Here is a 288,026-nt window from a genome sequence, read left to right as displayed (position 1 = left end):
GATATTTAATTCCAAGAAATTTCATTCATTAGGTTCAGTAGTTTTGAGTTAGACTATTCAAGTTTTAAGGTTTTAATGGTTTGAAACATCTTTTAAAGTTTCAAAAATACTTCTGACTTTCAGGGGATAAAAAAGAGGTCATTTTTGTCTTGCTTCATCAATATTTCTCTACTTTCCCCTTCTAAAAATTGACCAGTTTTGTGTATCAGACCTCTAACTAACAAGAGGTAGGGAGTAGAGTAAGCAGATGGTGGGAGAACAAGCACTCCTGGTCACATTGGGGTAGTTTGCAGAACAGGAAAGCTGTCCTACTTTCTATTTGTCTTTTCCTTTCAAGAGTTTTGATAGAATTAAGTACTGGTAGAATGGAAAGAGTGTTGAGACCTTTATCTCTGCTCATTGTGACCTTGAGCAGGAAACTCACTCTCTCTGAGGCTTAGCTTCCTCATCTACAAAATGAAAACATATCTTCATAATCTTATTGATGAGATAACATGGGGAAATGCCAAATCTTAGTAGGTACCCAATAAATGTTGTTTATTAAATGGGTGAAAGCATTGAGAATGTTTTTTTTCTGATAGTCAATCACTAATAGAGCAAAGCCCAGTTTGGCTGCTAAATGAAGAGGTTTTTTAAATATATGCATCATATTTAGCCATCAGTCTACACGGCCACTCTACTATCTGTCTTGCATGTAAAAATGTTGACTACTATAACAGATTTTGAAATAGCTATGGACCCCAGATTCCCGGATGAGAATGGTTTTCTCAGGATGCCCGTATAAATTTATAGGTCCTAGGCTTGCTGCATAAAACTGAACCACAAAAATTTTTGTGATAGAAAACATTAGACCAATATAGAAGTAGACAAAATACTATAATGACACTCCTCCCCAGCCACCCTACCTACATAACTATCCACCCCCACTATACTCATAACCCAGTGTCAGTTTATGGTCAATTTTGTTTCTTCTATACCCTCACCAATTTCCTTCTCTTTTGTATGATTCTAAAGCAAATCCCCAAAACACATTTCATCACAAAATGTTCAAACTGTTTTAAAATGTTGTTCTTAAGTCTTGTATTTAAAAGTTGGTTTGATTTCCTTTGGCAGAATTGGGATTTAACAGAAAAGTTTCTCAACTGAAATTTTTTTCAACTCTTAAGGTCTTTCATGGGTGAGCTGTAAAATATGTTCATGGCTGGGAGAACCATTGTCTGTAGCTACAGAGTTTCAGAGGATGTAAGGATATAAATATGTTCAGGTTGAGAAATGGGCAAGGAACTTGGACCTGTGGAAAGGTGGTTATGGTAGTCTCAGTTGCTAAAAACAATCCCCTCAAATAACCCCCAAACCAAAACAACTCTTGTGTGAGTGTGCTGAAAACAGATTTCACTCTAAGCTTTAGGATAGATGGGAGCCTGAGTTGGCAAAGCCCTGGGGGGTGGTCACCTTCAGCCACGAGAAATTCTCTTCTTTTATTGTCTTTTACCCTCTATTTGGGATGTATAAATGACTATCATGTACAAAAGGTTGGGGAGCATTGCAAGACCCTAAACTTCCCTTCTGGAAAACCTCACTGGGAGTAATCTTTTCCCTCTGTGCTTCTGCTTCTTTCTCTTCACTTAGTGTAGTCTTCCGGTCTAACACTAGTTACAATTAGATACAGGCTGTTGATGAAGTGTGTCTCTTCCCTTACTAAGATTAAGTGCCTTGTCAGCAGAAGCCATGGTTTAACTATTTTTTTTTAAACCCAGGACATACTGCACTACCATGCCTGATACCAAATAAATGGGCAATCAGTGTTTGTTGAATGATTGATTGCTGAGTGTTTAACTTGCAAAACCAAGCTACTATTAAGTAAATAATTCAAGTGTCACCTCATCATGAGGTCTTCCATCAATATCATTCTTTAGTCTCTTAACAGTTTTATTTTTCTTCATACCATGAATCACTACCTGAAATTACTTTTTAAACTTGTTTATTGTTTGGCTCCCTATGCTAGAATGTAAACTCCATGAATGCAGTGATTTTTAAAAGACTTTATTATTATTTTATAACAGCTTTATGTTCATAGGAAAATTAAAAGGAACAGAGGTTTCCCAAAACCTGCTAAGACAGGAATTTTTTAAATCCACTCTTGTATCCCTAGCTTGTGTTATACCTAACATATGGCAAGCGACAGGCTCTGAACAAATTTTTTATTATCAAAACAATAGGAACGCCAAAATTTACTCACCTTTTGAAGTTGTGTTTTTAACATTTATGGCTACAAAATTGGTTAATACTTATTTATGTAAGCCCCAGGCTCAGCTACTGAACTGAGTATTACTTGAGTAATCAGAGGCCTGTTTTGATGAGCATAATTTTATTGTGAACATTGGGACCCATGTGTCCACTTTGCTTTTGATACATGGAACAACTTTTATTGATACAGAAATTTTGCTTTGAGCTGAGTCTGAGGACTGGGAAGTTTAAGCCTAGAGCTCAAGAGCTCAGCTTCCTAGTAGAGTGATTTTCAGATGTTCTGTTCCTACTATGATTTTTCAATAATATAATTTCCCTTATCCTCTCTTACAGGAAAGGTTTTTGGGCATCTAGGTGCCCATTTCTTACATGCCTAATGGATATGAACTAAGCTACCAACAGACTTCTTGCTGCTGTGGCCATCACAGCAGCTTTTTAAAAAAATTCTTGTTCAAGTACAGTTGTCTCCATTTTCACCCTAACACACTCCCCTGCCCCACCCTTGAACCTACCCCCTTTGGCTTTGTCCACACATCCTTTATACATGTTCCTTGATGGCCCTTCCCCTATTGTCTCTCTCCCCACCCCCCTCTCTGGTAACTGTTAGTTTGTTCTTTATTTCAATGTCTCTGGTTGTATTTTGCTTGCTTGTTTGTTTTGTTGATTAGGTTCCACTTATAGGTGATATCATATGGTATTTCTCTTTCACTGCCTGGCTTATTTCACTTAGCATAATGCTTTCCAGTTCTATCTGTGCCATCAAGAAGGGTAGGAACTCCTTCTTTCTTTCTGCAGCATGGAATTCCATTGTGTAAATGTACAACAGTTTTTTTTTAATTACTCTATTGTTGTTCAGTTACAGTTGTCTGCATGTTCCCCACCACCACCACTCCCCACCACCCCAGTCAAATCCACCTTCTTCCCCTGCTTCCACCATTCCCCTTGGTTTTGTCCATGTATCCTTTATAGTAGTTCCTGAAAACTCTTCTCCCCACTGTGCCCTCCCTGCTTCCCTCTGGCTGTTGTTAGATTGTTCTTATTTTCAATGTCTCTGGTTATATTTTGTTTGCTTTTTTCTTTTGTTGGTGATGTTCCAGTTAAAGGTGAGATCATACAGTATCTGTTCCTTACTGCCTGGCTTATTTTACTAAGCATAATGCTCTCCAGTTCCATCCATGCTGTAGCAAAGGGTAGGAGCTCCTTCTTTTCCTCTGCTGTGCAGAATTCTCTTGTGTATATGTACCATAGTTTTTTGATCCACTCATTTACTGAAGGGCACTTAGTTTGCTTCTAGCACTTAGCTACTGTAAATTGTGCTGCTATGAACATTGGGGTGCATAGGTTCTTTTGGATTGGTGTTTCAGGGCTCTTTTTTAGGGTATAATCCCAGCAGTGGAATTGCTAGATCAAAAAGCAGTTCCATTTGGAAGTGCCGAACAGTTTGGAGTTAAATTCTACATTGTTTTCCACAGTGAGTGTACCAGTCTGCATTCCCACCAACAGTGCACTAGGTTTCCCATTTCTCTGCATCCTCTCCAACACTTGTTTGTTGGTTTGTTTATGATGGCCATACTGACTGGTGTAAAGTGATATATCATTGTGGTTTTAATTTGCATCTCTCTGATGGCTAGTTATGCTGAGCATCCTTTCATGTCTCTGGGCCCTCTGTATGTCCTCCTTAGAGAAGTGTCTGTTCAAGTCTTTTGCCCGTTTTTTAATTGGGTTGTTTGTCTTCCTGGAGTGGAATCCTATGAGTTCTTTATATATTTTGGAGATCAAACCCTTGTCCAAGGTATCATGGGCAAATATGTTTTCCCATATAGTTGGTTCTCTTTTCATTTTAATGCTGTTTTCTTTAGCCATGCAGAAGCTTTTTATTTTGATGAGATCCCATTTGTTTATTTTTTCCTCTATGTTCCTTGCTGTAGGGAACATATCAGTGAAGATGTTGCTGCGTGGAATGTCTGAGATTTTCCTGCTCATGTTTTCCTCTGGGACTTTTATGGTGTCATAACTTATATTTAAATGTTTTATACACTTTGAATTTATTTTTGTGTATGGTGTAAGTTGGTGATCGAGTTTCATTTTTTTGCATGTAGTTGTCCAGATCTCCCAACACCATTTAATGAAGAGGCTATTTTTGCCCCCTTTTATGCTTCTTCCTCCTTTGTCAAATATTAATTGACTTGGGTTTATTTCTGGGCTCTCCATTCTGTTCCATTGGTCTATGTATCTATTTTTATGCCAGTACCAGGCTGTTTTGATTATAGTGGCCTTGTAATACAGTTTGATATCAGGTATTGTGACCTCTCCTGCTTTGTTCTTCTTTCTCAAAATTGCTGCAGCTATTCAGGGTTGTTTATGGTTCCATATGAATTTCTGAAATTTTTTTTCTCTATCTGTGAAATATGTCATTGGTACAACAGCCTTCTTTCCAGTCTTCAGCTTCTTAGCCCTGGAATTGACACCTAAAGGAGAATTTTTCATACATCTAGAACATGGAATTTGGAACCCGTTTCTGAAATGACACTTTGGAACAAGGTGATTTTTTCCTTCTGTTTTGCATTTCTACTGCATTTTAAATATTTGAGTAACTGGTAGGTTGGTTATGAATTATTTATACATTTAGAAACTTTTGTATTGTAGTGGTAGGAAATGGGAGAAGAAAGTGGTGAGATGTGTGTGCTTTATTGAAGAGTAATACTTTGTTTACTGACATCATAGCTTGTCAGCATCTCTTCCTACCACCATAAAATGAATATTTTTCCTCCCCAAAGTATTTTTAAGATTTTAATCTTTCATAACTATTCATTTGTTCTCTCAGTAAAATTTCAGTAAGTCAATTTCTAAATATCTTTATCCAGTATGCAGATTTAAAAAATACATTATTCCTCAAATCAATCACTGTTACGTATCACATCAATAAAATCAGAGGTAAAAATCATATGATAATCTCAATAGATTCCAAGAAGCCATTTGACAAAATTCAACACCCTTTTATGATAAAAGCTCTCAACAAAGTGGGTATAGAAGGAACATAACTCAACATAATAAAGGCCATATATGACAAACCTACAGCTAACACCATACTCAATGGTGAAAAGCTGAAAGCTTTTTCTTTAAGACTGGGAATAAGACAAGGATCCTCATTCTCATCATTTTTGTTCAACATAGTATCGGAAGTCCTAGGTACAGAAATCAGACAAGAAAAAGAAATAAAAGGAATCCGTATTGGGAAGGAAGAACTAAGACTTTCACTATTTGCAGATGACATGATACATATATAAAAAACCCTAATGACACCATCAAAAACTGTTAGAACTAATAAATGAGTTCAGTAAAATTGCAGGATACAAAATTAATATAGAGACATCTGTTGCATTTCTGTAATAACAAATGGTCAGAAAAAATGAGAAAACAATGCCATTTACTGTTACATCGATACAGAATAAAACATCTAGGATAAAATTTCATCAAGACAGTGAAAGATCTGTACTCTGAAAAGTATAAAATATTGAAGAGGGAAATTGAAAATAACACAAATAAATGGAAAGAGACACCATATCTGTGAACTGCAAGGATTGTTAATATGCATGTACTACCCAAAGCATTATACAGATTCAGCATGATCCCAATCAAAATATCGATGTCATTCTTCTCATTACTAGAACAAATAATCCTAAAATGTATTTGTAATCACAGAAGACCTTGAATAGCCAAAGCATCTTGAGGAAAAAAACAAAGTGGGAGGTATCAGGCATCCTGATTTCAAACTATACTACAAAGCTATAATAATCAAAACAGTATATTACTGGCACAAAAATAGACACATAGATTAATGGAACAGAAGTGAGAGCCCAGAAATTAATCCATGCTTATATGGCCAGTTAATATACAACAAAGGAGGCAACAATATAAAATAGGGAAATTACCATCTCTTCAATAAATGGTGTTGGGAAAACGGGACAGATACACAGACACACAAATAAAACTGGACCATTTTCTTACACCATATACAAAAATAAACTCAAATAGTTTAAAGGCTTAAATGTAAGACTTGAAACTATAAAACTCCTGGAAGAAAACATAGGCAGTAAAGTCTTTGACATTGGTTTTAGCAATATCTTCTTGGACATGTTTCTTTGGGCAAAGGTAACAACAAAAAAATGAAACTACATTAAACTAAAAATTTTCTGCACAGTGAAGGAAACCATCAACAAAATGAAAAGAGAACCTCCTGAATGAGAGAATATATTTGCAAATGATATATCTGAAAGAGAGTAATATCCAAAAATATGGATAACTCATACAGTTCAATAACAACAACGACAACAACCCCTAACAACCTGTTTGACAAATAAAGGATTTGAACAGACATTTTCCCAAAGAAGATATCCAAACAGCCAACAGGTACATGAAAAGTTGCTCATCACTAATCATCAGGGGAACTGCAAATCAAAACCACAATGAGATACCACCTCACACTTGTCAGAATGGCAATTATAAAAAAAGTCAACAAATAAAAAAAGTTGGTGAGAATGTGAAGAAAAAGGTACACTTGTGCACCAGTGGTGGACTTGTATGTTGGTGTAGCCATTATGAAAAACAGTATAGTGATACTTCAAGAAATTAAAAACAGAACTGCCATATGACCCAACAATTCCACTTCTGAGTGTTTATCCAAAGAAAACAAAAACACTAATTCAAAAATATATGCACCACTGCATTCATTACAGCATTTTTCACAATTGCCAAAATATGGAAGCAACCTAGGTTCCCATATATATGTATAATGGAATATTACTCTTCAATAAAAAAGAATAAAATCTTGCTATTTGCAGCAACATGGATGGACCAAGAGGATATTATACTAAGTAAAATAAATCAGACAAAGGCAACTATCATATAATTTCACTTATTTGTGGAATCTAGAGAAACAAAACAAATAAACAAAACAGAAACAGATCCATAAATACAGAGGACAAAGTGATCATTACAGTAATGAGGGAGGAATGAGTGAAAAATTAATTAATTTTTTAAAAATTAAAAAGAAGAGAGAAGCTTCTGGAAGATAGATAATGCAAAATCAAGAGCATGGCCATCTAGAGTGATTTCTGTTCAAACAACCTCACAATTCTCATAAGCTTCTTGTAAAACATCAAGCCACTTGTATATCAGTGTTCATAGTGGCATTATTAATAGTAGCCAAAAAGTGAAAACCATCCACATGTTCATCAATGGATGAATGAATGAACAGGTATATCTATACAATGGAATATTATTCAGCACTAAAAAGGAATGAAATGCTGTTATATACTATGACATGTATAAGCTTCAAAAACATTATGCCATGTGAAAGAAGTCAGTCACAAAGGGCCTCATATATCATTCTATTTATATGAAATATAATAGAATAGTCAAATCCATAGTGACAGAAATAGATTAGTGGTTTCCAGGAGGTGGGGGAGGAGAAAATAAGGAAGTTTCTTTAGGGAGTGATGAACATGGTGATGGTTTCACAGTTTTGTTAAATACAAAAGCCCAATGAATTGTACATTTAAAAAGGTTAATTTTATGGCATATGACTTAAAACACATTTTTAAAAAATGCTATTGTGAAAGAGGATTATTTATATATTCCCCTTAACTGAACAAGTACTATTATGTTTTTGCTTTTCCCTTCTCCACCTACCTGTCTTATTTTGTCATTCTGTTATTCCAGAACTGCAGCAACTGTAAATTGTTGTACAGGTTGTAACTCTGCCCCAAGGGGCCAGTCAAGTGGACAAAGATGGTCTGAAGTCCTAGCCAGAAACTCATTCTACCTGCAAGAACAGGGGCCTTTTTTAAATTTACACAAAAATGCTTCACAGGTTAGCAGTGGCCTTAATCATTTTGATGGGCTTTTGGGGTAGGGAAGGTTGATAAATTCATGTACTTAGACTACATCTTGGATTAAAAGTCAAGCACTTTATTTTATTGTAATGTATAATGGATTTACTATCATAGATTATTTTTCAGATCCTTTGGTCCTATCTTTGAAAGTTGAATTGAAAATTATTTCATTAACCTTAAAAAGCACATTTCCAGTGTAAATGTGTATTATACAGTTCCTTTTAATTTTCCTTTTTTGTTTAAAAAGAACTCAGTGTATTGTTCAAGTTTACATTATGATCCTCCAATTCAGTTTTTATATTCGATATCACTAAAGTACTACAACTACCAAGGGGATTTCCTGATACTTACTTGTTCTAACAATGCAACTTTTCTGACAGCATTCTTGTATAGATTTCAAAAGAGCTCAAATAATAGTATTTTCTACACTAAATTTATTCAGTGAGTCAACACACATTTACTGAATTACTATTATATTTAAAATAACAATCTATTCCAAACAGGAAGAACCCCTAAATCCTGATATTTTACATTGAAAGTGCATATATGCTTGGTACATAGTAGGTACTCAACAAATATTTGCAAATAAACAAATGATTATGAGCAATTAAGACCAGTTTAGGTTTTTTTGGTGATACCTAAATATTAGACACTAGCAAATAAGCATAACATTTAATGTCCTTAAGTATACCTGTAGGGAAAGAAAGGAAACTACCTGATGTAAAAAAAAGTGATATAACTAGTGACTGTTTCTAAGACAAATTCCAGAATTCTGGCAAACTAACAATTGCGTGTTTTAATGAGAAGTATTGGTGGTATATTAATAATAATGCCCAATTCATATCAGCATTCCCAATCTTGGTTCCTTCTTTCCTTCCTTGCTTCTGGGGTACTTCTTAATTAAAATTTGAGAATCATTGCTATAATGAAAAGGTCAGAAGTAGCAAACTGAAAATGTTTGTTAGAACTCAAAATATAAGGCCAGATTTTTAATATTGTTTTCTACTACATGAATTAGAATCCAAGTCCCAGTCAAGACAGAGAAGAATCTCCTTCCCAAGTATTTAAGAACCATCATTTAAAATGCTATTCTTACCAAAAAAATCTCTTCTTTCTCAAAAAAAAGGAAAGTTTAATTCCAGTTACTCTCAGTAACAAATGTGAGAAATGGAAATAGTAAACTATTCAGTATTTAGGGAAAGCAGTTGGTATTCATTGAACACCAAGTAATTTATTGACTTGGCAAGAATCCCTTGAACTCCAGAATATAGTTAACTCTTACTTATCTAGAAATAGATTTAACATTTTCTAAGTTGTCTGCAACATCACTGAGCTAAATTCTAGGCTATTAAGTATGCCTGAGACAGCAGTGGAATTAAGCTGAAAGCTGAATGAAGCACATCCTGTTTGCTACATACTGTGTTAGGCTGAAAGACAAAAAACCCAGTTTTTTAAAAAATTTTATTTAATTATTGTTCAAGTACAATTTTCTGTTTTTTACTCCCATCCCAGCCCCCCCCCCCCAGTGCTCCCCACCTCCCTCCCATTTCCACCAGTTTTTGAGGATCTCACAGTCCTGTAGAGGAGAGAGGCAAGTTTTTTTTTTTAAAGCAGAATACAATGCAGTAAGTGCCATGAAAGTGTCATCACACATGGGAGGTACGTAAAATGGAGAGAAATCTAACCCAGGTTCAGCAGTGGTCAATGAGAAAGCTTCCCAAAGAGGTAGTACTGGGTTTAATTTTGAAGGATGAGTAGAATATAGCCATGTGAAATATTTAGGAGGTAGGATCCAAGGCCTTTAAAACAAACAAACAATAAAAACCCATTTGAACTACAGAGTATGAGTCTAAGCTGATGCTCAGTTTTTGGATTTGAGTAGTTGATGGGTTCAGTTTGAGACAGTTGAGTTTTAGGTGTTTGTGGAAGGTAACCAAGTGAAGATGTCCACAGACAGTTGGCTATCTACTCCTGTAGACAGGGTTCTTGGAAAGGGGTCTGTGATGGAAATACAATGTGGAGTTGTCATTGTTTTCCTAGCAACTGAACCCACTGGTGTGAATGAGATTGCCAGGGAGAACAAGAAGGTAAGGAGTCTGAGGAGAAGTTTTTGTGGAAGGTGAGATTTTAAGAGATAGGTGGAATCTGAGAAGAAACAGCTAGAGAAATAGAAAAATGAAAATGGCCTGGTATAATGAAGGCCAAAGAAAGAGAGCAGACAATTTTCTCAGACGATGTAGACAAGTCAAATAAGATTGGCCTGGTAAACATTGGTGAAAGAGGAAATGAAGGCAGAAGCCATGGCAGTCAGAAACATTTATTTAGCACCTACTGTGAGCATTGTGCTATTTAATCTTCACTACAGCCCTCTGAGGTCAGGAAGTACGATAATATTATTAATATTGTCATCCTCATTTTACAGATGACCAAATTGAGACACAGAAAGACCTTGACTATAGTCATGCAACAAGTTTGCAACAGATCCAAGATAACCCAGCTCTACCTAACTCCAGAGTCCAGTCTCCTAGCCATTTCTGGTTACCAGCTGTGGTGAGAAAGTGGAGCTAATAAATGCCAAGGGCTCTTAGAGATGTTTGCCAGTGAAGGAAAGAGCGTAGATTGTACACACTAACTAAGGTGGGTTTTTTTGTTTTTATTTTTTAAGACAAGAGATGTTTGCGCACAATTTTAGGCTAAGGAGAAAGAGCCAGGGAAAAGAAAGAAAGAGGAGCCTCAAGAACAAAAGGGCCAATGAATTTCTAGCCATACTTTTATTTCTGTGGCTGGATCCAAATAGATCTAGAAAGGAGCTGTCAGTTTAAAAAATGAAGCTATTCGGTACTGTGTATGTATGTTTTATGAAAGAATTCACCCGTAATAAATGTCCATCCAGTCTTTTTCACTTAGGAATCCATTAATATAATTAATGAAGTAGGCTGACTTTCTTTTTTAACTACAGTTTGCAGCTGTACTTGCCATATTAAACTAAGCCATATCAGTCTGGGTTTAAGGTGTATATTGACAGTCAGGGATAGGCTCCCTGAACACTTTTTCTTTCCTATTTCATATTATAAAATTGAATTGAAAATTTCCTTCTTTCCTTCTATCAGTTGTTGTGTTCCAATGGGTGCCCAGAGTTCTTTCTTTCACAACAGAAAACATGGTGCCTATTGCACGTGTTGCCTATTGCACAGCTCTTAGCTGATCTTGCAGGGGTACAAGAAGTGGTTACTTTCAGTCCTCCCAGGTCTTATTTCTTCTAGTAATTACACTAGAAAAGGCAATATTATCCAATTTTTTTGTATTAAAGTACTTACAATGAAAACCATAACCAGAGTTTTTTTGTAGATTTCTCTCCATAAGATAATAGTTTTGTGGCTGTGGTAGAATAGTGGATTCTAAATTACAGTGTATCTACATCAGGATTTTAGACATTCAACACAGTCATATTTAGGACCTAATGTGCCAAAGCACCAATACCAGGGCTGTGGGGAACATGCTAAATACAATGTATATATGTTCTTTAGGAGCTTCCAATTTTTTAAAGAAGAGATTAGATAGTTACAGAAATGTCTAGAATTCAGAGTAGTAAAAAGGACCAACATAAATGATGATAGGATGTTAGGTCATTTTAATTTCTTCCATTAAAAAATAATTGCACCAGTAATATATGAATTTACTTTTGCTGTAAGGAATGCAGAAACATCTAGAATAAATTCTAAAAGTTCCCCCTTACTGTCCTCCCACTTCCACTTCCACTTTCCTTCCCAGATTGAGGCATTAATTGTTAGTCTCTTTTCTGTTTATTTTCATAAAGTACATATATACTTTAGCATACAAACTTTTATAGTTGTTTAGCATAAATTATTTGAAATACATAGTTCTATGAATTTTTCACTTAGTAAGATCGTTTCATGTTAGAACATATAGATTTATCCTTTTAAAAGTCAGTATACTATTACTATAAAATAAAATTTAAAATATAGTCTACAAAAGAGTGGAACAAAATGATTAGGTTCTAAAACTTTTGATTGGCAAAATACTAATGATTGTATTAAATTACTTACATGCTTAATTACTTGTTGGCAAAGACTAAGCCTCATATAAATTTTCTCTTACCTTTTAATCTTTTTAAAACATAGTTTTTATGTATTTTTTGATCTCTGACATTAATAAATGTCGCTTGCTTAAAATCAAGTGTTCTTAAAAGAGGTACCTAAGCAGAAAATACTGGAATACCACCTAACAAGCATATATAATTTATGCTGGGATCCCACAAAGAAGAAATAGAACTAAATTTTCAAAAAATCTTAAACATCTAAAGGTAACAGGAATTCTTAATGAGAGTTCTCTTTAAAAATTTCAGTTCTTCTCTCATCATTGTTGAACTGATAACTAAAAATTTTTAACACAAAAGAGTAAATTTTGTTTAAATATATTTGTAAATTCAGCGGTAAAAAAATAAGTTTATGCTTTAATAGTGGTTATCTCTGGATGGTGAGATATATTTAAGGTTATTCTTATTCTTTATCTTTTTGTGAACTCTCCAATTTTAAACATAATGCATACATATTAGTTTTCTTAGTTAAAAAAATTAAGCAATAAGATACATTAAAAAATGTACCAAATGACCGTGTCTCTACGTTTAAGAATAGGAACTGTACCTTTTTAATCACTGTATTTCCCCACATTACTTTTACTCAAGTAGTAGTTAATACACATTTTTTAAATTTATAAAAACAAAAAATAGCATTGGATCATTACTGTAATGCATTAAATGATAACCTTAGGTCAAATAAACTTTAAAATAGACTTATAATGTATAAATAAACACAAAATCCAAAGTAGCTAATTCTAGTAGTATTAGGCCAGAGCACAAAACACATTTTTGTTGAATAACAAGTTAAATCTCATATATCCTTTATTTGTAATGTAGTAAAATTTAGTTTTTAAAAAAGCTTATTCTTGTCATTTCCAAAAAAAGAGAGGGGAAAGGAGAGAGGAAGCTGTGCTTACTGGGAAAGTTGCAACATTCAGTTCGTAAGTACTTTTTGCTTTAGATATTTTTTTCAACTACTTCTCTTACATAAGAGCCCTGTAATATCTCCATAGGGAGAAATAACACTGGGCTACATTATGTCTTTTAATTTTTCCTCCAGATAGTGTTTACAAATCAACATGTAGGAGTGACTCCATATTCAAAGTAATTAGCCAACTTTGGTGTCCATTTGCCATTGAGGACAATTGGTAATTTTAACAATCAATGAGAGTTTATTTTAGGAGAAAACTTACTTAAATTTGCAGGAAATAACCTTTTTGTTCCAAAACAGCTGTCATTGAACACCATTATATCTACAACAATTAAAATTATCTTTGGTGACTTTTAGCATTTGGCATTGCTCCATTATTGTTCAGTTAAATATTTTTCAAGTTTACTAGGACTTTTGCCCACTGTGTGCTTACGGCCCTTTATTGTCAATATGTATCTTAGAATTCACCTTTGTGACATTCCTTTTTTGTATTGTGGGAGAGAATGTAATGTCTGAAGCAAATTGCCTGAGAAATCAAGTAATATTTGTTAGGAAATTGCACTGCATATCCACAAATTACTTACAAAAATATAACTACAATTTATTCCATTATATTTGGCAACAGATAGCCCCTTCTTTCCTTTTCTAGATCCTTGCAATAAATTCCAAGTTTAAAGAATTAGCTAATGTTTAGTGGGCAAAAAGAGAAAAGACTAACATGTGCTGTCATTTTGACAAATTTAATTGAAAATTGTGACAAAAATTTCTAGATTTAAGTCACGCAGCCCATCAGCTCAGGGAATTGATTGCCAAACACAAAATCAAACAAGGAAAACATACTATTTTGCATTCCAGTGAAAGTCATACACATGTTTGTTCAGCACCATCCAAAATGAATGCTGTCTTAGAACAAAACTGAGATTGGGTGATACATCACCCCATTTAAATCTTAAATAAGACTCATATTTCTTTGTTTAATTTTGAAAAAAAGTAAATGTTTGTCTTCAGAAATGATTAAGTATTAAAATATAGCAGTTTAGGGACCCTGATAAATACATCATATGATAAAAAAGTAATACTTTTATAATATCTCAGCCCTTGATTACTATTACATGTGACTCTATTTTGAAGGAAAGAATTTATGTGCAATGATTTTATACAAACCAAAAAGGTACTGAAAATTTTGTAAAAAAAAATTACCATTTTTTAAACCCAGAATATTGAAACAATTGAACATTTCTCAGACTCAAATACTTTTCTGAACACTTGCAAGCCCACAAATAACCTTCCAGACATTGAAAAAAAAAGAGAGACTGGACCCCTGACTGGTGTGGCTCAGTGCCTGTGAACAAAAGTGTGTAACCCATCGATGTTTCTCTTGCACATCAATATTTCTCTCCCTTCTTTCCCCTCTTTCTAGAAAGAGAGAAAGAAATAAAGACTAATTTTTTTTAATACTGAAAAGAATTTAGAAAGACTATTAAGGTGAAATTTAAGTAACTCCAAAATAGGCAAAATTTTTAAGCAGTTTAAGCTTCGTGCTATGTATTTAGGGCATCGTCAATATGCACAAATTGTCGTTAAGCTGACTCCTTTTGATGCACTTCTCTCTGTTATCACAACAGATATTTTTATTTCTGAATCCCACCCATCCCCTCAATTTTACATAATCAAATCCAAGACTATTTTTGAGGAGAAAGAGTAGTAAAATTGTTTTCCCATCTCAGGAAGTTGAAAATAGAGGACTTGCAATATATTATTTAAAAAGCAGGTTCAGAGCTTTCATAGAATTAAAAATTGACTAAAAACTTGAAGACAATGCTCCAAATGGTACAAAGGTCTTATCTCTGGGGCATGGAATGTTGGCGATATTTCTTTTCTTGATATTTTCTGAGTTTTTCAGAAAATTCATGTATTACTTTTATAATTAGCAAAATAGTAAAACATGGGGAAAGGTATCTCATTGATCATGAAAACATAAGTAAAATATATAACACTGAAATTTCTCAAAGAATTTTAAAAATTACCTTTGTAAAATAAGCCAGGCCTCCCAGTTCTTTCTCTCATTTGTGGAACATAAAGTATATTTTGTATCAAAATAATGGAACATTCCAGACAATGTGAAATCTAGAAAGGAACTGCACCTGTATCTCAATGGAGCGCCAAAAAAATATAGTTACTGATAGTCTTCCTAAATTAGGAAAAAGAACGAAAGTTCACTTTTCTATTTACTACTACACACAAAAGTGAAAGTTTTACTCTTGGCACAAATATGATAGAATTCATAGGGTGGCAATGGTATTTTTCAGAGTTTTATTATACTAATCAGTTTTAAGTAAAAGAGTAAATATTGTAGACTATAACAGTGCTTTAACTGAAAACTTGATGATTTTGAATTAAACTATGGCAATTTACTTTGCAAGTCTTGAGAATTATTTTATATTTTCCTAAAAACTATTACTCATACAAACGAAGAACACGGTGAACTTGTTTACCTAAACTGATGCACTTTGAAGGATGAATTTAGCTTTAGTGGTATGTTCTGTGAGAAGAATAGCATTTACATAATGGTAATTCTTAATAAAAGTGATCTTTTCAATAGGAAAATGTGAAGCAATGTATGTGGAAAACTGCAGAATCTGGAGTTACAAGCAGATGAGGCAAGGGATGTTTGGTATAAAAAAAGAATTAAATTACAACTATAGATTTTTCTGGCAAAAGTAGTAATTCATATATGGAATAAATTATTAGCATGACTTTTTGGAAGCAATTATTAGTACGACTTCAAAATAATCAGAAGTTGTAAAAGAATTCCAACAGAGGAGAGGCATGAAATAAAGAGGGAAGTTGAGAAAGAAGAATGAGTGGGTGACCAGACATGTGACATTGCCATTATTTTTATTATTTTTGCAGAAAACCTCAGCCTAAAGAGGAGAGAGGATTGAAGAAAAGACTAGCTAAAATCTAGCTCCCTAGACTAGGTATTTTGCTCATATCTTATTCCTTTTCAAGGAAAAAAATTGTATTCATTTTTGGGGGTGTATTTCATGGTAGAAAATCTCTCAAATATTCTGTTGTTCAACAAAAATTGAAAAGCAATTGAAGTATGTGAAACTATTCTCAGGCATAGATAAAAGAGAGACCAAAGATAAATCTTCACCTTTGTATTTTAAATTTCAACAGAAGTGTTGTAGGTTTCTTTAAAGTCTGATGCTTCAGTTGCATCCCTCTCCATTTTCCATTCCTTTTTTCTTCTTCCACATTTTTTGTTGTTGTTATGTGGGGAAAGGTGGAAGGGTTTTCCATTCCTTTTAGCAGTAATCTTAGCAAATTCTTAAGGAACCTAAATTGCTAAAACCAGTTCTAGGCTGGTAAAATGATTTGCATTTCTTCCTTTATTGAGACCTTTGTGTCGATCTTTCAGTTTCTCCATTTATCACAATTTGAAGCTGTTCTTGAATTTGCTGTCTTCCATTTAAAGGTTTGATAATACAATCTATTATTTTTTTTGCTAGGTTCTAGAAATATAACACCAAACAATTCAGAAAAGTTTCTGACTCACTATGTACTAAATTCTTTCCAAAAAAGTTTGTAAAGGTTCTAATGAACTCTGCAGTGGTATCAAAAAGAATTTCTACTTTCTAATTTGGAAAACAAGAACATTAGCTATTATTTGTTTCTTAGTAATTTTCCACATGCCAGTCACCCTATCTTGGAACTCCTCATTTTTAGCCTAAACCCCTCTACTGGTGTATGACTTTTCCCATGTGACCCTTTAAATAAATTCTAAGATTTTTCCCATAATTAATTAATCTCTGAAATCAAAATGAAACATGTCACCAGAGTCTTATTTAAAGCCAAGAAATTTGTTGGCCATTATCCAGCCTTCTTTCTAAATTAAACAACCCCAGACACTACTCTCACCATCCTTACTTCTTGACATTAGGCATTTTTCTCCCCAGAATACTGGGGCACATATAGTAGAGTTTTCATATGCACACACTGTAACCAGGACCACATTTATATTTTATTTCAGTGATACATAGGATATTTTTCTCTAAAATGTCCAAATCCATGTACTTTTAAGAAGATACAGGCAATAGAAATTAATTTCCACATCTTTAGTAGTAAAGTGCTATAATATCATTTTTTTCATTTTTTTTAACAATTCAAAATACAGCACCTCAAAATCTTTTCTCAAAATGTGAAATTTTAGGCCTGGTAACAATTTAATGTACAACTAATTTTTCATGGTGTGTGTGTATGAGAGAGAGAGAGAGAGAGAGAGAGTGTGTGTGTGTGAGTGCGATTGATTTAATTTCCAAGCCAAGCTCTAGACTGTCCATTTTTTGAAGAAAAAAAAAAGTCTCTGTTTTGTTGAGGTAGATAGAAAATTATGTAAAACTAAAAATAAAGCTGGGAACCTTTGTTCTTCCTTCCCTCCCTCCCTTCATACCTCCCTGGAAGACTTCTTCCTTCTCCCCTTTCTTCTTCCCTCCTTTTCTCTCTCACGTCTTCACTTCATTCTTTTCTTAATTTCTAATAGTCTCATCTTAAGCCAAAAGCAAAGGATTCTTTTGCAGCAGGGTAGACAAAATACCATCACATCCAATCCTCAGTTTAATTGCATCTGGTCCTTAGGGAGACGCTGATTGGGCTGTTCTGACCATGGCATCTCCAAGCCCAGCTGTGCTCCTATCACAGGAAGACGGGGGCCTCTGTATAGTGCTCTGCCATCTCTGATACACACCTCAGACCCTGCGATGCTGAGTTCTTACATTTCCTTCTCCCTCTCCCTTTTAGTCCCTCCTCTGTCTTTCCAATTTGTCTTTTTCTCTGTGTCTGCATACCTCCCTCTGTCTCTGTCTGCTGTTCTCCCTCTTTTTCTTTCATTTATTCAAATTTTCTCCTTTTCTTCTAGTAAAAACCTCTAAATTATTGTTTAAAACTTTTTCTTAAATTTAGGTGGAAAAGCTGGTGCTTTGACACTAGGTTTTGTTGTTGTTATTTTGCTATGAGTCAGTGACATTTGGTACAAAGCATTCTCATTATGGCTTACAGAATTACTGCTTAGAAAATGTCTGAAAGTCAAAAAGGCCTCTGTTAATTTTTTAATTTTCTCATGATAATCTCAGAAAGAAAATATCAGAAACATTGAAAAGCATTATATACATGGCTACCATACAGTTGCCAGATTTAGCAAAAAAAATACAGGACACTCAGCTACATTTAAATTTTAGATAAAAAGTGAATAATTATTTAGTATAAGTATGTCCCATGCAATATTCAAGATGTATGTACACTAAAAATATATTTGTTGTTTATCTGAACTTTGAATGTAACTGGCATTCAGTATCTGGGGCAACAGTATGATTGACCTTTTATATGTATGTAATATTCATAAGTTGGGTGTTTTTAATTTGGGGACTAATTGTATTCCTTGCTTTAGAGTTCCCTGTGCAGTTTCCCACTGAGATTTTATCGTTCCTGAGGATGGCTGTCAGATGAAGGTGAGTGACAGTGGAAAAACTATAATTAAAATTAGTTAATTTTGCTATTTACTTATTCTGGCATGAGGTTCTTTGAGGGGAGCAAATTTCTCATTTATTTGTCCCCTACTAATTCTGAATTTAAACTAATCTACTGGCATTGTTTTTCCCCTTAGTTATAGATAGATAGATAGATAAATATAGATAGATAGATATAATTTCACTTCCTTCCACATCCATCAGAAACATAGATGGTTATGGAGGGAAATGTACCTAAATATTCCATTCCCTATCATCTCCCTATGAAACAGGCACTTACTTAATAAATATTGTACAAGACAGCATTTTGGAACTCCTTATACAGCAGTCTGCCTTACAGTTGCACTGGGTAGATTTTTTTAAAATCTCTCTCAGTTTAAAATAAAATATCTGAAAGAAAATGTAACTATAGTAGTAATAATAGCTAACATTTATTGAGCACTTACTATTTGTCAGATACTGTTCAGATGTTTTACATAAAATAGCTTAAATCATTTAAATCCCACAAACCAGTGAGGTAGACACTATTTTTTCCCACTTTAGACAGGATGAAACTGCTGTAAAGGGAAGTTAGGTGATCCCCAGTTTCTTCTGTTATTAACAGTTTACATTAATGTAGCTTTGTCACAATTAATGGACCAATGCTGATATATATTATCAAAGTATATAATTCATATTTTCTTAGTTTCTATCTAATGACTTTTTTCTGTTCCAGGAGCACATCCAAGATACCACATTACATTTAGTCGTCATGTCTCTTTAGGCTCCTCTTGGCTGTAAGCTTCTTAAAGTTTCTTTGTTTTTGATGACCTGGATAGTTTTGAAGAGTACTAGCCAAGTATTTCGGAGTTTTCCTCCATTGGTATCTATCTATCTTACATTTTTATCATATTTAGACTAGGGTTATGGGTTTGGGAAAGGAAGACCATAGAAGTAAAGTGTCGTTCTCATTGTACCGTGTCAGCTGGATCACCTGTCTGAGGCAGTATTTCTCAGGTCTCTGAGACCTGCCTCTTTCTATACTGTACTTTGAGAACTCCACTGTTCCCAGCCCACACTTATGGAGTGGAGAGTTATAATTGAGCTATTATTTTATTAACAGCTTTATTGAGATAGAATTTATATACCATATAGTTCATCTATTTAAAGTGTACACTTGAGTTGTTCTCAGTATATTCACAGAATTGTGCAAACATCACCACAATCATTTTAAAAACATTTTTATCTCCTTAAAAAGAAATCCCATACCCATTAACTGTTGTTCTCTGTTTCCCCTCATCTCCCCTTCCCCTAGTCACGGCAACCTAATTCACTTTCTGTCTCCATAGATTTGCCTATTCTGAACCATATACATGGAACCATGGTGTTTTCTGACTTCTTTCACTTAGCCATCATATTTTTGAGGCACATCCATGTTGTAGTACATGCCAGTACTTCATTGCTCTTTATTGCTGAATATTATTCTATTTATTGACATATGGATACACCACATTTTGTTTACCCATTCATCAGGTGATGGACATTTGAATTGCTTTCCTTTTTCAGTTACTATGAAGAATGTTGGTATGAACATTTGTACACAAGTTTTTGTGTGAACATATGTTTTCATTTCTCCTGGCTAAAAACCTAGGAGTAAAGTTGCTGAGTATAAATAAGCTTTCTTTTTTTTTTTTAATTTTAGGGAGAGGAGAAGGGAGGAAGAAAGAGAGGAAGAGAAACATCAATATAGGAGACAAACATTGATTGGTTGCCTCTTGTAGGCACCCCGACAGGGGAACAAACCTGCAACCTAGGCACGTGCTCTGACAGGCAATCAGATCAGCAACCTTTCACTTTACAGGATCACTCCCAACCAGCTGAGCCACACTGGCCAGGACTAAATGAGTTATTTTTAAAATAAGAAATACATGGTTGACTTGGCTGTAGTTATCCCTGCTTTCAGTTAACCACATGGGATAGGAAAACCTAGCTGATTGCCCTGGAAAGCCTTTGCTCAAGGCCCCACCTCAGATCTGTTGGCAGCTACCGAGATTGCAAGCATGTTGACTAAGATGAAAGAAAACAGCTTCATAAAAAAGTCTATCTACACATCCCATTCTATAAACCTATAGCAAATAACATAGATTATATGCAGTGGAAAAAAAGTACAGATCCCATACATCACTAGCTTCTGTTAAAACGGTATTATGAAAAAGCTCTTCCCATCCTAGGTCTGGAGGTTTTTCATGGTGCATGGAGTATAAGCTGCATGCTTTACTCTAAATCCTCTCTTTGAAAAAATCGAAGGCTGTCAGTATCACTACTGAGACTAAGTATTATTTCTCAGGAAAACAGGAACTAAGGAGGGAGCAGTAGCTACTACTTTCTAGTACAAAGGATGTATGTATCATTTTAAGGAAGCGTTTGGTAGAAGAAAAAAAATACATGATTACACAGCTTTAGGAAGACACTTCTACCCTGGAGAAAGGCGGAAGGGGGGAGGGACAGAAAAAACAATGAATCTAGACTCCCACTCCTTCCCATCAACCATTCTTGGTAGGAACTAGTTGAGGTAATCAGCAAGTTTTTAAAAATCAAAAGATATTTCATCATTTTTCTATTATTAGTGGAAGTTAAACCCAAGTATGTACTTTCTAATGAAATCGTTTAAGTTTTTCCTTTAAAAATAAATATTCTATCAATGCTTCTATATAAGTACCCAACCATATGCATTATTTCTTTGAAATATGGCCACCAAAATTAAGCTGGACACTTGTAGCCTTAATCCTTTAGCAGAGAACAAGAAAGGTGGAAATAAAGTGTTTGTTTTCAATGAATAATAAAACACCAGAAGATACTGGTCCACACAAACTCTTCTCTTCCTTTTGTTCCTCGTTCCCTCCCTAATCTAATAAAGCATCACAGACAAACTGAAGTAAAATGACTGTTGGCTGATTTTAACTGATTTACTTCTGTATCTACTTGTAGAATTTTGCTGACTTCTGATAGAAAAGACACTTATTAAGCAATCTATGAGAACACAAGTCATAGTCTGCTCACTGTATGTAAGGTACACATTAGATAAGGGTGTTAAACAAAACCATGTGTGGCAGAAAATTGCTTCTTTAAAGAGTGAAATCATGGCCGTACACATAAAATCAAGTCATTGAAAGTGTTAGTGGTGTTGTAAACTAGCACATAGTTTGAAATAAGGGATCTCTGGCTGCTATTCAGGTGACAAAGTCCGAGAAATAGCCAGAGGAAAAATTTAACTCAGGCAGAGGACACTCTTTTCCTGAGGACATTTCTAACCAGACCAGATATACCTTACTTACTTCTTCCTGGAATGATGTAGATCAGAGCTGGTGTGAAGGGAATGTGCCTCTCGGGTGTGCAGAGATACTGATCATTTTATCCCTGAGGGAAGCTGGGCAGGGCTTGGGGTCCACAGAGACTCAGGCTGATCATCTCTGTGCTTGTGTCCTGTTGGATTTACCCCTGGATGCCATTTTCTATGTGCCCCACGATATGAAAAAGGTTGAGAAGCTCATGCTTAGATGAGGTTTGCCAGAGGTTGACACAGATGATTCTTCGGTAAGAATTAATGACAATTAATTCTCCATCATTCCCTCTCATGAAGATAAAGGATGATACGATAATTATAAGACATTTTTTTAATCCAGCTTTAGAATTTGGTTTTTTAGATCAAAATATGGCCATCTCTAATTAGGGAATTGGAATTCAAGTATTGTAGGTCAGCATTAGAGGACTCAACCTCAAGTAGCTCTAGTTACTAATTTAATGGTGTTTTTGGTATCTTAATTCTGACAACTGGTATTCCACCTGATTCCCCTCTGCCTAATTTCTGCCTTGGAATTTTGCATGAGAACCCAGATGCCCTAGAACTTAGGCCTTGTCTTGTTCTTACAAGTCTTTCCTCAACAGGTACGAAAATTTCTACTCCTGAAATCAATCCCTGGAAATTCCAGGAAGGAAAAAAATTACACCTGTAGATAAACAGGCATGTTTAGGAAGATTTTGAGTAGTTTGGCATGACTCAAATGAGTGGAAAAACTTGAGAAGAATGACCAAAAAAATAATGATAAGACATATCATGAAAGACCTGATATGTTGTATTAATGTTGGGATCTGTATACATGTCCCTAACCTCTTGGGGACATGTTGTGAATTTGTTCATATTATGTATGGCATATGTAAATATAATATGTATTTTAAAATCTACCTTTTAATAACATAATATATGCTTACTAACAGACATTTGGAAATTTTAGAGAAAAAGATAGCTATCACCTATCATTCCATTACTCAGATAGTGTTGCTGATGATATTTTTATGTATTTCTCTCCAGATTTATTTTATGTGTAATATATCATTATTTAACATAGGTAGAAGGGTCTGCTTCTTTCACTTAATATTACATCTTGCACTTTTCCCATGCTGCTAAAATTTTTCCAAAACACAATTTTAATGATTTAATATTGTAATATTTCATTATAAGTGTTCCAATTTAGGTATTCTTCTAGTACTTACATTAGGTTGTTTTCATTTTTTTCTTTTTACAAGTAACAGAATGTATGTTTTTATACATACATTCTTATTTTCTTCTTTGATTATTTCCCTGGGATGGTTTCCTGTGAGTAGAACATTTAGGTCAAAGGGCAGAAACCTCACCTTTTTTTTTTTTCAAATTATATTCCATCGAGGTTGTACTGTACTCAAGTTTTAAAAAATATGTCAAAGTATCTCATTGCACTCTGCTCAATGCTTAGAATAAAATTATTTTTCATCTTTGTGAATTTGATAAGTAAATAATGGTATCTTTTAATTTCAGTGTGTTTGGTAATTAATGAGGTGAACATTGTTTTTAATGGCCATTTGTTTTTTTCCTCAAGTGACTTGTTAATGCCATTTTTTATTTTCCTACTGAAATGTAAGTGTGTGACTATTAATATGAATGCCCAAGTGGCCTTTTATGTATGGGCAGAAGTTAGGTATATATGAATAGACTATATTATAGTTGTTAAAAAAACAGACAAAAATCACTCTATAAAAACCTAATTTAAGATAACTTGGAAGTTATTACATTTCTTCATTTTTTTCTTCACACCTATTGATATTAAAGGTAAACTAGAAGTGAACAGATAACCTTTAAGATAATGCTACTCACTAAACTAAATAGAATTGTCCACTCTAATATGTTGTTATTACAGATACTCTTTCTTTCAAGAGTTAAAAACAATCAAATGTATTTTGTTTGAAATTCCTACCTTTCTTCTTCTGGGCTGTAGACTGCTTTGTGAGAATAAGTACATAGACATAGCAGCGATGACCACAAGACCAGGTGAAAACATTAAAATAAGAGGGCGCAATTTGTCATAGGCATACTTCAGTATGCCTAGAATCTTCTGTACTAACCCAACACATTCAATGTAAGATCACAAAATAATTTCATTTTCCCCAATTAAGTCAAATGTACAAAATATAGTAAAAAGAGCAAATAACATACAACTGGTGCTGAAACCATGCCAGATTCTCCATCCCTTTCCACAAATGTCAAGAAAAATCATCAAATATAACACCAATTTTATCAAATTAGGGAACAGACTCTTGACTTTCTCAAGAGAGAAATGTAGTGGGGGCTATTAATAGATAGAAAAAAATTCTAGAAAACCTCGAGGAGGTTTGGTGCTATAAAGACTGGGAATATCGATGACAAAAGGTAGAGAACTTATAACTTGAAATCCATATCTCCAACCTCAGATAAATAATTTATGAACCTAATTTAGAAAAATTCACAGAATTTGCCTCTTTTTCCCTTTAGTCAGGTGAATAGTAAAAGAGGGTTTGGTTTTGTTTTTAAGCAGCAAGTAAAGTCTCTGGACGGTGCATGGGAGGGGGGAATGTTAGGACACACCGAAGTAAAAGCTGAAACACCTAATGCTTCCACACTAAATACACCACCTTGATGACCTGAGACATGGAAACATTGAAACTCAAGAGAACTTCATTGCCCCAACTATTGTCGACCTGTGAACCTTGCACAGTCAAAACTTCCTAAACAAACTTTGACTCCCCCAAAACTTAACTTCTAACAGCTTGCTGTTGACCAGAAGACTTACTGATAACATAAACAATTAACATGTTTTATATGCTACACGTATATAATACATATTGTGTGTTCTCAAAATAAAGTAAGCTAGAGAAAAGAAAATGTTATTTCGAAAATCATAAGAAAAAATATATTTTATTCATTTGTGACATACCTTTTTCTTAATTTTTTAATATTTCTAGGTTACATGGTTTACCTGCCAGTTTTTTCAAATTGTTGCAAATCTCCAAAATTTTTTCCAACATATCCATTGAAAAAAATTCGTGTATAAGTAGACCCATCCAGTTCAAAGCTGTGTTGTTCAAGGGTCAGCTGTATTTGTCTGTTAATGTTAGGCCTGGAAATAGATAAAAGCAGCCAAGAGGAACCCGAGGCAGGCTCCAGAATGACTCAGCAAGGAAGATAGAAAGTACAGAAAGTACAAAGAGTGCTGAACAAGATAACTGCCTTGCGCATGACCTTGTCTTTGCAGAAAAGTATCCATTGTTGCAAGCAGAGAACATAGCCATGTGTGTTCTCTCGAGATAGCCAATTGCTAACAGCTACGTCTGCTTCTGTATTTGCTTGCTTGCTCACCCCAATAAAAACCCTAGGCTGTAAGCGCCAGGCGCGACTCTCATTTGCAGCCTCTTGGCACTGTGTCTCCGGACACCTCGAGAGTTCGCCCCTGCGCAGGTAAAGCTTTGGCCAATAAAGTTCTATCTTAAACTCCTGAAAGCTTCCAACCATTTGTTGCTCGCATTGGTGGATGCCACATTAAGACAGACCCTCTCCCAGCAACTCAACAAAATGACCTCTTTAAGCAGGGCTCCTTAAAGAAAGTGGCCATAAACCTCATCATTCCAAGTCCCATGACCTCATCACTCCAAGTCCCAACCCTCTCAGGCCCCTTCCAGCTCTCAAAAGCAGGTAAAGGATAGAACAAAACCACTACTCATTAACGTGAGCTTTTAAACTCATGTTCTGAGTGGAGGCTTCAAATATTACCTAGATAAACAAGGTTGCAGTCAAAGAATTTGCCTATTTTAGGAGAAAAGAAATGAAGATAGAATTGCTGTGCCAAAGATGAGTAGGCAAAAAAAGCCGAAATGAGACCCAGGCAAAAATTTGTTGATCTTCCTTCCAAAGCCTCTCCACCCAGATAAATGCAGTGAAGAATCCAAACCAGAAGATAACTTACCCTGAAAAGAGAAGAAATGTTTAGGTACTATATTCTTCACACTCTTGAGGAAATTAAGGAGAGTTAAGATATTAAGAAATAACAAAATGACAAAAGATGGTTAAAAGGAGCTGGAAACACCAAGGAAGGGTACTGAGTAAAAAATAATACAGTCCCAGAACAAAGAAATGTGTTAGAAATAAGAAGGCACAGAATGAAAGTGTGGAAAACCAAGTCAAAGACAAAGACAGATGTCTCTAAATGATTAGTTCAATTTGCATATCAAAAGATTTCGGGGAAAATAATAGAAAATAATTAACACCAAGAATAATACTGGTGAAGCTGCTAAAGATAAAGAAAAATTCCTACAGGCTTCCTGACAAAGTAGTCAAACCATGACACAAGGAAAAGAAATTAGGCTGGCTTCAGACTTATTTGCAGGAAATCTATCTGATATCACTGAAGCAATATCTAAATGTTTTGAGTGATAAGGGATGTAACTGAAAAATTCTATACACAGTGTCATCCAGCAACAGATTTGTGCAGGAAACATACAGGCAATAAATAGTCTCAGAAAGGCATGGATGCTAGAGATAAACCATTTCTGAAAAGTCTACTTAATGACAAAATTTAATTCACCAAGAGTTGAAATAAAAAGAAAACATATTATGTATGAGTCCCAGAGTATACCTATTTTCAACTTTGCTAGAGAGTTCCAAACTGCTGTTCAGAGTGATCCTCTGGATCTACAATGTATCAGGTATACACAGTGTATGCTCTTCCACCTGTTTGCCAGTACTCAGTATTGTAAGATTTTAAATTGTTTCTGATCTGGAATGGGGGAATTCCAGCCAAGATGGAAGCGTAGGTAGAAACTCTTCACTTCCTTGCACAACCAAAAGGAGGAAAACAACCAATCTAAAATCAATAAACAACCAGAAGTGCCAGAAAATCAAACTGCATGGAACTCTGACAACTGAAGAATTAAAGAAAAAATCAAACAGAACAACCAGACCAGTAAGGCAGCTTGAGTCAAAGGACTTGTACAGGCAGGGCTGGCTGTGGCAAGGCAGCAGGCTGTGCAGGAGGGGCTGACTTAAGGGGAAACTGAGACTCAGAGGTGGCTGTGTATTATGGCGGTTGTCCAAGGTTGGAGAAACTCCAAGTCTCACACAAGAGTTTGTTGAAAAGTGCGCTAGAGAGGAGCCTGTGAGCTGCATTGCTCCCTCTCTGGCCCCTCCCCCACAGGCAGCTCTACTGAAAACTAGAAGGTTTGCCGTGCCTTAGTGAATACCTAAGGCCCCGCCCCCTTACAATTTAATAGGGGACCTGAAAAAATAAATTGGGCCAAAATGAAAGAACAGGGCAAAACCTCAGAAAGAGAGCTAAGTGATGAGGAGATAGTCAACCTGTCTGATGGAGAATTTAAGGCCCTGGTGATCAAAATGCTCACAGAACTGATTGAGCTTGGTCAAAAAATGAAAGAACAAATGAAAGATACCCAAAATGAAATAAAGCAAAATATTCAGGGAACCAACAGTGGCAGGAAGGAAACCAGGACTCGAAGCAAGATTTGGAACAAAAGGAAGAAATAAACATCTAACCAGAACAGAATGAAGAAACAAGAATCCAAAAAAATGAAGAGAGGCTGAGGAATCTCTGGGACAACCTGAAGTGTTCCAATATCCAAATTATAGGGGTGCCAGAGAGAGAAGAACAAGAGCAACAAATGGAAAACATATTTGAACAAATAATGAAGGAAAACTTCCCCAATCTGGCAAAGGAAATAAACTTCCAAGAAGTCCAGGAAGCACAGAGACTCCCAAAGAACTTGGACCCAAAGAGGAACACACCAAGACACATCATCATTCAGTTACCCAAGATAAAGACAAAGAGAGAATCTTAAAAGCAGCAAGAGGAAAGGAAAGAGTTACCTACAAAGGAGTGCCTGTAAGGCTATCAGCTAATTTCTCAAAAAGAAACTTACAGGTAAGAAGGGACTGGAAAGAAGTATTTGAAGTCATGAAAGGCAAGGACCTACATCTAAGAATACTCTATCCAGCAAAGCTATCATTTAGAATGGGAGGGCAGATAAAGTACTTCCCAGATAAAGTCAAGTTAAAGGAGTTCATCATCGCCAAGCCCTTGTTATATGAAATGCTAAAGGGACTTATCTAAGAAAAGATAAATAAAAAATATGAACAGTAAAATGAGAACAAACTCACAACTATCAACAAATGAACCTAAAAAAATAAAAGAAAGAAAAATAATGAAAGCAAAAACTAAGCAAACAGCCAGAACCTGAATAGAATCATAGAAACGGAGATTACATGGAGGGTCAGTGGGGAGGGAGAAGGAAGGAATGGTGGGCGGGGGAGAAGGTACAGGGAAGAAGAAGCATAATTGGTAGGCATTAAATAATAGAGATAAAAATGGTATAGGAAAAGAGAACTCAAGAACTTATATGTACAACCCATGGACATGAACTAAGGGAGGGGAAGCTGGAGGGTTGGGGGTGTAGAATGGAGGGGGGATAAAGGGGGGATAATTAGAGAAACTGTAATAGCACAATCAATAAAATATAATTTAAAAGATAAAACAAAATAAAATAAAATAAGTTTTTGATCTGATGTGCACAAAATGGTATCTGATTACTGTTTTATTTCGCATTTTTCTGATATGACACTCCAGATTGCTCTCCAAAGTGGATGTGCCAACTTTCACTCCCATTCACTCCTATTAGCATTTATTTTGTTCTACATCATTGCCTATACTTGACATGTGAGAACCAAAGATGGTCATCAGTTGGTCTAAAAAAGCCCTGAAATTTGATATAACCTCTTTGAACAATTTGTGTAAATACTTCTAGCTCCTCTTTATAAATATATGAACAAATGTTCATTTTAAGTAGAGTGGATGTTATAATACATATCTTGAACTCTTTTCTTCATTTGACAACATATTGTAGAAAGTTCCACAATCCTCTTCCCCTCTACTCCTCACCAACAACAAAATCTGTGAAGGAATTGTGTATAAAAGAAGAAAAATATTATTTTCTTCCTTTATTATATAATTTAACTAAAACTCAAGTTTTAATGAAGTGTCAAGTTGAAAATCCTGAAAATAAACTGTTTTTTCTTCCCCTTTATTTAGTTACTAAGTGAACCATTTGATAGATCTTTCTTTTTCTACACTATGTCACTGCTTGAGAAAAACTTTGCCTGAAAAGTGAATACACACAGAGTGGATATTTATTAAAAGTCATTAATTCAGCCAAATTGTTTAATTTTCAATTGGTTATGGAATCATAAAATACTGGGTTTTGATACCTAAATATTATTTTATTAGGTAAATCCCTTGAGATAAATCAAACTGCACACTAGGCAGACTGTACTTTATAGGCACTCTCCAGTTTTACTACTGCATAGAATCAACCACAGTTTCCCTATTTCATCATTGTAACTTGGGTTTGTATGCATCTATCAAAAATACGTTTTCTCCTGCTGAGGCTGTTAATGATAACATAGAAAGAAAATCTAGGAAATAAGCACCCAGTGTGATACCTGACACACATTAGGTGTTGAACATTAGTGGTTGAATATGTGAGAATTAAGTTATTTTTTTCTGGTTGAATTTCCTATTAAATCTATCTCCATATTCTATGCTGTATTTGAATTGTCATTTTAAATGGTGACATGTAGATCATTGGTATCATATTCTATGACAATCTTTATTACTAGTATCATATTAGTATGATACTAGTAATCATACTAATGATGATCTTTATTGGTATCATATTCAGATGACGACCTTGCAAAGGTATGCAGGTCAGTGTAGATGAGGTACAAATTTACATAATATACAAAAAACATGATGTAAGTAGCTTGTCATGATACCCTACCCTGAGCAGCTACATCACATTTCCCCCCTACAGAAATACTTTTTCCCCCTTTAAAAAAATTATATTTTATTATTTATGTTATTACAGTTGTCCCAATCCCCCTTTATCCCTCTCTCCCTAGCCCCCAAATCACTCAGGCAATCCCCACACCATTGTCTCTGTCCATGGGTCATGCATATATGTTCTTTGGCTACTCTATTCTCTATGCTGAACTTTACACTCCCAAGACTATTCTATAACTACCAATTTGTACTTCTTAATCCCTTCACATTTTCCCACCCATCTGGCAACCATCAAAACATTATCTATCATTCTGCTATGAGTTTGAATCTCCATGAGTTTGAATGTTTTTGAGTTTTTACCTTAAGGTTGTTTCCTAGTTTCAGTCTCTTGTGGTTGGAGAAAATGCTTGACATGATTTCAATTTTCTTGAATTTGTCAAGGCTTGTTTTGTGTCCTATTGTGTGGCCTATCTTTGAAAATGTTTCATGTGCATTTGAAAAGAATGTGTATTTTGCTTCTTTGGGATGAAAAGCTCTACATATACCACTTAAGTTCATTTGATCTAGGGCATTGTTCAATGCCCCAATATCTTTGTTGATACTTTGCTTGGAAGATTTATCCATTTTTGACAGTGGGGTGTTAAAATCTCTTACTATAATTGTGTTGCTGTCAATAACTTTCTTGAAGACTGCCAACATTTTCTTTATGTATTTGGGTGCTCCTATGTTGGGTGCATATATATTTACAATGTTTATGTCTTCTTGATGGATTCTTCCCTTGAGTATTATGAAGTGAACTTCTGGGTCTTTTTTTATGGCTCTTTTTTTTAAGTCAATTTAGTCTGATATGAGTATTGCTACCCCGGCTTTTTTTTTTCCTGCCCACTTGCTTGGAAAATTTGTTTCCAGCCCCTCACTTTCAGTCTGTGTAGGTCTTTTGTTCTGAGGTGGGTTTCTTGTAGGCAGCATATGTGTGGATCATGATTTCTTATCCATTCAGCTATTCTATGTCTTTTGGTTGGGGCATTTGATCCATTTACATTTAAGGTTATTATTGATAGGTACTTATTCATTGCCATTTTTTTGTGCCTGTATTCCTCTCTCTGTCATTGTGTTTCTTCCTGTTCTTAAAGCAGACCCTTTAGCATCTCTTGCAGAGCTGGTTTGGAGGAGGTATATTCTGGGGGGCTTCTTTTGTCCAGGAAGCTCTTTATTTGGCCTTCCATTTTAATCGAGAGCCTTACTGGATAGAGTAGTCTCAGTTGCAGGCCCTTGGTTTTCATTACTTGGAATATTTCTTGCCATTCCCTTCTGGCTTGGAGCATTTCTATTAAGAAGTCAGCTGCTACTTTTATTGAAGCTCCCTTGTATGTTACTTCCTCTTTTTCCCTTGCTGCCTTTAGATTCTCTCTGTCTTGGAAGTTTGTCATTTTAATGATGATGTGTCTTGAAGTGGGCCTCTTTGGGGTCCTCTTCATTGGGACTCTCTGTGTTTCCTGGATTTGTGTGACTTTTACTTTCATCAAATTAGGAAAGTTTTCCATCATTACTTTTTCAAATCGGTTTTCTATCCCTTGCTCTTCTTCTCCTTCTGGTATCCCTATTATACAAATATTATTACATTTCATGTTGTCCTGCATTTCCCTTAACCCCTTTTCATTCTTTCTGAGTCTCTTTTCCTTTTCTTGCTCTTTATGGGTGTTTTTTTCTACCTTGTATTCCAGCTCACTGATCCAATCCTCTGCTTCATCTAGTCTACTTTTGATTCCTTCTACTGTGTTCTTCAATTCAGAAATTGTATTATTCATTTCCTCTTGGCCCTTTTTGATAGTTTATATTTCCTTTTTCATGTTGATATAGTTTGCAGTGAGTTCACTATAGCTTCCATGTAGTTTTTGCTAATTCTCTGTGAGCTCATTGAGCTTCCTTATAACTATTGCTTCAAACTCAGTATCTGATAGCTGACTTGCCTCTATTTTATTTAGTATTCTTTCTGAGACTTCGTCCTTTCCTTTCATTTTGGGATCGTTTCTTTGTCTTCCCACTGTTTGTGAGACTCTTCTTGTTAGCCTCTGCTTCTTAAATTGATGTTTTGACTCCCTGGGTTTATGGTGTGAACTTCTATGGTAGAAGACCTGTGAAATTCAGTGGTGCAGTCTCCTTGATCTCCTGAGCTCAATTGTCTTGGGCTGTTATTTATGTTGGCTCTCCGTATATCTTCGGGTTTTTATTGTTGTTGGGTCTTTCTTTGGTGGGTCTGTCCTCCAGCTGATTAACTGAGGGTCATTCCATCCACCATGTCTTGTATTCTGTTGTGCAGGTGTGGACAGGTTGTGTTGAAGCTGGTTCTTCTGTCTGTATGAGGTTTTGAGGCTTCTCTCTCACCATTTCCAGTTCAATTGTTTGTTCTGGGTAATTCTTCACCATTTAGTTATATTTACAGATCAGTCCTGGGTGGAGGTTAGTGTGACTTCCACTCCCTCATTCACCTTCTTCCATTGTTATCTGTTGGTGGTTCCTTTGTTGGTGGGTTTCCTGTTCCATAGGTATACTGGTGTTCACAGCTCCCACCTGCTCTTTTTCACGATCAGTTGGAGGGGGAAGGAAAAATGGTTTAAGACAGTGGGAGTATATTTTATGGTATTTAAAGTACAAGCCTGTAGAAAAGACATAGGAGATCCTTTAGATATGTATAATGTTAACTGTGACATTTCACCCAACTAGGCACTTTTTAGAAAAGGTAGAAAAAAGATGAGACTCTTCTTGGGGGTGTGGAAAGGATTGTGAGTTGGATCTTGAAAGCAGTGAGCTTGTGGAAGGCCAGATTATGAGATAAAGTGAGATAAAGGATAGAAAATAGGTGTAGTGTGCAAGAGAATAGAGTTAACCACAACAGTAATAAAGTTCCAGAAACAGTGTAGTGAGCTAAGGTCTGGGAGGGGTGCTGTGTAATATTTACAATTGTATGAAACAGGAATTATTTACAATAGTAATGGAGCAATAATCAGATGACAGAATCTATGTGATCTGGATAATAAGAATAGGAAGTACAGGACCTGGAGTAGTGTGCTATTGGAACACAAGCGAAGTGAAAGATGGAAAATTAAAAAAATACACCCTGAAAGAGAGAACAAGAGAAACCAGTCAAACAATGCAATTTAACAAACCAAGCAAAGACTAAACAGAAAGAAGAGAAATAAAAATATACAAATAAAAGATGTAAAAATAATGAAAAAAATAATAATACAAATACATAATAACTTGCAAATTCTCTGGAGTAGCAAAGTGAAATTTGTCTCACTGTCTCAGTTGTTGGGGTGATCCATCTTTGGGTCTAACTCTGGTCCTTTCACAGCTCCAGGTTTTATTGTCTCACTTATGGGAATTTTTAAAAAGGGAGGAAGGAAGGAAGAAGGAATTTTAAAAAAGAAAGAAGAAAAGAAAGGAAGAAGGAACTTTAAAAAAAGAAGAAGAAGCCTCTTGCTGGCCTTAAACAAGACAAACCAGTTCTGCTGGTCTTCCTGGCTGCATTAGTCTGGGGGGGATAGGTTTCACTTTTCTCCCTCTCTGAGCTGCACTCCTTCTCGCAGTTGCCCAGCCTCCAGCTCAAATTCTCAGTTCACTGCTGAGCCCCCAGTGCCCTTCTGCATCCAGTCTACACCTCAGTCCACCAGTTGTGTTGTCCTTGAGGTGCAGCAATTATGGGCAACTCACACATCACCTTCTCGCTCTTTGCTGTCCTTGATGCTAGGGATTCTCAGAGTCTCTTCAGGGTAGTTCAGCCCCCACACTGAATTAAGTCTTTCTGGGGATTGCTGACTCCCTAAACCCTGCTGCTCTCCTTTGCGGGAGGCATCTCCACCTTCCTCTTAGAGAGCTAGTTGGCCCTGCAGGGCAGGGGTGCCTCTGTGGCTGCCAGGGTGAATGCAGGGATGAGCCTACTCTGCTGTTGCACCCACGGCAGTGGGGTTGGGCACAAGGTGCCTCTGGGCAATCGGGTCAGGTATGTACTGTCCCCAGGACTGTAGGCGTGAGCACTCCGACTCTACTGCTGGGGTGGGATTGGCAGCCGCTGGGCCACGGGTTTGGCTGTGTGCCATCCCTGGGGCTTTGGGTGTGAGTGCCTGAGACCTCTGATGCTGCTGCTGTTGCTGCTGCTATAAGCCAGGGTGATGGGGTCAGGTGCATTCCACCAGGGGCTGCAGGCCTGAGCACTCAGCCTCTGCTACTGCAGCAGGAGAACTGTTGTGGGGCGGTGGTGTTGGGTGCAAGATGGCCTCTGCTGCTGTGTGGCAACCAGGGCGGGGTGGGGTGTGGCTGGGACAGTGGCACACCACTGGGGTTGTGGGTGTCATCAGGTGCCCTCCTCCACTGGGTCCAGGGGTAGGGATGCAGTCGCAGCCCTGGCAGCAGAGGTGGTCCCGTGACTGAGGCCGCACGGCCTGGCTGGGGGAGGCGGGGGTGGCTGCTGCAGGAGAATTCCCTAAATAGCCACTGAGTGCCTCTTTTTTTTCTTTCTTTTTGAAAAATTCCTCCTATTCAAGCCTGCTGCTCCAAACAAGCGCCTGGCCTCACACAGTCCAACTCTCCAATCAGACCAGGAACTATCTGGGTCAGGGCCTGTCAAGGCCCAATTCTTCCCAGCCTGTGTCCACAGTCTCTGTGGGGGCACACTGCCCCTGTGCATTTGCCACTCCGTCCTTATTCCTCACCTATGACTTCAAACATCCAGGTCCCTCCTGGTGCTGCTCAAATCTTGTTTGGCAAGGGTGGGGGGTGGGGAGCCATTGACCTGGCTCTGTCTCAAGTATCCTGCGGGAGACCTGGTGGACTTTGGGCCTGCAGTTTCCCTGGTTCCCTTACTGGTTCCAGGGACCTTATTGTCCTGAAGCATTCTCCTTAACGTCTGATTTTTCAATGTCCTCTACAGTTTTGGCCTCTAATCTTCAGATGTGCTGGGATACCAATGGCTGTTCACTCTGTTCCTCAGAAGATCAGCGAGGTGTTCCACCTGTGTGCAGGGGGAAGTGGACTCTCCTCGCCACCATCTTAGAGTCTCTTCTTGCTGTTCTGATCAGTTGTTTTTTGCTCCTTATGTTCCAAATTGATCATTTGATTCTCAGCTTCATCTACTCTATTGTTGATTTCCTGTAAATTGTTTTTTATTTCACTTAGTATACCCTTCATTTCTGATTGGATCTTTTTTATGCTGTTGAGGTCCTAAGTTCCTTCAGCATACTTATAATCAGTGTTTCAAACTCTGCATCTAGTAAACTGCTTGTTTCCTTTTTTTTTTTTTTTTAGTTATTTTTCTGGAGTTTTATTCTGTTCTTTCATTTGGGCCATGTTTCTTTGTCTCCTCATTTGGCAGCCTCCCTGTGTTTGTTTCTATGTTTTAGGTAGAACTGTTACATCTCCAAGGCTTGATAGAGTGGCCTACTGTAGTAGGTGTCCTGTAGGGTCCAGTGGCACAGCCTCCCTTATTACCCAAGCTGGGTATTTAAGGTGTGCCCTTCATGTGGGCTGAGTATACCCTCTTCTTATAGTTGATCCTTGGTTGCTGTTGGCATGTTCAAGGTCAGCCGCCACCTATGCTCTGTCAGGGGTCAAACAACATAAGCTACAAAGCAATCTGCAGATGGCTGCTACTTGTGCTGGGCATGGAGGTACCTAGGAGAGTCCAAGCTCTGTACCAAGGCTGGCTGCTGCTAGTGCCTTAGCCTGGGGCAACTTAGTGGCAGGTATGGGGCTCATCGAAGCCAGGTACTGCTAGTTTGAGAGAACATAGGACAATCTTAAGTATGGGCTAAGACAAGCTTTTTACATGGAAAAGCCACTGGAAACAGCTTGAGTAGACCTGAAAGTTAGGTGGGGCAGGGCCTCAGGGAATTACCAGGGGGAGGGGAAAACAGTGTGAGCCAGGCTGATAGCATCTCAGATATGGCACCCACCAGCCAGCTCTGTGTGTATGTGTGTGTGTGTGTGGGGTCAGTTCAGAAAAGGAACAGTGGCCTCTGCCAGCAGTTCTGTCTAGAAGAAAGCTGTCCCCCAGCTCTCTTCCTGATGCCAAGCAATTCAGTTCCTCTTCATATGTCTCTAATGCCTTTCAATCTGCTGCCCTAGTGCTAGAACTCAGAGGGAGTGAATTTCAGTAATTATGTGTATGAGCCCTTTAAGAGAAACTACCTGGGACTCTAAAAATTTGTCTTCCATAGTCTCAATTCCCCCTGGTTTTTACAGCCAGAAGTTCTGGGGACTTCTCTTCCTGGCACTGAATCCTGGACTGAGAGCCCTGGTATGGAACTGGGATCCCTTACTCTTGAGATACCCCTTCTAATTTTTATCCACCATATCTTAGTGTGGGACCAGCCCATTCCACTTCTCTGTCCCACCTACCAACTTCAATGTGGTTTCTTCTTTAATTCTGTAGCTATAGGACTTCCATTCAGCTCAGTTTGTCATGGTTCTGAATGATGGTTGTTTCATAGTTTAGTTGTAATTTTGAGGTGGTTGTGCAAGGAGATAAGCCCTGTTTACCTATGCTGCCGTAATGACCAGAAGTCTCTCTTTCCTCTTAATTGCAAAACACTTATATGCAAAAAACTCACACCCAAAAGCCATTTCCACTTGACTTGGGAAGGATTAAGTGCAGATGGCCAGAATGTTAATTCTAATTTTGGATTTTGCTTCTCTCATTCTGATTTAATTTTTTGTTTACATTCTAGTAAACAAAGGTGGATTAAATACACATTGTTTCCTTTGAAACATCATCAAAATGACAGAACAGAAATTTGAAATGGCATGAACTCACTAGTACAAAGGAAATGGGAGAGCAGATAACCATGGATGGAAGATTCCGCAAATTTCTAAAAATGAAAAGTAAAAGAACCTGTGGTCACTGACTCAGTATAGTGGAGAAAACTAAAACTCAAGTGTACAGATGACAGAAGGCAATAAAAAGAAACTCATTCTACAGAACCCTAGAAAGTTCAGGAATTGGAGGCATCAGGTAAACTTTGGGATGGGGAGGATTGAAACCTGATTGAAAGTCTTTATCAAGAACATTTAGTTCCCTGTATCTACTCCATTATTTCACCTAGCTAAGTGGCTACTCCTCTCATCATATACAAGAATGAAGATTTATTCTTTGAAGAAACTGGAAGAGAGAGAGAGAGAGATTCTAGGCACAGCAACTGTAGGCATAATGGAGGGTGTGGGTGAGCACTATATGAAAGCACCTCCTTTGCTTCCCAGCATCCAAGCTTAAATCTTTCTCTTTCCCCAGATCATCCCTCCAACTCTCTCCTCCCACCACACTTCCCCAAAATTTCCCCAAGAAGATGATTGGATGATTCTCCTCTGGAAAAACTACCTTAAGGGGAAAAAAATCTACAGACACTGACATTTAGGGGCATCTCAAGAAACAAATGGACCCTACCGAATCACATCACAGTGAAGCCCACCAGTCAATAAGTCCTGCCCCTTCTTCATTCTTAAATGTAATTTATCAAAGATCACTAAACTTTGAAGAGAACTTGCAGAATGAAAAACACACAAATAATACTAATAAAAACAGACAAATAACTTGGGGAAAAAGAATTCAGAGAAAATAAAAAGAAGTTAATGTAGGGAGTAAAAAACAGGTTCAGTAATATTCTGAGAGACAATTGTATATACCACAATAAGAAATAAGAATGAGCTCTTAAAAATAAAAAATATTATAGCTAAAATTAAAAATAGCCAATATAAGAATTAGGAGACAAAGTTAAAAAACTGTTTCAAAAAGTGTAATTAAAAGAACAAGAGGTACAAAACAGGAGAGAAAAAATAAAATTAAAAGGTCATGCTAAAACTTTAAAATAGGAATTCTAGAAAGAGAGAGCCAGGACAGTAATTAATTATAAGCCACTGGGAAAATAATCCATGTGTAGTACATACCAAAGATCAAGAGATGATAGGTAGATAGATAGATAGAAGATGGATGGATGGATGGATGGATGGATGGAAAAAGAAGTGCTTACTGGTAAATGTAAAGAGAGTACAGGAGTTATATCATTTGCAACCATCAAAATAAAGGTTGGTTCAGGTAAGAATCATCAATGAATGCAAAATCTAGGGGGAATTTTCAGTGATGAAGAGGATATTAGCATGATCTTAAAGTATCTTCCCATAGATTGCTTACTGGAAATTAAAAAAACTATCCAGTGGAGAAAACATTGAATAGCAGCTGGACTGTGTAACCAAATTAAACATCACTGATGAAAGTTAGATGAACTGTGTATCTCCAGATGTAATACCCTGAAGAGCACACATCATTTATGTTGTACTCTGACCAGGAATGCATAACTTGAATCTAACCACATAGGAACATTAGGAAACCAAAATGAGGAGCATTTTATTTAAAATAAAAGGAAGTAGGGCTTTATTCTTTTTTTAAAGGATCATAAAAGACAAAGGCTGTGAAAATGTTCTAGATTAAAGGAGACTAAAGAGACATGACAACTAAATGCAATTCCTGATCCTAGAGTGGATCCTGTACTGGAGGGGGAAAATAATATAAAAAACATTTTGGATCAGCTGAAAAAATTGCTCCAGTGGAATATGGATGGTAGACGAAAGTATTATATCAATGTTAAATTTATTAAAGTTGATAATGGAACTATAAATATACAAGATAATGGCTTTATTCTTATGAAATATCTATTGGAGTATTTAGGGTAAAGCTCCATTACATGCAGAATTAAGTTTAAACTAGTTCAGAAAAAAACTTTAGTGTACATAATACATACACTCATGTGTGTATTCATATGCAAATAGAGCAAAATGTTAATGGGAGAATGAGGAAAATTACATGATTATACTCATATAATCTTTAGGTTATTTATACATAAAAAGTTGTTTAAAAAATGCCTCACCATTTCTTAGGAAGTTGCTAGACAGCCTACTCTAACAAAAGGGTGGAGTAAACCAGTTACAAAGAAGACAATAACACTGGAGAAAGGGAAGGCGGTTCTCAGGAAATGGTAAAGACAAAGTTGGCGTATATGCGGGGGGGGGGGGGGGCAAAAAGAACAACTAATCCTACCTGGAGAGGGAGGATGGAGGAATTCCAGAAAGATGTCTCCTCAATTCCCCAGAATGCTAATAATAGATGACGTGATGTGTCTGACTGTATTGAAGGGAGTTTTACACTTCTTTTGGACATTCTGGGAAGAATCTCCCAAAATCTTCCCCAAAAAAGTGGTAGTAAAAAAAAAAAGCAATTACTAACTCTAGGAAAAATAAACTTGTACTAGAAAGGGAACATAATATAATATATGACTTGGCTCACTCATAAACAATATTTACATGGTAACAATAATGGAAACACAGGATATTCATCTGTCCAAAAATTGTGATAAAAGCATATTGAGTGAAAGAAAGTAGGGAAGGGAAGAAATGAAAGTGGGTAGGAGTGAGATAAGAGTGTTAAAGTCACAGCTTCCTGAGCTGTAAGTTAAATAATGCTCAAGATGACTAATAAAGGAAAAGCCACATAAGCAAATCAATTAGAAATATGGAGGGAAATATGAGGGGGAAAAACCCCAGAGAAATAGTGGAAGAAAGAGGTGAGATTGAGAAGTGACTGAGAAGCAGAACTCAGAGATGATAGTGTGGGGAAGTGAATTGTAGTTTGGGGAGCATTTGTTTGTTTGTAAGTAGCTTTATAAAACTACTTGATTTACGTGCATATACGAATTGCATAAAGCAAAACGTTTTAAGACAAGTTCCTGCTTACTACAATGATTACAATGTGTTCATTTTGTATGTCCTTTTTTGATAGTACTAGGATCTAGGTAAAGCAAAGGTAGCTGCTAATTAGAAAGCTTTGCTCATTATATTAATTATAAAATTAGTTTCTTATGTTAATATTTTAAAGCTGTGAGTGGTGTGTGTGTATGTGATGAAAGGGAGAGGAAAGAGAAGAGCAGGTTTTGAATAATTCAGGTATTTGCCAAGCTAAAGAAGGGATCTATATTCATTAACTGCTTTATAATAAGCTCATGCTCAAGAAAGTAATTATGACCCTGGTGGAATTTGATGCCTAAAAATAAAAGGAAGCGTGAAGAAAGGTGTGCTCATCCAATAGGAGGCTGTTGTCTATAATTCTGGGTACAGAACAGCATGGAAAGGGGAAAACATAGAAAAGATATTCACTATCTGATTTTTACTAATTTAAGTGCTAAGCCTTACAATGTGGCAGAGTCAGGGAATGATTTCACTTGCAGAACAGGTGTAACAGTGCAAGGCACAAGAGGACCTTATACATGTTGCTTGGCTTTCAAACTAAGATTTCCCTGGGGAATTGGGTATGCCAAGAAGAGTGTGGGTGGTACACAATCACTCAGTCTGGTTGGTGGAAATTTCAAGGCTAAGCAGAAATATGCTGAATTTTCTTTGGCAAAAAAAATGTGTAAGAATACCAGTGGTTTCTTAATCCAATTTTGCAAGTATGAACAATGACTGTGTATTATAAAAAGCTCTGTTCGGTTTTTGATTTCTTCATAGTTCCAATAAGGCAAAGATCAAATTTTTAACGTAAGAAAAAAAGATACACCAGCAGACAATGAGTGACAAGATTCCAAAAACTTTAGAGGCATTTTCTTTGCTTTATAGTTTGTGGCACATTAAGCTATAAATTCTTGTGAATGGAAGTCAATATGCAAAACTGAGTTAAAATGTTATGGTTATGAATTTTTTCACTCTCATGTCAATCTAAAATAAAATGAAGCACATGCTTGTTCAGAGGCTGATGATAGCAGTGCTATTGATTAGAAATGCTTCTTGGTTATAGTGTAAATTAGCCCATCAAAATAAAAAAATATTAATTCCGTTATCTGGATGTCCCCAAACATCTAGATGTTCAGTGCCATGTAGACGAAACATACAAATGACATCACCCCAAACACAAAGACATCTCATGGAACTTTGCAGGTTGTGTCCAAATATATGGGCTGGTGGGTTCCACTGCTTTTTTCTCAGGACTCAGGAAATGGGCTGTGCAAAGTGCATGGCTTTGTTTAAATCTGCCTTAAGCAAGATTGACTTTTTTGCTGAAATGAGTTATGATGGCAACTCTATACTTGAAGACTCATATGTACACATTTGGCACATTTGGTGGTTTAGCACATCCAGGAAAAAAATTTGCACCCTGTTCCAAACCTGGGGCAGGAGTCAGTTAAATGTATTTTAGGGGTCACATTGATTTCAAGTGGACTACCTGGTAGCTGCATTTTAAAACATGGCAGAAAGCAACCAAGTGTGACCTCATTGTTTTTTTTTCTTTTGAGGACAGTGGAAGAATGAATTGCCCAGGTGCCCAAGCGCCCATCAGTAGATGAGTGGACAGATATGCCATGGTACATTTACACAGTGCAACTCTACTCAGCCATAAAAAAAGAAGGAAATCTTACCTTTTGTGACAGCACGGATGAACCAGGAGAGTATTACACTAAGTGAAATAAGCCAGTCAGAGAAAGACAAACACCATATGATTTCACCTATATGTGGAATCTACTGAACAAAACAAACTAACGACAAAATAGAAATAGACTTATAGATACAGAAAACAGACAGCTGTCAGAGGAGAAGAGGGGTTAAAGACTAAGTGAAAAAGGTGAGGGAATTAAGCAAAAAAAAAAAAAAAAACCAAACAAACAAACTCAGACACAGACAACAGTATAAGGATGACCAGAGGGAAAGGGAGGTGGGGGGAGGTGGAATAGGGTAAGGGGGCAAGAGGGTAAGTGGGGATAAATGCTGACAGAAGGAAACTTGACTTCAGGTGGTGAACACACAATACAATATAGAGATGATGTACTATAGACTTGTACACTTGAAACCTATGTAAGTTTATTAACCAATGTCACCCGAATTTTTTAAAAAAGAATGAATATACTCTCTAGCTACACCATTCCCCTAGAAAAAGTCTCGAGTGAGGACTGCCCATTCCGTCAGAGGAGTATTACCCAACCTCACCTAATACTATACCCCAGATTCGGAGCTGAGGAGATGGGGGAGAGTTTAACCAAATGATAAAAAAAAATGCTTCCCTTACAAATACTCTTAAGGTTATTAATATATTTTACATATATAGATAGGGACCTACAGCCAAATACAAAAAAGTGGGCCCCATGGGTCTCACATAAAGTGATTAAAGACCAAAACCAAATTCTCCTATATGATAAAGAAACTCAGAAAACTAGGAAGCATTTTTGTTTATTTTCATCTTAGTTGAGTTTCTGAAGTTTTTAGTAAGAGAAATCATTCTTCTTGGCTCAGGACTGCTACCTTTTCAGATGTGACACATAACAATCTGTGATTATCTTTCCAGAGCTGCCTGTTTGGTGCCCATCAAGTAACAGAATTGTAACATGTGAGAGCAGGAAAGGACACTCCAAGGGAATTCGGTGTGATCCTTTTGTTTTACCCATGAAGGAAGGAAGATACAGGGATTGTGAGTAATTCATCCAGGGTCCTGGACCTAATGAGAGGCAGAGCCCAGGTGTCTCGTCACTTTGGGCTGTGTTCTCTGCTATACCCCACACATCACACTACTCATCTGTGACAGGGACTATGCGTTACTTTAGTTGTCCCCTTATTTCCACTTGCCTCTTAAACTTTGCATTCTCCCAGACATGTTTTTATCTTGCCTCTAATATTTTCCTTGTTCTTCCCTTAAATTATCCTGTAACTTCTAACTTTAAAGTTTTTGAATCTTTGCTGAGATAGCATCTATAATAACTTTGAAAATGTTATGGCAAAATAGTGAAATGAAAAAATATTAAATTTTGGTTCAGGATACCTATATTGTAATCCTGAGGATGTCTTTAATTTTCTGTAACTTTGGGCAAGTCGTTTTGCCTTTCTTGTGTGTAGTTTTCTGACGTATAATATAGAAATGCTGGTCTGGATGATCCTTAAGGTTTCTTCCATTCTTACAGTTGAGTTATTATTTTGCTTTTAAACAAAATTCTTCACCCACTGTAACAAATCTATATTCTTCATGTTCTGTCTCTGCCTTAGCTTCCCTTTTCCACCCAGAGAAATGGGAATTATCTCCATGTAGTTCTCTTTATTCACTGCTTACCACAGCACCATACAGAGTTAATGGCTTAATAAGTATTTTTCAATGTGATGATGACAACAATTATAAAATACAGTGCAAACAAAGACATTCTAATGCCTGACATTTGAAAATCCTTACAGAAACTTCTCTGTTGTTTCTGTTTTACTCTCCTTTTCAAAGACCAAGAACAAAACATTGGTTTGGGCAGAAGAAAATTAATTAAATCACTTCAGGATTCATCCCTAATCAAAGGTGGTAGCAAAATAGTACAATGGAAAGAATAGTAAATTGGAATTTAGGATACCTAGGTTGTAATCTTGAGTATATCTTTAATTTGCCATAACTTTGGGCAAGTTAATTAAGTTTAGAGGAATCTGAGAACAGGCATCTTTCATTCCTGCCCCCTAACAGTCAGGCATTAATTAGTCCATTAAAAGAGTATTAGAATTCAAATAGATTTTTTAAAAGTTGAAACAAAGGTTAAATAAAGACTGTGATATTTCTTTCTTGCTAAAGTATATTTAAAAGAAAACCATTTTTAGAAAATGAAAGGAGGTAACTTGTTTATAAATAAGACTTACTTATATTTATGGTCTATAGGATTTGCTGTAACATGTTTCCTAGGAAAGGAGTTTCATACTTTTGGAAAGGGTGCCTTGAGTCTAAAATGAAAGTTGAATAGCCAAAGGTAACTGCCCACAGCAAATATGAGTCATCATTCCAAGTGATAAGCAAAGGACAAAAATAAAATAACTGAGAGTAGAAAAAAAAGCAGAATTGCTGGGAGCTTTATTGGATTACATAGCATGTTAGCTCGACTCCTCTTCTCATAGAATTGGATTTGCCTTTTGAAGACTTTCTAGTTTCAAGTACCATAAAATTGAGCTGGCTCTGCAGCTTCACTGGTCAGTGGTGATTACATCTTTTTTTGCTTATTTGATTGCAGTCTGTATTAGAAAGATGATTTATTTGTACTGTTCTTCCTTAGAAAACAAATGCTCATTTACAACTTTCTCCTGCTTTGTATTGATGCTAGGAACATGGGGGTGGCTTTAAATATGCTATGGGAGAGATTCTTGCTTTATTTGGCATGGCACTTAAGGAAAGAGCAATAAAAAGAAAAATGAAAGGAGGAATCTCTTAAGCCAAGTGCAATTAAAACAGTAAACATTATCTGATCTTTTATTCTCACAACTCCAGGTAAGTGAGAACAGAAAGTCTATTCATCAAGACAAAGACTGACACTCAGATATTTGGTTGCCTTTCTAGAGAATAAAAGATAAGCTGTCATTAAAAAGGCATACAAAGCCCTTGCCAGGTGGCTCAGTAGGTTGGAGCATGGTCCTATACACCAAAAGGTTGTGTTCGATTCCTGGTCAGGGCACATATTTGGGTTGTGGGTTCAATCCATGGTTGGGGCTCATACAGGAAGCAAGTGATTGGAGTTCCTTTCTCTTTTTCTCTCTCTGACATCAATAAATATATCCTCAGGTGTGGGTTGTTTTTTTTTTTTTAAAGGCAAAAGAGGCCCTAACCGGGTAGCTCAGTTTGTTAGAGTGTCATCCTGATATGTCGTTGTAGATTCAGTCTCCCATGAGGGCACATAGAAGAATCAACCAAAGATACATAAGTAAGTGGAAACAAATGGATATTTCTTTCTCTCTCTTTCTTCCTCTGTCTCTTCTTTCCACTGCCTTCTCTCTCTTTCTAAAATCAATTTTTTAAAAAATATAAGGGGAGCCACACATCTTTATGTTATTGCATTTAGAATGACTAGCCAATCTCCTTACCAGTAAGGCCAGCCACGCTTGACTGGAGTACTTAAACATCTTTTAGTAATTTAGAAAGATATATGCACTTTGAAATACTTTTCAATGAAGAATATATTTTTAGGGATTCACCTTTATAATCCATGTGTATGCTGTCATATTAGAAATAAATAGTTTTAAAAAATCATATCAGCCCAGTTCCCACCCAGGAAAATAAGGAGCTGATAATTTCTTATTACCAAATATTCTCCATTCCTTTCTACCCTCCTGAGAAGGTTTTGACCACATATCACTGCTCACTAGCTTCTACAACAAAACAGTGAGGAAACTTTTAACAATGGAGCTCAAACGAAAAATTGCATCCTATGCAAAAGCAGTAGGTTTTTGGAAAAAGGTTCCTTGAGGAAGAAGCTGAATCTTTACCAGGAATTTAAGAATTATGTTTCACCTGGCCATTCTTTTGAAGTCTCCAAAAGAGACTTTTTCAGAATTGGCTACCTGAATGAACAGTAATTTTGAGCCAGGCATGTCAGTAAGTATGGATTACGTATAAACTACTCAAAAGTGGGGACTTCGTTTTAACTTTCCAACTATGGAGCTAAGCACCAAAACATCGCAAGTATCTCCCTTGAAGGTGACACCATCAAGGAAAGTGGGCAGCTGTGCCCAGAGTGAAAAAGCAGGAAAGGAGGAAGAAGAGGCAGAGCTCAGTGCCCTTGACATGAGTGCCTCAGAGGCCTTGCACCTTTGAATCATGCACCTGAAGGCCTGTCTCTGACAGCTAAAATTTCACCATTTAAGAGATGGCCATCTGAATTCTCACTTACTACAATGCAAATATTTCCTGGGAGAGTAACACATATTAACAAACTGTTATCTTTCCATACTGCTACAGGGTGATTTTTGCAGCCTGACTATTTTTAGCATGACAGTTGCCTGAGAGCAAATCCGAATAATGAGCGTGTAGGAGTGATGGTAGTGCTGATGGGAAGCTGGAAGGAGATGGTGCATGAACCATGTAGAGAAAGTTGTTTAAAACAAGGGCACTGACCCAGGAATCTCTGGGTTGGGCAGCAAGTGCCTTTTGTCTGACCAGGAGCTATATGAGGGTATTGGGCAGCCAAAGCAAGGGGAAGAAGGAGAGGTAAGAGACTCCTGAATAAATTTTATTTTTATGGTTCAGTTTAGGTCTGGCCCTTGGCCACCTAGAGAGGGGAAGAGATGACAAGGATTTTGCCTTTGGTGACAGGCCAACCCTTGGAAAGAGAGGACTATAGAACTTGCAGAGGATTTTGACTGCCATGGTGTGTGTGTGCGTGTGTGTGTGTAAATTGGGGTCAGGAATTTGATTGCAGAGCAGGGACTCCTGGTGTAAACAGCAGAATGGTTTTGGTAAGCAGATGGATAAGTACAGTAAGTGCAACTAAGAATCGAAACAGAAGACTGGATTTGGTGGTGGAGCACGTGGGCAGTTAGGAGCACTGCGGCTGGGAAAAACTCTACTCTCCTCTGCTCTTTCCTCTTGCTCTTGTTGGCATAGTGTACTCTTTGTCTTTTTCCCTTGTCATTTTGTCTATTTCTTCTTTTTACTTGTTAAATTGTACTTAAAAATTATATAAAATTTACATTCTTAACTATTTTTAAGTGTACAGTTCAGTAGTGTTAGGTATATCCATATTGGTGTGCAACCAATCTCCAGAATGTTTCATCTGGCAAAACTGAAACTGCACCCATTAAATAACAAACCCCATTTCCCCTTCTTCTCAGCCCTCGGCAGCCACCATCCTGCTTTCTGTCTGTGTGAATTTGACTGCTACAGGGACCTTGTATGAGGGGAGTCCTACTGTGCTTGTCCTTTTGTGATTGGCTCATTTTACTTAAGGTCCATGTTGTAGCATGTGCAGTGTCTCGTTCCTCTTTCAGGCTGAATAATGTTCCACTGCATCTAGGGACTACACTTGGTTTATCCATTCATCTATTTATGGCGCTTGGGGTGCTTCCACTTCTTGGCTGTTGCACATGCTTTCCATTTCTACTGGTTCCTTTCCATTTTTGTTAATTGTACACATCAGTAAACTGAAGTATATCTTAAATTATTTAATTAATAATTAAAACACCAGGAGAAAAGGAGAAAGCATAGCATATGGAAATCACTTTAACAGCTTGGTATCCAGTTAAGTACATGACCTCGAGCAAATTAGTTATTATTGCTGAGACTCTGTACATCTGTAAAATGAGGGACTTAGCCCAGATGAATATCCTTCTAAGGTGTCTGATTTCTTGTTTTCTCTTCCGATATTTAAAGTAGGAGGGTTAAACTATTATTGAAAATCAAGTAGATTATTCCTCACTTGTATGAGAGTATTTTGAATTTTTTCCCCTTTGAGCAAAGATGCTTAAAAGAGAAAAGCCCTCTACTTGTGAATTCCTTTTATGAGTCTGTTCAGATTCGCAATGAGCTTTATTGACATATAATGAGTTTCATAAATTTCTTTAGATAATCTCTACGATTGTCTCTTTTAAAACTTAGTCTAAATCAAATGTTTTAATGCACAAAAATTTACTCATTGATCACTTATGTATGTCCAGAATTATGTCTTAGAAAGAGCATAAGAGTATAAGACAATGGTACTTCTCCTAAGAAGCTCAACACCTAATCAACTGTGTTGTGGGTTTAGAGACATTATTGATTTTGCAAATTTTCTTTTAATTTATCCTAAGTTATACTTGGATTTCATTACTATTTCTGTAATTGATTAATCCCATGACATGTGTCTAGTCTTTTTTTTTTTTTTCATCCTCACCCAAGGATATTTTTTCACTCTTTTTAGAGAGCAAGGGAGAGAGGAGGAGAGATCAAGAAACACCAGTTGATTGCCTCTTATATATGCCCCAGCCCGGGATCCAACCCACAAGCTAGGTAAGTGCCCTAGGGGATGGAATGTTCAACCTTTCTGGGTACAGGACAGTGCTCTAACCAACTGAGCCACACCAGCCAGAGCTCTTTTTTCTTTTCTTTTTTTGAAAAGTTTAACACAATTTATTTTATGCTTAAATAATTGACTAGGTCATCCAGTGTATGGTTTTTCATATATATGCCACTAGAGCTATCTGTCAACAAATGCAGGTTTTATGTGAATATAATCAACAAATTAAAGAATTTCTGTGAAAAAATTTTCCTCAGAATACTAATATTTTGATGCATGTGTGTCACCTTATTTTGATGAAATCTTTTCCAAATTTGCAACACTACAGTACACTGCAACACAGAAGATTTTACCTGTAAACACAAAGTCCCTCATCTATTACTTGTTGCTATTGCCAATTTTCAATGAAATGACCTAAAAGTTTTAAAAAGGATAACTTATACAGTAGTTGCTTTTGGGGATGAAGGGTGCTCTCTGTTGGTGCCTAAAAGGGGGTAATGTTTGCCACTTTAAAAGTGGATGGTGTTCATAGGAGGCCCCAGTCAAAGGTGCTTAAAATGGACTGAACAGAGATCCCTAGCTGGAAAAACAGCAGCGTGCTGTCTCTGGGCTTTCTTCCCCATTCAGAACAGTAGATATTTTTTGGTCTAGTGGACACTAACAGATATCTAATCACTTATAAGCTAAAGCCCTTGCATATGACATGATACAGAGAGTTCTGTATTTCACTCATGAAGGCAAGACATAAAGAAAAATTAGGAACAAAAATTTTTAAGTAATCAATAAATGTGTTGAGTGTTTGTAAGCAGTCACAAAGAATTGAAACTCCTCTTCTGGAAAGATAAAATGGACTGATAATCTCTACGATTATTCGAACTTCATCAAAGTCTAATAAATATTGATAGATTTTAATGAAGGAATGCAAAATAGGGAGCTCTTGAAAATAGACATTAAGCAATTAAACAAGCCAAACTTGGCACTTACAAAATATGCTTCTCTAAAGAAATAGTAAGAACTTGGTGAACTCATTAAGTTCCAAGGAGAGGCTGAGGCCATAAGTAGAGTTTTAAACGAGAGTTTGAGAGATGAATATAACAGGCTTAAGGAAGAAACATGCAGATAAAAAAAAAGCCCCCTCCCATGTGGTTGGTAGCTGCTATTACACGTGGCTACTTCAATACCTGCAGTCCCTCTGGAGAAGAGCAACTCCTGTTAAAATTGTTGTTATGGGCTGAATTGGGTGTCCCTGAATTCCTATCTTAATTTCCCAGTACTTCAGAATGTGAACTTATCTGATGACAGCATCTTTACAGAGGCGATTAGGTTAAAATGAGGTCATTAGGACGGGTCTTCATTCACTATTGCTAGTGTCCTTATAAAAAGGGAAAATTTGGACATAGACATGTACATAGGAAGATGTGTGAAGGGATATCCCCGGTGCGAAGACACAGGGAGAAGATGACCATTTACATGCTAAGGAGACAGGCCTGGAACAGACCCTTCCCTCACAACCCTCATAAGAAACCAACTCTGAGGTTACTTTAATCTAAGACTTCCAGCCTTCAGAACTGAGATAATCAATTTCTGTGGTTTAAGCCACCCAGTCTGTGGTATATTTTGTTATGGCAGCCTTAGCTCACTCATACAGTTTTAACACACACCTTTATTTTATGTACTTAACAAATACCTATACAGAACTCATTATGTACAAGGAACTCTTCTAAGCACTGTACAAATATTAATTCTCATAATAACATTATGAGGTAAGGACTACTATTGTTCCCATTTTACAGATGGAGTAACCGAAACACAAAGAGATTAAGTAACTTGTCCAAAGTCTCATACTTGCTAAGTAACGGAACTAGGATCTGAATGTGAGCAGTCCATGTGCCGAAACCCCACTCTACATGGTCTCTTTTCATTTGTCTCCTGGGGTTTAACCAGGGGTTCGAAGAGTCAGGCTAAAACCTGTCTCTACAGAAGTGAAGTGTGTGTGTGTATTTTAATCTAATACCACACCATCCCTCACTGCCAAACAGATAGAAATCACTTTTCATAATATTTGTCTAAATGTTTAAGCTTCACATTAAGGTGAACAATCCAGGATTCCTACAGAATATTTGCTGGTCCTTCACGAGGAGCAGACTGCTGGACTCCCTAGGCTTTAAATGAAACAATTTTTATTTCTTACCTGGCAACATTCCACAGAGGTATGAGAGGAGTGATATTGTCTTCTCTGTTAGCCTGCAGATAATTTCTTTAGTTATACAGAACTTAAAGAACTGCACTAAAGGTAGGGCTCTGAAGTCACGCTACACAGCATGGAGGCCAAGGGCTCTTCTGTCTGTGTCCTTGGTTGTCAGTGAACTGGCAGCGACCATGTGCAGATGTTTGACTTCAACGTGTGAAAAAAATCTTTCTATAATACCAACCAGAAAAGCCGAGTTTAATTAATAAACATTCTAGGATATGAGCAACTAGGAAAAAAATATCACTGCAGGGAAAGAAGGAACTCTTTATCCCTGGCTAGAAAACATACAGGTTTTGGAGACTGGTGTTGTCTCCATAGCATTTTCCACGAAGAGCATCAGAAGCTGGACCACAGTTCAGTGGGGAAAGTTAATTCCTTTCTAATTATTAAATGAGAGGAAAGTACACATGTCCAACCTGCTGAACACGCACCATGCCACACACCTTCCCACACCCTGCCCTTGAGAGTTTCAGGTTGAAAGACTTTGTTTGCAATTATTCATTGCTCAGAATCTTGAGTGGAGGAGCCAGTAACACACCTCTTTACTTTCCCATTTTAGCTGACTCACCCATAGCTTTTATGAAAATGACCGTGAGAGGTCAAGGTAGGGCATGAGAGGCCAAGATGGTGCCAGCAAAAGTTTGGACTTTGATGAATCAACATACTTTGTGATTGAAAAGATAGGGTGAGGGAAGCACTTCTTGTTTTACATACATTCAGTAGACTTTTCACTTTAAGAATTAACAATGGACCCCAGGTTATACAGTGAGCATCTTGACAGAAGGTTAGCCACAGAGCCTTTTACAATCATGACTGAGGAAACAAAGCCAAAGTATACTGAACAAAAAGGGGCAGTGACCTGTGACCTTTTCTAACCAATTTTCTCTCACGTCCAGTCAAAAGGTTGGCTTCCTTAAAATGATCCATGTGGTTTTCTATCTTGTTCTAGTAGGAAATGTTGACACTTTTTTTCTCCCAAGTTATCTCTGGTATTTCCAAACAGGCCACATTCCCAAAATTTCCGCTGCAGAGAAATCCTAAACAAGCTTGTTGGCAAGCTCCTTAATCTGGGAGCCAGCTCTGCCCCAGGTGTTCTGATGTTGACACGCACCACAGGGAGCCAACTCAGAACATCTGAGAACAAAAGGAGAAAAACATTGTGAAACGTGATTGCTACCTGGGATATGCCAGATAGGAAGGAATCAAGTCCTTTGTAAGGAAGCAGGTCTCAGCCTGAATCTCAGTGCCCCAATAAAGAATGCCAGGAGGATGTTGTTGTTTGAGGGGCTGGTGGTACAGAAGGAGGGTCAAGAATACCTAAATGACTCTAGCAAAGCAGCATGATGCTGAAATACTCATAGTGCCACACGTATCAGTACCTACCAACCCATAGTAGGGATGTGGTTCAGCCTGCTATGGTCCATTCACTTCGGGCAAATATAAGAAGCAAGGTAAGATTCACTCACACCACACATGTGAAAAAACTTCATAAGAAATTAGGGAACTGGGAAATACTTTAATAACTGAGAACTTTGTAGATCTGTGATATCTTTGGAGACATTGCTAGAGAACGGAGTTATAATAAGGGTTTGGCTTATTCTCTGGGTAATTAAACCCAAATGGAAAGCTTTGGAAAATTTTAGTTTCTTTGTGTGTGATTCTGAAGGTCAAAGGAAACTTTGCAAACTAACCCCCACCCTAACTGAAGTTCTTTATCACTTTCTTAAGGAGACACCATGACAATATAGCAGGTAGCTTTATGCTCTTTCAGGTCTTTCTAACTTGAATAACTACATTGCTAGTTTATCATTTCCAGCTAAGTCAGGCAATACCTGCTATACAGGATTTCTAAACAAAATTATTTACTGCAAGAAAGTGTCAATTGCCTGTCTGTCTTAGAGACTCTAAAAAGATTGACAAAGGCCAGAGATATGAAAGGAAAATATTTGTGAACCAGAATCAGAGTCCCTGCTCCCTCCACTGGCACCACTCTTACCTTTCTAGAGTAATTCTAAGACTCTTATTCAAATTGCAAGTTCACCTTGATGCCTTTCCATTACACAGTATTTGTGTAACAAACACTGTGTAACAAATGAATATTCATTTGTTATTCATTTAGCTAACAAATTTATTTTAGATGAATCCTATGTATATGGAAGTGAACCAATTTGCATGTACTTTTTGATCAGAATAAGGGTTTCATCTTACTCCACATGAGGCTAAAGTTCACACAAAGAAGCATATTATGTGAGATACTTTAGAAAGGGAACATGCACATTATCTGATAATTATTTTAGTGCATTGGGTTAAAGTGAAGCTTATAAAAAGGTTTTATCGGGTTATTCTTGAAAAAAACTGATATCAATGAAAGGGCTTAAATATTTTCTCACCCAACCTAACTTGTGTTGGTTAAATCATGCTGATAGATTGCATAACCAAATTAAGAAGTGGGAATACCAGAAACCTATTTGAGGTTAAAAGAGCAATGAAATTAAAATAACTGTGGTCTCAAAAATATTGAGTCAAGAAAATGCTCTGGGTTTAGAGAGTGATTTGGAAGGAAAGTAAAAGGAATTTGGTGGTTAAGTGGTAGGGTAGTAAGATTTCTGAACCAATAGTCAAGAGATATAGCTTCAGATTCCAGTTTTTGTTGCCACATTCTAAGGAATTTACTTCTCCCCGGGCTTCATCTGTAGAATGAGTTGCTTAGATTAGATAATCTCTAAGATTTCTTCCGTGTCTACTAATCTGTGAAATAGGTGACATCAGGTAACCTGGTTTGGATTAGTGATTTTTTTTTGTTTATACATGACTCAATTAAATTAAAAATTGTACTACATTAGCGTGCTTGAGGTTTTTTATATGGTTTTTCTAATCTCCTGCATTTGACTTCATTAAACAGCCTATTTAAATAGTTTAAGACTAGAAATTGCCAGTTAGATTTAATGGTTAGCATTGTCAATTATACTTCAATTAAGAAAAAAAGAATTAATGAGGTAGGGAGATTATCAGAGAAATGTAGCAAAATAGGATGAAGACCCTAAATCATTTCTTTTGAACTATAAACCATGGCTTAAAAGAATCAATAAAACATAGAGGACAATCAAAATAAACATTTCTAACACCGAAGAAATAAAATAATATAACAAAAAGTCCTTAATACTTCATAAGCTATATGCAAAGATATAAAAGTGGTTATGTGAATAAATTTTAGCTTACATCTATCTTTAGAAACCTAATTCTTATGACTTTAATTAGCAAACTTCAAAATCTCCTCTCAAAGAAGGCATTCTGTAGAAAATATAGAAATCAAGGAACTGGAGCAGAAGAGGAGCAAGAGAGAGGTATTATTCTAACTATAGCATTCACGTCATGGACCCCTGAAGGACAATCTAGCCAGACTGCAGTTGGGGGAGGAACTCATTACTGCCTCTCTTAGGATGGTTTCCCTGGGAAATGGACTCTTGAGATGGAGATTTGCCTGTAGGGGGTTCAAAGAGAATTCCCTGAGGAGCAACACCTGGAAGGAGTGAGGGAAGCAGGATTGGGCAGATGGATAAACTGAGCTATGATGAAGTTACAACAAAGGCTTCAGACAATCCCACAGGAAGCTCTAGAGCTGGTCCTTCAAAGTTGTCTGGAGTCAAGACAAGAAGCTTGGGCCTCTGTACATTGACATAAACTGATCAGTTTACTGGTCAGTGAGCTGTACCTGGGGAGGGAGCATAACCTTGGGCAAAGCAGCTTTCTTTGGCTGAGGGCAATGCCCAGAGAGAAGTTCAGCTGTAGTTTTAAGCAGCCAATACAGTCAGCTGCTGGGGAAAGGGTACATCAGTCCTGACGAGGGGGTGGTGCATTTGGGGTCAGGCACCACTGCACCCACTACTCTGCTTGATAGTATGGAAACTGACTCTTCACTGTGTAAAAAACTATTTAAACTAGTAACAAAACTTCAATAAACACAAGCTCAGCTCTCGAGCAAAGTCACCTATTTGGAAATATCTTCCATAGACTAAAGTGAGTAAACAATGCCTTTGAGCATACAACATAGGTCTCACCAAGTCTATGCACTAAAACTAGTGAATGAACTTGATTCATAGGAGAGTCTCTGCACAAGAAACCTGGCAATATATTGTCTATGTTCATATTCAATGAGAAACATCAAGAGAAATATATCAAAAATCTCTCCATACAGATAGCTGCGCCCACTTAACAATGTGTCTATGAGAGAGGAATCAAAGAAAATGACACAAGGGAGAAAAAAATCTTAAAGGGTACAGGAGTTGGGAAACATTTAGTGCCATAGAGAAAAAAATGTGTCCTGATATCTCACTATGCCTAAAAGCATCATTGCATTATAGCCTACCACTCTGATAGATATTTATGATTAAGTTTCGAGAAAATGATATTCTATACATTTAGGTTCTAACAGAAAAACAAGTTCTAGAATGATTTCAACTCAGAATAGTTAATTGTTGAACAGCTTGAGCACTTAAGCATAGCTATCCAGATTCTACCCCATTCTCTGAAGGGTCTGTATATAGCCAAGTTTTTATTCTATGCATGGACATGGAAAGTAAAGGTTAATAGGCATGGCTTCAACCAAGGCTTTAGTAAGGAGATGTTCATGCCATACCACAGATCTGTGGCAGTGGCTCTATATCCTATTTCTTTCCTTCCTTAATCAGGTCCCCTAGGGAGTACTCTTGATAAGAAGCTTAGGTACAGATTCTTTCAGGTGAACTAAACAATTCACTTGCAAAAAGTTTGGAGTATGCTCTTTGCCTCACCAGTCATCTCACCTTGCTAAGCTAGCTTAGAAAAACTTTCTACAGGCAGGTAGAATTCTGCTCTGGCTAAATCATCAATTCAGTCTCTTTGCTGCTGAGAGAAAAGGGGATATAAAGACACAGTAAAAGCAGATCTCTGGCCGGCTTTCAGAAGCTATGACGACTATGGGAGTGGGCAGTTGTTGCCTTTCAACCAACTCATCTAAGTATGAGGAGAAAGTATTCCTGAAAATTTACCTAACTGGAAAGTCAATAGAAATAACTTTTTTTGTGTGTGAAACGCTGAATCATTCTGATGCATGTAGCCAGACGTTTATGCAATTTCTCTTTTATCACCGGAAGATCTTTAATAATTGTGGGCACTCCTCTTATTTCAATAGCTTCAGAGATTGTTGACACCTTAGATTAAGCCACTGGATACATGCCACCTTTTCCATTCATAAAGTGAATGAACTAGGAATGTGCTGAATACCTGAAAGTCATTAAAGAACTGGACTTCAATTTTTTTTCTTACCTTGAAGTCTTTTTAACATTCCTTTAAGAACTTTATACCATGAAAACCATTAGGAATCCTCTAATTTTCTTCTTCTTCTTCTTCTTCTTCTTCTTATTATTATTATTATAATAAGAACACTTAACATGAGTTTACCAGCTTGGCAAATTTTAAAGAAGACAATACAGTATTGTTGACTATAGGTACAGTGTTGTATAGCAAGCAAATCTCTAGAACTTATTCATTTTATTTAACTGAAACTTTATGGCCATTAATTAGTAACTCCCCATTTTCCCCTACCCTCAGCCCCTGGCAACCACCATTACACTTTGGTTCTATGGATTAGACTGTTTTAATCCTCCCCTGAGAATATGTTTATTGATTTTAGAGAGAGAGGAAGAGAGAGAGAGAAACACCAATGTGTGAAACATAAATTGGTTGCCTCCTGTACATGCCCTGACAGGGGATTGAAACTGCAACCTAGGTATGTGCCCTGACCAGGGATCGAACCCACAAAATTTTGGTTCATGGATGATGCTCCAACCAATTGAGCCACCTTGTCAGGAGAATTAGACTATTTTAGACAGTTCATGGAAGTGGAATCATGCAGCATCTGCCTTTCTGTGACTGGCTTAGTTCGCTTAGCATAATGCCCTTAAGGTTCATTTATGTTGTCACATACTGCAGAACTTCCTTCATTTTTTAAAAAAGTTCCTCACCTGAGGATATGTTTATTGTTTTTAGATATAGAGGTAGGGAGGGAGAAAGAAGGGGAGAAAGAGAGAGAGAAATATGGATCAAGTGCCTCCCATGTGCACCCAAACCAGGGATCAAACCCACAACCTTTTGGTGTACAGGATGATGCCCCAACCAACTGAGCCACCCAGTCAGAGCAGAACTTCCTTCATTTTTAAGGCTAAACAATATTCCATTGTATGCATACATGGTCTGTCCAGAAAAAGTCCAGCTATTGTTAATATAACAAGAACAGTTTGCACCACATCGATGTAACCGGGCAGCCAAGGAGAGTGGACTGGCATGCACGTGCATGAACAATGACAACTATACTAGTCAGTAGGGGCAGTAGATACTGTTGAGTGAGCATGTGTACTGTGTGGCCATCACCTTCAAAATGGATGAGTAAGTAGAGCAACAAATCTGTATCAAATTTTGCATTAAGTTTGAACATTCCTCCACAAAACTATTCAGATGATTCAGAAGGCCACAAATATGGGGAACAGGTGATTGGCAGCTTTATCGCAACAACACACCTGCTCACGTATCATATCTAGTGCACAGTTTTTTGATAAAACATCAAATCACACAGGTGACTCAGACCCCCTGCAGCCCAGATTTGGCACCTGTGACTTTTGCTTTTTCCCAAAACTAAAATCAGCTTTGAAAGGGAAGAGATTTCAGTCCTGGCTGGTGTGGCTCAGTGGATTGAGCACCAGCCTGCAAACCAAAAGGTTGCCGGTTTGATTCCCAGTCAGGGCACATGCCTAGGTTGCAGGCCAGGTCCCCAGTCAAGGCTGTGTGAAAGCAAGCGATCGATGTATCTCTTGCACATCGTTGTAGACCATTGATGAAATTCAGGAAAATATGACAGGGCAGCTGATGGTGATTGGGAGAACTGTGTGAGGTACCAAGGTGCCTACTTTGAAGGGGACTGAGGTGTCATTGTTCTATGTACAATGCTCCTTGTACCGTGTATCTTCTCCAATAAATGTCTTTGTTTTTCATATTACATGGCTGGATACCTTCTAGACAGACCTTGTATGCCACATTTTCTTTATCCACTCATCTGTCAAAGGACATTTAATTTGTTTCCATATTATGGCTATTGTGAAATGAAGAGTGCTATAATGAACACAGAAGTGGTAATATCTCTTTGAGACCCTGGAAATCTTCTAATATTAAATGCATCAAAATTGTATTCATTTTCTGTCTCTCTCCTTCCCTCATCATTCTTTGACCTCAGTCAAGTTTCCTGGATTAGATGGCATTTCTGACATTCACATAGTTTGTTATGTTTTCACAGTGTGAAAAGCATAACACATTACTCTATACCCTGGCAACCTCTAACTAAATCTACCCCAGTTCTACAACAGTTTTGCTTATATTGAATCTTAAATGCACCAGAGTGGGGCCAGTTGGTGCAAATTATGAGCAATCTATTCAGTACTACATGGTTGAAGGTGGAGCTGATTTGTCTGGCCAGAACCCTGTACAGCTTGATCCAGAAGATGAAGCTTCCTGTCCAGGATGGCAAAACCACTGTGGACCGTAATGATGATGTGTATATCCAGGAGGTGCCAAAACTGAAGATGTCTGCACTTCGTGTGAGCAGCTGTTCCTAGAGCCACATCCTCAAGGCTGGGGGCAAGATCCTCACCTTGGACCATGTGGCCCTGGATTCCCATGAGGGCTGTGGTACCGTCCCACTTTCTGGTCCTTACAAGGGAGGAGAGGTATACAAGCATTTAGGCAAGGCCCCAGGAACCCCTCACAGCTACACCAAACCCTGCCTATACTCCAAGGGCCAGAAGTTCAGGCAGGCAAGAGGCTGAGGTACCAGCTCAGACTACAAAAACTAACTCTAGATCCTACCTTGTTATTTAAAAGATTTTGAGTGCTGAAAAAAAAATCATTTGTATTTCTACATACTGGAGAAGAAGAATTGGAAAGAAAATTTTAAAGTACATTGATAAAATCACCAAACATAAATTACTTGGGGAAAATTTTGAGAAAAAAATGTGAAAAACCTGTACACTGAAAACTATAAACATGGCTGAGATAAAGAAAAAGAGAAACCATGTTCATGAATTAAAAGACTCAATTCTTCTCAACTATAGATTTAACATAACTGGAATCAAAATCTCAACAGGTTTTCTAGAGAAAATAAATTGATAAACTGAATCTAAAAATTATATGGAAACATAAAATACCTGGATTGCTCAACACAAATTTGAAATTATATTACCTGACTTTGAGACTTAGTATAAGATTATACTAATCAAGACAGTGTGGTATTAGCATATAGACTGATCTACATGTCAATGAAACAAGACTTTCGAGGGGATTGATTTTCAACAAAAAGTTCAAGGTAATTCATTGGGGATAGTCTTTTTGACAAATCATGCTAGAATAACTGAATATTTATATGAAAAAAATAAGCCTCAGCCTTTACCTCACAAAGCTAGCTCAAGATGGGTCATAGTCATATACATAAAATCAAAAATTATAAAGTCTAGAAAAAACTCAGGAGAAAAATCTTCACAGCCTTATGATATGCAAAGGATTCTTATATAAAAATGCAAAAAAAAAAAAGGAAAAGAAAAAGAAAAAAAGAAAATCTTAACTGTAAGAGAAAAATTATTATAAATTTGATTTCATAAAAATTATAATCTTCTGCTCTTAAAAGAATACCACTAAAAAAATTAAAAAACAAGTCAAAGACTTAAAAATATATTCATTTTATACACACACACACACATATATCTGAAAAGAGACTTGTATCCAGAAAATGTAATAAATTCTCTTACATTAAGAAGACAAAGAAATTCTTTTTAAGTGGACAAAATATTTGAATATTGTCTGAAGGAAGGGAGAGAAGGGATAATGCAAGATAATAAGGGGAGGGCCATTAAGGAACATGTATAAAGGACACATGGAGACTTCTGGCCAAGATGGAGGCGTAGGTGGAAACACTACCTCCCTGCACAACCAAATTTAAGGAAAACAAAGTTTTAGCAACAAAAACGCAGCCAAAATCACAGAAAATTGAACTATACGGAAGTCTGACAACAAGGAACCCTTCAGCCAAATCGGTAAGAGGGGCAGAGCCAGCAGCAGAGTGGGGTCAGGCAGGAAAGATTCACTGGACTAACTTGGGCCCGTGACCCAGGTGCTCCAACAGCCGTAGGCGGATCCCAGGTGTGGAGTAGCAGCGGGGGGGACCCACTGAGGATGCAAGGTGGTGGACTCACTGAGGACTGACCACGGTCACACATTTGCGTGCAGATAAACCAGTGAAGGAGCGAGTGGTGAGACAGACTGTGCAGGCCCCAGTGGTGGGAAGCAGCAGAGGGAATCACCATTGTCCCTCTCTGACCCCGCCCCCACCTACAGCGTCACAAACCAGCGACCTAGGTGGCCTCTCTCTGACCCGCCCCCACATATAGCAGCACAAGCCAGCGACCTGGGTAACCCCGCCCTGGTGAACATCTAAGGCTCCATTCCTCATATATAACAGGCACAAACAGATCAAAACATGGCTCAAGAAGAACTTTGAGCCCCAGAGCCAATAAATCTAAGTGATGAAGAAAAAGCCAAACTTTCAGATGCACAGTTCAAAACATTGGTGATCAGGATGCTCACAGAACTGGTTGATTTTAGTCACAAATTAGAGGAACATATGAAGGCTAAACTAATTGAAATGAATGAAAATGCACAGGAAACCAATAGTAATGGAAAGGAAACTGGGACTCAAATCAAAGGAGTGGACCAGGAAGAGGAAAAAAATGACCAAACAGAAAAGAATGTAGAAACAAGAATTTAAAAAAATGAGGAGAGGCTTAGGAACCTCCAGGACATCTTTAAATGTTCCAACATCAGAATTATAGGGGTGCCAGAAGGGGAAGAGGAACGGCCACAAGTGGAAAACTTATTTGAACAAATAATAAAGGAGAACTTCCCCAATCTGGCAAAGGAAATAGATTTCCAGGAAATCCAGAAAGCTCAGAGAGTCCCAAAGAAGTTGGACCCAAGAAGGAACACACCAAGGCACAGCATCATTACATTAGCCAAGATTAAAATGAAAGAGAGAATTCTAGAAGCAGTAAGAGCTAAGGGGACAGTTACCTACAAAGGAGTTCCCATCAGACTGTCAGCTGATTTCTCAAAAGAGACCTTACAGGCAAGAAGGAGCTGGAAAGAAGTATTCCAAGTCATGAAATCCAAAGACCTACAACCAAGACTGATCTATCCAGCAAAGCTTTCATTTAGAATGGAAGGGCAGATAAAGTGCTTCTCAGATGAGGTCAAGTTCAAAGAGTTTATCATCACCAAGCCCTTATTATATGAAATGTTAAAGGGACTTATCTGAGAAAAAGAAGATAAAAAAGATGAACAGTGAAAGGACAGCAAACTCACAGTTATTAACAACCACACCTAAAACAAAAGCAAACTAAGAGGATAGCTAGATCAGGAGCAGAACCATAGAAATGGAGATCACACGGAGGGTTAGCAACAGGGGAGTAGGAGAAGGAGAGGGGGGAGAAAGTACAGAAAATAAGTAGCATAGATGGTAGGTAGAAAATAGATAGGGGGAGGGCAAGAATAGTAGGGTAAATATAGAATCTAAAGAACTTGAGACACGTGGTCATAAACTAAAGGGGGAGAACGGTGGGGGAGGGGATGTGCAGGGTGGAGGGGAATAAAGGGGGGAATAGAACAACTGTAATGGCATAATCAATAAAATATATTTAAAAAAAAAAGAATGACCTTTCATTCAGACTGATAAGAGGGGCCGAGTCAGCAGCCAACAGAGAGGGGTTGTGGCAGGATAAAACGGTCGTTGGCAGACTGGGGCATTGGGAGAAAAGGAGCAGACCCAGTGAGGCACACAAGGTGGCCGGCAGACCACGGACACACATTTGTGTGCAGATAAACCAGGCAAAAAATGGGCAGTGAGACAGACCGTGCAACCCAGGGCCTCAGTGACAGGAAATAAAGCCTAAAAGCACCAATTGAAAAAGCTTGTGGGGGTTGAGGTGATGGGAGAAACTCCCAGCCTCACAGGAGAATTCGTTGGAGAGACCCAAAGGGTCCTAGAATGTACACAAACCCACCCACCTGTGAAGCAGCACCAAGAGGGCCCAATTTGCTTGTGGGAAGTGGCAGAGGGGACCAAAATCCAAGAGACAGCAGAGCAAGTGCCATTGTTCCCTCTTGGACCTTGTCCCCACATACAGCATCACAACCCAGCAACCTGGCTTAAATCTCGCCCTGGTGAACACCTAAGGCTCCACCCCTCACTACTGAATAGGCACACTGAAACAAACAAACAAAAAAATGGCCCAAATGAAAGAACGGATCAAAGGTCCAGAACAAATACAACTAAGCAATGAAGAGATAGCCAAACTATCAAATGCACCATTCAAAACACTGGTAATCAGGATGCTCACAGAATTGGTTGAATTTGGTGGCAAATTAGATGAAACAATGAAGGCTATGCTAAGTGAAATAAAGGAAAATGTACAGAGAACCAACAGTGACAGGAAGAAAACTGGTACTCAGATCAGTGGTTTGGACCAGATAGAAGAAATAAACATTTAACTAGAACAGAATGAAGAAACAAGAATTTTAAAAAATGAGGAGAGACTTAGGAACCTCTGGGACAAGCTTAAACATTCAAACATCTGAATCATAGGGCTGCCAGAAGGAGAAGAGAAAGAGCAAGAAATTGAAAATGTATTTGAAAAAAAAAATAATGAAGAACTTCCCTAATCTGGCAAATAAAATAGACTTCCAGAAAGTGCAGGAAGCTCAGAGAGTTCCAAAGAAGCTGGACTCAGGAAGCACACACTAAGACACAACATAATTAAATTACCCAAGATTAAAGATAAGGAGAGAATTTTAAAAGCAGCAAGAGAAAAGGAGTTCTCATAAGACTATCAGCTGATAGTCTTAGTTACCTACAAAGGAGTTCCCATAAGACTATCAGCTGATTTCTCAAAAGAGACCTTGCAGGCAAGAAGGGGCTGGAAAGAAGTATTCCAAATCATGAAAGGCAAGGACCTACATCCAAGATTGCTCTATCCAGCAAAGCTTTCATTCAGAATGGAAGGGCAGATAAAGTGCTTCTCAGATATGGTCAAGTTAAAGAAGTTCATCCTCACCAAGCCCTTATTATAGGAAATGTTAAAGGGACTTATCTAAGAAAAAGAAGATGATCAAAAATATGAACAGTATAATGACAACAAACTCACAACTATCAACAACTGAATCTAAAAAATTAAAAAACAAACTGAGCAAACAACTACAGCAGGAACAGAATCACAGAAATGGAGATCATGTGGAGGGTTTCAGCAGGGAAGCAGGGAATGGGGCAAAAGGTACAGGAATAAGTAGCATAAATGGTAGGTAGAAAATAGACAGGGGCAGGTTAAGAACAGTATAGGAAATGGAGAAGCCAAGGAACTTTTATGTACGACCCATGGACATGAACTAAGAAGGGGCAATATGAGTGGGAGGGGGTGTACAGGGCAGAGGGGAATAATAGGAGGGAAATGGGACAACTGTAATAGCATAATCAGTAAAATATATTGAAAAATGTATGTACATAATGAATGTACAGATTATGAAAATTTCTGTATTTTATCATTTTAAGAACATATCTAGTGCTTCCTGTTTTATTATTTTTATCAGAAGTGGACATTTATTTACTTATTGACTGTTCTATATTGTTTATTAGGTGAAAAGTTTACAAACATTACTTATATTAATGGTAACGGTGGAGCTGGAATGTATTGCCCTTTCTCCAAGCTGCAGGGTGAGAACTACTGATAGTGTGGTGTGACTATAAGAACTACTGTGACTCTTTGCAAGACCAGGCTCTTGCTGTCTGCAGTCTCAGCCCTTACATCTCCCTGTGTTTGTGGACCGATTTGGTGATCCATTGGGTGTCAGAATTCCTTCCGATAGCCTAATGGAATGGATCAAATGAGGATAACCTCAAAGAATTTGTAAGTGGAATCTTCACCAACTCAGTAAGAATTCAAGATTCTCAGAGCCCCACAGTGGCATCCAGCTCACTCCTTGGCAACAGAGTAGGTTGCACCCTTAGGGACAGGACAGGGCACCCTGGGCATGGCCACCACTGGGCACATGAATTTGATATCCGTCATCAAATGTATCTCAGTGCTTTGGCCAGGTGGGATGGGCTGGGTTTAAGGGGGGCCTATGGAGTGCAGAGAGCTGGCAGTAATGCCAGCAGAGCACCCTGAGAAGCAAGTACACCACATCAGACTGCTTCTTCCTGCATAGCTCCTGGATGTACTCGTAAGTGCCCATCTTGGCTTACCTGATGGCTGCAGCCAGATGGAAAGGAAGAGACTTTCTCCTACCTCTATCAGGAATGGGTTTTTAATTTTGTGAAATGCTTAGCTCTATTAGTATGATAACTTATAGATACAGACAACAGTGTGGAGATGGCCAGAAGGAAGGTTTCATGGGGAATGACGGGTGAAAGAAGGCCAAGTGGGGGAATGAGGGACATCTGTAATTGTGTCAACAACAAAATAAAAAAAATAAGACTAAAAAAATAACTTCCTTATTTGACTTACTTATGATGACTTGTAATTCCTAACAATGAAGTATTCTTGCATTCTGGAATGGGTCTTGATCATGACGTTTGTTTACTATGCTGTTGAGTTCTACGTCCAAATATTCTAGTTAAGATTTTTGCATCAGCCTTGGCTGGTGTAGCTCAATGGATTGAGTGCAGGCCTGTGAAGCAAAGGATCATGGTTCGATTCCCAGTCAGGGCACAGGCCTAGGTTGCAGGCCAGTTCCCAGTGGGGGACACATGAGAGGCAACCACACATTGATGTTTCTCTCCCTCTCTCCTTCCCTTCTTCTCTCTTTGAAGATAAATAAAATATTTTTTAAAAAGATTTTTGCATCAATATTCATAAATGAGATTGGTTTGCAGTTTTTTTAATGGTAAATTATACCTTTTTTGGATAAGTTATATCTTCTTAGAACATCAAGTCTCAACCTCTTTCCCTTTCACCCTTCACAAACATACAGTGGATTTCCAGAGGCTACAGTGTGCGTGACAACAAACGGAGTGCAGACACCGGTGAGAATCCAACGGTCTCTGTGATGCCCAATGTTAGAGAGCCCTGCAAAATGTAAACAGGCCGCTCTTCTTAGCAAATTTTAAACAGGAAAATATAATTATTTTTCATAAAAGCATTCTTTATATTAACATGTAATGGGTTTATTATTTAAAAATCAATATATAAATAATTTTGTGGTTTTTAAAATTATCTTTGTTTTGATTGTCACTTTCCCCCTGCCATTTCTTTCTCTCTCTTTTTTTTTTTTGATGATGTAAAGGTACATTTTTTAAATGTGAAGAGGGTTACAATGTCATTACCTCCACACTGTTAAATCCAATCAATGGACATTCCTCATTTGAATTTGACAGTTCTCCTTGATGTACTTCATGTGGTTCCAGGACCCCATACCCCTTGCCATTTCTTATTTGGTGTTTTTGTACTTTCTCTCCCATTAAAAATTTTAGATTGGCTGTTCAATTATTTTTGTTAACTTTTTCAATAAACCATCTTTTGATATGTTAGTGTAGGGGTCTTTTTAACCATTTTTTAAATTTTTGTTTGAATACAGTTGTCTCAATTTTCCCACCACCACTTCCCCCCTACCCCACCTTAGTGTAGGTTTTTAAACCTACACTCATTAATTTCTGCTTTTGTTTTTATCAGTATCTTTCTTCTGCCTTTTTCCAATTGTTATTTTCTTATATTTTATTTTTATACTTAATGTATTTTAATATTTATCAATATAGGTATTTAATTCTATTAATTTTCTTTGAGTTTCACTTACCTATATCCCTGAGATTCTGACATGCCTGTTTTCAATAAGAATTTTCTAGAAATTCTGCCATATCATTTGACATTTCTCCTTCATCCTTGATTATATATTTTAAATATCATAAATAACATGGGCTTTTTTCTTTGTACTCTGTATGCCCTTTATGAAATATGATAAAATTTGAAACAATGGAATCTGAAAGCATGAAGTTTTACTCTTTACCTGTTTGTACTTTGCAAGCCCCAGGCACAGCTCCATGCCAGGTTTGTGACAGGTGAGTTTGGCCTAGATGCCCTCTGAAATTCCTTTGCTTAAAATTCTAAGATTCAATTGTCCTAAACATATATGTAAATTCATTTTTTGTACATTAGATTTTAAAGTTATTTTTTTACATGGATGTTTCTCTCCTCAGAAGGATTTCAGTTTTCAAAGGGAAAGCAAATGTCCTCATTTCGATCTCACACCTAGACTGACTGCAGCCCAACAGAAAACTTCAAGGACGTGAGTTTAGAATAAAGTGGAAGAAGTTGAATACAATTTTGGCCGTTGCCAACCAAAACCCTCTGTTTTTAAGACCAACACCCAGTGTCACTGCATCCCACTAAAGGCACTTCACATTGTGTTCTCCTGGGGTCAGAAGTCACACACATTATTTATCCCAGCAAGGGGCATTATCCTAGTCATACACTGGCAACATGAAACCACCTAGCACCTCATTGCTACTCATTAGATAACAGACCCTTTGTGTCTGGAAGAATGCTACCACCGTCAGGATACTTCGGAAGAAGCAAAGTGGTGAACTGGTAACTTTTAGGTTGATATATTTGTTTCACAGTTCTGTCTGATTGCCTGAATTCCAACTTTGGAGAGTTTGAGAGGTGTTTTCTCAGAAACCATTCTCTTTTATGCTCTCTGACTTGAATGCTCCAAGCTGGCACCTGGTCGCCTTCTCACTTGTGGGCTGATACACATCTGCCCAAATCCAACTTTGGTTTGCTCTTTTTACAAGTTGGTTTCCAGCAGCCACACCCTTACTCACAGTAGAGTATAGACTCCTGTACTCACTCTACTGTGAGTAATTACTTCTGAATAATGTATTAAATACAATATGTTTTAAAATGAATCACTTCCTGTCATATGGAGTTGTGCCTTAGCTTTCCCCTCTACCTTCTCTCTCTCAGTCCTGGGTCCTTTGGGGGTTTGCTGGAAGGCGGTAACACTTAACTCGGGGGTGGGGATGGGAACTCTGGCTTAGCCCTGACTGTGGTTACACCAACAAGCTCTGGATAGCCACCAGTGGGAAGTTGAGCTTCTCACTCATATTTATCCATGATTATCTGTCATATAGCACTTTTCGTCAGTTCATTTGAATGTGGAACATGGCATAAGGAATCCCTTCGTCCACAATGCCATTTAAATGCTTATCTGTTTTTAAGAAGCTTTCTTTTTCATGCAATAATAATAAATAAATGCATTTTCTGATCCTGAAAGATCCCATCTATTGAAGTTGAATTTCCTTATAGAAGAGAAAGACCTGGGAGGTATGTTACTGACAAAATGGGACTATAAAACACATTTTTAATATTTCTACCTTTACTTAAATCTTTGTAACCTTTCATTAGATTGATCCTGCCCCTTAGAGTAAATGTTTTAATTAAAATCGTATTTCAAAGAGCTAGCATCCTTCAGGCCTGAAGCAATTGTAAGGAATAAAGATATTGCTAAAGAGCCCAATCCCATTTTCCAAGGTATCCTCTGTAGAATTCCTCTTGCCTGTCTTCACCGAGCTGCAGGCAGTAGGCTCTGATCCAGAAGTTGACCTTGAGCCCCTCACCTCATCCTTCTCTGAGTACTTTAGCATGCATGGCACAGGTTACTATCTGTTGAAGCTTCCTGACCTGCACATCCCAGGTGGATTTCGATGTAAGGAACTTCAATTTCTTTATTTTGGTAACAGTTATAATGTAACTTTAGCTCAGATTCAGCTAAGCAGTAAGTCTAAAACCTTATATTTAAAGACAGGCTGGGTGAACAATCATCAGAGGTGTTGTAGACTGGATAGCAGAGTTATCCTAGACCAGCAATAGATAGTTTTTTTAGATTCAGCATTTCAAAGAAGAGACAGAGATCACTGTGGAGTAAAGGAAAAACAGAGCTATCAACGCAGTGTTGTGCCTGGCCTGCTGTTCTCCTTTAGTAAGAAAAAACTTACTTTACCCCTGGGTGGTGTGGCTCAGTGGATTGAGCACCGCCAAAGGGTCGCAGGTTTGATTCTCACTCAAGGCACATGCCTGGGTTGCAGGCCAGGTCCCCAATAGGGGACTGTGTGAGAGGCAACAACACATTGATGTTTCTCTCCCTCTCTTTCTCCCTCCTTCCCTTCTCTTAAATAAATAGATAAATAAAATCTTTAAGAAAAGAAAAAAAATTTACTTTAAACTTTTTTATACATTAAGATTTCATGTAAAATATTTTTGAAAAAAGTATGTTCTATTACCAAAACTAAAGTTTGAAAACTACTGGAAAGAAAATAATATTTATGATTTATAGGTTTTCTAGAGAATACACAGATCTCCTTGCCTTTTAAGATTTACTCTTTATGAAAGAAGGAACTCCTAACCTTCTCAACAGCATAGATCAAAATAGAGAGTATTATGCTAAGTGAAATAAGTCAGACAGCGAAAGACAAATACCATGTGATCTCACCTATAAGTGGAACCTAATGAACAAAATAAACAAGTAAGCAAAATAGAACCAGAGACATGGAAACAAAGAACAGACTGAGAGGGACCAGAAGGGAGTGGGAAGGGGGGCAAGGGAGGAAAGAGGGGGAAGGGCCTAATTAAAGAACAAATATAAATGACCCATGGACATGGACAACAGGGTCGGGGATTGACTGTGGGAGTGGGGGTGGGGAGGGCCAGGGGAAAATTGGGACAACTGTAATAGAGAAACAATAAAAAAAATTTTAGTCTTTATATATTTAAGAACTCACGATCTTTTTTTCTCTCTCTTTTTATTGTTGTTCAAGTACAGTTATCTCTATTTTCTCCCTACCACTCCCTACCACTGCAGTCATTTCCACTTCCCACACTTGATCCTACCCCCTTTTGGCTTTGTCCATGTGTCCTTTATACATGTTCTTTGATGACCCTTCCCCCTCCCTCCGCTCCATTATCCCCTCCCACCTAGCTTCTGGTTACTGTAAGTCTGTTTTTTATTTCAATGTTTCTGGTTATATTTTGCTTGCTTGTTTGTTTTGTTGTTTAGCTTCCTGTTAAAGGTGAGATCATATGGCATTTGTCATTCACCACTTAGCTTATTTCACTTAGCATAATGCTCTCCATCTCCATCCATGTTGTCGCAAAGGGCAGGAGCTCCTTCTTTCTTCCTGCTGTGTAATATTCCATCATGTAAAATGTACCATAGTTTTTGATCCACTCATTTATTGATGGGCACTTAACATTGCTTCTGGCACTTGGCTATTGTAAATTGTGCTGCTAAGAACTTACAGTCTTTAATGGGTCTCCAGGTACTTTAGGGAATGCCTCAGCAATAGCCATTATTTTAAAAAGGTAATTTTTATGTTTATTCCTAAATTCTAACTAAATTGCCAACAGCAGAATATGGCTCAATAGATTAGGCTCAATATGATATTTATCTTTTTGCCTTCTGCTCAAGCTATTTAGCCCCTAAGAAGTTACAATAATAAATTATTGTCCTTTGACTTCATTAAGTCAGGTGACATTGGGTTCCAAAAAGGCTGTGTCATCCATATAACTAATAGGACACATGTTCCTTGTAACTGTGTTGTCAGAGATGACTTCATGGGTAAACATGAATGAGGACTTGAAGGGTGAGAAGTATTTGCGTAAGCAGAAGAGAAAGAGAGAGCATATCTTTAACTTGATGAGCGGAGGCAAATAGGCAAAGCACAAGTTATATTTGGGGAAGAGCAAGTAGGTCATTAGCTTTGAGTACAGAATTTGTATAGCAGGAAGCTAAGACTATATACTGCAGTTGGTTTGCAGAGAGCCTTGATGATCAGTTACAGTATGGCCTTTATGCTCCAGTCAATGGGGAGCTACCCTGGGTGTGTGAGTTAGGGGTGTGCTTTAGTGTAAGTGACACTTTGGGCTTTATCTAGCCTAAGTCTTCAGAATGAATGGGAAAAGCCAGTCTAGCTGGAAGCAGCCAGAACATTACAAAGATACATATTTAGGGGTCTTGAACAAAGGCAGTATTTACTTTTAAAAATAGCATCAAAGGGTCCAAAGCGGTGACCCAGTTAATAAGAAGTTAGAAATCCAGGACTTTTAAGAATGCTGTCATTTTCATTCTTGTTACATTTTAGTACCTGCAAAGTTCAGTAGATCTTACAAAGAACATTTCTGGGTTCTGCTACTGCTTCATAGGGAGAGGTCCTTTAATGGTTGACTTTGTAAAGTTTTATTGGAAGAGGATCTATAATCATATTTTAAGACATAAATCAAGAATATCTGCCCGTTTCTATGTCACTAGACAGATGCTTGAAATAAAGGTTTATTTTTAACTAGGATGCTTGAAAAAATTTTACCCAATATTGAAAGCAATCTCATTTTTTAAAATAATACTGTCAGTCATTTCACAGGCCATGGCTTTTCTGAGAGAAACTAAACTCTAAAATTTAAAAAGAGTAGTCAAGGAACCCAAGAAGAATGTAAAAAAACTAATGTAAAGATTTTCAAGTCAAAGAAACACTATTTCCTCTTCCTAGTATAGGCTTCACGCCTCTTTCCATACTTCACTTATTCACATGAATTAATCTCTTTTAAATTCCAAATCATCTTCCTGTAATATTGTAATGGCTAGTTCAAAATTAGCTTTCTTAGGACTCTCACCTACTCTAGGCAAAAATCCACAGAAGACCTATTCTCAATACCATTTTTTTTAAAACATGTATCAGTCAGGTTTCCTGTAGAAACAAACAACCCCAAAGCATCAATTGCTTGTAATATGAACATACATTTATTACTCAAATTAGATGCTGGCACCTGCAAACCAGCTGGGGTCTGTTCCACTTGTCTTTCCATTCTGAGACCCAGTCTGATCATTTTTGTGGTGGTGGAAGAACCAAATGAGTTGGCTTCATGGAGTAAATTCTGTTTGTTTTCATGTGATTGGCCAAAGGAAGTCCCATAACCAAGCCCGATGTCAAGGGGACAGATAGGCAAATCACTTGGCACTGGGTGGGGATGTATCATCCACGTGAAGAAAGGAGGAAAGTGAATAATTGGGAGAACAAAATATTCACAGTCCTCCCTGTTGATAACATTTATTCAGCAAAATTTTAGGGTTATCTAGAAATGGTCTATTTACCAAATGTAAAATAAATAAATATATAAACAAACAAGTAAATAAACAATAAACACAAGGAAGACAGAGACAAAAGAGAAAGCCCCTCCTTGAATGGCAACAGGGAAAAGGATCCTGTTGGGAATGTGCTTAGTCCCAATCCATGGATTTAGTCAAGTGGCAAAATTCTGGCACCAGATGTCTAAATCGGACATGAAGCCTTGATAAATCTCTGAGCTACTCCTTTGTTTTGAGACTAGCCATGAACCTATTTCTTTACCTAAGAACAACAAAACAGATCTAATAGAACAAACTTGGAGGAGAAACTGAAATCCTTAAATCATTCAATAGGAGAGAAACTTAATAGACATTTCCTAAGGACAAATCATGTTTCACTCGCACATACTCAGCCTACTTGGAAGTTACAACTCTAAAAATAGGGACAAAGTCCAGCTCAGGAGGCTACTCTTAATGAAGTCTTTGTATCTGTAATTCTTTGATCCCACCCTACATTGAGCTTCCTGGGAGTCTAAGGTTCCTTTTGCCTTAGTTGGTATGTTTCTTGTAGTCTGACCTGAGCATCTCTGCCCTACCTCTCAAAAGGCCAATATTTCTATTTTAAAATGTTAACATCTCCATGTCCCTGAGAATCTTTTCTTCCACAAAGACAAACTCACAGTTATTAACAACCACACCTAAAACAAAAGCAAACTAAAAGGACAGCTAGATCAGGAGTGGAAACATAGAAATGAAGATCTCAAGGAGGGTTAGCAACAGGGGAGTGGGAGGAGGAGAAGGGGGGAGAAGGTACAGAAAATAAGTAGCATAGACAGTAGGTAGAAAATAGATGGGGGGGGCAAGAATAGTATGGGAAATATAGAATCTAAAGAACTTGAGATGCATGGTCATAAACTAAAGGGGGGGTAATGGTGGAGACGGGGGGATAGGGTGGAGGGGAATAAGGGGGGAATAGAACAACTGTGATGGCATAATCAATAAAAAAATAAATTAAAAAAACACTTAAAAAAAAGACTTCATCTCTAACTCTGTCTCAAAGAATCTGGTCTTTTCTGGAGAAATCTCTTATTTTTATAATAATAATTTTATTATATAGTCACTTATTCATGTAGAAAACAGACAGTATTATTATATGAAAGCATTTGGAGGCAAGCAACAGTAAAGGTCTGGAGATCAGAACAGTAAGTAACGACTCCTCTCAGAATCCTTTTACTAATCTGCAACTTAATTGGATCCTCATGTACTTTGCTATTTTAACTATTTGTAATGATCTGTTTAATATCTATCTTCCCCATTAAGCTGTAAACTTCATAATGGCAGAGCCTTTATCTGTTTTGTTCATTACTATATTCCCAGGATCTAGCAGAATACTAGACACACAGTAGGCTATCAGAACATATTTGTTGATTGATTAATGTTAGACTAATTGCTTAAAGTCTTTAATATCTAAAGACTTTAATTTTTATCTATAAAATCAGGGAATAAACTATATCATCTTCAAAGTCCTTACCAGATAGAACTAATTTATATCATTATTTGTGAAGTGTACTAATGTCTGCAACTTACTATGAAATGCATTAAAAACTAGATGTTGAATGCATAAAGGGATGGACAGATATGGGATAAAGCAAGAACTGTATAGTTACTTCAAATTTCTTTGCATTTAAAAATGTTCACAATATAATGTTGGGGGAAATGTGGGGTTCAGAATAACCCCACACATGGACTTTGGTAGAAAAAAAGCTAAAGAAAATAATTTAACATAAAAATTATTAACAAGAGTTCAAGAGTATGAACAGAACAAAGGGACACAAGAAACACATACAGTTTAATGAACTCATGGGAGCCTGCAAAAACACTATGTAAGTAGTAGAGATAATAAGTGTATGGTAAGAGTTTAGAGAAGAGAAAACAACCATGGGTGACTACTAAGGTAAGAATGTGCTTCATGGGTAGGTGGTGATATTTCAGTGGGGCTTTGAATGCTATGCATGATCTGGATGGGTAATGAGGATAAGAAAAGGAATTTTTAAGGAGCTGAGGAGAGCTGAAAATGATAAAGTGAGTCCATGTGTGGAGTAAGAATGCAAAAGCAAGGATAGTGAGTTTACATCAGCTTAGCTGTAATTAAACGGGAAGATAAAGCTTAAAAACAATGATGATAAATAAAATATTAGGATCTTCCTTATATGTGTGAGGTACCTGCACATAGTACTTTCCATGCATTATTTCATTTAATCCTAACAACCACCATATAAGGTATTACTATTACAGCTGTCACTAGTCATGAAACTGAGGTTTCGAGAAGTTTAGTCATTTGCCCAAGGTCACACAGCTAACAAGTGGTAGAACCAGTAATAAAACCGAAGCCCAAATACTTAACCAATAGACATACTCCCTTCCTGATAAATTGAGGCTAGGCTCTAGGGAGGCTTCAATTCCAAGATAAGGAGTTTGGGCTTTACTCTCCATGCTTGGAGATCCACTGAAAGATTTTGATCATCAGAGGTTTTAAAAGAGATAGGCAAGAGGCTGAAACCAGGAAGTCCAGTTAGGAGGCTGTCACAATAAGAGGCATGAATAAAGGCCCTAATCCAAAAGAACGGCTATGGGGACAAAATAAAGGAATAGTCTTTAAGAAGAAATAATGTACTTGAAATAACCTCTTGTTAATAATATTATATTGAAATATGTTGAGAAATTTACTATTTAGGCGTTAAATATCAAAATCGAAAGTGTCTTTAGACCCCACGAGTTATTGTGTTAGCTCAGTGTAACTCCAAAGGCAAATGAGCAGCCCACATGTCATTCCAGTCCACTCGAAAACTCACTCAGGTCTCAAGGCTACTTTGAGGGTCTTCAGAGTGTTGAGTGGGTGAACCATCTACAAAGATCCTTTGGGCCTATTCTTGGCAATTCTCCACCAAAAGTAATGATTATCCACGATATCCAGAGTAGATCCAATAAATACAAATTTGTGTAATCCCATCAATAATCTGATAGAACTATTCTCCCTTCCCCCAACAACTAGATCTAGAACAACCAGGGTTTGTTAGGTGGTCACTGAACTTAACTGGATCCACTGGGATGGCTGTGGCTTTCTGCTGTGAACTGCCTGGAGGAGTTAGCTGAAAGGTAGAAATTCTTATCAAAAGAGGTATACTCCTATGTGAATGTGGAGGCAGATGAAAATTACGAGGGATATAGTGTTCCCTGGGGAAATATTTGTTTACATGGGGTATAGGGTTCCTGAAACAGCTCTCTGGTGTTCCCTTCTCCCCCCTCTCTCAGGTTTCCCTGAAGGTGACAGGCTGAGGAAGTATGGACCATGAAACAGAAGAAAACTCCTGACTATACAGACCAGTGGACAGGCATGTGTGTGTGACTATACCAATACCCAAGTGAGAGAGAAAGCAAGTTCTCAGAGTGATAGGGTGTTGAATAAGAGGAGGGAACAGATATTTGCATTATTTTCCCCACATTTGCAATCAACAGGGTTTGAAGTGTAAGGATTTGTAGGAGGAAGAATACCATTTCAGTGTGATCCCAAAGCTCAGACACTTGATGTCACCTATAATGAGGTACGTCCTCCTGGGGCTATTGTGAGATTCTAACAAAATGATAGATGAATGAGGACTTTATAAATATATAGAGCCTTTAAATTGCAAGGTGAAAAACTGAAATATTGAGTTGGCCGAAAAGTCCATTATGTTTTTCCTGTAAAATAAAAGACACATTTTCCATTTTCACCAATAGTTTTATTGATTTGGATATTTTCAGTATGTCACTTATCTCCATCTATTGGCTTCTAGTGGGTAGAGGCCAGGGGTGCTGCTAATCTTCCAGTGCATCTTTCCACAGCAAAGAATCATTTGGCCAAAACGTAAATAGTACCAAGAAACTTCACAAACTACTTTTGACACATTTGATCAGTCACAGTACCTTCTCCATATACTGCACAAATCTTTTTCTTGCATTTCGGTTGTCTTTACCTTTCTTGAAATAATAAACCATAATATGCCAAAAATGTTGTGTATCTTCTTCCATATTCAAAATTAGAATGGCTGCACAAAAATTCACCAGTTTTGATGTTTTTTTAAAAAAATGCATGCTAACATGACAGCTGTCACAATGCAATCTAACAAAAATTGTTTCAAATGAAGATAAAGACAACTAAGCACTACTAGAGCCACCATACAGAAAAAATATAACAGACTTTTTGGCCAACCCAATACTATATAAATGTAAGGGATAATGATTATAATTATTTGAGGAGGAAAATATTATTCTAAATATAGTCTGTGACTTGAGAATTAGTCAGTAATAAGGTTACTTTTAACAACAACAGAACTTGCCTGCTGAAATGCATCTTCTCTCTTTCAAAATCAATAATCTTGATGGGATTTGACATTTATTTCAAAGAGAAACTATTCAGAACATATGAGACTCCTTTTCTGGGACTAATTTCCTTTAGAATCAGTTTACAAGCCACACAAAATTATCTCATTAATTTACAGTCACATTGTGTTTTGAACCTTACATATTATTTAGCTTAATGATTAAACTCCAAAATAATTTTAAATGTTTTTATTTTAAATAAAAATTCACTCCCTAAAGCAGACTCTTAATTGTTTTGTGTGTATGTTAAGGACCTGCAAAAAATGCACAATATACAGAAGAGTTTATGTGGGAATCTCTCAATTCCCAGGTAAAGAACTCTTGATCTTCCAAGAATTATAGAATTCAAATTTGAGAGCTACAAATCTGAAGTTACTTTCTGAGCATAAGCAACAGGCTTGTGGGAGCAAATATTTAGCCTCCTGAAGGAATTGTTTGAAGGAAACCACACCACTGCAGGAATGATCACATGGTATGAGTGTTTAGAAATTAGTCCATTAGAGTAATATGGGGTTTACTGTCATTTCTAAAACTACAGAGATTTGGGGGGGGGGGCAGTGTGTGATGCTCACGCAGCAATATTCGTTTCCTCAGGTATGTACCCTCAACTCAATTCAACCAACCCAACCTAAAAGAGTCATAGCCCCAGGAAAAGGCATCGATCAGTTGTGTTGAAATTGCCCGAGGCCCATCTGCTTACAGATAAAGAAAGGCATGCTTGGCAGTCCTTCAGCTGCCCCTGGAAGAGTCGAAACCAAGTGGGCTTTGGGGCTTACTCTGGTGTTCTTTTTATGAGACAGAGAGGATTTCTTATGACCCTCTCACATGCCAACCAAAGTTAGCTACAGACTAGAGATGAATTAACTAATTTAAATCTTTAAAAAACTCCTCAGAAATGTAGTATTGTTCTCATTTTATAGATGAGAAAATTGAGACCGAAAAAAGCTAAATGACTTATAATCAGTCAATTAGGTAATAATTAGCAAAGCCAGGATTTAAACTGATTTAATTTCAGAGCCCAGGCTCTTTCTACTGCCCAACACTGTCTCTTCTTATTTCTTCCCTGGCCTCCGTGAAATGCCTCTGTAAGCCTCTCTCTCCTTGGAGGGCTCCTAGAAATGAAACTCATTCATTTACCTCACAAAGGACAGTGTCCCCCAATGGCCCATCAGACACCTAGGACTGTAACTCATTTGCTTCTATTACTAACTTTCTTCATGATGTGACAAGATCCTTAAACTGCTTGGGCCTTGGTTTTCTCATCTGTAAAATGAGAGGATAAAAGTAGAGGAAACCTTCATCCCATTCCCCTCAGATGGAATGTCTCCCTGTCCTGTGCGTTGCTCAGAGTTCACCTCTAGGGTGCCTCCTTCTCTGACCACCCCAGCTTGACACCGACAGCTTGTATTGTTCATTGTCCATTTTACACTTATATGGCTCTTTTTCATTCTCCTTCCATATCTTATCTGAATTCCTAGAATATTTTTATTTAATTTCTATACAGCATTCCAATTTATGAATCAACCAATTTGTTTTCATTCCTCCACGAGAGACAATTAGTTGTTTCCATTTTTCACAAACGGTGCTGAGACTAATATTCTTTTACTTGCCTCTTTGAGTACATGTGCAAGAGATTCTCTAGAGTGAATGTCTGAAAATGGAATTGCTGAGTCATAGGGTTTAAGCATCAGATATTGCCAAACTGTTTCCTGAAGTGGGGGGTACCACCAACATATGTTCCTATTTGCAATGTGTAAGAGTTCCATTTCCCATATCCTCACCAGTACTTATCAAGTTTGACTTTTTTTCCAAACTACATTTTAATTGTGTTTGTCTTACGGTGCTTACCACTTCCTTCTTAATATTTATTTGTTTATATGCCCCCTCCCACTTGGGCTGTAAAACTTTGTGAGGCTAGAATCCTTGCTTAACTCATTTTTATGTTTTCACAAAATTTATTGAGCTTAGTCAATACACAATGAAGAGTTGTGAATAAATGATGAGCAGAATTAATTCATCTTGATCCTCATGGGAAGTTTCATGAGGGCAGGGATGAGGTTTTCTATCTCTATTAGTCTGGGATGAAGATATGGGTAAGGAATCCCCATCAGCTGCAGAGATGGTTGCACAGTGGTCACAACTGGCCTGTGGACCACAGGTTTCGAGATCTATAATAGACAGCCACCAACCTTTAGAGATCTCAGCTTCAGATCAATTTTTTATCATGGTATTCATCAAATATTTAATGATTGTTTTAAGTGGCAAATTTCCCAGTCTCTGGGGCCATCTTTATTATATATCAAGAGGGCTGTTTCTGAATGGATCTTACCCACTTCTGGCCTCACCCCCTTACTAAGGGTTGGGTAGAATCCATGTGTTCTTGAAATAGGATGCTGCGCGATCTATGGTAAATTCCTCCCCTTTTTGTCACCCCAGCAGTTCCAAGCTGACTCATTTTCTAAATAAGTGACTTGTGGTTTTTAGTCTGACATCAAATGTGGAAGAATGAGTAATTTTTAAAGAATCAGAACTATAAGTGATCACAATAAGATATACGGTGTGTGTTACTCATGGTGCTAGGATAAGGGGTCAACACTGGTAGCAAGCACTCTGATCTCCTCCCACCACTTCTTTCCCTGGAGTCAAGAGATAGATATAAGGTGAAGGAAATGAGTATAGGTATAAAAAAGTTTTGTGTGTATCTTATTTTGTTACCACATGATGTACAATTTAATAAAACTGCACCTTGCTTCCTCTGCTAGATTAAATAAAAATAATATAGCAAAGTAGTCAAAGCCACGGAATTTGGAACAAATTCCAACTCCACCACAAAGCAATTGGGTGACCTTGAGCAAGTCACTGAATCTTGATGTGCCTCCATTTTTTCATTTGTAAAATAATAGTACTATAATACGGGTTTGTTGTAAGGAATAAATGATTTGGTATATGTTAAGTGCTTAGAATTCTGCCTGGAATTTTAGGCACTATGGAAATGTTAATATTTCCTTGAATTCATCACAGTGTTTATACTTATATTAAATGTTCAATAAATGTTTAATGAAATACATGCATTCTGTTAAAACCTATTTAGAATCAGGGGGCTAGAAGTGACTACAATTGGTAGACTCTTGTTACTAATAGAAATAGAAGAAACTATAAAGATCAATTCCTTTTCCCTTGAGCATAGGTAGTATTCCTTACCCCTGCCCTCTTGTTTCATTTATGAGTAGTTGGTTCCCTAGTTTTGTGTGTTGTGGTTGGAGGTAAGCTGCCATTCCCTGAGGTGTCACTTAATGGGAGATTCTGCTTCCTGCTTTTTAAGTATAAGAAAAAAAAGATCTAGATCCTTGAACCCTGAAAACATGGGCTGTTAGAAAGGCAATGGAGAAATTCACTCTTTGACCTCTTAGCATCTACTATGAGAAGAGGTTAGCAAGATAGTGGCATTGTAAGGACAGCTAGCAAGAAAATGGCATTGGATGAGTGTTTTGTTGAGTTGGTAGAATGGGTGTTGTATAGAAAATTATTTACCATACAATGATATTATACTGATTTCTTTTTATCAGTGCAGATGTGACACTTATCCTCACAGCATTTGTGGTTTGGGAGAACATACTCTTTGAATACCAGAAACATGAAGAAGCCAGAGTGAAATCCCCCAGAGCCCACCGTCCATCACAGGCCTCTTCAGGATGCCTGGGGCTTGTGGGGTTTCATTTACCAGGGCAGGTCAGTCCAGCCTCATTGGTACCACCATGTGGGCTTCAGCTGAGGAGCTTGATGCCCCAGACAAGTAGGTCTAACTTGGCTGCTATGGGAGCAAGGGTGCTATGCTTATTAGAAAGTTGCCGTATTCAGTAAAATTGGTAGAAATGCTGAGTTACTGGAGGAAGTACAGCTGTCCTGGAGGAAACAGATTCACTAGGGAAGTATCAGGAAGTCCAGCATAAGCGGCATCTAAAGGACAGCCATACTTTCATCCACTGGGAAATACTTGTATACCCACAATCATACTCACACATAAACACATCCATACACATAATGACAAACAGCTTCACCCTCCTAGACTTTCCCCTTCCCTGCATTCACAAACACACACATGGCTAACATACATTCTCAGTCAAAATGGGAGCTTGGGGGAGACCTCATGGCTGAATCAAATGCTGGTTAATGCTGTTGCTTTTATTACACAAAGGTCTGAACATTTATTTTGAGATGAACACAGAACTTGGTATACTGCTGTTACAGTTTCATGCATTCTCTACAGTGCAGCTTCAGAGCTCAAGACCACTGCAGCACGCACGTAAGAGCCACACACCAGAGGAGGGAAAAGGGGAAAACTGCAGATCCATGTTCTCTTCAGTATCGGTAGACTAAAGGTACTTCACCATGACAGCAGTCGAGGAATCTCATGTGCTGGTCAAGGTGTGGTCTCAACAGCTGAACAGGTGTGACTGACAAGGGATCCAGGTGTGGATAAGTTCCTACTACTGAGAGTATTTTCGGGTAAGTATATACTCCTCAAATGGGTGCACTGACTGAAGCAGGGGCATGCTTAGCACTGCATCTGAACTAGGTTAAGCTACAAGGAGTCCTCAATGAGGAAAATCCAGGTTTCACAAGGAAGAATAAGACATGATGGCGCTGTTACAATAAGGCCACTAAACTCAGAGCAAACGACGACCTCAGAGGAAACTCTCATAAATAACTACAGGAAAGCAGCTCTATCCTCTCTTATTTCAGGAGCTCCTTGCTGGTTAGGCTGTTGCCCTGCGACCATCACATGGTCCTTTCTGAGCTGCACATCACTTAGCACAATGGAGCAAAGGAAGGGGCCACATAAGTCAAGGTCATGGGACATCACCACCAAACGTGGCTGACTGTTGTTGGCAAATGTCTCAGATGCCTTTCCCAGTTGGGCCGGGTGCCCATGTGTGTCTGGAGAGCTAATCTGAAAAGAGGCTGGCAAAGGACTTCCTCAAGCTCCTGATGGTCTCTGCTTTGGCTTCATCCTCATTGGCTGAAGACCGGAAGAAGGAGGATTCAGAGAAGCTGAAGGCATTTGTCAGGGACTGCGACTTGCTTGAAGATAAAAACCAGAGAGAATGTGAGAGGGCGGTGTTCCCAGCAAGGTAAGAAAGGACGATGACATGAGGATACACAACTGGAACCCCACTCCCACCCAAGGGAGACCATGCTGACAGAAAGCCAGCAGTGGCTGTGCTACCAGCACCCTAGGAAGCTCCTGTGTTATTTTCTTCACCTTCAGTGTGGCTAAAACAGAAAAGGATGGGGGCAGTGAGGGAGAGAGGAAAGAGAAAAAGGAAGAAGGGAAAAGAGAGAGAGAAGAAAAGGGAAAGAGAAAGAGGGGGGGTACTCAAAGGATTTTTTTTTTTAATTTAATGCTCAAGGGCCAGCAGGCTGTTTCAGAGGCCCCAGCTTGGTGAGTACTAATCTAGGACTCACACCCTTCCCCTCTGATGAAATGTAGCAACTAGGGGACTATGGATTTTTGCATCCTCTTTTCCATGAACTGTCAAGTAGTGGAGACACCATCAGAAGATCTGGGCCAAAGTCTTGATTCTGCCAGTCGTTTACTCTTGACCTTAGGCAAGCCATGTGCTTCTCTGGTATTTGGTTTCTTACTTGCATTAATGTAGAGGCTTAGTAAAATTATGTAGAGCTTTTTATATTCTGCTTTTTTCTATATTCTAAAAGAACCTTTTGGCTTGGCATGGACTCTAATGCTCAATTTACCTGTTATTAAAATGGACATAATCACCCTGTGCAGCCTTCCTCAGAGAAGCCCTAATATGAGGTTTGTGTGGCTCGGGTGTCCAGGAGCAAGAGACACAGATGGCCCTCCACATCTGTGGATTCAACCAACCGCAGATCAAACATATTTGAAAAAAATCCTAAAAACTTCTAAGAACCAAACTTGAATTTGCCATAAGCCGAGCACTATGCTGAAGCCATGTGAATGAAGATATGTAGGCACGCCCTACTGTAGCCTATATGCAAATATAGATTACATGCAAATACTATGCCATTTATATAAACAACTTGAATATCTGGGGAGTTGAGTATCTGCAGGGGGTCCTGAAACCAATTCCAGCCATGGATACTGAGGGACAACTCAGGCAGTGTTCTACTGAAAACAAACAAACAAATAAACAAACCTGTAACACACACATTTTAGGAACTGATTTATCCCTAGATATCAGTGATTCAAAGAGAAAAACTGTGAAGGCAAGAAGGTCGAGGGGAGGCTCAGCCCAGCACTACAGAAGAGGACATGAGGTCTGATATCTCCACTGGTCTGTCTTTTATCCCTCTAACCTGTCTCTTTCCTGCTGGTTTCTGGTTCCAGAACTCTTCTCCCAGAGTCTTAAAACTCCCATCCCTCCCCTAAATTCAGGGTGAAGCCCCAGAAATGTCATTCTACAGAAGTGTGAGCAGTTTTTCTCTTTTTGCAGTGACTGTGAACTGCCTTTTATTAGGGCTGGAGATGAGCCCCAACGAGCTGGCCTCTGGGAGGCGTGGACTCCTCTGCTCACACAGGCTGAGGGTACGGGGTACAAGCCTCCTTCACCAACAGCTGGCTGTACCCAACCACTTCAGCCCAGTGGCAGTGACAACCCCAAGATCTGCCCTCAAACTGGGGCCAAAGTCGGCTAATGAGAAGGTAGGAGAGATTAAAAAGTCAGCATGCAGAGAAAAACTGGGTTGAGGAGAGGTTACAGGGTATGTGAGATATGAAAATATGCCACTGGCCAGAGCTGGGGAGTTGGTGATACTCTCCTGTCACGAAGGATTGGAAGACCCAGAGAAAGTGTCATCTGGACCACCTGAGTCCTAATCCTGGCTATGCCACTAATTAGCAGAGGGGCTTTGCAAAAGAAAATTAATTGAATCTCTCTGAGCCATGTTTTCCCATCTATGCAACTGCTAGGCAACCTCTAAGTGGCTGATTTGAACTCCAAAATTCTAAGCTCCCTTCTCTCCCTCTCTAAAGATTTCCATCACTTTACTCTGAGAAGCACTGATGGATCTCTACCATTCCCCCAAGGCTACAGCTGTCTGTGCTGACAGTGAGGACGAAGAACTGTTTGGGGAAATCGAAGAGAGGCATCTCCAGTTCTGGGGGAGAGGGTGGGACCGACCACCATCCATATCCAGGTGCAGTTCCTCCCAAGCACAGCTGTACTGTTTCCCAGGGGTCTTCAGTCCTTCCTCTGAAGCAGAACAGTGTAATGGGGGCTTCTGGAGTTACTCTCAGGAAAGAGGCATAGAGCTCCTCAGGGTCTCTATCTGGGCCCTTTTCTGATGACTGCACCAGAAATTGACCTCCTTCAGACAAAGCTGAAGGTAAAAAGCTGAAATGGATTCAACTACTTCCCCTTTTCCTTCTGGGCAGCCCTGCTGATTGCACACCCTAAACCGTGAGTCAGAGGCAGCAAAGAGGATTTTAAAAAAATTTTATAGAGAGAGAGACACAGACACATACATACAGACAGAAAGAAACAAAGGGAATGGGGAAAAAAAAGAGTAGGAGATGGGATTAAAAAAAAAACACCCTAAGCTAATACAAGAATAGGAAAATGGGTAGTAACTGCCTTATTGCCACTCCCCAGGAAGAAAAGGGAGGGTCTGAGCTACTAGCTAGACCTTAGACTTTCACTTCCCTTTTTCCTATCCTCCCCAATCAACTCTAAACAGGCACCCAGCCACCCCCCCAAAAAAACCCCAAAACCAAAACCCAAAAAAACCCCACAAAAATATCTGTGGAGGAGGAGGAAGAGGCCAGATTGAAGGTGCTTTCTAGCACCCCTGGAGCCCCAAGCCTGCAAGGAAGGGCAGGAAGAGGGGAGGGCAAGGAGCTGCTGAGTTGTCTCTTACTTGAGCTGTGGGTGAGGCTGGGGCTTCTGTGGTGGAGCAGCCAGGGGTGGCTGGGCCTCTGCCAGGGAGCTGCTGCTGGAGGGTGCATCTCCGTGGGTGGTGGGGCCGCCCAGCAGCTGAGGAGCCGAGAAGGAGGAAGAAGAGGAGGAGGAAGAGGAGGAAGGTGGCACTGATGGTCCATGGGGGAGCCGACGTGGAGGCAGCACCTTGGCTGGGGGTTGCTTTCCTTGGGGTTGCCCAGGACCCCCTAGGTTCAGTACAAGAAAAACTTCATAATTTAACCATATCAAAGGGTTTCCTTGTTAGAATCTAGGTCTCAAAGGGTGTGGTTACTTAATTACTGAAAGGATTAGCTCTATTACAAGAAGCCACCTGAGACTCTGAAGGGCTCCAGAGCTAGTCCTTGGTTACCCTCATACATTGCTACCACTTGCTTCTCTTCAGAGACACAGCACCTCAGTCACAGCAGAAGTCGGGGAGGACAGGGAAGAAACCATGGGATGAGTGGCTTCAACCAGAGGTAAGCTCTCTATGGAAGACTTCCCAGACCAGAGAGACCTTACCCCTCTTCCCCAGAGGTTCCTTAGGTACATGCCAACTTGCCCCATACTACACTAGGAGGTCTCAAGTTCCACACAGCAGACACAGTACAGGGCAGTGGAAAGAGCAGTGGTCTGGGAATCAGAAAACCCAAGACATAATCTATCAGTGACTCCTTCAGCAAATTAACAAACTTCTCTTGGCCTCTGTGTTTCCAATCATAAAACTGTTAAAAAAAAAAAAAGGCTGGCCTAGTTTTGGTTTTCTTTCAAGATTGTAGTGTTTCAAAGATGATACTAGATGAGAACATTCTCCAAAACATTCTGTGCATTACGGTCATCGATGATCACTGACTTACATTGTTTTTATGAAATGGGCCTTCATCCTGCTCTGAGCCTCCATGTATCTGATTTCCACACCTCACCCTACCAGGGCTTCATTTTAGCATTAGCTCATGCCCATGACTATGACAAATCTTTTGTTTCTAGGCACTCTTTTGCCTCTTACTATCATCATCCTTAGGGGCTCCAGTACCTTTCAGGTAAATATGGTAAAATTCTCTAGAAATCCAAGCCCCATTTTTTCCTGGGGATGTTGTGGGTACCACCTGACAAAGAAGACTTCCCTCTGTCCCCTAAGAGGACCAGGATACCATTCTTCCAGCATGAGATAGAAAACCATCTGGTGGCCTGGAAAGAAAAAAGGCCACCCTTTCTCTGGGGATTGATAGGCAGTAAGTGTGGTACTGACAGCTCTGATTTTGCTGAAGTGGATTACTATACTCAGAAGTTAAAAGATGCCCCCATCAGCACAGATGGACTAGTGGAAATGATGCATAATTTCCCTGGAAGAAAATTTCTCAGTCTTAATCTCAGAGTCCACATCCATGGGCCTACTGGAAGGAGGGGGCTTACAGAAACTTAACAGAAGCTAAAAGTTGTGTAATAACTTAGTTTTCTAGAAAGACCAGAACACCTGTACCCTCTGCAGAGTCAGAATTCTGTCTATACACCAGGCACCCATGAATGTCAGCCTGTTTCCCGACAACATGGCATGAACTCCACTTTATCCTCAATGATCAATTAATACAAGAATTAATTACACATAAGTAAATAAATAAATGGAATTTTGCATGTTTAAGAAGTTCCAGGTTCAAATTAGGTAACTAGCAAAGATGACAGTATAGCAGATTATTTCATATTAACCAGTTTTGCCTCTTCCAAAGTTTGGTATCATTTGTATTAGCATTTTCTTGTAAAGTACTGCACATTGATAGCTTATCATCTCGTACCAGAAACCTGAGAGCTTTCCCACCTGTACAGATATGCTTGAAAAGCCAGAAAGTTTACAACTTAACACTGAAGACAGATATAACTTTTCCTTTATTGCACATTAAGCTGTACAAGAGAGTCACAAAAGAGAGGTACTTCAATCACACTTCCAGCATTGGCTGAGGTTCTCCCAGCTGGATCAGTACAAAAAAAGGAGACAACATCAGAAAAGAAATGGGTACAAAACACCTGAATGGCAATCCTATACTGTGATGTAGATGTTCCCCAGGCCAGAATTGTCCCTTAGCATGCTGCCTGAGGGCACATGACAGTCAGGTTAAGCTGTCTACTTGTGTTTGGCAGTTTCTTCCCATCCTGAGAGACATGATTGATACCACCCTAGAGCCTGACTGAATTCAAATGGCAACTTTGTATTTGTGGTTCACAAATGTCACATGAAAAAGCACCTGGATGTTCACACTGAGAACATGCAGAGAAGCAACACCACCATCAGCTCACCACTTGGACAAAAATATAAATAAATGTATTCCTCCATTCTGAGAAATGTTGCTTTATTCTTTTCTATCATTTGATCAGACTGGGAGGCATGTAAGGACCTGATTCTTATGCAACCCACCTGGAAGTGTGTAGATGCATGTATGTATCTATTTACAGCAAATTGACTACCATTATCACCTAAGAAGGGATCACAGACAAGAACACTCACACTTAGTGCATTTCCCTGTAGCCTCAGAATTTACCAGCAACCAAAGGAGAAACCAGGGCAATGCCCCTTGACACATAAATCATATTACATACTGTCAACACTAGTTATTCCTCAGACCTAATAATCCAGAATGGTGACATGTCAGTATAGAAGTGAGAGGGAATGTAAAAGTAGAGCCAGAAGCACTCCTTCTAAAAGCAAACTGCTGGCATGAACTTCCACAAACCGTGGTGCTAAAGGAGGCCACTTGGTGCCCATTCCCAGCCTGGCCAGGAGATGGCAAGATGAGGCACTGGACCCGAGGCCTGGTTTAATTAACTGCCTCATCGCTGCCGAGGAACTGTGTGTCGGAGGAAAGAGAACAAACTGGTGAGGGTTCTTCAAGAGCCACAGCTGTGCAGCCTTTGCCCCAAACACACACACGGTAATGTTTGACACAGTTCTTCCCAGGAAAGATAAAGCTCTTTATTCTTTGGACTCCGGAGGGCTCTCGTAACAGCTAAAAATTAAAGCAGGAGTCCACCTCAGAGTTCTGTAGGCAGTGTACTCACTCAAGTGAATTAGGACATTTAAAATTTGGTCTCATGTTACGATGCCTTGGGAGAGGCCAAGAGTAGAATGGCCGAGTCCTTCCCAGACTTTCAGTAGCTCCCTGCAGTCTATGTCCAAAATTGCTAAAGAATCATCTTTGTACATAGGTCAAGCTTTGGGGAATACAAAGCAGCCTCAGTTCTACAGAAGCACACACATGGCCAATTCAGAAACAGCAACAAAGAAGAAACAACTTAGGCGACTGAGATCAACACAGAAAATACAAGTTCACTTTGATATTGCACATCAGCGGCCCCATTTTTTTTGTCTAATCTCATAGCTAATTAGTTAATAATTAAAACAAAGGGTACACTGGGATGTAAAATACAAAACACATTCCTGGAAATAGCTTGTTCTTTACATTTCATGTCATCACTAAAAACACACAGGCACAGCCAGCCTACTCACATATATTGAAACTGCACCAAATTTTAGCAAATGGAGAAAAAGGTGAATGGCTTCAGATTCAATGGATGAAGCTATGAAAATTAGACCTTGAAAATCTCTTATACTTCTATCTAGTTATTCTGTCATGCAGAAAGAAAGCAAAAAGCACAGTTCATTGAAGATCCCAAGCACATTCATGGAGATTAAGCAGAGGTTCGGGGGTGGTTTACTCTAATTCTGTGTGGGGGTGGGGGGATAAGGAGAGAAGCTGGGTTTTATTTTTGTGATCGTTGTTTCTCCCCTGTCCACCCCCTGGTCCTATTTCACCCCACCTTTTATGTAATACTTTAAAAAATACTATCAAACCACCCAGAAGATAGAGTCACACTGCACTTGGGAGAGGCACAATTCTTTTGTACACTGTTGACAAACAGCCCTGGAATCACAAGTTATACAGAGAAACGTAAGTGAGCATTACAAGCACAAACAGGAACAGGTAAACAACCAGACAGAGGAGCTGACACTGCATAGGAAAAACACAGTCCAATCAGCACTGAAAGAACGCAGAAACGGCACCAATGGGAGGGTCTGTTACTCCCCTCCCCGCTTTCCTTGCTTATTTGTTTTTGGCTTAAATTTTCTGCTTTGAAAAATTAACTATCAATCACTTTAAGAAGCTTGGACTTGCTTTGGCCCTACTGCAATGCCATTACAGTCGAGAATATACTGTAAACAACCTTGGGGGGCTGGTCGCTGAGGTGGGGTCTTGCTCGAGTCCGGATCCTTAAGTGTTCCACTCTGCAAGACAAAAATGCAAGAGATAAAAACAAAACTCCAAGCAGATTCTAAAGAGAAGCCCTGTGGCTCTGTAGTAGGGCTGCAATGGGATCCAGTGGCATCTGGCTTAGAGGTTGCTGCTGTTTCAGAAATGCCTCAAAATTTTTTTCAGCCTCTGGGCTGTGGCTGGGACACAGGTATAGGTAACCTGGGTCTTAGAACCAATCTAATACACAGTGTCTGAGACCTCTTCAACCCCCATTTTCACTTCACTCCCTTTCAGACTTATAAGAAGCTTTGGGTCTTCCAACAGCATCTGGTTTCTTCTATGTGAACTGCCTGATATCCAGCTCCCCCTCATATTCACTGGCCCGGTTTCCTGAAGAAAAGGGAAGGCTCAACACTAAACTCTAAAGAGCAGGCTGGGCTTTTAGTGACTCCAGGGACTAGAGTGGAGGGGAGGCTGGAAGAGGGGTGGGAAGGGCCCAGCATCAGGTGACTAGCATGGACTTGGCTCACTTCTTGTGTGGAGTTAACTGCTGGGTGGAATCAGCTCTGGAGCTGACTCAGGGATCAGAGCCACTCTTTGGGCTGGCTAGAACTCCCACAGGGAGGGACTTGAAGGAAGGGACAGTTGTTTGTTTCCCAGAACCCTTCTTACCCAGAGGGAAGGAATACGATGTTAATGTTTGTAAAAGTACTCAAGGCCAAGCTGTTTTCCCTCTCAAACAGCATCATTACATTTTACCCAACAGCATGGCTCCACTCCCATGCTTCCTCTCCTCCCAGCTGTGATTCTGATTATGCCCTGACAGGATCAAAGATGCATGTGACTTTAGTTTGTCTAACACTTGTATTAAAGGCAGTGAGCAACTGGAGCTTGAATTCAGCACAGGGAAATGCTCTATAAAGCCTAAGAGCTGCCAAGTGTGCCGATGGTGATATCAAAGAGGGAGCTTTTGAGGCAAGGCTGTGAAATGGGCTGAGAATATGTCTTCAGCACTTTCCCTCTTCCTCTTTCAGTGCTCCTCACCCCTTGTGACATGCCCCACCCCCAGACCTACTGCCACATTGAAACTGTTTCTCCTCCTGTTCCCCATTTCCCATGGAGCTCTGATTCTGGCCATTCATCTTCTGTCCTGCCTATTGAGGCCCATTTTCAGCTCTACTACCAAGAGAGCATAAGTGTTGCCCTTTCTAGTACCATGGTCTTTTTATAACAGCATTGCCTAAAACTGTTCTATGAAGAGGATTTCTGATAGGAGTCAGGGAACCTTCGAAATGTCCTTAATGCCACCACATCAGAGGCCACGCATTATATCTACAGCCCCAATCTCTCACACATCACAGCAGAACACCAACACTTCTTTCTCTTTCTTCTGAGCACTTTCATGGGATCCACAAGGCTTGGGCTGAGTGAGTCCTGGCACTGAAATAAATATCCATACCGAAGAGGGCAACTAGAGAACCACTCCATCCAGTCAGCCATTAAGACCCACCACTGTTTTCCCCCTGGCATCTAAGGTTCACCATCTCTTCTTGACCAACCCTGATCAGGCCTATATCATTTCTTTAGCTTAGAATACTAGAATAGTCTTCTCATTCTTCAGTTTCTTGTCTCTCAAATATATCCTCTTGATGGCTACTTATTATCCTTCTAAACTCCTTTCCTAAATTTGTCAATTTAACACCCTAAATAATAGCTAACACTATATATGTGCTTGGTAACATGGTAGACACTTCTGTGCTGTATTTATCTTAAACGTCACCACAGCCCTATCAGGTGGATACTATTATCAAATTTTTAAATTTCAGATAAGGAAACTGAGGCATATTTAAGTCAGGTAATTTGTAGAGGGTCATACAGTGGTGGCTAATGTAACCAGAAAGTGAGCCCTGACAGTCTAATGCTCACCTTTTCTTCTCATTGCTTACAGAATCACATCCACATTGTTCAGGCTGACATCAGGAACTTATTTCACCATGCTTGGAATTGATCCTTGTGGCCTTCTCTCTCCCTCATGTCCTAAATATATCTGCTCCTACCAGGCCTGACACCTAACCGTTCATTCTCTAGTCTAGGTCATTTCATAGTTTATGGTGAATATCCTCCACAAATACATTTTCTCCTTTTCTACCAGTCCAATCCAACACACCCTTAGGTCTATGTGAAGTTCTACACCATACATGAAATCCCCCTTTCTGACTGCCCCTTTCGATTGTCATCTTCTCTCTGAAATCCAGCAATAGCACTAAGGAGACTCATACTACTGAGGAGGGCATTTGCAGTGCTGTCTTGTTATCCTAAAGACTGGGATGATGCTCCTAAGAAGAATGTCAGATCCTTGAGGGCATGGACTATGTGTCTTCATCTTCTCATGAATTCCTATCAAATCCAGAGCCTACTGTTTTCCAAAGAAAAATTTGGATATTTGGCTTGATATGGGAGTTATTTATTAAAATGTTAAAGTAGAATTGGAAATATTTTGGAATATTCCAGACCATCCTCACTTTACCAACACTGTCAGGCACGGGGATGAGCATGTAAGAGGTCTTTAGTAAACGCTTGTTAAATACATGAACATGCAACAACAACTGTGATGAAAATCCTAAATGGAGCAGCATGTAAGTCTTTTAAGAGAAAAATGTTGTTAAATCCTGTATGTTAAACCATATTTTATTTGGTATCAACTCTAGTGAGCAGCTCTGAAAATTCCCAGGTTAAGGAATTAAACTTGAGTCCTGCTGCAGGTACCCATATCAGGCACAGAAGGAAGGTAAAGTCCAAATAACCCTCAAAGAGGCTGTTATTGCTTCCATCAAGACTGTCTAACCCAGCCAAGTCTGGGACACTTCACGCGCAGCAGTTCTTTCCCATTTGTGATCTTTATTTTAACCTGGCTGCCAACTGGATGAGAAGTCAGGGGCCAAGATAGAGTGTTTAAAAATGAGAGCACAGGAGACCAGGTTGCCTTTTTTACCTGGGTTCCTGACATGCTTTAATAAGACTGGATATTAACCCCACCCCCAACACAAACACACACACACACACACACACACACACACACACACACACACACAGCAGTCTAGGTCTACTTTAAGACTGGGTAGCAGATTGATTGAGGAATTAGGTTTTTGGGTTAGGTAGACTGTGGGTAAAATCTAAACCTGTCACTTACTAGCTTTGTGACCTTGGGCAAGTTATTTTGCTCCTCTGCACTTGCCTTTCTTCAAAAGGTTTTTTGAGATATAAAGTGAGACTGATTCTCTATCTATCTAGACATCTATAATTACCTGGTCCCAGTAGGTGCTAAATAAAATATTTACACCAGACGCTGGGATGGTAATACTGACGAGGCCTCTTCCTTGGAAGCTCCATTGTTTCCTAGGTCTCACTCCCATAATGGAATAAACCCTGCAATGTGCTCCCATTCCTGGGCATCAAAGAACTTTACTCTGTTGTAATGTTGTAGACTCCACTAGGTAACTTGACAAGCCATTGCCCGAGAGGGATATTCAGATGAAGGACAGCAAAATTCACATATGTTGTGGAACCACTAGACTGGCTCTTGCCAGTCCCCTCCCCTGGGGCTTTGCTCTGTGCCAGATGGCTGCCAATGAATCACCTTGTACATTGGTCAAAAACATTTTAAGATGTTCTCTTCCCAAAGAATTGTTATTTTCAGAGACAGTTATGAGAAATCATAGAGTACAGGGCAGAACCAAAGCCAAAGGATAGTAGTTCCAGAAGGGTAGACTTTCACTTATCAGGAGAACTTTCTATAGTAAAAATAGTGCAACTGTCTTGGGAAATGGGCATACTCATGTAGAAGCTAGAGAATTACTTGACAAAGATACTGCAGAGAATATTTTTTCATTATGGGACAGAGTAGAGGAACACCACAGTTCCTTCTAACCCTGAGAATCTATGATTCCAGGAAACCCTTTAAAATCCCTTATGTAAATCTCCAATGAGAGAAGTTCAGACACTTACAGGATGAACTGACCATGGTAGGAATAATACTGTGAAGCCTGGCCTCAGCTCTTCTCAGCCACAGAAGTATACAAATATGATACTCAAGAATGAATTGAGCCTCAAAGTTCCCTTCTAAAAGCTTAAAGGGAAGCCCCCAGAGGTAGTCCTTTGGGCTGGAGCCTGGGAATATGCCTTGGCTACCCTTGTCTGGCGCCTAGGGAGCTTCTCCTTTCCTCGGCTCCACAGAGGTTATTGACTGAAGACTTCCCAGGGGCAATAGGAGGTGAAAGGAGAGTCCCCTAGGGCTATCGCTTGCCAGGCTAAGACACTAGAGGCTCCACCCACAAGCCATCCATCTGCTGGGGCTGAGGGCCTAATTCCCTGTGGGATCTGGCTACCATGAGATCTGTCTCCAGTAACCAAGAGCTGTGTGGGATGCCAAATTCCACAGCAGTCTGGCCACTCTGGCGTCACTGCCAAAGTCTGGCCTATAGCCAGCCCATAGCAGAAACTCATGGCCAGACTGAGCTGCGGTTTCCCTCAGGAAGTTGGGCTGACTTAAACAGGTGAGAATGTGAAGTCCAACACACGTGCCCAGCTGCACACAAAACAGAAGGGGCAATAAAGGGCCTTATAGTATCATAAAGAAAAAACCCCAATAACCCTGGGCTCAGTGGGTATCAGTTTGTAATGCTGCTGCCAGAGACCTGATGCAACTGGAGGTGGATCAGTGTCTCAAAAAAGGAGAGATCACAGGTTCACGGCTCTTTTGGTTGATAAGACTCAAAAAAGAGCACTGCAACCAGTTCTGGGTACCTCTTTTAAGGGGGTTTGGGTAGAATAAAATAGATACATGGAGCAGATAGGATGGTGAGAAATGTGAAATGACATCTGTCCTGATATGACTTTGGTGTTACTTAATCTCTGAGTCTCAGTTTCCCAAATAGGCTGATGAGAAAAATTCAATGAGGTAAGTATGAATGCACTTAGGATTGACTTAGACATATGTACAAGGTCTAAATAAGATCAAAGGTTGGCTTGGGTAGTAGTGAGCCTTCTGGTATTAAGAGGTATTTAAGCAGGGCCTGGACAATCTCTGGTCGGAGATGCTATGTAATTGCAGGCAGATGACTTCTATAGGCTCTTCTGGCTCTGGGCTTCCATTAATTCTTTCATGAATTTTTTAGTTCTTTAGGTGTCTGAGAAATGAGACAGGCCCTTAATAGCTGCAGAGTCTTGGGCGCAGAAAGATCTCAGGTCTGCTGGTAGCTGAGCAGGCACGGGCTTTGAGGTGCTTGGCAAGGAGAATGTGCTGCTGCACTCCATCAAAAGGTGAATGAGCTGGTATCCTACTAAGCTGAATCTACGGGGCTTTAGTGATGAGAGAAGCCAGGAAGAAGACATGAGAAAGCTGGTGAAACTCAGAGATGCCTCCAGGTTGGCAGATTTGGCACTTTATTGTCAGGAGGAGAGCCAGGTTTTTTCTTACACAGGGTTAAAAGGCCCAGCTCTAGCCATTCTTACCATCCCCTGTACTCTGTTAGAAGCATCAAAAGGGCACAGTATTGTAGAGCTGGAAACCGGAAGATCCAGCATTCCTGCTAGTAAGCTGTATGCTGTATGATCTTGGACAAAAATCATTTGCATTACCTTCGCTGATCAGTAAAACAGAGATAGAAATACCAGCCTGAAGCATCTCACCTATGGTGACTGGCTCAAAATAATGGCTGTGCTTTGTAAACTGTAAAGTACTAGGCAAAGTAATTATATAAGTGAGCATCATCACTATTATTTAAATAATAATATTAATCCAAAGGAATGAATCTCTAGTGGTAGGATTTCATGCATCAGTGGAGAGGATATTGTTGGGTGGCTTCCTGTCACCTGGTACATGGTAGTTCAGTATGTATCACCAATTGCTTCCAGCAAGGTCTCTGAACATACAGAAAAGTCATTTCAGAAACAGTAAATATTAGTCTCAGAAGAGACTGAAACGAAATCGCTAGTCTGATAGAGAAACCCATGATGAAGACTTGTAGGTTTTTGTCAAAAGCACCTTTAATTTGTCATCCTGTGGCATAAAAGCTGGGAGATGAGAGCTCCTATCTGAGGTCCTAGCAGGATGGAAAGCTGAGGAAGGAAAGACTTTAAGTGACTCAACTCTTGAGAGCTGTTGGCCTGAGTCCAGCTGCCCCCACCAAGGAGGAAGGCCTTGCTCAGCATATCTGAGACAGGAAATTAGGAAAGGGTCTCAGGGTCTGGCCCCAGGAAAGAGGCCAGGCCAAGCTCCTTGCTGGACACACCACAGAACTATTCTGATCAACTCCCCCAGGCCCTGTTCCCCTGGTCTCAGACCCTAGGGGGAATGAGGCAGCAGGAAGGAATGTGGTCAAGAGGTTGTAGGTTCAGTCAGAGCAAGGGGAACAGCATATTTCCAGGCACCTCAATATCTTTCTGAGATCACCTCTGCAGTCACCAATGCCCATCTTCCTTCCTCTGAAAGGAAGGTCGACCTCCTCCTCTTTCTTCTGTGAGGGAAATTGCTGTCCTGAGGGCAGAGCTCATCTCTTGGTTTGGGCTCTCCCATAACCAGTGATTTCTTACAGACACAAGAAATGTCCCATGTGGGCAGTCCATGAGACCTATGGGAGCACTGAAAGCCAAGTCACCCAAGGTCAGAATGTCAGCTTCAAGTGATTAAATATGTCCTTAAAATGTTAACAACAGCTCCAAAATAGATAGTTTCCCTTAATAGTCTGTTAAGGGATCTAGCCACTAGTGACTTTATCTGAACCTGCCTCAAATCTGCTCACATTTTCAGTTTATACTCACTGGGGAACAAACTCTCTAAAACCAGTCCTGCTGTGGGAAGCAGGAAGGCCCTTCATCTGTCCTCAACTTACTTTTTCTAAGCTAAGTGAAGCTCTCTTGGTCCCATGTTTGGGATCTGAATTGTGTCCCCTCCCTAATTGGGTGGCCCTTTAGACTACAATGAAACCACCTTCAGTCTTGGTCTTCTTGCACTCAAGAAACCTTATCTTTTCAAGCTTTTGTGGCTGGAAAGACATGACTGAAAATGTTTTCAGTATCTCTTCAGACCAGAGAGCTAGTGAAAAGGACTGGCAGAATGTACCACCAGAGACCACAGGTTATGAGGCCTCGTCCTTCAATTCTGAACTCTCATTGCTGATATTCTGAAGTCTGTGGCTAGTACATAGCCTGTATCACAGCATCTCAGATCTGGAAGGAGATTTTAAAAGTTACCTGCTCCAACAGCCCTAGCCCCTAGCCCACCCTTTTACAATGTCCCTGACAAGTGGCTCACCCTGCCCCTACTTGAACATCAAGGATGTGGCGGTCATATACTACTTCCCAGAGCAGCAATTTCCTTTCTCAGTGTTACAGAGTTTACTCCTACCTTCCAGTAGGTAGGTTTGCCTTTTGGCACCAGTTCTCTCCTATGACAGCTATCAAAGAGCTAAAGATATTAAATCATGGACTCCTTGAGACTATCGATATTCAACTGCAGCTCTTTCAACTCTTATAAAAGACATTTGCCAAATGCCTCAACCTCCTGGTTTTCTCTCCTTTGAGTACATTCCAGTTAGAGTTAGAATTTGTCCTTGGTATCTATGACCCTCAGAATGAAAACACTGCAGGTGTGGTCCGATTGGCTCAGGGGAGGGGAAGGGGCTTGTCTTCCTCCTGGGCACCATATATGTATTAATGCTTCCAGGGCTGGATCTTAGAATCACTCCTCATGGGTTTAACGCACACGCCAAGTAGAAAGCCCATTGGTGTCAAAAGTCCCTGCATTTAGCTACGCAGCCCTTTGGCCCTAGAAATTTTGCAGGAAAATAAAGAGTGGGAGTAGTGTAATGGGAAATAGAAGAAGATGAGCCACATGAAGGAGAGTAATAGGATGCCACCTCTATGGGCATGACCTGAAAACCCTGTCCACCTGAAGTTCTCTTTCTGGTTCCTGGGAGCCTCAGGAGAATCCCACACTTCTCCAGGGCCTCAGGGTGTATGGACTAGCTCAGATCCTGACGACAGGCTCCAAGGGTCAGTGAATGTGAGGGTAGATGGGAGAACAGGGCCTACAGGGAGGAGGTTCTTTAGGCATATGGCCTGGAAGCTTTGGCCAGCACTGGCCACCAGGTGTCACTACCACCTTGAGAACTGTCTCCCTAAAATTAGCAGTCCAGCCAGGCTGAAGCTAAGCTGTCACCAGCTAGATAAGGCTTTGCCACTTACCTTCCTGCTTTCAGAGACATAGCCAGTGCCTCTTACACACCTGTCCCTATTCCTTCAAACTGGGTACAGCAGCTAGCCTGGGCCCACTCCTATGACTTCAGTTTTTATGAGTAATCCATCCTAGGCTATGGAGCTGGCTGACAACAAGGTAAGGTGTGCCCTCTACTCACCTCTCCCTCCCCTCCCCCCAGCCTCCTTTAGGTACTCTTCTAGAATCAAAGAAATAAAAGCTCAGGAACTGTAGGCAAGGATAGAGAGAGAGAAAGGTAGACAAATGGCTAGTTATGTCTGTCCTGTCTTGATCCAGAATACTGAGCAACAAGCAGCTCTTCAGACTTGGACTCGGGCCAGATACTCTTCCAGCCTAAGCTGCCAGAGCCACAGAACCAAGAGTCCAGCAAGGGGGCTTGGCGGTGTGGGATGACACAGGAGTTTGTGACAGCACCTAAGGGCTCCGTTTGTCATGCAAAATCCCTGCTGGGGCTCAGGCAAAGGCCTTTTGTTTACATCCCTTTCATTTGCATACTACCAAAATCATTCTTAGAACCTTAACACCAACTCCAATATGCTGCTAGGGCTGTTAAACACATTTATTCCAACTGGGAACTCATTCAATAAATATGCATTGCAATGTCATATCAAGGGAAGGGGGAGATGAGTGTGGGTAGGGGAGGTTTTCATCACAGTCATTTGTACAGAATTACCAGCACATGGTGATAATAAAAAACAGACTGACTTAGTTTCATTATTGTTTAACTTTACTACAAATCACTGACTACACCTGGACAGACCACTTCCACCCTCCCCCTCACCTTAGTATATCCATGATGTATTATTCAATGGCTACTAGGTGCTAGCTACTCTGCCAGGCCCTAGAGATACAACTGTAAACAAGTCCCTGCTCTTAAGGAGCTTACATTCTAGTGAAAGACAAAGAAACAGATGAGTATGATCCTAGCTGATGGCAAGTGTTATGAAGAAAATTAAAGAAGGGAGGATAGTAGTCACTGACTAGGTAGGTGGCAACTTTGAATGGGATGTTTAAGGAAATTTCAGTTACACTGTCATGAAGGACCCAGCCATGCAGAAACATGGAAAAGAGCATTTCAGAGAGAAGACACAGCTAATACAAAGGCCCTTACCAGTATGGAAAGGGCACAATGAGCAAGGGCTGGGATGGTATGAGGGTAAAGAGGTAGGTAGGGGCCTATATGAACTGCTCAGGGAAAATTATGTGGGTAAAGATGCAGGTAAGTTGGTAGATGTGATAGTGGGAATACGAAGGCAATATAGTCTGACAGCTTCATGGCCAGGAGCCATCCATGATGACTGAAATGTGAGCAGTGGAAAGGTGCTACTATGAAGGAGAGATGAGAGGTGGAAATATGACCAGTACAGTCATGACTTCAAGCTCAAGTTTCAGTGTTTTATCAAGTGTGGCACATCATTGGGGGTCCTCTGACTTTTGGGTAGCCTGGAGTCAAGGCACAAGGTTGAAGAAGAAACTAACAGAGGATAAAAGAAGACACCATCAACAAATGGTGACAACCTCTGTGAATTCATCATGATTTCAATTTAGAATATAAATGACTCTTGGATAGAAAATGTATGTATCTCATTCATTGCTATCATCCTAAGTTTATTAACTAATTTTAAGCATAAACTTTAGGCAAGGCCTGGGCTAGTCAGTAGAAACACAGATGAATGAGGCATGACCTTAGCCCACAAGGGCCTGAAAGCATTTGAGAAACACTTGCTGAATAACTTAATTATCTACGTAATAAAGAATTTGGCCTTGCCCAAGGAGAGATTTGGACTTTGTCCCCCATTCCTGAGAGATAACCTATAAACTCTTAGAATTTCTTGAGTGATGGGAGAGTCTTTGTTATTCATAGTTGGGGCCCCTCAGACAACACCTGATCGTCTATGACAATGAGATGACTTGTGGTGGGCCTCTCAAGCCACATGTATTAGCCTGACCTCCAGGAAGGGGGCAGTTCGAGAATGAGTTCAACCAGGTGATTGTTAAGTCAATGCCTACGAAATGAAACCCCAATAAAAACCCTGAACACCAAAGCTCAGGTGAGCTTCCCTGGCTGGCAATCTGTCCTGTGTATTATCACATGTGGATGCCAGGAGGGTAATGCATCCTAAAGACAACAGCAGTTCTACGTTTGGAACCCTCCCAGACTCTACCCTATATATTTCCCTTTGGCTTATTTTTGACTTGTATCCTTTCCCATAATAAACCTTTGAGTATAACAGCTTTCAATAAATTCTGTGAGTCCTTCCAAAGAATTCTCAAACCTGAAGGTGGTTTTAGGAACTCTATGAACTTTCCATTGGCGTCAGAAGTGAGGGCAGCATTGTGGAAGACTGTGTCTTTAGACTTTGCAGTTGGGGTGATGTCACATTTCGTGTGACCTTAGATTTCAAGGAATCTAGAGATTATGTAATTCAGCTCCATTCCATAGGTGAGAAAAGAGAGGTCTAAAGACAGAAAATGACTCAGCCAAGGTCATATAATGTTATGTTAGAGTGGGACTACCCCTGAGTGTCCTGATCCCGGCATTGGTGTGCTTTCTTTCCACAATATTCTGTTGTAGCTTCAAATATGAGGCTGAGCAGAGAAAAGCTTATCCTTGAGCCAGACTGACTTTGCTACAGAGGATTTTGCAGGAGCCCCTACATTTAGGGAAGCTCATTCCCTACTATGTTTTCTGCCACGATTCTGATGGATTTCTCCTTAAAATATTTAAGCTGGAATACTAATGTTTACAAAGTAATGGGCTTATACCAAGAAGAGCTAATGCTTTCTATGAGGTGAAAACAATTTTTTGTGAATTATATGTTACTCAACTTTTATGCTTCAAAGATCATTTTCATATAATCTAAATTTTATTGCCAAAAGAGATCATGGCAAGCAAAGATGCTAAGGAACAGAAATAGGAAGTGATATCAGCAGGGTCAGCTCATAATTCAGTGGCAAGGATAAGGCTAAACTTGGGTAATGACAGGTAACCTTTATTGAGTGCTTTAATGTATGTACTATGACATATTTTAGTGTTTCTACTTCATCTGATTCTCATATCAACCTCAGCAGATAGGTGCCATTGCTCAGATCTCTCCTGAGTAATAGATTAAAATGTCCAAGGTCACAAAGCCAATAAATGGAGGGTCCAGGATTCAAAGTCGGGTAGTTCCTGCTTCAAAGTCCATACTCTCAGTCACTTTTCTATCTTACCTCTCTAATCATTTGACGTAAAATTTTGAAAGATTCTGAGAGATTTTCATTTACAAATGATAAAACTTGAATCCTACCTCAAAAGGGTAGTAACTTCCCCTTGAAGTCACCCAACCAGGGGACGAGCTACTCTAGGTCTCAGTTCTTGGACTGAGAGTTCTTGACACTTCATTATATAAAAGTTCAGTGGAAAGAAGAGTTTGGGGATATTTTTGAAAAGCAACATATCTCCTAGATAAGACTAAAGACCCTTGGGCCCAGGGTCCTTGCCTTTCTTTGGTCCATTCTAGAGCCACAGGGCCTTAGGTTCCATAAAAACTTCAAGGTGGATTTTCCACTAGACCTGTAGAAAGGAGGGAAGGGAAAGAAAAAAAGAGGGAAAGGATTCCATATATCCCACCCAGGCCTGTAGGTATCTGACATCTGTTCCATCCTAGAGCCACCACAGTTTAGATCAGTGGGCTTGGGAATGGTTCTTGGTTCTCCTGTGTCTCTTTCTAGCTGCTTACCTGTGGCTGCTGGGTGGTTAAGGGTCTCTGAGGAGACAGGACAGGGGTCCTGGACAGGAGCTGGTTCATCTTGCTGATGACTAGTTCGGTGATGAGTTGTTTGTCTTCTACCTGGTGTTCCCCAATCAGCGGCATACTGCAGTCCATGACCTGGTGGAAGACATGGCCCAGTTACGAAAGGGTCTAAAGACATGAAAGGCCTGGTATAGTCTTTCAGCATAAGAAGGATTTAAGCCAACAGAGAGAGGTTGGGGATGAAACTGGTGTTCTTCTCTTCAGCTGAAAGCATGTTCCTTTGCAGAAGGAGGACCTTTGTCCTCTCCTTCTTCAAACCTTTGCTGTTGGCCTTCCCCCAATCTTCACCTAGGACAGTACCCAGTGAGGCCAAAAGATTGATTACTGAAGATAGTGGAAAGAGCTGGAGATCAGGATAGAGTATAGACCCAGGGCTCAGACGTTTGCAGGGAGAAGAACCAGAAACACCTGAAGGCCATTCCCTTAACTGTCTGGTTAGGAGCAGGCAGTTTTCATCTGACTTTTTACCCACACAATCTGTATCTCCACACATACTCTAACCATTAAATAACTAGATCCCTGCCTTTGCTAATGACCTGGGATGACTTCCTTTTTTGCCCCAATTCTGATTCTTCCTATACCTCAAGGTCCAGATCAATGTTTTCCCACTTTAGGAAGTACCTGCCTGCCTGGGATCATAGACTCTGTGTTTCAACTCTCATTTATGGATTACAAAACTGAGGCCCACACAGAGAAGGGAGGTGTGATCAGAACACTACATGTCAAGCAGACCACAGAGTAGATTCTGATGCCCACTTTGGGATCCTGACACTAATCCTCTGAAATAACACCAACTCCTGGTAAGGAGCCTTTCCCACTTGCAGGAAGACTGGGCAGAAATGTGTGTGGAGTACTGCCACTGACTTTCCCTTTAATACAAAAGAAGAAAGTCAGCAAAGTTGTGTTTGAGTACAGTTTTTTCTGAGGCTCACTGAAATTCTACAAATCTGTATCCAGAAGATTTAGTACTAGCCTAGGTTGGGACAATAATTCACTCTGTGGCCTTGGGCTCAAGTTCAGGGCATGAGACCTCAGTTTTCTCACCTGCAAAGTACATAGATCGGATTAAATGATTCTTTCTGAGACCAAGAATGGTAAAAACACTAGTCTTCCCAGAGGAATGACATTTGGCAAGGATCTCAGGACCCCAGATCTGGTAACTCTTACCCCTGTGTGGGTTAGCCTAGCTGGCTGGAAAAAACAGCTCCCCACTGGTGGAGGTGTTTCGCTATGTACATTCATTGGTCATGTCCTGGGAACCTTCCCATGACCCAGGAGAATCTAACACAAATGTAGTCTGGACCACCCACATAGTTAGCAAGCCAAGAACTTGGCCTCCAACCTTGGGAGTTGTCTCTTACTGAGACACTCCTTGGGCCAGACTTACCTCAAAAATGTAGTCTTTTCCATCTTTGCCATGTACAGCTTTGACTGCGCAGATGTCCAGGCCACCAAACATCTCAGAGCAGGTGTCTACCCACAGCTTGTACCTGGAGGAGATGGGAAGGTGTCCTGAGGATGGGGCATTAGCTCACATCGAGTCTGCTTCCTGGTCATACTCTCCTTGCTTCCTTGGCCCCTACTATCATCCTTCCCCTGTCTGCCCTCCTTCTACCCCCATGAAGCACATCTTTAGTGCCCTCCAGCTTTGCTCTCCAGATCCTACCTGTCTTTCTAGGCATAAAGCTGGTCTTACCAACTTTAGGTGGCCTTTCCTCAGCTACTGCAGCCCACAATAACTACTCCTTTCTTAAAACTTCTGGGGTATGTTCAGTCTTTATCTCCATAATTTAGCACATAACCCAGTCCTACCTGATCTTGCTAACTGACTGCTTGGGCCTTTGTGTTGTATGTGTCCTGTCTAATTAGAGGCTCCCTTTGGGCAGGACTCAATTCTTATACTTCTGTATCTATGGAAGGCTCACGCTGGCTGGCCTAGGAAATGAACTCCTTTTTTTCACTCACCTGTCTGACATGGCGATCTGCTCCAGCATTGCAGAACCAGTGTTAGTCTTCCAGTTCCCTGAGATGGATGTCCTCCTACAACAAGGTCCCACCAAGATAGGAAAGGTGGTAAGCCACACCATCAAGAGGAAGGCATGAAACTTTCCAGAATTTTAGCCCAAAATTGCTTTGCTCATCTGCTTCTTCCACAAAGAGCCCAGGGGCCTGTCTGCTGAGCCTAGAGCCTGGCTGCCTCTGCCAAACCCGGGCCTAAAATGCTCTCCTCCTCTCTCCAAGAGTCTAGCCCACTGCTCTGGCTCCATGGAGCTATTCTGATCTTTCAACCAGATAAGTGCTTACTCTCCTAAGAACCCCAATAGGACTTTGCCTGTATCTCATTTATAATCCTACATCTACTTTTTACTTTAGTTATTTAATGTCTTCTGTCCACAAGCCTGTAAAACACTTGAGGGTATGTATTGTTTTATATTCCCAGCAGCCTATCCACTTAATTACTGGGCTGACTTTGTACAATAGTCCCCGTGATCTATGGTTTTCATTTTCCATGGTTTCGGTTACCTTGTGGTCAACTAAAGTCTGAAAATATTGAATGGAAAATTCCAGAAATAAACATATCTTAAGTTTTAAACTGTGCACTGTTCCGGGTAGCATGATAAAATCTAGTGCTCTGTCCCACTAGATCACCTCTTTGTCCACATATCCACAATGCATACACTCCCCTACCCATTATTCACTTAATAGCCATCTTGGTTATCAGATCCACTGTTGTGGTATCAGAGTGCTTTTGTTTAAGGAACTCTTATTTTACTTACTAATGTCTCATTCACCTCACTTCATCTTATCACATTGGCATTTTATTATCTCACATCATCATAAGAAGGGTGGGTACAATACAATATTTTAAGAGAAAGACATCATATTCACATAATTTTTATTAGAGTATATTATTACAATTCCTCTATTTTGTTAGACTTATTGTTAATATTTTACTGTGCCTAACTTATAAATTAGACTTTACTATAAATGTGTAGGCATAGGAAAAAACATAGTATATATACGGGTTGATACTACTCAAAGTTTCCAACACCCACAGATAAGGGGGAATCACTGTATGTACAAACTGAATTCTATTGATCCTGGGAACACTCTCAGAATTCTTGGGACTATATCCCAATGGCTTCTATTCTAGCTCACTTTTTCAACAATTGGTTTCTGAGGGCCTATAGCATTAGCAATGTGACCCTGGACAAGGCAGTTAACCTTTTAGGGTTTAAGTTGCTTCACCCATCAAATGGAGCTGATGGAATCAAATTACCAACCTATTCTCTACTATAACCTCTGCACCCTCCATCCATGAACACATGTTAGAGTCAGCTAGTCTTGGGTTAAATAGGAGGCAGATAACCTGGTTTCTGGTTTTGTATTTGTTCTTGATTGGGTGACCTTGAGTGACCTTCACCTGACTGAGCCTCCCTTATCCCTTTGTAAACACAGGTTGCTCAGAATTTTCAATGAGTTGTAAAATAGCAAAAGTATGTCTTTTTAATTATTAATCTTCACTGAGACACAGCGAAGAAGATGGAGATGTCCTCGGGGGAGAGAAATGCCCTGCTCACACCCGTGACAGAATCCTTATCACTCACTACTGACTGGAAATTGATGTGCTAGTCTCCTCTCAGCAGTTTCCTGGAGCACCCTCCCTAGATATCTGATTTCAGATGCTGGGAAACCTAGTACAGCTAGTTTTTCAGAGCCCTGAGGTGCAGGGAGTTGACCGATGTGGTAATACATTACTGACTGCTTTCCAAGGTTCTTTCTTCCCAAGCCCCTCACCAGAGCCTCACTGCAAGCCCCCTTTTGTGAGCAGGCTGGTATTCTTGCCCTCACTTTACAGTTGGGGATTCTCTTATGCTTTATTTCGATCGCTTTTGGAAACCCTAGCCCTTAAAAATGTGGCATGTCCCCCTTTTAAGGATCAAAACACTCTGGCTTCATTGTCATAAACCTTGTGTTTATTTAGGGTATTTTAATATCCAAGGATAGGAAATCTGCTTTCCTAGGTGCCTGAACATATTTATTTATTTTTCTGCTTGTTTCAGATAGTTTTTAAAATGGTCTTTTAAATTATCTTGTCTTATATTGTGAATAATTTTAAAGAAACCCTAAATTCCTTTCTGAAGCAGAAAGACTATAAATAAAAATTATAAACTTTTACAAAGTAGGAATCTAACAATGAAGGTAAAAAAAATTCTATGCCTCAATTCTCTGTAAGAATTGTTCCCTGAATACTTACTGGGTGCTTACTGCATGTCTATCGCTGCACAAGGCAGTGGGCCTACAGAGATGATGCTATCATGTCATCTCAGAGCAGAGGGAAACAAATCATATGTGTGAAAAGGATTAAACTATAGATATGAGAAGGGAGTACAGGGAAAGGGCTCCTTACTAACTCCAGGGGTGGGGAGTAGGACTAAAAAGGAACAAAGGAAGAAACATGAAAAGGATGGGTAAGGAAAAGGAAAGCTGCTCAACCTTGAAGTCTGCTGAAGTCCTGAGTAGCAAAGATCAAATTCATGTATTATAATGTTCTGCCTTTGTTAACACAAATGCACAACCTAAATTTTTTTCTAAAGGTAGGTCAGTATTTCAAAAACTGGAATTATAACCATTGCATTCTTATGTATATTACAGAAGATTGGGAAGTCTTGAAATCTTTTCTTTTTCTTAATTCTTTATTTTTTAATTTTAATTTGTTAAATTTTTATCTACATTCTAACACAGGAAACCTTTAACTTTCCATTCTGGCAAATGGACACAGTTATATGGAGAAGTCATCTATTCTTATAACCACTAGGTGTTTAATGCTCTGTAGTATTTTTAAAGCTATATATTTTCATCAGGAGTGTTTTAACTTTTTCTGTGCTCTGACAGTCTGCTGAAGCATATGGATTCCTTTCCTTTCAATGTATAAATATACAAGATGTGTAAATGTATACAGTAAAGAACACAAGATAACAAGGAACTCAATTATTTAAAATAATTATCAAATAAAGTTAATAAAATATTAAACAAATTTATGATCAATAAAAATGTTTCTTTATAAATAACAAATGTGTTCACAGGGATAAATGTAGTGGCAGGTCTAATAATTACCATGATCTGTTAGTAGTGGTAACAGTACTTGGTATTCAGAGACATCTGTCACAACTGTATAAAAATACACAAATTTCTGTGATTATCTTTAGTGACAAAGTCATTCATGCTGCTGCTGCTACTACCATCTATTACCTTTGGTCAGAACTGAGGAGAATGCCATATTTCACTTAAAGACTAATAAAAATAAATATTAATTTTATTTCTCATTTTAGTTCATGGACCCCTTCTCTGCCTGGAAAGGATCCCAGGATAAGACTCCCTGATTTGAATGGTACCCTCATTCTGTTCTCTCTGTGGGACAGATGAGATTAAACTGAAAGCTGATTGCTACCTGGAAGCTCAAGGATTCTCCACTGGGCTGGGAAGAAAGTGAAGAGTATCTGTTGGGAACCCACCCCCACTCACATGTAAGCCTTGTAGTTGTTGCCTATCTTCTGGACTCGGATGTCATACTTGGCGTCAATGAACGGCTCTGCTGTGGCATAGGTCTGGGTGAGGGCCACCACACTAGCAATGTCCTGGAAATCGTAGTGGTTTTCCACTTTGACCTAATGTTGGGAAAAGGCAGAGAGGGAGGAAAGGAGACATACATATACACACACTGAGAGTCACAAAAACCCGGGGACTCCACACCCATCAAGATGTTTCCCATCCAGATGCAAGCCCAGGTACCACATCTCCCTAGGAAACTCCTTCTTTCTAGCTTCCCTTCCTCGGTTCTGTAGCCATGCTTACTGCAAAAGGCCCAAAGAACCAAGCAGGTGGCCTGCACTCTGCTTGTTAAAAAAAGGCCTGTTTGGCCACTCATGTCTTCAAAGAGGCCAAATCCCCTTCTCCTTGGAAAGAATTTCTTAGCAATGGGGCAGAGGCAGGGAGAAGAATAGTCCACAACCAGACTCTCTGAAAATTGCCCTCCTTGGCCTCAATCCCAAAGCACATCAGGCCCCAGCCTCACCTTGCCCATGCCTGAGTGAGCATGGCCAATCTTCACCACCACGGGGAACGTGGGCAGGGTCAGCTGAAAGCAGAAAAGAAACGAAAGAATTGGTCAGAGTGTGTCTGTCTGTAGAATGTTACAAATATTTTTCTTGGGAACACCCTCAGAAGGGCCCTTTAAAGAACTAGCCCAATCTATGTGCTTTATAAATTAAAACTCTGAGGCCTGTAGAGTGACAGTGACTTGCCCAAGGTCAGAGCATGCTAGTGGCAGATCTATAAGGGAATTCCGTTCTCCTACTTGGTACTTTCTACATCTTTAAAACTCATTGTTTCGACCCTTTTTGCATTAGACAAATCCTGGGTAGGACTGGACCTTAGCCAAAAATAACTTGAAAAAAATGCATCTTTGAAAGGGTGAATTTTACTGTATGTAAATTATACCCTAGTAAACTGTAATTACAAAAGGAATACATCTTTGGAATCATAATGTCCCTTTTGTCACAAACCTTAGTGTCCTCCCCCCTCTCTCAAACATCCAGTTTTCATATATTGAACCTGTCTTTTCTCCTCCCATCAGTCTCTTCTTTGCTCACCAATACCTCAAGCTCAAGCAACAAACAGTTTAGTATGCTAAGGCCTATTTCTGTCCAGCTTGGGATTTGGAAGAGAGCTAACATAAAAATTCAACATGTTTATCATTTGAAAAAGATCCTTAAAAGAGTAAATTCTGCCTCGAGGTAGCTGTATTTTAATAGATGAATAATTAAAAACTTAAAGGAATTACCTTCCAAAAATAGGAATGTAAGCTGTTACAAAATAGCAGTGAAAGAAGTAATTTGGTTCAGTGGAAGAAGGAACACGAGGCTACACATCAGGAGACTTGCATTCTAGTCCTTTCTGCCACTGACTTTCTACAAGTCACTTTACCTTACTGAGCCTCAGTCCATCTGCTGAATGAAGAAACTGGATGCTTTTTGAGATTCCATCCAATAACACACCAGACTCTATTAGTCTGAGTGTTGTATGAAGAACCAACTTGGACATCAAATCTCATCTTCCTCAGTGAGGCTCAGCTTTCTTTCAAACATCTGTCCTTCTTTTCAAACATCACGGCGGCATTAAAATGAAAAGATATCTTTTGAGGGAAATAATGTTGACTGAAGAAAAGTCAGATTCCCATGGAAATCCTGTAGACCAGACACTGGGAGTGTCTGACCTGAAGATTTCAGTATTCCTGGCTGAGGCCAGCTGAGGTTGGCTCAAAGAGCTTCAAGGGGCCTTGGAAATCATGTAGTTCAACCTATTTTATGAAGAAAAAGGTGAGGCCTAGACAGGTAAAGGAAGCAAAGCTGCCTAGAGGTAGAATCAGAACCCAGACTCCTACTTTCCAGTCTAGCACTTTGTTCTGGCAGAGTGGGCAAGGCCCCAGACTCACTACACTAGTCCAGTGCTCTGCTTCTTTGTTTTCTAAGTTGCCCAACCTTGCCCCAGGGTGGGGCAAAGTAGGTTTACAGTTGTTCACATGGAAAATAATACAAGAGTAAATTGTGCTTCATGTCCTCACATCTGTAAACACATTTTTGCCCCATTCTTTATAAGACATAATCTCTCAAGTGAGTAGCAACATGAGTCGGTATAACTTAGGCCTTGAGGTCCCAGGTTTGTGCTAGGTAATGGGATACTCTGTGCTTTGAGTCTGCACCCAAAGTACTGTCCTCAGCCATTTGCAGTCTGAGGCTCTGGGTATGCAAAAGGGTTTCCAAAGCTGCTTTCTGGCTGCTTTCTGACATCTCTCCCTACTCCCCCCTACCCTCCAGCCAATGGAGCCAAGACACACACAAACACACACATACCCCAACTTTCTCTTTTCCCATTACTGTTTACTGTTGCTTTGGAGCCTTCTAAATAGGGCATTGAAAACACTTCCTGCAGCTGAAAGAAGTCCTGAGTAGCTTGTCCTATTCCCAGCGTGCAGCTCAGCAAGGGGTTCGTCCTTCTCTGTCACTGTCTCTTTTGCCTGTTGTAATTCTGTCTGCCTCTCTATGATTGCCTGTCTCACACTCTGTTTGTGCCTCTCCTCACTCTTGTTCCTTCTGCCTAACTCACAGTCCCTTGGTCTTTCTGCCTCTTGCATTTGTCTTAATTGCGCTTTTTGCCATGACACCACCCCTCTCCCAGTGCCTTCCCTCCACTTCTGGAAGGCTTATAATTGCTCGGGCAAGGAAACAGAAGCTAAGGGCCTCTCCTGGCTTTCCTCTTCATCTTATTGAGGCTGCCAGTCAGAAGGGCCGCCGTCCTGGTCCGGCAGCCTCAAGTGGCCTACAGCCAAAGAAGGGCGGAGCTCATGGGGCGGGATTGGTCCTAGGTCCACCTCATAAAGCCTAGGGCGAGGGGCGCGAGGCGTTCTAAAGGAGCCCTGGAGGGGCTGTTTGGTCCACCAAACCCCAAAGGCTTAGTTGGGGCTCTGCAGTGTCATGCCCCGGAGCCCCCAGACTGTGCCGAGCTGGGCGCTATTGCTGCGGCTGCTGGCTTTGCTGCGGCCGCCGGGACTGGGCGAGGCGTGCAGCTGCGCCCCCGCGCACCCCCAGCAGCACGTCTGCCACTCCGCGCTTGGTGAGTCGGAAGGCCCGGGAGGTCCACAGCAGGGAGTGGTTGTGTGTGATTGGTATAGGGCCGAGCTGTAGACCAGTGATCTGGAGGGAAAGGGAATTCCGCCCCAGTTGCCTCCTGTTGGGGCTGATGGGTCGGGCAAGACCAACACCATAGCAACCTTGCAAGCTCAGTAAGTGGAGTTACCAAAGCGACCCCCTCTCCCCGTCCCCGCCTATTGCAATTGTGTCGTTGAACACATCACTAGAACTATCCTGTGATTATTCTAAATTACTGGATGGGGGAGGGGGAAACCAGGGGCCAGAAAGTTGGGTTTTCACTATAAAAGTTTATCTTTTGCCCCTTCTCTTCCCTCTGCTTGGAATGTCCTTCCCCCCATCCTTAAATTCCTGGCAAGTTCCTACTTATTCTTGAAAGTCTTAGCTATCTCCTTTTCTCTGAAGGCTTCCTGACTCCTTGGTGCTGCCACACAGCATCTCCTACATCTTTTGTGTTCCCACTGTGCTGTGCCGTTAGACTGAGTTCTGCAGGATTGGGTACCCTGTCTTAATCATGTTTATGAACATAGTACCTAGTGTTAGGCCAGGCACAGAGGAAAAGCTTCATAAATTGTTTTTGATTAATGCCCAAATGGCAAAAGATGAACTACCTCTCTCTGTGCTGGGCTAGATCATTTATTAATTCAATAAACATTTACTAATATCAATGTTAGGCAGGCTCTGTTTTAGACCTTGGGCTATACCAGTAGATGACCCCACTAACTGCCCTCAAAGAGCTCCTCCTCCCTCCTCTATCCTGATGCCCACCTCCACCCCCTGGCACTCAGAAAACTGAGTGCCTCTGGAAAACTAGACTCTCAAAACTAGCAGATAAAGTACAGAGATTGTAGCACCTAACAGGCCTCACTGCACAGGAGGAGTTTCCAGGTCCCCACTTTGTTACATCATCTTCCTCACAACCCAAATTCCCCTACAAAATTCTCCAGGGGCCCCAGGTCATCCAGATCCCAGATGGATTGCTCCCACAAGTTGCTGAAGGCTCCTTCTTTTCACTTCCTGTGCAGTGATTCGGGCTAAAATCTCCAGTGAGAAGGTAATTCCTGCCAGTGCAGACCCTGCTGACACTAAAAAAATGATCCGGTATGAAATCAAACAGATAAAGGTACATGGGGACAGGACAGGGCTTTTATCCCCTGGGCTTTTGGGAGGAGTGGGGTCTGTGTTCTGGGAAGGGTGGGGCTGGGAGGTCAGGCAACCTGGCTCTGACCCTGGGTGTAGATGCTGAAGTGGAAGTGGATGACATGTTGCGAGCAGGGCCCACAGAATTTGAGTGACAGTGCAGGATGGGCCCTCAGAGTCCCTTTAGTCCTGGGCATGGGGCCGCTGGAGGTACTTCCCCTCTCACTGGAATAAACCAAGGTTCAGATTTTTTTTAAAAGACAGAAATGATCCAGTTGAGCCATCTGTGTGCATCAAATCCTGAACTAGATATATGCTTAAATTTTTTTAGATTGAAGAATGAGTTTTTCCTGTTGAGATATAAATTTCACTCACTGACCCAATACTGCTATTTTGTAATTGCTTTTCAGATGTTTAAAGGGTTTGAGAAAGTTGAGGATGTTCAGTATATCTACACACCTTTTGATTCCTCCCTCTGTGGCGTGAAACTAGAAGCAAACAGCCAGAAGCAGTACATCTTGACTGGTAAGTTAAAGAGCAGCGAGGGGCCCCAATAGGCTCTGTCCTAGGGACAGCAGCCAAGGAAGAGCCAGGGCTGTCCTTGACTCATTCTGAGCAGGTGAGCATAAAACAGAGCTGTGTTACAAAGAGGCAACCTCTGAGTTGGGAGGGGCTTGGTAACTTCCCGTTCAATGCAAGAGTTCTCATTACAGTGATCTTGGCCACTGCTTCACTATTTTAAGGATGGGTTGCTCAGCCTAGGGCAGCTGGTTCCATTCAGATTTTATTTATTTACTTTTAGAGAGAGGGAAAAGGAGAGTGTAAGGGAGAGAAACATCTATGTGCAAAAAGATACACTGATTGGTTGCCTCTTGCACACCTCCAACCAGGATCTGGCCTGCAATACAGGCATATGACTGGGAATCGAACCGGTGACTTTTCAGCTTGCAGGCCAGCATTCAATACATTGAGCCACACCAGCCAGGGCTCAAACAGTTACGGTTGGTATAAGGATTCTGGTATTTTGAGCCCAAATATTAAACTGCTAAATCTTAAATCCTAAAACTGCTCCTTGTCGATTCAGCTCTGCCCTCTGCTCTATAATGATCCCTCAGGGGCCCGAGGACGACAGATGTGAGCACTCTCAGCCCCTCCTATTCTGGTCACCTTTTCCAGTGGAATATAGCCTGTCCATATCCCCTCCCTGGCACAGGACAATAAACTGGACACAACACTACAGGAGAGGTCTTAGTTTCACAGAGTAAAGGAGAATTGTGTGTGTGTAACCCCTCCTCCCCCAACACACACATTGTAATACTGTAGCCTATGATGGCATTAGTGAGCCTGTATGGCTAACTCATGCCCCAGGCCCCTATTCTGGGGTATAGTACAGCAAAACCTTAACAGGAGCTTTGAGTCTAACATGGTCTCTCTCCATGAACTTGGTAAGTCTCCTCCATGCAGAGCAGGTTGAGATATAACAAAAAAAAACACATAAGACTATGACTCTATAAGTGAAGAATCTGTATGTACAAACGCTACATTATGTAATACTATATTATTTTGTAATTTAGAAAGAAGGTATCTTGTGGCTACAAACAGTTAGGGAAGCTTCACTGTAAAAATGGGGTCTAAATTAAACCTAAAGGATGAATACTTAGAAAGGTAAAGAAAAGAAAAAGACAGCAGGTAAGGAGAACGAAGGAATTCCACTATCTGTCCATCCACTCAGCAATGAATGACCACATACTAGCTGCCAGGCCTTGGATAGGAGAATGGAGACTCAATAACAAGTCATGGTCCTCAAAGAGCTCACAGTCTAGAGTTGGCTCTTGAGAACTCAAGGGCATTGAAGGACATACTGGTAGGGCCTCCCAGATCTAAGGATGTCAAATTGCTGACCTAGGAGCCTCTGTATGGGAGAGGCAGAGGCAAAGCATGCCACTGAGCCCTCATCATCCCCGGGCCAGCAAATGAAGCTATCTCCTTCCTAAGCACCTACCCTGTGGGTGCCTACCCCTCTGCCTAGGCACTGTGGTGAATTAGGAAAAGTAGGAGGCTCTGTGCCTTCAAGAAAATCATAACTAACCAAGGGTGAAGATAAATAACAAAACACAAGTCTACTGAAAAGTCATCAGTGGCACCCATGCTCTTCAAGAGAGGGCACAAGCTCTTCTCCCTAATGTTAAAAGCCCTTTGTGACCTAAACACTGCTGGCCTCTCCAGCTTTGTCTCCTACCATTTGTCACAGACAGTTTCCAGCCCCTCATTTGTGGTTATAGAAGGTATTTGGCTGGACTGTGCACCTCCACCTTTACACAGAACAGTCCCAATGTCCAGAAGTCTTTCCTCGGACTTGTCTGACAGGTAAACTCCTGGCCATCCTCTCAAGGACCAACAGAAGCATCATCTCCTCTTAGATACCTTCCTTGCCCCCACCTCTTCCATGGACAGAGATAATTGTGCTTATCTTTGTTCTTATACTGCATCTTGTATATAATTACACAACAGTGTACTTTTTGCCTACTCTTCTGTCTGACCTAGTTGTTTTTAAGCTCCTTGAGGACAAAGAGCCTGTCATACTTATTTCTGTATTCCTGGTACCAGGTCTAGTAGTTGCTCAGTAAGTAAATGCTTGAGTGACTGAAGTTCTAAAAGATGTGGGCTAGCATGGTCAGGGATGACTTTGAGGATGAGGTGATACTGAAAAGGGTCATTGGAAGATAGGAATGAGTTTGAAAAGTGAAGAATGGGAATGTTTGTATGGAGAAGAGGAAAGACCAAGAGGTATCAATGGGGCAAAAGACTGGCCTATGCAGATATTGGAAAGAGTTGGAAAGGGGAAGGGACCAATTATTTATTGAGCATCTTCTAATGGCCCACTACTGTGCTGAGAGTTTTACAAATGTTTTCTCATTTAATCCTGATAATAACCTTATTATTCTCATCTTTCAGTTGAGAAGTTACATGACTTTCTTAAGGTCACACAGCAGGAAAATGATTAAAAAAAAGAGGGTTCCACCAAGAATTTCACTTTAAAGCCCATGTTCTCTGTAGCACCATGCTTAAGGAAAACTCCTTATCCCACAATTCTCCTTTGTAGAAACATAATCTTTGATCTACAGATTATAGAGGTTTTTCTGGCCCTTTCATTGAGCCCCATGTCACCACTGCCATAAAAAGAAGGACAAAAGAAAGAAAGAAAGAAAGGAAGGAAGGAAGGAAGGAAGGAAGGAAGGAAGGAAGGAAGGAAGGAAGGAAGGAAGGAAGGAAGGAAGGAAGGAAGAAAGAAAGAAAAGAAAGAAAGAAAAGAAAGAAAGAAAGAGGGGGAAGGAGGGAAGGAGGGAGGGAGGGAGGGAGGGAGGGAGGAAGGAAGGAAGGAAGGAAGGAAGGAAGGAAGGAAGGAAGGAAGGAAGGAAGGAAGGAAGGAAGAAGGAAGACAGACCACATTGGAGAGGCTACAATTCTGGGCTTTTCAAGGTCCCAGGGTTTTGGAGCTTCACAGATTCCTCATGCTAGGTTCTCCTCCATCTCCCCTTGAAGGTCAGGTCCTCAGTGATGGAAAAGTCTTCATCCATCTGTGCAACTACATTGAGCCCTGGGAGAACCTGTCCTTTTTGCAAAGAGAAAGTCTGAATCATCACTATCACCTGAATTGTGGCTGCCAAGTAAGAAAATGTCCATTTCCAAGGTCTTCTGTGGGTGGGAATGGGTCTTGAGATTTGCAGCCTCACCCTTTATGTACTCCTTCCTTCATGCATGCACTTATTCACTTAGCATAGTGTACTTGAGATCTGACATGGGTCAGGCACTATATGAAATTAGAGATAGAGAAGCAATATGGTCCACAGTCCCTGATCTCAAACTACATACATTTTGGTGGGGAAGGTGGCCATCATCTAAGGCAAACTGAAATAGTATAACTACCTTTTAAACAGAGTCTGCTCTTTGCCAGTCCCTCTAATGGTCAATTTATTTTAAATATTTTTATGTAGTCTTCATAACAAATGTATGAAGAATTAAGATTCCTATTTTAAGTGAAGAAATTAAGGCTCTATGAAGTAAAGTAACTTGCTCAAGGTCAGTGGTAGAGTAGTGGTAGAGGAAGGACCTTCAGGTTGGTCTGACCCCAGAGATGCCAGTAGAGAGGCAATACTGCATGTGGGGAGCACAGGGGAAGGAGAACTTGGAGAATTTTGGAAACTAGGAAAGACTTCGTAAGGCAGGGGCATTTGGGCTAGCCTGCAAGGATATGTAGAAGTCTGAAAGGAAATAAGAAAAAAGATACCTTACTCACTTTGATGTTTGATGGCTATGACTCTAGATAACCACCTGCTACACAGTGCCCTGCACCATTGCGGCCCCCACCGAGTGCCTCTGGACAGACTGGCTGTTGGAACGAAAACTCTATGGGTACCAGGCCCAGCATTATGTCTGCATGAAGCATGTTGATGGCACCTGCAGCTGGTACGAGGGGCGCCTGCCCCTCAGGAAGGAGTTTATTGACATCATCCAGCCCTAGTGGGGAACAGTGACCACCATAATCCTTCAGGAGTCCTGAAGACCAAGCCAGTTCTCCTTCCCTGCAGAGCTCGGGCTATCACCACCTGCCTCACTGCTGCCAGCCAATGGGAAGTACCAAGTGGACAGTCTGGCTAGTATTAGAACAGGGCTAAGGCATGTTCAGCTTTCATCTGGACCCCAGCCCAGAACCTGTCAAAGTCTAGGGATAGCATGACTTTTCTATCCTACCCTCAGCCCTTCTCCCCTGCCTCCCAAACCTTTTCAGTCTAGCCAGTACCTATTACTGAAAGTTTTAATTCTGGCTTAGAATCAAAATAGTTTGGGCCAGAACTATTCCCTTTTCTATGAAAATGTGTTTTCTCTTACCTTAATTGATCTGATAGGGAAGAAATGTTGAATGTTATGTATATGAGATGGTGTAGCCTTCTGATGTACAATATCAGAAGACAGGTTGACAGTATCATAAACAGACTGCTTTAGAAGAATGAAAAGGACAATATTATAGGGCTGCATATCCTCTACTCCAGTCTCAACTCATCCTGATCCTCTCATACACTTCCATCTATTTAGGAAAGTGACCTGCAGGGCATAGAGTCATTTAATATGAGACCTACAATGGCCTAACCTCCCTCTGCATGCTGTTATCTCCTCTACACCATTTCTGGCAGAGGGTCTGGCCCAGTTAGCACACCTCTTAGGATAAGAATAGACTTAGGTTTTGTCTCGGCAAGTTAACTATCCTTAATGCCTTCAACTGATGTCCATAGGGCTTCTTTTCTGTTTCTTTTAGAAAGTCCTCTACTAGATTACTGATGTCTTAATTCCTACTTGAAAACTTTCTTTTTAAGCCAAAAAAATCTTTTCTCTTGTATAGTTAAATTCCCCTTTAGTTTTTCACACCTCGGAGAGATCTTAAGAGGTCATTTTTTGAGAGCAAATTTCAGGATAGATGATAGGACAGGAATAACACAAGAGACCTTGAGGGAAAAATGATGGTAGATGGAGAATATATTTTTGCAATTTTTTTCTTCTCCCTCCCTCCCTCCCTCCCTCCCTCCCTCCCTTCTTTTAGTGGTCAGCCTGGCTAGATATCACAGCAGGAAAAATCCAGCTTCACTCCCCACCCTCCCTTTCACTTAGTCCCCTTACCACTGTGTCTTGGATTCCCTGAGAACCCCAAGCACAAACCCCTTAGGGTTCCTCAGCCTCTGCAGGGCTTCCTTGCCTGTTCTAAAAGGAAAAGTCCTGATGTTGATCTCAAGGATTTATTAAGGGTGAGGGCCAAAGTTCCAGAGCTTCTCACTGGGGAAGCTCTGAAAAGATGAAGGAGGTAGTTCTTTTCAAGGCCCAAGGTTGTTATTAATCTTCTTTGTGTTGTCTGCTGATAAGCAGGGCCATGGACAATATGCCAGAAGAAAGCTCTTGATTCACAGAAATGGTACAAATGGAGATCCCTTTTGGAGAAGGGATTGAGAGGTAATACACATAATCTCTGTCCCAGGGTACACTTGGAATGTTATAGCAGAGAGTCTCCATTGATGAGTTAAGCACCATCACTTACTCACCAGGCAGGCCTGGGACAGAGGATGTGGGGACAGAAAGGAAGAAGGGAGAATGAGGTCGAGGTCTCCATGGAGGAAAACCCATAGTAACAGCCTCCATACCAACCAACCATGCCAACTCTCTGCTCCTTCTGATATCCTTGGATGGCCTCAGAGAAGGCATAATGTTAACCCAGTCTTCTCACAATCTTGACGGAAGCCAAGGGAATGGAAGGCCCTGGTAGTAATAACGCCTGACATGTGAGGGGTGCTTCACACTTTTCCAAAAGGCTATTACTTAAAAAAAAATCTCACTTCAATTGTTAATGAGTAAATGTAACTTAGTCCAATGACGTGGCAGAGTCGGGGCTAGAACCCAAAGCAGTAGATCTTTTGATTAATGCTCCATAGGTTTGCTACTTTTTCAGTTTGATAAATGCCGTGTTTCTGCTCTTCCCTATTCTATCTCCAGATTTTTGAAACAAGGGGCCATCGGCTAAAATCCAGCTACTCTGGCCACACATAGCAGGTCTGCAGTTCAACCCCAACAGAGTGTCTCTGGGGTGGAGATACTGGAGCCCTCTTCAGAGCCCCATTGTTACCATGTGACTAAGCTCAGAGTGGAAACAGTAAAGGAACTGAAGTCCCCACTTGATCACCTACCATTTCTTTGTGGTTGGGGTAGTATGTCTGCTCAATGAGTGGAAACTTTTCTCCTCCCAATGTCTTATAGATCGCCACCAGCTGGGCAAACTGTGAAAGAAAAGCAAACATTTCAGCTTATCTAGACAATTTATAGAACAAACTAAACAACAGTCTATCAAAAATATTTATTGAACATTTGCTCTGTTGAGGGTTTTTTGTAAAGTGCTCTGAGTATATAAAAGAGGTGTTGAACCAGATTCAGAGCCAGACCCCTTTATTCCCAATTCATAATTCTTTTTATTCCTTCAAGTAGCTGCCTTTCAGGCTCTGCAAAAACCATGCTCTTGCCCCAGGAAACACACAGTACTTTTCTACTTGGTTCATTCACACTCCCCACATTCACACCCATCTTAGTGCATTGGCAGCAGGGGTAATTCAGCATCCTTCCTCTAGTGCTTCTGGGTAACTTCACAGTCTAAGAAACAGATTTTTGGAAACTGCTAGAAGGAAAAGCTGCCTTCTATTTTTTCAGAAAAAGGAGAGCTAAAACATTTTCAAAAGCTCAGATCCTATTCTTTATAAGGGTTGTTGGCACATGAGCCAGTGGGGAAGAGGGGGCTGGAGTAGTAAAAGCTCAGAACTGGGTTATTAGAAAACTGGTCTTCTGATTCTTTTTCTAACTTGGTAGGTATACTTTGGCAAATGATTTCTCCTCTCCAGGCCTAATTTTCTTCTATATATAAAATGAGGGAACTGATCAATTCCTCAAACTTTTTACCATAAACAACATCTTTTGTTATATATCCTCCTGAACTCCATCATCAAACTGTAGTTTAAATGATCACCTGTTATGGTCCTTTTGTGAGCAAAGATAATTTTTTTACTGCTTTTGAAATGCTAGAAAACGCTGAAATTTCTGGATCATTTCCCTTAGTAACACAGAGTTGGTGACTCTAGATTTCTGAAAGTATGATTCATGGACTCTCAAGCTCCTAAGATTTTATTATTGAAAGAGACTTTAGAGAGCTCTGGACCAAACATCTCATTCTACAAATGAGGAGACTGAGGCTAGAGAAGGAAAGGGAAGCCTAGGCTCCCACACCATGCCTGGAATTGAGGCTGTCAGGTCTCTTCTTGCCTGGTGCATTCTTTGTTTTGTACCCTGCTGTCCTCACCATTCTATGGTTCTTCAACCTGTTTTCATTATCAAGACCAACCCCTCATACCTTTCCTGCCTCCTCTGATTCTATCTACCACCTCATCTGATCCTTAAGTCCTGCCTGCCCACCTCAGCCTGGATGGACTCCTGCTCTGCCTGAGTTTCCAAGGCTCTTCAGCATCCCTAGCCAGCTCTGCTTAACAACCTCTGTCCTGCTATAGCCCACGCCCTGGCATGGTATCAAGGCATGTGAGTCTCTATCTTCCCAACATGTGGGAGGCTTACACGGGCACCACACTGATGCCAGGACAGCCCATAGCAAACTCTCAGAGTCCTGGAACAGCCAGGACTAAAACGGTAGCCAGTTCCCAAGCACTAGTTGGGTCCCTGGGAGCTCACCCCATCCTCCTCAACCTTATCTCTAACAGTCCCTGTCTGTTCAAGGTACTGGGTTTGGCACCTAACTCCTACCTCCTTGGAAACTTAGATTAAATCACAAGCACACAGTCACCAATTAAACAAATGTAATATCTGATAAGGGTTATTTCCTCTATGTATAGACAAAAGAATGGATTTGGGAGCTGGGGGGGTGGTGGTATTGGCAACAAAGAGCAAGATAATGTTCTTTATAACCACTCATCCAATGAATCAGGAAAGACTTCTTAGAAGAAATGGGATTTCAAGATCAGCCTGAATTTAACAACTTATCCTTACCCCTCCTGAAAATAAAACATTTAATTCAACTCTAGTGCATCTGTCTCTAAAAAAACCTAGAAAGAGTGACAGGGATTTCAGATACATTTGCGGCAGTATAGTGTGGAGATGTTCTTGCTTTCTCTGGAATGCTCCTTTCAACAATAGGTCCACTTCTCCTTTCAAAATCCCAGTGTGCCCTCTGACCAATTTATGAGATGCAGATGTGCTCAGAGACACAGTGACATAAGGTAGAGCATTTTCCAACCAACTGAGGACTTTCCTCACACCAAGCTAAGAAATTCAGAAAATATGAACCAAAGTCATCATCTTAGAGAGACCCCTCCCCTCATAGTCACCGAATTTGTCCACTCCCATTAACACCAGGCAGAGAACAATACAAGTATATAAAATGCCATTAGTTTGGCAGCTGCTTAGTAAAAAGGAAGGGAGAACTTGGTGTCTAGCCAGGGAGCCCTGCTGTTCTGATGCAATGCCAAAGGCAATGTGCTGGGTGAGAATGTGAATGGGTGAGAATGTGAACCCTCACCAGATCCCAGATCCCAGATCCCAGGAGGGGCAAAGTCCTAGGCACAGGCTCTCTGATCCTCTCCTCCCTGCCTCTGGCACAGTTTTTTTTTAAAACATAAAGCAGGGAACCAGTTTCTATAAGAGGTCCCAAATTCTAGGGGACTCTAACAGCCAGAATGGCAAACTGGTGGCAGGTAATATTATTCCTAGTTTACAAACAAAGAAACCATGGCAGAGAGGGGTTTAGTCAGAAGGCTGATAAGTGAAATCACCCAGAATAGCTGACAATAGCAGAATTGCCCTGTGTGGCTATGAGGGAGCCAAATTCTAACAGGTATTAAAAAGACTGGGGGAAGGATGAGGGCATTACGTGTAGTAGGGATGGTCACATGACTAAGGAGAAAGGGGAGGTCCCTACAATGAGGCTTGGTGGAGGCTTGGTGAAGGCCTTGTGCATGTTCTTCTGTGAGTAACAACACACTCAAATCACAACCCTTTTAGCTTGTTTCTGTAAAACTAGGATTCCAGATGCCTTAGGCCACACAGAGGGAAAGGCTGAAAAAGGGGAACCCAACCTTCCTTTTCAACCACAGCAATTCCCAGGTCTTTTGACTCTTTCTCTCATATCCTTGATTCTTCCTGGCTTTCAAGGGAATGTGTAAACTTTGAGTTCAGGTGTGAAAAAAAGATCAAGAGCAGAGGCAATGGGTCTAGTTCATTAAAAAACAAAAACAAAATAACAACAACAAAAAACATCCTACCACCTTCAGCTCCCTGAGTGGTGGAGAAGCTTGAGGTCCAGAAACTTCAAAATCAGCCACTGGTGCCATGACTCTTGGCAAGCCAGTATGTGATAGCTGAAATTTGATTTTTGGAAAACAAGAGGAGGAGGATGTGATTAGGGGCAGGTGTTTCCTTCTGAGAGGGCCAGCCTGCAGCAGCAGAGCTACTGGACCTGGGTGGCTTCAGCTGTCAGAGGAGAGGCCAGAGCGCCACAATAGCCATCAAAGGTCACTCTCCCTCTTGGCCCCACTCTTTTTCTCTGCTCAGAAGTTTCCACTGCCTCCTAGATTTCCAGACAAGCCAAGGAAGAGAACAGCAGTTTTTTCCTCACATGGTAACTTAATTTATGTGAGTGACAGTACAATCTAGAGAAATCCTGGCTGTGTAACTTTGTTAAGTTAACCTTTTCTGGGTCTCATGTCTCTCTAAAAAGTGGTAATAATGATACTAATACCATCCTGGTAAGGTTAGTGCGAAGATTAAATAAAATTAAAATAGGAAAATCTCAGATGTTGGTGCAATATAGTAAATGGTTTTATACTCCTTACTTTCCTTTTGTATTTTCATATATCTACCATGAAGGGTGGAGGTTTGATCTCTAAGGGCACTTCTAGCTCATACAAGTGTCTGATTCATACTTATGTGCATAAATCTGAATTTGAGGTTGTTAAAACACTTGGTAAGACTGTCACTAACATCCCACTGAGATGGACCATCTCCTTGGTCCCCACTGGCCTCAGGGCTTTCCAATAGATAGACCATTCAAAGGCAAGAAACAGGTATTTTTATTGTTGCATCCTATGGCTGAGGACAGAGCCTACAGACTTGTAAGGACTTCTACACAGAATTTTGGTGTGACTTTGCTGTGAAGCCAAAGGCCCACTGTGCAACTAAGGTGCCCCAGCCCGCGATGATACCATTCTCTTGTGAGAGCCTGCCCTTCCTATGTCCCAGTTGATGCTCCTTCCCACAACCTCTCAGCTAGTGCCTACTGCATCTTGTTTACCAGTGGTCCCTCCTGGCGGACTGGGAGATGCATAACCTGGATCCTCCCCTTTTACCTGGGAGGAAGGAGACCTCACTTACCACCCACGGCTTGTCACAGAAGTTGTAAATGGATTCAAGTGAGTTGATGCTGGGGAGGCCTGCATACTGCATGCCAATGATCAGGTGGCGGAAGTCCTCATTCTCCGCCATGCCAAATGCATGCTGCCGGATGAGCACAAAGTCTGGCCGGAAGGACCTGGTAAGAACATAGAGGCAAGTTTGCCATTAAACATCACCTCAAGTCGTGTCACCTTATCTCCCATTTCCAAAGGCCAAAGTAGAGAAGAGGTCTTAAGGGCCACCTGATCCAAGCCCCTTACTTTATTATTTCTCTTCTTTATGGACTAGAAATGAGACATTATGGCACATCTCAAAGGAGATTTGAGAAATATATTTCTGAAATTCCTATTCCTCCGGGTTAAACATGGCCTTTTTCTAAGATGCAAATGTCTTCAGGAAGGAAGAAACAGATCCTCACACCTTAAGTGAACAAGATTTTTCCTGTCACTATGGGTCAGTGTGAAAGCTGAAGTTCCTTAAATCTGCTCCTTAAAATAGGCAATGCCCTCATCATGCCCCCAGGAGAGCAAGGGTTCAGGCTGGCTGAGACCAGATGCCAGACTTCCCAATGTTGTTCTTCCAAAGCGGACGCTAGGGAGAGGTACAAATATTTTCTTGCAGGACTGAGGTTGAGCAACAGCTACAGGAAGCACTAAGAGTACAGAATGTTCCCATGCCTGGGAAGGCTCCCTGCATTTCACCTCTAGCCAGCAAAACTCTTAGCCACAGCTGATCCACAGTACTAGGGCCACTGTCTTCATACACTTACTCCTAAGGGACCTCATCTTCTTCGAGATTCAATTCTGTGGCAGCATCCATCCTCAAGGATCTAGGATTCAGCAGTTTCACACCATAGCAATGACCTACTTGGTTCTCTGCTCAGGCATTCATCCAACCCCTACCTACAGTTCTCCCACCCAGGCTAGGAGATCATTCTTTTAAAGTGATATTGGTAGGAGCCTTCCTCAGTCTCTCAGAAGACTTAGCATCAAGTGCTGGAGATGCTCTGACTTTCAAGTGCCCCAATTCTGAGAAACTGGCTCCGGCTGTATGCCTAAGATCAAACCTCATATCCCAGTTATAGGAATTGAGCTCTAGACTTGTGGCCAGCTCTTGAGTTCCTGGTACCTGGAAGGGCCTGTCTTATTCTTGCCAGATCCCTCCCAGCACCCTGTTACCACATGGTTTGTGCTTGCATCCCCATAATTCACTCTACCTGCAGCTAGAGAAACCCACTGTCTCTCTTGCAGGATGAACATCTCTTTTTCTGCCCTCCTCCTTAGTCTCCAGGATAGATGAACTCAGGATGGACAAGCCCACATTTTCTGTTGTTAGGTGCCAGATACCTAAATTTTGCCTTTCCTGTCACTGTCCCAGTTCTTATTAGATACTAGAGGCCTTGCTGTCAAAGTACTACAGATTGAAATAGGGAAGAAAGTAAAATGAAGACTCTTCCTGGACCAAGACTCTGATATCTGAAAACCTGAAGCCACACCAAGCCGCTGGTAAGAATAATACTGTGGAAATAATTTCCTCCAATCTAGAATTCTCATCACCTCCCTCACGGAACTCTTGTATTACATTTGATCATGTATACATGTGCCTAGCATACTACCTAGCATATAAGTGCTCTGTAACCAAAAATTTTCTTGTACCAACAGTGTCACTTCGACTCTGGGTTTTCTTGTCAGAGTTATGAGTTCCCTGGGTGGGGAATACAGAAAGAACACAAGACGAGAAGTTAAAAGAATTCACATAGAATACAGGGTTCTGCTACCAACTCACTCTGTGAATTTAAGCAAATCAATGTAAAATAGGAGGTTGAATTACATAGAGGTTTTCAAACTTTTTTTTAAGGCTGTACAACTTCTTTTATTTTTTAAATAAGATTTTATTTATTTATTTTTAGGGAGAATGGAAGGCAGGAAGAAAAAGAGGTGAGAAACATTGATTGGCCACCCTTCACATGCCTCCAACTGGGGACCCAGCCTGCAACCCAGGCGTGCACCCTGAGCACACCAAACTGGCAACCCCTCTTTCTGCAGGACAACACCAAACCCACTGAGCCATACAAGCCAGGTCCGAACATTTTTTAAAGCAATTAAATCCTGATTTCCAGGAAAATATATGCAGAGATAAAAGCACAGAGCTGCACTGGTTGAACTGGGGCTAGAGTTCCAGGACCCCTCTGACAGAAATTTAGTTACCTCTAAGTAAACTCAGTCCATGAAGCTTTCTCTACCACTGGAATAAGAGCTCCCCGAGGGAGTAGCTGGTTTTCTTTGCCTCCTTATACACACCATTAAGTTCTGCACACTATACATAGCATTATTATCCCACTTCAACACTTGATTTTGAAACTGCCTCTGTAAGCCAGAGATGATAACTTGGAGACAGTAACAGTAACCCTGAGGACAGAAAGGACCTTACCGTACAACCTTTGTGCCGTTCCGGAGTACCTGCATATCCACGGCATAGGTCCCATCTGCATGAGCCACCAGGTTGAGTTCTGAAAATTCTGCCTGGAAAATAACATTAAAGATTAGGAAGGTAATTTCATGTTATATAATTCTACTATGGTAAGAAAGTAAAAAAAAATGATACTAAGGGAATAAGTCAACAGTGCTGACTTTGCCTAGTCCTCCACATAAGCAGCAGCAACAGCAGCAACATCCCCACTACCAAACTTTTTATTTACAGTTTTCAAATGGGAGTAAAAGACAGAATACTGTAGTTGAAAAATAATTTAAAAAAATTTAAAAAGCCTTTTTACAAACTTATCTCATTTAACTCATAGCAACTCTATGAGGCAGATGAAACAGAGATAAGTAGCAGTTAAGTTACTTTTCTAGACAAAAACAAAACAAAAAAAACGAAAACATATTGTTGGCAGTGACAGATGCAAAACTCAGGTCTTCAGACTCCCAGCCCACCAGCATCCTTTGCGCTGCTTCTCTGAGAACAACATGCCCTTTACCAGTTTCAACATAAAAGTACTAGGTTTTAGATTAGGCAAGTGGGTTTTTGTTCTGCATTCCCCTCAACTAGCTGCACAAGACATTAGGCAAGTTACTTATATTCTCTGGAGAAAATGGTCCTCCCATGTATAAAATGGGAAAAAAATGTATCAACCCTGTCTACCTAACAACTTATTTTAAGAAGTAAATGCAGCCCCGACAGCTCAGTTAATTAGAGCCTTGCCCCAATATGCCAAGGTTACGGGTTTGATCCCTGGTAGGGCACATACAAGAGTCAACCAGTGAATGTGTAGATAAATGAAACAACAAACTGGTATTTCTCCTACTCTTTCAAACCAATTTTTAAAAATTTTATGAAAAGAACTGAATGTAATAATGGTTAGGAAAGTACTCTGTAGATCACAGCATACTGTGCAAGGAATGATAACTTCTGTTATTACCTAGAAAATACATGCATTGTTTAAACTGCACATTTCCCCCTACCCAAATGGATCTAATTTCTATTTATCAAGAAGCAAATAATAGAGGAAGATAAAAAATGACCCTTTCAGGAATTCACTGCATTGAAACAAGGAGGTGTTCTTTTCTAAGTTCCCTCTGAAGTGTAGCCTCAATCCCAGAGTAGTCACCACTCAAGACGGCATACAGGAATGGCAAACATGTGCTCACCCAGGGATACCATACTGCTAACAATATGGAGCTGTGGCCAGAGTCCTGGGAAGACACTCTAAGGTCTTCCTCAGCCTGAGAACCCCACACTGAATGAGGGCCCTAAGAGCCACACTACTTGCCTCTCTATGGACACCAGAACCAAGATAGAAAGTCAGCGAAATTGAAAGATACAGCCTTCAGGACTATGTCTCATAAAGAGAAAAACCCTGGGGAAAGGGTGGGGTGGAGGAGATAGCCTGGAACCTGGTGAAACACACTGTACTCCATGCAGCAGAACTAGATGGTTCACTCTGAGATGCTGAGGGGGATCAATGAGGACTGATGATGTAAATGCAGCTCCGGGCTTCAGGCTGATTACCTGTTCCACTTTGATATCATAATCTCCAAGGACTTTTTTGCCCCTAAAGCACTTGGCCCTAGAAAAAGAAAAAAAAAAACACCCACATATCAGTTTTGTATAAGTGTTTGAGGTCAGAAATTCACTATTGTAAAGTTGAGCCTAGAGCAGACAGAACCGCAGAATGACAGTCAAGACATGTGTGTTAGGGTTAGAACCTAACTTTGCAGTCGGACAACCACGACTGGGAAACTCAAGCAAACCACTTCCTCTCCTTTTATGCTCAACTTATTCACCTACAAATAAACCAAAGCACCTTTTTACTCTCAGGTTTTGTAATTTTATAACATCTCTGGTCCTTTGGCTAACAAAGAAGTCTAAAAGTAGGAATTTCCATAATATTATTCCTGGTGAAGACAAAGTCAATCTTCTATAGTTTCTTTATCTTCCCCTATCTGCCATTTCACTCTGATCTTCTAGTTAGTTTCCACCTTTGGAATTTTACTTTTAAAGAAACCGTTGTCATTTTGCCTTTTCATACCCATACTTCCAAAAAGAGTGGGAGAATACCAGAAAAAAAAGGGAGGATCATGAGGAAAGCTACTATAGTTGAACACAAAAATTACCCTATGTTTCTGAAAAGTCAAGAAAATAAGTCAAGCTGTTATACAGTATTTATTATCTTCCCATTTTTGTCATGGGTCTGAAGGAACTTCACATTAATGGCTTTATAGCCTTCACATAAGCAGACTGTGTTATGCTTATATTTATATCCATTTCTACTTTGTCCTTAACCTACCCTCCTGCCAAAAGATTTTATTACCTGCCCACTTAGGCTAGTTCTCTATTTGTAAAAAGGGCCTTTCCACACTGTACCTGTTAGCTAGGTTGGGCTTGCTTTTCCAATGTTTGAAATGTCAAATTAGCATGTTTCACTGACCATTTGCTAAAGGTCCCTTTCCAAATTAAAGGAATAAATTAACATATTGGGCATCATGTTCTAAGAATTGTGTGTTAGTTGTTTCTAGAAACATCTCATTTAATCTTCTTAACAACTCATGAGACAGGGGAAAAGGTATTCATTTTCCAGATGAGGAAACCAAGATTCAGAGGAGGAAAATGACATATACAAGGTCACAAGGTAAGTTAGTGACAGAGCACGTATTCACACCCAAGTCTGAGTCCATGACCTTGGCACTGCATGGTACTATCTCCCTCTGTTGACTCATTCTCTTCATCTTTACTTCCACCATTACAGAAACTGACTTGTTATGTGTGCTGTATTGCATATTTTTTCCCCATTTCCTTCTTCCGCTCAAAAGGGACTTGATGTTGTAAGCACTAGTTCTACTACAAATACTTCCTATCCTGGTTCCTGTGAACTACCCAGAATGCCACTAGGCTATTTCCTTTCATCTCTGGGTTCTGGAACAGTCTGTTCTAGGAAGTTGTCATTTGTCCTATCCAAGTCCCTGGCCACCCTCAAATTGTTCCTCAGAGGAACTCAGCCATCCTGGAGTTGAATCACTGAAGTTCATCCCCCCACCTCTGCCCTAATTCCTTACTAAACTTCATCGGTTTCCTTCTAGGACCCTGTTCAACACTGATAGCTCAGTAAGCCCTTTGGGCAAAAGGCCTCTCACATATCCTGTCCCTCTGACTACTGTTCCATCTTATTTATGGGTTTAAATAATAGTCTACTCATGGCACTATCATTACTCTGCAAATTAATACAGATCTTGATACAGATGATAGTACAGATCTTGGACTCTGTACATGACTACAAAAAGGAGGAACGAACTAGAGTAAATGACTTCTGAGTTCCTTTCTTCTGTTGGTTAGGTGTGCTACCTTGTTACCAGCAATGCTTTTCTGATGCTTCCTCCCATTTTCCATTTCAAAATAGCTCTCCTTCTGTGCAGTAAGTTTCAGAAACATTAACAGTAACTTCATATTGTATGATGCCTTGCATTTTCAAGTACATTCTTTGCCTTATTTGTTCCTTACAACTCTGTAGTAGCCAGGTCAGATAGTGTCATCCATTTAACCGATGGGGAAACTGAAACCCAAGAGCAGTTAAATAACATACCCGAATCACAGAGGAGTTCGTAAGAGTTAAGCTTAGAAATAAGAGTTTATATCTGGGTGCTGTCAAGTTTTTAAATTCACTCACTTATTTTGTGGGTTTTAAACACTAATATTGAGGTATATTTATAGATTCTGGCTTGGTTTAGCTGCCACTTCCTGCACCTGCCCATTTACCAAGCTGGCTAATGATACTGTTTTCATGCCTTCTCCCCACCCCCACCTCTCCAATTATCTTAATGCCTTTTCCTTAAGGTAATTTGTCCAGTTAGAAATCAGTCTGTATTTCCTGGCTCCAGGTCACTGACCTCTCTTGGCTGAGCCACAATCTTATAAAAAAAGGATCCAAGATGGCAGGCAGATGGGGCACAGAGCTTTCTGTGGAGAATAAGCATGTTCTCCCAGATCCTGGCCTTTGGATATTTTAGTTCCAGGTATTTTCATTAAAAATTATGTAGCTTACAAGCAAGCGACAAAAGTACTGCCTGATACTAAGAGCACTGTTAGGAGGCAGTGTGCTAGAATCCACAAGGGTCCTAGAATTAGTTTGGTGGGAATCCTAGCTTTGCCCTTTCCTGTGTGACCTTAGACAAAAGGCTTAAATTTTTTTAGAAGAAGTATGTCATATAGTTAAACCAATCAAAAAGCACATTAAAGGGGAAAAAAAGGCACATTAAAGAATAAAATGAAAAATAAGTTTCTCTTTTCTCTCTCATCAAATATACTCCCCATTATCAGTGCAAGCATATCATTCCATTGTGGAAAAAATGTGTGCATAATCTGTATACATATATGCTTCAAATATGTATCATGCTACATAAACTTTTTGAACTTTGATTTTTACTGAATTTAAAAATACATCTTCGTGATATATTTTCAGCACATACTGATGGACCTCTTTCTTAATAGTTGTACAAAATTCCATTTGAAGGTCATACAATAATTTAATCAATATTTTTGGGTGAGCATTTGGATCTCTAGTTTTGGGGTTGTTTTGCTATTACAAACAGTGTTACAATGGCTTACATTTAAGAATATATCCATGAAATAAGTAATATATTTTTTCCAGCTTTACTGAAATATAATTGACAAGTAAAATTGTATATAGTTAAAGTATACCCCATGGTGATTTGATATACATATACTTTGTGAATGTGATTACTACAATCAGGTTAATTAATACACCCATCACCTCACATAGTTATTTTTGTGTGTGATAGAAATGCTTAAATTCTACTCAGCAAATTTCAACTATATATACAGTATCATTAACTACAATCACTATGTTTTACATTAGAAGGACAAATAATTCATTGCAGACTTTCTAGTGCAAGGAATAGAGACAGTTATAGTTTTTACTGATACTTCCACACTGCCACCCACCCAAGAAAAAGATTATAGCACCCTCGCCGGTGTTTGAGAAAGTTATTTCACCTCCCTTAACCCCCCACCCCTACCCCCCACATACAGTTCCTTGCATAAACTGGGGACAAAAAAAAGGTACTCATTAGGGATTTTCTGACCAATTCAAATTCACCCCCTTGTGCTCAGTCCTAAACAGAACCCAAGATGTACATCCTTGAAGCACAGACTAAAAATACCTAAGGGTGCCTGTGTTGTCAATTTCCCCCTATTGTAACATTTTCTTAACAAGCCTAGCAGCTGAGGATGTATGTGAGTTTAATGGCTTGGCGCTTCCTTGATGGATCATCTCCCCCTTATTGCTAAAATGAATAGAGGATTCTAGATTTAACTCTTCTTACTCAAGGCACTGAACACCCTCATCAATTCCTATCTTCCTGTCAAATAGGGCTTGTGAGGCTAAGGAGCATGATTTCTCCCTTAAGGCCACCTCCAAATTTAGCCTAAACTAGGCAAGCCCGGCTTAAAACCTGCTTTTTATGCATAGGATAAGGGACAAAGGTCTACAAATAACAGCCAGGGTGCTGAGTTCAGGCTTAGTCCCACCACTGCTCAGCTCTGTGATTTTGGGCAAGTCACTACTTCTCTGAGCCTCAGTTTCCTGATACATAAAATAGAGCTAATAATAATAGCAAATATTCGCTATGTACTAACCACTATTCTAAGTATTTTATCCTCAATTTATAATAGTTGACTCACAAGTTGTAGTGAAGATTTAATGAGGCCAGATGAGAATAACCGACATTAAAGTGTTGGAAACTTGAAATGCTATGCAAATATTAATTACTATTAGGAAAATGCAACAAACATTATGTACCAAGTATTACTGCTGTTTTACTATCACCACAGCCAACATAGCTTCTGCCTCTTCTGAACTTTCATACTACTTATTGTCTGCTCATATTTGGCTCATAGCATCACTATCTAACACCACCTTCTAAACTCGGTTGTCTAATAATCTGTATCCCTATCCTACCCCTAGCCTCAGACCACCAGACTATGATTACATAATGCTTCAGAGCAAAGACCATCCATAAGTAAGCCATGGATTTTCCAAAACATTTTGGATTTTAAATATTGGTTATGTCCTATTGTCGTATTATATGCTAAGGCCTGTGCAAATATAATCATTGTATCTGTAAATTTCCAACTCCTTCACCGAGCTGTGTACTTAGTAAGTTCACAATCAGTGCTTGCTTATTGCCTGGAGATGTTAGGAGTGATGGTTTTGGCTGGACAAATGTAGAAAATCAGAAGAGGCCACTGTCAGGATTCAGTGGACTGAGCCTATCTCTGCATGCCCAGGGATCTTCTCTTCTGTTCTTGTCCACATCCCAGGGTATCTATATCATGCTCTTTCTTCTCTATCCTTTCATGCACGAAAATTTGTTCTTAATCTCCACCCATCCAACTGGAACTAAAGGACCTAAAAAGAGCCTGGAGTGTATATTCTCCCTACGTGACTTAAGTTTGCACAAAGATCAAAACCTCAAGCTAGAAGATGAAAGCATCAACAATGCATTTGCAGGCTCCAGAAGACACTTAGGGAGGAGAAGGCTTTCTTAGGACTGTGGAACCTATAGCATAATAAATATAAGAATTAGCATTGGTCTGGACATTTATCTTTAACAAGGTGCTTAGTCTCTGGCTCACACTGTCTTAACTCAAGCCTTGGTCTTTTAGCCAAGCATCTTTGGGTATCAAGAAGTCAGGAAATAGTAGAGGACACCTATTTTCCATCCTATAACCAAAGGGTAAAATCAGGACTGCTGGTCTTAAAGAGAATTTGTGAGCCTCTGCTGCCACCCACTGGCAAGATGTGGATGTACTGGAGACATGGCTGCAGTCCCAGCTAAATAGCCAGACTCTCCTGGCCCAGGGTCATTCCTCCAGGTGCTTATTTGCTGCTTTAAAAAACCATGCCTGAAAATCAATGGTTTCTTCGAAAAAGTATGTGTCCACATACCCCAAGCTTAGATAGTTGGCCTTCTGCAATCTGTAGAAAAAGGGCTGTGGTTTGTCAGTAAATTCAGCAACAATTTACTGAACACCCAAGTGCTAGAAATGTAAAATGTAGGTGCTAGAAATGTAAAAATGCATTAGCAGTTGCTAAGTGCAGAAAGCACAGCCTAGAAATGGAGACCAGTATCCATATGGGTAATTGCTAAGGTCCCTTTTAACTCTTAGGATTTATAACTAGTATTCACATTCTCACTTTTCAACCTTTTCCTTAAAAAATATTTATAACACAACTAAAACAACAACAAAAGTTCCATATAGCTCAGAAAGACATACAGTGAAAAGTGTTTCCTCTGCCTTCACAAAGTTTGCACATTAGTGGATAGCAGAAGTGTAAATAATGATCTTAATACAGACTATATAAGCTGTAGCAGGGGTAACAAATAAGGGACTGTGAGAACCCCAAGGAGGGAGTTTTTACTGCCTGGAGAAGTCTGGGAAGACTGAATTTTAAAGAAGGAGTAGAAATATGCCAAATAATAAGGAGGAAGCAGAAATAAAATGTGTGTGCAAAGGCACAGAGGCAGTTACGAGCACAGAACGAGGCAGCAAACCAGCTGACTGCAGGAGAGAGCACTACGGGGTGAGCAGTGAGAGCTAAGTCACCTGAGTAACAGAAGAGACTGACTAGCAAAGAGCTTCAAATGTCAGGCTGAGTAGCTAGGACTTAATGGTTAGCTTCCAAAATTTTTTTAGGAACATCTTACTATGAAAAAAGTCTACCCTTGGTAGCTATTAACATTTTGCTAATCTTTCTCATCTATCATCCTCAACTATTGTTGCCGAGACTATTGTTCAAGTGTTTCAAGGCAAATTCCAGATAACATGTCATTTCTCCTGTAAAATTTTAAGCGTTACCTCTAACTGATAATGACAAATGTTTTTATTTTGGCAAAATACATGCAACAAAATTTTCCATTTTTAAGCGTACAATTCAGTGGCATTAAGTACATTCATAATGTTATGCAACCATTACCACCATTCCCAAAACTTTTTCATCATCTCAAACAGAAACTCTACCCTTAAGCAATCACTGCCCATTCTTCTCTCCCTCCAGTCGCTGGTAACCTCCAATCCACTATCTTTCAATGAAATTACCAATTCTACACATTTATCTTTCACAAACATTCAGCCCATAAAAACAACCTTGATAAAAACCTGTTGCTTGTGAAAAAGTAAAAGACAAAACAAGATCCCTGGAAGAAAACACCTACCCACCTGAGACTTGAGGTACAAGGAACCACAATACATAAAACACTGTCACACAAGAATACACAATACTGTATGGTCATTAAATGCAAAGAACAAATAGCAATTTACACTTTACACACCCTGAATCAAAACGAAGAAAGAGTTCCTCCCCTACCATGTTACAGAGAAACAAGTTATTCAAGCCAACTCAGAAACTGCATTTTAATCAATTACTTTTTAATAATTATTATTTCATAATTAATAATTTTAACATCTTTATTGAGTCTATACAGGCATGCATCATTTTACTGTACTTTGCAGATAGTTGTATTTTTATCAACATCAAAGAAAGACCTTCCATCGGCAAAATGAAGGCTCAGGTGATGGTTGGCATTATTTATCAATATATGTTGCTTTTGTAGACATATTGCTATTGCACATTTAATAGTACAGAGTAAACGTAACATTCATATGCACAGGAAAACTTAAAAAAATTTGTGTGACTTGCTTTAATATAAGTTTTATTTTATTTTACTGTGGTGGCCTGGAACCAAACCCACAATATTTTTGAGATATGCCTGTATTCACATTTTCCCAACTGTCTCCAAAAATACTATTAAAAATTTTTAGGCAGAGAGGTGGCATGACCAGATGTGCCTAAGATCTGAGAGACTATTTTGTCTGTAATATGAGAGACTGGTGTAAAGCGAACTATGGTTCAAGATCATTTAGAGGCTGGTGTAGAAACTAGACTTTAGGACTTACTGTTTTACAAGTTAAATGGCAAACCAATAGATACTAGACAGCACTCACCTAGCAATTCAATTGATCATTTGATCAGTTAGACCTAGAATTTAGAATCTATCTGGGAAATGACAGTGTTATTTATTTAAAAACAGGATTTAATGAAGTGATAGAAAGTGGTATAGGATTCTCACTATAGATGTTCTGGAACAGTGACATAAATGAAACCTGAAATAGGACCTTACATTATTGGTAAAGGGGTTACTATCTTAAATTTGGACTTGTTATATAACTCATAAACCATAAAACTTTCTTTCAGTACATGGAGAAGAAATGTCTGTTATGGATAGTTGGTTTAGGAATAAGAAAAAAAGAATAGAAATTGGACACTTCTGGATAAATGCAACATTCTTCATTTTATTAACTCAGTGATTAAGTTATTAAATCAAATGCTCTGCAACTAAGGCACTTCTTTGAAAACAAGCTGCATGGTGTCTTAGTTAACATTCATATGAAGGATCTGGAAGAGAATGCGTGGGGAAATTGCCAAGATTGCAGATGGCATTCGGTTCTTCCAGGGATTAAAATGCCAAACTGATTAGGGATAAACTGAAAGATGATGTGGACGTGGGCAGAAAAGTGGCAGAGGAGTTTTAATGTGACTAAGTGTAAGAAAACATATTCAGGGGAAATGATCTTATCAGAGGATAATGAGTGTTCAACTACAATCCAGTAAAGGAACCTAAAATGGCAGAAAGTTGTTTTCTTAAGACATCAGTCCTGCAGGATATCAGACAAAACACGAAAAGATCAAGAAAGTGGGAGGTTATAAACTAAAGGGGGGAAATGGTAGGGGTGGGGGGTGCAGGGTGGAGGAGAATGAAGGGGGGAATAGAACAACTGTAATGGCATAATCAATTAAAAAAGTGGGAGGTAAAAAAATATTAGTTATCATCAGAAAGTTTATTGGAAACCCAACATAAGAGGTTTCTTACACTCTGACCAAGTACAAGCCTTAGTACTTTCATACTGTATTTGTGATACAGAGTATCAGGTCCACTTATCTACACACAAATGACATGATAAAAGTAGAAATGGCCCAATGAAAAAGAAACAGAACAAAATGAAAACGCTTTGATTTTAGGAAAGGCTGAAATAATGAGTCTTTTTTTAGTCTGTAAAGGTAAAGATCCAAAGGGGACAGAAGGGTGTGAAGGAGGGGAAGAGAACCTAAGTGACTATATGCTTCATTCTTCCCAGATAACCAAATCAATCTTACTACATTTCACACCATACATGAATGTCATCTCAGTGTTAGTAGTTTTATAGGGAAATTAGGCTCAGATAAATTAAGTGACTTGTGTGTAACGGTGGCAGTTAGTAGGTAGCAGAACTAGCTAGTAAAATTAAAACTCAGTGCTTCTGATGATCAAGTTTAGAGACTGTATATACTTCTTTAGATGGAACTGTGCTCTATTCACTTTTGTATTCCCAATACCTGTCCTACTGTTTGACACATAGTATATATGTTCAGGAAATGTTTGTGGGCTTATTGAATTGAAAACAGTTAGACATTTGGAGTCTAATGCTAGACAGGGCAACCATGCACAATCTAATAGAGTCCTGGGCTTATAGATCTCTTGTGATACCAACTTAGTCCTCCAGAGTTTATAAAATTCCCTCAAGTGTTCCACAGGAAAGCTTCAACAGCCTTAGGTGGCAGATGAGACACCTTAAGAAAAACAGCAATCTTAAAGCCCTGAAAATGACTAATCTCTGAGTAAACACCCCAGCTGTGACTTCAGTTGGGAACAGCAGATCATTTTTTCTGAGCAGATTTTCTGAAGGTCTCTATTTTAGGGAATAATTAAATGATGTACTAGCACAAGATTATCAAATACAGGAAAAAAATTCTGTATCTCAGAAGAACACGTGATGGGAAGATTGGATGCATTTGTCTATAATTATAATGGAGCTACAGAACAGAATGCTTTAGAGTCATGGAACAGATTCTCTTTCCATGACTGGCTTATAAAATTAAATCAGGCTGATTTGATATTGGAGCAAAGTGGGTTAGTTATAAAGTTTACTTTGGAGAAACATTGAGCAAATATAATTTTCAAAAGATATGGATTTATTTTATGCCCGACAAATAGGATTCCTTGTATTGAAAAATATCCAAGTTTAACTCCAGTGTAGGGTCACAAATCACAGCCATAATCACCACTATGCTCAAAGCCGCACACTTCTATCCAGCAGTCTAGTACAAAGAAATGTCCTCTATAATCTGGGCCCACCATTTATTTTAAACTTATCTTCCACTATTTCCCTTACAAGATTGTTGCAGAGTCTTTATGTGAATTAGAAAAAGGCACCCCTTCCTCTAGGTGGACAATCCTGGCCCAGGATAGTTGGCTTGGCAAGCAGAATGTGGAGCTATGTTTCATCTCCCACTTGTCTCCTTAGTCCATGCTCTTGTGCTGTGAACAACCTGAAAAAGCATATGTAGAAACCTGTTCCTACTACCATTCAGACACTGAATGGTAATATATCAATCCCCTGGTCAGACACTGTTTTCCAATTACCTCTTGTCAAACTAATGCCTCTGTCCATTGGTCTACTTAGAAACCACCCCTTTCTCACAGCAGCCAAGATATGGAAACAATATACACAATAGAATACTATGCAGCAGAAAGAAAGAAGGAGCTCCTACCCTTTGCAACAGCTTGGATGGATCTGGAAAGCATTATGCTAAGTGAAATAAGCCAGGTGGTGAAAGACAAAAACCATATGATCTCACCTATAAGTGGAACCTAATCAACAAAACAAACAAGCAAGCAAACTATAACCAGAGACATTGAAATGAAGAACAAACTGACAGTGACCAGAAGGGATGTGGGAGGAGATAATGGCAAGGGAATGGGGGAGGGTTGTCAAGGAACAAGTATAAAGCACACACAGACAAAGCCAAAGGCAGGTAGGATTGAGGGTGGGAGGTGGGGATGGCTGGGGTTGGGGGGGGAGTGGTAGGGTGAAAATGAAGACAACTGTCCTTGAACAACAATAAAAAAAGTAAAAAATAAAATTTAAAAAAGATATGGGAACAATCTAAATGTCTGTTGATGGACAAATAAAGAAAATGTGACATATACATACAATAAAATATCCAGCCTTAAAAAAAAGAAGGGAATCCCACCATCTGCAACAACATGGATGAATCTGGAGCCCATTATGCTACGTGAAACAAGCCAGACTCAGAAGATAACTATTGCAAGATTTCATTTACATGTAAATCTAAAATAGAGTAGAATAGCAGTTGCCTAGGACTGAGGGAGAGATAAATGACAAGTGCTGGTCAAAGAATCCAACGTTTCAATTATGCAAGATGAATGAGTTTTGGAGATCCAATGTACAGCATGGTGACAACAGATAATAATACTGCATTATATACTTGAAATTTGCCAAGAGTTCTCAGCACACACACACACACACACACACACACACACACACACACACACACGGGTAATCTCATACGCTTTTTATGCATTGATTGGGTGGAGAGATATGCATCATATGGTGGAGAGAGAGAAGAGCTCTGGTCTCTCTCCTTCTTCTCATAAGGTCACCAATTCCATCATGGGGTCTCAACCCTCATGACCTCATCTAAACCTAATTACGTCCCAAAGGGCCCCACCTCTAAATACCACATTTGGAATCAGAGCTTCAACATATGAATTGGGGGACTGCAGACACAAACATTCAGCCCATAAAAACACCCTTGATAAAAACCTGTTGCTTATGAAAAAGTAAAAGACAAAACAAGATCCCTGACAGAAAACACCTACCCACCTGAGACTTGAGGTAACAAGGAACCACAATACATAAAACACTGTCACACAAGAATACACAATACTGTATGGTCATTAAATGCAAAGAATAAATAGAAATTTATACTTTACATACCCTGAATCAAAACAAAAAAAGAGTTCCTTCCCTACCATGTTACAGAGAAACAAGTTATTCAAGCCAACTCAGAAACTGCATTTTAATCAATTGCTGAGTGGTACAGCACAGTGGAAAAAGTGTAGATTTTAAAGCCAGCCTAATCTGAAATTACATCTCAGTCCTCAATTTACTACTTGAACTTAGGTTCTTTACTTCTCTGTATTTTCATCTGTAAGGTAATGATAATACCTATTTCTAAAGTTTGTTAGATTTAAATGACCATGCCTTTAATGTATTTTTCAAACATGCTAAACTTTCAAACATGCTAAACTTTTGGGCTTTTGCACTTGCTACCGATACGTCTTTCCCCCTAGATCTTTGCACTATTCAAGTCTCAGCTCACACATTATTTCTTCAACGACTTTTTTTTTCTGACTACCAGAGCTTACTCTAAACCTACCTTTGTCCCACCCTGTATAAACAGCTAAGCATTATGGAAGCATAAGAAAGTTTTATTTATTTTTGTCACCTTACTGATTCATTGATTCTCTCTGTGATACTTCATCACCAAGGCATGGTTTGAATAGTAAATTGCAGGAAGATAAAAAAAGAGTTCTTACCTCATTTTGTTCTCATTAGCAAAGGAGACTTGACCCTCTTTTCCTGCTCCAAGTGCAATTTGCCAAAACTGATATTATCAGCCTACTCACCAGCATGGTTCTTCAGAAACATCCTTGTACCTCAAGGCAACAGTACTTTGGATTTCCAAATTCAAACCCAGGTGGCACATTCCATTCTACAATTTTCCAACTGGCACTAATTCAGGGGGAGATGTTATTCATCAGAATAGAAACTAAGGTCTGAATTTTGGCAGACTGGAAGAATAAAGAACTGGCACTTTCCATAGCCTCCTCGTTATACCCAAGTTTAGCAACATGGAACCACACATGTTCTGAATGGAAAAATGGACATTAGATACTATCCTCTCATTTTTATAGGTGAGGAAACTGAGGCTTAAAGAGGAAAAGTTATCCAATGTCTAATGGTGGGAACCCTGTGGGAAATACTGATCTCTTCTGAATCCAACGCTCTTTCTGTTACACCAAGTTTAGTCAGGAAGGGATCCGGACAGAAGGTCATGCCTTAATATAGAAGGACAACATACGTGGTGCTGTTTTGACTCCCTTTTGCTCAGTGAATTTGTCTATCCTTTCAGTTACCTCTAACGATTCTCTAAAATGCTCTTCACATTCAATGAGTCCAGAAGAGTAGTTTTAAAACCAACCCAAACTGATTTGCCTGAAAACCCAAGTTCATTTTATCCTTGTTTGGATATATTCCTCTGAAAAGGAGTCTATCATTCAGTGCTGTTATAATAAAATGTATTGTATAAAAATTAAAAAATACTCTAATCATTTATTCTTTTAAAAAGATCCTTTAGGTTAGGTACCTACTTTTGTCCAGCAGTATGCAAAGTACTGGTTGGTGGGGTTGGGGCAGGAAAGTAAAGACTATAGACTTGGTCCTAGCTCTGGCACAAAGAATAAAAATTAAAGTGCTATCAGAAATATAGTAAATTATTAATTCCAGAGTCCAAACACCAGAATTATATTAACTACAATTAAATTAATAACTAATATTTGCTAAGTACTTAATAAGCAATGGTTGCTGTATTAATATTACACATCTTATTTCATTTAATCCTCAATCAATCAAATAAGGGAGGTATAACACTAGCTCCTAATCTTACAGATAAGATAAATAATATAGATAAGATAATCTTATAGCAAAGTCCCAGAGAGATTAACTTATTGAAGGTCATATAGCTACTGAGTGGTTTCAAGACCATACAAACTGACTCCATTAATAGGTCTTATTAACCACTTCAAACACTTCTAAAATATCGAATTATTCAAAAAAGAATTTTAAAAGATGATTCATTTTTTAAAATGTCACAAGGCACTAGCAGTTCCTAAAACACTCATTTTTATGCATGCTTTATTTTAGATTAAGTAAAATTTTGTACTAAAAACAATTGAGAGTAACAATTTCTGTTACTATTTTAAAATGGCTTCCTAGCAAGTATGACTTTGTTGAAGGAAGAAACATCCAAATCTGTAGAAAATTTTCATAAGAGTTTATTTGAACCATACTGACAACACTGCCTGGGAGCAAAATCTCAAGTGCTCTAGAGAATGACAGTTTTGCAGTTCCGTTTAAGAATTTGGAATGAAAGAAGGAGCATAAGGTAGATCACTATGTAAAGGTGGGAGGAAATCAAGGTACAGGATAGTTATCGAGATTATGTGCTCCCTTAAGGGTGGTTATGCCTTCCTTGAGAGGTCTGAAAAAGAATATTATTTCTGGAATTTCAAAGGTATGCTATCCTAGATGCACAAAAATAATAAACAGGGCTTGCTTAAAACCCTTTTCCTGGGGAATAAATGGTAATGGGAAAAATACAATTAAAATAAGATGATCATAAATAAACAAACATTCAATAAATACTTTTACTAAAGCAGGTATAGGCCTGGAGCGTGACTACCCACCATGACCTGCCCATTGAGGAATTTATGATCAGATCACCCCATAAGGTTTCTTTTGGTCACCAAACTTATACATAAGTCTTTTTCATCCACAACTTTTATAATAAAAATATAGTTTTAAAAATGGATACTTATACAAAACAGTACAGGAAACCAACACCTGTAGATACAATTTGGTAACTTAATAATCAGCCATTATAAATATTAATCCTCTCCTTACTTCTCACAACTGCTTTTATAGAAAAATCTTTTCTTCATCAGATTTCTAAATAACTCTCAAACACTCCAAATTAAAGTTTTAAGTTTCTTTTTAGTTAAGACAAATATACTTTAAATTCCTTTATGTCTCTTATCACACCTTACAGGATAAAACACCTCTTTAAAATCCCTTGTGTTCAATGGGATTTGTTGTTTGATGCATATAGAGATTCAGTTTGGCAAGACTGAGTTCTGGAGACTAGTTGCACAATACTGTGACTATCTTAGCACTACTAAATTGTACACTTAAAAATGGTTAAGATGGTTAAATGGTTAAAACAGTTAAATTTTCATGTGTATTTATGTTATGTGTATTTTACCACAATTAAGAATAAAAAATTTTTGAAAAGTAACTAAATAAAATTTAATATTAAAAAAAAGAATAAAAAATTCATTGTACTCTTTTAGAGTTAGGACACTTAAAACTTCAAAGATAATGATTTAGAACAGATCAGGTCTCAAGCATTCTACATATATGATTTTTGTTTGTGCTATCATATGGAGAAAGGAATGATAAATTCTGATTATAGGGTGAATGGGAGAAATTTTGAGTAGCTTTAGAATTCATGTGGATTATATTTTCCTCATATGCAAATAAGGAGGTTTAACCACATGGTTTCTGAAGTATCCAGGCTCTGGCCGTATCTGAAATAAACAGTAAGATTTCAATATGTAGATGTGGTATGGAAAGGGTACTTCAAGTAGAGAGTGACTTAAACAAAAGTACTGCAGCAAGAAAGTATAATTTACAAAGCCATGCTAAGTGGTAGTGCAGTTATGATATAATATAGGGTATGTATATGGCAGAGAGGAAGTGACAGGGCAGTGGGGATGAGGCTAAAAAGGTATGATGGAGCTAGTTCTTGCTTCCTGGTTTGCTAGTAACCAGGAGAGGGCCTCTGAAGACCTCTGTAGCCAGTAATTTGGAATTTGGGGGTGGTGGTAGAATAGAACAGAAATCTTGACAGTACTCTTGAAAAGAGATTTCTACTTAAATGTTTTTTCTCAGATTCTAGATTCTGTACTTTGATGATTTTCATAAAGCAAAAATCTTGAGGCCAACAGTAGCTTTTCCCTTTCTGTCAACAATTCTGATACATGACTATGTTTCTTGAATGGCTCAAAGACTTAGTACTCTTGTCTATCATTCATATGAAGAAAACTTTCTTTAAAAATTGATTTTAATTTATTTTTTAATTTTATTTAGATAATTTTCAAGTACAGTTTTATGTCTATTTCTCCCATCCCAGCCCACCTGCCCCATGCTCCCCACCTCCCTCCCATTTCCACCCCCCTTAGTTACTGTCCCTGTGTCCTTTATACTTGTTCCTCCAAACCCCTCCCCCCTTTTTTCCCCTTAAATTCCCTCCCCTCTCCCCTCTGGTCACTGTCCCCTTGTTCTCTATTTCAGTGTCTTTGTTTTTATTCTGTTTGCTTGTTTGTTTTGTTGTTTAGCTTCCAGTTAAAGGTGAGATCATATGGTATTTGTCTTTCAACACCTGGCTTATTTCACTCAGCATAATGCTTTCCAGTTCCATCCATGTTGTTGCAAAGGGTAGTAGCTCCTTCTTTCTCTCTGCTGCATAGAATTTCATTGTGTATATGTACCACAATTTTTTGATCCATTCATTTACTGACAGGCACCTAGGTTGCTCCCAACTCTTGGCTATTGTAAATTGTGCTGCTATGAACATTGTGGTGAATAGGTTTTTTGAAATTGATGTTTTAGCATTCTTAGGATATAATCCTAGCAGTGGAATTGCTGGGTCAAAAGGCAGGTCGATTTTTATTTTTCTGAGAAAATTCCATACTGTTTTCCATAATGGTTGTACCAGTCTGCAATCCCACCAACAGTGAACTAAGGTCCCCTTTTCCCCACAACCTCTCCAACATTTGTTGTTTGTTGCTTTGTCTATTATAGCCATCCTGACTGGTGTAAAGTGGTATCTCATTGTGGTTTTAATTTGCATCTCTCTGATAGCTGGCGATATTGATCAGGAACAAGACAAGGATGTCCACTTTCACCACTTCTATTCAATATAGTGTTGGAAGTTTTAGCCACAGCGATCAGGCAAGAAAAGGAAATAAAAGGCATCCAAATAGGAAAAGAGGAAACAAAACTGTCACTGTGTGCAGATGACATGATAGTGTACATGGAAAATCCTATAGACCCTACCAAAAAACTGCTCGAACTAATTAATGAACTTGGCAAAACAGAAGGTTACAAAGTCAATATCCAGAAATCAAAGGCATTTTTGTATACCAACAATGAATCAGCAGAAGCAGAAGTCAAGGAAAACATCCCATTCAATATAGCAAAAACAAAAATAAAATATCTGGGAATAAACCTAACTAAGGAGGTAAAAGACCTATATGCAGAAAACTATACAGCACTGAAGAAAGAAATCAAGGAAGACACAAACAAATGGAAACATATACCGTGTTCATGGATTGGAAGAATTAACATCATCAAAATGTCCATACTACCCAAAGCAATTTACAGATTCAATGCAATACCTATTAAAGTACCAATGACATATTTCACAGACATAGAAGGAACACTTCAAAAATTTATATGGAACCATAAACAACCCTGAATAGCAGCTGCAATTTTAAGAAAAAAGAACAAAGTAGGAGGGATCACAATACCTGATATCAAACTGTATTACAAGGCCACTGTAATCAAAACAGCCTGGTACTGGCATAAAAACAGGCACATAGACCAGTGGAACAGAACAGAGAGCCCAGAAATCAACCCAACTCTCTACAGTCAATTAATATTCGACAAAGGGGGCAGTAACATAAAATGGAGTAAAGATAGCCTCTTCAACAAATGGTGTTGGGAGAACTGGACAGCTATGTGCAAAAAAAAATGAAACTTGAGCACCGCCTTGCACCATACACCAAAATAAATTCAAGGTGGATAAAAGACTTAAATATAAGCCTTGAAACCATTAAAGTCCTAGAGGAGAACATTGGCAGGAAAATCTCAGATATTTCATGCAGCAACATTTTTACTGATATGTCCCCTAGAGCAAGGAATATAAAGGAAAGAATAAACAAATGGGATCTCATCAAAATAAAAAGCTTCTGCATGGCTAAGGAAAACAGTATTAAATTAAAAAGACAACCAATTGTATAGGAAAACATATTTGCCAGTGATACCTCAGACAAAGGTTTAATCTCCAAAATATACAAAGAACTTACACGACTCCACTCTAAGAAGACAACTAACCCAATTAAAAAATGGGAAAAGGACTTGAACAGACACTTCTCCAAGGAGGACATACAGAAGATCCAGAGACACATAAAAATTGATTTTAGAGACAAAAAGAGAGAAACACCAATATGTTGTTCCACTTATTTATGCATTCATTCATTGCTTCTTGTATGTGCCCTGACCGGGGATCAAACCTGCAACCCTGGTGTCTCAGGATGAGGCTCTAACCAACCAGCAACCCAGCCAGTGCCATGTGTAGGAAAGTTAAAACTAGGTCATCAAATCCCACCTCCCAACCCAATGCAAGCAAGAATCTATTCTACAATATTCATAACAAGGTGTCATCAGAAAAATTACTGTTTTTCAGGGATGTGTGTATATTTCCAGTCTCAGACAGCTGGTTTTTAAACTGTGCTGAAATTTGCTGTCTTAAGTCTGTTGTTTGGGTGGTTTGTTTTTTTTTAATTTAATTTTTTTCTATTACAATTTACATCCAATATTATTTTGTATTACTTTCAGATATAAAGCATATTGGTTAGACCATCATATAGTTCATAGTATTCCTCTGATATTTCCAGTACCCGCCTGGCACCATACATAGTGATTAGAATTTTATTGACTCCATTTCCTATGCTGTACTTTACATCCCCATAATTCTTTTGTAACTACCAATCTGCACTTCTCAATCCCTTCACGTTTTCGCCCCAGTTTCCCAATCCTCACCCCCTTCTGGCAACCACCAGTCTGTTCTCTGTATCTATGAATGTTTCTGTTTTGTTTGTTCATTTATATTGTTCTTTAGATTCCATATGTAAATGAAATCAGATGGCATGTCTTTCTCTGACTGATTTATTTCACTGAGCACAATACCCTCTAGGTTCATTCATGCTGTTGAAAATGGTAGGATTCCATTCTATTTTTATGGCCAGGTAATATTCCATTGTATATATGTACCACAACTTTTCTATCCACTCATCTATTGATGGGCACTTGAATTGCTTCCATATCTTGGGTAGTCACAGTAATGCTGCAATGAACATAAAGGTGCATATGTTCTGTGAATTAGTGTTTTGTTTACCCTCACTCTTAAATGAAGAATTAACTAAGTGAAAAATTGTAGATTGAGTGGATTTGCTTCTCCCTCCTGGCCTTTAAGGACATTATTCCTTTGTTTATTTTGCCACTGTTTTTAGTTTGTGGTTTCTTCTAGGGTATCTCTTTTATTACTGGATGCTCATAAGAACTATATTTTGTCTTTGCTGTTATTCAGTTTCACTATGATGTGTCTAGAAGTGGCTTCATGTTAATTTACCCTTTAGAACTCTGTATGCTTCTTAATTGAGGTCTTTCATCAGTTTTTGAAAATTTTCAGTCATTATCCTGAATATTGCCTCTTCCCCATTCTATCCTCATGTCTACTAACCTTTCTCTCATATTTTCCCTCTCTTTGTGAAGCATTATGGGTAATTTCTGCCTTATCCTCCATTCACCAATTTTCTCTTTAGCAGTCTCTAATCTTCCAGTTAATGGCAGTGGCCATTACCTGTCTATTATGGTTTTAATTCCAATGTTCTGTGTTTTTATTTCTAGAAATTTTATTTGTCCTATCTGCCTTGTATTATTCATAATATCTGGTTCAACCCTCTGGTTTTTCATTTTCTTTGTCCTTAATCATTAGATCTTTTATCATCTTAAGAGGATTTGTGTTTTCTTTGGCTAGGCACCCTGAGCATATTTTTATGTTAATTAATCACAGGTAGTACACATCCAAACTCCAAACCCAACTAAGAATAGACCTATGGTTTTAGATTCTCAAAAAGACTCGCCATCTCCCCAACCCCCATCTACAAGATAGCCTGAGATACACAACTTTCTTGTGTCCATGTATTATGAGATTTTTTTCTATCCATCATTTCACTGAATGTCCCAGTTTCATGTACAGGTCTTAGCTTTAATGCCTGTCTTGTGAAGACTCAAATCTTCAACTCCTTTTCCTGTGTGGATATTAAAATTCAAGCCCCAAAGTTACCAAAACAGATACCCCAAGAGGCTTGATACGACATCATTTCATAGACTTACTATGAGAGGAGTCTGTCTTCATTTTCAGCCTCTGGAGAGTTCCTTACTTTGCTACAAGCTCAGTTATGTATCTTAAAGAATGTTTTTATTTTTTATTCAGAGCCACTGGGAGTTTCGATGGTGAAAGATTTACAAGTTAGAGTTCAAATTACTGCTGGAAACAGAAGTGAGATTGTTGTCTTTTTCTGGGCTTCAGATAAGAAGCTCAAAAGCATATTGTAATTTAGCAAATATTCATTGGTTACTTACTGTGATGATTAAATTTTATGTGTAAACTCTGCTAATCTATGGTGCCCCGTCTTCAGTCAAATACTTAGTCTACATGTTTCAGTGAAGGTGTTTTATAGATGTGACTAATATCAATAATTAGCTGACTTTAAGTAAAGGAGTCTTACTCTTGACAATCTGTGTAAGCCTTAAAACTGACATTTCCCAAGGAAGACAAGATTATGCCTTAGCACTAACAGGAATCCTGCTTGAGTAGATCTCCAATCTGCTGGCCTGCCCTATGGATTTCAGACTCAAGTCTGTAATAACAGCTCTTTCCCAAGTCCCTAGCCTATGGCCTGCCCTGCAGATTTCAGACTTGCCAGCTTCTGAAATCATGTAGGCCAATTCCTTAAAATATATCTCTTATTGGTTCTCTTTCTCTGGAGAACCCTAACTGATAATGCTCACTATGAATGAGAACCTGTAAGGGACAAAAAGATGAGTAGGGTTCAATCTCTTTTCTTGTCCTCACAGAATTAATGTGTAGTCTAGTGATAGACAAATAGTTACAGAAAAATGTAGACTTGAGGCACTATAATAATATAAAAAGTTATGTTTATCTATCCCACAAATATTTATTAAGCATCTACTATTAGTGAGATGCTAGATGCTAGAAATAAAAAATAAAAGGCACAGAATAGTGTCTAGTGTGTCAGTCAGGTACAAATAGGTAAAATATAGGGTGTAAGTGCAAAGACAGAGATAGATTCTATTATGGGGGTAATGGTACCTTGATTCAGTGTGGATAGATCAGGGCCATTTTGATAGAAGTGATGTCTAAGCCCATTCTAAATTTAAATAGAAACTAGCCAGGCAAAAGTGAAATAAAAATTAGGACAGGGAATTCTGGGCAAATGGACAGCATAAGTAAAGGCATGGAAGTGAGAAACAACATGGCATGCACATAAAATATACAGGGAATGATGGGAAATGAGGCCAAACACTTAAAGTTCTATAACAAAGGGAGATTGTGTAAGGCTGAAAATTGAGAAAGACTTCTTGAAAAGGTAGCATTTAAAAGCTTGACCTGGAAAGATGGGTAATATTTTGATAGGTGAAGATGAGGAGGAAGGAGACAAAACAGTGTTCTCAGAGAAAACAGAATACATGAACGGGACACTGGGCAGAAAGAATACAGATAGACTATGACCAGATCATAGAGAGCTTTGAATGACTGATGGCTCTCAGAGTAGAGACTTAGATGTATTACCTCAGGTAGAGGCTAGAGGCCTGTGAAAAACAGAAGATAATGAGGAAATTGCGGTTATAAATACCTACCACCTCCAAGGGCTTGGAAGGCCCTATAAGACACACCTGGCCATGGCATTCAGCTGCCTCTGAAAGACACAGCCAGACTAGCCAAGGGACAGGAAACATCTGTGCCACCATGACCTGCCTGAATCCGCTCTCTCACTATCCATCTTGGCACTACAAACACTGGGAAAAGAACAAAGGCTAAAACAAGCCCCAGCCTGGGTACTAGAGAAAAACAATAACAAGAGGGGCCAAACTGATTTACTAGAGGGGAAGAAGAGGTGGACCCTGTCAGATCTCACCAAGGAGAATAAAATAAAAGACTCATTGTTACTGTTTTCTCCTCTTGTGAAATGAGGCTCTAAACAGCAAATTGTGGTTAACAGAACACTGGCCTGGAAAGAAACCTAGGTTCTAGTCCAGATCCTGTCACTAGCTTGCTGTATAATAGATTAGGCAAGTTGTTTCACTTCTCTTGGTCTTGGTTAGCCCATTTTTATTGTGAGGGAGTTGAACTAGACTAGTGTGGTTCTCAAACCATGTTCTGTGAAGTCCTCAGATTATCTCTTAGAACCCCTAATCCCATTTTAATGAATGCAGCTCCATTTTTTACCAGTTTTATATATAGGGTTCTGCCTAAAGCTTTGTTTGAAAAAAGAATTCAGCTATTTAAAAATGTGAATACCCCTGGACTTGAATCTCTATGATTACTTCTAGTTTCAGGGGGTCCAGAACTTTGTGGTTTCATGATCATTGCTATTAGGGAGTTGGGTCTGGGGTTGCATAAGACACTCATGGTAGAGGGAAGGTCCAGAGAGAGCAAAAGCAGGTATAAAGATGGGAAGAGAAAATGAACCTGGGAAAAACACCAGGTATCAAAAAAGTCGGCAGTTAAAAAGCCAAGACTAATAGACTCCAAAGTCTTTCCTGACATATGTAAAAATCAGACAATCTTTCACATAGTGAGTAAAGAAGGGGTTTCTGGAAAGAACTGTGAAAATACGACTAAAATTCTATTTGTTTTCCTGCAAATAATTAAAGCCACAAATAATAAGGGTTGCTTATATGTGCCACAGCATAGCTCTGTAACAAAAACTGTTGTTGGAGAAAAAAATCACTATTTTGGAGGAAAAAAGAGCTGGAAAGGTATACAGGAAAAGCTTCTTTATTTGTTCAGTTATTATAAATTTATCAAGTTTCTGCTAGGGACCAGATACTGCTAGGTTGCTAGGATTACAGAAATGAATAAAACACTATCTTTGTTCTCAAGGAGTACAAAACTTAGCAGAAGATAGACTCATCAGTAAAATGAGATGGGAAGCTCATGTTCAAAAGAGCTGAATGTTCACAGAAAAGGAAACATACAGTTCAAGGTACTCTAGCTGATTTCAAAAAATAGCTAGAGAAGATTTTTTTTTTTACCTGAGCAAAGGATACCTGATAGTTACACAGAAAAGAAGCTTGCTCCCTTAGGGACAAAAGAAGGGGAAAATAAAGAGATCTAAAAGAAAACAGAGAGGACAGAAATGAAAGTTAGAAAGTCGGAGCTAAAGGGTGGGCAAATGGAGATTGTTAGGCACTGTGTTGTTCAATAGAGTAACATCAGCCACATGTGGCCACTGGGCACCTGAAATGTGGCTTCATTCATATATATCTCCCTCTCCCTAACCAAACTAACTTCTTGAATGCAATATCCATGTCATATTTATCTCTGTAACTACCATATCTTCTAACACTCTCCATGAAGTAGAAGCTCAGAATTAAGACTAAGTAAAATGTGACACTGATGGCCAAGACAGCAAGACCTAGGAATCCCCGTTTTCCAGCTTACTGTACAAGCCTGACTTAAGAAGGGCAAAAGATAGAAAATATACAGACACAGGGGACAGGATTTAAAACTTGACAACTCTAAGTGAAACCCCAAGGCAGAAGTTTTAGCAGTTTATATAACAGATTCTGGCACTACCCACTCATATCATCCAGAGTGCTGTTGGTTCCAGTTCCCCGATTTATTTAGGAGGGTGGGCTGGGTTACAGTCAGTTTTTGGTCTCTTGGGCCTTTATAAACAATGAATGACGAGATCTTATATGAGTCAGCACTGAGTGGTACAAAATCCACAGCAGTATATCTAAAGTAATTTCCAGCAGCTTTTCTTGTAGCTTTTAAGACCAGATTTAAACAAAATAAAATATTCCTTTTCCTTAAGATTATATTTTAGTAAGATGCAATTTAGAAACTAAATCAGTTTATCTCAACATTGAATCAAAGCACCTAGCAAAGTTGTCACTCAATATATATGAGTGGAGACCCCCCAAAATGGGATTTATTTATAAAAAATCGTGTTTTTATTTTTACATGTTTAAACTTCATTCACCTTCAAAGAACTCTCCATTTTAATGCAATACACCTGTTGAGGCTTTCTTTTTCACTACTCAAAAGAGTTTCTGAACTTGACGATTTTTATGTCTTTTAGTGCTTCTGCTGTTTTTTGTTTCACCTTGTCCATATCAGTAAAACTTTTCCCTTTGAGGGCTTTTTTCATCCGGGGAAACAAACAAACAAAATGTCACTAGGGGCCAGATAGGGTGAATAGGGAAGGTGGGGTATGGGGGTCATGTCATTTTTTGGTTAGAAACTGCTGAATACTCAGTACAGTGTGAGTAGGTGCCCTGGTAAATCACCCATTATGAAATGGGCAAATGCACTGAAAGAGAGTTCAAAAAAATATTCACTGAAGCCAAACTCAGCCTCTCACAACAATGCCAGCCAGAACACTAATACAGATGGGTTCCTAGAACACTCATCTAGTAGGGGAAGCCTGTTCTACAGGCTTGAATTTGTTGAAGCTTGTTTAGTGGACTATCATGTGGTCTATCTTTGAAATGTTCCATGTGCATTTGAAAGAATGTATATTTTGTTTCTTTGGGGTGAAAGGTTCTGTATATATCTGTTAAGTCCATTTTATCTAGAGTGTCGTTCAGTGCCACAATATGCTTATTGATTCTTTGTTTGGAAGATCTACCCAATGTTGACAGTGGGGTGTTAAAATCCCCTACTATGTGTGTGTTGCTGTTGATACCATTCTTGAAATTCTTCAAGAGTTTTCTTATATATTTGGGTGCTCCTATGTTGGGCACATATATATTTACAAAGTTCCTATCTTTTTGATGGATTATACATTTTAGTATTATGATGTGGCCTTCTCTGTCTCTTTTTATGGCCTTTGTTTCAAAATCTATATTGTCTGAAATGAGTATTGCTACCCCAGCTTTGTTTGCCTGTCTATCTGCTTGAAATATTTTTTTCCCAGCCATTCACTTTCAGTCTATGTAGGTCTTTTGTTCTGAGGTGGGTCTCTTGTACACAGCATATATGTGGGTTATGTTTTCCATTCAGCTTATCCATTCAGCTACCCTATATCTTTTGAATGGAGCATTTAATTGATTTAACATTTAAGGCTGTTATTGATAAGTACTTAGTCATTGCCATTTTTTCTCTTTGTACCTGTGTTCTTGTCTCTCTCACTCTTCATCTTCTTAAAGTAGCCTCTTTAGCATGTCTTGCATTGCTGGTTTGGTAGAGGTGTATTCCTTTAGCCTTCTTTTGTCTGGGAAACTACTTATTTCACCTTCCATTTTAAATGAGAGCCTTGCTGGGTAGAGTAATCTTGGTTGTAGGCTTTTTCTTTCCATTACTTGGAATATTTTTTGCCATTCCCTTCTGGCTTGTAGTGTTTCCATTGAGAAGTCAGCTGCTAGCCTTATTTGAGCTCCCTTGTATGTTACATCCTGTTTTTCTCTTGCTGCCTTAAAGAGTCTCTCTTTGTCTTTGAATTTTGCCATTTTAGTGATGATGTCTCTTAGAGTGGGCCTCTTTGGGTTCAACTTGATTGGGACCCTCTGTGCTTCCTGGACTTGTGCGACCTTTTCTCATCAAGTTAGGAGAGTTTCTTGACATTACTTTTTCAAACAGGTTTTCTCCTCTTCTTCTCCCTCTGGTATCCCTATGATATAGATCATTACATTTCATGTTGTCCTGTAGCTCTCTTAACCCTTCTGCATTTTTTTTGAGTCTTTTTGTTTTGTTTAGTTTCTTTGCCTGGGATTAATTAATTAATTAATTTTTAGAGAGAGGGGAAGAGAGAGGAAGAGAGGGAGGGAAACATCAATGTGTGATTGTCTCACACATGGCCCCCACTGGGGACCCCAACGTGCAACCCAGGCATGTGCCCCGACTGGGAACCCAACCAGCGACCCCTGGTTAGCAGTCTGTGTTCAATCCTCTCAGGTACACCAGCCAGGACCCTGGAAATTTTTTTTTACATTGTCCTCTAGCTCACTGATTCAATCTTCTGCTTCATCAAACCTGCTCTTAATTCTTTCCACTTTGTTCTTCAATTCAGGTATTGGATTTTTCATTTCCTCCTGGCTGTTTTTGATAGTTTTTATGCCCTTTTACTTTTTTAAGTGCTTTTTGATTGTTGTTCTTTTATAGCTGTCTCAGTTTTTCCCACTTGATCTCTCCTGGCCCACCAATTGCCCTGCTCCCACAGTCAATTCCCACCCTGTTGTCCATGTCCATGGATCATTTATACTTATTCTTTAATGAAGTCCTTCCCACATCTTTCCTCCCTTATTTCCCTTCTCCTGTCCCTCAGTTTGCAGTAAGTTCCTTGAAGCTTCCCTGACTTTGAAATTCTCACTGAACTCCTTGACTGTCCTTATAACCATTATTTTAAATTCAATGCCTATCAGTTTGGTTGCTTCAGTTTCATTTAGCAGTCTTTCTGGGAATCCTCCCCTCCTTTGATTGGGGTTTGTTTCTTTGTATTCCCATTTTTAGGTGACTCTTCTTGTTTGTTTCTGAGTGTTAGATTGATGTGCTTTGACTTCCTGTCATCTTCTGTGGTAGAAGACCCGTGGGACTCAGTGGTACAGTCTCCTTGATCACCTGGACTTGATGCTCTTGCACTGCCCTTTATGGCTTTTATGTAGGCTTCCTGATTGTCACTGGGTTTTGGTTGCTGTTGAGTCATTCTTTGGTGCGTTCTTTCCTCTGGCTGACTGACTGAGAGTCACTCCACCCTCCACATCTTGTATACTGTTGTACAGGTGCTGCCAGAACAAACAATTAACAGCCCAGGAAACAGACTCAGACCCACAAAAATACCCACCCCCCAATTACACTATCAATAGCAAATGAGCTAATATTAATAAAGGTATAGAGAGATTAAGACTATTATAAGAAAGAAAAAATGAATATGAGATGATTAACTGAAAGAAAATATATTTTCTGAAGGTAGAGGGAGGGGCAATAATTAGAATAGAAAATAGAGACAAGAGAAAGCAGGAAAGAAAGTAAGTTACTTCATAACAAAAAATGGAGGATGGAAGATGGAATGGAGTAAGAGAAAGGAAGCAGATATTAGGTTAAAACTGAAATTTAAAGAAAAAATATATGTATGTATCTAGTGAGAAAAAATAGACCACAACAAAAATATATACAGTATCTGGTACAAATTATGCCCCTTCTTTATTATAAAATCATGCACATGTAATTCTATAACATAACAATATCACCCTCAAGCACACTATATGATATTTTAGGTGAAATGTCAAACTAAAACTATAAATTATTACACCCATATCATTACCCTACCAACCACGCTCAAGCAGGCGTTACTTCTGTTGGACCCTGTATATACGAAATAATATTGCAGAAAAAGCTCCACCTCAGAAATATCAGCAATCGATGAGCTAAGATTTTTATAGGTGGGATGAGAATAAGAAGGTAGAAGAAAGGACAGAAGAGCTTAAGAGATGTCTAAAGGAAAGACAAGTTATTTTGAGAGAATCAAGGAAGAAGGAATACTAAGTGTGTGGGATGAAACCTGGCAAAGACAGGGAAAATTTAACGTTTAAAACCAAAAAAAGGAAAGGGCAGGAGGAAGGCAAAGTGGAGTAGGAGAGGAGAACAGTGAAATTTGGGATTTAAAATACAAATGAGTCACTATCTAGAAATAAGATTGAAGCACTACAACAACAACCACCTTATCCACAACCTACGAGCAAAGATTAATAAAGGTGAAGAAAGAATAGGGGTATTTTAAGAACAGGAGAAGGAATGTGAGATGACTAATGACAATCACAAGTGGTTTTGAGAGGCTGGAGGGGGTATCCGTAGTAAGAGTGCAGAATAGAAACAAGTCATAGCAAGAAATAAAATAGAATTTAAGACCAAAATATGAAGCGGGAGGAAGGAGGTAGTATGGAGTACGAGAAGGGAAGAGCAATATAGGAGATTTGAAATAAGCTATATAATAAAACCTGGTGCCATATTATGCCTAAACTTGAAGGATATGAAATGAATGTTAAATAGCTATGTAGGGAAGAAGATAGCATCTTCTTGTACCTGTCTCTATTTTCTCTGCTCTGCTAGGTTTAGTAAATCAGGGCCCAAGGAGCTATGTAGCATGTAGTGTTTGGCAAGTAGTATCTAGTGAAGAGCCCCATCAGCACTTTTTCTTCTTTCCCCTAAAGAAACATATGCAGCTTGAAACTCCTGAGCCTGGCCTCACCAGTCCACAGAGCCTGTAAACCTGCAGGTGGGGGTTGGGCTCCCCTGTCTGTGAAAGGCTCTGGCTGACTGCAGCAAATCTCAGGCATTCAGCTCCTGCCTTCCAGACCCAAGCTCGCCACTTTCTTGCAAAAAGTTCATCCCTAATTCTCCACTCTAAGCTGCCTTCTACTTGTATGTCATGTTGGGTCCGGTTGTCCTGTTCTTTCAGTATATTCCCTGAGTTTTTGGTTAGCAAAACCACTATGTCCCACCCATGCACACAGGTTTGTGCGTAAGACATTCTTGATTAGAGTTTAACCCCAGAGGGAAGCAGAGGTCATTGCAATTTCAATGTCACCCAAGAATTTTTTTTATAGCTCAAATATATTGACTAGAAGTTATATAAAGTCAATGCAGTTAGTTACAACCACATGGTCCCTTCCCTCACCTTCTTGGATATGTAAAAAAACTCACTCAGTGTGATTTCTCCTTGCTCACAAAAGCTTCCAAGTACAAGATCATTGGATCTAGTGTGTTCCTAGAGAAAACTACAAAGCAGTTTCTTCCAGTTAATGACTACTGAGTCATTCAGCATATATGAGAATGCGTCCCTTATAGAACAGGCTTGTTATATCAACTATTTTCTCAGATCACAGTGGTTTAAAACTAGAAACCAACTTCAAGGAAAAAAACTAAAAAACAGTCAAATTCATGGAAATTGAATAACATGTTATTAGACAATAAACTGGCAAACAACAAGATCAAGGGAGAAATTTTAAAAAATTCTGAAAACAAATAGAAATGAACACACAAAAGCCCAAAACCTATGGGATACAGCTAAGGCAGTTCTGAGAGGGAAGCTCACAGCAATACAGGCCCACCTAAAATAATAGAAAAACCTCAAATAAACAACCTAACCCTACATCTACAAGAACTGGAGAAACAACAAACAACAAAGCCCAGAGCAAGTAGAAGGAAGGAAATAATCGAGATCAGAGCATAATTAAATAACATAGAGCCTAAAAGAACAATTCAAAGGATTAATAATAAATCCATCAGACGATTCTTTGGAAAGATAAACAAAATTGACAAGACTTGAACCAGACTCATCAAGAAAAAAAGAGAGAGAACCCAAATAAATAAAATCAGAAATAAAAGAGAAGAAATTGCAACAGATACTACAGAAATACAAAGGACTGTAAGAAATTACTATGAACTACTATATGCCAAGAAATTTGACAACGTGAGCTAAATAGACACATTTCTAGAAGCATATAATCTTCCAAAACTGAATCAACAAGAAGCAGAAGGCCTGAATAGACTGATAATAACTAATGAAATCAAAGCAGTAATCAAACAAATCTTGGCACTCGAAAGCCCTGTGCTGGACACATTTTACCAAATATTTAAGGAGGAGCTAAAACCTATCTTTCTCAAACTATTCCAAAAAGTCCAAGAAGAAGAAGACTCCCAAACTCTTTTTATTGGGCCAGCATCATCCTAATTCCAAAACCAGATAAAGACACAACAAAGAAAGAAAACTACAGGACTATATTGCTGATGGACATAGATGCTAAAATCCTCAACAAAATACTGGCACACTAGTATTTTGTTTGCCAGCAATACATTAAAAAGATCACACACCATGATCAATTGGGATTAATCCCAGGGATGCAAGGATGGTACAATATTCACAAATCAATAAATGTAATACATCACATGAACAAAATGAAAGACAAAATCACATGAGCATATGAAAGGTGCTGCAAAAGCATGTGATAAAGTACAGCACCCATTTATGATAAAAACAGTCAGCAAAGTGGGAGCACAGGAAATATATGTCAACATAATAAAGGCCATATATGAGAAATCTACAGACAACATCATACTCAACAGGCTAAAACTACAAACTCTCCCACTAAGATCAGGAACAAGATACAGGTGTTCCTTTTCACCACTTCTATTCAACAGAGTATTGGAAGTTCTAACCACAGTGATTAGGCAAGAAAAAGAAAGAAAAGGAATACAAATTGGAAAGGAGGAAGCAAAACTGCCATTGTTTGCAGATGACATGATAGTATACATAAAACACCTATAGACTCCACTAAAAACTACTTGACCTAATAAGTGAATTTCACAAAACAGCAGGTACAAAGTTAATATTCAGAAATCAAAGGCATTTTTGTACACCAACAACAAAGTATCAGAAACAAAAACTAGGGGAAAAAACACATTTAATATAGCAACAAGAAAAATACAGTACCTAGGAATAAACTTAACCAAGGAGGCAAAAGACCTAAACGTGGAAACTACAGAACACTGAAGAAAGAAATTAAGGAAGACACAAATAAATGGAAACGTAGACCAAGTTCATGCACTGGAAGAATTAACATCATTAAAATGTCCATAATACCCTAAATAACTTACAGATTCAATGTCATCCATATTAAAATACCAATGATATATTTCACAGATATTGAACAAACATTTCCAAAATTTATATGGAACCATAAATGACCCTAAATAGCTGCAGCAATTTTGAGAAAGAAGAACAAAGTAGGAGGGATTACACTACCTGGTATCAAACTGTATTACAAGGCTACTGTAATCAAAACAGTCTGGTACTAGCATAAAAACAGACATAGATCGATGGAACAGAATAGAGAGCCCAGAAATAAACCCCTGTCTATATGGCCAATTAATATTTGACAAAGGGGGCAGGAGCATAAAATGGAGTAAAAATAGCCTCTTCAACAAATGGTAATGGGTGATCTGGACATGCAAAAAATGAAACCAGACCACCAATTTACACCATATACCAAAATAAACTCAAGATGGATAAAATATAAATATAAGTCGTGACACCATGAAAGTCCTAGAGGAGAACATAGGCAGAAAAATTTCAGATATACTACTCAGCAATATTTTCACCAATATGTCCCCTTGGGCAAGGGATACACAGGAAAAAAAATAAACAAATGGGACTACATCAAATTAAAAAGCTTTTGTGCAGCTTAAAGAAAACATCAGCAAAACGAAAAGGGAACCAACAGTATGGGAAAACATATTTGCCAATGATACCTCAGACAAAGGTTTGATCTCCAAAATATATAAAGAAGTCACATGACTCCACACCAAGATGACAAATAATCCAATTAAAAAATGGGCAAAGAACCTGAACACACACTTCTCCAAGGAGGACATACAGAGGACTCAGAGACATATGAAGGGATGCTCAACATCGCTAGCCATCAGAGAGATGCTAATTAAAACCACAAGTGAGACACCACCTCACACTGGTCCAAATGCCCATCATTAACAAATCAACAAACAACAAGTGCTGGTAAGATTATGAAGAAAAGGGAACCCTAGTGCACTGTTGGTGGGAATGCAGACTGGTTCAGCCACTGTGGAAAACAGCATACGTTTCCTCAAAAAACTAAAAATAGAACTGTGTTTTGATCCAGTGATTCCACTGCTTTATACCCTAAAAATCCTGAAACACTAATTCAAAAGAACCTATGCTCCTCTGCGTTCATAGCAGCATTATTTACAATAGCCAAGTGCTGGAAACAGCCTAAGTGCCCATCAGTAAATGAGTAGATAAAAAATGTGTGGTACATTTACACAATGGACTACTATGACACAGAAAGAAGGAACTCCTACCCTTAGCGAAAACAAGGATGGCACTGAAGAGTATTATGCTGGAAATAATCCAGGTGGTGAAGACAAATACCATATGATCTCACCTAAGAGTGGGACCTAATGAACAAAACAAACAAATGAGCAAAATATAACCAGAAATATGGAACTAAAGAACAAACTGAGAGTAACCAGAGGGGTGGATGTAGGGCGATAACAAATGAAAGAAGGGTCAAGTCAAAGAACATGTATAAAGGACCCATGGACATGAACAATAGGTGAGGAGCAGGGGACTGACTGTGGGAGCAGGGGAGAGCAATAGGGGGAAAACTGGGACAACTGTAGGAACAACAATAAACAAACAAACAAACAAATAAATAAAACAAATAAATAAATAAATAAGTAAAATCCAAGAGAAGGAGAAAAAAAGAATGCCCTCAATTCTAGAGTTTATTGCAACATTTGTTATCAGCAAAGGGAAACTCTCTCTAAAATATCAGGACCTCTTCTGAGAATATTTACCGTAAAGGACAGCTATTATTTAATGCCCCCTCTACTTTTTCTCCACAAAACATGGAGCTCACTTTGGAATCCAAGTGACTAGAAAAGGGTTAGGTGGATGGTGACTGCTAAAGTCAAACCTAATGCAGTGGATATTCTGGCCACTTTGAGGAAAGAGCTTTCCAGCAAAAATGTATTTGCCGATAGATCACTAACCAATCACAAATCTAGGATGAGGCCACAGCCGCTATTTAATTTTCTCTCCCTTTGCATTCCTAGCTACATCTTCCCATTTCCCTCTCTTAACTGTGACCCCATTCCCTTCCCCTCTTTTCCCAATCTTTTCTAACCATGCTCCCCATTTCCCTGCTGGTGACTGGAAATACAGCATCCTCACAAAAATCCCTAGTTTCAAGCCCAGAAATCTAATTAAGGAAAAGTTTTTCATTTCCTTTCTGCCCAGGAGTTCAGGAAGATCCACAGTTTTTGCTGTCTGGGGCTATTGATTCAATATTGCTACTCTTTGATTTATCTAGCCACATCTCAAAAAAAAAAAAAAAAAAAGGCTGACACGGCCCCACAAATCAGCTAAGAAACCTAGTCTATTTTTCTGGATTATCATTAACCCCTGATCCCAACTCAGTGACTTATTTGGAGCCTTGACACTCTTGGCTGAGAAATGTGTAGTTTAAAAGATAGGCATTCCCATCAAAGTAAAGTAACTATTTCAATTTAATTCTTTAAAAATTACTGAATATCTATTTCATGCTAAGGAGGTACTATACTAGAGATGGGCATATAGAGATGAGCAAATCTAGACCCCATTCTGAGGAAGCCAACAATTACCCAACTTATCAAAAGTTCTCAGAATACCCACTATGCACGACTCACTGTATATAACCACTAGGGAAAAAAGAGTGGTATTCTGGGGAGCAAAATAATCCTTCCAAAATATAATTTCTCACCCTAATAAAAATTAGGGAGACAAAAATCAAATATCTCAGCCAGAAACCCTCAGGATTTAAATTCTTATGTAAACTGGAACTCCAGGTTTCTAGTATACCTTTTCTTTTCCCAGTCACTTATTTTAGAAGGAACTTAGAACATTTTTAAGTTACTAAAAATGCAGATGAATAATGAATTAAGGAGGTCTTTAACACTGGGGATTCCTGAACCCTGGAAAATTTCACTTGACATATGGCACAAACATTTATTTTTTTACAGCAGATAATCTTGGAATTCTTTTTATAGGAAAAGTAGAAAAATAATCAGAGGTATGAAGGTTGAAACTGTCCTTAATGCCACTACTGAGAACTGGCTGTGGGCTCTCTTTCCCTCAGAGTTGGTCTTACTTCCAGGGCGAGAACCTAAAGTAGGCAGTTGTCCATACAGCAGGATTCAAGGGGTGAAATAAGTCCATGCTTTTTGACACTCAACCACTAATTTCTTTAGGTCCTAAAGATCAGGCACTCCTGGGTCCCAATTCTGGCTCTACCATTTATCAATTGTTGGACATTGCACAAGTCACTTACCTGACTGAGTCTACTCTAGAATAAAAGTCTCTTACCTTTTAATCAACTGTCCTTTCTGCAAAAGTGCCTTTGTTCAGATAAAAATTAGGTGATTCTTTGTAAAGATAAAGGTGAAGTTTTTTCCAGGCACTAAGATTTGTGTCCAACAGAAATAGGTTCAGTAATTAGGGATAAAATTTGGGACTGATATACAAATTCTGGGAGGCATGTATAGAAGAGAGACTCTGGATGACAACATAGAGTAACAGACTGTCATAAGATTTAGGGTTAATAGAGAGTTGTCATGGCACCTTGGAACTTGATGAATAAAGTCCTACTACATTAATCTTCCCAGCATTTGCCTTTAATCTCACACTGCTCAGTTTATGAGGCTGAGGAGAAGATGATTCAAGAGGAACAATTAGGTTTTGGCTTCTTTCCCTCCCTTAACAATTTGGCTTCTTTCCCTCCCTTAATATTTTATTATGAAGAATTTCAAACATATAGCAAAACTGAGAGTTGAAAGAATGTAGAGAATCCACCACCTAGATTCTACCATCAACATTATACCATATTTGCTTTGTGACATAGCCATCCAACTTAATCCATCTTTTTAAAATCAATGTCAAAATAAATTGCAAGCCCTGGCTGGTGTAGCTCAGTGGATTGAGCGCGGGCCTGCGAACCACACGATCGCGGTTCGATTCCCAGTCAGGGCACATGCCTGGGTTGCAGGCCGGTTCCCTGCAGGCCAGTTCCCAGCAGGGGACGCACAAAAGGCAACCATACATTGATGTTTCTCTCCCTCTCTCCTTCCCCCACTTCCCCTCTAAAGATAAATAAATAATAAAATATTTAAAAAAAAAAAAAAGAATTTAAAAAAAAATAAATAAAATAAATTGCAAACATCAGTACACTTCCCTTTAAATGGTTTAGCATGCATATCATTAAGTAAGTTTAATATTGATTCTTTTTTTCTTTTTTTAGTTTAACAGCAGAAATTTATTCTCTCGTACTTCTCGAGGCTAGGCATCCAAAATCAAAGTGGTAGTGCTCCTTTCACATGCTCTAGGGAAAGATCCTGGTCTAATCCCAGCTTCTGGTGGTTCTTGGCATTCCTTGGTTTGTAGATGAATCACTCCAATCTCCTCACATGGCAGTCTTCCCTCTGTGTGCCTTTCTCTTCCCTACTTGTAAGGACGGAGCCATTGAATTAGAGCCCACCCTAATCCAGCAATGATGTTACTGGATTAGTAATACTGGAGACTTGAAGTTCATGATCACATGTTAGCAGGTTACTTCTGAGCCCTATCTCCTTGCCTCATAAGCAGCTGTCTTCTCTATGCATCTTCACATTGTTTTCTTTCTGTGTCTTGTTTTTTTTCCTCTTTTATAATGTTCCAAATTAAGTGTATTTGCCCAGTTCTGACAAGAGCTCCTATGTAACCCAAACCCCTATATGCATATAGAACATAACTAATAGCCCAAGAAAACTTCCTCATACCCCTTTCCCACCAATCTCCACTCCCAGAGGCCATTGTCGATAATTGTTTTCCATAATAAATTAGTTTTGCCTCTTCTAGAATGTCATATAAATGAAAGCATACAGTAAGGCTTTTTTTTTCTACTTGGCATAATCTTTTAAAAATTATTCATGATGCTCTAAGCATCAGTAATTTGTTCCTTTTTATCGCTGAATAATATTCCAGTAAATGAATACAACAGTTTGTTTATGTAGTCTTCACTGATGGGCAACTAGGATGTTTCTGGTTGAGAGCTATTATGAATAAAGTTGCCATCAACATTCTTGTATGAGTCTTTTTTGTAAATGCATGTTGGTTTCATTTTTGTTTTATGTGTACTGAACCTAACCACAGAATAGGCTTCTGAAGTTCATATGAAAACTATTTGATCTAAGTTTCATTGACTACAGGAAAAATATTAAAGAATTAAAATTTAATCAAAACAGTGCTGAACCTCTAGTGAGAGAAGCTTAGCTTTAACTGAAATTGTGTGAACCTTCAATAAGTCATTAAACTCTCTGAGAGCCTATGTCCTTATCTGTAAAATCAAATATTTCTGGCAACTTGGTAATAAAAGCATAATATTAGCTGTAAAAGCACTTTACAAATTGTAAAGTGAAAACAAAAAATATATGTCAGAATATTTTTTTCACACTGGGGCTAATGTGTACTGCTCATTAGGTGAAGTAGTAGGAGGCAATGAGTAATATTTTTTTTCTAACCTCACCCCAAGGACATGCTTACTGATTTTTAGAGAGAGGGGAAGGGAGGAGGAGAAAGAGAGAGAGGAACATTGATGTGAGAGAGAAACATCAACCCCTTGTACATACCCCAAATGGCACTGAACCCGCAACTGAGGCACATGCCCTGACCAAGAATGAACCAGTGACCTTTCAGTTTATGGACAATGTTCCAACTGAGCCATACCAGACAGGGCATGAGTGGTATTTTTTTAAGAGAAAGAGAAGTATTTCATAAAAGATATAATCTTAAATATAGCTAACTAAAAAATCCACACACAAAAAGTTAGAGCTAATAAATAAACTCAGCAAAGTTGAAGGATATAAGATCAACCTGCAAAATCAATTGTATCTCTATACACTAATAACAATCTGAAAAGAAAATTAAGAAAGCAATTCCATTTATAATAACATCAAAAAATCAAAATACTTAGGAATAAATTTAACTAAGAAGGAGCAAGACTTGTATACTGAAAACTATAAAAATTTTGCTGAAAAAAATTAAAGACAAACAAAATAAATAGAAAAACATAGTATTGTTTAGGTGGCCACACTTCCCAAAGTATTCTATAGATTCAATGCAATCCCTACCCAAAACCTAATGTCTTTCTTCAGAAATGAAAAGGCTGATCCAAATATTTATATGGAATTTCAAGGGACTGTGAATAGCTAAAATAATATTGAAAAAGAAGAACAAAGTGGGTGGGCTCACAATCCAACTTACTATAAAACCACAGTAATTAAGACAACTGTAGTAATGGCATAAAAAAGACATGTAGATCAATGGAATAGAATGGAAAGTCCAAAAATAAATCCATACATCTATAGTTAATTGATTTTAGACAATGGTGCCAAACCAATGCAGTGGAGGATATAATAGTCTTTTCAAAAAATGGTGCTAGGACAACCAGATATCCGTTCACATGCAAAAGAGTGAAGCTGTACCCTTGCCTGATACTATATACAAAAATTAACTTTAAATGGGTCATAGCATTAAATGTAAAATATAAAATTATGAAACTGCTAAAGAAATAGAGATAAATTTTCATGACCTTGGATTAGTTTTTAAAATATAGACCAAAAGCACAAGTAACTAAAGAAAAAACAAATTAAACTTCATAAAGAACTTTTGTGCATCAAAGAAATAAAAACACCACAACAGAATGGGAGAAAATATTTTTAATATATATCTAATAAGGTCTAGTATCCAGAATATATAGAAAAAACTCTTACGAGGCTTTTGGCCAAAATGGAGGTATAGGCAGACATGCTTTGCCTCTTTGCACAACCATAAGAAAGATCACAACTAACCTCAAAACAAAATACAACCAGAACTGTCAGAAAATCAAACTGTATGGAAGCCCAACAACCAAAGATTTATTTATTTTTTAAAATTTATTGTTGTTGTTTAAATACAGTTGTCTCCATTTCCCCCCCAGCAATAACCCCAGCCACATCCCTCCCCACCTCCCACCCTCGATCCTACCCTCTTTGGCTATGTCCATGTGTCCTTTACATATATATGTTCCTTGATGAGCTGTACCCTATTTTCCCCCATTATCTCTCTCCCCTCTTCCCTCTGGTTATTGTCAGTTTTTTCTTTATTTCACTGTCTCTGGTTATATTTTGTTTGCTTGTTTGTTTTGTTGATTCAATTCCACTTATAGGTGAGATCGTGTGGTATTTGTCTTTAACCACCTGGCTTATCTTACTTAGCATAATGCTCTCTAGATCCAGCCATGCTGTTGCAAAGCGTAGGAGCTCCTTCTTTCAAGAAGAAATATTCATTCATATGGATAGTAGGGGCAGAAATGGAGAGTTAGGGTGGAGAAGACACAGGGCAAGGCAGAGGCAGTGAGGCAGGGGAAGCCAGCAGAATGGGCAGTCCCAGATTCACGTGTGGCAGATAAAAACCAGGAGGGACACCTGGGGAATGAGCCATCCCAGCACCAGGCAAGACCATGAAGCCCAGGATCCCAGCATTGGTAATAATAAAGCCTCATAACTTCTGACTATAAAAACAGTGGGGGTTGGGATTGCAGAAGAAACTGCCAGTCTCTCAGGAGAGTCCATTTAAAGAACCCACACTGCCCTAGAACATCCACAAATCTACCCACTCTGGGATTCAGCACTGGGGCAGCTGCTAGCAAGGCACCAGTAGCATACAGGAAGTGGGGGAAGTAACTGGAAATTTTTGGTGGTGAGAACCAAGCAAGTGGCATTGTTCCTTCTCCAATCAGTGTGCCACATATAGCACCACAAAGCAGTAAGGCAGGTTGCACTCTGGTGAATACCTAATGCTCTGCCCCTTACAACATAATAGGTGTGCCAAGACAAGGCAAAGCAGCCCTATCCAATACACAGAAAAAAAAACACAAGGAGGCTGCCAAATTGAGGAGACAAAAAAATATAGCCTAAGTGAAAGAACAGATCATAACTCCAGAAAAAGAACTAAGTGACATGGAGATAAGAAACCTATCAGATGCAGAGTTCAAAACATGGGTGATAAGAATGCTTAGAGATCTCATTGAGTACAGCAAACCCATTAGGGAAGAAATGAAGGCCACACTAAGTGAAATAAAAAAAAAATCCACAGGAAACCAATAGTGAAGGGAAGGAAGCTGGGGTTCAAATCAACAATTTGGAACATAAGGAAGAAATAAACAGTTAACCCATACAGAATGAAGAAACAAAAATTCAAAAAAATGAGGATAGTATAATGAGCCTCTGGGACATCTCCAAACATGACAACATCCAAATCATAGGGGTGCCAGAAGGAGGAGAGAGAAAGAAATTGAAAACTTACTTTAAAAAATAATGAATGAAAAACTTACTTTAAAAAAAATGAATAGCCTAATTTGCTAAAGGAAATAGACATACAAGTCCAGGGAAGCACAGAGAATCCCAAACATGTTGGACCCAAAGAGGGCAACACCAAGGCACATCATAATTAAAATGCTGAAGGTTAAAGATAAAGAGAAAATCTTAAAAGCAGTAAGAGAAAATAAGAGAGTTATCTACAAAGCAGTTCCCATAAGACTATCAGCTGATTTCTCTAAAGAAACTGCAGTCTAGAAGGTACTGGCAAGAAGTATTCAAAATGATGAAAAGCAAGGACATACAACCTAGAGTACTCTAGATGACAAAACTATCATTTAGAGTGGGAGGGCAAAAGTGTCCTTTATCTGCCTATATCTTATGCCTTATCTGACTATATCTATGGTATGGATATACTACATTTTATATATCCTTTGGGATGTACATATGCATATATATGCATTCCTAATGGAATGTATATCCATTCCTTTAGGATATACAAAATGTAGTATATCCATACTCTGAAATATTATTCAGCCATAAAAAGGAATGAAGTATTGATACATGCTATAACATGGATGAACCTTATAAACATGCTAAGTGAAAAAAGACACAAAAGATCACATTACATTATTTCGCTTACATTAAATATCCAGAATAAGCAAATCAATAAAACAGAAAGCAGATTTGTAGTTGCTGGGGCTGGGGTATGAGGAAATTGGGAGCAAATGCTTAATGGATACAGGATTTCCTTTTGGGGTAATAAAAATGTTATGAAATTACATAGTGGTGATGGTTGCACACATTGTGAATGTACTAAATGCCAGAAAATTGCACACTTTAGAATGGTTAAAATGGTGAACTTTATATTAAGTGTATTTTACCCTAAATTTTTTAATTGTATTGATTTATTTTTATAGAGGGAGAAGGGAGATAGAAAGAGAGGGAGAGAAGTATCAGTGTGTGGTTGCCTCTAGTGTGTCCCCAGACTGGAGACCTGGCCCGCAGCCCAGGTACATGCCCCGACTGGGAATCAAACCAGGGATCCTTTGGTTTGCAGGCCTGCACTCAATCCACTGAGTCACACCAGCCAGGGCTACCACAGTTTTTTTTTAAAGAGGAGGCATGAATGTGTCCTATCTTTCTGAAGCATCACTTTTACTTAAAGGGTTTTTTTTCCTTCTTTTACCAAAGACTTTTACCTTAAGCAATTACAAATATTATGTTCATAGAATGAAAAGTTCACATATATTTAGAAATCAAAACAGAAGACTTCAAAATATTTCAAATTAAGGCCATCAGTTATTTGGGTTAAATAGGTACTATCATATAGGAATACTTTGGTGGGAAAAATACTACAAGAGAATACCAATGTGGAAAACTAGAATGCCAATGTGGGCCACAATCATTCTTAAATAGTGGAAGAGAGAAGGGTGAAATGCTTATTTAGGATGACAGACTAAGATTACCACCACACAGCTTAGAACTTGCAAAAAACCTTTGCACGTGAAAGTCTCACTCAGAACTGATACTGATTACGCCTTGGACAGTTCTACTCATTTAAGGCCCAACTGAAATCTTACCTATTCTACAAAGCCTTCCCTGTTCATTACAGCCCATGATGATCATTCCTCTCTGGACCACCACAGAACTTACTGTTTGTACCACAGGTATATACCATATACTAACTAGATATGACTTAACTCTTAAAATATTCTTTAAAAGTACATTGCAAAATATCCTTGGAGGAACCTAAGGCATAATGAGATAGCTCTCACTTGGAGGCAAAGAAATGGGTTCATGTTTTAGTCTGCTATTCATTAGTGGTGTGCTATGACCCTGGCTAAACATATCTTTACCAGCTTTAGAGTCCTCATCTACAAAAATCTATATAGTAATTAATAAAGACTACAGGGGTTACTGTGATAACTAAAAGAGAATTTTTTACATTTTGCAAACTGCCAAATACTGTGCAAATATGAAACATTCTCTGTACTTATACTTTAATGAGTTAACAGTCCTGTAACTTCACTATAAAATTTTTGAAAGCACAACCTATATGTCTGTGTCCTCCACAGCTGCAAGCTGAGTCTGAGCACAGGGTAGGCACCTCCAAGTACTGAAATAAATTTAAACCAAACTTAAAAAGCCCATGTCACAATTCAGTTGACATAGGCAGTTAAAAATACTCAATGAATAATTAAAATGAACTGACTGTGAAGTTGCCAGGAATGCCTCAAAGACACACACAAAAAATTGATCCAAGAAGTAGAACAATGAATGGGGCAGGGGTGGCACACAGTCAGCCTGCAGCATGGTGTATTTTACTGTCCTAGTATACAGGTACTATGCTTTCAGGTCCCAAGAAGGCTGGATCTCTCTCCTCATATAGATTCTAAGCACCTCTAGAAAGTCTCTCCTTAAATTACATCACTCTTATATTATTCAGCATTAAACATCATTCCTCCTCTTAGACAGATTCTTAGGAAACAAATTGTATCAACAATCCCCCAAAGGTCTTATCTAGGAGTTTTGTCAATGTCTCTTATGTAGATGGTTCGGAAATATAGCTCCTAAACTGATTATATCTTAAAAACCAATCAAACAAACTTTTTAAAAAAACAACCACTAAATAATTTATGACAGATGCAGGTCCCCTCCTTGGAACACACATTTCAATAGTACAGATGCTAGAAAGATGACAATTAGTTCACACTGGAGTCTGAGGACCTAATAACAGCTTTTACTCCTGAAGGGAAAAGGGGAAATATTTAAAAGATGGACTATATATACAAAGAAAAATGAAACTAAAGTTGGAAAAAGTTATCTTGTGACATTCTTTAAAAAAACAGTATATATGCTTTAAGTCAAAGCCCTCTTTCCACTGCTATTCTCAAACTGAAGTCTAGTCAATGCTAAAGCTATGGCCATCTTCAGAAAAAAACAGGCTTATGGCTTGCAGTAGCTAGGTGATTTTTTATCAGTTTGTTAAGAACTGTACTATAGTGAGAAAAGCACAGGAGTGAGAAGTAAGACATCTGGTATTTTCATCTGAGCTCTCCATCTTGAGCAAGTTTATTTTTCACCAACTCACTATCTTGAGCAAGTTTCTTCAATCCCATAGACACTCAGATTCTCTGACAGTAATATGGTAATTCAACCAGATGATGTCTAATACTACTTCTAATAAAAATGTTCTATAATGCTCCCCAAAGTTGGTCTTAGTTTCCTAGATAAGAAAAATATCAGCTTTCCCCAAACTGTGTTTTATGAGAGTTATAGGGTATTCTACAGCAGGGCTTCTACAGTTAAATGATTTTAGGAAATGCTAGGTTAAAACCCATACTGCACAGAAAGGTTAGAAATGATAAATAAGTCATATTACTCCTCCTTACGTGGTATTCTTTTAAATACAGTACCATATTCCAGAAGCCTCTCTGTGAATCATCTCAGATGGGAATGATCTCTCTGGATGACCCTTAGTAACTGAGCTAAGCAGAGAATTACATTACCCTGCCTGATTACAGTGACATCATTGCACAGACAGGCTCTTTGATAAGTATCTGCTAATCTATTTTTTGAGCAGATAGTCCATAATAGCTGAACAAATGTTATTAAGATGCAAGGATACCCATCCCTCAAGACTACAGGTTGAAAGCTCCTCAAGTAGGAAGGAAAACATTAACATTAGATAGTCCCAGGGTAATAGACTTTCAATTCCAAAGATAAATTGTGTTAAAATCTATAGTTCGCCTCCATTTAGATACCAGGAAGAAATGACTAGTTCCTTTTACACCTAACTTTAAGTATGTTTTCCTTTAGTTGGATACTTTTGCTGTGTATCTGGAATCAAAATAAGGCACATGGTTATGTGAAATAGTGTGTTTGAAAAGTTGAACATTGGAATGTAAAAGGCTAACTAATCCAAGTTGTCCTTACCCCCAAAACATACACACACAGAGCCCTCTAGCTAGCAGTAAGATTTTAAATCTTATACATAACTTCAAACATTAATTTTTAGTCACTAATGATGCCAGGCATTAACCTGTCCTCAAGACCTTAGGATCTAGTAAATACAAATGTGGTAGGCAGAATTCTAAGATTTCCCACCCTAACCCCAAGATGGTTGAGTATGATTAATTTTATACCCATAGTTAGGTTATTATAATGCACAATTAACTTTAATATAAGATAGTCTAGGTGGGTCTAATCTAATCACACAAACGATATAAAAGCAAAGAGGTTTCTCCAGCTGATGGCAAAGAGAAAGTGAGAGATTTGAAGCACAAGAAAGATTCAACCTGCCATCACTGAGTTGAAGACTGAAAAGGCCACATGTTGAGGAACATGGGAAGCCTCTAGGAGCTGAGAGTAGCTCCTGGCTGACAGTTAGCAAGAAAACAGGGACCTTAGTCCTATAACCGCACAAGATTGAATTCTGCCAACAAGAATAAAACTGAAAGATTTTGTCCTTGCATCTCCAGCCAACACCTTGGTTCTGACCTTATGATACTCTAGGAGAATCCAGCCTCATTATGTCAGACTAATGACCTACAGAACTGTGAGCTAATAAATGAGTGTTGTTATGCTGCAATAGAAAACTAATACCACATATTATGCTAAGAGAAATAAGTCAAAGTCAAATACCATATAATTTCTCTTATATGTGGAATCTGAAGAGCAAAATAAATGAACAAACAAAATAGAAACAGACTCAGAGATACAAAGAACAAACTGATGGTTTCCAGAGGGGAGGGGGCTGGGTCAGAAAGGTGAAGGGATTAAAAGCTATAAACTGGTAATCCCAAAGTAGTCATGAGGAGGTAAAATACAGCATAAGGAATATAGTCAATAATATTACAATAACTATGTATAGTGCCAGGTGATTACTTGAAATTTTAGCGGAAACACTGTGTAAAACATATGATTGTCTAACCACTATTCTGTATACCTGAAACTAATACAAAATAATACTGAATGTAAACTGTAATTGAAAAATAAAATTTTTAAAAAATAAAATAAAATTTCCTTTATTAAAAAATAAAAATAATACCACAAACCAAGTCCATAGGAATTGCATGAGTTCATAGTTCTATTAAGGTGGCAAGGTGGGTGTGGGATAACACAGAGCCCCACTTGAAAGCAGGCTAGAAAAGTTTTTCCCATATTATACTAGAATTCATGCGTTTTCCAGAAATCCTGAGAAAAAGTTCCATGCGAAGCTATGGGAATTATGCAGTAAAAGGTCCTTGAGAATATTATGGACTGTTTCACTACAGTTCCTGCTGCTTTCCTTATACATAAAACACCAGAGTTGCCCCAGAGCAAGGCTGTTTTCTGATTAAGTTTTCTTTCCTGAGGTGCTACCCAGGACAAAACCCCCTAGAAGGCTTCTGTTCTTCCCTATTTCCCTTCTATTCTGTCATTCAAATATTTGTTAGATGTCTACTTTGTGCTAAATATTGTGTATAAATAAAAGACTGCTGTGACTCAGAGGAGATGGAGGTTATACTTCTGGCTATGTGGGGTGGATATATTTGGAAAGGCCAAAATTTTCCTTTCCAGGCTTTTGGATATGCAAAGAGGTCTAATCTTAGGGGTCAAGAGTACTGAAGAAAGGGTTTTGCTCCAGAATTCCAGTGACTGGATGCAAAGCTCTTATTTAATACTGCAGCTGTTGCAAGAGCTGTCATTCTAATTTAAATTTTATGAAGATGAAATCAGACTGCTCTGATACAATTCAGTTATGTTATCAAAGACACAAGCAATTCCCTCTCAATTCATGGAAAGATCTGCAAATTTTTTAAATAGATGACTTTCACAAGGATAATCAAAGCTTCAGAAACAGTGATTACATGTATTGTGCTCACTTAGTGCTAATAATGTTCAAAATCAAGAAAAGATTTCAAACAAGAATCTTGTAAAGCCCATCTTCTCTGTATCACCACCATCTCTTCCTTCTTAGTTGCTTTAGGTTTTGTTTGGTTTCAGAAAATGCTTCACATGTGCTTAAGAAGAATGTATATTCTCTAGCTGTTGGGTACAGGATCTATATATGTGCCTCTTAGATCATGTACATTAATTATGTTGTTCAAATGTTCTATAACTTTACTGCTTTTTTGATTTGACCTTCAAATAACTAAGAGAGGTGTATTGAAATCTCCTAATGAATATACTGCATTTATAAATTTTTTCTTGTGGTTCTTCAATTTTGATTATATATTTTGAGGCTATTTTAGAACAACTGAATATTCTAAGTGAGTTGACCTTATTGTCGTAAAATATATTTTATCTGATATTACTATGGCTGTCCTAGCATTCTTTTTTTCTTTCTAAACAGCTTTGTTGAAGTATTATTGCTACTCCAGCACTCTGATGTTTAGTGTTTGTCTCATATATCTTTATTGGTATTTTTACTTTCATGATCTTGTGCTTTGGGTGTTTCTTGTAAAAAGCATATATTTAAATTATTTTAAAATCCTGCTTAACAATCTCTCCTAACTGGTAGATTTTGGCCATCTACATTTATTGGGATTACTGAGCCCTGAACATCTTTCTCTTTTTTAATTTGTTAATTTTCTCAGTTATGTGCTAATTTAAAAGTTATATACTATTTCTTTTCTTTTTGGTGGTTATTCTTGTGTGTGTTTGTGTTTGTTTTAATTTATTCTTAAATATATATTTTATTGATTATGCTATTACAATTGTCCCATTCTTCCCCCTTTCTTCCCCTCTGCCCTGCACACCCCCTCCCACCATTATTCTCTCACCTTAGTTCACATCCATGGGTCTTACATTTAAGTTCTTTGGCTTCTAAATTTCCCATACTATTCTTAACGTCCCTCTGTCTATTTTGTACCTACCATTTATGCTTCATACTCCCTGTACCTATTACTCCATTTTTTCCCCTCCCCATTCCAGCTGATAACTTTCCATGTGATCTCCATTTCTTTGAACCTGTTCCTGTTCTAGTTGTTTGCTTAGTTAATTTTTTGGGGGGGGAGGTTGTTGTTTTCTTTTTTTAGGTTTGATTGTTGATAGTTGTTGAGTTTGTTGTCATTTTGCTGTTCAGTTTCTATTCTTTTCATAGATAAGTCCCTTTAACATTTCATATAATAAGGGCTTGGTGATGATGAACTCCGTTAACTTGACCTTATCTGGGAAGCACTTTATCTGCCCCTCCATTCTAAGTGATAGTTTTGCTGAATAGAATAATCTAGGTTGTAGGTCCTTGCCTTTCATGACTTCGAATACTTCTTTCTAGCCCCTTCTTGCCTGCAAAGTTTTTTTTTAAGAGAAATCAGCTGATAGTCTTATGGGAACTCCTTTGTAGGTAACTGTCTCCTTTTCTTTTGCTTCTTTTAAGATTCTCTCCTTATCTTTAATCTTGGATAATTTAATTATCATGTGCCTTCGTGTGTTTCTCCTTGGATCCAACTTGTTTGGGACTCTGAGTTTCCTGGACTTGCATGTCTATTTCTTTTGCCAGACTGGGGAGGTTCTCCTTCATTATCTGTTCAAATAAGTTTTCAATTTCTTGCTCTTTCTCTTATCCTTCTGGCACCGCTATGATTCAGATATTGGAATGTTTAAAGTTGTCCCAGAAGTTCCTAAGCCTCTCCTTACTTTTTTAAATTCTTGTTTCTTCATTCTGTTCTGGTTGAATGTTTATGTCTTCCTTCTCCAAATCATTGATTTGAGTCCCAGTTTCCTTCCTTTCACTGTTGGTTCCCTGCATATGTTTGACTTCACTTTGCATCACCTTCACTTTTTTCTCTACTTGGTGATGATACTCAACCATTTCTGTGAGCATCTGGATTACTGTGTTTTGAACTCTGTATCTGACAGGGTGGCTATCTCTTCATCACTTAGTTGTATTTTTTTCTGGAGCTTCGATCTGTTCTTTCATTTGGGCCATATTTTTTGTCTTGGCACTCCTGTATATAGTAAGAGGTGGAACCTTAGGTCTTTGCCAGAGTGGGGCAACCCACATTGTTGCCTCCTGGCACTGTATGTGGGGGAGCTGTCTGAGAGGGAACAATGCTGATTGTTTAGCTCTCCGCAGGGCTTACAATCACTTCCTCTGCTACCCATAGGCAAATTGGGCCCTTCTGGTGCTGATTCCTGGGTGGGTGGTTTGTGTATGTTCTAGGACCCTGTGGGTCTCTCCAATGGAACTCTCCTGTGAGGCTGGAAGTTTCTCCTGCCACCTCAACCCCCACAGATTTATTCATTCAGAGGTTTTGAGGCTTTATTTCCCTGTGTTGGGACCCTAGGTTGCAAGGTCTGTATTGCTCCCCAGTTGTTCCTCCTGGTTTATGCAAATGGACCACCCGCTCCGCCAGCCACCATGTCACCTGGTCCACCAGTCGACACTTTGCCCACTCTGGTCCTCCAGCTGCCACCTTGCCAAGAGTCCTCTTCACCCCGGCTTCCCATCCCCACCCCTCCTATTGGTCTGGATGGATGTTTCTTCTTTAACTCCTTGGTTGTCAGACTTTCATACAGTTTGATTTTCTGGCAGTTCTGGTTATTTTTTGTTTTTAAATTTGCTGTTGTCCTTCTTTTGGTTGTGTGAAGAAGCAAACTGTATCAACCTATGCCTCCATGTTGGCCGGAAGTCCCTGGTTATTCTTGAAATTATATTGTTGACTTTAAATACACCTAAAGTTAACTGATAGCATAATTCTCATCCCAAACAATGTAAGCACCTTGGAATAGTGCTTCTCAATCTTTAGTGTGCACAATAATTACCTGGGGAGTGTGTTAACATGTAGAATCTAATTCGGTAAGTGTGAAATGAGCCTGACATTCTGTATTTCATTCATAGTTCCCAAGAGATGCCATACTACTGAGAAGTAAGGCCTTAGAATTAGTTCGTAGACATTTGGATTTGTTCCACTTTTGAGCTAATATGAATACTGTTGCTATGAGCGTTTTTAACATGCAAATTTTAGTATAGATATGTATCTTCAGTTCCCTTGTATTTATACCGGAGAATGGAATTTTGGGGTCACATTGTAATTCCATTAATCTTCTGAAGAACTGACAGACTTTTCCAAAGTGGCTCCAAGATTTTACATTCCCAACAGCAGTGTATGAGGTTTACCATTTTTCCACTTCCTCACCAACACTTGTTATTTTCCATCTTTTTATTATAACAATACTAGAGGGTATAATGATATCCCACTGTGGTTCTGATTTGCATTTTCCTGGTAAATGATGCTGATCATCTTCTTACCTGCTTGTTGGACATCATATGTTCTTTAGAGAAATGTCTTTAAATTCTTATACCATTTTTTCATGTTTTGTCTCTTCAGTTTTGAGTTATGTCTTCTTTATATACAGAGGGCACCCCAAAAAACAGAATTTATTTCTAAAAAATTGTGTATTTATTCTTACATTTAAACTTCAGTTACCTTCAAAATACTCTCCATTTGATGCAATAAACTTATTAAGAATTTTTTTCTACATTGCTGAGAACAGTTTTTGAACTTTTAAATTTTGATGCCTTTTAGTGCTTCTGGCATTTTTTTGTTTCACCTCTTCTACATTGGCAAAACATTTCCCTTTGAGGACTTTTTTCATTAGGGAAACAAACAAACAAAAATTCACTCAGGCAAGATTGAGTGAAAAGGGAGCATGGGGCACAGAGGTCACACTGTTTTTGGTCAAAAACTGCTGAACACTGAATGTGGTGTGGGCAGGTGCACTTATAAATTACCCATCATGAAATGGGCAAACATGTTGAAAGAATCTTAAAAATTTACTGAAGCCAAACACAGGCTCTCAGTTGGTACAGTTGGGTTCCTAGAACACTCACCTAGCAGGGGAAGCCTGTACTACAAAAGACCTGCCCTCCACAAGATAATTCCATTTGGTGGTGGTTGGGGGGGGGGGGTCACCCCTCATATTCTGTTTAGCAGATGCTTATCAGATAATGATTTGCAAGTATTTTTCCTTGTTCTGTAGGCTGTCCTTTTACTTTATTAATAGTTCCTGCTTTACTAATGTTTGTGTAGCACAAACATTTTAATTTTAATGAAATTTAATTTATCAATTTTTTCTTTTATTGCTTGTGTTTATTATTTCTAAGAAACCACTGTATAATCCAAGGTAACAAAGACTAATGTCTATGGTTTCTTCTAAGCATCTTACAATTTTAGCTCATACTTAAGTATATTATCCATTTTGAGTTCATTTTTGATACAGTGTGAGGTAGCGGTACAACTTAATTCATTTGCATGTGGATATTCTTTTGCTCTGGCACCACTTATTGAAAAGATTATTTTTTCCCCTTTTAACTGTTTTAGCCCCCTTGCTGAAAATCAATTGACCAAAGATGTATGGGTTTATTTCCGGACAATCAATGCTATTTCATTGAACTACATGTCTTTATTATGGTAACACAGTGGTTACCCATGGTAACACATGTATGTCTTTATTATGGTAATGCATTGGTTTGATTACAGTAGCTTTGTAATCAAGCTTTGTAGAATCTATCGAAATCTGGAAATATGAGTCTTCTAACTGTCCTTTTTAAAGTGATTTTGATTATTATGGGTTTGTTGAATTTCCCTATGATTTTAAAATCACTTAATTCCTGGAGAGCAGGGGAAAGACCTGGTAGAATTTGGACACTGGACTGCCCTGAATCTGTTTGGAGAATAATGCCATCTTAATAGATTCTAATACATGAATATGGAGTGCATTTCCATTTATTTAGATCTTCTTTAATTTCTTTAACAATGTTTTATAGTTATCAATGTACAAGTCTTGCACTCATTAAATTTATTCTTAAATATTTATCCCTTTTGAAGCTATTATGTATAATTATTCTCTTCATTTCATTTTCAGATTATCCTTTGCTCATGTACAAAAATACAAATGAGTATTTCCTTTCCAACATGGATGCCTTTATTTCTTTTTCTTGACTAATTACCCTGGCTAGAATCTCCAGTAAAAAGTTGGTGGTGAGAGTAGTGATCTTTGTCATGTTCCTGATCTTGGAGGGGAAACTTCCAGTCTTTTACCATTACTGTGACATTAACTATATAGGTTGTTTTAATAGAGGCCCTCTGTCAAGCTGAGGAAGTTCTATTTGATTACAAGGTTGTCAAATGTTTTTATCATGAAAAAGTGTTGACGTTTGTCAAATTCTTGTTCTGTGTCAAATGCTTTTTCTGTGACTGACTTTTGTATGTTGAACCAATCTTACATTCATGGAATATATGCCACTTGACTCATGATGTATAATACTTTTTACATAGTGCTGAATTCAATTTTCTATTTTTTTGTTGAGGGTGTTTATAAGGAATATTGGTAAATAGGAGTTTTTTGTAATGTGTTATCTGGTTTTGGTATCAGCATAATACTGGCCTCATAGAATGAGACTTAAAATGTTTCATTTTATTCCACTGTTTTGAAAGAGTTTGTGAAGAATCATCAGTGTTAACTTTTTAAATGTCTGCTATGAGTCAGCAGTAAAACCACCATCTGGTACTGAACTTTGTTGGTGGAATTAAAAAAATTATTAATTCAATTTCTTTAATTTTATGAGTCTCTATAGATCTTCCATTTCTTCTAAGTTATTTTAATACTCTGTGTCTTTCTAAGAATGTGCTCATTTTAACTAGGTTATCTAATTTATTGGCATACCAGAGTTCATAGTGTCTTCCTAGAGTCCTTTTCATTTCTTGATTTTAGTATTTAGAGTCTTATTTTTTTCCCCAGTCAGTCTAGCTAAGATTTGTCAATTTTGTCAATCTTTTTGAAGAACCAACTTTGGCTTTATTGATTTCTCTCTACTGTTTTCTATTCTCCATTTCATTTCTTTCCACTCTAATCTTTATTTTTTTCTTTCTGCTTACTTTAGACACGGTATGTCCTTTTTTCTTACTCTTTTAAAGTCAAGGGTTAAGTTATTGATTTTTAAAATAACTTTTTAAAAAAAACTATAGGCATCTACAGCTATAAATTTCCCTTTAAGCATTGCTTGAACCACATCTATTTTGTTATTCTTGCTTTTGTTTCATTTTCTTTTTAAACATGTTTTATTGATTATGCTATTACAGTTGTCCCAATTTTTCCTTTCCCCCCCTCCACCCTGTACCCATATTCCCTCCAGCAATCCCTCGCCCTTAGATCATGTCCATGGGTCATGCATGTAAGTTCCTCAGCTCCACTTCCTATACCATTCTTCACATTCCCATCTACTTTGTATCTACTTTGTATCTTTGTATTTCTAAATCCCTGTGCCTTTTGCCCCATTCTCTCCCTTCACCCTCCCAGCTGATAACTGTCCAAATGATCTCCATACCTATGATTCTGTTTCTGTTCTGCTTATTTACTTAGTTTGTTTTTTAGATTCAATTATTAGTAGTTGCAAATGATATTTTAATATTCATAGTTTTGATTTTCTTCTTTATTGTAATTCCCTTTAGCATTTCATATAATAATGACTTGGTGATGATGAACTCCTTTAGCTTTATCTTGTCTGGGAAGCACTTTATCTGCCCTTCCATTCTAAATGATAGCTTTGCTGGGTAGAGTAATCTAGGTTGTATGTCCTTGCTTTTCATTATTTTGAGTACTTCTTGCCAGTCCCTTGTAGCCTGCAAGGTTTCTTTTGAGAAATCAGCTGATACTCTTACAGGAACTCCATCATAGGTAACAATCTGCTTTTCTCTTGCTGCTTTTAAGAATTTCTCTTTATATTTAGCTTTTGGTGTTTTAATTATTCTGTATCTTGGTGTGGTCTTCTTTGCGTCCATCTTGTTTGGATTCTCTGTGCTTCCTGGACTTGTAGGTCTATTTCCTTCACCAAATTAGGGAAATTTTCTTTCATTATTTTTGTAAATAAGTTTTTGATTTCTTGCTCATTCTTTTCTTCCAGTACCCCTATGATTTGAATGTTGGTACCTTTGAAGTTGTCCAAAGGGTTCCTTACCCTATCCTTGTTTTTTGGTGATTCTTTTTTCTTCTTACTGTTCGGGTTGAATGTTTTACAATTCCTTATGTTCCAAATTGTTGATTTGATTCTAGGCTTCATCCACTCCACTGTTGGTTCCCTGTAAATTTTCCTTTATTTCCCTTAGTGTAACCTTCATTTCTGCCTTGGTCTTCTTAATGCTGTTGAAGTACCCAGTGAGTTTCTTGAGCATCCTAATAATAATCAGTGTTTTGAACTCTGCATCTGGTAGATTGCTTATCTCCATTTTATTTAGTTCTTTTTCTAGAGTTTTATTCTGTTTTTTCACTTGGGCCGTATTTCTTTGTCTCCTCATTTTGGCAGCCCTTCTGTATTTGTTTCTATGTATTAAGAGGAGCTGCTTTGACTTCCTCTCTTAGGAACATGGTCTATTGTAGAAAAGAACACCAGTAAGCTGGAGGAGGTGGAGCCACCTGTGTGAACTAGGTTGATGGAGTCTCCAATACTGTATCACCACTCTGTGGCTCTGTGTACAGGAGGGCTCAGAAAGAGGACAATGTCACCCTGGTCTCTGGATCTGGAGTTGTGTTCAGGAGGAAGCTGTCTCCTGACACTCACTCTATTGCCAGTCACTTCAATTTCTCCCTGTATGCCATTGGTGACATTCCAGCCACTGCCCCAGTGCTAAAGCCCAGGAGTGAATCTATGTTAAGTTCTAAGTCTGCTGTGGGCCCTTCAGGGAAACTCCTGAGAATCCCAGAGTTTCTTCTGCTACCCAAACCCTCACTGGTTTTTAGTCAGAAATTATAAGAACTTATTTTCCTGACAGTGGAATCCTAGGCTGGGTAGTCTGTTGTGGGGCTGAGATCCCTCGCTCCTGAGGTATCCCTCCCGATTTTTATCTACCACATGTGGTTGTTGGACTACCTGTTCCATGTCTCTGCCCCTCCTACCCATCTGTATAAATATGACTTCTTTAATTCCAGGTTGTTGGACTTCCACACAACTTGATTTTCTGAAGATCCTGGGTGATATTTGCTTTGTAGTCTAGTTGTAATTTTTGCTGTGGTTGTGCCAGGCAAGCTGTGTTTACTTACACCTCCATCCTGACCAGAAATCTGTGTTCTTGTTTTAATTAATCTCAAAGTATTTTCTAATTGTCCTTGTGATGTCTCCTTTAATTAACTCATTGTTAAGAATGTATTATTCTAGAGATACAGCTGGAATAGCCAGAGGTTGCCCTGGCTTCAGTTGACCAAGAACCCTGTCCACCTTTCTTCTGTCCTGTGCTGCTATCCTGTTGGACTGCAGGGTTACTCCCCAGGGTCTGTCCTCTGATCCTAGGGGCTCACATACAGCATTCCTAGTTGCCAGGCATGTTGCATTTTAAATCTCTGTAATGGACTCTGTTTGGTTACTCCTTCCTTGCAGTACCTAAAAGGCTAAGAAACTCATGTTTGGGTGGAGGTGTTGTTTCTAACTTCCACATACCTGTGAATGTCTTAAATTTTCTTCTACTATAGACTTCTAATTTCATTGCATTTGGAGAACATACTTTATATGATTTAAATCCTGTAAAATTTACTAAGACTTGCTTTATAGACTAACATATAGTCTATCTTAGAGATTTTCAACCTTTTTCACCTTATGGGACACAAACTAATTACTAAAATTCTACAGTAAACCAAAAAATATAGTTTTTGCTGCTCTGACAAAAACAGGTATGATTTTGATTCATTTAAACCAAATGGCTATTGTTGTATTGGCTATCGTTTTTTTTTACACAACGTGTAGAGGAAAAGAGGTCAGTGCCCCTGACTAAATGGTCAGGTATTGCATGTTTTAAAAATTCTTGTGGCATACCACTGTGCCATAGCACAATGGTTGAAAATCACTGGTCTATCTTGAAAAATGTCCCATACATATTTGGGAGGAATAAACATTCTACTATTGTTGGGTGAAGGGTTCTAGAGATATCTGTTCAGTCTAGTTGATACTGTTGTTCAAGTACTTCATTTCCTTACTGATCTTCTATTTAGATTATATAGTCATTATTTAAAGTGAAGTAATCTGCAATTATTACTGAATTATCAATTTCTCCCTTCAACTTTGTCAGTTGTTGTTCCATTGTATTTTAAGGCTATATATGTATGTGCATAAGTAATTAAAATTGTTACATCTGATTGAAATATTGACATTTTATCAATATATAATAGTCTTTGTCTCTAATAAGAATTTTTGCCTACAGTCTATTTTGTCTCATATTAGTACAACTCTGTAGCTTTCTTTTGGTTACTACTTGCATGGTATATATTTTTCATGCTTTTACTTTTTAACCTATTTGTGATTTTAAATCTAAACTGTATCTCTTGTAGATAGCAAATAGTTGGATATTTTTATTTTTCAATCCTCACTCAAGGATATATTTATTAATTTTTAAGCAAGAGAAAGAATGGACAGAGAGAGAGAGAGGAACTTTGATGTGAAAGGGAGACATCAATCAGTTGCCTCCCATACATGCCTGACCAGGATCAAATCTGCAACCTACATATATGTGCTGACCAGGGATTGAACCTGCAACCTTTCATTGTATGGGATGATATTCCAGCCAACTGAATTACCTGGCAAAGGCTGGATCATATTTTTAAAATTTATTTTGTCAGTCTTCTTTCTAACTGGATATTTACTTTATTAACACATTAAATTTTTTTCAACCAGTTTACATTCAATATTATTTTGTATTAGTTTCAGGTTTATAGCATAGTGGTTAAACAATTACAAACTTTATAAAGTATTCTCCCTGATATTTCAACTACCTACTTGGCACCATACATAGTTACTACAATATTGTTGACTATATTCCCTATGCTTTACTTTATATCCTGGGACTATCTTGTAACTACTAAATTGTACTTTTCAATCCCTTCACCTTTTTCATCCAGTCTCCCAACTCCCTCACCCTACCCCCCCAGCAACCAACAGTCTGTTCTCTGTATCTATGAGTCTGTCCCTGTTTTGTTTGTTCATTTATATTATTCTTTAGATTTCACATATAAATGAAATCATATGGTATTTGACTTTCTCTAACTTATTTTGTTTAGCATAATACCCTCTAGGTCTATTCATGCAGTCAGTCACAATTGGTTAAGATTTCATTCTTTATTATGGCCAGGTAATATTATGTGCTATATATATGTACTACAGCTTTTTCTTCCACTTCTCTATTGATAGGCACTTGGGTTGCTTCCATTTCTTGGCTATTGTAAATACTGCTGCAATGGACACAAGGGTGAACATGTTCTTTTGAATTAGTGTTTTGGGTTTCTTAGGATATATACTCAAAAGCAGAATAACTGAGTCATCAGGCAATACCATTTTAAATTTTTTAAGGAAACTCCACACTGTTTTCCATAGTCACTGTACCAGTCTACACTCCCATCAAGAGTGCAACGGCGTTCCCTTTTCTCCAGATCACTGCCAACATTTATTATTTATTGATAATACCCATTCTGACAGGTGTGAGGTGGTATCTTGTGGCTTTAATTTTCATTTCTCTGATGTTAATTTATTAACACATAATGTAATTACTATTAAGATAGGATATATATTTGTCATTTTCTTACCTGATTTTTTCGCATCTTATGTATTTTTGTCCATTTATTACTCCATTACCTTTTTGGTCTATGCTAAATATGTATTTTCTACTATACCTTTTAATACCATTGTTATTTTTTACTTTAAAAATATAAATAAATTTTTAAAATGCTCTGTCCAGAAAGTATCCAGCCACGTGCTGTGAAAGTCACACATTTATTGAAGAAGATACAAGAAACATTATACATAGAACAAAGATGCCTCAGTCTGTTTCAAAGTAGGCATACTAGGACCTCACACAGTTCTCCCAATCACCATCAGCTGCCCTATCATATTTTGCTGAGTCTCATCAATGATCTGAAACCACTTCCCTTTCAAAGGTGATTTTAGTTTATGGAAAAGCCAGAAGTCACAGGGTGCCAAATCTGGGCTGTAGGATGGCTGAGTCACCTAGGTGATTTGATGTTTCACCAAAAACTCTGCATGAGACATGGTACATGCCTGGGCACATTGTCATGATGAACCTGCCAACCACCAGTTGCCCATAGCTCTGGCCTTCAGAATCACCCAAAGTTTTCATGAAGTATGTTCAAGCTTAACACCAAATTTGATACAGATTTATTGCTCTACTTGCTCAATCATTTTGAATGTGATGGCCACACAGTGCACATGCTCACTCAATGGCATCTACCAACCCCACTGACTAGTACAGTGAAATCACCATTGTTCACACATGTGCATTCCAATCCACTCTCCTTGGCTGCCAGTTTACATTGATGTCAGGCAAACTGTTCTTGTTATATTAACAATGATTGGACTTTTTCTGGACTGTGCGTGTGTATGTGTGTGTGTTAGTGGTTGCCCATCAGGTTACAATTAACCTTTATCTTGTAACAATCTTGTTTATATTAATACCAACTTGATTATAATAATATATAGAAACTGCTCCCATGTAGCTCCATTCTTTCTTCCCATTCCTTTTATGTTCTTATTACAAATAATCTTTTTATACATTATGTGTCCATCAACAAAGATTTATAACTATTGCTAGAAATGAATTCTCTCATTTTTTGTTTATTTGGGAATGTCTTAATTTTACCTTCATTTTTAAAGGGCGATGTTGCTGGATATAGAATTCTTGGTTGACAGTCATTTTCCTTCAGCATTTTGAATGTGTACTCCCATTTCCTTCTGGCTTCCATCATTTCTGATAAAAATAAGCTGTTGATCTTTGTGCATTACTATGTGTGTGTGACCACATGTGTGTACATGTTTTCTATCATTTTGTGGGTATTCTCTACTTAGTGATATATTATCCTCATATTTTCCTTTAATTCCTTACACATGGTTTCCCTTAGTTATTTGAACATGTTTAAAATAGGTAACTAAAGTGTCTGTCTATTAAATGTCCCACAACCAGAGTTTTTCAGGAACAGTTTCTATTGAAGTTTTTTGCCCCTGTGTATGGGCCATATTTTTTATTTGCATGTTTTGCAATTTTTATTTGAAAAGCAGACATTTTAAATAACACAATGTGGCAATCTAAAAATTATAATCCTTCATGTCCCCAAGCTTTGTTGTGGTTTTTTTGTTGTTTATGCTACTGCTGTTTGTTTAGTGACTTTCACGAACAAAGTCTGTATTCTTTATCATATGGGTCCAGCGAAGTCTCTGCTCAGTTAGCTTATTGAGCTCCTAATGATTGAATGAAGGTTTCCTTAAATGCCTGGAACCAATAAATCTACTAGTCTTTGCTAAGGGATCTGTGTGAGTTGGGACAGGAGTTCAATACTCAGTCAGACAGTTTACAGCTCTGTTCTAGCCTGCCCATCCTGCTTGTACTGAGCCTCATATCAGTCAGAAGTGAGATATTAGGGTCTTCTCAGGTCTTTTCTGCACATGCACATAGCCTTGCACAGGTGCCTGGCCTTCTAGATTCCCTGAAATGTGCTAAATTTTTCTGAAGTTGTCTATGGAAATCTCATTCCCCAATTTTTCCTTTAAAGTTCGTACCACCTCAGGCAGCCATAATGTTAACCAACTGCCATTTATGAACTTTTATGAGACATTTCTATATCATTCTCTGAGGTATTTTTACACCTGTCATGTTCACTTCCAAACTATCCTCATACTCCAAATATCTTTCATGTTCTAATTCAAATATCAACTCCTATGTTAGGCCATCTTCACTACATCTATCTGTGAGCCAAATCAATTCCTTCCACATCTTCTCTTATAACTCTTTACATACTTATTATAACTGATATTTTATGTACTCAGTCTTCTTTATTAAACTGTCAATCTTTGAGGACAGGTACTTTATTACCTTTGTATATCTAAAATCTAACAAAGAGAAGGCATGGAGGATAAGTTTTTTTAATTGATTTTTGGTAAAGAAGTCATCACACAACTGGTAGTAAGAACCAATCTCATTAAACCACTGAGTCCTTAGACATAGGCAGAAGCTGATAACAACAAAAGAATTTTATAATACAACTCTCATAGTAGAAGGTCTTATTATTAACAGAATAAATAGAAAACCATGTGCTTTCTTTTTATTTAACTTTAAGAAAATGTGGGGACTTCCGCCAAGATGGAGAAGTAGGTGGAGGGTCCACCTCGCCTCTGTGCACAACCAAATCTAAGAACAACTATTTTTAACAGCAGTCACAACCAAGCCACACGGAAAATCGACAATACGGAGTCCAAAGGACAACTAGATACTCGGCTGGACCGGTACGAGGAGCGAGGCCAGAAGCAGAGCAGGTTAGCAAGAAAAAATTCCCGGGGCGGTGTGCGGGGCGCGCAGGCAACCGAGGGCTGATCGCCAGCGAGCTGGCTGGCGGAGCGCACAGGGAATAGGCGCGGTGGGTCGCTCAGTCGTGCGCATTTACGTGCGGAGAAACCAGTGAGAAGGGAAACCCGCGCGGTGCAGCAGGCTCGCAAAATTAGGATCGGATAAGCAAGCCCGAGGCGTTTGAGTGACTGGATGCGCTGGGCTAGCGGAGAGGAACGCCATCGCTCCCTCTCTGACCCCGCCCCCACACACAGCGTCACAAACCAGCGACCTGGGTCGCCCGTCCTGGTAAACAACTAAGGCTTCCTCCGCTCACTAAACAGCACGAATAAACCAAAAATGGCTCTAGAACAACTCAGAGCCCCAGAACCGATAGACCTAAGTGATGAAGAAATAGCCAGTCTTTCAGATGCACAGTTCAAAACACTGGTTATAAAGATCCTTACAGAACTGGTGGATTTTAGTCACAAATTAGAGAAACATATGGAAGCTAAATTAATTGAAATGAATGCTGATACAAAAGATACCAATAGTGATGGAAAGAAAATTGGGACTCAAATCAAGGGAGAGGACCAGCCAGAAGAAAAAGATGATCAAGCAGAAAGGAATGAAGAAATAAGAATTCAGAAAAATGAGGAGAGGCTTGGGAACCTCCAGGACATCTTTAAACGTTCCAACATCCGAATTATAGGGGTACCAGAAGGGGGAAAGGCACAACCACCAGTTGAAAAATTATTTGAACAAATAATAAACGAGAATTTCCCCAAGATGGCAAAGGAAATAGACTTCCGAGAGATCCAGGAAGCTCGGAGAGTCCCGAGGAAGTTGGACCCGGGAAGGAACACACCAAGGCACATCATAATTACATTAGCCAAGATTAAAATGAAGGAGAGAATCCTAGAAGCAGCAAGAGCTAAGGGGACAGTCACCTACAAAGGAGTTCCCATCAGACTGTCAGCTGATTTCTCAAAAGAGACCTTACAGGCAAGAAGGGGCTGGACAGAGGTATTCCAAGTCATGAAAACCAAAGATCTACAACCAAGATTGCTCTACCCAGCAAAACTTTCATTTAGAATGGAAGGACAGATAAAGTGCTTCTCAGATAAGGTCAAATTCAAGGAGTTCATCATCACCAAGCCCTTACTATATGAAATGTTAAAGGGACTTACCTAAGAAAAAGAAGATAAAAAAGATGAACAGTGAAAGGACAGCAAACTCACAGTTATTAAGAACCACACCTAAAACAAAAGCAAACTAAGAGGATAGCTAGATCAGGAGCAGAACCATAGAAATGAAGATCACAGGGAGGGTTAGCAACAGGGGAGTGGGAGGGGGGGAAGGGGGGAGAAGGTACAGAAAATAAGTAGTATAGACAGTAGATAGAAAATAGATAGGGGGGAGGGTAAGAATAGTAGGGGAAATACAGAATCTAAAGAATTTGAGACACATGTTCATGAACTAAAGGGGGAAATGGTGGGGGAGGGGTATGCAGGGTGGAGGGGAAGGGAGGGGGGAATAGAGCAAATGTAATGGCATAATCAATAAAAAATAAATTAAAAAAAAAAAGAAAATGTCATTTGGAATCATATTAGTGAGAATGTCCTTCTGAAACTCTGGACTGGTTCTCCATACACCTGGATTCTCTTCCAAGCCACCCCATGACCTGCCATAGTATTCTGAAGGACCCAATTATAATCTATCCTTTAATATGAAAGTGATTAATTTTGCCTTTAACTGATACATGGCCTATTAAATTTAATTTTTTAAGAGATCTCTGTCCTTGCTGTATGCAGATATAATTACAGGAAGGTAAGGCTGAAAGCAGGAAGACTAGTTAGGAAACTGCTTCAAGAATCTAGGTGAAAATTGATAGTAACCTACACCAGAAAGAAATAGGATTTGAGAAATTATGGAAGTAGAACAGATTTAATTTGATGTTAGACTAAATGTAAAGAATGAGAAAAAGGCAGTGAAAAGTGACCCCAAAGTTCTAGCTTGGTGGGTTGGATGTTGGTACTATTTATTAAGATGGAAAAAAAGTGTTGAGGAAAAGGCTGGTTTAAAGGGGAAAAAAAATTCAAGAGTTCAGCTTTGGATATATACAGGGTGAGGCAAAGACAGGTTTACAATTATTGTATGAAAAATAATATAATAAGCGCTGGTCATTGTGGCTCAGTTGGTTGGAGTGCCATCCCATACACCAAACGGTTGTGGGTTCAATCCCTAGTGGGTATATACCTAGGTTGCAGGTTCAATCCCAGGTCGGGATACATATAAAAGGCAACCAAATCATGTTTCTCTCTGATATTGATGGTTAGTTTTCCCTCTCTCTCTCCCTCCCTTACTCTCACTCTTAAATCAATAAACATATTTTTAAATGTTTTAAAGAAAATAATATAATTAATAAATAAAAATACAAGAATAAACTGTGTTTCATGTAATCACAACTGTAAACCTACTTTTGCCCCATCCTGTATGTAAGACATGTAAGTAGAAATGACATGCAAATAACTGAAATTCATAGGAGGGTTTTACTGGAAATAAAAAATTTTAAGTTATAAGATCAAGATGGTATGAAATCACCTAAATAAAGAATTTACAGAAAGCAGAGATTAGGGCTCAGTTCTTAAACATGAAGAACCCCAACATTTAGGGATTCGGTAGAAGGAAAATAACTACAAAAGGGTACTAAAAAGGAGTAGCCACAAAAAAAAAAAAATAGAACAGCCACTTTCCTCCAGTGGAGCCATGAGTCTGGACCAAATATGTGTTGGTACCATGCACTGGGCACCTAAACACAGTTGGACTTCTTAATTTTCTTCCATGAGAAAAAGAGCAAGCTATTAGGTGATGAAGTATAACACAGGATGTCTCCACAAAGAAAATCTGTGAGCCATGTAGTGAATTAGAGCAATGAATTCTCTATGTCTCAATGAATGAAATAACTGAGCCCCTCTAAAAGGGTTTTATGTGGAAACAACTGTTGCATATAAAGAACATTTTTCTCCAATTAGTGACGAGATCCTCAACTATAGGAAATCATGGACTGCTGGCCATGACTATAGAGAAACCTGGGCCAGAATCGTGATTGCTGAATTCTGAAAATCAGGACTTTGGTTAAGCATATAAATTTGATGAATGCCTTTTTTTTGCAGTTTATATATGTAAAAAGTGTATACATTTAATTTTGCTATGAAATATGATCAGTAATAATACACATTAAATATTTCCTTAAGGAAAAGTAAAAAAAATTAAAAAGCAGCCACTGAAGTAGGAGAAAGAAAGAAGGAATAGTTAGCTGTTCTGAATGCTGCTCAAGGAGCAGATTCAATGAGGATAGATGCCCACTGAATTTGTTGAAAAGAGCCATTTCAATGCAGTTGAGTAGATAATGCAGAAGACCGACTGTACTCAGTTGAAGAATAAATGGAAGGCAAGAAAGAAAAGACATCCTATGTAGAAAATAATTTCTTGAAATGTTTTTGTCCCTTACCTTCATTGACACTCTCCTGGTCTTCTGACCTGTGTGGATTCTTTTTTTCCAGTCATTTTTGTTAGGTTATCATCTACTCACTTTTAAATGTTGGAATTCTTCAGACATTAAGTCATTTAACGCTATGCTTTCTCTCTTTTACATATGAACTTTAGTCATCACATGTAGCTATATCTTTTGCTCAGATTTCTCCTCTAAGCTCTAGACTTGTATATTCTATTGCCAATTCAACATATCAAACATCATTAAACTTAACGTTCTCTTTCCACAACTGTTTTCCTCCCAGTATTCCAGATTCTCTATAAATTATGTCATCTTCTCAGTTGTTCAAGATAGATACCTGGAAGTCAGGCTTTACTTTTTTCCCCTCCTGTTCTGTACCACAACCAATCCAATAGCAAGTCATGTCCATTCTACTTACAAATATGTCTCATTTGTAGACTGTCTATGGGCCAAGCAACCAAAGGCTCCTTATCTGCATTATCTTTCTCATTAAGGTTCAAAAGTACCCAGTAGGGTAGACATCATCCCCATCTGGAAACTGAAGCTCAGAGAGGGTAAGCAACACAAAAAGTAAATGGCAGAGAGGGAGGGATTTAACACTAAATATGCCTGCCTCCACACTGACTCTGACCAAACCTCTTTGAGGCCAAGTCTCCTCAGGAGTACAATAAAATGGACCTAGTATTTCTATTTAGGCTGCTGTGAAATTTTAAAAATAAACTGTAAGGTACATATCCCTAGTACAAGGTATAAATATACCCCTAGCACAAGGTATAAATTCAATAAATGTTAAGTCCCTTAAACTCAAATAATTTGAGGAGACAAAATGAACCAACACAAAACAATAATATAATAAGATGGTAGAAAACTAAGTAATAAATTATATAGTAAAGCTTCTTTAATAGAATTTCAGAGAAAGAAGAAAGGGCAGTTGGTGAATGGGGATGGGAGTGGGATTTTGAAAATATTTAATAAGGGTATCTACAAAGAGGTGGCAGGCACTCAGAAAAAGATACTGATGTGGAAAGGAGGATAACGTGCTCAAGGCCAGTGATTATAACAACCTGACTTCAGTGAAAGGTGCTTATTTTTTTCCCCACGTTAAAATATTTTTTACTATGAAGCCTCCTTGTTATGGTTTAAGTTCCCATTAGAACAAAGGAAAATTTGAGCCCATCATTAAGACCACATGTCCTGGCAGGCAAAACCATCAATTAAAATGTCTACCCACCTTCCCAAAGAAGAGAAACAAGCCCCAGACTCTGACCCACAGGAAATAAAAATAACTCAGATGCTGGGGTGTGCTTTGAGAATAATTATCACACTGTCAAGTTGGTCTAATGACATCGATCACCTTTTCCTAGCTTGCAGCTCTCGGTTGCAGCTGCTAAGACTGACAAATATCACCATTTCTATGTGCTAAATTTCCTTTGATAAAAACCCATGGAGACCATCAATACTAACTGCTCACTACGTTTGGGGTTTGAATGAGGTTTTTATTCTCCAGGACCTGTTCAATAAACCAATTTGGTTTACAGGACAAAGAAATGTGATACATAACGTGCTCCATCTTTCAGAATAGCTTCTAGACAGTGGCATCATAGAATATTAGATGTGGAAAAAAACTTAAGGATTATTTTAATCTACTTCAGTAATGAGGACACAGAAGTCCAAAGGGGGGAATTGATAAGTTCAAGGTCAAAGGGATTGTGGCAGAAGAGGAAGAGATATGAGGATGACCAATAGGCCCTGGAGGAGGAATCACATAGAGCCTCTGGTAAGAACAGTAATGAAAAGAGAGGGAAAAGAAAAAAATATTATAGAGCTACTCTCAGAGCTCTAATGGCTCTTTTGGTACTGATCAAGAAACCTAAGAGATTATTCCAAATTCACCTCAAAGTTCGGTCCAATATTCCCTTTTCCCATATGCTAAATGTTCCATGTGGTCAACCAATAAACATTTATTGCGCACCAACTGTGTAAAACATTTTCAAACATCGTAGGGGGTACAACACAATAATAAATAGAATATAGTCCCTTCCCCCAAAAAGCCTACAGACTGGCTGAGGACATAATAAATAATACATGAGGGTGCAGTGCAACAGCAACTGGAGGGAGGAGGAGGTAGAGTAGCCAGTCTTGTCCTCACCATCAGCCACAGCAGGTGTCTGTGTTCAGCAAGATATTCATTCAGCAAGACTACAGCAGTGGCTCATGCTGGCAGTTCCAGACCAAGTTCCTGTGGAGCTGGAGAATTGGCTTGAAGGGCAGAAGTTTGAAAAAACAGTTCAAACTCTAAGTAACCTTTATACAGAAGTGCAGAAGCACAGGGGTCAATCACGTCTTCAGGGTCAATCATATCTTGAAGGTTGTTTAGCTTGTTTAACAGCATGTACCATCTTCTTATGCATGGAAACTCATGAGAAGGCTCTGAAGAAAGTCTCCAAACACATTCAAGAGAAAATAACAAGACATATGCTCCCCAAAACCTTCTCCTGACAGATCCTATCGAAAGAGGACTTGAGTTATTAACATTTCTAAAGACAGAGGCATAAAGAGTAGAAGATAAACCATGGAATTACAGATTCCAGCTCCAGATCTATCTACCCACTGGCCAATCACAGAATGTTCCCTGCCTCTTCTCCAGAGCATCATTCCTTTAAAACTGCTTCCAGAGCTACAGTGCCACTTACTCCATGCATCGTATCTGTTACCATAACATCTACCACTTAAAATATGTACTTTCATCTGCATTTTTATGTTTGCCTAGAATAATCAATCTCCTATTCACCCCCACTGGAGTACCTTGTTTATCTGGAGAAGTTTTACTCAACTTTTAAAGCCACTCAGATATGATTCCTCCAGATGGAATTATTTACTTGTTCCTCTGTGTTCCCCACACTTCTCTATCTCTGCAAGCCTCTCGCTTATTACGATTAATTGCTCTCATATCTGTAGTTCCTACTAAAATGAGCTCTTAGAAAATAGTGATTGTGTCTTAGCTACCTCTTAAAGAAAGAGCACACAGTTTTTTCTATATTTGGATCTAGACCCTAATTTATTTAGAAATTGTGTTTCAAAACAGTGAGGAAAGCTGCATTTAATAATGAGGAAGTTCATTTTTTTTCATTATTTCCTCATAGGTGACCCAAGAAGTTCAAATTACAAGAAGCCTCTGACATGATATTAGACATATAAAGATGGTCTACTTGAAGGGAAAAACCCACCTTTAAAAGGTGATTTTCTTTGGCAAAAAAGATTGCTGATCTTTAACTTGTCTTAATTACCCATTAAGGTGACATCTCCCTTTATTGATAGTTAATACTCATTGTGTGTAATTATTTTGTGACTTGGCCAAAGGAGTTCTGAAGCTGTAATCCAGAAGTTTTTTTTTTTTTAATCAGAAGGCTCAGTGTTCCTTTTGCTATACCACACCTGACTCACAACCTCCAAGTAAGACTTTAAAGTACATACTTGTATAGGCTGCTGCCTTATATTTATTTGACAGTCAAAACCTTTATGCCAATCAACAGCGAAAAAAGATGTTGAGAAAGGGGCAAGATACAGAGGCTAGACCACACTGTTAAGGATGCAGTAAGTCTTAAGGTTTTCTTACTTTTGCAGAAGTGAATGCGTAGCATAAATAATACCCATAACTCAATGTAAATACAAAAACAAATAATTTCCCCCAAATTAAGTACAAAGTAAGAGCCCTATGACAAATCAAAAGACCTGGCTTCAAGTACCAGCTCTTCTGCTTGCCCTGGAAGTGATCTCAAATAAGTTACCTTCCCCGTCTAGTCACCTTTCCTTATTTTAAAGTAGGGATGATATCACTTGAGCTATGAGTATCAAAAGAGACCTTAAATATGAAACTCTCTGACAGAAATAAAGTTCTTCCACAACAAGAAGGCAGAAAAAGGAAAAGGCATTTATTAAGAATTTATTGCCCTGGCTGGTGTGGCTCAGTGGATCGAGTGCCAGCCTGCGAACCAAAAGATCACCAGTGGGACACATAACTAGGTTGCAGGCCAGGTCCCCAGTTGGGGATGTGCAAGAGGCAACTTGTCGATGTTTCTCTCCCTCTCTTTCTCCCTCCCTTCCCCTGTCTAAAAATAAATTAAATATTTTTTAAAAGATTTTGTGTGCCAAATGCTATGCTCCATACACACACATATGCATTTATACACACACACACACACACACACACACACACACACACACACACACATACAATCATCTGTCCAGAAGGTATCCAGCCATGTAATATGAAAAATAGGAACATTTACTAAAGATATACAATTCAAGAAATATTGTACATAGGACAATGATGTCAAAGTAGTCACCTTGGGACCTTATACAGTTCTCCCAATCACCATCAGCTCTCCCACTGTGTTTTCCTGAATCTCATCAACCGTCTGAAATCTCTTCCCTTTCAAAGGTGATTTTAGTTTAGGGAAAAGCTAGAAACTGCAGGGCACCAAATCTGGGCTGTAGGGGAGTCTGAGTCACCTGGGTGACTTACTGTTTCACAAAAAAACTGCATGAGACATGATGCATGAGTGACTGTGTTGTTGTAATGAAGCTGCCCTTCACCAGTTGCCCATAGCTTCATTCAGCCTTCTGAATCATCCGAATAGTTTCCATGGAAGAATGTTCAAGCTTATCACAAAATTTGATGAAGACTCATTGCTCTACTTACTCGGTCATTTTCAATGTGATAGCCACATAATACACCTGCTCACTCAATGGTATCTCCTCCCCCCACTGACTAGTACAGTGAAATTGTCATTGTTCACACATGCACATTCCAGTCCACTCCCCCTGGCTGCCAGGTTACACTGATGTCACACAAACCATTCTCATTATATTAACAATGGTTGGACGTTTTCCAGATAGACCTCATATATTTAATTTTCACAATGATCTGAAATAGGCTAGGCATCATTTCTGATGAAGCCATGAATGTTCAGAAGTATTAGATATATTGCCAAGGCTTCATAACTCATCAGTAGAACTCAAGTTAAACTTTAGTTTTGCTTTTTTCATAGCAGTAGATATCCACTCCAAATCCCAGTCCTTTTCCTGTTACATCATGTTGCCTCTCAAAAGACTAATACTCATACCTCCTCTCCCTACCTCCATAGTTGAAATAATCAAATTTGGCCATACAGTTCATAGCAAACATTTTGGGAAACATTAATATTAAAAGCTATCACTCACTATAAACTGTCAAGATATTTCTTTCTTTTTTTAAATTTTTATTTTATTGATTATGCCATTAAAGTTATTCTATTCCCCCCTTCATTCCCCTCCACCCTGCACACACCCTCCCCCACCATTCCCCCCTTTAGTTTATGACCACATGTCTCAAGTTCTTTAGGTTCCATATTTCCCATACTATTCTTGCCCTCCCCCCTATCTATTTTCTACCTACCATCTATGCTACTTATTTTCTGTACCTTCTCCCCCCTTCTCCTTTTCCCACTCCCCTGTTGCTAACCCTCCATGTGATCTTCATTTCTATGGTTCTGCTCCTGATCTAGCTGTCCTTTTAGTTTGCTTTTGTTTTAGATGTGGTTCTTTATAACTGTGAGTTTGCTGTCCTTTCACTGTTCATCTTTTTTATCTTCTTTTTCTTAGGTAAGTCCCTTTAACATTTCATATAATAAGGGCTTGGTGATGATGAACTCCTTGAATTTGATCTTATCTGAGAAGCACTTTATCTGTCCTTCCATTCTAAATGAAAACTTTGCTGGATAGAGCAATCTTGGTTGTAGGTCTTTGGTTTTCATGACTTGGAATACCTCTTTCCAGCCCCTTCTTGCCTGTAAGGTCTCTTTTGAGAAATCCACTGACAGTCTGATGGGAACTCCTTTGTAAGTAACTGTCCCCTTAGCTCCTGCTGCTTCTAGGATTCTCTCCTTCATTTGAATCTTGGCTAATGTAATGATGATGTGCCTTGGTGTGTTCCTTCTTGGGTCCAACTTCTTTGGGACTCTCTGAGCTTCCTGGATTTCCTGGAAGTCTATTTCCTTTGCCAGATTGGGGAAGTTCTCCTTTATTATTTGTTCAAATAAGTTTTCCACTGGTGGCTGTTCCTTTCCCCCTTCTGGTACCCCTATAATTCAGATGTTGGAGCGTTTAAAGATGTCCTGAAGGTTCCTAAGCCTCTCCTCATTTTTTTGAATTCTTGTTTTTTCATATTTTCCTGTTTGGTCATTTTTTCCTTCCTTCTGGTTCACTCCCTTGATTTGAGACCCAGTTTCCTTTCCATTATTATTGGTTTCCTGTGCAATTCCCTTCATTTCAATTAGTTTAGACTTCATATGTTCCTCTAATTTGTGACTAAAATCAACCAGTTCTGTGAGCATCCTGATCAGCAGTGTTTTGAACTGTGCATTTGAAAGTTTTGCTATTTCTTTGTCGCTTAGAGTTATGGGCTCTGGGGCTTTGAGATCTTCTTGAGGCATTTTTGGTCTGTTCGTGCCTGTTAAGTATGAGGAGCTGAGCCTTAGGGGCGGGGTGGGGTGGGGCCTCCAGGGCAGGGTGGCTGGTTTGTGACGCTATATGTGGGGGCGGGGTCAGAGCCGAGAAATGGCCACGTCTCTGCTGCCTCTTGTCACTGGGACCCGCTCAGTCCTGTCTCACTGCTCACTCCCTCGCCAGTCTATCTGCACAGGAACGTGCCACCACAGTCCACCTACCACCCTTCGCCCTCGCCGGATCCTCTGGTCGCTCACTGGGTCGCTCACTGGGTCCACCCGTTACAACCCCACACCTGGGATCCTCACACCTGAGTCCATCTGATCAAGTTTTCCTGTGCAACCCTGCTCCCCCAGCTGCTGGTTTCGCCCCTCTTACCAGTCAGGCTGAAGCATTCATTGTTATCAGACTTCCCGATAAATTCAATTTTCTGTGTTCTGGCTGTGTTTTCTGTTGCTAATATTTTGTTGTCTCTAAACTTGGTTGTGTGAGAAAGCATGGCGTATCCACCTATGCCTCCATCTTGGCAGAAGTACCTCAAGATATTTCTGAGAGAGCAAAGTTGTCATCCCCTAGCTCCATGCTTTTCAAATTAATTTATTAAAAATTACATATCTCCACAGAATGTGCATAGAGATTCTTCCTGCCAAACAAATTTTACACAGTGACTTTTTGGGAGAAAAAGTGGGTGTTCCTAAAATAAATCCTGTTTCTGAATATCCTACTTATAATAAATTCAATATAAAAATATAAACTTAAATGAAAGTCCTCTTCAATGTCTTCTCTGAAAATAAACTTTATTAATACTATAAGTCAGTTTAATGTTTCTTATTATTAATACAGACTTAACCCTTCAACTACCAAGATTACAAGGGGAAGAGAAAGAAAGTTAAGTTTTCAATTTTCTTTTCCCTAAAATAATTTAAAACACAATGTTGACATCAAACACACAAAAAATATATAATGGAAGGGAATTTTCAAAATATACATAGGTTTGTCTTAACATAAAATTTAAATATATCTATCATTCAACTTGAAGTAAACTTCCTTGTGCTATGTTGTTCTGTTCTTCCACAAGACTTTGAGGTTCATCTTTCTCTGTCATTTGGGATACTTGTGAAGGGAAAGATAGAAAAGCACTACCTAACTAGTCTGTCAGTGGTACAATCAGATAAAACACTGTGACTTCAATTCAGCCACAATACAACAGGAAATAAAGCTGCATTATCAGGCTCTCAGACAGAAACATTCTGCTATTTGTTGTCATCCCAATGACTTTCTGTCCAGGGGCCTATAGCTCCATTTCTTTCTGAATTGCTTACTCTCAGTTACTAAAACTTGAAAGATGGTTCAACCCTCTCATTTTATAGCTAAAGATTTTGATGCACAGAAAAATAAACCCAGTACTCAAGGTCTTATTGGCAAAAACCTGGCAAAGCAAGAACCTAAGTCTTCTGACTCTCAATTCCGTATTCTTCCTACTCCAGGGTGCCATCTCTCTTTGGGGGCAGCTCTAAATTACACAAACTTAGTGTTTCTATAGGTATATCTCATTTTATTGTGTTTTACTACAGTTATTGCATTTTTTACCAATTGAAGCTTTGCAGTAACCCTGTGTTCAGCAACTCTATTCGTGTTGTTTTTCCAACTGCATTTGTTCAACTTTGTTATCTGTGTCACATTTTTGTAAATATCACAATATATCAAGCTTTTTAAATACTACTATATTTGTTGTAGTGATCTATGACCAATGATATTTGATACTACTATTGTAATTATTTTGGGGTGCCATGAACCATGCCCATTCAGGATAGCAAATTTAACAAATACTGTATGTGCTGACTGCTACATATTAGCCATTCCTCCGTCTTTAGCCTCCCTATTCCCTGAGACAGAACAATATTAAAATTAAGCCAATTAAAAACCCTACAATGGCCTGTAAGTGTTCAAGTGAGTCACCTGTTTCTCACTTTAAATCAAAAGCTAGAAATTATTAACTTTAATGTGGAAGCCAAGATAGGCCAAAAGCCAGTTCTCTTGTGCTGAACAGTTAGTCAATTTCTAAATGCAAATGAAAAGTTCTATTCCAGTGAACACATGATAAAAGAAAAAGTGAAACAGCTTTATTGCTGATATAGAGAAAGTTTTAGTGATCTGGACAGATGATCAAACCAGCCACAACATTCCCTTAAGCTAAAGTCTAATCCAGAAAAAGGCCCTCATTCCCACCTATTTATTAAGACAAGTGAAGAAGCTGTAGAAGAAAAGTTTGAAGGTTAGCAGAGGTTGGTTCATGAGATTTAATGAAAGCTATCTCCATAACATAAAAGTGCAAAGTAAAGCAGCCATTGCTGACACAGAACCTGCAATGTTGTCCAGAAGATCTAGCTAAGATAATTAATGAAGGTGACTACACCAGACAACAGATTGTCAATGTAGACAAAATAGCCTTATATTGGAAGATGCCGTCTTTTGACTTTCATAGTGGTACAGGAGAAGTCAATGTCTAGCTTCAAAGCTTCAAAGAGCTAATGCAGCTGGTTACTTTAAGTTGAGGTCAATGCTTATTTACCACTCCAACAAATCCCAGCACCCTTAATCATGCTAAATCTATTCTGCCTATCCTCCATAAATGACACAGCAAACAACAATGCCTGGATGGCAGCACATCTGTTTACAACATAGTTTCAAAATATTTTAAGCACACTGTTGAGACCTACTACTCAGAAACAAAAGATTCTTGGCAAAACATTTTTGCTCATTGACAATATATCTGGTCACCCAAGATCTCTGATGGAGATGTACAAAGAGATTAATATTTTCATATCTGTTAATGCAACATTTATATGCAGCCCATGGATCAGTAGTAATTCTACTTTCAACTCCTATTATTTAAGAAATAAATTTCAGGACGACTTCCGCCAAGATGGAGGTGTAGGTGGAAGCACTGTGCCTTCTCACACAACCAAGTTTAAAAACAACAAAGTTTTAGCAACAAAAACGCAGCCAAACCATAGAAAACTGAACTACACGGAAGTCTGACAACAACAAACCCTTCAGCCAAACCGGTAAGAGGGGCAGAGCCAGCAGCAGAGTGGGGTCGAGCAGGAAAGATCCACCAGACTGACCGGGGCGCGCGACCCAGGTGGGCCAGCAGCCCTGGGAAGATCCGGGATGTGGAGTGACAGGCGGACCCACTGAGGGTGCAAGGCGGTGGACCCATTGAGGGTGGACCGTGGTCACACATTCACGCACAGATAAACTGGTGAAGGAGCTAGCGGTGGTGAGGTGGACCACAAAGACCCCAGCAGCGGGAACCACCATTGTCCCCCTCTGACCCTGCCCCCACATACAGCACCACAAACCAGTGACCTGGGTGGCCCCGCCCTGGTGAACGACTAAGGCTCTGCTCCTCATACCTAACAGGCACAAACAGATCGAAACATGGCTCAAGAACAACTCAGAGCCCCAGAGCCCATAAATCTAAGTGCTGAAGAAATAGCCAAACTTTCAGATGCACAGTTCAAAACACTGCTGATCAGGATGCTCACAGAACTGGTTGATTTTAGTCACAAATTAGAGGAACATATGGAAGCTAAATTAATTGAAATGAAGGGAAATGCACAGGAAACCAATAATAATGGAAAGGAAACTGGGACTCAAATCAAGGGAGTGAACCAGAAGGAAGGAAAAAATGACCAAACAGGAAAATATGAAAAAACAAGAATTCAAAAAAATGAGGAGAGGCTTAGGAATCTCCAGGACATCTTTAAATGTTCCAACACCCAAATTATAGGGGTACCAGAAGGGGAAGAGGAACAGCCACCAGTGGAAAACTTATTTGAACAAATAATAAAGGAGAACTTCCCCAATCTGGCAAAGGAAATAGACTTCCAGGAAATCCAGGAAGCTCAGAGAGTCCCAAAGAAGTTGGACCCAAGAAGGAACACACCAAGGCACATCATCATTACATTAGCCAAGATTCAAATGAAGGAGAGAATCCTAGAAGCAGCAGGAGCTAAGGGGACAGTTACCTACAAAGGAGTTCCCATCAGACTGTCAGTGGATTTCTCAAAAGAGACCTTACAGGCAAGAAGGGGCTGGACAGAGGTATTCCAAGTCATGAAAACCAAAGACCTACAACCAAGATTGCTCTATCCAGCAAAGTTTTCATTTAGAATGGAAGGACAGATAAAGTGCTTCTCAGATAAGATCAAATTCAAGGAGTTCATCATCACCAAGCCCTTATTATATGAAATGTTAAAGGGACTTACCTAAGAAAAAGAAGATAAAAAAGATGAACAGTGAAAGGACAGCAAACTCACAGTTATAAAGAACCACATCTAAAACAAAAGCAAACTAAAAGGACAGCTAGATCAGGAGCAGAATCATAGAAATAAGATCTCATGGAGGGTTAGCAACAGGGGAGTGGGAGGAGAAGGGGGGAGAAGGTACAGAAAATAAGTAGCATAGATGGTAGGTAGAAAATAGATAGGGGGGAGGGCAAGAATAGTATGGGAAATATGGAACCTAAAGAACTTGAGACATGTGGTCATAAACTAAAGGGGGGAATGGTGGGGGAGGGTGTGTGCAGGGTGGAGAGGAATGAAGGGGGGAAATAGGACAACTGTAATGGCATAATTAATAAAATATATTAAAAAACATTAAAAAATAAAATAAAAATAAAAACTTGATATGAAGGCTTGAATAAAGAAAAGAAATTTCCTAAGGCTATATCTACTATAGAGATAATTCTTCTGATGGATCTGAGAAAATTAAATTAAAAGCCTTCTGAGCCCTGGCTGGGTAGTTCAGCTGGCTGAAGCATTGTCCTGATAGGCCAAGGCTGCAGGTTTGATCCCCAGTCAGGGCACATATAAAAATCAACCCATAAATAAATAAAACAACAAATTGGTTTTACTCTCTCTCCCCTTCCTCTCTCCCTCTATAAAATCAATTTTTTTTTAATTTATAAACCTTCTGGAAAGGATTCACCATTCTAGATGTCATTAAGAACATTAGTTATTCATGGGAAAGGAGTCAAAATAGCAACATTAGCAGGAGTTTAGAAGTTCATTCGAACCCTCATGGAGAATTTGAGCAATTCAAGATTTCATTGGAAGAAGTAACTGTGAATATGGTAGATATAGCAAGAGAACCAGAATTAGAAGTGGACCCTGAAGATGTGAATGAATGCTGCAATCTCATGATAAAACTTTAATAGTTGCAAAATTACTTCTTATGAATGAACAAGAAAAAATGGTTTCAGATGGAATCTATTCCTGGTGAAGATGATGTGAAGAATGCTGAAATGAAAACAAAAAATTTAGAATGTTAATAAAATTAGTGATAAAGCAGCAGAGTTGTTTAAGAGGACTGACTCCAATTTTGAAAGACATTCTACTGGGGGTAGAATGCTACCAAACTGCACTGCATGCTATAGAGAAATCATTCATGAAGAGAAGAGTCAATCAATGCAGAAAACTTGTCTTATTTTAAGAAACTACCACAGCCATCCCAACCTTCAGCAACCAAAACCCTGAACAGTCATCAGCCATGAACATCAAAGCAAGACCTTCCACCAGCAAAAAGATCACAGCTTGTTGAAGGCTCAAATAAGGGTTAGCATTTTTTAGCAATAAAGTATGTATTTTTTCCTTTTTATAGAATTTATTGGGGTGACAGAGGTTAACAAAATTATACAAGTTTAAGGTGTGGAATTCTGCAACATATCATCTATACACTGCATTGTGTGTTCACCACACCTAAGTCAAATCTCTCTCCATCACCATTTATCCCCCCATACCCTGCTTTATCTCCTCTCACCCCTATCCCCACACCCCAGCAATCACCACACTGTTGTCCACATCCATGAGTTTTTCTTTTCTTTTTTGCTCAGTCCCTCCTGTCAGAAAGCAGAAAACTGTCGGCCTGCTTCCTATGAGTCTGTCTCTATTTTGTTAGTTTGATTTTGTTCATTAGATTCCACACGAGAGAAATCAAATGGTACTTGTCTTTCTCTGGCTTATTTCACTTGGCATAATAATCTCCAGATCTGACTGGTAGGGCTCAATGGCTTGAGTGCCAGCCTATGAACTGAAAAGTCCCTGATTCAATTCCCAATCAGGCCACATGTCTGGGTTGTGGGCCAGGTCCCCAATTGGGGGCATGCAAGAGGCAATGGGTTTATATTTCTCTCACACATTGGTGTTTCTCTCCCTCTCTTCCCCTGTCTCTAAAAAATAAGTAAAATTTTTAAAAATCACTCCATGTCCACTCATGCTGTTGTAAATAGTAAAATGTCCTTTTTTACAGCTGAGTAGTATTCTATTGTGCAAACATACCACAGCTTTTTTACCCGCTCATCTACTGCCGGACGCTTGGTCTGCTGATTCCAAATCCTGGCTTTTGTAAATAATACTGCAATGAACATAGGGGTACATATATTCCTTTGAATCTGTGGTTTGGGTTTCTTCAGATAATCTCCCAGATGTGGAAACAAGGGTCATAAGGCAGTTCCATTTAAAAATTTTTTTAGGTACCTTCATACTGTTTTCTACACTGGTTGTACCAATCTGCATTCCTACCAACTGTACACGAGGTATCCCTTTTTTTCCGCATCCTTGCCAACACTTGTTTGTTGATTAATTGATGATAGCCATTCTGACTGGTGTGAGATGATATCTCATTGTGGTTTTAATTTGCATTTCTCTGATAACTGGTGATATTGAGCATCTTTTCATATGTCTCTTGACCATCTATATGTCCTCTTTAAAGAAGTATCTACTCAGGTCCTTTGTCCATTTTATAACTATATCGTTGTCTTGGGAGGAGGTGTTGAATTGTATAAGTTCTTTATAAATTCTAGATACTAACTTCTCATCAGATGTATCGACAAATATGTTCACCCATTCAGTGGGTTGTCTTTTCATTAAAAAAAATTAACTATTGATTTGAGAGAGAGAGAGAAAAAAAAACCACCAATTTTGTTGTTCCTCTTATTCATGCATTCATTGGTTGATTCTTGTATGTGTCCTGACCAGGAATCAAATCCACAACCTTGGCATATTGGGACAATGCTCTAATCAACTGAGCTACCGAGCCAGGGTTTCATCATGTTGATGTTTCCTTTTCTGTGCAAACCCTTTTTGGTTTGATATGGTCCCATTTGGTTTTTTCTTTTGTTTCCCTTGCATGAAAAGACATATCAGAAAAAATATTGCTATAAGAAATGTTTGACATTTTGCTGCCTGTTTTCTTTGAGGATTTTTATGATTTCAAGTCTAACATTTAAGTCATTACCAAACTTTATTATTGTGTACAGTGTAAGAAGGTGATCTAGTTTCAATTTTGCACATATCTATGCAATTTTCCCAACACCACTTATTGAACATACTATTTTTACCCATTGTATGTTTTTGCCTCCTTTGTCAAATATTAATTGACCATAAAGGCATGGGTTTATTTCTGAGCTCTCTATTTTGTTCCATTGATCTATAACTTGATTGTTATGCCATTACTATGCTGTATTGATTAATATGGCTTTATACTATAATTTGATATCAGATAGCATGATTCCTCCAACTTTGTACTTCTTTCTCAAGATCACTGTTGCTATTCAGGCTCTTTTGTGGTTTCACATAAATTTTTGAAATATTTGTTCTAGTTCTGTGAAATATGCCATAGATATCTTGATATAAATTGTGTTGAGTCAACTGATTGCTTTGGGTAGTATGAACATTTTAATGATGATAATTTTTCCTCTCCATGAACTTGGAATATGCTTCCACTCACTTGTATTTTCTTCTATTTTTCTTTAGTATCATATGATTTTCCAAGTACAGGTCTTTTATATACTTGGTTAAATTTATTCCTGGGTATTTTATGCTTTTTGAATTAATTGTAAATGAGACTGTTTTCTTAATTTCCCTTTCTGATAGTTCATTATTGTTGTATAAAATGCAAATGATTTCCAAATATTTATTTTGCACCCTGCTACTTTACTGAATCCATTTATCAGTTCTAGTAGAATTTTTGGTGGAATCTTTAGGGTTCTCTACATACAGTCTCACATCATCTACAAATAATGAAAGTTCCACTTTTCCCTTACCAATTCAGGTGCCTTTTATTTCTTCTTGTCTAATTGCTATGGCTAAGACTTCTAGTACCATGTTAAATAAGAGTAGTGAATGTGACTATTCCTGTTTTGTACCTGATCTGGAGGAAAATGTTTGTAGTTTTTGCCCACTGAATATGATGTTGGCTGTGGTTTTGTCATATATGACCTTTATTGTGTTGAGGTATGTTCCCTTAACTCTTACTTTGCTGAGAGATTTTTATCATAAATGGGTATAGCAATATATACCCATTTTTTAAAGGATTTTTATCAAATGCTTTTTCTGTATCTATTGATATATTGCTATATTGTGTACATTACATATATTGATTTGTGAATATTGTACCAATCTTGCATCCTCAGAATAAATCCCACTTGATCGTAGTGTATAATATTTTTAATAGTTACTTATTTATTTTTAGAGAGAAGGGAAGGGAAGAAGGAAGAAAGGGAGAGAAACATTAATGTGGTTGCCTCTCATATGCCCCCTATCGGGGACCTGGCCAGCAACCCAGGCATGTGTCCTGACTAGGAATTGAACCAACAACCCTTTGGTTCATAGGCCAGCACTCATTCCACTGCGCCACACCAGCCAGCATTGGTGTATGACATTTTTAATGCATTGCTAGATCCAGTTTGCTAATATTTTGCTGAGGATGTAGGCACCTATGTTCATTGAGGATATGGGCCATTAATTTTCTTTCTTCATAGTGTGTTTATCTAATTTGGAATTAAAATAATGCTGGTCTCCTAAAATAAGTTTAGGAATCTTCCTTCCTCTTGAATTTTTTGGAATAGTGTGAGCCCCTGATCCAGCCCCTGAATATAATGGCCTGGTCTTAAATAAGAAAGAATATTCAGAAGTCTTATTCTAGTCCTGTCTCATCCCTCCTACTCTCCAACAATGGTAACTCCCCCAGTTAATCATTTTTATTAATTTTTCATCTATCTTTCCAATGTTCCTTTTTGAAAATATAAATAAATGCATATTCATACTTTTCTCATTTCTTAAATAAAAGCATACTATACATACTACATTGTACCTTGCTTTTTCCACTTATATCTGGGAATTAAGTCTTCATTCCTTTTTATGGTTGTATATTATAACATTGAGTATATGTATCATAGTAATGGACATCTGGGTTTTTTCTCATTCTGTCAGTATTACAAATAATATGAACTTGAACCTTAATGCCTGAGAGGGAGAAATAAAACCCCAGGCCTGAACAGGCAGACATTGGAACTGAGACTCCTGTGTATAGCCAATGTAATAATAACAACAATAACAACAACAACTAACCTGAATATTAAAGCAAGAGAGGTATAATAACTAGACAACAATAACATAAATGGAAGATAGTAATTAGATTAAAACTGTGGAACTGTTCTAGAGGAGTATAAATAAATCGACTGCAAGTTTATAATTTTAAGAGTATTAATGCCCTGACAAGTATCACTAAGTTGGCTGGGCATCATTCCACAAAGTGGAAGGTTACTGGTTAGATTTCAGATCAGGGCCCATGCTGGGTTGAGGCTGATGTCCCCAGTCAGGGTGTCTATGAGAGACAATAGATGGATGTTTCTCTCTCACATTGATATTTCTCTCCCTCTCTTTCTCCCTCCTTTCCCCTCTCTCTAAAAGTAATACATGACACCTTTTTCTCTTTTTTCTTTTTTTAAAAAGAGTATTCACTAAAGGAATGCAAACAAAACATAGAACTCCGAAACTAATGATTAGGGGGAAACAATGAGAAAAAAACATGTGATCTGGTAGGAGGCAGGAAAAACAAAAAATAAATGAGGACTAGTAAAAGTAGGGTAGCAAACATAATACAAATAGTAGAAATTAATTCAACATGTCAGTAATTACAATAAAGGTAAAATTTCAAGTTAAGACAAAAATTCTCAGATTAATTTTTTAACTTATGTTATGTGGCTGTTTACAAGAGACATACCTAAAATATATAAACATGCCAAGGCTGAATATAAAGATACAAAAGATATATTAAGCTAAATATCACACAAATCTATCCAAGAAAATAAGAAATACAGGGAAAAAACACTGATGAAGAAATAAACAGGCTCATTTTATATATAATTAATAGTAGCAAGCTAGCAAAAAATATAACTACTTGGAAATATGTTTGGCTCTAATTCATAGCTTCCACATATATAAAGTAAATTGACAGAATTGCAAGCAGAAACTGACAAATCTACAATTGAAGTGGCAGATTTTTAACAAACATAACTAACTGACAAATCAAGAAGAAAATTATTAAGTTCATAAATATTTATGTGATAATTAGCAAGCTTGATCTAAGAAATGGTTCAATTACTAACTATATATATATATATATATATATATATATATATATATATTCTTCTTAAGCACACATGGAGCTATTTATAAAAATTGATTTATCTAAGGCTTTAAAGCCTCAACAAATGTCAAAGATTCAATCTCTGGCTCCAATGCACTAAGTTAGAAATCCGTAACAAAAATATTTTATAATATTCTGTTGTTTAGTTAAAGACAACAGCATGAACATAAATATTTAACTGTCAACTCCAGGTATCCAACTATAATAAATGTAAAGGGTTGCTTATTTTTGGTTTTCTTTTTTAGGTATAAACACACAAGGACAAAGAGAACAGAATAACAAACAACAACCATAAAAGTGTGGACACTGGAAAACAGGAGTGATAACCAACAGCGGACTAAAGAAAACTGAATCCTTTTAACACCTGGCCTATTTCACTCAGCATAATGCTTTCCAGTTCCATCCATGTTGTTGCAAAGGGTAGTAGCTCCTTCTTTCTCTCTGCTGCAAAGAATTCCATTGTGTATATGTACCACAATTTTTTGATCCATTCATTTACTGACAGGCACCTAGGTTGCTTCCAACTCTTGGCTATTGTAAATTGTGCTGCTATGAACATTGTGGTGCATAGGTTCTTTGAAATTGATGTTTTAGGATTTTAGGATATAATCCTAGCAGTGGAATTGCTGGGTTAAAAGGCAGGTTGATTTTTATTTTTCTGAGAAAATTCCATACTGTTTTCCATAATGGTTGTACCAGTATGCAATCCCACCAATAGTGAACTAAGGACCCCTTTTCCTTACAACCTCTCCAACATTTGTTGTTTGTTGCTTTTTTTATGATAGCCATCCTGACTGGTGTAAAGTGGTATCTCATTGTGGTTTTAATTTGCATCTCTCTGATAGCTAACGATATTGATCATCTCTTCATGTGTCTCTGGATATTCTGTATGTTCTCCTTGGAGAAGTGTCTGTTCAAGTCCTTTGCCCATTTTTTAATTGGGTTAGATGTCTTCTTAGAGTGGAGTCATGTCCTTTAACAGGAAGCTAAACAACAAAACAAACAAGCAAGCAGAATAAAACAAAGACACTGAAATAGAGAACAAGGGGACAGTGACCAGAGGGGAGAGGGAAGGGAATTTAAGGGGGAAAAAGGGGAGGGATTTGGAGGAACAAATATGAAGGACACAGGGATGAGAACTAAGGGGGGTGGAATGGGAGGGAGGTGAGGAGCACGGGGCGGGGGGGGGGGCTGTGATGGGAGAAATAGACAAAAAACTGTACTTGAAAAATAACTAAATAAAATTATTAAAAAAAAAAAAGAATCCATACTCTTGACTCAACATCAGCAATCAGCAGTTTAGCAATTGTACTTGCTTTGACAGGTTGCCATTTGGGATCTGAACATTTTTAGATTTTGCAATGAATTTTTAGGTCTCATTCTTAGAAACTAATAAATGTTTGGCATCTTAAAAAAAAACAAACCTGAATCCTAAACCAACAGACAAAAAAAGCAGAGAAGTGGCCTACTTTATATCAGAGAACCCCTCAAAAGCCCAGGTCTTTGGAAGTGGCATTACAGGTAAAGTCAAGCATATAAACAGAGAGTTAACACGCAATTAGGCCCTGGCTGGGTAGTTCAGTTGGTTAGAGCATTGTCCCTATACCCCAAGGTTATGGGTTTGATCCCCAGTCAGGGCATATAAAAGAATCGACAAATGAATGCATAAATAAATGGAACAACAAATGGTTTCTCTCTCTTGCTCTCTCTTCCTTCCCCTCTCTCTCTCAAATCAATAAAATAAAATAAAATAAAAAAGAAGCAATCGGGCCTCTATATCCTCTCCTACTACACTTAGTTCAGTAACAAATTCCCCTGACTGTTCTTAATCCAGGCAGACAATTAGAGTTTGTTCTCTGGAAAGGTTAAAAAAATGTTTTTTTGGCCTAGGACCACTAAGCACATCTGAAGGGAAGGACAGTTAACTAAAAATAGAATGGATTAAGGGAAAGTTTACTTTCTAACTACTGAAAAACCCCAGCCTATGCTACACAAAAATTTCAGAATTCTGGAAGCCATGATTATCTTCTCCCATGAAGAGGAGAGAGCTTTGTAAGATGTTCAAAGAAAAAAAAATGAAGATATTGACATATTGATCAGGTCTAGCTGGGTCACCCTACAGAGAGGCCCATAGTGTATAAGCTTGACCCAAACCCTTTATCAGCCTTCAATGACATATCTTTATATTTGAGTAGAGAGCTGAGAATAATATACATGTTAGTACACAATACAAAATGAAACCGATCAAACCTATGAACAGATCCAAAAAACAACCCAGAGAGAGACTGTAGGGGAAGTGAAAGCTTTAAAGTCTATCACTTATATCCTTAAGAAGATAATAGACCCATGACAGAAAAACTGGATGCAAATGGAATAATCAGAGAAAAACAAAGAGCTCTTGAAAGTTCAAATATACACAGTAGGAGCCCAGAAATAAACCCTCTCATTTATGATCCATTGATTTTTGACAAGGGTTCCAAGCTAAGTCAATAGAGAAAAAAGAGAATTTTCAACAAATAGTTCTGGGACAACTGTATATCCACGTACAAAAGAATTAATTTCAACTACTACTCCATACTGTATCCAGAAATTAATTCAAAATGAATCAAAAGCCTAAATGTAAGATCTATTATCTACACAACTCTTAGAAGAAAACCACCATAAATCAGTGTGACCTTAGATTAGACAATAGTTTATTAGATATCTCAAACACACAAAGGTAAAAATAAACAAACCTCATTAAAGCTAAAAACTTTGTGCCTCAAAAGACACTATCTATAAAGTTAAAAACTTTATAGTTTTTTATACTTACAACCCACAAAAGGGAAGAAAATATTTGCAAATCATATATATGAAAAGGGTACAGGATCCAAAATAAATAAAGACCTCCTACAGTTCAATAATAAAAAGACAAGAAAAAAATACAGCCAAAAGGTCTGAATAGACATTTCTCTAAAGAATATATACATGTAGCCAATATCATATAAAAAAGATGATCAATATCATTAACCATCGGGGAAATGCACATCAAAAGCACAAAAAGGTACCAATTCACACCACTAGGATCACTATAATCAAAGACAGACAGTAGAAGTGTTGACAAGGATATGAAAAAATTGGAACCCACATACACAGCTAGTGGGACAATAAAATGGTATAGTTGCCATAGAAATAGTTTGGCAATTTCCCAAGTGATTAACACAGAGTTACCATATGACCCAGCAATTCTACTCCTAAATAATGTACCCAAAAGAAATAAAAAATATATTCACAAAAAATTTATGAATACAAATTTTTCGCAGCATTATTTGTAATAGCCAAAACCCAAGTGTCCACCAACATTGCAGCATTATCTGTAATAGCCAAAACCCAAGTGTCCACCAACAGTTGAAATAAATGTCCATCAACTTTGGAAAATAATTTGGCAGTTCCTCAAAAGTTTAAAGATATATTTACCATATGAGCCAGAAGTCCCATTCTAAGATATATACCCAAGAGAATTTAAAACATATGTTCACACAATCTGTAGAATGTCCATACCAGCACTATTCATAATAGCCAAAAATGGAAACAACCCAGTGGCCATCAACTATGATAAATGGGTAAACAAAATGTGGTATATGCATACAATAGAATGTTATTCATCAATAAAACAGAATAAAGTTCTGATACATGCTAGAACATGATGAACCTTGAAAACATGTTAGTGAAAAAAGCCAGTCACAAGAAAACACGTATAATATAATTCTGTTTATATGAAATATCAAGAACAGGCAAATCTATAGAGACAGAAGGCAGATTAATGAATGCCTACGGCTGAGAAAGTGAGAGGAGACAGGGTGACTGTTAATGAGTAGAGTTTTTATTTGAGGTGATAAAAATCTTCTAAAAACTCAAGAGAAAAAAAAAAGAAAAGAAAGTTAGGATTAGTAAGTTCAAATCCAAATAACAGTACTTCCAGAAAGAGAAGCCAGAAAAATGTGTTGAGCCCTGAGTGATGTGGCACAGTGAGTTGGCTGTCATCCACAAACTGAAAGGTCACCAGTTCGATTTCCAGCCAGGGCACATGGCTCAGTTGTAGTTTAGGGCCTGCAAGAGGCAATCAGTTAATGTTTCTCTTCCTCTCTTTCTCTCCCGATTTCTCTGAAAACAAATAAAGAAAATCTTTAACAAAAGAAAAGAGGAAAGGAAGGAAGGAAGAAAGAGAAGGAGGGAGGAAGGAAGGGAGGCAAAAAATGTGTTGAAAATCAACAATGATAACAAACAAGCACTAGTGAGGACAAAATCTTTTGCACTATTGGTGGGAATGCAGACTTATGCAGCCACTGTAGAAAGCAGTATGGCAACGACTCAAAAAATTACAAATGGGTCTGCCTTTGGATTCAGTGATCCCACTTCTGGAACTGTACATGAAAGAATCCAAAACACTGATTCAAAAGAACATAAGCACCATTATGTTTATTGCAACATTATTTACAATTGCCAAGATATGGAAGCAGCCCAAGCACCATCAACAGATGAAAGGATAAAAAAACTATGGAACCTTTACACAATGGAATATTACTTGGATGTGAAAAAAAGAATATTTTAACCTTTGTGACAGTATGGATGGACCTGGAGAACATTATACCAAGTAAAATAAGCCAGAGAAAGACAAATACCATATGATTTCACTCATATGTGGAATCTAATGAACAAACTGCACTAACAAGGAAAATGGGGACAGACTCATAGATGGAGAGCAGGATGACAGCTAGTGGTAGGGAGACATTGGGGGTGGAGGGACTGAGTAAAAAGGAAAAAGAACTCATGAACATATATAACAGTGTTGTGATTACTGGGGGAGTAGGAGGATGTATGGGGACTAAATGGTAATGGAAAACATACAATAAAGATTAATTAAAAAAAAAAAAGAAAATCAACAATGAAAGAATTCAAGAAAATGTCTCAGAATTAAAGACTTCTTTCCAGACTGACAGGGCTCTAGAGAGTACAGCACAATAAATGAAAATAGATTCTCACCAAGGTTCATCATTATAAATTTCAGATCAGCAAACCAAAAAGAAAAATTCTAAAAGCTTCCAGGGAAGAGGCTGAGAACAGACCACATACAAAAGACCACAAATTAAACTGGCTTTGAACTTCCAAGAAACAATCCTGGAATCCAGAGGATAACTGAGCAATATCTCAAATATTCTAAGAAAAAAATGACTTCCAAACTAAAATTCTGAAGCCAGCAAACTATCAATTAAGTGTTAAAAATATTTTCAGACACGAAAGGTTGCTTGCTCATGCTCTTCTCCTTTTGGTACCCCTATGATGTGAATGTTGGACCTTTTGAAGTTGTCTCTAAGGCTGCTTACACTATCCTCATTTTGGGGGGGTCAGCTTGGGGCAGATCTCTTTTCTTCTTGCTGTTCTGAATGGTTGTTTTTTGCTTCCTTATGTTCCAAATCATTGATTTGATTCTCAGCTTCATCCACTTTACTGTTATTTTCCTGTATATTATTCTTTATTTCAATTAGTGTGCCCTTTGTTTCTGGCTGGATCTTTTTTATGCTGCTGAGGTCCTCACTAAGTTCCTTGAGCATCCTTATAACCAGTGTTTTGCACTCTGCATCTGATAGATTGCTTATCTTCATTTTGTTTAATATTCTGAAGTTTTGATTTGTTCTTTCATTGGGGCCTTGTTTCTTTGTCTCCTTATTTTGGCAGCCTCCCTATGTTTGTTTCTATGTATTAGGGAGATCCGCTTTGACTCCATGACCTAATGTAGTAGGTGTCATATAGGTGTCCAGTGGCACAGCCTCCCCTATCACACAACCTGGGTACTTGAGGTGTACCCTTTGAGGGGGCTGAGTACACAGTCCTCTTGCAGTTGATCCTTGGTTGCTATTGGCAGATTAATGGGAGGGATTTGTCCAGGCCAGTGAGCTGCCACGTGTGGCTGTCACCACTGACCACCAACCTCCACCTGCCATGGAGGACCAGCTGTGCAGGAGCAGGTGGTGGTGCTCTGACGTGGTCTGTAGCTGTCCACTGAGTACACTGACCCTGGGTTTTCCCAGGAGGTGTAGCCAAGGTCAGTCCCTACCTGTGTTTTGCTCAGGGCCACCCTTACTGAGCTATAAAGCAATCTAAGATGGCTGCTACTTGTACTGGCCTTGCCTTTCCCAGGTGAAGCCAAGCTGTGAATCTAAGCTGGCTGCTGCTACTGCCAGGCCTGGGGCTCATGAGGTCAGCTTTTGCTTGTTTGAGACGATTTAGGATGTTGTGAAACATGAGCCAAGACCAGCCACTCATATGGAAAAGTGGCTTGGATGGGTCCATAAGCTGGGTGGGGCTGAATCTGTGGGGATCTCCAAGGCCAGGCTGGTGGAGCCTCAGATATGGTACCAGTTTGCCGGCTCTGTGGCTCTGTTGGGGAAGGGCTCAGAAAGAGACAAATGGCCTCCATTCATCATGATGCCAGACACCCCAGTTTCTCCCAGTATGCCACTGTTGCCTTTTAGGCTACTACCTCCATGCTGAGCAGAGGGATTAAGTCTGAGTAGGTGAGTCCATGTGTGGGTTCTTTAAGAGGAATTGCTTGAGACTCCAGAGTTTTTTCCACTGACTCAATCCACACTGGTTTTAGCAGCCAGAAGTTGTGGGGTCTTATCTTTCTGACTAGAACCCTGGGCATGAGGTGAGGACTTGGTGTGAGGATGGGACTCCTTGCTCCCCAGACATCCCTCCTGAATTTTTGTCTACCACACATGGGTGAGGGACCAGCCCATTCTGCATCTGCACCCCTCCTACCAATCTGGATGGATGTGTTTTCTTTAATTCCATAATTTACAGACTTCCATTCAACTCAATTTCTGAAGGTTCTGAGTGATGGTCATTCTACATTTTAGTTGTAATTTTGACGTGATCGTGTAAAGAGGCAAGCCATGTCTGCCTGTTGCCTTCTTGACTGGCAGTCTCTGAAGTAAAAATTTTAATTCACTTTTTTTCAATCCTCACCTGAGGACATGCTTATTGATTTTAGAAAGAGGGAAAGAAAAGAAGAGAAGGTGAGAAACATCAATGTGAGAGAGACACATCTATCAGCTGCCTCTCATATGTGACCCAACAGGGGACAAACCTATATCCCATTTGGTTAACAGGATGATGCTCCAACCAAGCAAGTCACACTGTCTAGGCCCTAATTCACATTTTAACTTAAAAATTTTAAAGAATGCTTAAGAGGTGAAAACATGAAGACACTGAGAAGTTTTTCTAGAAAAGGAACAGGAAACTGGGTGGTAGCTACATGGAGTATGAGAGTCAAGGAAGGTTTTTAATGTGAAATTTAAAATGAGTTTAGAGTTTATAATATGCTGGTGAGAATGATTCAGTAGAGAGTGAGAACCTGATGCCATTTGGAATGCCCCGGAAATTATCTCTGAAGTTTCATTTATAGCAGCATAAAGCTTCAAAAAGACCTAAGTATATAACCTTCTACCTTTGACAATTTTCTGAATAGCATCAGCACCAACTACAATTAGGTCCTTAGGCTGGACCTATGTGACTACATATAAACCTTGCCACATACAGCTCTAAAGACCCTAAAGTGAATCTATCCAGGAGGTAACACTAATGACAATGCTTAAAGAGCTAAATGAAGAGGCAATGTTTGCAGAAGTACTATCTGGGAGAAAATATTCTCTCAGTGATCTAGGCTCAAGCTATGAATGTGATTGTGATTCTTCATACTTAGATCACACATCGGTAATTCCAAGCAAATCTGGTCATCTTCAACCTAGTAGTTAAGGCATATAAGCTCTCAAATGTTAGTTCTAGAAAGGACTGTAGCAATCACCTTGTCGAAACTCCTCAGTGTGAAGATGAAGAATCTAAAGACCTGACCGGTATAGTGATTTTCTAAGTTAAAAGATCAAAACTTCTGTGTAAAATGTTGTAATCAGATTTTTAACAACAACAATTTTACTGTTTCAAAAATAAAAATCAGAGACATGGTCAGAACCAGAAAGAACTCCAAGTTCAATGCTCTATTTGCTTCTACTCTAGCCTTTCATTGGTAACACATTTATACATTTGCTATCTCGTCCCAGAATGCCTGACAATCTTATATTACTGTATCAGTGTATACTACAAAGGTTATAGTAACTCAGGTGATAAGTGAGCCCAATAAAACACTACAGATTTTGACACAAGGGTAGCCATTTATTTGCCCAGGCCCTACACAAAGTCCTAAGATATTGGTATATGCAAACAGCTTACGATGCTTGCAGCAGAGAAAAGCCTATGTACTTTTCAACAATCCTTAGTATTATGTAAAATAAATTCACCTTCCTGTCTTTTAGTAAAAAATGACAGTCTGATCCAAACTTGAAAATATAAAGAGCAATGACTCCATATACAGAAACATACACCTGGAAAAATGTTCAATTAAAAAAATGTATTAAGATTCTAACAGGTATTCAGCCCTGTGTAAAATGCTCTGCAAAATGTAAGGGATTAAGGACAATTTCTGCTGTCGGAGAGCTTTCACACAGTGGTAAAAGACTGATACAAATACTTGCTTTATGACCTTACAAATTATATAGTTCTTTCATTTTGCAAGTGGAAAAACCGAGTCTTAAAAAACAAATAGTGAGTTACTGTCCCAGCCTACATGAGAACCCAAGTTAGATGACTTCCTAATCACTGTTCTTAACACACTGGATTTACCCATGAGTAATAACTGTGAGTAACCAATAGCACCCATGAGCAAGTTTAATCTTTAAATCCTCCCCTAAGAGATTTAAGAGTGCTACCAACACTCTACAATAGAGAAAAAGAAAAATATAAATACTGATGGTGTTAAGGCAAGAAAAATAGCAGCAGCAGAAAATAATGAAGCCAAAGGAAGAACAGTACAGTCATATGCCATAAGGTTCTATATACAGTTGTTAGTGATAAACAATAAGTTTGGCACTCAGCTTCTATACAAAAAGCAATGAGAAAAAAAAGCAATCATATTTGTAGGCTCATTAAATAAAAACAAAACCATTTAGTTGGGAGTAGCTGAACTACACCTCGTAAGAACTAGAGTGGATTTCTCCTATATATTCTCCCATATGACATATGACTATCCCAAATAATGCACACACATGTATATATTCTAAAAGATTCTTTTTTAAATTTTAATTTTCAATTACAGTTTACATTCACTATTATTTTGTATTAGTTTCAGATGTAAAGCATAGTGGTTAGACAATCAAAAACTTTACAAAGTTTGTTTCAAATATCTCAAATACCCCCAGTATTTCAAATATACACCTGGCATCATGCATAGTTATTACAATATCATTGGCTTTATTTCCTATGCTGTACTTTACATACCTGAGACTATTTTGTTGCTACCAATTTGTAGTTAATTCCTTCACCTATTTTATCCAGCCCCCCAACTCACCCTTTCGCAACTGTCAGTCTGTTTTGTTTATTCATTTATTTTGCTTTTTAGATTTCACACATAAATGAAATCATACAATATCTGTCTTGAGCTCTCAAACATATTTCACTTAGCAGAATATTCTCTAGGTCCATCCATGCTGTCACAAAAGGGAAAATTTTCATTCTTTTTATGGCAAAATAATATTTCATTGTATTATGTGCAATGGGGAATAAATGTGCTATACTTACATAAAGATACCTATATTAATCTTAGTAATGTTAAACCCAGCTTGTTACTCTAACTTGATCTCTGAAAACTAAAATTTGAATGCTAAAAGTTTTTTTCTCCATATCCTGTACTAGAATCAGCAATTTCAGTTCCTGTATGAACATAAGGAACAGCATGACCTCAATGCTCACAGACACAGGAATTTAATCTAATGGCCAACTCAAGGACACTGACTATGAAATTTATACCAGGACCAGCAAGGATACTGCTTGCACTCCACAGCCCCATCCCTGATTTTTTTGTTCTGCTTTCCCTCTCCCCTCACTGAGGGGAGATGTTAAGATAGGTTCTGCCCTCACTAAGATGTTAAAATAGGCTCTGGGTATAATCCATAATGGTTACACTTCTCTTCCTGCCAGAATCAAGATGGGGTTTTCCTAGGATCTTCACAGTGAAATACCAACAAAGATTCCATCTTGATTCTGCTCCAGGTAAACAGACCTCAGCTTTGGCTTTCTGGATTTCCCTGTCTCTCCATATTTTGGGGTAGCAATCTCAATTCTCTGATTAAAAAAAAAAAAAACAAACTTCCTACTGATTTTTTTTGCTTTCCAAGAAAGTTACTGTTTTTCCTTTTGGTCAGCTATTTATTGTGTAAAGTAGAAGTGAAGACTTCTAAACTCTTTACATGTCAGAGCTGATACCTGCTGCTTGCAGTTCAATCAACTGTGAGGAATGTATCACTTGGGATGTATCTCTTGGGCAATGTATCACTTACGGTGTATGTAACAGGGAGGTAGCTTTATATATGCCTCAGTGGTAGAATCCAGATTTTGGTCTAATACTAAGAATCCCTCATAAAAATTGGTGACAATCTGGGGCTCAAGTGCTATCAATAGAGGATAGTTTTCCAAGATGAGAAAGTAGTTGGAGTCGGCATGAAAATGGAATGAGAAGGGACTCAGGAAATGGTGCAAGGTGGGATGATAGGGATGACAAAGGTGAGTACTCTGTCAGCACTGACATGACACTCCATAGAATATTTTGACTAGGTCATGAAGAGCAAAATTATCAAATAAATCTCCAGCACTCATGCTCCCTTCTGGGTTTTTCTCTGCCCATCCCTCTCTCCTTATTTCAGCACTGCCTTTTATTCCCTTCCCCAACACTTTTATTTTGACTTAGTTACTGGGTCCACACTGATATGTTAAAGCTTAATTGTTATCAGTAGTGCTGAACTAGAATAAACGCAAATAATAGAGGCAAATTGTGCATAATTGTAAGGAACAGTTTGCTTCAGGAAAGAGTTTCCTGCCGCTGGCATATTAAACAAAAAAGGGAACAATCGCTTGTCAGGAAAAGATGGAAATTACTGTTATCTTAAGCTACACAAACATAGAAAGGTTAATGACTGGATAACTGATGCTCATTCTAGAAAAAAATCCAGTCTTTATTCCTCTCTTTAGTCCTTTACTAGATACACACAGCATAACAGCATATATTAATGTCTTTGATAATGCTGCTGAGAATCATTCAGAAATCATTTGTTAGAAAAAATGTCAAGATCTCCAACTTACATCAGAATTCTGTTTCAAAAACATGCAAATGGTCTACCAAATAAACCTCCAAATGGCCAACTGATTTCTATATATCCTTAATAGCCACTATAGATAAAAAATACCAATAAGTGAAGAAATAAAGTGAAAATAAATAAGAATCAAATTCTAGGTAGATGCACTTAAAAAATGAAGAGATTGTGATTCAGAAAGGTTGGGTAGGACTTAGGAAGTGTGCTCTTGGCCAGGGATGTATGCTTTTAAAAGTAAACATCTAGGTGATTTTGATATTAAGTTAAAATACCATACTTGAGAAGCCATTCTCTAAAATGCTCAAAATAAAGAATATGTTTCAAGTATATTCATGTAATTATTTTTAGCTATAACACTCTTTTAAAATTACAGAACCAACCTTAAAACAATACAAAAATACTGAAAGTCAACTGCAATTGAAAAATAAAATAAAATAAAATCACAGAACAAACTCAAATATGCTTAGTTTAAGTATTTTCATTAATTTTTTTCATGAAATCTTCCCTCATTGTCTCACAGTAAAGAGGAGTGGAAAAATCAAACACAGAGAGAACAGAAGAGGTCAGCTCCCTGTAAATTAAAAGTACAAATAAAGTTACCAAGGATGGCAGCATAAATAAAAGTAGGACTTGCTGCCTCCTATAACCACTCCAAAATTACAACTAAACTACAGAACAACCATCATTCACAACCACCTGAAATCTGGCTAAATGGAAGTTCTACAACTAGGGAATTGAAGAAGGAGGCATATGGAGACTGGTAGGAAGGGCAGAGACATGGAATGAGCTTGTCCCACACCCACATGTGGCAGATAAAAATCAGGAGGGATTATCTCAGATATGGAGGTCTCCCACAAGAAGGAGGGGTCCAAGACATACACCAGGCCACCCAGCCCAGGGTTCCAGTGCCAGGAAGAGAAGTACCCATAATGTCTGCCTGTTAAAACCAGTGGAGATTGAGGCTAAGGGATACAGAGGGCTTCTGGAGTCCCAGACTATTCCTCTTAAAAGACCCATGCACAGACCTAATTAGGACTCACTCTCCCTGAGTTCCAGCACTGAGACAGCAGCTTGAAAGGCACCAAAGGTGTACAGAGAAGAACTGAATTGTCCAACATCATAGGGAGAGCTGGGGACAGCTTTCTCCCAGATAGAAGTTCTGGCAGGCCAAAGGAGGCCACATAGATGAGCCCTCCCCCTACAGAGCTGGCAGGCAAGCACCATATCTGAGACTTCATCAACCTGGTGTACACTGTTTGCCCCACCCCACCCAACTTTTGGGCCTGTTTTCAGTGAGTGGTTTTTCCACAGAATGGCCTGTCTTAGCTCATGCTTCAGATTTCCTAAAATCTCTCAAAGATGCAGCATCTGGCCTCAGCATGCCCTGTACCTCTCCCTAAGTGGTCCCAGGCCCAGCATTAACAGCAGCCACCCTTGGTTCACAATTTAGCCTTAGCTGGGCACCACCAAGCCCAGCACAGAAAGGAGCCGTCTGCAGACTACTTTGTGGTTCATGCCAGATGACTCTGGAAAAACACAGGTGGTAGCTGACCATGACCTTACTGCCAGAAAAGCCCCAGAGCCAGCATACCCAATGGGCAGCTTTAGACCACAATGAAGCACAATCACCCAACTACCTTCGTAAGCAACAAACTCAAGGGGTGGAATCAGTGGGCACCAGAGCCCCACAGAAGTAAGTCCTGCTCTGTGGGGTAGGCCCCTGCCAGATGATCATCTATGGCTGTTGGTGGTCAAAACCAGTCCATGCAGCAACCTGGCCTGGGGGTAAATCCCTCCCATTTATTTGCCTAGAACAATGAAGGCTAAACTACAACAGGAGTGTATATGTACATGGGAGAGTATATGTGGTGAGTGTAACTGGAGGGCCTAGCTTGGGTGATTGGGAGGCCATGCCACTGGGCTCTATAGAACACCTACTATATTAGGCCATTCCACCAAGCCTAGGAGACGGTAGCAGCTCTGCCTAATACATAGAAACAAACACAGAAAGGCTAAAAGGCTGACAAAATGAGGAGATGATGAAACATGTCTGAAATAAGAAACACCCTCCAGAAAAAGAACTAAACAAAATGGAGATGAGCAATCTACTAGATGCAGAATTCATAACACTGGTTATAAGGATGCTCAATGAACTTAATGAGAACCTCAACAGCATTAAAAGGACCATTCAGAAATAAAGGATACACTAACTGAAATGAAGAATAATTTACAGGGAACCAATAGTAGAGTAGATGAAGCCAAGAATCAAATCAGCAATTTGGAATATAAGGAAGTAAAAAACACCCCATCAGAACAGCAAAAAAAAAAATCAGGATAGTGTAAGACCCTTGGGACAATTTTGAGCATAACAACATTCACATCATGGGGGTGCCAAAGGACAAGAGAGAGCACAAGAAACTGAAAACCTATTTGAAAAAATGACAGAAAGCTTCCCTAACTTGCTGAGAAGTAGACATACAAGTCCATGAAGCACAGAGTCCCAAACAAGATGAACTTAAAGAGGTCCATACCAAGACACATCATAATTAAAGTGCCAAAGATTAAAGACATCAGAGAATCTTAAAAGCAGCAAGAGAAAAGCAGGGAGTTACCTACAAGGGAGCTCCCTTAAGACTGTCAGCTGATATCTAAAAAGAAACTTTGCAGGACACAAGGGATTGGCAAGAAATATTCAAAGTGATGAAAAGCAAAATCTTACAACCAAGATTATTCTTACCAAGCAAAGCTGTCATTTAGAATCAAAGGACAGATAAAGAGTTTCTCAGACAGGAAAAAACTAAAGGAGTTCATCACCACTAAACCAGTATAGTATGAAATGTTAAAGGGTCTTCTTTAAGAACAAGACAGGAAAAAGATAAAAATATGAACAATAAAATGACAATACACACATACTGTCAACAATTGAACCTAAAAAACAAAATAAATGAAGAAGAAAAACAAAAATAGACCCATAGAGAACATTTTGATGGTTGCCAGAAGGGGAGGGCATTGATAAAGTGGGTGAAAAAGATGAAGGGATTAGTAAGTGCAAATTGGTTTTTACAAACTAGTTATGGGATGTAAAATAAAGCTTAGGGAATATAGTCAATAATATTCTAATAATTACATATGAGGTCTGATGAGTGTGAGATTTATCAGGATGATCACTTAGTAGGTTATATAATATCTAATCACTGGGTAATGTATATCTGAAACTAATAGAGTAATGTTAGTCAACCGTAATTAAAAAATGACTTTAGAGGACTTCTGCCAAGGTGGAGGCGTAGGAGGAAGCACTGCACACCCTCGCAGAACTAAGTTTAAAAACAACAAAGTTTTAGCAACAAAAACGCAGCCAAACCACAGATAATTGAACTACATGGAAGTCTGACAACAACAAACCCTTCAGCCAAACCGGTGAGAGGGGCAGAGCCAGCAGCAGAGGGGTCGGGCAGGAAAGATCCACCAGACCGACCCAGGCACCCAGGCGTGCGACCCAGGTGCGCTAGCAGCTGTGGGCGGATCCCAGGTGTGAAGAAGTGGGTGGATCCACTGAGGGTGCAAGGCAGTGGACCCACTGAGGGCTGATCTCAGTCACACATTGGCGCACAGATAAACCGGTGAAGGAGCTAGCAGTGAAACAGACCCGCAAAGGCCCCAGCCGCAGGAAGCAGCAGAGGGAACTGCCATTTTCCCTCACTGACCCCGCCTCCACATAGTATAACAAACCAACGACCTGGGTGGCCCCACCCTGATGAGCAACTAAGGATCCACTCCTCATACTTAACAGGCACAAAGAGATCAAAACATGGCTCAAGAACAACTCAGAGCCCCAGAGCCCATAAATCTAAGCGACAAAGAAACAGCCAAACTTTCAGATGCACAGTTCAAAACACTGTTGATCAGGATGCTCACAGAACTGGTTGATTTTAGTCACAAATTAGAGGAACATATGGAAGCTAAACTAATTGAAATGAAGGGAAATACACAGGAAACCAATAATAATGGAAAGGAAACTGGGACTGAAATCAAAGGAGTAGACCAGAAGGAGGAAAAAAATGACCAAACAGAAAAGGATGAAGAAACAAGAATTCAAAAAAAGGAGGAGAGGCTTAGGAACCTCCAGGACATCTTTAAACGTTCCAACACCCAAATTATAGGGGTACCAGAAGGGGAAGAGGAACAGCCACCAGTGGAAAACTTATTTGAACAAATAATAAAGGAGAACTTCCCCATTCTGGCAAAGGAAATAGACTTCCAGGAAATCCAGGAAGCTCAGAGACTCCCAAAGAAGTTGGACCCAAGAGGGAACACACCAAGGCACAGCATCATTACATTAGCCAAGATTCAAATGAAGGAGAGAATCCTAGAAGCAGCAAAAGATAAGGGGATAATCACCTACAAAGGAGTTCCCATCAGACTGTCAGCGGACTTCTCAAAAGAGACCTTACAGGCAAGAAGGGGCTGAAAAGAAGTATTCCAAGTCATGAAATCCAAAGGCCTATATCCAAGATTGCTCTATCCAGCAAAGCTTTCAATTAGAATGGAAGGGCAGATAAAGTGCTTCTCAGATAAGATCAAATTCAAGGAGTTCATCATCACCAAGCCCTTATTATATGAAATGTTAAAGGGACTTACCTAAGAAAAAGAAGATAAAAAAGATGAACAGTGAAAGGACAGCAAACTCAGTTATTTAGAACCACACCTAAAGCAAAAGCAAACTAAGATGACAGCTAGATCAGGAGCAGAACCATAGAAATGAAGATCACATGGAGGGTTAGCAACAGGGGAGTGGGAGAAGGAGAAGGGAGGAGAAGGTACAGAAAATAAGTATCATAGATGGTAGGCAGAAAATAGATAGGGGGAGGACAAGAATAGTAGGGTAAATATAGAATCTAAAGAATTTGAGACATGTGGTCATAAACTAAAGGGGGGAATTGTGGGGGAGGGGTGTGCAGGGTGGAGGGGAATGAAGGGGGGAATAGAACAACTGTAATGGCATAATTAATAAAATATATTTGTTTAAAAATGACTTTAAAATTAATTAATTTAAAAGTTGATCAAGAAAAAAGAGCTGCAAAACTTATTTTCCAAGGCATTTAAGATATTGCTCCCTGGCATATATCCTCAGTTTGGCTCAAATAAACTCTTAGCAAAAAATTTTAAATATATAAATAAATGATCAACAGATAAAATGCTAAGAAAAATAAATCAAAATCAAAATTAAAAACTACACACTATTAAAATCTAAACCTACAAATACTGGCATTTGTCTTTCTCTGACCTGCTTATTTCACTTAGCATAATACTCTCTAGGTCCATCCATGTTGTAGCAAAAGGTAAGAGTTCCTCCTTTTTTACTGCCATTTAGTATTCCATTCTGTAAATGTACCACAGCATTTCTATCCACTCATCTACCAATGGACACTTGGATTGTTCCAGATCTTGGCTATTGTAAATGACATTTATGACCACAGAGGTGCATATATTCTTCTGAATTGGTGTTTTGGGATTCTTGGGAATATATTCTAAGAAGTGGGATTGCTAGGTTAAAGGCAAGTCCATTTTTATTTTTTGAAGGAAGTTCCATACTGTATGATCTCACTTACATGTAGAATCTAATGAACAAAATAAACTAATGAACACACTAGAAACAGAGGCATAGATACATGGAAAAGAATGACAGCTGTCAGAAGGGAGTGGGGAGAGGGGACTGGAAGGAAGGTAAAGGTATTAGCAAAAGAACATATATAAAAGATCCATGGACACAGACTACAGTGTGGTGATAGCCTGAGAGAGGAGAGGAGTGGGGACTGGGTGGAGGTGGATAAATGGGAAATAGTGGGTACAACTGTAATAGCATAAACAATAGAAAAATAAAAAAAAATAATTTAAAAAACTATAAATATAAACCCAACTTTCTAAAATCAAACAGCAGGTAACAATAGAGAACTAGACTTAAGGTGGTAGGCATGCAGTAAAGTACATAGATGTCAAATTATAATCTTGTACATCTGAAAACTATATAATTAACCAATGTTGCCAATAAAATTTTAAAAATAAAATAAAACTGCAGCCAATGAAACCTACAGACATGTCTAATCCAAATTTATTTACTGTTCATGGCTAAAGTCAACACTGCATAAAATATTGAAAATAAAATACCTTCTTGTACCTTGTATTTCTATATGTTTAAGATTGTTCTGGTATTGCTCAGCAGCTAGACTATACTTGAAACTCATTTCAAATATCTTTACTCATGTTTCACTAGAAAAATAGTTTCCCTTAAAACAGGAGATTTAAATATTATCTTATTTTCAAATCTGATGTTATCTTCTCAGAACTATCATTTTTTTCTGTTAGAATGAGTAATATAGTTGGTATTTTTAAGGTAGAGCAGTGGATGAAGAGAATTTAATATACACATTTCCAAATAATATTTAATACACACAAAGCACATAACTTTTCAGAAGAGTTACTAACTAAAGCATAGATATTACAGACATTGAATTTAGAAAAAATTAGTGTACAACCTACACTTCCACTTGCCAACAGCAGCCAATGAGAAAAGCAGAAGTCTGCACTTTGGAACCAGATCAGGTTTGGGCTTGAATACCTACTCTGCTACACATTACCAAGAGTGAGTTATTTAACGTCCCCGAGGCTCAGTTAAACAGGGATAGTAATTTTGAATATTAAAATAACATCTTTGAAATGCCCTAGACCAGAGCCTGACATAGAGTAGTTAAAAGGAAAAAAACTTTAAAAATATATAAAACTCCTTTCTTTCTCCTCTCTGTCCACTAAGCCTCTTGTTCATTAGTTTGGATGACAGAAGATGTTCTTTTCTTTAACTTTTATGTTGTAAATAAAGATACAAGAATACACAATCAAAGATACAGAAGACCACACCAAAAAATATATAATGCTTAATGAGTTCAATGAGTTGGTGTAAGGCAAACACCTATGTATCCACCATCTAGGTTAAGAAACAGAATTTTGCCTTCCACTCCAGCAAGTCACCAAGTACCCTATCCCAACTCTAACTTCCTTCCTTCCTTCAAAAGTAACCTTTGTCCCGATGTTCATAATAACCACTTCCTTATACTTACACCAAAGTGTACATTCTTAGACACTATAGTTTAGAACTACCCATTAAAAAAAAACACTGTATGTGTCTTCTAAATTCCTTTTGATCCACAGGTTTCCACCTTTATCTGTTTCTTGTCCATATGACTGATCTGTTACAGAATCTAGAGGGTCTAATTCATAGGCAGAATTCCATAAGGAAGGTCAGCGTGTTCCTCAACCCTTTGTGTTTCCTACAAATTGACAGCTGGATTCAGGGGATTGATTAGACTCATGTTAGATCCCTTTATGTTCTTTATCAGGAACTCATAATGGTTACTTATTTCTCTTTTTGTGATGTTAATAGTTGTTGATGTCCAATGCCTAGGTATTTTAATTCACTAAAAGTTGCAGTGCATCCAAGATGGCAGAGGAGTAAGTACAAGCTACATTAACCTCCTCCTAGGAGGAATCTGGATTTACAGCTAAATTGTAGAGAAATCATCCAGAATAACCAACTGAACAATAGCTAGAGAGAGGCCTTATAAACAAAGACAGAAGAAAACACTTCACTACAATGAGACTGGTATGGAAGGCAGAGGAGATGCAAGAGGGCTGGCTGGATTCATTTGAGTCTTGTTACCTTCCCTTCACTGATGGTTTCCTGTATATTTTCCTTTATTTCACTTTGGATAGTCTTCATTTCTTCCTTCATTTTATGACTGAACTCAACCATTTCTGTGAGTATCCTTATTACGTGTTTTGAACTCTGTATATAATATGTTGCCTATTTTCCTCATTGCTTAGTTCTTTTTCTGGAGTTTTCATTTGTTCTTTCACTCGATCCATATTTCTTTGTCTCAGTGCACCTGTCAGATTGTAAGGGGCAGAGCCTTAGGTATTCACCAGGGCAGGGCAACTCTCTTTGCTGCATTGTGGGACTGTATGTGGGGGAGGAGTCAGGGAGGGAACAATGCCACTCACACTGCTCTTGTCCCATTTTCCATCACTTCTCTTGCTTCCAAGCATATTATGCCTTCTCGGGTGCTGATTCCCAGGTGGGTGGGTTTATGTACATTCTAGGATTTCATGGGCCTCTCCAATGAACTCTCCTGAGACAGTAGGAATTTCTCCTGCTACTACAACCCCCACAGCTTCTTACCATTCAGAGGTTTTCAGTCTTTAGTTTCTTGTGCTGGAACTCTGGGTTGTACAGTCTATCTCGCTTCCCATTTGTTCCTCCTGGCTTATCCACACACAGAAGTGGGACCACCCTGTCAGCCAGCCCCTGTGTAGCCCACAGTCTGTCGCCTTGCCACATATCCTCTCTGGCCCCAGCTGCCCATCTCTACCCTTCCTAGCAGTGTGGATGAATGTTTCCACACTGCTAGGATGAATGCTTTAACTCCTTGGTTGTCGGATTTCCATGCAGTTTGACTTTCTGGCACTTCTGGTTGATTTTTGTTTTTAAATTGCTTGTTATCTTTCTTTTGGTTGTGCAAAGAAGCGAAGCATTTCTACCTATGCCCCCATCTTGGTCAGAACTCTAAATATCTGTTTAAATATAATACTATATGCTTCCCTCTCCTACTCTATTATGCCTTCTTCCCTCATTTTTTTACTTACAATGTAAATTTTTCTTTCTCTCTTTCCCTTGTCTCTATTCCCTACTCTTATTATTGCTCCTCCTTAAACCCTCTCAAAATAATTTTTCTTTCAGTTAGTCATCTCATATTCATTTTTCCTTCCTTATAATAGTCTTAATCTCTTTACACTCTTATTTGTGTAAAGAGATTAATACTGGCTCATTTACTGTCAATAATGTGATTGTGGGTATGGGTTAGTTATGTGGGTGTGGGTTTGTTTCTTGGGCTGTTTCATTTTATTCTTGCAGCACCTGTACAACAGCATACAAAATGTGGTGGGCAGAGTGATTCTCAGTCACTGGAGGAATGAACCCATCAATAACAATCCAACAACTGAAATCCAATTATAACCAGAGAATTAATAAATGGCATAAAGCACATTCCAAGAGCATCAAGTTCAGGAGACCAAGGAGATTGTATCACTTAATACCACAGTTCTCCTACCATAGGAGGTCACACTATGAAGACAGGGAGTCAAAGCTGGGGTAACAAAGAAGCAACCCTCAATCAAAATTATAGGAAGAAACACCAGAAAGAGTGCTAAATGAAATGGAAGCAAGAAAACTATCAGATATTGAGTTCAAAATAATGGTTATAAGGATGCTCAATGACCCCAGTGAGAACTACAAAGAACTCCAGGGAAGCTACAAGAAACTTACTATAAACTATACCAGTGTGAAAAAAGAGATAGAAGCTATCAATAAGAGTCAGAAGGAAATGAAGAATACAATATTTGAGATGAAGAACATAGTAGAAAGAATTAAAAGCAGGTTAGATGAAGCAGAGAATTGAGTCAGTGAGCTGGAAGATATGGTAGAGAAAACTCCCAAATGGAGCAACAAAATGAAAAAAGACTCAAAAAGAATGAAGAGTGTTTAAGGGAGCTGTAGGAAAACATGAAATTTAATAATATTCATGTCATAGCAATACCAGAAAGAGATAAGGAAGATCAAGGGATAGAAAACCTGTTTGAAAAAGTAATGACAAAAAAACCCAAAAACCTAAGATCGTGAGAGAAAAAGTCACACAAGTCCAGGAATCACAAAGCATCCCAATGAAGATTAACCCAAAGACGCCCACTCTAAGACACATCATAATTAAAATTACAATTTGGAAAACAGCTAGTAACATACAAGCAAGCTCCAATAGGGCTCTCCTCAACAGAAACACTATAAGCCAGAAGAGAATGGCAAGAAATATTCCAAGTAATGAAAAGCAAAGATCTGCAACCAAGATTACTCTACCCAGCAAGCCTCTCATTTAAAATGGAAGGTGAAATAAAAAATTTCCCAGATTTAAAAAAACAGGCTTAAAGAATACATTTCCACCAAATCAGCGAGATGTGCTAAAGAGACTGCTTTAAGAAAATGAAGAAAAAGAGAGGGATAGATAGAAACACAGGTACAAAGGGAAAAATGGCAATAAATAAGTACTTACCAATAACCTTCAATGTAAATAGATTAAGTGCTCCATTCAGAAGACGTAGAGTAGCTGAATGGATAAGAAAATAGGACCTACATATATGCTGTCTGCAAGAGACCCACCTCAGAACAAAAGATCTACACAGACTGAAAGTGGAGGAATAGAAAAAATATTCCAAGCAAACAGACATGAAAAAAAAACCTGGGGTAGTAATACTTATATCAAACAAAATAGATTTCAAGACAAAGGCCATAAAAAGAAACAGAGAAGGATACTACAGACAGACACTATGTATACTTAAAGAAATAATCCATCAAGAAGTATAACCCTTATAAACATATATGTACCCAATATATAAAGAAAATCTTGGAAGACTTCAAAAAAGATATTGATAGCAACACACTCATAGTAAAAGATTTTAACACCCCACTGTCAACAATGGACAGATCTTCCGAGCAAAGAATCAACAAGGATATTGTGGCATTAAACAACACCCAAGATCAAATAGACTTAATGTACACAGAGCCTTTTACCCTTGTGAAAGTGGACCCCATAACCTTGCCAGAGGTGCAGAACAATGTAGCAACTCCTCTCTCAGCACAATACCCTCTACTTGTGTTCCTATAATAAAGAATATTCTTCACTGAAAGATACCAAGAGAACCTAAAGAAATGGACACTATAGATCCCCTTGCCACATTCCTGTGAAGTCACCTTAAAGTCCTGTTAATCCAGAAAGCTATAATTTTTCTGCTAAAAATATCATGTAGGCTTTATTACTTCTTTTATCCTCAGAATCTGAGCTGCTTTTATTGAGAAGACACTTACACAATCAAAAGTAGAATCCTTAGCCCTGGCTGGTGTAGCTCAGTGGATTGAGCACGGGCCCTCGAACCAGACAATCGCAGTTCGATTCCCGGTCAGGGCACATTCCTGGGTTGCAGGCCAGTACCCTGCAGGCCAATTCCCAGCAGGGGATGCACGAAAGGCAACCATACATTGATGTTTCTCTCCCTCTCTCCTTCCCTTTCCCTCTAAAGATAAATAAATAAAATCTTAAAAAAAAAAAAGTAGAATCCTTGTCCACATTTTTCTAATGACTTGGCTATACTCCTTTTCACAGGCACTTGCCCTTTTGCTATTCTCCTTCCTTCTGAATCTGTTTTCTCTATATTTAAAATGAATAAGTTAGATGATCACAAGGTCTACAAATCTACAGAATTATTCCAAATTGGAGCCATCACTGTCAAGGAATCTACACTTAATGAAGGGAGTACTTTAGGATCTGCTGATCAAATATTCTTGCAAAGAATTATAATGACAGTCTAAGAAGAACTGCTAAAATTGGTTTATGTTGTGCAGGTCTAGTGCCTGCTTGGAATTCTCCAGGGTACTAATCCCATCTCTCCCTGGTTTCTACTCTGAAAGTAAGCTGGTTTCCAAATCAGTCAACCACCCAGACAGAGGTGTGGCACAAATATGCACTGCCCAATGGATATACAAGTGAACAAAAGAGAAGAACATCATAAAAGAAAACATCACAGAACTGCAAAAACAAATTATTCAAACCATGGTTTTTCATTCAACATGAATTAGCCACTTCACAGGAAGTCGTATACCATTTCCTATACACCCCAAAGCCATCTATAGCACTCTGATACCAGACTAGAACCTAGGGTCCCTCAACCTTCAATCCAGTGTTCTTTCCACAATTCCTCCCTAATTCACTTTTGAACCTCAATGTAAAATTTCCAAAATTTATACTAAACCAAAAGAATTCGGACTATCTTACTTACATTACACCTAGCATAATGGCCTGACATGTCCTAAGTGTTCAGTAAATGTTTGATAATGAATGACAAATAGAAGACCTTAAGCATTTCTAAACTTCAAGTGCTTACAAGTTTCACTGTCTCCTCCCCAAATTCCTAAGACCCTAATAATCCTATCATACACGGTCAGAACTCAAGGATTGACACACAAGCTTCTAGGGCTTAGGTCTGCATGTGACTGCAAAGTTAATAAACAAGCTGATATGATGAATAAAAGTAGAGACTACTATGTTTACTGCTGCAATTTCAATATAGTGATTATAAACAGGGATATAAAATCAGACAAACTTGGTTTGAACCCCAACTATTACTTACTTACTACATGACTTGGGCATATTATTTGCCTTTCCTAAGCAAAATTTGATTTATTTATAAAATTAAAGAAATACAGTATGTACCCTCATAAGACTGATGAGAGAATTATGTAAAATACTATATTAAAACAACTTACTAGGTAGGCACCCCTTATATTGTCTTATTTACTGTATAACTGGCATGATGTCTGGCTTATAATTAGTGCTCCATGTTATCATCTTTACAATAAATCACTAGATTCTATAACTAAATTAAAGACTTTATGTGTGAAAAATAGTCTCAAAAGAATTCAAATAATTTGTACTTAAAAAAAATAATGAGGGCTTCCAGTCAAGATGGCAGAGTAGGGTAGATGCAGTACTCCTATCCTCCCACACCCACATCAAAATTACAACCGAACGACAGAACACCATCATTCAACACTGCCTTTAGTCTAGCTGAAAAGAAGTCCTACAACTAAGGATATAAAGAAGAAGCCAAGTCAAGCCTAGTAGAAAGGGTAAAAATTCAAATGGGCTGGTCCCACATCCACATGCACTGGAAGGGATATCTCAGATACAAGGTCACCCCCTGAGGAGCTAGGGACCCCAGTCCATGCATGGTACCAGTGTCAGAAAGAGTCACCATAACTTCTGGCTGTGAAAACCAGCAAAGAATGTGGCTGAATGAGACAGAAGGCTTCTGGAGTCCCAGTCATTTCTCTTAAAGTATATATGCACAGACTTCTCAGAATCACTCACTCTGAGCTAGAGCACTAAGGCAGCAGCTTGAAGGGCACCAGAGACATACCGGGAGGAACTTAATGGTCTAGCATAAGGGAAAGGTTTAAGGGGCAGCTGTTTCCCACAGTGAAGTGCAGGCAAAGACCATTGTTCCTTTTCTAGGCCTTCTTCACACTGAGCCAGCAGGCAGGCACCATATCTGAGTCTCCATTAACCTGGCTAACACTGTTCACCCCACCCTGGTAATGCTCTGAAAACCTGCTCCACCCAATTTACAGGTCCACCCAAGATATTTCCAGTCGCTTTTCCAGCGGGGCAGAGGGAGTCACAGAAAATACTCAGTCAACAAGAGACAAATAATGGGCATTTTGCCTTTAAAACGGCAGCACTTGGAGAATAGAACACTTCAAGTGTGTACATGATAGAAGGTCTCACAAGAAACAAGTATGAAGGAAACTGAAATACTCTCACACCAGTGTTACTTGCTAATTTATTGAAACACCCTCAAATCTGAACAGTTAGGGTAAAAAGCATGTTAATAGCTCTCTTCAAATTACAGAGAATATTCACATACTGCCTCCTTAACATCTACAACAACCAAAAGAGAAAGGCATCATAAAGAACTTTCCTGCAAGTGTTACAAATAAAAGCAATCTGTCTTAAGAAATCCGCCAGATGATTCTGATGAACATCAAAGTTTGAGAACCATGGCCCCTGTCCATCACTCTCATCCTATCTTCTTTTTTCTCTTTATTCAACTTGGATTCTATAACCTAGTATTTCAATAACCTAAATTTCCTTTCTCATTATTCTGTCCACCTCATAAAATCTCAAAAACCTTTGATAAGCTCAAGTATCCATCTTCTCCAAATGTGTCCCCAAGTTGCTGAGGGATGCCATTAAAAAAAGAAAGAAAAACAGGGAGATTGGCACCTCAACAGGCCGTCAATGGTCAATAAATCATGTGTTTGGTCAAAAGACAATGGTAATTTCAAATCTTATTCTTTCCCTTCAGATAGCACTCTTTCTCCTCTCTCCTTTCTCATTCTCAGTAGATGACCTAGCCTCCTACTTAGCAAAAAAAAAATAGAATCCACCAGATGGATACATCCTCAACTTCTCACCATCTAATATATATACACAATTTTCTGTATCTTCACCCATATTCTCATCCATCCCTTCTGTTAAAATGATAAATTGGGTGGCCCTCCTCTTATCTAAGACCTGTGAGCTGAACCTGATGTCCTTTTTCTCTTACATTATCAATGAAAGAAAACTTACATTATCAATTATTCTCTCTCCATATTATTGACCTTTTCCTTAATTATAGCATATTATTGGCATCTTAGTATATGTAATAAAATACCATACCATCATGGAAAAAAAGAGTATAAAACTTTTCTATCCTCTTATGGAACAGTTATACAATATGGTCTCCTGAAGTTCAAATCCATATACCCAATTGCCCATAGCCATCCTCTACTTAGATGTCTCACAAGCACTTCAAACACAACATGTCTAAAATAACTCTCAATTTCCCCTAAAGATCTATTCCTTCAGGATCCTGCAGTACTCTTCATCTCAGAAAACAGACCCGCATCTACCCAGGGTCCCAATCGGAAACCTAACTGGCATACTCTTCTCTCTCCCTCTCCTTTACTTCCCGTCTAACCGATCATCAAGTTCTGACAATCTTACCTGTTAAAAACTTCTTTTATTATTCTACCTGTCTCCATCTCCACTGCCACTATCTTTGTCCAAGTCACCATCATATCTTAGCTGGGTTTCCACAATAGCTTTAAAAAAAATGTATTGGCCCTGGTTGACGTGGCTCAGTGGATTGAGTGCCGACCTGTGAACCAAAGGGTCGCTGGTTCCATTCCCAGTCAGAGCACATGCCTGGGTTGCAGACCAGGTCCCCAGTCAGGGGTGCATAAGAGGCAACCACACATTAATGTTTCTCTCCCTCTTTTTCTCCCTCCATTCCCCTTTCTCTAAAAATAAATAAATAAAATCTTTAAAAAACATTTAGAAAATTTTACTGACACTGGTTAACAAAATTATATCAGTTTCAAGTGTACGATTCTAAAATACATCATCCATATATTGTATTGTGTTCACCATCCAAAGTCAAATTTCCCTCCTGTAATCACCATACTATTGTCTGTGTTTGAGGGTTTGTTTGTTGTTTTGTTTGTTTTGTTTTGTTTTGCTTAATCCCTGCACTTGTTGCACCCAGCCCCACCCCCAGCTTCCCTCCCTAAGTGAAATAAGCCAATCGGAGAAAGATAAATACTATATGATTTCACTTATATGTAGATTCTAATAAACAAAATAGAAACAGACTCACAGATATGCAATAGCCTTTTAAAAATATTTTATTGTTATTATATTATACTTGTCCCAAATTTTTCCGCCTTTGCCCTCCTCTGCCCAGCCCACCTCCCCCTCCCACAGTCAATCCCCACACTGTTGTCCGTGTCTATGGGTCATTCATACACATTCTTTGATTAGTCCCTTCCTCCTCCCCTCTGGTCACTGTCAGTCTGTTCCATGTTTCCATGCCTCTGGTTCTATTTTGCTCATTAGTTTATTTTGTTCATTAGATCCATCTTATACATGAGATCATATAGTATCTGTCTTTCACCAACTGGCTTATTTCACTTAGCATTATATTCTCCAGTTTCATCCATGCTGTCACAAATGGTAGGAGTTCCTTCTTTCTGTTGCATAACATTCCATTGTGTAAAAGTACTACAGCTTTTTGATCCACTGGTTTCCCAACAAACATATTTTTTCTCCTCCAATCCAATCTCCACTAGATTGTAACCACAGCAGTCATTTCAAAATAAACATCTAATCATTGCTCTCTTCTATCAAAACTGTCATAACTTTATTCCAATTTCTATTGGAATAAAATACAAAATCCTTAGCAAAGCCTAGAAACCTGTACAACACCTAGCCTCTACTTAGTCTCATTTCACATCACTCTCCTGCTCTACATTCTAGTCACACAGGGCAGCATTTTTCAAACTATGCTCTTTCCTTTTCAGGAGCTAAACAGATGTTCTTTCTCCTGGGATATTTTTCTAATTTGCCTTGCCAACTCCTATTTATACTTCAGGTCTCAATTTAAATGCAATATCCTCTGTGAAACCTTTTCCAACCCCTCAGGTTTGATCAAGTCAATTTTAATTCCTGCCTCCCACACATACAGTTTACCAGATATTAATTTACTTATTCATTCAGCAAATATTTATTGAGTACCTAAACTATACTAGTTGCTGTGCTATGAACAGACTGTAACTTTGAACAATACCAATGGTCTCTTTCCTGACTAAACTTATGTCCTAGTGGAAAATATGATCATTAAACAAATGATTATTTAATTACAGTTCTAATAAATACTATGAAGGAGAAGTACAGAGTGCTTTCACAATGAATGAATGTCTGGTAACTGGAGGAAGGAAGGAATTCAAATCTAGGTCTTCTGACTGATGCCAAAGTGCTTTTTTCCCTACTACACTTTGCTGTAAATTCAAGCTTCTCTTTTATTTCTAAGCATAACTAATTTTAACTGTTTTCTACTTAACTCCAGCAGATTCAAATTCTACACAGTTCCCTCCCATGCCTCTCAGAGGCAGTACTAAGCTCATCACCACTCAACATGGCAGTGCTCCACAGGGTCCAAAATCAGATCACTATGAACACTCTTCTGGGAGGGGGCAGGGACTTTGGAGAGTAAATGACATAAAAAATGGTTACAATACAGTGCAGGGCTATGTGGAGAGAACTACAGGAACACAAAAGATGGGAACAGTTTGTCTGGAGCCATATGATAAGTGAAAGTACTCTGTAAAATGTAAAACATCACTCAAAAGATTGTTATTAGTTATGGCAGTATTGTGCTGGTCTCTAAGCAATGGAATCCTTCAAGGACCAAAAAAAACCCCAATATATATTCAAATAGAAAATCAGTACAGCCATTTACTTATTTAACTCCCCCCCCAAAAAACCCCTAAATATATTTCTCCTCATTCACTCTTAGTATCTCACTATAACTCATTTTACACTTTACAAAATTCTATTTGTTTTACTCTATATAATCCTAATGCATCAGAAAAAAATGTTAAAAGTGTGACATTTTTAATTTATTATAATCGCATCTCAGTCATTAAGTTGTCACTAAAGTTAATAAAAAACATGAAAATACTAAAGGTAGTAAACTCCATTTAAATTCATTTTTTTGTGCAGATTTTGTTACACTACAGGTACAGCCACCTGGTGGTGGTATAGTGGAATGACACCGGATTGAAAGGGGACATGACCATTCGTTCATTCATTCAGTTACAGTTTACATTCAATATTATTTTGCATTCGTTTGCACTGGTGTACAGCATATTGGCTAGACAATCATATACTTTACAAAGTGTTACCACTGGTATTTCCAGAATCCAACTGGCACCATACATAGCTATTACTATATTATTGACTGTATTTCCTATGCTGTACTTTACATCCCCTGATCATTTTATAACTACTAATCTGTACTTTTCAATCCCTTCATCTTCTTCACCCAGTCCTCCCTCTTCCCCCTAGCAATGTCAGCTTGATATTATCTCTTTCATCTCTAAACTCTTATCATTTCTATAAATCTAATGCCACAGAACACAATAAAATATAGAAAATCTGTATTAGTGATATTTTTCTTATTCCCCAATAGCAGGAATATTCTATAATTCACAAGAACCACAACAAGGTAGAGTTATAGTTAAAAGGAATGCCAGTTGCTCCACTAGAAATCTCAGTGGCTTTATACACTTCTATAAAACTAGGTAATGATGACCCAAGATAAAGGAGAATTATTTTGATGGGTTCTAATGTTTAAGCAAATGTCTTCACCAGATTCCAAATGTCTCATACCTATTTCCTTAAAGATTTGGCCAAATGCTCACAGCTGGTAAGTGACAGTGCTATGATTTTGTAAATTATTGAGACATCAGTGCTCCAGTTTAAGGAAAACATAATGACAATTTAGCACCAAGAAGATCAGGCCACCAATCTAAATTATTCTGAATTTAAAAATCCTGCTAATTTCAAACAGGTATAAAGATAGAAGTAGCCCTGGCTGGTGTGGCTCAGTGGACTGAGCTCTAGCCTGCGAACCAAAAGGTTGCCGGGTGGATTCCCAATCAGGACATATACCTGGGTTGCAGGCCAGGTCCCCAGGAGGGGGTGCATGAGAGGCAACCACACATTGATGTTTCTCTCCCTCTCTTTCTCCCTCCCTTCTCCTCTCTCTAAAGATAAATAAATAAAATCTTTTTTAAAAAAAGGATAGAAGTAGGTATTGGACTTCCACCAAGATGGAGGCCTAGGTGGAAGCATTGTGCCTTCTAGCACAACTAGGTTTAAAAACAACAAAGTTTTAGCAACAAAAATGCAGCCAAACCACAGATAATTGAACTACACGGAAGTCTGACAACAATGAACTCTTCAGCCAAACCGGTAAGAGGGGCAGAGCCATCAGCAGAGCAGGGTCAGGCAGAAAGATCCACCAGACCGACCTGGCACATGTCCCAGGTGCGCCAGCAGCCCTGGGCGGATCCCAGGTATGGAGAAGCGGGCAGACCCACTGAGGGCTGATCTCAGTCACACATTAGCATGCAGATAAACCAGTGAAGGAGCTAGCAGTGAGATGGACCTTGCAGGCCCCAGCGGCAGAAAGCAGCAGAGGAGACTGCTATTTTCCCTCTCTGACCCTGCCCCCACTTGCAGTGTCACAAACCAGTGACCTGGGTGGCCCTGCCCTGGTGAACAACTAAGGCTCCACTCCTCATACCTAACAGTCACAAACAGATCAAAACATGGCTCAAGAACAACTCAGAGCCCCAGAGCCAAGAAATCTAAGTGACAAAGAAACAGCCAAACTTTCAGATGCACAGTTCAAAACATTGCTGATCAGGATGCTCACAGAACTGGTTGATTTTAGTCACAAATTAGAGGAACATATGGAAGCTAAACTATTTGAAATGAAGGGAAATACACAGGAAACCAATAGTGATGGAAAGGAAACTGGGACTCAAATCAAGGCAGTGGACCAGAACGAGGAAAAAAATGACCAAACAGAAAAGGATGAAGAAACAAGAATTCAAAAAAATGAGGAGAGACTTAGGAACCTTCAGGACATCTTTAAATGTTCCAACATCCAAATTATAGGGGTACCAGAAGGGGAAGAGGAACAGCCACCAGTGGAAAACTTATTTGAACAAATAATAAAGGAGAACTTCCCCAATCTGGCAAAGGAAATAGACTTCCAGGAAATCCCAGAACCTCAGAGACTCCCAAAGAAGTTGGACCCAAGAAGGAACATACCAAGGCACAGCATCATTACATTAGCGAAGATTCAAATGAAGGAGAGAATCCTAGAAGCAGCAAGAGCTAAGGGGACAATCACCTACAAAGGAGTTCCCATCAGACTGTCAGCTGATTTCTCAAAAGAGACCTTACAGGCAAGAAGGGGCTGAAAAGAAGTATTCCAGGTCATGAAATCCAAAGACCTACAACCAAGATTGCTCTATCCAGCAAAGCTTTCATTTAGAATGGAAGGGCAGATAAAGTGCTTCTCAGATAAGATCAAATTCAAGAAATTCATCATCACCAAGCCCTTATTATATGAAATGTTAAAGGGACTTACCTAAGAAAAAGAAGATAAAAAAGATGAACAGTGAAAAAACAGCAAACTCACAGTTATTTAGAACCACACCTAAAGCAAAAGCAAACTAAGAGGACAGTTAGATCAGGAGTAGAACCATAGAAATGAAGATCACATGGAGGGTTAACAACAGGGGAGTAGGAGAAGGAGAAGGAGAAGGGAGGAGAAGGTACAGAAAATTAGCATAGACAGTAGGTAGAAAATAGATAGGGGGAGGGCAAGAATAGTATGGGAAATGTAGAATCTAAAGAACTTGAGACACGTGGTCATAAACTAAAGGGGGGAATGGTGGGGGAGGGCGTGTGCAGGGTAGAGGGGAATGAAGGGGGAAATAGAACAACTGTAATGGCATAATGAATTAAATATATTTTTAAAAAATGACAAAAAATTAAAAAATGACAAGTAAATATACTTCTTAATGAGCCCAGTGTACTCATTTTAAATATAGTAAATGAAGGCTTAGAAAAGCTTGGTTAGACTTACTTTTTCAGTAAGGAGTATTATATTTACAAGTGTAAACTAGGCAAAAATATAATTTACTAATTTGTATATTTGAAAAGTCCTGGTTTTGAGTTCAAAGAACATAGCTGCTCATCACCTCTGTTTTGGCTTCACTCTCAGCCATAATTTCTCCTGAGAACCCCAATCTTACATCCTCCCAGCTTCATGTCCAGTATAAAAAATATGTATCTTCTCTAAAAGACTGGACAAAAGTCCGAGTCATACATCCAAAATGAGTTTAGTGCCCCTTCCTAACTCAACCTCCATGATCAGAAGAATGTAATAATCTAAATAGCAAGGCATGATTCACATGCCCATCCCTGAAGACAGGGATAAAGTGGGCTCTGTCCACAGCACAAGGCCTGAGTTCTGGGAAGAAGATGACTCTCCAGAGAAGTATCTGGGCACTGGTACTAAAAGAAGGGGAAATGAACTTTGGAGGGGGCAGGGCAAAACCAACAAAATCCACTATAATCATATATCCAAATAAGAGTCACATCTGGGGCCAGAACTCGCATTGTAACTTTCAATTAGGTGTTCTTTCCCTTACACTATGTTATCATACTATACTATTCTTCAGGAGGAAGAAACTATAAAATAGGATCTCAATCAACTCTAAGCCTTGAATTAACTGAATTTTTCAATGTTTTGCTTTGTTTCCTAAAAGATATTTTCATGAAAAGACAGATTCACAAAACTTCCAAGAAATAATTATGCGCCGTGTGGAGAGTTTCAACATCACTTTTGAAGATTATCTTGGTCTTACTATCTGTTTCCCATTGATATCTGGCAGGACCAGCTATATAAAATAGAGGGTAACCTACAAGGTTGAACAGTAAAGAGAATCAAAGATTCCCAGACTAGACCTCCACCTTACTACTTGTTAATATTTTTTAAAAGTCTACCACCAAATTCAATTGAATTTGGAAGGCCTATTGGGCTACCAGTTTTCCTAGAAAAATACAAACATCCTAGTAAGAAAACATCTTTAATTTACTCAACCAACATTTAATAAATGTGAAGCAAATGGCTAAGCATTTTAGGTACAGAATGAGAAAAAAACCTTCATTTTTTTAAAATATATTTTATTGATCATGCTATTACAGTTGTCCCATTTTCCCCCTTCACTCCCCTCCACCCTACACAACCTCCCACCCACATTCCCCTTCTTTAGTTCATGTCCATGTGTTATACTTACAAGTTCTTTAGCTTCTACATTTCCCATACTGTTCCTGCCCTCCCCCTGTCCATTTTCTACCTACCATCTATGCTACTTATTCTCTGTACCTTTCCCCCTCTCTCCTCTTCCCACTTCCCTCTTGCTAACCCTCCATGTGATCTCCATTTCTGTGGTTCTGTTCCTGTTCTAGTTGTTTGCTTAGTTTGTTTCTCTTTTAGGTGTGGTTGTTAATAATCATGAGTTTGCTGTCATTTTACTGTACATGTTTTTAACCTTCTTTTTCTTAGATAAGTCCTTTTAACATTTCATATAATGAGGGCTTAATGATGATGAACTCCTTGAACTTGACCTTATCTGAGAAGCACTTTATCTGCCCTTCCATTCTAAATGAAAGCTTTGCTGGATAGAGCAATCTTAGATGTTGGTCCTTGCCTTTCATGACTTGGAATACTTCTTTCCAGCCCCTTCTTGCCTGCAAGGTCTCTTTTGAGAAATCAGCTGACAGTCTGATGGGAACTCCTTTGTAGGTAACTGCCCCCTTATCTCTTGCTGCTTTTAGGATTCCCTCCTTCATTTTAATCTTGGGTAATGTAATTATGGTGGGCCTTGGTGTGCTCCACCTTGGGTCCAACTTCTTTGGGACTCTCTGAGCTTCCGGGACTTCCTGGAAGTCTATTTCCTTTGCCCAAATGGGGAAGTTCTCCTTTATTATTTGTTCAGATAACTTTTCCACCTGTTGCTCTTCCTCTTCTCCCTCTGGTACCCCTATAATTCAGATGTTGGAATGTTTAAAGATGTCCTGGAGGTTCCTAAGCCTCTCCTCTCTTTTTTGAATTCTTGTTTCTTCATTCTTTTCTGATTGGTTGTTTCTTCCTTCCTTCTGGTCCACTCCATGGATTTGAGTCCCAGTTTCCTTCCCATCACTATTGGTTCCCTGTACATTTTCCTTTATTTCACTTAGAGTAGCCTTCATTTTTTCATGTAATTTGCAGCCAATTCTGTGAGCATCCTGATTACCAGTGCTTTGAACTGTGCATCTGATAGGTTGGCTCTCTCTTCATCACTTAGTTGTACTTTTTCTGGAGCTTTGATCTGTTCTTTCATTTGGGCCGTTTTTTTTTTTTTTTTTTTTGTCTCAGCACACCCGTTACATGGTGAGGGACAGAGCCTTAGGTGTTCACCAGGATGGGGTAACACACATAGCTGGGTTGTGATGCCATATGTGGGGCAGGGGTCAGAGCGGGAACAATGGTGCTTGCTCTGCTCTCTGTCGGATTTCAGTCTCTTCCTCCACTTCCCACAAGCAAATTGGGGCCATTCTGGTGCTGATTCTCATGTGGGTGGGTTTGTGTACATCCTAGGACACTGTGGGTCTCTCCAATAAACTCTCCTGTGAGACTGGGAGTTTCTCCCAGCACTTCAACCCCCATAGGTCTTTTCAATTGGTATTTTGAGGCTTTATTTCAACATACTGAAACCCTGGGTTACATGGTCTGTCTCATTCCCCAGTTTCACCTGATTTCTCTGTGTGCAAATGTGGGATTGCCCAGTCTACCAGCCGCCTTGTGTGCCGTGCCCCTCCATAATCTGCCACCTTGCTGGGTCCACCAGCTGCTGCTCTGCATGCCCAGGGTCTGCCAGCCATCACTTTGCATGACCCCTTTCTGCCCAGCTGCCCACTTCCGCCCCTCCTACTGGTCTAGATGAATGTTTCTTCTTTAACTCTTTGGTTGTTGGACTTCCATAGAGTTCAACTTTCTGTCAGTACTGGTTGTTTTTTGTTTCTAAATTGTTGTTGTCCTTATTTTGGTTGTGCAAGACAGTATGTCTACCTATGCCTCCATCTTGGCCGGAAGTCCAAAAACCCATCATTTTGATGAGTTTGCAGGTGGGGAGGTAGACATGTAACATCATTATAAAATATGTGAAAGAGCTACGATAGATCTTTTATAAAATGATTTGGAATAGAGCACAGCAATCACACCAGAACAGAATTGAGAATCATGGACAACAAGGCTCAGAGATGGTACATACAGGGTATACCACAAGGGATAATGATGTCACTGAGAAGGAAGACAGGAAGAAACCAATGATGAACTTTGCCTTCTAAAGGTTGGCCTTGGAACATAGAAACTGGGGAAGAGGCAAGAGGGGAAAACAAATTCAACTAGCAATTAATTAGCAGATATTATAAATAAGGATTCCTCGTAGGCAGTATAGAAGATACAAAAATAAACAAGAGCTTCATCCTCAAGAAGCTTACAATACACTTGGCAAACAAGAAACAGGCAGAAATCACATATAAAAGTTGGACTGTGATAAATGCAATAAAACTGAACCAGATAAACTGCTACAGAGTTTTAGATGAGACAGAAAGATAAAGAGAGAGAAAGAATATTAGGTAAAGAGAAATTTCGGCAAGTGTCATCAAAGAGGTGTGAATATGTAGGAAGTGAGGAATAGGTACAGATGTTGGTGGAGTCAAATGCTGAAAGTCAATCCCAGAAGAAAAGTCTTATGAGACTTCTGGCCCTCTTTTAATTAATCCACCTTTCACATCTTTAACCATTCTAGTAGGGATGAACCATCACAATTCAGTGCCTAGTCACTTGGGGGGTCACAAAATAAATTCCTCAGGTAATCAACAGAAGAAATAATGCAGCTAAAAACAGAATGACTGAATATCCTTAAAACATGAGCTTTCTATTTTATCTTTCTAAGCCTTCTGTTTCTGACTGGTAAAATACAGGTAAATAACCCCTAATGTACTTAGAACAAACCTGGTATATATCAGAGACCTTTCAGTAAATATTAATTTTTCTTCCTTTCTGTATTCGTTTCCTAAGACTACCTTAACAAATTACTACAATTTCGTGTCTTAAAACTTGTAAAATGTATGCTCTCACAGTTTGAGAGGCTAGAAGTCTGAAATCAAGGTGTTTCCCCGAAGGCTGTAGTGGTCCATCAGTTCCTTCCTTATTCCAGCTTCTAGTGGCTATCAGCAATCCTTGCTGTTCCCCAGCCTAAAGCTACATAGTTCCCAGTTCTGCCTCCATCTTCTCACAGCCTTGTCTTCCCTGTTTCTCTGTGTCTCTTGTTCTTACAAAGACATTAGTCATTGGATTTAGAGTCTACTCTAAATACAGGATCATTTCATTTCAAGATACTTAATCACACCTATAAAGACCCTACTTCTAAAAATAGACACATTCTGAGGTGTTAGGTAGACACAAATTTGGGGGGAACACTATTCAACCCACTTAAACCTCCTTTCTTCAAATGCATTTGAGTCTGAAACATTCACAACATCTTTTATTATTGTTTAGTTTAGAAGAAAACATTGCCTCTTCATTGCACCTCCAGAATATTTCCATGGTGTTAAGTAACAATATTTACAAATCCCTCATGCAAAATTGGGATTTTTAAGAAAACCTCAGGCAAGTTGACATTTTCTACAAACCCCAAAACTTGGGCTCCAGTTCTGTCTCTACCAGTGAGCAACTGTGAGACCTTGGGCAAATTATACCAGGTCTCTAAGATTCAATTTCTTCATCTTTTAATGAGAATATCATAATATGGGGGAGAATCAAGTAAGACAATAAATGTGAAAGAATTTCATGAACTCTAAAATAAAATACAAATACTGGGTATTATTTACAAAATTCCAAAGTTTAATTATTTAACAAAACCTACTGATATGTGCCAGATGCCATCTTAAATACCATGGAGAAGCTACGATAAAATTATAAAATAGGAATCTGCTACTTCTGGCCAAGATGACACACCACACCTCCTTGCACAACCAAAATAAAGACAAAAATTTAGAAACAAACCCCCCCAAGAACTGACAGAAAATTGAACTGCATGGAAGTCCCACAACCAAGGAGTTAAAGAAGAAACATTCATCCAGACCAGCAGGAGGGGCGGAGTCAGTTGGCAAGGCGGGGGTTGAGGTGCTGGGAGAAACTCCCAGTCTCACAAGAGAGTTTATTGGAGAGACCCACAGTGTCCTAGGATGTACACAAACCCACCCACATGAGAATCAGCACCAGAATGGCCCCAATTTGCTTGTGGGAAGTGGAGGAAGAGACTGAAATCCGACAGAGAGCAGAGCAAGCACCATTGTTCCCGCTCTGACCCCTGCCCCACATATGGCATCACAACCCAGCTATGTGTGTTACCCCATCCTGGTGAACACCTAAGGCTCTGTCCCTCACCATGTAACGGGTGTGCTGAGACAAAAAAAAAAAAAAAAAAAAAACGGCCCAAATGAAAGAACAGATCAAAGCTCCAGAAAAAGTACAACTAAGTGATGAAGAGAGAGCCAACCTATCAGATGCACAGTTCAAAGCACTGGTAATCAGGATGCTCACAGAATTGGCTGCAAATTACATGAAAAAATGAAGGCTACTCTAAGTGAAATAAAGGAAAATGTACAGGGAACCAATAGTGATGGGAAGGAAACTGGGACTCAAATCCATGGAGTGGACCAGAAGGAAGGAAGAAACAACCAATCAGAAAAGAATGAAGAAACAAGAATTCAAAAAAAGAGAGGAGAGGCTTAGGAACCTCCAGGACATCTTTAAACATTCCAACATCTGAATTATAGGGGTACCAGAGGGAGAAGAGGAAGAGCAACAGGTGGAAAAGTTATCTGAACAAATAATAAAGGAGAACTTCCCCATTTGGGCAAAGGAAATAGACTTCCAGGAAGTCCCGGAAGCTCAGAGAGTCCCAAAGAAGTTGGACCCAAGGTGGAGCACACCAAGGCCCACCATAATTACATTACCCAAGATTAAAATGAAGGAGGGAATCCTAAAAGCAGCAAGAGATAAGGGGGCAGTTACCTACAAAGGAGTTCCCATCAGACTGTCAGCTGATTTCTCAAAAGAGACCTTGCAGGCAAGAAGGGGCTGGAAAGAAGTATTCCAAGTCATGAAAGGCAAGGACCAACATCTAAGATTGCTCTATCCAGCAAAGCTTTCATTTAGAATGGAAGGGCAGATAAAGTGCTTCTCAGATAAGGTCAAGTTCAAGGAGTTCATCATCATTAAGCCCTCATTATATGAAATGTTAAAAGGACTTATCTAAGAAAAAGAAGGTTAAAAACATGTACAGTAAAATGACAGCAAACTCATGATTATTAACAACCACACCTAAAAGAGAAACAAACTAAGCAAACAACTAGAACAGGAACAGAACCACAGAAATGGAGATCACATGGAGGGTTAGCAAGAGGGAAGTGGGAAGAGGAGAGAGGGGGAAAGGTACAGAGAATAAGTAGCATAGATGGTAGGTAGAAAATGGACAGGGGGAGGGCAGGAACAGTATGGGAAATGTAGAAGCTAAAGAACTTGTAAGTATAACACATGGACATGAACTAAAGAAGGGGAATGTGGGTGGGAGGTTGTGTAGGGTGGAGGGGAGTGAAGGGGGAAAATGGGACAACTGTAATAGCATGATCAATAAAATATATTTTAAATAAGATTATAAAATAATTTACCACTTAATTATGTAGAAATTACTATATATGTTTGATAGAACAGAGAAGACAGTGATCAATGCTACCTTAAAGGAAGAAGAAATTGAGCCAAGTCTTACAGGAAGGTTTTAGCTAGAGAAGAAAGGAATGAATGGGGAGAAAGATAAGACCTTAAGACCAGATATAACAAATTTCAAAGCTAGATAGTGTGCTTAGACTTGATGCAGAGCATCAGCTACTGGAGGTACCTAAATGGAGATCGCCCTAATGAAAGCAGGGTTTTGGGTGGGGAAATCCTAACAGTGTTTACCATCTAAATTGGCAGGAAAGAGACTAAAGGCAAAGACACCAACTAAAAGGCTGTGGCCCTAATCCAGAACATGGCTTGTTTTTTCCCCACTGGTTGCTAAAATCATGACTGACAACAAGAATTATAATTTCTGGAAAGCCACTTACTTCTTAGGCAATAATTCAGAGTCTTTCCCAGGGTTTTTTCCTATGCTAACCTTCCTAAACCAATCACTGGACTATAAAGAAATTTCTATTTCACATTTTTTATAATCTCGGGGCAGAAAAGAAATACGGAGGAGACACAGGCAATCCAATCCAATGTAAAAATCTTCAATATGGACTGGGGGAGTCATCCACTGGAAGTCACATTTCTGTTTTAACACTTCAGCCTAAAAAATGCCCATTTCACCAAAGCCATGGTCCCTGAAAACAACCAAAGTCAAATATATCAGCTCCTTGATGGAACACTTAGGAAGCTCTTCATAAGGAAAAATTAGAGTTTGCCATTGCTAGAGTGGCAAGAGGAATAACATGATCCTGCAGCTTTTGACAGAGATTCATGCCATACCCAGTAGTGTCTGGCTGCAGGGAGGCAGGTCTGAGTCAGTCTGTCAGGCAATGAAATCCTCACTCCATCTGCTCTGAGGGAGTTGTCTGCCAAGTTTGATGCCTGGACACATGAGCTTCCACTCCCACACCCACCACTTTCTCCTCTGAGAAACAGAAACAAAATCTGTTTCTAAGTTTCATCTTTTTTCCTCTTCCAAAAGCCCAGCTCTAAGAAACTACCTGTCAATTATAGGTTATAAGAAAGAATAGAGAAGCACATATTCCCCAGATAACTCCAAATGGGCAAGATGACTACAATACAACATTCAACGAGCAAAAGCTGTCTGGCTTTTCCATTGTTACCACATTAGTTCCTTGTCAGTACTTCATTTTCTTCCTTTACTTCTCCATCTTTCTTTTTTTTATTTTCTTTTTTGAATGAAATGCTGAATATATTAAAAATGTGACATATACAGAAGTTATAAAGCTTACTAATGAAAAGAACATTCATGGACCTAACATTCACTTTAAGAAGCAGAACTTACATTGGTAAGAACTTACCATTAAAGCTCTCTACCACACCTTCCTGCCTCACCTTGGCTTCCATCAGAAGTAATCACGTACTACATAATGTCAGTGATGGTCCACATTTACAATGATGGTCCTATAAGATTATAATGGAACTAATAAATGCCTGTCGCCTAGTAGCTATCATAATATCATAGCACAATGCATTACTCACATGTTTATGATGATGATAGTGTAAACAAACCTACTGTGCTTCCAGTTATATAAAAGTATATAGCATATAATGTTAACTATAATATATAATACTTGATAATGATAATAAATGACTATGGCACTGGTTTATATGTTCACTATAGTATGCTTTTTATCATTAGAGTGTACTCTTTCTATTTACAAAAAAAGTTCCAGCAGCTTCATGCATCTTGTGCTTCCCATATCTCTAAATTGCATCATTTTCTCTTGTGCTTGATTTAATCTCATGTTCTTTGGTACTACATGCTATACAGGCTTATAGCCTAGGAGCAATAGGCTATACCATCTAGGACTGTGTAAGTATACTCTATAATGTTCACACAATACCAAAGCCACTTAACAATGCATTTCTCAAAATACATGCCTGCTTTTAAGTGGTGCATAACTGTAATTACGATACAGAATTTTGTTACCATTCTTCTCTCCTTTTCTAGTTCTAGCAGAACTAGATTAATTTGCTAATACAAAGACCTTCTACCTACTTTTCCACTCCAAAGTCAGCTTTCACTGCCTTTTCTGCCTGGAACTACATAGTTGTCAGCTCTTCTCTCGTCAAATTCCAATCATCTTTAGGAAGCTGAATCTGCATAAAATCATTTTATTATCATTATTAAGTATTATGCACTATATGTGACTACATGTGCTCTACTTTTATATGGCTGGCAGCTGAAAAACCAAAAAACAAAAGAGAAAAACTTTACCTCTATGTTTTCTCATCTACAACAATGGGACACCACTACCCAGGATACATTTAAAGATTAAGTGACCTTCACCTAACTAGCATAAAGGTAGAAGTTTAAATTAAGATAATGTGTGTAAAGGCTTTTAGTATGGTGGTAGTACAGAGTAGTTACTGATGAAACTACTCTGATGAAATGAATTATCTTCCAATTCTCTCAGCATAATCTCAGCAGATGTTAAACATACTTTGCCCCAGCTATAAACCAAAAGCTATCACACCAAATCTAGCAATATATAAAATGTATTATATACCATGAATGAGAAAGTTGGTTCAAGATAATGAAAATCAGTCAATGTAATATATTAATAGAATAAAGGACAAAAACCACATGATCAGCTCAATAGATACAGAAAAAGTGTTAGACAAAAATCCAACACCCTTTCATCATAAGAACATTCAGCAACCTGGGAATCAAAGGGAACTTCCTCACCTGATAAAGGGCATATATAAATAAAAACACAGTTAACATTACACTAATAAAGACTGAAGCCTTTCCCCAAAGATCAGGAATAAGGCAAAGATGTCTGCTCTCTCTTTTACCAAAGATTATATTAGTTTCTAAACAGTACAATTAGGCAAGAAAAATAAAAGGCATCCAAATTGGAAAAGAAGTAAAACTATATTTAAAGATGACATAATCTAGTATGTAAAAATTCTAAGGAATACAAAATGTACTATTAGAGCTAATAAATGAACTCAGCAAGGTTGCAGGATACACAATCAACATACCAAAATCAGTTGTATTTCCATAAATTGGTAACAGATCATTTAAAATCAAGAAGACAATTTCATTTATAACATTAAAAAGATAATAAATGTTTAAAAGGAAGTATAAGGCTTATACAAGAAAAACTACAAAACACTGAAAGAATTAAAGAAGATCAAAATAAATGGAAAGACAATTATGTTCATGGACTGGAAGACTTCATAAATACCAATAACCTTCTAATTAGTCTATAGATTCAATGCAATCCCTATGAAATTTCTAGCTGTCATTTTTGCAGAACTGACAAACTGATTCTAAAATCCATAAGGAAATTCAAGGGACCCAGAAGAACTAAAAATCTTAGAAAACAACAAAGTTGGAGGACTGACACTTCCCAATTTCAAAACTTACTATAAAGCCACAATAATAAATATAGTCTGGTACTTACTGGTATAAAGATGAATAAAGGATCACTAAGATCCATTCAATCAATGGAATAAAACTGAACATCCAAAAAAGAATCCATAATTCTACGGTGAACTGATTTTCAAAAATGTTGTCAAGACAGTTCAATGGAAAACAATGCTCAGAAAAACAGGTATTCACATGTTTAAGAATAAAGTTGTACTCCTCCCTTACACAAAATGTAAAAATTAATGCAAAATGGATCAAAGACCTAAATGGAAGCAATGAAACTATATAATAACTCTTAGAAGAAAACATAGGTTTAAAACTTTGTGACCTTGAAATAGGCAATGGTTTCCTAAATATATACCAAAAGCACAAGCAATAAAAGAAAAATAGATAACTGTACTTCATTAAGATTAAAAAACTTTGTACTTTAAAAAATACTGTCAATAAAAATAAATAAGTAAAAAGTACAATCAAAAGTGAGAAGACCAGGCTCCAGCCTGGCATATACAGAATCCAAACCTTCTCTCAGAAATATATGGTAGAGCCCTGGCTGGTGTGGCTCAGTGGATTGAGCAAGGACCTGCAAACCAGAAGATTATGGTTCGATTCCCAGTCAGGGCACATGCCTGGGTTGCAGGCCAGTTCCCAGCAGGGGATGCACGAGAGGCAACCATACATTGATATTTCTCTCCCTCTCTCCTTCCCTTCCACTGTAAAGATAAATAAATAAATAAAATCTTTAAAAAAATATATAGTAGAGCTAAAGAAGATAATCAACCAAAGTCATCCATCTGAAATTATAATTGACTCACCATTAATCTCAGGACAAAATCAGAGATCACAAATCAAGCATAAGCCCCCTTTCCTAAGACCACTACAAAGACATTTGATATAAAGGCTTAGGCTGAGTATGTTGTGGAACGGGCTGCAAAGGGTCCATATGGCTTCCTTACAACAGTTATTTTGGCCCTTACTCCATTGTTTCTAGTGAATACTGTACTGTTCTGGAAGTTGGCCAAGATGTTTGAGGTCAGGGGAAAGGAGCAAAAGAAGAAATAAAAATATCAATAAAGTATTGCAAAAGCTAAACAACTAAAAAAGACTGAAACAATGAACAGGTTCTGCAACCAGAGGAAAATCATTTGAAAAATTTTGCAGCTTTGGAAGGACTCTCTAAGGTCTCTTTTCTGTATTTATGACAGAATTTAGTAAAGTCTGAGCATACTGGAAGAATCATGTTAGTTCTGACCTCTATTATAGCAACTTTTAGGCTTCACTATAGAAGTCTGACAGTTTTTATAAACTGGTATTTATTATGCTACAAATTCTTTATAACCGACTTGGTCATTTGCCACTTTGCAACTTATGTCCTGAAATGTAAACATCCTGTGAAGAAAAAAAAAAGACTTTAGATTATGAACTCTATTCAAATAAATTAAAATGGGGTCCTGTTATGGACAAAGGAAACTAAGAATGTAAAAATTAAAATTGTCCTGAGGTAAAAAGTGTGCTTTGGCTTAAAAGAAATACAGTACATTAATTACATCTTTTAACATTATTGCTGATTGCTTAAAATAGAATCATTTCTGGCTTTCTCAAAGCAAAATATTAATCAATGAGTCCTATTTTCTCATTTTAGCCCTTGAGATACTGGTAATGAACAGAAATTCTGCCCCTTTAAAATCTAATTTTATAAACAATTCTATTTTCTTGAATATGTAGATTAGCATCTACTGGATATAACAATTTTTATATTTATGAACACTTCTATTTATCAATAAAACAGTGCAGCCACATTGGAAAACAGTCTGGCAGTTCCTCAAAGAGTTAAACATAGAATTACTATATAACCCAGCAATTCCACTCCTCAGTATATACCTAATAGAACTGAAAACACTGTGTTTACATAACAACTTGTACACAAATGTTCATAACAGCATTATTCATAATAGCACCAAAATGGGAACAACCCAAGTCAAATGTCCACCAACTAATGAATAGGTAAATAAAAGGTGGTACATCCATACCATGGAATATTATATAAAATGGAATAAAGGATAAAATTCCATAAAAAGAACTAAGTTTTAATATATTCTATAATGTGGATAAAACTTGAAAACATTATGCTAAGTGAAAGAAGTTGAACATAGAAAAAGAAAGGGCCACATTGTATAATTCTGTTTACATGAAATGTCTAGAATAGGCAAATCCACAGAGACAAAAAGTAGGTAAGTGGTTGCCTGTGGCTAGGGAAAGGAGGCATGGAGAATGACTGCTAATGGGTATGAGGTTTCTTTCTCCAGTGAGGAAGATGTTCTGAAATTAGTGGTGATGCTTATGTAACCCTCTGAATATACAAACACTAATGAAATTGCACACTTTAAAAAGGTGAATTTTATGGTATAGAAATTATATCTACATTTTTTTTTAAAGCCCCAGCTACACTTCATACCAACCTCACTCCCTACTATGATTCGCTCCTGGAGATTATCTAAAATCACCATTGGCCACAGCATGTTTCATTCCCAAAGTGAAATAAGTACTAGAATTTCTTACAACTCTTTACTCTCTATACTTCATGAAGGTTACTCTTCTGATCAAGGGTTGATTCTCAAATCCTGTTTCCTAACCTTGCTGCCTAAAGTCCTCTCCCTAAACATTTTTCCATTGAGCAACAAAATTGCTATGACTCTAATAGCACAAATATTCTGTTTTCAGAGTCATGAAAGGGAAAAAACATGGATTTTGAATTCACACAGAAAAATTTCAAATTCTCATTTTCACTTTCTAGCTGCATGTAACTTTGGGGAAGTTACTTAACCATCAGCTCATATGTAAAATGGCAATAACATTTTTGGTGGAGTGTAAGAATTCAATAAGATAATGTATGTAAACTGCCTGGTCATAGTAACTTTTCTGATAATGTCAGTTCACTGTTTCTCACTGTTTTGTAAAATGGATGAAGTTGATACTGTCCCCAACTGGGCAGGTACTGTGCCCCAATCTGAAACCTGTCCTCCACCAGGATCGGACTTGTGAGATCTAGAGACATCTCAGGGGCACAAATAGGTGAGACATCCACTTTAATTGGGAACCTGATTCCCAGCCTGCTGCAATTCACAGGCTCATTATGTCAGGCTCTGAGTTTCTCTAAGCACGGAGAAAGGTATTTGACAGGAGAATGAAAAGGCACACTGCTCCAATTACTGCAAATGAAATGCATTACAAATAAACATATGTTTCCAGGGAAAGAATGAAGAGACCTTTTAGGGAGAGAAGCTGAGAAGCCTGAGCCACAAGGCTGACTCTAATTTTTTACACAAGAGATAAAATTACAATCTCGCCATTTCCACCATTGATGATGAGTTTAAATGCAAGGACACCACTTGAGTTTATTAGGGTATGGAAACTTGCTGCCCATCAGCAAAGCCACCCCCAAGCCCCTTCCCTTTTGTTTTACACAAGTGTTTACATATATATCCAAAACCCTGAGCCAATTAAGAAGAAATTAGCCCCGGCTGGTGTGGCTCAGCTGATTGAGTGCTGGCCTGCCAACCAAAGGGTTGCTGGTTTGATTCCCGCTAGGGGCACATGCCTGGGTTGCGGGCCAGGTTCCGTCGTATACTATAGGCAACTACATATCAATATTTCTCTCCTACTCTTTCTCCTTCCCTTCTCCTTTCTCTAAAAATTAATAAACAAAATTTTTAAATAAAAAAAGAAGAAGGAATTAATGTAGACCTCAGGTCACCAAGTCTCTCCCTAATCAAAACATTTCTGAGTGTGTGTGCACCACAACTGCCATAGCTGGTAGATGAGGAGACCTGAGTCTAGAGGAACAGAAAAGTTATTAAGCAGTACTAACTCAAATGATATTTCCAATTCTTCATTGGTCCTCACCATTATAACATTCAAGTCCCTTTACAAAGTAGCCGAGTGACTGACCCTCCCACCCTCATCTCCTAGCACCAAAATTTTCCCCTCTCCATCATACGAAATATATACACCAAGTATACATTTTTCCAAAACAGCAATGTCTTTCATGCCTTCCTGTCTCATTCCTTTACCCAAAATGCCTTATTCCTCCTAAACTCCTAATTCACCTAGTAAACTTCTACTCTTCAAGTCCAGCTCAGTTGCCTCCTCTTTGTTTAATCCTTCCGCAACCCCCTACTTTAGACAAAATTAATTATATCCTCTCTGTTCCCTCATGGCAGTCAAAGAATAGCATGAAGGCCTTGTATGGATTTTTTAATGTGTTAAGGATGAAAATTTCATTTAGGTTTACCACTCATAATATTTCAGTTTTCACAAAGTGATACTTTCAATTAGTAAAGACTGTCTAGTGGATTTCAATATAATCCTTTGCTTTAACTCAGAAAGAAGCTCAACAGATATACGACAAATCAGAGTTGCTCTGATTGTCATAATATACAGAGAATCCAAAATATGTCTAACTAGGATCTGCCCACAATTGGCCCTGATGATGGCACATGGAACCACTATTCCCAGTCCAACTCCTCCTTTTTATAAATTTGAAAACCTGAGTCAAGAGAAGAGACACATGGTTTTCAAAAGCATACAACAACTTAGTATGACAGCCAGGACCTAGGTCTCCTGTCTTCCTACTTTGGGGCAGGGTGGTAGGGAGAAGCTGTAAGAAAACTGATGAGAGAGAGAATTAAAAGGGTTGGCCAGCCTTAAAAATTCTATGGGAGCTTCTTCCATCAGCCTGCCAGCTGGAGTAGAGGATGTGCCAATATAATACCTACCTTGAGACAGAACTGTGAAAAATTAATGAATGACCAGCTGCTAAGAGATTCAATGGGGGAGATAAGGCAGGGCACAAGTACTAGGGAGGTGCCTGGTTGGGAGGCTGCTCTTTGCAAAGCCAGCAAAGTACTGGGTCTCAAAAGGGGGGCATCTATATGATGGGCTTTTGCTTTTGGAGTCATCGAGAAGAGCCCCCACCTAAGGGAGGGAGTGAGGGAGGGAGAACACATCACTGACAAACTGCAGTTTCCACATGATGTGTCTGGTTTGGATTCAATCAGATCTAGGTTAGATTCCGGATGGCAATTACAAGCTGCCTGACTAACCTGTGAATCTGTTTTCTAGCCTATAAAAATCAATGCAGTAACAATGATCTCACACTTTATATGAGTATTATCTTTATTAAATGAGACAATATAAGTAAAAGCATTTAGTACCTGGTATGTAGCAGACATTTGATTACTAGTTCCTTTCTCCCCTGTCCAAGTTTCTTATAACATAAAAGCCTTTGATATTTAAAATACTGCAATACTGAGAAATTATATAACTCATTATGGACCAAATGTGTGTCCCCCAAATTTGTATGTTGAAGCCCTAAGCCCCAAAGTGATGATATTTAGAGGATGGACCTTTGAGAGGTTATTAGGTTTAGATGAGGTCACAAGGGTGGAGCTTCCATGATGGGTTTCGTACCCTTAATAAGGGCTGAAGAATCAGGGCTCTCTCTCTCCACTGTATGAGGAGATAGCAAGAAAGCAGCCTCTCTCTTCAAGCCAGGAAGAAGACTTTCACCAGAAATTGATCATGCATCCTGATCTTGGACTACCAGGTTTCAGAACTGTGAGAAATACATTGCTGTTAGTTAAGCTACCCAGCCGACAGTATTTGTTATAGTAGCCTGAGCTGACTAAGACACAAATATTGCTAAGGAACTCTTACACATTGTTGGTGGGAGTGTAAACTGGTAAACTCTGGAAAACTCTATAAAACTATTTGATAGTAACTACTTAATCGCAACAAACACTGACTGAAACCCAGCAAATTCCACTCCTGGATAGGAAAACAAGTGTTCATATTCATCAAAAGATATACAAGAATTATGCATAGCAGCATTATTCTTAGTAGTCCCCAAATGGGAATAATTAAGTATCTATTAACAGCAAAATAGATAAATTGTGATATATTAATACAATGGAAAACAAATGAGCAATAAAATAGAATGAACTAATGCTTCACACAAGAAAATTGATGACTCTCATAAACATCATGTCAAACAAAAGAAGCTAGACTCAAAAAAGTTGATATTGCATAATTCTATTGCAATAAAGCTCAAAACCCAGGCAAAATTAATATGTGGTGAAAAAAGTAAAAATAGCGGTTACCTACTAAAGGATGTGAAGTAATGACTAAAGGGGTATTATAAAAGTTTAGCAGGTGCTGGCTATGTTGTATATTTGTATACTTTTACATTTCAATTTTTTTAAAGTTTACAGGAAAAACAAACCTCTGGGAGAAAGAATACATTGAATGGCATAAGGGCCCAGAGTCCCTTTAACCTAGGACTATACTCTCTGACATCCTTGTACCCATTCTTTCACCTCTACTGCCATGGTCCTATTAATTACAAACCTTCAGTATCTCATAGATGAATAAGATATACAGTTAAAACATGCTCCTAAATTGGACTCCAGGCCTGCACAAGTTCTTCCTCCTTCCTATTTTCTACACTGTCTCCAGATAAACCTTCCTAAGTAAGGCACCAATTGAGTCACCCCTGCTCCAAACCTTCACTACTCACCACTGACTATATGATAAAGAAAAATTCTCCCTATCAGCTCCCAATTTCCTGCTCTAAGATCAGATCATGACTCTTCCTATCTCAACTCAGTTTCAGTCATCAGTTACAGCCTGTACATATGACTCCTACTGTTTTGTCTACTTCTTTTTGCTGTGCTTCATTCTGCTCTAGGAAAAACACTCAGACAAAAAGAATCTATTCATTCCAAAGCTATCTACCCCACCACCACCCTTCCTCACTATTTCCTTGTGGGGAAAATAACACTTCAGACATTTCTCCCTGGCCAGTGTGGCTCAGTTGGTCGGAGTGTCATCCCATACACAGAAAGGTTGTGGGTTCGATTCCCAGTCAGGCCACATGCCTAGGTTATGGGTTTGATCCCTGGTCTGGGTGCTTATGAGAAGTGACTAATTCACATTTCTCTCTTAAATCAATGTTTCTCCCCCTCTGTCTTTCCCTCCCATTTCCTCTCTCTGGAATCAGTGAACATGTGTTCAGGTAAGGATAAAAAAAATTTCAATTTCATCTTCAAATGATAAAGACTGGCTATAAAATATGAAGAATAAAAATAAAAGTAATTTTACCCTTCTATCCCTTGGTTTCCTACATGGTAGTGATGACAACAATGACTTTTAAAATTCACACAGCACTTTAGAGTTTACAAAGCACTTTCATAACCTACTGACTTCAATAAAGTCTCACAATAACCTGAAAAGTAAGTATTCTCATCCACATTTACATACAAGGATACCAAGGCTCAGAGAATCTCAAAGATTAATTTCCAGCTCTCATATTCCTGGGATTCTTTGTAATACATGAGGTTTATTTTTGATAAATCCCTAATAATCTTCTGAGCATCTCTCTCATCCCATCTCCACTCCTCCACCACCAGGTGTCTATTCTATGTTCCATCCCTAAAAGTATTACTCTCATGTAGTGGTTATAATCTCCAATATGTTGCCTGAGACTACCACATTCAACCTCCTGTACTATTAATAAATTCCTAGAGACTTCCAAGACTAATAAGTCTTTTCAGAATCAAAAAATTAATATTAAATGGTGAAATTTTAGGCAATATACGAAGACATAAGAATGATAGTTGAAGGAGATTATTTAGTGCCCTTATTCCTTCAACAATTTTTTGAGACTTACTATCAGCCAGGCTGCTGAATGCTGAGACAGAATAAAACATGGCCCTTTCCCTAAAGGCACTCATAGCCTGGTATAGACCCCACAGTTGTCAGCCCAACACATAGTACTAACTGTAGCTCCAAGAATCCGATTCTTAACTCCACAATCACAGAAGTTTTTTTTCCAAGTTAGAGCAAATTCCCAAGACATTCTATTCACTGTCATCTATTCTTGTTCACTGACAATGAACATCTCATTCAAAATCAAACCACCAAGTAAGCAAATCTATAAGAAAATTGCCAAAAGACATTTTCTCACATATATTTATAAACAAACAGAGAAAACATTCAACCTCACTGTACTCATAGAAATATATATTAAAATAGTCAAATATGGCTTTTATACCTATTATATTAACACTTAAAAAGATACTAATACTGTATGCTGGAAAGTGAGGTAAAAATGGATGATGAACTTCAAACTGGGAAAATCTTTTGTAGGAAGCAGTATAGTAATATTTATCAAAAGCCGCATATATCATCATATCTTTAACCAAGTAGTTCCTTTCCTGAAAATTGAGAATGCCTCTAGTTTTACTATGCCTCTAGAATAACTCTAGTTTTACTATGCAATAATGGTCAAAAATTATAAGTCAACATAGTTCTCTAATAGAAATAATTGAAGAAATAACAGTATAACATATGAAAAATATAAGTATTAAGACTATAACAATATGTAAAAATTATCTAAAAGTGGAAAAACAATAAGAAATTATAACTAGAAAACAATCACAATTATATAAAAATGTTTGTATATGGACAAATATTGAAAGAAAATACAGAAAATTGTGAAAGCAGGTGCTTTATTGCTATGGTAAAATCATGAGAAAAACATGTTCTATTTAAAACTTCCTTTAATCATGTTGATACTGCAATAAATCACACTTCATTACATTGCTTATTTAATTGCCTGTCTTTCCAACTAAACTATAAGCTTTGTGAAGACAGGGTAATGTCTCTCGTTCCCAGGATTCTAGCACCAATTACTCTTGAATAATTCATGAAAAAATAAATGAAATACAGAAAAATAAATAAATAAATGAAATACATGTGAAACTTCAAAATAAATAAATACCCACAAGAAGGGGAGAGGAAGTAAACCATTAAAAACAAAAAGGCTGACTTCTATGTGCCTGTTTCTAAGTTCTAACTGTGGGAAAAAACAAATCAACCCATTAAAATGTCTCTGGAAAGTCTTTCTTCCCAGAAGGCCACTGCCCAGATCTTAGCTCCTCAACAATCTGGAGAAAAGCACAGGATCCTGGGAAACAGGCATAACAGGATTTATAGGAACACATGGAGTCAGAAGGACAGGAGCTTCACGTCCTTTTTTTACCCCAAAACCCACTATCCTTTGACTCCCAGAACCTTCCATATAACTATAGCTAGAACTAAGGGAAGTGTAGGGTATAGGGAGAAAGGTTGGCTATATGGAAAAAAAGAGGGCAGAAAAAAATAGTTCAGCAGGAAATATCTCTTTAGTAGGAACTTAAGTCTGACACAACCCAGAGCTCTGGCTAAGAAATAAATGTCTACGTACACAGGAAAATAAGAAGCGTTTAAAGGAACTGAGTTCTGGAGTGAAAATCTCCTCTCCTGACAACTTAAAATCAGTCTGAAATATACCAGAGGCATTGGAAAGACTCTAACTCATGAAAGTATGATAAGCATTAACAAAAACACATAGAGAAAAGAGACAACCTTTAAGTTATTTTTCAACCAACCTACGCAGCACCTGTCACAGGCCATACAGACTCTTGTCAGCTTAAGCAATTTTTAATCCATCTTTGGTGCTTTTAGGCAAAAGCATCATAACTGACTAATGCAGAGCTTGGAAACAAGTTTAGCTACATGGAGAAAAAGGGCCCTGAGTAAGGATAAAAGGGTAGAGAGAGAAGAATCTAGGTTTTGGATGCAGTTCTACCTATTTTGTATTGTAACTTTAAGCAAATCACAATCTTGCTGAGCCTTGGGTTTTCTTGGTTTCCTGTTTCCTAATCAAAACAGAAAATTATACCAACTTAACTGACAAGTTTAAGGTGACAATTAAATAAGTCAAAGTATATAATAAATTATAAAGTTTTACATATATATGTAAACAAATATATATAAACAAATATATATATATATATATATATATATATATATATATATATATCCTTATAATAGAATCACAAATGCTACAATTTCCTTCCAGGGTCAAAATTAAGTTGAGTGCATTTTTCAACCAAATTTAACTGCATATAAGTCATCTAGAGGGTAAAGGAAAATCAGTCCCATCCCACTTTGCTAAAGCAATTGATACTTTATGCATTGAAGGAGTAGACTTTTCACATGGGCAAGTGGCAATAAAGAATAATTCTACTTTTTCCTCATTCTTAGTGCTGAAATTCCACTATTCATTATTTAGGGTTAGAAAAGTTTTTCTATTTTCTACCTCCTATGAAAACAGAAACACCTGAAAGGGGACTACCAATAACCATTAAAAATTCATAGTTGAGCTAAGATTAATTCAGCCTGGTGAAAACTAAAATCTAAGAAATATGACGTCAACAACAATTTGGTCTACAATTCTCAACAAACTCTTAATTTCAAGCTTTCATTCATTGTCTTCAACCACCAAAATTTTCCCCAAATGTCCAAATTTCAGCATGTAAAAATCTCCCAGACTGTTTCTCGCACTGAAATATAAGACCTCATGTCCCAATTTTGTTTCAGAAAATATGTTCACCTCTGGAATAAGTCTTCAGTCATAGGACATATGTCCATAGATACAGAATAAGAGAAGTATCAGCAGTAAGAGAAGACACAGAAAAGTAAAAATACAAAATTCACCACCTCCACAACTCTGACTAAAATTAGCAGCCCTGATAAGAGGGAAAAGCTAGTACTCCCAGTATTTTCCCTAGCATTCTAGGGAAGATACTAGACAATATACAAATACTACTGTATTCCCCAGAATACTAGTATCCCTAGAATAGTATTTTATCCCTAAAATTCTTACTCCTAAAAATTAGAAAAACTGCCACAGCAATACTTAAGAGGAAATTAAGTAGGGAATTCTTCCTCATATCTCCTCTCTTCAACACATATATATTTAAATCTGTTGTGTGTGTTTTGGTTTGCTATCTGACCTCACAACAATCCTATGAAGAAAGTAAGGCAGGTATTATTACTCCAATTTTAGGGATGAGGAAATCAAGATTCAGAGAAGAACAGCAATTTGCTACTGTCAGAATTAAACCCAGATCATCTGACTCCAAAACTCCTATATTTTCCAGAACAGCATGATGCTTCTTGAGGTCATTTAGTTCCATTCTCTCCAGAGAAGATAAATACCAGTCCCAACCAACTTCCCTGAAAACCACCTTTTACAGCACTGTTCCCTGATTTTTTGTTTCAGCAGCTTTTGACACAAGGTAATACTAAAGGGAACTCATTAAGCCAAATACCTTAGAAAACAAAGAAGTTTGTTAAATGGCTGAAAGAACTAATATTCTCGACCACTTAATACAAGTTTCCAACTAGATTAGCTAACTACCAAGCTCTATGGCACTTGCAACTCCATCTAGGAAATCCATAGAAAAATACAATCTGCAAAGTCAAAGACTTGAGTTCTAGTCCTGACTCTTGCCACTCCCTGTCTATATGAGCTTTAGTAAACATCTTACCCTCTCTGGATCTTAATTCCTTCATGTGTAAAATGAGAATAACATTAATTGCTGCCCCCACAGATACCACTGTATGGAGGATTAAACAAGACAATAGATGTTCACAGTATAAAGTTTATACAAACAAGCCATTACAAAAACATCTTCCCCCAAGACTGTTTCAAAACATTAGTAATCAGTGTTTTCTAAACTATGCACAAGAAACTACTCCACCCAAAATAAAGGAATATTCTTCTAGGTTTGCCCTATTTTTAATGTCATGGACACCTGTCTACAAATTATTTTACTTGACTTGTAGCTCCTATAAAAAGTCATATAGTAAACTGTTGTCTTAAAGCTTCTATGAAAATTTGCTTGTCATAGTAGAACATTTATTGACCATTTTTCATGTGCCATTCACCCTGTTAGACATTTGCAGAATTTATTTCAATTTATTGTCATAAGAACCCTTTGAAATATTTTATCTCCTTTTAACAAAGAAACTGGGGTTAAAAGAAAACAAGAGACTGCCCAAGGTCAAACATGCATACGTGTCACTGAGGAAAGGAAACACCAAGGTGTTCAGTGGCAACGAGAAATTGGGAACACTGTTATCTCCTGATTATAGAGCCATGGTGGTTGACACAGAGTTGGGCCTGGGCTATCTGGATTCAAATCCTGGATTCTCCATGAGTTTCAGTTTCCTCATTTGTAAAATTAAGTTAATGAGAGTAATCTATTTTATAATTTAGTATATGGGTTAATACATCTACTTAGAATAGTGCCTGACTATCACATTGGGTATTATCATCATTTCTCCCAATCTGCTTGTTCATACTTCTTTTTTTAAAAAGTGTATTTTAGATTATGCAATTACAGTAGATCCATTCCTTTTTTCTCCCCTTTATCACCCTCTGCCTAGTACCCCTATTCCCTTCAGCATTCCCTACCCCAACTTTTTTTGCTTCTCCATTTCCTATATAATTCTCAACCTACCCCTGTCTATTTTGTACCTACCAATTATGCTTCTTATTCCCTGCACCTTTCCCTCCATTCTGCCCTCTCCCCACCTCCCCGCTGATAACCCTTCATGTGATCTCCATTTCTGTGATTCAGTTCCTGTTCTAGCTGTTTTAGTTTGGCTTTTGTGTGTATGTGTGCTTTAGAGGTTCAGTTATGAATAGTTCTGAGTTTGTTGTCATTTTACTGTTCATAGTTTTGATCTTCTTTTTCTTAGATAAGTCTCTTTAACATTTCATACAATAAGGGCTTAGTGATGATGAACTTCTTTAACTTGACCTTATCTGAGAGGCACTTTATCTGCCCTTCCATTCTAAATTATAGCTTTGCTGGAGAGAGTAATCTTGGATGTAAGTCCTTGTCTTTCTGACTTGGAATACTTCTTTCCAGCCCCTTCTTGCCTGTAGGTTTCTTTGGAGAAATCAGCTGATAGTCCTATGGGAACTCCTTTGTAGGTAATTGTCTCTCTTTCTTTTACTACTTTTAAGATTCTCTCCTTATATTTAATCTTGGCTAATGTAATTATGATGTGCCTTGGTGTGTGCTTCCTTGGGTCCAACTTCTTTGGGACTCTCTGACCTTCCTGGACTTGCTGGAAGTCTACTTCCTTTGCCAGATTGGGGAAGTTCTCCTTCATTATGTTTTCAAATAAGTTTTCAATTTCTTGCTCTTCCTATTCTCCTTTTGGCATCCCTATGATTTGGATGTTGGAACATTTAAAGTTATCCCAGGGATTCCTAAGCCTCTCCTCATTTTTTTGAATTCTTGTTTCTTCGTTCTGTTCTGGTTGAATATTTATTTCTTCCTTCTGCTCCAAATCATTGATTTGAGTCCCTGTTTCCTTCTCTTCACTGTTGGTTCCCTGTATATTTTGTTTTATTTCACTTTGTATAGACTTTAGAGGTTCCTTTATTTTGAATCCATACTCAGTCATTTCTGTGGGCATCCTAAGTGCTAGAGTTTTGAACTCTTTATCTGATAGATACTACATTGCTATCTCCTCGTTGATTAGTTCTTTTGCTGGAATTTTTATCTGTTCTTTCATTTGTGCCATATTTCTTTGTCTTGGCACACCTGTTACATTGTAAGAGGCAAAGCCTTAGGTATTTGCCAGATTGGGGCAATCCACTTTGTTGTGTTGTAGCACTGTATGTGGGGGAGGGGTCAGAGAGGGAACAATGCCACTGGCTCAGTTCTCACCCCACTTTCAAGAGACTGGCCATTTCTCCCACCACCAAAACCCCTACAGGTTTTTACGGCCAGATGTTCTGAGGCCTTATGTTGCCCACAACGAAACCCTGAGTTACATGCTCTGTGTCACTCCCTAGATGTTCCTCCAGTTTTATCCAGGTGGGAATGTGGGACCACCGATTCCACCAGCCACCACAGCTGATGCCTTGCCATGGGTCTTCTCCACCCCAGCTCCCCAGCTCCACCCCTCCCACCAGTCTGGATGAATGTTTTTTCTTTAACTCCTTGGTTGTCAGACTTCCATTCAGTTCAATTTTCTGGCAGTTCTCATTTTTTATTTTAAAATTTGCTGTTGTCCTTCTTTTGGTTGTACGAGGAGGCAAAGCATATTTACCTATGCCTTCGTCTTGGCCAGAACTCCTCAAACTTCTTTTCCCTGCCCTGAATCCTTTATACTAAACTAGCCTAAATCTTCTCTACATGTCTTACTCATTGCTGTTGTTATACTTTTGCTTTCTCTTCCTTTTTTAAAAAAATTCTCACCCCAGGATATGTTCACTGATATTAGAGAGAAGTGGGGAGAGGATGGGCAGGGAGGGAGAAGGAGAATAAGAGAAGGAGAAGGAGAGAGGGAGACTGGGAGAGAGAAAGAAACATCAATGTGAGAGAGAAACACCCATTGGTTGCTTCTCATAGGTGCCCTGACAGGGGGATCAAAATCCCTTTTGATTGTGTACCCTCTGATGTGTACCTGGTCAGGTATGTGCCCTAACCAGATCAAACCCACAACCTTTTTTGTGTATGGGATGATGCTCCAACCAACTGAGCCACCCAACCAGAGCAAATATGTACATTTTAAACATTTGTATGCCTACTCTAAGAGAATAGGGTTGGAGGGTGGAAAGCAGGGATGAGAGGGCAATAGCTGTTCTCCAGAAAAAGTAAGCAAGGGTATTTTTACACATCAGAAAAGGGTGAATTAGAGTGAGGCAGAGCAGGTGCATCTTCAGCTTCATGGAAGGGAGGATTTGGAATATTTTAATCTAGTAATAGTAATTAATACTTTTATAGTACTTTACAGTTTAAAGAAAATATTTTAACATATATATATATATACCAGTTATTATTGACTAATCACTTTGGTTAATACAGCTATTGTATGTTTATATTTACAGGGAGTTGAAGAGTTGCTTTGCTCATTATTTGCATTTTCATAATTCTTTTCATAAATCATTGATTGGTCTAACAAATATCATAATTACTGAAAGTAATCTGTCATACCAAATGCTGAGGATACTGAAATTTAAGTTATAGTAATTTTTTGATGAGATCTTATCAGTTGAAGGTAGAAAAATGAGAAGACATAAATAAAACCTGACTATAATACAATGAGTTCATTGTTATGAGAGGTAAGCAAGTTCAGTATAGTTTCTAACACAAATTGAAAGAATTTAAGGAAAGATTAAGTCTAGTTCTGACTTTAGAAAAGACGAAGTCATCCTAAATTGTCCACGCAAAGACAGGCAGGAGGAAAACATGCCTTCAGTTAGCAGGAGTTGTATAAAGATGTCGAGGCAAGGGCACATTCAGTTAAATCTTAGTATCTATAGTTTATCGTGGCTACATCAAAGTGGGTAAGGAATAAAAGAAAGGTAAGACTGAAGAAGTAAGCATAGACAGATCATGAAGAGATTACTTTCAATTTTTTTCAGTCACAACGCTGTTTTAATTATCCAAAACTATACTTTGGATAACCTAAAGAAAATTTTTTTTCACTGAAGAATCAGGAATGAGAAGCTTGGGTGGCCAGAGATTGAAGTTTCACACTAAAAGAAAAGTTCTCTAAATAGGACAAGAAAGCAAAATTAACTTCAGGAAAATATTGGCTCCTTTAGAGCCAAGCATCAATACAGGTTAGGGAAGAAAACTTGATTGTCAGTTTTATTCCATTTCTTTTGCTCTGTTCAACACTGCCATAGACCAGATAACACTTTCTAATATTAGGAGCAGCTATGACTCTCATTCAGAGCTAAATTTCAAAAGATTTATGAAGTGGACTGGTTGAAAATTTGTGATTAAGTTAATTTGTGTTTCATAGAATATAAAAGCAAAAGTATTCTAAAGCTTATTATATTTGTAGTGAATAAGCAAGACTTCCATCATAGTAAAATACACCTCTAATCCTAGAATACTTCTTCTTGTCCATTTTTCCTACCATGCTTTTTCACATTCTCTGGATCCCTCTCCTCAACTCAATTTGGCAAAGTTTTACGGACCTCGAATTATGTATCAGACATTCTGCTGGATGCTAAGGATACAAAAAAAAAATGAAGAAAACACTAAGCTTGTCCTCAAAGGACTAATTATCATAGAAACAGATATCACTGTGTTGAGTACAGTGATAAAGATATCTAATGGATTGAAAAAGGGCACAGAGGAGGGCATAGATGCCTAATATAATCTAGAGGGTAGGAGAAGAATTTCTGGAAAAGAAAATATTCAACTCAGTTTCAAAAGATGAACATGAGTTTAGTCAAGAAAAGGAAGAGGACATGAGGCAATTGCAGTAGAAGTATAAAAAAAAGGCAAAAAGGAGGAATGCCATAATATGTGTACAAAACTGCCAATAGGTCAGTTGTGCTAAAAATTAAAGTTTGGGATGAAAATGTTAGGAGGTTGGAGAGGTAAGCATAGGTGAGATTACAGGAGAGCCATGAACTATAACTATAGGACAGGGAAAGACACTAAAAAGCTTTAAGCAAAGGAATGAAAAGGTCAAATTTGCATTTTAAATAGTTCATTTGAGCTATTAGTGGAAATCATGATGAGACCTGCAGAAGTTCTAGATAAAAGCTAATAAGAAATTGAAATAGATGACCACTGCTATCCCCAATCAAGATAAAGAATATGAGAACTGAAATAGGAAGGAAAGATAAGGAATTTAATACTGGAACAAATGACTTTGAATTAGCTTTAACCACACAGATGGAAATGTCCATCAGGCACTGAACATGTCTGAAGATCAGGACAAAGCTCTAAGCTAAAGATTTGGGAACCAATTACATTTAGTAGGTAATAGACATTTTGAGAGTGGATGGACCAGGCAGAGTGTATAGAGTGAAAAAAGAAGTATGTAGAAAATGGGACTCTGAGGAATACCTACATTTAATAAGGCAGGCAAAGAAAAGAACAAGAAAAATGAGAAGGAACTTTAAAAGGACAAGTATAAACTGTACTTGAAAAATAAGTAAATAAAAATTTTAAAATTTTTTTTAAAAATAAAAGGACAGGTATAAAGCAAACAAAGAATGCAGAAGCCAAGGGACTTCCAGACAGAAGATAAACAGTATCAAACCCATCAGTGAAGGCATAAATTGACATTTTCCTTTGGATTTAGCAATTAGGTTAGATAGCAAAAAGAATTTCAGTATTATGGGGAAGGCAGAAGCCCAATTTCAGCTCAGGAGAGCAAATATCAGATAAGAAAGTAGAGATGAAACTAAGATTTATTTTTCACATCTGGAAGAATAATTAAGAAGGTGAAGGAGGAGTTTTTGCTTCTTTCTTTCTTTACAATGATAGAGCAACCAGTAAAAAATGAGATTATAAGCAGAAGAAAAAAGGGATAAAATTTTGAGCAAAATCATGGAGAAGGCGGGAGGGGCTGGTGCTTAAACAATATTCAGTACCCTTACCCTCTGAATGTAGAACAAAGAAAATGAGTGTTGAGGTAAAAGAGAGAAGCAGAAGAAGAGCATTCCAAAGGCAGCTGTGTGATAATAGCACAGAATCCAGAAAGTAAAGTATGTATTCGAGGGAAGGGTAATCCAATGTATAGAAAAAGCTTGAAAGTATAGAAAAAGTCCAGAAGATAAGCTGGAGCCAGACTGTGAATATGCCTAATTAACAACAGTGTGATAGAGAGTATTCACAAAGTAAATTTATAAGGTCTACGAATGCTTTTGTTTTGTTTAGGAATACTCTGAAAACAATGTGAAAGATGGATTGGATAGAGGAAAAGAACACAGGAACTACTTTTTAAAGCCATTATACACATTTCTCTCCTTTCATTTCCCTCTATAACCATCCTTCCTTAATTACTTACAAGTAGAAACTGAAGTGGAGCTGTTTTAGAATTCATTTATCTATTAAATATCATAAAGATATATGTGGTCATGTCTCTAATTGTTAGATATAGCTGAGCCAAACTGGTAATGCTTCTCTCTTCTAAAAAAAGAAAGAAACAAACCTTTTGCAACAGCATGGATAGACCTGGAGAGTATTATGCTAAGTGAAATAAGCCCATCAGAGAAAAAGAAATACCATATGATTTTACTTGTATGCGAAGTTTAATCAACAAAATAAACTAACAAACCAAATAGAAACAGACTCACACAGAGAACAGTCTGACAGTTGTCAGAGGGAAGGAAAATTGTGGAGTAAGTGAAAAAGGTGAAGGAATTAAGAAAAAAAACTTACAGACAGACAACAGCATAGTAATTACCCAAGGGAAAGGGGGGTGGGAGGAAGTAGAAGGTCAAGGAGTGATAAATGGTGACAGGAGACTTAACTTTGGGTGGTGAACACACAATACAATATACAGATGATGTATTAGAGAACTGTACACATGAAATCTATATAACATTATTAACCAATGTCACTCCAATAAAATCAGTAAAAATTAAAAATAAATAAATAAATAAAATTTTAAAAAGAAAAAATCATCCTCTAATTTTCTGCTGGCAAAATTATCTTTTTTTGTACAAATCTATCACTCTGGGTTCAGATCTTGACACTTCAGTTTAATAGCTATATAATCTTGGGCAAGTGACTACTTTTATGAGTCTGTTTATTCATCTTTAAAATGAATATTCTATCTATAGCTCAGGATCATTGTGAAGATAAAATGAAACAATGGGTATGAATATGCTGTGTAAACTATAAAGCACAGTGCACATGACATGGATCAAAAAATAAATGCTGCTAGTCAACATGTACAAGGTCTATATAGAAAAAGTCCAACCATTGGTACTATAATGAGAAAAGCTTCCGTGACAATGATATAACCTGTCAGCCAAGGAGAGTGGGCTGGAATTCACGTGCATGAACAATGATGACTTCACTGTACTAGTAAGTGGGGGCAGTAGACACTGTTGAGTGAGCATGTGTGCTGTGTGGCTATCCCATTCAAAATGACTGACCAAGTAGCAAGGGTGTCCAACCTTTTGGCATCTCTGGGCCACACTGGAAGAAGAGTTGCCTTGGGCCACACATTAAATGCATTGTGACTCATAATCACAAAGAAATCTCATAATGTTTTGATAAATTTATGATTTGTGTTGGGCCACATTCACAGCTATCCTGAGCTGCATGCAGCCCATGGGCCACAGGTTGGACACCCCTAGTAGAGCAATGAATCTGCATTAAATTTTGCATTAAGCTTGAACACTCTTCCACAGAAACTATTCAGATGATTCAGAGGCCACAGCTATGGGCAACTGGTGATTGGCAGCTTTAACATGATAATGGGCACACTCATGCATCACATCTCCTATACAGTTTTTTGGTGAAACATCCTATCACCCAGGTGACTCAGCCCCCTGCAGCCCAGATTTGGCACCCTGCAACTTCTGCCTCTTCCCAAAACAAAAATCAACATTGAAAGGGAAGAGATTTTAGACTGTCAGCGAGATTCAGGAAAATACAACAGGGCAGATGATGGCGATTGGCAGAACTGTGTGCGTTCCCAAGGTGCCTACTTTGAAGGGGACTGAGGGGCCACTGTCCTATGTACAATGTTTCTTGCATCTTACATCTTCTTCAATAAATGTCTCTATTTTTCATAGTGTATGGCTGGATATTTTCTGGACAGACCTGATATATACAGGAGATAGATAGATAGACAGACAGATTTCTTAGATCTGTCGGAGAAATTCAACCACAAGTCTCCAATTTCCAACATGAGGAGGAAACACACACAGAAGGCACAAAAGGATTGACCCCCCCCCTTTTTTCAAGATACCACATAGTAGGAATAACCTAAGAAGGAGGTACTGAATGGAGAGTAGTAGAAGATAAGTTTTTCATCCAAGGGCATGTGCACTTAATGGTCTATGCCTGTTTATGCAAAGATTTACAAGCATTGCCACAAAGAATAAAATACAGAGCTAAAATTTTTGAAAGACAATGGTATAAAAACTATAACATGGAAATAATGTAGTGCTATAAAGTAAGTTAGAGAATTTGTTTCAGGTTTCTCATTTGACAGACATTAGAGAATTAAAAACCAAAGAGGCAAAGTAGCTTACCTAAGAATACACAGTGGCACATTTTTAAGGGTACAAACATTTCTAATCACATCTTCATTCCTCAGGACAGCCCACCTCTGTGTTCCCATAGCACCCTATGTATACTAATTATCACACTATATTAAAACCCTATTTAAATGTCTGTCCTCTCCCCTAGTGGACTGGAAGATACCAGTAGACAAAGTCTATGCCCTACTTATTCTTATATCCCCAGCACTAACTGGCTTGTTAGATGCTCAACTGCACTGAACATATCCCAGTTAAAAATGTTTTGTAAATTTTAGGGGAAAGTATGCAATCCGGAAAACTTCCTATTTAGGCCTCCATTGTATTTTGCTTAGCAAGATATTGATAAGACTAATGTTACTACCTAAGCAATCTTAGGTAGACAGGGATACTGAGGTAAAAATGGGTCCCTGAAAGGAAGGTCACCATTGTAGAACAACCCCATTAACTTCAGAATATTGTTGGATTTTGATGACTAGCTTTGCTAGTCATCAAAAGAGTCTACTTCATAAGAGCAGACATAAGAATCTACTTCAACCATTTTACAACAACCTTTGTTGAAACATCAATAACACAAATAAGATTGTGAAATTGCTAGTGTAGATAGTGTGATATGCTCATGTGGTTCTTCTTAAGCACTTACTAACAACTTTACAATGAATCTTTAAAAGAAGCAGACACAAACAGTATTAAGGAGAAAAAGGATTAAATTTAGGGGATCTACTCAGAGTGACTTAAAAGTAGAAAGAAACTTGAGTTGGAGTCAGAAGATGTGAGTTCTAGTCTCCATTCCCTCATTAACTTCTTATTTGACCTTGGACAATATCATTCCATTTCTCTGGGCTAGATGATGATTCAGGTTCCTTTGAGTTCAAATTCTATAAGATCAAAAGTCCCTGTCAGTCCTTGAGATAATCAAGAATAAAGAAAGATAAAAGTTAGGAAGGTAGAACAACGGGTAAAACAGAGAACTAGTGTTACAATGGAATTCTATGAAACTGGTACATAGAAAATATAAAATATTTAGCAGGGAGAAACCTCAAAGTTCACTTGAGCTCCCCTCACCCCATGTTCTAATTCAAATATTTTTCTAGAGCTACTCACAAGCCCTGGTCCAGACCCCTGCAGTTTGAATTCCCCTATTCTTAATGAAATGCCAAGAAAAATGCCAGAAAATAATAGAAACTGGTGCTGCCTAGAAAATACATCAATCCAGTCTCTCATCATCTCTTTCATTTCTGCCACTTGTACTTTCCTTATACTACCCACGATCTGGACTGAGCCAGACCTAGCCAGACCTATCTCTTTTGATTCAAATTCTTCAGGCTCAGTTCAAATCTCACTGCTTTCATTAAGCATTCCCTTCCCACTCTACCCACATCCATCTCTCACTTCTTTAAGTTTCTATAGCACTACATTGCTATGACTGAAATTAAATGATATTTATAATATATGCAATATAGTAAAACATCTGGAATATAATAGTTGTTTGATAAATGATAGCAGTTATTGTTGCCACACCTTTAGCACTTAAATCACACACCCTTTTGCTCAATGCCTCTTTAATGTGCATGTGAATCACCTGGAGACCTTATCCAAATACAAATTATTACTCAATAGGCACTGGTGAGACCCAATAATCTATAATTAAAAAACCTCTTGGTTGATGTCAATTCTGTTGGCAAATTATGAATATAAGGGCTAATTTTTAGTAAGCTTTTAAAACATATATTTATCTTATTTATGCAGATGGACAGAAGATGTTACAAAACAGGGTATCTCATTTTTCTTAGCATATATACCCTATACAAGAAGGTGCTCAATAAACATCTGTGAGTTTGTTATATCTTCAATCTCCAGATTATCTAGATAAGTTTTAGAATGCCTGTGCAATACTGATTTTCAAATCAAACACGGAGACATGCCAGGATGAAAGAACTCACTTGGGCACTAGGATTGGGATCACTGGAAAAAAGTCAGGGGAGAATCTGAGAAAAAACTTACCTCTTCACCAGTGAATATAATACCCAATATATACCGATGTGCCACATCCTCTTCCAACCATGTTGTCTGACAAGGTCCGGGCATGGAGGACTCAAGTTCAAGAAATTCGTCTCCACGGAAGAGAACATGGCATCCAAAATGGGTTAACAATTGGTTGTTTCATTTTAATTATTTTACTCTTGCTACTGAATATAGGCATTATACTGTACTTACTTATTCCTGTAAAAATCGCCCAAGAGGAAGGGACAGTTCAGGGGAAAACATTAGTATTCCCCACAGAACTGCCTGAAAGGATGGAAAAATCCCCACAGAGTCCCCTCTCCTTTATACAGGGGTATATGACAGCCAGGGCAATATAATTGTTAACCATAAGGGAAAACATGTCAAGTTGTATAAATTACCCTGGTTTGAGCAACTTAAAGTGATCAGGACTGCCATGGTGTACCAGAAATAAGAAAAACAAATTAGATCTCTTAAATCAATGGTTAAGGCCAGTTGATGAAGAACCAGGTTATTGTTGCAAGCACAGTTTGTGCTGCCAACAGTTGAGGGAATAGAAGAACTGGTTAGAAAGACTTTCCCACGACTGTTCCTTACCCACAGATACAAAGGGTCTTCCAAGAAGACAAGTAAAAACTATATAGGCCCCTACCCACAGCCCAGGGATACGGTTGGGACGGTTGAGATACATCTGCAAGGCAGAGGCAACTGTGGCTGGATTTCCTGTCTATCTCTCCTTACATGTTTGTTTGGGTGATCAAAAGGTGGTGGGATTGTTAGACACTTGTATTTCAGGTTTGTTGATTAGCATAATTCCAATGGAGTTGTACAAAATAACTTCCTGACCAGAGAACAAAGTCCCTGTATGTCTAAAAGTTGTTGGAGTAACAGCCCCTCCTTTACCTTGAATAGGAATATATATCAATTAGACAGGCAAAGAAATAAGAAAAGCTGGTTAGCTATTACAAACTAAACATGTAGAAACAGTTACTAGGGAGTCAGAGTTTTTAGTACACAGAGAAATATTTTAGACAGAAAAGGATAGATAGCTAAGTTAGTCATCACAAAGGCCTTATATTAAATTTCTTATTACCTCTACTCAATCTAGTATATCCTTTTGCCCCATGACAAATTCTGAGAAACTTTAATAAACATTAAGACATTCAAACTCTGTACATACAGCTACTTCTAATTGTCTGATTTATGGCTCTCCTGGTCAAAATAATCTTTGTTTAATATAACTGAATCTATGGGAACTTTCGTACTTTTCCTGGTTACCTTTGTATTGATTTTTTCTGCTTAACTGAGCATGCTATGCTGCAAATGTTAATCGCTACCTAAAATGAAAATATAAAAACCTGCTTGTACTTGCAATAAATGGAACATAGCTTCACTGTCCTTTGAGGCATGTTGTCATCTGTTACCCACCGCCAATGCCTTACCCACCTTTCAGAAACCCCTGGACCCTGCTGCGGCTGGACCGTGGCACAGATAGATGCTTGTTCCTTGTTTAAGCACAGAGATCATTTATTAAAGTACAGTCTTAACTGTACTTCAAATTTATATATGAGCCTCAAAAGGATATATATCCATATATCCTGATATCTACAGTATACACACAAAATTCTTGAAAATACATATACATCCCAGTCAGGGCACATGCCTGGGTTGCAAGCCAGTTCCCTGCAGGTCAGTTCCCAGCAGGGGATGCATGAAAGGCAACCATACATTGATGTTTCTCTCCCTCTCTCCTACCCCTCTAAAGATAAATAAATAAATAAATATTTTTTTAAAAAAAGAAAATACATATACACATAGAGGCAAACACACTAATAATAAATACTAGTAAGGTATAAAATGAGCTTGATTTCATTTTTTAGTAAAACAGATACCTTTTCCCAATGATTCTTTAGGGTGCAATTAATCTAAAGATCTCAGGCAACCAATAAAAACAAAATTTCAAGCAAAATACAGAGAGAGAGAAATGCCCTCCAACTTCCCCATTATCTTGGACAATGAATTCCAAGGTCCCTGAATTCCAAGTCCCACAATTACACCAATAAAAATTCAAAGAATTCCTTTGTGAATTAAGGCTTCTCTGAGAGGCTGCCTATTTTAGTCTCTTCTTTTGAACCTCCAGTTATTTAAATGCTTGTTAAAACCTTTATTTTAGCATTCTATAATTCAGATGAGACCAATATTATTAAATTCTTAGAGGCTACACTCTGACTTCCTATTAAAGCACCAAGAAAATAATATTGGGCATAGAATTACACCTGCTCACTGAATACTATGTAGGTAGTTTGAACTGTGAGACCTAATTTACTAAAATCAACCTTTAGAGCAAAAAGCACCTTTAAGTCACTCTGTCATAAGCAGGCACCTGCTCCTTAACTCAGAGAACTTTCAATAAAACCATTCATCAATATTTAACCAAGAGGTCTTTTAACAAATTCAGACATGTTGGAAAACAAACTGCATTCTGAGAATTGCTATTAGGCACAGAAGCACAGAACTGAGGTCAAGCATGAGACCAAAACTGGAATTATGAGTTTTAATAAATCAATGTTACTACTTCAGAGAAAATCAAAATACAGTTGGGAATCAGCTTATAGGAAAGTGAATTCCAGTGTATTCCATTACTTCTCTTAGAAATCTAGTCTTCAGGCCAAGGTAATTCTCTGGTTCATGCCAAGCAGTCTAGAGAATTACAGTATCCAAGGAAAGTTTCTAATCTCAAACCACTTGAAGCTGTTAGAACTAAATACAAATCATAAATATCCAAGGTGGAGGAAGAATAAGTGGAAGATACATTAATCTCCTCCCAAGACCAATCAGGAAGTACATATAAATTGTAGACAAAGCATCCTGAATAACCAACTGAACACTAGCTGGAGAGAAGCCTTATAACCAAGGACAGACAGAAGAAACCACTTCACCACAACAAGACTGGTAGGGAATGCAGAGGAGGCACAAGAGGGCTGGCTGAGATCTCACACGAACAGCTCAAGTTCGAGGAATATTTCAACTGCTGGTGGGTTCCCCTGAGAAGTGTGGGGTCTAGAACCCCAGCTAGGCTCCCCAGCTTACAGCACCAGAGCTGGAAAGGAACCCAGATAACATTCATCTGTGAAAAGCAGCAGGGTTTCACTCTGCCAGGGAGAGACAGCTAGAGATGCAGAGAGCCTCTTAAAGGGAAAATGCACAAAATTTCATTGGTGGCCACTTACCCTGAGCTCCAACATAAGGAGGGTAGAGTTGACTAGAGACACTTGAGGAGACATTGGGATTGGTGGCTCTGGGGAGAGAACTGAAGGAATAGCCGCCAGGATCTCTGTGCTGAGTCATTCCCCACACTGCAGGAGCTATCACTCTCAGGTGGCATCAGCCTGAGGGGAAGCAATAGCCCCACCTAAGGGAATTACTATCACACCCTGTTGTGCTAAAAATGATTACAGCTTGAATAGTTTAACAACTATGGAAAGTACAAAAAGCAGCCAAAATGGGAAGGTAAAGAAACAGACCCCAAATGAAAGAGCGAGAGAATTCTCCAGAAGAACTACATGCAATGTAGGCAAGCAATTTATCAGATACAGAGTTTAGAGTAATGATTATAAGGATAATCAACAGCATGAAAAAAAGGATCAGTCAGAAACTATAAAAAAGGACCAGTGAGAAATAAAGAACACAATATCTGAAATAAATAATATACTGGAAGAATAAACAGTAGGTTATGTGAAGGAAAGGACTGAATCAGGGATTTGGAAGACAAGGTAGAAAAAACATGCAAGGATGGCAGCCAAAAGAAAAAAGAATTTTTTTAAAAATGAGGAGTTCTTAAGACACATTTTGGACAACATGAAGCATGACAACATCTGCATAATGGGAATACCAGAAGCAGAAGAGAGCAAGCAAGGGATCAAGAACCTATTTGAAGAAATAATAACACAAAACTTCCTTAATCTGATAAAGGAAAAAGACACACAAGTCCATGAAGCTCAGAGTCCCAAACAAGTTGGACCCAAAGAGACCTACACCAAGACACATCATAATTAAAATGACAAGGCTTAAAAACAAGAAGAGAATCCAAAAGCCACAAGAGAAAAGCAGGTAGTTACTTACAAGGAAGCACCAATTAGAATAGCATCTGATTACTCAACAGAAGTATTTCAGGCCAAAAGAGAATGGCGTGAAATATTCAAGGTGATTAAAAAGGAAAGGCCTACAACCAAGACTGCTTTACCCAGCAAGGCTATCATTAAATTTGAAGGAGAAATAAAGAGCTTTCCAGACAAGAAAAAAACTAAAGGAATTTATGAACACCAAACCACTACTGCAGCAAAGGTTAAAGGGCTTGTTTTAAGAAGGAAAAAAAGAAAAAGAAAAATGTCTAACAATAAAATGGTACTACATACGTATGTACCAATAATCTCCTTGAATGTAAATGGCTTAAATGCTCTAACCAAAAGACAGGATAGCTAAATGGATAAGAAAATTGCCTCCAAGAGATCCATCTAAGATCAAAAGATACACACAGACTAAAAGTAAAGGGATAGAAAAAGATATTTTATGAAAATGGAAAAGAAAAACAAGCTGGGATAGCAGTACTAATATCTAACAAAATAGACTTTAAAAAACCAAGGCTCTAGTAAGAGACAAAGAAAGACACTACATAATGATAAAGGGAACAATCCAACATGAGGATATAACCCTAGTAAACATTTGCATACTTAACATAAAAGCTCCTAAATACGTGAAGCAATCTTGATTGACTTACAGGGAGAGATCAACAGAAATATAGTCATAGTTAAAATCAGGAGATTTTAACACCCCATTGACTTCAATGGACAGATCTCCCAGACAGAAAATCAACAAGGAAAAGGCAGCCTTAAATGACAAATTACAGCAGATGGATTTAACAGATATCTTCAGAGCATTTCATCCCAAAGCAAAATACACACACTTTTCAAATGCACATGGAACGTTTTCTAGAATAGAACACATATTAGGACACAAAACAAGTCTCAGAAAATTTAAGAAGACTGAAACCATATCAAGGATCTTCTCTGACCACAATGCTATGAAACTAGAAATCAATCACATGAATGAAGAACATTGAAAAACATGCAAAGACATGGAAGCCAAATAACATGTTATTAAACAATGAATGGGTCAATAATGAGATCAAGGAATAAATCTAAGACACCTTAAAAAAAAATGAAAATGAGGACACGACAATCCAAAATCTGTGGGACACTGGGAAAGCAATCCTAAGGAAATTCATAGCATTACAGGCCTTTCTCAAAAAACAAAACAAAGAAAGAAAGAAAGAGCTCAAATAATCTAAACTTAAAGGAACTTAAAAAAGAACAACAAACAAATCCCAAAGTGAGTAGAAGAAAGGAAACAATAATGATCAGAGCAGAAATAAATAAAATACAGTCTAAAAAATGATATAAAAGATCAATGAATCCAAGAGCTGGTTCTTTCAAGAGATAAACAAGATTGACAAACCTTTAACCAGACTCATCATGAAAACATGAGAAAGGACCCAAATAAATAAAATCAGAAATGAAAGAGGAGAAAATAACAAATGACAACAAAGAAATAAAAAAGATTGTAAGAAAATATTATGAACACCCACACACCAACAAACTGGACAACTTGGATGAAATGGATAAATTCCTAGAAACACAATCTTCCCACACTAAATCAGGAAGAATCAGAGAATCTGAACAGGCAGATTACACCTAGTGAAACTGAAGGAGTAATAAAAAAAAAAACTCCCAACAAACAAAAGCCCTGGACCAAGATGGCTTCACGGGGAATTTTATCAAACATTCCAAGAAGAACTAACACTTCTCCTTCTCAAACTATTTCATAAAATTCAAGAGGAGGGAAGACTCCCAAACTCATTTTATAAGGCCATCATCATCCTAATTCCAAAACCAGATAAAGACACTACAAAGAAAGAAAATTATAGGCCAATATCCCTGATGAACACAGATGCTAAAATCTTCAACAAGATATTAGCAAAACAAATACCGCAATGCATCAAAAAGATCATACACTATGATCAAGTGGGATTTATTCCAGGAAGGCATGGTTGGTACATTTGCAAATCAATAAATGTGATTCACCACGTAAACAAAATGAATGATAAAAACTACATAATCATATCACTAGATGCAGAAAAAAGCATATGAAAAAATGCAGCACCCATTTATGAAAAGAACTCTCAACAAAGTAAGAATAGAGGGAACATACCTAAACATAATAAAGTCCATATATGACAAACCCACTGCCAGCATCACATTCAACAGGCAAAAACTATAAGCATGCCCCTTAAGATCAGGAACAATACAGGAATGTCTGCTTTTACCTCTCTTACTCAACATACTGTTGAAAGTCCTAGCTACAGCAATCAGAAAAGAAGAAGAAATAAAAAACATCCAAATTGGAAAGGAAGTAGTAAAACTGTCATTATTTGCACATGACATGATATTGTACATATAGAACCCCAAAGATTCCACCAAGAAACTACCAGAACTGACTCATGAATTCAGCAAAGCAGGATACAAAATTAATATCCAGCAATCAGTTGCATTTTTATATGCCAATAATGAACTAACCAAAAGGGAAATTAAGAAAACAATCCCATTCACAATTGCTTCAAAAAGAATAAAACACCTGGAATAAACCTAACCAAGGATACAAGAGACCTGTACACAAAAAATTATGAGACACCAAAGAAAAAATTGAAGAAGATAACAAATAAGTGGAAGTACATACCATGTTCATGGATAGGAAAAATTAACATCATTAAAATGTCCATACTACCCAAAGCAATCTATAGATTCAATGTAATTCCTATCAAGATTCCAATGATGTATCTCACAGAATAGAACAAATATTTCAAGAATTTATATGGAACCGCAAAATGTCCCGCATAGCAATAGCAATCCTGACAAAAAGGACACAGTTGGAGAAATCACGCTACCTAATATCAAACTATACTATAAGGCCACAGTAATCAAAACAGCATGCTATTGGCATAAAAACAGACATATAGCTCAATGGAACAGACTAGAGAGCCCAGAAATGAATCCACACCTTTATAGTAAATTAATATTTGACAGAGGAATCAAGCACATACAATGAGCTAAAAATAGTTTATTCAATAAATGGTGTTGAGGAAATTGAAAAGATATATGCAGAAACGTGAAACCAGACCACCTTCCTACACTACACACAAGAATAAAGTCAGCCCTGGCTGGTGTAGCTCAGTGGATTGAGCACGGGCCTGTGAACCAAAGTATCGCGGTTCGATTCCCAGTCAGGGCACATGCCTGGGTTGCAGCCCAGTTCCCAGCAGGGGACTCGAGAGGCAACCACACATTGATGTTTCTCTCCCACTCTTTCTCCTTCCCTTCCCCTCTCTCTAAAAATAAATAAATAAAATATTTTTAAAAAAAAGAATAAAGTCAAAATGGATCAAAGATTTAAATGTTAGACCTAAAACCATAAAAATCTTAGAAGAAAACAGAGGCAGCAAAATCTTGGACAGCACTCATAGCAACTTTTTATCAGACATATCTTCCCAGGCAAAGGAAACAAAAGAAAAAATAAACAAATGGGACTACATCAAACTAAAAAGTTTTTGCACAGCAAAGGAAATAATCAACAAAATAAAGACAACCCACAGAATGGGAGAATATATTTGCCAGTACATCTGATAAGGTATTAATATACAAATTCATAAAGAATTTACAAAACTCAACAACAAAAAAGCAAACAACCCAATTAAAAAACTGAGCAAAGGACCTGAATAGACACTTCTCCAAAGAGGACATACAGATGTCCAGTAGACATATGAAAAGATGTTCAACGTCACTAATCATCAGAGAAATGCAAATGAAAACCACAGTGAGAGATACCATCTCATAACTGTCAGAATGGCTATCACCAATAAATCAATAAACAGCAAGCGCTGGTAAGGATGTAGAAAAAGGGGAACCTTTTTGCATTGTGGGTGGGAATGCAGATTCATGTAGCCATTGTGGAAAGCAGTATGAAGATACCTCAAAAAATTAAAAACGTATCTGCCTTTGACCCAGCAATCCTACTTCTGGAAATATATCTAAAGGAGCCCAAAATAGTAACTTAAAAGAACATAAGCATCCCTATGTTCATTACAGTGTTATTTATAATCACCAAGATATGGAAGCAGCCAAAGTGTTCATTAATAGATGAATGAATAACTATGAGACATTTATACAATGGAATACTTCTCCGCCTTAAAAAAAAAGAATAAAATTTTACCCTTTGCGGCAGTATGGATGGATCTGGAGAACATTACACTAAGTGAAATAAGCCAGACAAAGAAAGACAAATACCATATGATTTCACTTATATGTGGAATCTAATGAATAAATAAAAGAGGTAGACTCATAGATGGAGAGCAGATGACAGACAGCTAGTGGGAGGGGGGAGATTATGCGTTGGAGGAATTGAGCAAAAATAAACTTTTTTTAAAAAGAACTAAGTACAAATCTACAGCAGCCTCATCAAACACATACAAATGAGTATCTTCCTACCTGCCAATACCTAACTGGTAATTAGACCCCAAACAAATGCCTTCAACTGGATGAATTGGGACAGTGTGCAGGAGGATCAGGTTCTTGCATAAAAAAATGAAACACCAATGTCATTCCCATTTCTCCCCTTCTTTATCTGGCCTTTATTCAAAACTCATCTTTCGTGATGCTTTCTTTCTCTAATAATTCCAGCCCTCACTAATCACTTCATTTACTGAATGAATAACTAATAATTCTGGATTCCTTTTTGTTAACCGTTTTTGTTAAATATTTCCACTTTGTCTCCCAAAGTTAACTATGAGTACTCTGTAAGGTCCCTATACTACCTAGCCCCTAGAGGGAGCCTGTTATTAATATCGCTAATAACATAATAATAATAATAATGGAATAGCAAGCCAGTGCAGTGGCAACAGTGGAATAAAATGAGCCTAAACTCAAATCCTGGTACTATATGTCACTTACTGGCTATATGACCACAAACACATTACTTAATTTTGCTAAGCCTCAGTTGGTGATAAGAATTTAATGAGATGTACTATATCAGAGCACCTAGAACAGGGTTTGGTATATAACGTATGCTAAATAAAGCTTAGTTACCTTCCCTTCCCACTAATAAGCACTTGTTGATTTAAAGGGAGTTGGAGCAATTCCTGTAGGGGGCTGTCATTGGCACCATCATTTAAACTCTTATACTTTCCCCATTACAGACTTGCTTGTGCTTTTGTGATTTCCTAACAAAGGTTCCTTCATACTTTCTGCTCCACAGTCTTGAGAAAAAGCCAAAGCTACTCAGAATGGTCACATTAGGGGCCAGCAGGAGGGCATCTCTACATCTACATCTCACTTCACCACACCCACCCTAGCACTCCCTCCCTTCTCCTCCGGGTCTCCCAGTGAGAAAAACAGTAAAGCAACCAAAAGAGGAGATGGAGATAAACAGCTCTGTGGTCCCTCTGTACCTCCCTCTTGGGAGGAAACACTCAGGTCCAGTCTCCTACCTCAATTCTTGTGAGAAAGAAAAACAAACCAATAAAAACAACCCTTCCTATATTCCAGAAAAAAAGCAACCCAGATTTCTGGCCTCTTCATTTCTTCAAGTCCTTCTTTCGCCAATTTCACCCTCACCACCCACTCCAACCATCATCCCCTGGGTCAACTTACTGCTACATAAAATAGAACTTCTTTTCATTGATTTGTCATAAGTGTATCTCATTCCTGCCTTTACCAACTAGCGGTACCATTTTCCCCCAGCCTTCCGATTCTAAGTTGGAATATCCCTTAATAATATAAATAATAATAATAATAATTCTTGAAGTTCCCTGTCTACTGTATTAGAGCAGATCTCTTTTGACTTGTGGCCCTCTAATGATCCAAAATATTTTACATCGGTCGTCATCTTGCCAGAGGGAAAAAACCACCATCACTTCCACTCCCCACATACATACAAAAAAAAAAAAAAAATTCCATAAATCCCCTCCCCGCTGCACAAAATACAAGAATTTCATTATTCTTAAACAGACTTCGGCCGTGCTGCACGGGAACAAGCCCACGTAAACCTGGGCTTTCGCAACCGTGATTTGATCAACCTTGATGTTAATATTGATATCAACCCCCATCGGACAGTTGAAAAATACTCCTTTGACCTTCTCCCCGCAAAATACCCATTTCCTTTCCAAATTCACTCCAGTTTCACAGAGTAGAACCTTTTAATTGGCTTTAAATGTCCCTTCAACGATCCGGGACCATTTTTACCTCATCTTTTCCGTGTCTAGGCTGACCCCTCCGTCCGCCCCTTAAAAACTAACTATTAAGTCTTAAGACTCTTCCCTGTTGCATAAAGTAGCTCCTTCTTTTGGAGGATTTGAGACAACTGAGGAAATCTCTTACCTCAGGGTTTACCTTTCCGGGAGACCAAGGCCGACTCCTACCCTACAAACATCCCTTCTTCCCAGCTCAGCCCCCACCCACGCCGTCTCCTCGCGGCGGGACCACTCAGACCCCCGTTTTTATTGGTCTAAACTGTCTCCCTGGCGCCGTGGTGCTATCTCCTCCGCGGCCCGGAGTGGCCCGGGCAGGCCCAGGGAGTTCCTAGCAGCAGCGGCGACCGGGGACCTACCAGTCAGTGTGCGGCTCGTCGACGACCAGCAGCACCTTGGCTTTCCTGGCGGCGGCGGGCGCCGGTGCAGGCGCGTCCACCAAGCCGGCCGAGGCGGCCGTCTGCTTCACGGCTTGGGACAGCGAGCTGAAGAAGCTGCTGCCCACCGACGGCGCTGAGGCCGCCTGCGGCACGGGCTGCGGCACGGGCGCAGGGGCCGACGGCGGCCTCCGTTCGGGGCTCGGGGAGGCGGCCGGGGGCGCCGACGAGACTGGGGGTGCCGACGACGCCGAGGCCACGCCCGGGCCGGGGGGCGGCGGTGGCGGCTGCTGGGGCTCCGGCCGCTGCAGGTCGGTCATGTAGCCATTGGGCAGGTTGGCGATGAAGCTGCTGTCTGACAGCCGGCGCCGCAGGAAGTTCATCATCTGGCTTGAGGGGATGGGGGCGCGCGGGGCAGCGGGCCCGGGCGGCGCGGAGGGCAAGACTGAAGTGGCAGATGTGGGACTGAGGGGGTCGAGGGGGGCTGACTCTCAGACGCGGGAGCGCGAACCTAGCAGACCGCCGCGGCAGACTGGGCCGGGCGATCCAGGCAGCGCGAAGCCCAGCGCGGCGGAGCAGGCAGGGGCGGGGCCACAGATCGCCCCGCCCCTCACCGCAGAGCTGGCGCCGCCCCCGACTCCCTGCTTGCGTATCCGGCACTGTGCCGCGGGCCTCCAAGGTCTGCAGACCTGAAGGCTGTAGAGTGCTAGGTCACCTGCAGCCTGAGCGGGGGCTCTATGGGCAGGGCGTGAGAGGCAATTCTGCTCTCCAAGAATAGGGGAAAGGGAACCGAAAGCTCGTACCGTAACCTTTTGGTTGGTGAGAAAAGAACCGTGTTCCACTTGAGATGGAGGCGAAGAAAACTGTCCCCACTCTCTTTGGAGGGAAAAGAGGTGTTAGTTTCCCTGCCCTGAGGTGAGAAGGGAGCCATTCCCCGCGCGCACTGTAACGGGAAAGAAAAGAAGCACCTTTCTTCTTAAACCTAAGAAAAAGGTGTCATCTCCCCAAACCCCGGATGAGGGGGGAAGGAATAATCTTTGTCCCGACTAACACACATGCACAGCACACACACACACACCCTATGGTGAGATAAAAAATAACTCTACCCCCCTTTCATAATGGTAGGGGAGAAAGACATTTCCCCAACCCCCTACCCCAAGGTGATGAAGACAAGTCTCAGTGGGGAAGCAAAGGATCATAGTCTCTACTGTGGGAAGAAAAGGATGAACAAATCCTCTCCACCTCTACTTAGAAGGATGTGTCGGTCTCACTTTTGTATGGCTACACTTGAGAAGGCCTCACCTAAGAGCATGTACTTCTCTCCCCCTCCTCATCCACCAGAGAGAGAAAACTATGTGTAAAACTGGGAACTCACACACTAGGCACATGCACACACACACACACACACACACACAGGACTCTCAAATTGGTATATCTAAACCTCCACTACCCCTTCTTTGTCCACCTCCCTAACAGGCATTGGTGCATCTGATGTAGTAGTACCAAAAAGGTCATCTTCAAGATCTATTTGTTTTTGTTTTTATTTTTTTCCCAGCTCACTCATTGGCCAGACCTGCCTGGAACCCTATGAAGATTTCTCCGATAACCACTTTCCCACGTGTGCTCCCTGAATCTTGTGTGACCCCTGGACCGTTGTTTTCACCTTTAGTGAGATATACTTAATGTTGTAGTGGGAAAAGACACAGGAGTTACACTTTACTCTCTGACTACAGGTGACCTTGGGCACATTAGCCCTCTGAGTCTCTTTTCCTCAGCTAATAAAAGGAAATAACTTTTCAAAGTTGTTACACAGAATAAATAAGATCATGCATGTAAAGTACCTGACAAACAGCAAGTATTATAGTGATGGTGGTTGGATTCTTATTTGAACAAGTTCTCAGTGAGTATTTATTGGGCTGAATGGAATCAATGAGCAGCTTGCCACTAACATCAGCAGGCAGTTCTTACTTCCTACATCCTAGCTGGCACTCTCAGCTTGGAGCCTAGAGATGCACAGTCCAGCTCTGAGCCAGAGACTCAATGATGTCCAAGAGGTCTTCAACCAACTCCAATAATACACTGGTCTTCCCATCTACCTTATGCCAGGCAGTGGTGAGAGCTAAACAGACTGATATGAATGGGAAGTGGCTCCTGTCTGTGGGAAGTCTGCAATCTATTTGGGCTAAAGCAGAGAGTGGGGAGGATAGACACAGGAAAAATTAACCACAATAAGTTGTGACAAATGCTATAATACAGTTGGGTAAGGTGGTTTTGGAGCACCAAAAAATGAAGAATTCATTCTGTTTGCGAGGCTTAGGGATGACTTTTCAGAGGAGGTGACATATGAGATAGGTCTTGAGGCAGCTGCAAGAATTTACCAGCAGATTAGTGGGGAAAGCACTCAGGTAGAGAAAGCCTGGAGGAATGCTTATTGATGACTCCTCCAGGAAGTCTTCCCTCAATCTTACAAGGGGAGCTGAGTGTTTTATTGCCTGTGCTTGGCTTTTTCATAGCCTCTGAAGAAATTAAATATTCTGGTGACTAGAATATAAGCTTTTCAAGGATAAGATTGTGTCATTAATCTTTGAACCCCAGCATTTAGCAAAGTACCTGACACATTATAAGGCTCTCAGCTGTTTGAGAATCAAACTGTGCTTTTTCCCAACTCATTTCTTGTGTCTATTGGAGAATAAAACTGATAAGTCACCAATAACTTAAGAAAATAAACTTATTTTAACCTATTGCCTTCCTAGAAGTATTTTTTAGAGAATCAGAGGAATCTTTTCTAAAGACACGAATCTCTAATGATGAGATTTCACTATCACTTCAATTTTATTTTGGATGATTGGGTTATATTTTTTATTATTATTCCACTAAGTAATTCCTCTTAACCATTAAGCTTTGAGTATATGTAAAATTTGAAAATCAAACAATAAACAAATATGTTTTGAGTACATAATATGTGCAAGGCATTATGCTAGCTACTGGAGGGTGAAGGAGATTAAAGGATGAAGAAAATCCAAGTTCTTCCCCAAAGAAGACAACTCATAAACATGTGAGCATATAACTAGCAATATCAGAGCAGTCTCTGAGTCATCAGAAAGTGGAGCAGGCAGTGAGTGTTAAAGGAGCCAGATCTTCGAGGTAGGAAAAGATTTCACAGGGAAGGGAGAAGCCAGGCTCTGTAAAATGTGTGGACTTCAAGTAACTAGAGCAAGGTGGAGAAGGCAACCAAGACAGAGAGACAGCAAGATCAAAGTCAGGGAAGATGGACTGGATAAGTTATAAGGATGTATAGATCTATTTTTGAAGGCAAAGACTTTCCCTGTATTATCACTATATTCCTTGAGCCTTAGAATAGCATCTAAATGTAGTAATCGCCCAAATATTTTTAAGATAGGCTCTCAGAGGCTGTACTTGTGTGTGTGTATCCGGCTTCCTTTGTAGCATGCAAGCACTTCAGGGTGAGGAATTCTCTCTTCTGCTTCTCTTGGAAAGATCTACAAAGCCTAATATAACATCCAATACATAGTAGATGTCCCAATCTTGGGTGCTAGATCAGAACATTTCCAGGGGACTGCTCTGCTATAGGTTCCTTTATTGATACCATGGAAGCCCACAAGACCACTAAAAAGTACATATCAAACAGTCTTAATTTATTGAGTTAGGTTATAATAAGAATATTACTCATGGAAGAACAAATTTTTTATTTTATTTTATTTATTTTAGAAAAACATTAATATGAGGGAGAAACATTGATCAGTTGCCTCACACACAACCCCACCAAGGAACTGGCCTGCAACTCAGGCATCTGCCCTGACCAGGAATTGAACCTGTGACCTTTTGATTTTCAGGCCAACACCCAGTCCACTGAGTCATTGTACCAGTCAGGGCCCTACACCAGTCAGGGTGAGACTGTTTTCTTATAATCGAGCATGATGGTCATTAATCAGCTGTATATGATCAGACAATTTTCGTTAGTTGGCACAACTGTAAATTATATCTGCTTAAACCAATATCCTCCATGTTCCACTGAGTCATTGCCAAGAAATGTCCTTGTAGCATTCAAGATACTTTGTTATAAATGGGCTTGAGTTTTTAAGGAGCTATAGTGAAAGTCTTTCCCTTATCCTTACCTGTGGATCTAAGTTCCAGATGCAGGGAGAATATAGCACTCTTAGTCTATTTTATGCCCTGCCTTTTCCCTGGAATTGAAGGGAAGGGGGCAGTTTTTGGAAATGCTCCAAAATGTAAATTCCTAGTGGAGTTAGGACCTTTTCTGCCTATTTCCCTCTGAGACCAAGCAGCCATTCTCCATATCTAGGTGGAAGGCATTTCTTTCAGAGTAATCAGTAGAGGAGTCTCCCCCACCTTTTTTAATCATTTGGGGATCAACTAAGCCAACTGTCAGAATCTCAGAGCTCTCTTCTAATTCTAGAAGCCCATGACTCTTTGAGGTCCTTCCTTGCATAATGTTTATCTTCCCACTGAATTGTAAATACAAGTAAACATCTGACAACTGTAGATGAAAGGATCCTGTTAAAATCAAGATCCAATTTAGGTTTATCACCTCTCTCATTTCTCTCTTCCCTTGAGCAACAATGCAGTAAAGAAAGCCCACAAGATACAAGACTGAGGAGGAATTAAAGTGCCTTCTGCAGGCAGAGCTCAAATACAGAGCATAAAGGAAAACCTGGTACACTGAACCACCTGGTAAAACACTTGTTGACTGGTTGTCCTCCCAACAAGGAAGTTTGCTTGAACATGCCACCCTTGGCCCTTGCTCACTTCTCAGGATCAGGGATGCCATTCAGGCCCACCAGCCCTAAAGAGAAGTAGAAAGAGTTTGGGATTCAGAAACTGTGGGTTCTAGTCCCGGCTCTATCACTAATTAGCCTTGCAATTTTCAACAAGTGGCTGAGTTCTCTGGGCTTCTAATGTAAACAGGGAGGGGTAGATCTGCCTTGGTCCTCTCATGAGATAATATGGGAACACTTTGAAAGTGACAGTCAAGCTTTATCATTATTTCCTTTAATACATCTTGTTACCTGTCATTCGGAGAACCCAATTTAATTGAAAGTTTGTCATCTCCATTTAGGTGGGCCTTCTTGACAACTGGCCCTGTGGATCCTTTCCTTCTCCACCGTTGTATAGAGGTCGGCTGTAGCCTCAACTTTGAATTCTCCAAAGGTGGCCACTTCAGTTGGGCCAGTTTGCTATGATTAGAAATCACACAAATATAAGTTCAACTTCTAAATCTGCTTCATGGTAGCTTTGAACAAAGCACTTTCAGCCTCAGTTTCCTCGGCTGGAAAAGAATGGTACTAATTACTACAATGACCTTGAAGGACTAGTTTGAGGACTAAATAAGATCAAGTAAATGATTATATTTTATAAGCTATAAAGCACTGTGCAAATGTTAGCTATTAATTTTTCTAATGCAAGGGGAATCACAGAAGTCACCAGTAATACAATTAAAATACAAGAAAGGACTTCTCCTGCACATCCCTACCCCAATGTTACACACCCAGGAGAATTCATGAAAGGCTTGAGGTCGACCCTCTGCAGCTACTCCCAAGCCTAGTCACACCTGTTAAAATAAATGCAAAACATTGCAACTAATGGCTTTATCCTGCTGGGTGACCTTGAAAAGGCACTTAACTTTTCTCTCCAGGCTTCCGTTTCCTAGCCTGGGAAATGAAGGAGAGGGACCTGAGCTGGGTGATCCTCGAGGTCTCCTGTTGTAAGATTCTCTGGGCAGAGCCCCATAGAAGAAATATACACATGATGTCACCAGGCTGAGCCAGGAAACATAGGGGCTAAGTCTGGACAGCAAACACTGAACGTTGACAGATGGTTTCAGGAAGAGAGAAGAAGGCTGGGACACTCAGAAGAAACACAGGTGGCACAAATTCTAATTCCAAGTCTGCCTCTGACTTAAGGGAGTTCGAGGTGGCTCCCTTGCCAGGTCTCCATTTCTCTGACAGTATTGGGGACACAGTAGTAAATCCAACTGATTAGATGCTGATTATATGCCACAATTACGTGAAATATCTTCTTATTTATCAATGAAGCAATTAGATTTCAGAGAGGTTATACCACCTAATATGAGATCTTAGAACTAAAAAATTGCAGAGCTGGAAGTCTCTGGGTGCTTTCAAAGTCTATGAGATTCTCCATTAGAGTATATGGGCAGGCTCCTTAGAAAGGTGCTGTCCATTAGCCGCTAATGAATGTCAGACTCATTTTCACCAGGGGCCACATCAGCCTCACGGTTGCCTTCAAAGGGCTGAATGTAATTTTAGGACTGCATAAATGTAGCTACTCCTTAACTAGAGGCAAGGAGCTCAGTGCTGCTGCCGGATAGAAACAAGGTGCCGGGCCAGATTCGGGCCATGGGCCTTGTGTTTGCCACCTGTGCATTAGCAGCTTGCCTAACAAACACATTTATCAGAAACCATAAAAGAAATAATATATACTCCTGGACTCTCCTCAGTGTCCCTGCCATCTCCCTTTGACCAAAATCCTGCAGACTCAGGAAGGACTTCCGCCAAGATGGAGGCGTAGGTGGAAACACTTTGCTTCCTCGCACAACCAAATCTAAAAACAATAGTTTTAACAAAAATAAACGCAACCAAACCACAGAAAATTGAACAATATGGAGTCTGAAAATAACGAACTGCTCAGCTAAACCAGTGAGAGGAACGAAGCCAGCAGCAGAGTGGGTCCGGCAAGAAAGATCACCCAACCCCGGTGGTGCGCAGGCAGCCGAGGGTGCGAATCCCTGGTGCAGGGTAGCTACGGGCGGACCCAGGGAAGGTGCAGCACAGCTGGCTGTCTGCAGTCGTGCATTTGCGCGCAGATAAACCATTGAAGAGACAGTATTGAGACAGACCTCACAGGCCCCGGAGCCAGGTGGCGGACTTGCACATTTGCGCTCAGATAAATAGGCAGGGGTGAGCAGTGTGGCGGACCGAGCGAGCAGAGAGGACTGCCATTTGCCCTCTCTGACCCTGCTCCCACATGCAGCGTCACAAACCAGCGACCTGGGTAGCCCTGCCCTGGTGAACATCTAAGGCTCCTCTCCTCATACCTAACAGGCACGAACAGATCAAAACATGGCTCAAGAATAACTCAGAGCCCCAGAGCCAATAAATCTAAGTGCTGAAGAAATAGCCAAACTTTCAGATGCACAGTTCAAAATACTGGAGATCAGGATGCTCACAAAACTGGTTGATTTTAGTCACAAATTAGAGGAACATATGAAGGCTAAACTAATTGAAATGAATGGAAATGCACAGGAAACCAATAGTGATGGAAAGGAAACTGGGACTCAAATCAAGGCAGTGGACCAGAAGGAAGGAAAAAATGACCAAATAGAAAAATACGAAGAAACAAGAATTCAAAAAAATGAGGAGAGGCTTAGGAACCTCCAGAACATCTTTAAATGCTCCAACATCCAAATTATAGGAGTACCAGAAGGGGAAGAGGAACAGTCACCAGTGGAACACTTATTTGAACAAATAATAAAGGAGAACTTCCCCATTCTGGCAAAGGAAATAGACTTCCAGGAAATCCAAGAAGCTCAGAGAGTCCCAAAGAAGTTGAACCCAAGAAGGAACACACCAAGGCACATCATCATTACATTAGCCAAGATTCAAATGAAGGAGAGAATCCTAGAAGCAGCAAGAGCTAAGGGGACAGTCACCTACAAAGGAGTTCCCATCAGACTGTCAGCTGATTTCTCAAAAGAGACCTTACAGGCAAGAAGGGGCTAGAAAGAAGTATTCCAAGTCATGAAAACCAAAGACCTACAACCAAGATTGCTCTATCTGGCAAAGCTTTCATTTAGAATGGAAGGGCAGATAAAGTGCTTCTCAGATAAGATCAAATTCAAGGAGTTCATCATCACCAAGCCCTTATTATATGAAATGTTAAAGGGACTTACCTAAGAAAAAGAAGATAAAAAGATGAACAGTGAAAGGACAGCAAACTCACAGTTATTAAGAACCACACCTAAAACAAAAGCAAACTAAGAGGACAGTTAGATCAGGAGCAGAACCATAGAAATGAAGATCACATGGAGGGTTAGCAACAGGGGAGTGGGAAAAGGAGAAGGGGGAGAAGGTACAGAAAATAAGTAGCATAGGCAGTAGATAGAAAATAGATAGGAGGAGGGTAAGAATAGTAGGGGAAATATAGAATCTAAAGGGGGGAATAGTGGGGGAGGGGTGTGCAGGGTGGAGGGGAACAAAGGGAGGGAATAGAACAAATGTAATGGCATAATCAATAAAATAAAAATATATTAAAAAATTGCACTCCATAAAAAAGCAAAAAATAAAATCCTGCAGACTCAGGAGGTGTGGCATCCTGTATAAAAAGTCCTGCCCCAGGAACAAGCTAGCCTCAAGCAAGAAGGAGACAGCTGATTAGACACCCCTCAGTACACCGAACTCCTACTCCCACCCAGCTTGGACCACAGCTTCCCACAGAGCAGCTCTGGTCTTTTCTGGATGCTCATGTATTGGTGTTGCCATGGTGATAGAGGAACATTTCTATCATGCACACATGAACAGTAGAGTGGGTTTCCCCTGCCTGGGAAACTCAGAGGATTCATTAGAAATTGTTTTCCAGCAGCATCCACACACTGCTTTGCTCATAAATGAAAGAGCACCCTTTCCATTTAGCATTTGCCCCAATCCAGGGACAGAGCTGAGCTTTCTGTACCAAGTCAGTACAGAAGGCAACCCTGTCCCTCTACCTCTGGTACAGTACCTCTTCAAGGAGGCATCTTTCAGGCAGTAGGGAAAGATGTTTACAAGATATCAGTGAATGAGCTGTTGCGTTTACATAAACTGTGGGCAGCCCCGGCTCCCCAGTCCTTCTCCACTACTAACCAGATGGTGAATCGATTAGATCTTTAGCATCAGACCCACATAGGTTAATCCTCTGCCTCAACCACTTATTAGCAAAACAATCTTATGCAATTTCTTTAATGAGACTCAGTTTTATGTATATATAAAATGGGGGTTAATCTTTCTTTGCAGAGTTGTTGAAGAAAACTAAATGAGATCATGTATAAATAGTGCCCAACAGTGTCTAGCATATGGTAGGTACATGTTCATGACAATGATTATTTTAAAGAAATAAATGTAATTAAACGTATGTTCTGATTTGGAGACAAATATTTGGATTCCTGGTTTACCACACAATACATTAAGAGTTATGTAATATTCTGGAGTCAGTTTTATTTTTAGTCTCATTTTTTCATATGTAAAATGAAGAAGTCAGGATGAGATATGTAGTGTCAGAACCTATAGGATTATATGTGAAGTTTTTATTTTGACAATATAGTTATAATATCTCTGGTGGGAATCTGGGATTTGGGCTAAGAATAAAAGAAAAAGACATCCTCTTTATTAGTGAAATAGCATAAGGCATTAGTGGCATTATTCCTTAATGTGAATAAATATCTGTACATTGAGAAATACCTTTTCCCCACCCCAATACCACATTGTATAAGTTTCTGTTTAACTGTCCCAAGGGAAAGGTTCCTTAGTGCCAGGGCCAGCTCTAAGCAGATGGCCCCATTTCTTTTCTTGAAAATAGCCAGCTCCAGAGTTGGGAGAAAAACAGAGTCATAGTCCAAGGTCAAACACTTGACTGTCATTTTAATTACTGTGGTTCAGCCCAAAAAGCCCACCAGCATTCTCTTTCTATACTCTCCCCTTCATCCTGCACATCTGCAGAACTCTGCCAGGGCTAGAGACCCTCTGGAGCACCTGGCTGGAGTGTCTGATCAGGAGTGAGTCAATATTCCTATTTCTTGGTTTTTATCTTCTCCCTCCCTACCCTGTCAGTGTCAAGAGAATGTCTTTTCTCATTTTCAAAATAGCATCTGGTCCATTTGAAGCAAGCTAGCAGTAAGCTTTCTGCCAGCACCATCATTTCTTGGAAGACAGAAGGCATCCCCTATCCAATTATCTAAAAGTCCCCTTGCCTGATGATTCATCCAACCCTCCATCATGAGCCAGTCCTGGGTATCCTAAAGTCACCTTGAACAGATCAATAGTAATAATTGCTTACCACATTGCCTTGAATTTTTACAACAACTTCACAGGATAGGAACTACACTCTCATTTAAACAAATGAGGAAACAGAGGCTCAAAGAGGGGAAGAGACTTCCCTAAGGTCACACAGTCTGTCACAGAAGAGCTGAGACTGAAACGATACTTCCTAATTTTAGGATGAAGAATTGAACACTCATTAGCCACTTGCTTTTCTACAGGACATAGAAGTGCCCAGGCTCAGAAAGCATGACACCTAAGGGTTCCAGAAAATGAACCTCTGTGTCATCATCTCTTCTGTGCCTCCAAGCATTTGTTCAAACTGTTTCCTCTGCTTGAGATACTCTTCCTCTTGCTTTGCAGCATGATGCAGTGGAGCAACCACAGTCTTTGTGATAGACAGAAATGTTTTGGAATCCCGACTGTACTACTTGCAGCTTTATGATCTCAGACAATTTATCAAATCTCCCTACGGTTTTCTTCATCTGTAAAGTAGGCTGTCTACTTCATAGCATTGTCATGAGGATTTGAGCTAAAAAGGGCCTAGTAGGTGCTAGTGATTGTAACCAGTTTTTCAAATGCAGCTCAGGCACCACTTCCTCCAGGACGATAGCCCTGACTGTGTCTCCCTCCTCATGTTCTAATAGTCATTTGTTTTTTTCTTTCTTTATTCAACAACTATTTAAATTACATAAATAGCTCAATCATAGTACTCAGCACACAATATTATAATTGTTAGGCCTTATTCTGTTTTCCTCATTAGATGGGGATCTTTCTGAGAACAGAGATTGTGATTGAGTCATTTCTGAATCCTGATTACCTCGTCCAGGGCCTGGCAGGAGGGAAGAAGAAAAGAAGAAAGAATAAAAGGAGAGACAGACGGAAAAGAAAGCAAAGCATAGGACTGCTTTTGAAAACCTGCCCCCAAAAATGACATGTCTGTGTATCCAGGAAAAGCACCTGGTACGTCCCTAGCCCCCTCTGCAAATGCCTCCTAATTCCTCCGTTTACCGAAGCTAACAACAGGATGAGAATATCAATGAACTCCTGAAAAGGAAACCTCAGATGAGTCCCGCATTGAGAGTGCAGACAAGCGAGTGGTGAGTGTTAAAGCACAGCTGCAGAAAGGAAAATTCCATCTATGCAGCCTCTGGGCAAAGACAGCTGTCCCAGGCCTGGTAACAGAGCGTGCAGGCTGCTGACCGAGCTCCGCCCATCTCCAGCAACTGCTGCTGCAGCCCAAGCAACAGGCATGGCAGGTGATGGAAGGCAGCTACCAACTCAGCAGGAAGACAGCAGGCTCACCCAGGTAGGGAAAGCCTGAGCCCCAGAGCTCTACAGAGCTGGAGCTTGGAACCCCGAGCCTTGGTCAAAAGTACCAGGGAGGAGGTCAGGAGGGTTTCCTTTCTCCCTGCTCTCCATACTCTACCCCTGCCCAGCACTGAATCATCTGAAGGGCTTTTTAAAAAAATTCTATTGTAAACCCACTATCATTCCTCCAGAAAGGATAGCCAGGCATTCATGATTCTCCATACCCTCTGTCTAGCTCATCTCCTAGTCTTCCTTGACCTGTTTTGCAGCCATACTCAGCTTCTTTCTGGTCTCCAAATAAAGCATGCTCTGTCATACCTCTGTGCCTTTGCTGATACTGTCTCCTCTTCTAAGAAAGCACTCTGCCCATGATTTGCTGTGTTGGGGTCAGTTGCCCAGAAGCAGAGTAGAAATGGTTTGCTTAAGATGTGATCCCAGAAAGCACCAGTGGGGACATAGAAAAGTGAAACTGAGGAGGCAAAGGAAGCCAAGAAAAGGTGCATTCTTGAACAGGTTATGATTTGGGGCAGCTGGAGCCAAATCCCACTGAGCAACACTCAGTTGTATTGTAGAATACAGCTTGGAAAGCTAGGGCA

At 38.8% G+C, this 288,026-nt stretch overlaps 2 protein-coding genes and 3 pseudogenes across 4 annotated transcripts; 3 read left to right on the top strand and 2 right to left on the bottom strand.

Annotated features, from left to right (window-relative positions):
- Positions 1–62,712: 62,712 nt before the first annotated feature.
- Positions 62,713–63,284, bottom strand: LOC128628006 (60S ribosomal protein L15-like; annotated as a pseudogene).
- Positions 63,285–78,743: 15,459 nt separating this feature from the next.
- SYN2 (synapsin II) lies at positions 78,744–276,587 on the bottom strand. Its single transcript, XM_037139320.2, has 13 exons — positions 276,035–276,587; positions 123,672–123,729; positions 122,094–122,185; positions 119,643–119,799; positions 115,409–115,498; positions 104,909–104,971; positions 104,359–104,501; positions 100,798–100,872; positions 100,220–100,322; positions 98,758–98,907; positions 86,732–86,792; positions 82,479–82,725; positions 78,744–79,661 (listed from the first exon to the last, which is right to left on the bottom strand). The coding sequence occupies exons 1-13, from the start codon at positions 276,436–276,438 to the stop codon at positions 79,526–79,528; spliced, it is 1,779 nt and encodes a 592-aa protein (XP_036995215.2). The 5' UTR covers positions 276,439–276,587; the 3' UTR covers positions 78,744–79,525.
- TIMP4 (TIMP metallopeptidase inhibitor 4) lies at positions 107,270–117,292 on the top strand. 3 transcript variants are annotated; one of them, XR_008392346.1, is made up of 6 exons: positions 107,270–107,505; positions 108,566–108,663; positions 109,091–109,205; positions 112,224–112,348; positions 113,005–114,680; positions 115,218–117,292. XR_008392346.1 is itself a non-coding variant. In XM_037139319.2 (5 exons), the coding sequence occupies exons 1-5, from the start codon at positions 107,367–107,369 to the stop codon at positions 113,200–113,202; spliced, it is 606 nt and encodes a 201-aa protein (XP_036995214.1). In that variant the 5' UTR covers positions 107,270–107,366; the 3' UTR covers positions 113,203–117,292. The 3 variants fall into 3 exon arrangements, 2 of the variants coding, with proteins under 2 accessions (XP_036995214.1, XP_036995213.1); XM_037139319.2 differs by having other exon boundaries at positions 108,566–108,594; positions 113,005–117,292; XM_037139318.2 differs by having other exon boundaries at positions 113,005–117,292.
- On the top strand, positions 186,530–187,349 carry LOC119044781 (golgin subfamily A member 7-like; annotated as a pseudogene).
- Positions 212,422–244,527, top strand: LOC119044780 (small integral membrane protein 15-like; annotated as a pseudogene).
- Positions 276,588–288,026: the final 11,439 nt, after the last annotated feature.

This window comes from Artibeus jamaicensis, unplaced genomic scaffold (assembly GCF_021234435.1).
Source record: "Artibeus jamaicensis isolate MK-2021 breed Jamaican fruit bat unplaced genomic scaffold, CSHL_Jam_final contig_519, whole genome shotgun sequence".
Taxonomy (NCBI): domain Eukaryota; kingdom Metazoa; phylum Chordata; class Mammalia; order Chiroptera; family Phyllostomidae; genus Artibeus; species Artibeus jamaicensis.
This window is presented reverse-complemented; position numbering and strand designations above follow the sequence as displayed.

Excerpts from the sequence above, each read along its gene's own strand:
- SYN2 (XM_037139320.2), bottom strand. The coding sequence starts at position 276,438 with ATGATGAACTTCCTGCGGCGCCGGCTGTCAGACAGCAGCTTCATCGCC. Across the intron at positions 104,502-104,908 it reads CTCACTCAGGCATGGGCAAG|GTCAAAGTGGAAAACCACTA; the intron begins GTGAGGCTGGGG and ends TCCCAACATTAG. Across the intron at positions 100,323-100,797 it reads CAGATCGCCATGTCAGACAG|GTACAAGCTGTGGGTAGACA; the intron begins GTGAGTGAAAAA and ends CATCTCCTCCAG.
- TIMP4 (XM_037139318.2), top strand. The coding sequence starts at position 107,367 with ATGCCCCGGAGCCCCCAGACTGTGCCGAGCTGGGCGCTATTGCTGCGG. Across the intron at positions 108,664-109,090 it reads ATGAAATCAAACAGATAAAG|ATGTTTAAAGGGTTTGAGAA; the intron begins GTACATGGGGAC and ends ATTGCTTTTCAG. Across the intron at positions 109,206-112,223 it reads GAAGCAGTACATCTTGACTG|GTCAGGTCCTCAGTGATGGA; the intron begins GTAAGTTAAAGA and ends CTCCCCTTGAAG.